This window comes from Poecilia mexicana, unplaced genomic scaffold (genome assembly GCF_051168715.1).
Source record: "Poecilia mexicana isolate PSO_F unplaced genomic scaffold, ASM5116871v1 scaffold_15, whole genome shotgun sequence".
Taxonomy (NCBI): domain Eukaryota; kingdom Metazoa; phylum Chordata; class Actinopteri; order Cyprinodontiformes; family Poeciliidae; genus Poecilia; species Poecilia mexicana.
The window spans coordinates 21,854,668-22,143,025 of record NW_028263384.1 but is presented as its reverse complement, the minus strand read 5'-3'; the positions used below and the strand labels follow the sequence as shown (position 1 = coordinate 22,143,025).

Sequence of the window (288,358 nt, the reverse complement as noted above, 5' to 3'; positions counted from 1 at the left end):
ATTGCGTCATCACATATCCAAGACTAAAGTTGCTCAACTTTAGTAGTTTTTATCTGCATGTGAGTGGGACCTCTTTGAAGAGCACGGTGATCTGTGGGACTTTCCTCCAGAGTGCTGCACTCTGCAGGGAAAACAGTGTCAAGGTACATTAAGGATTCAGATAACAGAGCAGGAGGAAAATCATCCAAAGACAATTGAACAGGGAGGTTCAGACATGAATTATAACCTGTGCTAAAGATCCCAGCAGAAAGTGTCACTGAGGTGATGCAGCTTTTGTTCACCTCCACAGGAGCACATTACCATTAAAAGCAATTACATATTTGTTGTCCTCAGAAGAGAGGAGAAGCGTTTCCCTTCAGCCGCTGACTGAGACGAGTGTTTAATCAACGTCTCATCCCTCAAAGCCTCGTATTGTTTTCCTGTCAGGAACAGAGCTCACCTCTGTATGAGCTCTGCTATTAGGACTGTGAAATCACCCTTTATCCAATACATCAACTGTCAGCTGGCATTTAATATCATTTAACACTGTCATACATTTTACCTCGCAGAGCAGGAGGTTCAATTACAGTGTTTTCAAAGGGATTTTCAAATGGAGATTCAATTGCCTGTGTTTGGTTAGGCCCAGTTAGGGCCCGGCGCCGACATCAGTCATCCTGAGAGAAAGTCATGGACGTCTGGAAAAGCTTTTCTTAAATTATTTTAGCAGTAAAAACACAAACTGAAGCACCTGCTGACCTCACATAAGTCCACTAAGAGATGATTCTCTGGTTTGCCAGTCACATAACTTCGTCCTATAAGCAGCATTGATATACTTAGTCATTGCAAAGTGTTTGGCTAAGATTTGGAACCTAAAGGAATTTCTGTCCCGGGACCTTTAGAGTGTTTTCCGTGGGATAGTGAATTATTTTTGAACTGACCCATATGTAAAAAAAATATCCAGTGGCAACCAGACCTAACAGATCTCAGACTAACTTCCAGACCAATACAACTGATATTTAATTTAAAAAAATTATATCACCTGCACAGTCATGAGGAAAAGTAATCTCTGGATTGTTGTCAAACAATCAACCACTGACAGAGCAAAAGACCCTCCTACAAGAGCCTTTTCCAATCATGTTAATGTAACATTGAATATAAGGAAATTCTGTGATAAAGGAGGTTCACCAATAAAAGAGATTAAATCTGTTCAGGACTTTGTCACACAGACGACTCAAGGACATTTGCTACAAAAGTTGTTTTCCTTGTTTTAAATCCCTCCAGAACCAAAGACAAGATGAAAAGTGTCTAATCTGGAGGACAAACGAACTGCTTTATTATTTGTTAATCCAAAATCTTATTTTTCAGATGAAAGTAAATTTAGCATTTTGTTTGTAAATCAGAGCAGAAGAGAGAGGAAGAGTGGAGCAACACAAAGTTTATCTGTGTCCAGTATAAAGTCACCAAAACCTCTTTTCTGACTGAATTCTTAAACAGTTTTTGTTTTTAAAAGGTTTTGCAGCAGCATTAATGAAACCTGTGTCCAGAACTCTGGTGTCAATCAGCATTTTCTCTTCAGCTGTGAGTCATGAGCGCTGAAGTTTGGAAAAATAAATGCTAGAAATATGTCACTCTGTGCACAATGAGAGTTTCACTTTTTAAACTGAATAATTTAAATTAATAAATGAATTATATGTTATGCTAATGTTTGAGCACATCTACTTTTATACTTTGGTCATGTTTAGAGTAAAGTTGAGCTGAAATAGACGATGGCGGCCTTTTCACCGTCGGATGTTTTACAGGTTAAAGTTTTCAGCTGGCATTAAGGTGCATGATTACAAACACATGAAATCACGTTGGTGTCAGTTCCCCTCCATCAGTGGGGTGTTGGTGTGCGCTGGTCTGTAGCTCAGCCTCATTTCATTAAAGGTTTCGCTCCACTATACTAAACAACATTTCTGATAGACTGAACACGTGTTTGTAGGTCTGCATGATTCTCCACTGAGGTGGAAACTGACATTTATAATAGATCAATAGCAATAAGGAGAAAGCAGTAGATGTACCTTTTATGCTCGTGTGAATTCCTCAGGGCGCTGTGCTACTTTGCAGGAAACACTGGTTTCTGTCACGTCTGCCTCATTAATACACAAAATAAGATTTTATCAGAGCCCAACAGCAAGTTAGAATCCCAATGAAAATGGTAGGAAACTGTTGGCAACTGAGGGATGGGCTTACTTTCTTTATTAACAACCCCGACTCTGTTCATGCTTGCTAAATTATGATATTGATTATTATAACACAGAAATAGGACACAGAAAAAAATCACTCACTTTTTTCTCTTAAAATGGAGCAGACTTTATTAATCATCCTGATTTGTTCAACAGATTTTGGAAACTAATTTTTTACCAACTTTGTGGCTAAACATGGTGACTTTATTGTAAACGAGATTAATATGATAACACAAAATCACTTTTTTATTCAGATGTGTGTAAAATGAATCATATTTATTAACAATGAAAGAAGGTCTCACATATTTAAGGTGTTTGAAATGTTTAGCAAGAGTTGGAGCGCTGGTGTTGAATATCACCCAGGATCTTTTGACCGCCTCGTGTGGCCAAGTATTGATCGGAGAATGCAATTTATTTCAAAATATCAGCGCAAGTAAGTTGAAAAAGCAATCTGATTGGCTGCCCTGAGCCTCGTATAAGTTCAATGCATCAACTCACAACACACCTTGCAGCGTGAAACACATTTGGAGCGGTGAAGTAGAAATACTCTATCTCTAAAGACATGCCCTCTACAGTCAAAGTGCTCCACTGTTATAGACTCACAGGAGGAGTGGAGCTGAAAGATGTGATTCATACACTGCTTTATTATTTTGTGACAGATTTTAAATCCACAATAGATGTAGGTTTGACCATTTAGACCAGGGGTGTCAAACTCAGTTTCACCGAGGGCCACTTCAGCATATTGGCCCCCCTCAACGGGCCACATTGACGGTACAGATCAGGAGGGCATCCCTGCTAAAACACCCCAGACAAAAGGTTGACTTCCCTCATTCAGTTCTGTAGAGGCTTATAATGAGTCAATGGTCCAGGTGTGTTAGAGAAGGAATGCATCTAAAACTGCAGATGGTAGCTCTGGAAAACTAGACTTGGGCACCTCTAGCATAAATGTATAAAAATACAATGTTAAAAATAAATTAAACACCTCATATTGTTAAATAACTGATTTTATGTATTGAAGTTTTAAATATTACATTTGAGTTTCCATGGATGTAAAATTACTGCTCAGTTTAAAAATTACAATATTTAAATCAGTGTTTAAAGGTGAGCAAGCAAATAATAAAAACAAGTCACATGGGCAGACATTATAGACTTTAGGCAAAGATTTAGTCTCAGAGGCAACTGAAACCAATTAATTAAAAAAAATCCTTTCTGAATATCATCTCATGGTCTCTGAACTAAATGCGTCTTTCTGACCGGAGCTGACAGTGTGTTGAAGAGTTATGGACCGGACGCTTTGGAGCGTCTGGTTAGGAAGCGCATTACAAACCTTTGGTTGAAACGGCGCATTAAATTCAAGTCTCCATTCCAGACCAGAGAAAACTAAAGAGAATGCAACGTTGTGTTAATCCATTTGAGGAGCCGGCAGTTTATCTTGAGGGAATAAATGACGATGCAAAAGTTCATTAGACTGTAACATGCGCAGTCCGCTGCTCAACCACTGCGGACTGCGAAGAATTAGAAACCGCTGGAAGTAACTCATCAAGCGGATTTGACAAATGGAGCCTTCTGGGTTCACGTTACCCAGGAGAGCGGCGCTCTGGAGGAGCTGCAGACGTAACATCTGTCCGTTTCGGAGAAGCAAAACCACGCAAAAAAAAAAAAAAAAAATCCTGGTAAAAGCGCACACCGGACCGCGCAGGGTAAAACACTCACAAAGTTCAGTTGATTTGTTTGGATCAGACAAATCCAACTGACTGACGAATTAGCGCAGATTTTTCTGCAGATGGGAACCAGGAGGAAGTGTGTTCAGACCCCAGCGGGTGACGAATAGAACATGCAAAATCTGTTTCTGTCTGGTTTCGAACCAGAGACCTTTTGCGTGTGAAGCAAACATGATAACCACTACACTACAGGAACTGAACTTCTCTGCTTTGTTTCAGTTTGAGGTTTCAAAGATGATGATGTGAGATGCAACGCATGAAAATTTCAACTGAGGCTTGCACTCAGATGCCTGGATTCAGAGTACAGACCATGATACCACAGAGCCTTGTTGACCTTTAGTAAACACCTGTGATGAAGAGAACATGCAAAATCTGTTTCTGTCTGGTTTCGAACCAGCAACCTTTTGCGTGTGAAGCAAACGTGATAACCACTACACTACAGGAACTGAACTTCTCTGCTTTGTTTCAGTTTGAGGTTTCAAAGATGATGATGTGAGATGCAACGCATGAAAATTTCAACTGAGGCTTGCACTCAGATGCCTGGATTCAGAGTACAGACCATGATACCACAGAGCCTTGTTGACCTTTAGTAAACACCTGTGATGAATAGAACATGCAAAATCTGTTTCTGTCTGGTTTCGAACCAGCAACCTTTTGCGTGTAAAGCAAACGTGATAACCACTACACTACAGGAACTGAACTTCTCTGCTTTGTTTCAGTTTGAGGTTTCAAAGATGATGATGTGAGATGCAACGCATGAAAATTTCAACTGAGGCTTGCACTCAGATGCCTGGATTCAGAGTACAGACCATGATACCACAGAGCCTTGTTGACCTTTAGTAAACACCTGTGATGAATAGAACATGCAAAATCTGTTTCTGTCTGGTTTCGAACCAGCAACCTTTTGCGTGTGAAGCAAACGTGATAACCACTACACTACAGGAACTGAACTTCTCTGCTTTGTTTCAGTTTGAGGTTTCAAAGATGATGATGTGAGATGCAACACATGAAAATTTCAACTGAGGCTTGCACTCAGATGCCTGGATTCAGAGTACAGACCATGATACCACAGAGCCTTGTTGACCTTTAGTAAACACCTGTGATGAATAGAACATGCAAAATCTGTTTCTGTCTGGTTTCGAACCAGCAACCTTTTGCGTGTGAAGCAAACGTGATAACCACTACACTACAGGAACTGAACTTCCCTGCTTTGTTTCAGTTTGAGGTTTCAAAGATGATGATGTGAGATGCAACGCATGAAAATTTCAACTGAGGCTTGCACTCAGATGCCTGGATTCAGAGTACAAATCAGACAGTCAGTCAGTTGGATCAGACAAATCCAACTGACTGACGAATTAGCGCAGATTTTTCTGCAGATGGGAACCAGGAGGAAGTGTGTTCAGACCCCAGCGGGTGAAGTGATGCTAATTTAAGTAAATTTGCTTAATTTAATTTAATAAAAGTTATTGGGGTGGTTTCTGTCACTACGAGAAAATGTAGATACATTTATCTGTTTAATTTGTGATGGGATCTGGATTCACGGTAAATATTAACTAAACTGCATAAAATGCGACTAAATAGCCGATGTTAATATGATTGTAATTTCACAGATAAAAATAGTACATGACCGAATTTTTTTTTTATGTTGTCGGTCAAGATAACGTCTAGCTCGACCTGCCGCCCTGACACCAACTCACACATCTTCATTCACAGTCTTACTTGTAAATCGATGTTTCTTTTCTTGGACGTTTTGATGTTAGCTTGTCGATGTCTCAGTTTTATTCGCTGGGAAAATCATTAAGCAGCTTGAGGTGACTCTGCTTCTCTCTAGTGGCGAGAAGCCGTAATGTTTGCTGGTAACAATCGGAATGCATTGTGGGAGATGTAGTTTGTAGTCAATTCGTGCTCAAAACCTATTTTAAGTCAATCATCGGCCTGTAAAATGCTGGGGGGGCTACATGTGGCCCGCGGGCCTTGAGTTTGACACATGTGCATTAGGCCATAGAACTGCCAATTGGTAATTGAAGTAAAGTAGCTTCGATTTCAAAGAAACCGACATTGAAGTCGATTAGCAAATGAACCATCACCAAAGAGGAAGGCTCTTGTTGTCTCACTGCACCCCAAGAGATGCATAACCTACAAAACCCATTTCTGTCTGGTTTCGAACCAGCAACCTTTTGCGTGTGAAGCAAACGTGATAACCACTACACTACAGGAACTGAACTTCTCTGCTTTGTTTCATTTTGAGGTTTCAAAGATGATGATGTGAGATGCAACGCATGAAAATTTCAACTGACGCTTGCACTCAGATGCCTGGATTCAGAGTACAGACCATGATACCACAGAGCCTTGTTGACCTTTAGTAAACACCTGTGATGAATAGAACATGCAAAATCTGTTTCTGTCTGGTTTCGAACCAGCAACCTTTTGCGTGTGAAGCAAACGTGATAACCACTACACTACAGGAACTGAACTTCTCTGCTTTGTTTCATTTTGAGGTTTCAAAGATGATGATGTGAGATGCAACGCATGAAAATTTCAACTGACGCTTGCACTCAGATGCCTGGATTCAGAGTACAGACCATGATACCACAGAGCCTTGTTGACCTTTAGTAAACACCTGTGATGAATAGAACATGCAAAATCTGTTTCTGTCTGGTTTCGAACCAGCAACCTTTTGCGTGTGAAGCAAACGTGATAACCACTACACTACAGGAACTGAACTTCTCTGCTTTGTTTCATTTTGAGGTTTCAAAGATGATGATGTGAGATGCAACGCATGAAAATTTCAGCTGAGGCTTGCACTCAGATGCCTGGATTCAGAGTACAGACCATGATACCACAGAGCCTTGTTGACCTTTAGTAAACACCTGTGATGAATAGAACATGCAAAATCTGTTTCTGTCTGGTTTCGAACCAGCAACCTTTTGCGTGTGAAGCAAACGTGATAACCACTACACTACAGGAACTGAACTTCTCTGCTTTGTTTCATTTTGAGGTTTCAAAGATGATGATGTGAGATGCAACGCATGAAAATTTCAACTGAGGCTTGCACTCAGATGCCTGGATTCAGAGTACAGACCATGATACCACAGAGCCTTGTTGACCTTTAGTAAACACCTGTGATGAATAGAACATGCAAAATCTGTTTCTGTCTGGTTTCGAACCAGCAACCTTTTGCGTGTGAAGCAAACGTGATAACCACTACACTACAGGAACTGAACTTCTCTGCTTTGTTTCATTTTGAGGTTTCAAAGATGATGATGTGAGATGCAACGCATGAAAATTTCAACTGACGCTTGCACTCAGATGCCTGGATTCAGAGTACAGACCATGATACCACAGAGCCTTGTTGACCTTTAGTAAACACCTGTGATGAATAGAACATGCAAAATCTGTTTCTGTCTGGTTTCGAACCAGCAACCTTTTGCGTGTGAAGCAAACGTGATAACCACTACACTACAGGAACTGAACTTCTCTGCTTTGTTTCATTTTGAGGTTTCAAAGATGATGATGTGAGATGCAACGCATGAAAATTTCAGCTGAGGCTTGCACTCAGATGCCTGGATTCAGAGTACAGACCATGATACCACAGAGCCTTGTTGACCTTTAGTAAACACCTGTGATGAAGAGAACATGCAAAATCTGTTTCTGTCTGGTTTCAAACCAGCAACCTTTTGCATGTGAAGCAAACATGATAACCACTACGCTACAGAAACTCATGCTCTTTGCAGTGTTCCTGGTAGATGATCCACATTTTGTTAGACTAATGTCAACGATGGGCATGGAGCAATGTCAAATACTTACAGATCCTCTCAGAGAGCACAGTAACTTGGTGAACAAACTGTCAGACTTATCAAATCTTCATTGTGGCAAGATCATCTGAGTTATTCTTAAATCCATGGAAACTCAACAATTTGTAAGGTAGGTGAGTTAGCTCAGCAGGTTAGAGCACGGTGCTGGTAATCCTGAGGTCGTCGGTTCAAACCCCGTATGGGGCAATTCATGTGTAAGGTCTTTCAAACAATCAACACTTCAAAATAAATAAGGGTTCAAAAATAAAATCAACACTTTACAATAAATAAGGGTTCAAAAATAAAATCAACACTTTACAATACATAAGGGTTCAAAAATAAAATCAACACTTTACAATAAATAAGGGTTCAAAAATAAAATCAACAATTTAAAATGTATAATGGTAACTGTTTCTGTCTGTTCAGTCCATAAACTAAGCCTGGGATCAAATAATGTATTGAAGATGTCATTAGCAGAGACAAATGGTTCTACAGAGACTTGGCTATAAAATAAAATCAATACTTACAAATAAAAAAGTGGTTAGGAAGCGCATTACAAACCTTTGGTTGAAATGGCGCATTAAATTCAAGTCTCCATTCCAGACCAGAGAAAACTAAAGAGAATGCAACGTTGTGTTAATCCATTTGAGGAGCCGGTAGTTTATCTTGAGGAAATAAATGACGATGCAAAAGTTGATTAGACTGTAACATGCGCAGTCCGCTGCTCAACCACTGCGGACTGCGAAGAATTAGAAACCGCTGAAAGTAACTCATCAAGCGGATTTAACAAATGGAGCCTTCTGGGTTCACGTTACCCAGGAGAGCGGCGCTCTGGAGGAGCTGCAGACGTAACATCTGTCCGTTTCGGAGAAGCAAAACCACGCAAAAAAAAAAAAAAAAAAAATCCTGGTAAAAGCGCACACCGGACCGCGCAGGGTAAAACACTCACAAAGTTCAGTTGATTTGTTTGGATCAGACAAATCCAACTGACTGACGAATTAGCGCAGATTTTTCTGCAGATGGGAACCAGGAGGAAGTGTGTTCAGACCCCAGCGGGTGAAGTGATGCTAATTTAAGTAAATTTGCTTAATTTAATTTAATAAAAGTTATTGGGGTGGTTTCTGTCACTACGAGAAAATGTAGATACATTTATCTGTTTAATTTGTGATGGGATCTGGATTCACGGTAAATATTAACTAAACTGCATAAAATGCGACTAAATAGCCGATGTTAATATGATTGTAATTTCACAGATAAAAATAGTACATGACCAATTTTTTTTTTTTATGTTGTCGGTCAAGATAACGTCTAGCTCGACCTGCCGCCCTGACACCAACTCACACATCTTCATTCACAGTCTTACTTGTAAATCGATGTTTCTTTTCTTGGACGTTTTGATGTTAGCTTGTCGATGTCTCAGTTTTATTCGCTGGGAAAATCATTAAGCAGCTTGAGGTGACTCTGCTTCTCTCTAGTGGCGAGAAGCCGTAATGTTTGCTGGTAACAATCGGAATGCATTGTGGGAGATGTAGTTTGTAGTCAATTCGTGCTCAAAACCTATTTTAAGTCAATCATCGGCCTGTAAAATGCTGGGGGGGCTACATGTGGCCCGCGGGCCTTGAGTTTGACACATGTGCATTAGGCCATAGAACTGCCAATTGGTAATTGAAGTAAAGTAGCTTCGATTTCAAAGAAACCGACATTGAAGTCGATTAGCAAATGAACCATCACCAAAGAGGAAGGCTCTTGTTGTCTCACTGCACCCCAAGAGATGCATAACCTACAAAACCCATTTCTGTCTGGTTTCGAACCAGCAACCTTTTGCGTGTGAAGCAAACGTGATAACCACTACACTACAGGAACTGAACTTCTCTGCTTTGTTTCATTTTGAGGTTTCAAAGATGATGATGTGAGATGCAACGCATGAAAATTTCAACTGAGGCTTGCACTCAGATGCCTGGATTCAGAGTACAGACCATGATACCACAGAGCCTTGTTGACCTTTAGTAAACACCTGTGATGAATAGAACATGCAAAATCTGTTTCTGTCTGGTTTCAAACCAGCAACCTTTTGCGTGTGAAGCAAACGTGATAACCACTACACTACAGGAACTGAACTTCTCTGCTTTGTTTCAGTTTGAGGTTTCAAAGATGATGATGTGAGATGCAACGCATGAAAATTTCAGCTGAGGCTTGCACTCAGATGCCTGGATTCAGAGTACAGACCATGATACCACAGAGCCTTGTTGACCTTTAATAAACACGTGTGATGAAGAGAACATGCAAAATCTGTTTCTGTCTGGTTTTAAACCAGCAACCTTTTGCATGTGAAGCAAACATGATAACCACTACGCTACAGAAACTCATGCTCTTTGCAGTGTTCCTGGTAGATGATCCACATTTTGTTAGACTAATGTCAACGATGGGCATGGAGCAATGTCAAATACTTACAGATCCTCTCAGAGAGCACAGTAACTTGGTGAACAAACTGTCAGACTTATATTTGTGCCTAATTTCACTTTACAGTCCATAAACTAAGCCTGGGATCAAAAAATTGTATTGAAATGTCATTAGCAGAGACAAATGATTCTACAGAGACTTGGCTACACGGCTATAAAATAAAATCAATACTTACAAATAAAAAATGGTTCAAAAATAAAATTAACACATTAAAATAAAAAATATCTTTGAAATACAATCAACACTTGAAAATTAAAAATCTCTGGAAAATAAAATATTATGTATGTTGTTTTGAAAAACATTAGAATATAATCCCTTTTATCAAATCTTCATTGTGGCAAGATCATCTGAGTTATTCTTAAATCCATGGAAACTCAACAATTTGTAAGGTAGGTGAGTTAGCTCAGCAGGTTAGAGCACGGTGCTGGTAATCCTGAGGTCGTCGGTTCAAACCCCGTATGGGGCAATTCATGTGTAAGGTCTTTCAAACAATCAACACTTCAAAATAAATAAGGGTTCAAAAATAAAATCAACACTTTACAATACATAAGGGTTCAAAACTAAAATCAACACTTTACAATACATAAGGGTTCAAAAATAAAATCAACACTTTACAATAAATAAGGGTTCAAAAATAAAATCAACACTTCAAAATAAAAAATGTTTCAAAAATAAAATCAATACTTTACAATTAAACAATTTATTTTTGAACCATTAACATCTTCTCAAAATTAAAAATGGTTCAAAAATAAAATCAACAGTTTAAAATGTATAATGGTAACTGTTTCTGTCTGTTCAGTCCATAAACTAAGCCTGGGATCAAATAATGTAGTGAAGATGTCATTAGCAGAGACAAATGGTTCTACAGAGACTTGGCTATAAAATAAAATCAATACTTACAAATAAAAAAGTGGTTAGGAAGCGCATTACAAACCTTTGGTTGAAATGGCGCATTAAATTCAAGTCTCCATTCCAGACCAGAGAAAACTAAAGAGAATGCAACGTTGTGTTAATCCATTTGAGGAGCCGGTAGTTTATCTTGAGGAAATAAATGACGATGCAAAAGTTGATTAGACTGTAACATGCGCAGTCCGCTGCTCAACCACTGCGGACTGCGAAGAATTAGAAACCGCTGAAAGTAACTCATCAAGCGGATTTAACAAATGGAGCCTTCTGGGTTCACGTTACCCAGGAGAGCGGCGCTCTGGAGGAGCTGCAGACGTAACATCTGTCCGTTTCGGAGAAGCAAAACCACGCAAAAAAAAAAAAAAAAAAAATCCTGGTAAAAGCGCACACCGGACCGCGCAGGGTAAAACACTCACAAAGTTCAGTTGATTTGTTTGGATCAGACAAATCCAACTGACTGACGAATTAGCGCAGATTTTTCTGCAGATGGGAACCAGGAGGAAGTGTGTTCAGACCCCAGCGGGTGAAGTGATGCTAATTTAAGTAAATTTGCTTAATTTAATTTAATAAAAGTTATTGGGGTGGTTTCTGTCACTACGAGAAAATGTAGATACATTTATCTGTTTAATTTGTGATGGGATCTGGATTCACGGTAAATATTAACTAAACTGCATAAAATGCGACTAAATAGCCGATGTTAATATGATTGTAATTTCACAGATAAAAATAGTACATGACCGAATTTTTTTTTTTATGTTGTCGGTCAAGATAACGTCTAGCTCGACCTGCCGCCCTGACACCAACTCACACATCTTCATTCACAGTCTTACTTGTAAATCGATGTTTCTTTTCTTGGACGTTTTGATGTTAGCTTGTCGATGTCTCAGTTTTATTCGCTGGGAAAATCATTAAGCAGCTTGAGGTGACTCTGCTTCTCTCTAGTGGCGAGAAGCCGTAATGTTTGCTGGTAACAATCGGAATGCATTGTGGGAGATGTAGTTTGTAGTCAATTCGTGCTCAAAACCTATTTTAAGTCAATCATCGGCCTGTAAAATGCTGGGGGGGCTACATGTGGCCCGCGGGCCTTGAGTTTGACACATGTGCATTAGGCCATAGAACTGCCAATTGGTAATTGAAGTAAAGTAGCTTCGATTTCAAAGAAACCGACATTGAAGTCGATTAGCAAATGAACCATCACCAAAGAGGAAGGCTCTTGTTGTCTCACTGCACCCCAAGAGATGCATAACCTACAAAACCCATTTCTGTCTGGTTTCGAACCAGAGACCTTTTGCGTGTAAAGCAAACGTGATAACCACTACACTACAGGAACTGAACTTCTCTGCTTTGTTTCAGTTTGAGGTTTCAAAGATGATGATGTGAGATGCAACGCATGAAAAGTTCAACTGAGGCTTGCACTCAGATGCCTGGATTCAGAGTACAGACCGTGATACCACAGAGCCTTGTTGACCTTTAGTAAACACCTGTGATGAATAGAACATGCAAAATCTGTTTCTGTCTGGTTTCGAACCAGCAACCTTTTGCGTGTGAAGCAAACGTGATAACCACTACACTACAGGAACTGAACTTCTCTGCTTTGTTTCATTTTGAGGTTTCAAAGATGATGATGTGAGATGCAACGCATGAAAATTTCAACTGACGCTTGCACTCAGATGCCTGGATTCAGAGTACAGACCATGATACCACAGAGCCTTGTTGACCTTTAGTAAACACCTGTGATGAATAGAACATGCAAAATCTGTTTCTGTCTGGTTTCGAACCAGCAACCTTTTGCGTGTGAAGCAAACGTGATAACCACTACACTACAGGAACTGAACTTCTCTGCTTTGTTTCATTTTGAGGTTTCAAAGATGATGATGTGAGATGCAACGCATGAAAATTTCAACTGACGCTTGCACTCAGATGCCTGGATTCAGAGTACAGACCATGATACCACAGAGCCTTGTTGACCTTTAGTAAACACCTGTGATGAATAGAACATGCAAAATCTGTTTCTGTCTGGTTTCGAACCAGCAACCTTTTGCGTGTGAAGCAAACGTGATAACCACTACACTACAGGAACTGAACTTCTCTGCTTTGTTTCATTTTGAGGTTTCAAAGATGATGATGTGAGATGCAACGCATGAAAATTTCAGCTGAGGCTTGCACTCAGATGCCTGGATTCAGAGTACAGACCATGATACCACAGAGCCTTGTTGACCTTTAGTAAACACCTGTGATGAAGAGAACATGCAAAATCTGTTTCTGTCTGGTTTCAAACCAGCAACCTTTTGCATGTGAAGCAAACATGATAACCACTACGCTACAGAAACTCATGCTCTTTGCAGTGTTCCTGGTAGATGATCCACATTTTGTTAGACTAATGTCAACGATGGGCATGGAGCAATGTCAAATACTTACAGATCCTCTCAGAGAGCACAGTAACTTGGTGAACAAACTGTCAGACTTATCAAATCTTCATTGTGGCAAGATCATCTGAGTTATTCTTAAATCCATGGAAACTCAACAATTTGTAAGGTAGGTGAGTTAGCTCAGCAGGTTAGAGCACGGTGCTGGTAATCCTGAGGTCGTCGGTTCAAACCCCGTATGGGGCAATTCATGTGTAAGGTCTTTCAAACAATCAACACTTCAAAATAAATAAGGGTTCAAAAATAAAATCAACACTTTACAATAAATAAGGGTTCAAAAATAAAATCAACACTTTACAATACATAAGGGTTCAAAAATAAAATCAACACTTTACAATAAATAAGGGTTCAAAAATAAAATCAACAATTTAAAATGTATAATGGTAACTGTTTCTGTCTGTTCAGTCCATAAACTAAGCCTGGGATCAAATAATGTATTGAAGATGTCATTAGCAGAGACAAATGGTTCTACAGAGACTTGGCTATAAAATAAAATCAATACTTACAAATAAAAAAGTGGTTAGGAAGCGCATTACAAACCTTTGGTTGAAATGGCGCATTAAATTCAAGTCTCCATTCCAGACCAGAGAAAACTAAAGAGAATGCAACGTTGTGTTAATCCATTTGAGGAGCCGGTAGTTTATCTTGAGGAAATAAATGACGATGCAAAAGTTGATTAGACTGTAACATGCGCAGTCCGCTGCTCAACCACTGCGGACTGCGAAGAATTAGAAACCGCTGAAAGTAACTCATCAAGCGGATTTAACAAATGGAGCCTTCTGGGTTCACGTTACCCAGGAGAGCGGCGCTCTGGAGGAGCTGCAGACGTAACATCTGTCCGTTTCGGAGAAGCAAAACCACGCAAAAAAAAAAAAAAAAAAAATCCTGGTAAAAGCGCACACCGGACCGCGCAGGGTAAAACACTCACAAAGTTCAGTTGATTTGTTTGGATCAGACAAATCCAACTGACTGACGAATTAGCGCAGATTTTTCTGCAGATGGGAACCAGGAGGAAGTGTGTTCAGACCCCAGCGGGTGAAGTGATGCTAATTTAAGTAAATTTGCTTAATTTAATTTAATAAAAGTTATTGGGGTGGTTTCTGTCACTACGAGAAAATGTAGATACATTTATCTGTTTAATTTGTGATGGGATCTGGATTCACGGTAAATATTAACTAAACTGCATAAAATGCGACTAAATAGCCGATGTTAATATGATTGTAATTTCACAGATAAAAATAGTACATGACCAATTTTTTTTTTTTATGTTGTCGGTCAAGATAACGTCTAGCTCGACCTGCCGCCCTGACACCAACTCACACATCTTCATTCACAGTCTTACTTGTAAATCGATGTTTCTTTTCTTGGACGTTTTGATGTTAGCTTGTCGATGTCTCAGTTTTATTCGCTGGGAAAATCATTAAGCAGCTTGAGGTGACTCTGCTTCTCTCTAGTGGCGAGAAGCCGTAATGTTTGCTGGTAACAATCGGAATGCATTGTGGGAGATGTAGTTTGTAGTCAATTCGTGCTCAAAACCTATTTTAAGTCAATCATCGGCCTGTAAAATGCTGGGGGGGCTACATGTGGCCCGCGGGCCTTGAGTTTGACACATGTGCATTAGGCCATAGAACTGCCAATTGGTAATTGAAGTAAAGTAGCTTCGATTTCAAAGAAACCGACATTGAAGTCGATTAGCAAATGAACCATCACCAAAGAGGAAGGCTCTTGTTGTCTCACTGCACCCCAAGAGATGCATAACCTACAAAACCCATTTCTGTCTGGTTTCGAACCAGCAACCTTTTGCGTGTGAAGCAAACGTGATAACCACTACACTACAGGAACTGAACTTCTCTGCTTTGTTTCATTTTGAGGTTTCAAAGATGATGATGTGAGATGCAACGCATGAAAATTTCAACTGAGGCTTGCACTCAGATGCCTGGATTCAGAGTACAGACCATGATACCACAGAGCCTTGTTGACCTTTAGTAAACACCTGTGATGAATAGAACATGCAAAATCTGTTTCTGTCTGGTTTCAAACCAGCAACCTTTTGCGTGTGAAGCAAACGTGATAACCACTACACTACAGGAACTGAACTTCTCTGCTTTGTTTCAGTTTGAGGTTTCAAAGATGATGATGTGAGATGCAACGCATGAAAATTTCAGCTGAGGCTTGCACTCAGATGCCTGGATTCAGAGTACAGACCATGATACCACAGAGCCTTGTTGACCTTTAATAAACACGTGTGATGAAGAGAACATGCAAAATCTGTTTCTGTCTGGTTTTAAACCAGCAACCTTTTGCATGTGAAGCAAACATGATAACCACTACGCTACAGAAACTCATGCTCTTTGCAGTGTTCCTGGTAGATGATCCACATTTTGTTAGACTAATGTCAACGATGGGCATGGAGCAATGTCAAATACTTACAGATCCTCTCAGAGAGCACAGTAACTTGGTGAACAAACTGTCAGACTTATATTTGTGCCTAATTTCACTTTACAGTCCATAAACTAAGCCTGGGATCAAAAAATTGTATTGAAATGTCATTAGCAGAGACAAATGATTCTACAGAGACTTGGCTACACGGCTATAAAATAAAATCAATACTTACAAATAAAAAATGGTTCAAAAATAAAATTAACACATTAAAATAAAAAATATCTTTGAAATACAATCAACACTTGAAAATTAAAAATCTCTGGAAAATAAAATATTATGTATGTTGTTTTGAAAAACATTAGAATATAATCCCTTTTATCAAATCTTCATTGTGGCAAGATCATCTGAGTTATTCTTAAATCCATGGAAACTCAACAATTTGTAAGGTAGGTGAGTTAGCTCAGCAGGTTAGAGCACGGTGCTGGTAATCCTGAGGTCGTCGGTTCAAACCCCGTATGGGGCAATTCATGTGTAAGGTCTTTCAAACAATCAACACTTCAAAATAAATAAGGGTTCAAAAATAAAATCAACACTTTACAATACATAAGGGTTCAAAACTAAAATCAACACTTTACAATACATAAGGGTTCAAAAATAAAATCAACACTTTACAATAAATAAGGGTTCAAAAATAAAATCAACACTTCAAAATAAAAAATGTTTCAAAAATAAAATCAATACTTTACAATTAAACAATTTATTTTTGAACCATTAACATCTTCTCAAAATTAAAAATGGTTCAAAAATAAAATCAACAGTTTAAAATGTATAATGGTAACTGTTTCTGTCTGTTCAGTCCATAAACTAAGCCTGGGATCAAATAATGTATTGAAGATGTCATTAGCAGAGACAAATGGTTCTACAGAGACTTGGCTATAAAATAAAATCAATACTTACAAATAAAAAAGTGGTTAGGAAGCGCATTACAAACCTTTGGTTGAAATGGCGCATTAAATTCAAGTCTCCATTCCAGACCAGAGAAAACTAAAGAGAATGCAACGTTGTGTTAATCCATTTGAGGAGCCGGTAGTTTATCTTGAGGAAATAAATGACGATGCAAAAGTTGATTAGACTGTAACATGCGCAGTCCGCTGCTCAACCACTGCGGACTGCGAAGAATTAGAAACCGCTGAAAGTAACTCATCAAGCGGATTTAACAAATTGAGCCTTCTGGGTTCACGTTACCCAGGAGAGCGGCGCTCTGGAGGAGCTGCAGACGTAACATCTGTCCGTTTCGGAGAAGCAAAACCACGCAAAAAAAAAAAAAAAAAAAATCCTGGTAAAAGCGCACACCGGACCGCGCAGGGTAAAACACTCACAAAGTTCAGTTGATTTGTTTGGATCAGACAAATCCAACTGACTGACGAATTAGCGCAGATTTTTCTGCAGATGGGAACCAGGAGGAAGTGTGTTCAGACCCCAGCGGGTGAAGTGATGCTAATTTAAGTAAATTTGCTTAATTTAATTTAATAAAAGTTATTGGGGTGGTTTCTGTCACTACGAGAAAATGTAGATACATTTATCTGTTTAATTTGTGATGGGATCTGGATTCACGGTAAATATTAACTAAACTGCATAAAATGCGACTAAATAGCCGATGTTAATATGATTGTAATTTCACAGATAAAAATAGTACATGACCGAATTTTTTTTTTTATGTTGTCGGTCAAGATAACGTCTAGCTCGACCTGCCGCCCTGACACCAACTCACACATCTTCATTCACAGTCTTACTTGTAAATCGATGTTTCTTTTCTTGGACGTTTTGATGTTAGCTTGTCGATGTCTCAGTTTTATTCGCTGGGAAAATCATTAAGCAGCTTGAGGTGACTCTGCTTCTCTCTAGTGGCGAGAAGCCGTAATGTTTGCTGGTAACAATCGGAATGCATTGTGGGAGATGTAGTTTGTAGTCAATTCGTGCTCAAAACCTATTTTAAGTCAATCATCGGCCTGTAAAATGCTGGGGGGGCTACATGTGGCCCGCGGGCCTTGAGTTTGACACATGTGCATTAGGCCATAGAACTGCCAATTGGTAATTGAAGTAAAGTAGCTTCGATTTCAAAGAAACCGACATTGAAGTCGATTAGCAAATGAACCATCACCAAAGAGGAAGGCTCTTGTTGTCTCACTGCACCCCAAGAGATGCATAACCTACAAAACCCATTTCTGTCTGGTTTCGAACCAGAGACCTTTTGCGTGTAAAGCAAACGTGATAACCACTACACTACAGGAACTGAACTTCTCTGCTTTGTTTCAGTTTGAGGTTTCAAAGATGATGATGTGAGATGCAACGCATGAAAAGTTCAACTGAGGCTTGCACTCAGATGCCTGGATTCAGAGTACAGACCGTGATACCACAGAGCCTTGTTGACCTTTAGTAAACACCTGTGATGAATAGAACATGCAAAATCTGTTTCTGTCTGGTTTCGAACCAGCAACCTTTTGCGTGTGAAGCAAACGTGATAACCACTACACTACAGGAACTGAACTTCTCTGCTTTGTTTCATTTTGAGGTTTCAAAGATGATGATGTGAGATGCAACGCATGAAAATTTCAACTGACGCTTGCACTCAGATGCCTGGATTCAGAGTACAGACCATGATACCACAGAGCCTTGTTGACCTTTAGTAAACACCTGTGATGAATAGAACATGCAAAATCTGTTTCTGTCTGGTTTCGAACCAGCAACCTTTTGCGTGTGAAGCAAACGTGATAACCACTACACTACAGGAACTGAACTTCTCTGCTTTGTTTCATTTTGAGGTTTCAAAGATGATGATGTGAGATGCAACGCATGAAAATTTCAACTGACGCTTGCACTCAGATGCCTGGATTCAGAGTACAGACCATGATACCACAGAGCCTTGTTGACCTTTAGTAAACACCTGTGATGAATAGAACATGCAAAATCTGTTTCTGTCTGGTTTCGAACCAGCAACCTTTTGCGTGTGAAGCAAACGTGATAACCACTACACTACAGGAACTGAACTTCTCTGCTTTGTTTCATTTTGAGGTTTCAAAGATGATGATGTGAGATGCAACGCATGAAAATTTCAGCTGAGGCTTGCACTCAGATGCCTGGATTCAGAGTACAGACCATGATACCACAGAGCCTTGTTGACCTTTAGTAAACACCTGTGATGAATAGAACATGCAAAATCTGTTTCTGTCTGGTTTCGAACCAGCAACCTTTTGCGTGTGAAGCAAACGTGATAACCACTACACTACAGGAACTGAACTTCTGTGCTTTGTTTCATTTTGAGGTTTCAAAGATGATGATGTGAGATGCAACGCATGAAAATTTCAACTGAGGCTTGCACTCAGATGCCTGGATTCAGAGTACAGACCATGATACCACAGAGCCTTGTTGACCTTTAGTAAACACCTGTGATGAATAGAACATGCAAAATCTGTTTCTGTCTGGTTTCGAACCAGCAACCTTTTGCGTGTGAAGCAAACGTGATAACCACTACACTACAGGAACTGAACTTCTCTGCTTTGTTTCATTTTGAGGTTTCAAAGATGATGATGTGAGATGCAACGCATGAAAATTTCAACTGACGCTTGCACTCAGATGCCTGGATTCAGAGTACAGACCATGATACCACAGAGCCTTGTTGACCTTTAGTAAACACCTGTGATGAATAGAACATGCAAAATCTGTTTCTGTCTGGTTTCGAACCAGCAACCTTTTGCGTGTGAAGCAAACGTGATAACCACTACACTACAGGAACTGAACTTCTCTGCTTTGTTTCATTTTGAGGTTTCAAAGATGATGATGTGAGATGCAACGCATGAAAATTTCAGCTGAGGCTTGCACTCAGATGCCTGGATTCAGAGTACAGACCATGATACCACAGAGCCTTGTTGACCTTTAGTAAACACCTGTGATGAAGAGAACATGCAAAATCTGTTTCTGTCTGGTTTCAAACCAGCAACCTTTTGCATGTGAAGCAAACATGATAACCACTACGCTACAGAAACTCATGCTCTTTGCAGTGTTCCTGGTAGATGATCCACATTTTGTTAGACTAATGTCAACGATGGGCATGGAGCAATGTCAAATACTTACAGATCCTCTCAGAGAGCACAGTAACTTGGTGAACAAACTGTCAGACTTATCAAATCTTCATTGTGGCAAGATCATCTGAGTTATTCTTAAATCCATGGAAACTCAACAATTTGTAAGGTAGGTGAGTTAGCTCAGCAGGTTAGAGCACGGTGCTGGTAATCCTGAGGTCGTCGGTTCAAACCCCGTATGGGGCAATTCATGTGTAAGGTCTTTCAAACAATCAACACTTCAAAATAAATAAGGGTTCAAAAATAAAATCAACACTTTACAATAAATAAGGGTTCAAAAATAAAATCAACACTTTACAATACATAAGGGTTCAAAAATAAAATCAACACTTTACAATAAATAAGGGTTCAAAAATAAAATCAACAATTTAAAATGTATAATGGTAACTGTTTCTGTCTGTTCAGTCCATAAACTAAGCCTGGGATCAAATAATGTATTGAAGATGTCATTAGCAGAGACAAATGGTTCTACAGAGACTTGGCTATAAAATAAAATCAATACTTACAAATAAAAAAGTGGTTAGGAAGCGCATTACAAACCTTTGGTTGAAATGGCGCATTAAATTCAAGTCTCCATTCCAGACCAGAGAAAACTAAAGAGAATGCAACGTTGTGTTAATCCATTTGAGGAGCCGGTAGTTTATCTTGAGGAAATAAATGACGATGCAAAAGTTGATTAGACTGTAACATGCGCAGTCCGCTGCTCAACCACTGCGGACTGCGAAGAATTAGAAACCGCTGAAAGTAACTCATCAAGCGGATTTAACAAATGGAGCCTTCTGGGTTCACGTTACCCAGGAGAGCGGCGCTCTGGAGGAGCTGCAGACGTAACATCTGTCCGTTTCGGAGAAGCAAAACCACGCAAAAAAAAAAAAAAAAAAAATCCTGGTAAAAGCGCACACCGGACCGCGCAGGGTAAAACACTCACAAAGTTCAGTTGATTTGTTTGGATCAGACAAATCCAACTGACTGACGAATTAGCGCAGATTTTTCTGCAGATGGGAACCAGGAGGAAGTGTGTTCAGACCCCAGCGGGTGAAGTGATGCTAATTTAAGTAAATTTGCTTAATTTAATTTAATAAAAGTTATTGGGGTGGTTTCTGTCACTACGAGAAAATGTAGATACATTTATCTGTTTAATTTGTGATGGGATCTGGATTCACGGTAAATATTAACTAAACTGCATAAAATGCGACTAAATAGCCGATGTTAATATGATTGTAATTTCACAGATAAAAATAGTACATGACCAATTTTTTTTTTTTATGTTGTCGGTCAAGATAACGTCTAGCTCGACCTGCCGCCCTGACACCAACTCACACATCTTCATTCACAGTCTTACTTGTAAATCGATGTTTCTTTTCTTGGACGTTTTGATGTTAGCTTGTCGATGTCTCAGTTTTATTCGCTGGGAAAATCATTAAGCAGCTTGAGGTGACTCTGCTTCTCTCTAGTGGCGAGAAGCCGTAATGTTTGCTGGTAACAATCGGAATGCATTGTGGGAGATGTAGTTTGTAGTCAATTCGTGCTCAAAACCTATTTTAAGTCAATCATCGGCCTGTAAAATGCTGGGGGGGCTACATGTGGCCCGCGGGCCTTGAGTTTGACACATGTGCATTAGGCCATAGAACTGCCAATTGGTAATTGAAGTAAAGTAGCTTCGATTTCAAAGAAACCGACATTGAAGTCGATTAGCAAATGAACCATCACCAAAGAGGAAGGCTCTTGTTGTCTCACTGCACCCCAAGAGATGCATAACCTACAAAACCCATTTCTGTCTGGTTTCGAACCAGCAACCTTTTGCGTGTGAAGCAAACGTGATAACCACTACACTACAGGAACTGAACTTCTGTGCTTTGTTTCATTTTGAGGTTTCAAAGATGATGATGTGAGATGCAACGCATGAAAATTTCAACTGAGGCTTGCACTCAGATGCCTGGATTCAGAGTACAGACCATGATACCACAGAGCCTTGTTGACCTTTAGTAAACACCTGTGATGAATAGAACATGCAAAATCTGTTTCTGTCTGGTTTCGAACCAGCAACCTTTTGCGTGTGAAGCAAACGTGATAACCACTACACTACAGGAACTGAACTTCTCTGCTTTGTTTCATTTTGAGGTTTCAAAGATGATGATGTGAGATGCAACGCATGAAAATTTCAACTGACGCTTGCACTCAGATGCCTGGATTCAGAGTACAGACCATGATACCACAGAGCCTTGTTGACCTTTAGTAAACACCTGTGATGAATAGAACATGCAAAATCTGTTTCTGTCTGGTTTCGAACCAGCAACCTTTTGCGTGTGAAGCAAACGTGATAACCACTACACTACAGGAACTGAACTTCTCTGCTTTGTTTCATTTTGAGGTTTCAAAGATGATGATGTGAGATGCAACGCATGAAAATTTCAGCTGAGGCTTGCACTCAGATGCCTGGATTCAGAGTACAGACCATGATACCACAGAGCCTTGTTGACCTTTAGTAAACACCTGTGATGAATAGAACATGCAAAATCTGTTTCTGTCTGGTTTCGAACCAGCAACCTTTTGCGTGTGAAGCAAACGTGATAACCACTACACTACAGGAACTGAACTTCTGTGCTTTGTTTCATTTTGAGGTTTCAAAGATGATGATGTGAGATGCAACGCATGAAAATTTCAACTGAGGCTTGCACTCAGATGCCTGGATTCAGAGTACAGACCATGATACCACAGAGCCTTGTTGACCTTTAGTAAACACCTGTGATGAATAGAACATGCAAAATCTGTTTCTGTCTGGTTTCGAACCAGCAACCTTTTGCGTGTGAAGCAAACGTGATAACCACTACACTACAGGAACTGAACTTCTCTGCTTTGTTTCATTTTGAGGTTTCAAAGATGATGATGTGAGATGCAACGCATGAAAATTTCAACTGACGCTTGCACTCAGATGCCTGGATTCAGAGTACAGACCATGATACCACAGAGCCTTGTTGACCTTTAGTAAACACCTGTGATGAATAGAACATGCAAAATCTGTTTCTGTCTGGTTTCGAACCAGCAACCTTTTGCGTGTGAAGCAAACGTGATAACCACTACACTACAGGAACTGAACTTCTCTGCTTTGTTTCATTTTGAGGTTTCAAAGATGATGATGTGAGATGCAACGCATGAAAATTTCAGCTGAGGCTTGCACTCAGATGCCTGGATTCAGAGTACAGACCATGATACCACAGAGCCTTGTTGACCTTTAGTAAACACCTGTGATGAAGAGAACATGCAAAATCTGTTTCTGTCTGGTTTCAAACCAGCAACCTTTTGCATGTGAAGCAAACATGATAACCACTACGCTACAGAAACTCATGCTCTTTGCAGTGTTCCTGGTAGATGATCCACATTTTGTTAGACTAATGTCAACGATGGGCATGGAGCAATGTCAAATACTTACAGATCCTCTCAGAGAGCACAGTAACTTGGTGAACAAACTGTCAGACTTATCAAATCTTCATTGTGGCAAGATCATCTGAGTTATTCTTAAATCCATGGAAACTCAACAATTTGTAAGGTAGGTGAGTTAGCTCAGCAGGTTAGAGCACGGTGCTGGTAATCCTGAGGTCGTCGGTTCAAACCCCGTATGGGGCAATTCATGTGTAAGGTCTTTCAAACAATCAACACTTCAAAATAAATAAGGGTTCAAAAATAAAATCAACACTTTACAATAAATAAGGGTTCAAAAATAAAATCAACACTTTACAATACATAAGGGTTCAAAAATAAAATCAACACTTTACAATAAATAAGGGTTCAAAAATAAAATCAACAATTTAAAATGTATAATGGTAACTGTTTCTGTCTGTTCAGTCCATAAACTAAGCCTGGGATCAAATAATGTATTGAAGATGTCATTAGCAGAGACAAATGGTTCTACAGAGACTTGGCTATAAAATAAAATCAATACTTACAAATAAAAAAGTGGTTAGGAAGCGCATTACAAACCTTTGGTTGAAATGGCGCATTAAATTCAAGTCTCCATTCCAGACCAGAGAAAACTAAAGAGAATGCAACGTTGTGTTAATCCATTTGAGGAGCCGGTAGTTTATCTTGAGGAAATAAATGACGATGCAAAAGTTGATTAGACTGTAACATGCGCAGTCCGCTGCTCAACCACTGCGGACTGCGAAGAATTAGAAACCGCTGAAAGTAACTCATCAAGCGGATTTAACAAATGGAGCCTTCTGGGTTCACGTTACCCAGGAGAGCGGCGCTCTGGAGGAGCTGCAGACGTAACATCTGTCCGTTTCGGAGAAGCAAAACCACGCAAAAAAAAAAAAAAAAAAAATCCTGGTAAAAGCGCACACCGGACCGCGCAGGGTAAAACACTCACAAAGTTCAGTTGATTTGTTTGGATCAGACAAATCCAACTGACTGACGAATTAGCGCAGATTTTTCTGCAGATGGGAACCAGGAGGAAGTGTGTTCAGACCCCAGCGGGTGAAGTGATGCTAATTTAAGTAAATTTGCTTAATTTAATTTAATAAAAGTTATTGGGGTGGTTTCTGTCACTACGAGAAAATGTAGATACATTTATCTGTTTAATTTGTGATGGGATCTGGATTCACGGTAAATATTAACTAAACTGCATAAAATGCGACTAAATAGCCGATGTTAATATGATTGTAATTTCACAGATAAAAATAGTACATGACCAATTTTTTTTTTTTATGTTGTCGGTCAAGATAACGTCTAGCTCGACCTGCCGCCCTGACACCAACTCACACATCTTCATTCACAGTCTTACTTGTAAATCGATGTTTCTTTTCTTGGACGTTTTGATGTTAGCTTGTCGATGTCTCAGTTTTATTCGCTGGGAAAATCATTAAGCAGCTTGAGGTGACTCTGCTTCTCTCTAGTGGCGAGAAGCCGTAATGTTTGCTGGTAACAATCGGAATGCATTGTGGGAGATGTAGTTTGTAGTCAATTCGTGCTCAAAACCTATTTTAAGTCAATCATCGGCCTGTAAAATGCTGGGGGGGCTACATGTGGCCCGCGGGCCTTGAGTTTGACACATGTGCATTAGGCCATAGAACTGCCAATTGGTAATTGAAGTAAAGTAGCTTCGATTTCAAAGAAACCGACATTGAAGTCGATTAGCAAATGAACCATCACCAAAGAGGAAGGCTCTTGTTGTCTCACTGCACCCCAAGAGATGCATAACCTACAAAACCCATTTCTGTCTGGTTTCGAACCAGCAACCTTTTGCGTGTGAAGCAAACGTGATAACCACTACACTACAGGAACTGAACTTCTCTGCTTTGTTTCATTTTGAGGTTTCAAAGATGATGATGTGAGATGCAACGCATGAAAATTTCAACTGAGGCTTGCACTCAGATGCCTGCATTCAGAGTACAGACCATGATACCACAGAGCCTTGTTGACCTTTAGTAAACACCTGTGATGAATAGAACATGCAAAATCTGTTTCTGTCTGGTTTCGAACCAGCAACCTTTTGCGTGTGAAGCAAACGTGATAACCACTACACTACAGGAACTGAACTTCTCTGCTTTGTTTCATTTTGAGGTTTCAAAGATGATGATGTGAGATGCAACGCATGAAAATTTCAACTGACGCTTGCACTCAGATGCCTGGATTCAGAGTACAGACCATGATACCACAGAGCCTTGTTGACCTTTAGTAAACACCTGTGATGAATAGAACATGCAAAATCTGTTTCTGTCTGGTTTCGAACCAGCAACCTTTTGCGTGTGAAGCAAACGTGATAACCACTACACTACAGGAACTGAACTTCTCTGCTTTGTTTCATTTTGAGGTTTCAAAGATGATGATGTGAGATGCAACGCATGAAAATTTCAGCTGAGGCTTGCACTCAGATGCCTGGATTCAGAGTACAGACCATGATACCACAGAGCCTTGTTGACCTTTAGTAAACACCTGTGATGAATAGAACATGCAAAATCTGTTTCTGTCTGGTTTCGAACCAGCAACCTTTTGCGTGTGAAGCAAACGTGATAACCACTACACTACAGGAACTGAACTTCTGTGCTTTGTTTCATTTTGAGGTTTCAAAGATGATGATGTGAGATGCAACGCATGAAAATTTCAACTGAGGCTTGCACTCAGATGCCTGGATTCAGAGTACAGACCATGATACCACAGAGCCTTGTTGACCTTTAGTAAACACCTGTGATGAATAGAACATGCAAAATCTGTTTCTGTCTGGTTTCGAACCAGCAACCTTTTGCGTGTGAAGCAAACGTGATAACCACTACACTACAGGAACTGAACTTCTCTGCTTTGTTTCATTTTGAGGTTTCAAAGATGATGATGTGAGATGCAACGCATGAAAATTTCAACTGACGCTTGCACTCAGATGCCTGGATTCAGAGTACAGACCATGATACCACAGAGCCTTGTTGACCTTTAGTAAACACCTGTGATGAATAGAACATGCAAAATCTGTTTCTGTCTGGTTTCGAACCAGCAACCTTTTGCGTGTGAAGCAAACGTGATAACCACTACACTACAGGAACTGAACTTCTCTGCTTTGTTTCATTTTGAGGTTTCAAAGATGATGATGTGAGATGCAACGCATGAAAATTTCAGCTGAGGCTTGCACTCAGATGCCTGGATTCAGAGTACAGACCATGATACCACAGAGCCTTGTTGACCTTTAGTAAACACCTGTGATGAAGAGAACATGCAAAATCTGTTTCTGTCTGGTTTCAAACCAGCAACCTTTTGCATGTGAAGCAAACATGATAACCACTACGCTACAGAAACTCATGCTCTTTGCAGTGTTCCTGGTAGATGATCCACATTTTGTTAGACTAATGTCAACGATGGGCATGGAGCAATGTCAAATACTTACAGATCCTCTCAGAGAGCACAGTAACTTGGTGAACAAACTGTCAGACTTATCAAATCTTCATTGTGGCAAGATCATCTGAGTTATTCTTAAATCCATGGAAACTCAACAATTTGTAAGGTAGGTGAGTTAGCTCAGCAGGTTAGAGCACGGTGCTGGTAATCCTGAGGTCGTCGGTTCAAACCCCGTATGGGGCAATTCATGTGTAAGGTCTTTCAAACAATCAACACTTCAAAATAAATAAGGGTTCAAAAATAAAATCAACACTTTACAATAAATAAGGGTTCAAAAATAAAATCAACACTTTACAATACATAAGGGTTCAAAAATAAAATCAACACTTTACAATAAATAAGGGTTCAAAAATAAAATCAACAATTTAAAATGTATAATGGTAACTGTTTCTGTCTGTTCAGTCCATAAACTAAGCCTGGGATCAAATAATGTATTGAAGATGTCATTAGCAGAGACAAATGGTTCTACAGAGACTTGGCTATAAAATAAAATCAATACTTACAAATAAAAAAGTGGTTAGGAAGCGCATTACAAACCTTTGGTTGAAATGGCGCATTAAATTCAAGTCTCCATTCCAGACCAGAGAAAACTAAAGAGAATGCAACGTTGTGTTAATCCATTTGAGGAGCCGGTAGTTTATCTTGAGGAAATAAATGACGATGCAAAAGTTGATTAGACTGTAACATGCGCAGTCCGCTGCTCAACCACTGCGGACTGCGAAGAATTAGAAACCGCTGAAAGTAACTCATCAAGCGGATTTAACAAATGGAGCCTTCTGGGTTCACGTTACCCAGGAGAGCGGCGCTCTGGAGGAGCTGCAGACGTAACATCTGTCCGTTTCGGAGAAGCAAAACCACGCAAAAAAAAAAAAAAAAAAAATCCTGGTAAAAGCGCACACCGGACCGCGCAGGGTAAAACACTCACAAAGTTCAGTTGATTTGTTTGGATCAGACAAATCCAACTGACTGACGAATTAGCGCAGATTTTTCTGCAGATGGGAACCAGGAGGAAGTGTGTTCAGACCCCAGCGGGTGAAGTGATGCTAATTTAAGTAAATTTGCTTAATTTAATTTAATAAAAGTTATTGGGGTGGTTTCTGTCACTACGAGAAAATGTAGATACATTTATCTGTTTAATTTGTGATGGGATCTGGATTCACGGTAAATATTAACTAAACTGCATAAAATGCGACTAAATAGCCGATGTTAATATGATTGTAATTTCACAGATAAAAATAGTACATGACCAATTTTTTTTTTTTATGTTGTCGGTCAAGATAACGTCTAGCTCGACCTGCCGCCCTGACACCAACTCACACATCTTCATTCACAGTCTTACTTGTAAATCGATGTTTCTTTTCTTGGACGTTTTGATGTTAGCTTGTCGATGTCTCAGTTTTATTCGCTGGGAAAATCATTAAGCAGCTTGAGGTGACTCTGCTTCTCTCTAGTGGCGAGAAGCCGTAATGTTTGCTGGTAACAATCGGAATGCATTGTGGGAGATGTAGTTTGTAGTCAATTCGTGCTCAAAACCTATTTTAAGTCAATCATCGGCCTGTAAAATGCTGGGGGGGCTACATGTGGCCCGCGGGCCTTGAGTTTGACACATGTGCATTAGGCCATAGAACTGCCAATTGGTAATTGAAGTAAAGTAGCTTCGATTTCAAAGAAACCGACATTGAAGTCGATTAGCAAATGAACCATCACCAAAGAGGAAGGCTCTTGTTGTCTCACTGCACCCCAAGAGATGCATAACCTACAAAACCCATTTCTGTCTGGTTTCGAACCAGCAACCTTTTGCGTGTGAAGCAAACGTGATAACCACTACACTACAGGAACTGAACTTCTCTGCTTTGTTTCATTTTGAGGTTTCAAAGATGATGATGTGAGATGCAACGCATGAAAATTTCAACTGAGGCTTGCACTCAGATGCCTGGATTCAGAGTACAGACCATGATACCACAGAGCCTTGTTGACCTTTAGTAAACACCTGTGATGAATAGAACATGCAAAATCTGTTTCTGTCTGGTTTCAAACCAGCAACCTTTTGCGTGTGAAGCAAACGTGATAACCACTACACTACAGGAACTGAACTTCTCTGCTTTGTTTCAGTTTGAGGTTTCAAAGATGATGATGTGAGATGCAACGCATGAAAATTTCAGCTGAGGCTTGCACTCAGATGCCTGGATTCAGAGTACAGACCATGATACCACAGAGCCTTGTTGACCTTTAATAAACACGTGTGATGAAGAGAACATGCAAAATCTGTTTCTGTCTGGTTTTAAACCAGCAACCTTTTGCATGTGAAGCAAACATGATAACCACTACGCTACAGAAACTCATGCTCTTTGCAGTGTTCCTGGTAGATGATCCACATTTTGTTAGACTAATGTCAACGATGGGCATGGAGCAATGTCAAATACTTACAGATCCTCTCAGAGAGCACAGTAACTTGGTGAACAAACTGTCAGACTTATATTTGTGCCTAATTTCACTTTACAGTCCATAAACTAAGCCTGGGATCAAAAAATTGTATTGAAATGTCATTAGCAGAGACAAATGATTCTACAGAGACTTGGCTACACGGCTATAAAATAAAATCAATACTTACAAATAAAAAATGGTTCAAAAATAAAATTAACACATTAAAATAAAAAATATCTTTGAAATACAATCAACACTTGAAAATTAAAAATCTCTGGAAAATAAAATATTATGTATGTTGTTTTGAAAAACATTAGAATATAATCCCTTTTATCAAATCTTCATTGTGGCAAGATCATCTGAGTTATTCTTAAATCCATGGAAACTCAACAATTTGTAAGGTAGGTGAGTTAGCTCAGCAGGTTAGAGCACGGTGCTGGTAATCCTGAGGTCGTCGGTTCAAACCCCGTATGGGGCAATTCATGTGTAAGGTCTTTCAAACAATCAACACTTCAAAATAAATAAGGGTTCAAAAATAAAATCAACACTTTACAATACATAAGGGTTCAAAACTAAAATCAACACTTTACAATACATAAGGGTTCAAAAATAAAATCAACACTTTACAATAAATAAGGGTTCAAAAATAAAATCAACACTTCAAAATAAAAAATGTTTCAAAAATAAAATCAATACTTTACAATTAAACAATTTATTTTTGAACCATTAACATCTTCTCAAAATTAAAAATGGTTCAAAAATAAAATCAACAGTTTAAAATGTATAATGGTAACTGTTTCTGTCTGTTCAGTCCATAAACTAAGCCTGGGATCAAATAATGTAGTGAAGATGTCATTAGCAGAGACAAATGGTTCTACAGAGACTTGGCTATAAAATAAAATCAATACTTACAAATAAAAAAGTGGTTAGGAAGCGCATTACAAACCTTTGGTTGAAATGGCGCATTAAATTCAAGTCTCCATTCCAGACCAGAGAAAACTAAAGAGAATGCAACGTTGTGTTAATCCATTTGAGGAGCCGGTAGTTTATCTTGAGGAAATAAATGACGATGCAAAAGTTGATTAGACTGTAACATGCGCAGTCCGCTGCTCAACCACTGCGGACTGCGAAGAATTAGAAACCGCTGAAAGTAACTCATCAAGCGGATTTAACAAATGGAGCCTTCTGGGTTCACGTTACCCAGGAGAGCGGCGCTCTGGAGGAGCTGCAGACGTAACATCTGTCCGTTTCGGAGAAGCAAAACCACGCAAAAAAAAAAAAAAAAAAAATCCTGGTAAAAGCGCACACCGGACCGCGCAGGGTAAAACACTCACAAAGTTCAGTTGATTTGTTTGGATCAGACAAATCCAACTGACTGACGAATTAGCGCAGATTTTTCTGCAGATGGGAACCAGGAGGAAGTGTGTTCAGACCCCAGCGGGTGAAGTGATGCTAATTTAAGTAAATTTGCTTAATTTAATTTAATAAAAGTTATTGGGGTGGTTTCTGTCACTACGAGAAAATGTAGATACATTTATCTGTTTAATTTGTGATGGGATCTGGATTCACGGTAAATATTAACTAAACTGCATAAAATGCGACTAAATAGCCGATGTTAATATGATTGTAATTTCACAGATAAAAATAGTACATGACCGAATTTTTTTTTTTATGTTGTCGGTCAAGATAACGTCTAGCTCGACCTGCCGCCCTGACACCAACTCACACATCTTCATTCACAGTCTTACTTGTAAATCGATGTTTCTTTTCTTGGACGTTTTGATGTTAGCTTGTCGATGTCTCAGTTTTATTCGCTGGGAAAATCATTAAGCAGCTTGAGGTGACTCTGCTTCTCTCTAGTGGCGAGAAGCCGTAATGTTTGCTGGTAACAATCGGAATGCATTGTGGGAGATGTAGTTTGTAGTCAATTCGTGCTCAAAACCTATTTTAAGTCAATCATCGGCCTGTAAAATGCTGGGGGGGCTACATGTGGCCCGCGGGCCTTGAGTTTGACACATGTGCATTAGGCCATAGAACTGCCAATTGGTAATTGAAGTAAAGTAGCTTCGATTTCAAAGAAACCGACATTGAAGTCGATTAGCAAATGAACCATCACCAAAGAGGAAGGCTCTTGTTGTCTCACTGCACCCCAAGAGATGCATAACCTACAAAACCCATTTCTGTCTGGTTTCGAACCAGAGACCTTTTGCGTGTAAAGCAAACGTGATAACCACTACACTACAGGAACTGAACTTCTCTGCTTTGTTTCAGTTTGAGGTTTCAAAGATGATGATGTGAGATGCAACGCATGAAAAGTTCAACTGAGGCTTGCACTCAGATGCCTGGATTCAGAGTACAGACCGTGATACCACAGAGCCTTGTTGACCTTTAGTAAACACCTGTGATGAATAGAACATGCAAAATCTGTTTCTGTCTGGTTTCGAACCAGCAACCTTTTGCGTGTGAAGCAAACGTGATAACCACTACACTACAGGAACTGAACTTCTCTGCTTTGTTTCAGTTTGAGGTTTCAAAGATGATGATGTGAGATGCAACGCATGAAAATTTCAACTGAGGCTTGCACTCAGATGCCTGGATTCAGAGTACAGACCATGATACCACAGAGCCTTGTTGACCTTTAGTAAACACCTGTGATGAATAGAACATGCAAAATCTGTTTCTGTCTGGTTTCGAACCAGCAACCTTTTGCGTGTGAAGCAAACGTGATAACCACTACACTACAGGAACTGAACTTCTCTGCTTTGTTTCAGTTTGAGGTTTCAAAGATGATGATGTGAGATGCAACGCATGAAAATTTCAGCTGAGGCTTGCACTCAGATGCCTGGATTCAGAGTACAGACCATGATACCACAGAGCCTTGTTGACCTTTAGTAAACACCTGTGATGAAGAGAACATGCAAAATCTGTTTCTGTCTGGTTTCAAACCAGCAACCTTTTGCATGTGAAGCAAACATGATAACCACTACGCTACAGAAACTCATGCTCTTTGCAGTGTTCCTGGTAGATGATCCACATTTTGTTAGACTAATGTCAACGATGGGCATGGAGCAATGTCAAATACTTACAGATCCTCTCAGAGAGCACAGTAACTTGGTGAACAAACTGTCAGACTTATCAAATCTTCATTGTGGCAAGATCATCTGAGTTATTCTTAAATCCATGGAAACTCAACAATTTGTAAGGTAGGTGAGTTAGCTCAGCAGGTTAGAGCACGGTGCTGGTAATCCTGAGGTCGTCGGTTCAAACCCCGTATGGGGCAATTCATGTGTAAGGTCTTTCAAACAATCAACACTTCAAAATAAATAAGGGTTCAAAAATAAAATCAACACTTTACAATACATAAGGGTTCAAAACTAAAATCAACACTTTACAATACATAAGGGTTCAAAAATAAAATCAACACTTTACAATAAATAAGGGTTCAAAAATAAAATCAACACTTCAAAATAAAAAATGTTTCAAAAATAAAATCAATACTTTACAATTAAACAATTTATTTTTGAACCATTAACATCTTCTCAAAATTAAAAATGGTTCAAAAATAAAATCAACAGTTTAAAATGTATAATGGTAACTGTTTCTGTCTGTTCAGTCCATAAACTAAGCCTGGGATCAAATAATGTAGTGAAGATGTCATTAGCAGAGACAAATGGTTCTACAGAGACTTGGCTATAAAATAAAATCAATACTTACAAATAAAAAAGTGGTTAGGAAGCGCATTACAAACCTTTGGTTGAAATGGCGCATTAAATTCAAGTCTCCATTCCAGACCAGAGAAAACTAAAGAGAATGCAACGTTGTGTTAATCCATTTGAGGAGCCGGTAGTTTATCTTGAGGAAATAAATGACGATGCAAAAGTTGATTAGACTGTAACATGCGCAGTCCGCTGCTCAACCACTGCGGACTGCGAAGAATTAGAAACCGCTGAAAGTAACTCATCAAGCGGATTTAACAAATGGAGCCTTCTGGGTTCACGTTACCCAGGAGAGCGGCGCTCTGGAGGAGCTGCAGACGTAACATCTGTCCGTTTCGGAGAAGCAAAACCACGCAAAAAAAAAAAAAAAAAATCCTGGTAAAAGCGCACACCGGACCGCGCAGGGTAAAACACTCACAAAGTTCAGTTGATTTGTTTGGATCAGACAAATCCAACTGACTGACGAATTAGCGCAGATTTTTCTGCAGATGGGAACCAGGAGGAAGTGTGTTCAGACCCCAGCGGGTGAAGTGATGCTAATTTAAGTAAATTTGCTTAATTTAATTTAATAAAAGTTATTGGGGTGGTTTCTGTCACTACGAGAAAATGTAGATACATTTATCTGTTTAATTTGTGATGGGATCTGGATTCACGGTAAATATTAACTAAACTGCATAAAATGCGACTAAATAGCCGATGTTAATATGATTGTAATTTCACAGATAAAAATAGTACATGACCGAATTTTTTTTTTTATGTTGTCGGTCAAGATAACGTCTAGCTCGACCTGCCGCCCTGACACCAACTCACACATCTTCATTCACAGTCTTACTTGTAAATCGATGTTTCTTTTCTTGGACGTTTTGATGTTAGCTTGTCGATGTCTCAGTTTTATTCGCTGGGAAAATCATTAAGCAGCTTGAGGTGACTCTGCTTCTCTCTAGTGGCGAGAAGCCGTAATGTTTGCTGGTAACAATCGGAATGCATTGTGGGAGATGTAGTTTGTAGTCAATTCGTGCTCAAAACCTATTTTAAGTCAATCATCGGCCTGTAAAATGCTGGGGGGGCTACATGTGGCCCGCGGGCCTTGAGTTTGACACATGTGCATTAGGCCATAGAACTGCCAATTGGTAATTGAAGTAAAGTAGGTTCGATTTCAAAGAAACCGACATTGAAGTCGATTAGCAAATGAACCATCACCAAAGAGGAAGGCTCTTGTTGTCTCACTGCACCCCAAGAGATGCATAACCTACAAAACCCATTTCTGTCTGGTTTCGAACCAGAGACCTTTTGCGTGTAAAGCAAACGTGATAACCACTACACTACAGGAACTGAACTTCTCTGCTTTGTTTCAGTTTGAGGTTTCAAAGATGATGATGTGAGATGCAACGCATGAAAAGTTCAACTGAGGCTTGCACTCAGATGCCTGGATTCAGAGTACAGACCGTGATACCACAGAGCCTTGTTGACCTTTAGTAAACACCTGTGATGAATAGAACATGCAAAATCTGTTTCTGTCTGGTTTCGAACCAGCAACCTTTTGCGTGTGAAGCAAACGTGATAACCACTACACTACAGGAACTGAACTTCTCTGCTTTGTTTCAGTTTGAGGTTTCAAAGATGATGATGTGAGATGCAACGCATGAAAAGTTCAACTGAGGCTTGCACTCAGATGCCTGGATTCAGAGTACAGACCGTGATACCACAGAGCCTTGTTGACCTTTAGTAAACACCTGTGATGAATAGAACATGCAAAATCTGTTTCTGTCTGGTTTCGAACCAGCAACCTTTTGCGTGTGAAGCAAACGTGATAACCACTACACTACAGGAACTGAACTTCTCTGCTTTGTTTCAGTTTGAGGTTTCAAAGATGATGATGTGAGATGCAACGCATGAAAATTTCAACTGAGGCTTGCACTCAGATGCCTGGATTCAGAGTACAGACCATGATACCACAGAGCCTTGTTGACCTTTAGTAAACACCTGTGATGAATAGAACATGCAAAATCTGTTTCTGTCTGGTTTCGAACCAGCAACCTTTTGCGTGTGAAGCAAACGTGATAACCACTACACTACAGGAACTGAACTTCTCTGCTTTGTTTCAGTTTGAGGTTTCAAAGATGATGATGTGAGATGCAACGCATGAAAATTTCAGCTGAGGCTTGCACTCAGATGCCTGGATTCAGAGTACAGACCATGATACCACAGAGCCTTGTTGACCTTTAGTAAACACCTGTGATGAAGAGAACATGCAAAATCTGTTTCTGTCTGGTTTTAAACCAGCAACCTTTTGCATGTGAAGCAAACATGATAACCACTACGCTACAGAAACTCATGCTCTTTGCAGTGTTCCTGGTAGATGATCCACATTTTGTTAGACTAATGTCAACGATGGGCATGGAGCAATGTCAAATACTTACAGATCCTCTCAGAGAGCACAGTAACTTGGTGAACAAACTGTCAGACTTATATTTGTGCCTAATTTCACATTACAGTCCATAAACTAAGCCTGGGATCAAAAAATTGTATTGAAATGTCATTAGCAGAGACAAATGATTCTACAGAGACTTGGCTACACGGCTATAAAATAAAATCAATACTTACAAATAAAAAATGGTTCAAAAATAAAATTAACACATTAAAATAAAAAATATCTTTGAAATACAATCAACACTTGAAAATTAAAAATCTCTGGAAAATAAAATATTATGTATGTTGTTTTGAAAAACATTAGAATATAATCCCTTTTATCAAATCTTCATTGTGGCAAGATCATCTGAGTTATTCTTAAATCCATGGAAACTCAACAATTTGTAAGGTAGGTGAGTTAGCTCAGCAGGTTAGAGCACGGTGCTGGTAATCCTGAGGTCGTCGGTTCAAACCCCGTATGGGGCAATTCATGTGTAAGGTCTTTCAAACAATCAACACTTCAAAATAAAATCAACACTTTACAATAAATAAGGGTTCAAAACTAAAATCAACACTTTACAATACATAAGGGTTCAAAAATAAAATCAACACTTTACAATAAATAAGGGTTCAAAAATAAAATCAACACTTCAAAATAAAAAATGTTTCAAAAATAAAATCAATACTTTACAATTAAACAATTTATTTTTGAACCATTAACATCTTCTCAAAATTAAAAATGGTTCAAAAATAAAATCAACAGTTTAAAATGTATAATGGTAACTGTTTCTGTCTGTTCAGTCCATAAACTAAGCCTGGGATCAAATAATGTAGTGAAGATGTCATTAGCAGAGACAAATGGTTCTACAGAGACTTGGCTATAAAATAAAATCAATACTTACAAATAAAAAAGTGGTTAGGAAGCGCATTACAAACCTTTGGTTGAAATGGCGCATTAAATTCAAGTCTCCATTCCAGACCAGAGAAAACTAAAGAGAATGCAACGTTGTGTTAATCCATTTGAGGAGCCGGTAGTTTATCTTGAGGAAATAAATGACGATGCAAAAGTTGATTAGACTGTAATGAAGAATTAAAAACCGCTGGAAGTAACTCATCCAGCGGTTTTAACAAATGGATCCTTCTGGGTTCACGTTACCCAGGAGAGCGGCGCTCTGGAGGAGCTGCAGACGTAACATCTGTCCCTTTCTGAGAGGCGAAAAAAAAAAAAATCCTGGTAAAAGCTCACACCAGACCGCGCAGGGTGAAACACTCACAGAGTTCAGTTGATCTGTTTGGATCAGACAAATCCAACTGACTGACGAATTAGCGCAGATTTTTCTGCAGATGGGAACCAGGAGGAAGTGCGTTCAGATCCCAGTGGGTGAAGTGATGCTAATTTAAGTAAATTTGCTTAATTTAATTTAATAAAAGTTATTGGGGTGGTTTTTGTCACTACGAGAAAATGTAGATACATTTATCTGCTTAATTTGTGATGGGATCTGGATTCATGGCGAATATTAACTAAACCGCATAAAATGCGGCTAATTAGCCGATGTTAATATGATTGTAATTTGACGGATAAAAATAGTACATGACCGATTTTTTTCGGTCAAGATAAGGATAACAAAAAACGTCTAGCTCGACCTGCCGCCCTGACACCAACTCACACACATCTTCATTCACAGTCTTACTTGTAAATCGATGTTTCTTTTCTTGGACGTTTTGATGTTAGCTTGTCGATGTCTCAGTTTTATTCGCTGGGAAAATCATTAAGCAGCTTGAGGTGACTCTGCTGCTCTCTAGTGGCGAGAAGCCGTAATGTTTGCTGGTAACAATCGGAATGCATTATGGGAGATGTAGTTTGTAGTCAATTCGTGCTCAAAACCTATTTTAAGTCAATCATCGGCCTATAAAATGCTGGGGGGGGCACATAAAATGACATGGCGGGCCACATGTGGCCCGCGGGCCTTGAGTTTGACACATGTGCATTAGATGCATTTTGCACCATTGAGGTTTAAAGACAACTCTTAAAAATATACTCACTTTTTTGCTGTGAGCGCATAAATTAAGAAATTGTATGAGTAAAAAAGAATCTCAGTGAGCTGGAGTGTCTCTTTATAAGTCATACAAACAAATTCATGTCACATTAAAATCTCTACAAACAATATTTCTAGATATGTCATTGTTATTCCAGGGTTGTTGATTATAATAAAACATCATGCAATGAAACACTGTCAGGTGCGGTGGGTGAGAGGTGGTGAGGAGAGACGCAGAGACCCAGGTTGTAGAAGAAAATGATGAATTTAATGAAGATGCTCAAAACAGTCCAGATCAGGCAGCAGGGCAGAAAGATACTAAATACAGAGGGAGGGTAATCAAGGAATGAGACACAGCTGGGAAGCAATCAACGGGGAAGACGAAGAAACAACAGAGACTCAGGACAGAAACTGAACACAGAAAAACCTTAAATACACAGAAACACGGATCATGACACTGACATTTACTTCAAACACTTGTCGGAAGTAAGTTTGAACTTTATATCATTTCACAACATTTACATCATCACAGGAATCTTAAACATGTTCCCATATTATAATAAATGCTTTTTAATGAATGCCTCATGATATTTCCAGTTCATTTGCAGGATGGTGGAAATGCTGCACACATTTGCATCTCGTCTGACAAAAGCATCACACACTGACAAATCTGTTCTTTTTTACATGTAACAGTAAATCTGAAAAATGAAACCATCTTAGATTTCAGTGTTTCACCAACGCAGGTCAAAGTGAGCAAACTTTACTTCTGAGAAATGTTAGCTTCTCTGGCTTTCTGTGCACACAAGTTTATTTTATTGTAAAATTTGTTTGTTTCTGCTTTTTAATAAACAATAATTTCAGTGGTCATTAATACATTTCTGACTGAGATTCAACATCCTTCCAACTTTACTTTTTAAAGTGTTACCTAAAGTTCTGGGTAAAAGGAACAAAAGGTTTAAAAGAAAAGTTGATGCACCCCAGTAAAGCTTTATATGTAACAAAACGTCCCGCCTTACGCTTGAATCCAATTTAAACAACTTCTACTCACAATTTCTGATTGTAAAGTGTTTTTCCCTCTTTGCTGCCAATTAAAAACAAGATATCGATTTAAGTTCAGGTGGCTGTAACATCATTTCTGTCTGTCACCTTTTTTCTCCATGTATTTTACTGTTGACTGAACTCCTACATGTTTTTACCCAGATTCAGCTTCTCCACGAGGAAAAGATCTGTGAATGCAGCAACACTGATGCAGCCGCTAATCGGAGTTTGGGATCTGTATCATGCAAGACTCTGCAAGCATGTTTACCATTATCAGCAGCAAACATATATCTGAAATAAATATATTACTGCTATCTTGTTTTATATCTGCTGCACCAGAGAAAAACTGAGCTGAATCTGATAGAAGTATTATGTTATAAAAAAGGCTAAAGCAAAATTTTACAACTCTAAAAATCCGAGGAGGAGCTTTGACAGATCCTGCCAGGGCTTTTCTCATTTTAATCTTATCCCAAGAACTACTTTTCTTAAAATCATCCCCCAACTCAACCTGCTGTCCCATAAATATCTATTCATCCCCTCAAGGTTGTAAAAATAAAATTTGTGGTGGTGACAGATGGGAGCTGAGTTAAGAACTGGGGCACACATGCTCTGTTTCTACCTTATCCAATCTGTAATGTAAAACTTCAGCAACAACAATACAACTCATGTAAACTTACCTAATTATCCTTAACTATCACCAGAAATCCTCAAATAGTGCATTATTAATCAGCATATTTTTTATTATTATTTTGAAAACTGGGAGCACAAATCCAATTTTTTAAATGTGTGTACTAAATTTGTACACACACCCCTAATACTTAGATCAATTTATTCTAGCATGTTGCAGGGAAACCATGTTTTTTCAGCTTAGTGTTAGCCTGCTTTTTCCATCCTAAAACCAGGTTTTAGTCTGTTTTGGGTTCATTGTTCTGCTGAAACTATTGGGAAAAAAATGGTTAGGATGTTCAGAAACAACACAGGAACCGCCGAGGCTCAAGCATGTTGAGTGTTCAAGGCAAGGCAGGTTTATTTACCTGGCACATTTCAGCAACAAGGTGATTCAAAGAGCTTTTGCATGACAGAAACATAAACCTGTATCACATTGCAGTGGTATAATAAAGTAATAAAAAAAATTAAAACAGATAAAATCAAGGATGTTATTACTCAAACGAAACTCTAAATAAATGAGGCTTTAGTCAAGATTTTAAACAAATTCAATGAAAACTTAATGTTGTTTTTCTGGGATGCAGAGCAGATCAGACTGAGATGTGGAGGCTGATACAACGACAGCAGCTCATTAATGTATGTTGGCTTTAAGTCATTCAGTGATTTATAAACTAACAGACATATTTTAAAGTCTACCTTTTGTATCAGAACTGGGAATCAAGTATGAAGTGTGAGTGAGAACAGAGGGAAGCAGTGCAGCAGTCACATCAGTAAGGAGAGAGTCTGCAGGGAGACAGGAGACAGAACAACCATCACATCCAGGGTTTCTAATGACCAGCCTCAGGTGTCTGTTGGTATCGAACCGTCCAATCACAACCAGAGACGCTACTGACTAACGACAGGCGTCGACACTGAGACCAGCCTCCAGTATATCAGTGTGTGCTAAACTATGTGAGCTGAAACATCTTTTCTAAGCAGAATTAGTTAAAGTGTTGCTGTAAACAGTAATGCTGAGGTCCAGGAATTTGATTGTCAGAATCAGCTGAAAAGATGGCACTTCCTGCTGTATCAACAGGCTTAAGCTCACCCTGGAGGATCTCGTTATATTTTCCTCTCTGCTTGTGCTTCATGGCTGCTACAGCAGCTTAGTGACACACAGAGGGAGAAATTTACTCTCCTCTGTCAGCTGAATTTCTGATGTTGGGAACTTTCTGAGTCTCATAAAAGTAACATAAGGTAGAGTAAAACTTTAAGGACTCCAGGTACAATTTGGCTGACAGACAATAATCTGATCACATATGAAACACAACCAATCAGCAACAATTAGATTACAACACATATCCACACTACACACACACACCACCTGCTGTTTGAGAAGTGATAATAGAGGAAGTGTTAGGACACCTACATGGTGGACGATCTGTCTGATGTTGGAGACGTGTGACCCGCAGGCAGCAGCCGGTACTTAGCATGCAAAGAATGAGAAGGATCAGAACCAACGCTGCGAGCTTCACTCCATGGAGGCACTGCTTCAGTCGATTCCAGCTTCATGAAAGAGTCTCCTTATTTTCAACAAAGAATCAAATGATACAGAAGAAAAAAACAATTTTCATGTCTGTTCTTCAACTTTTCCTCCTCTACTGTGTTGGACCTCAAGGCTCACAACAGTTATTTTCCAACAGCAAAATGAAGAAATAGAGTTAGAAGCAGGCACACAGGAAACAGCTGGACGCTGTCCAAAAATAACAAGATTTTATCAGGAACATTGAATTTGGACTCAGTGCAGAACACAATCACCACCAAATAAGAAAGAAGTGATTGCAAAGCACAGCTTGAATTTCAGTTCACAAAATTAATATGATTATCAGGTGAGCAGGAGGAGGAGAACCGTCTGAGAACAGAGGCTTATATACCTAACAAACCGGCACTTCACGCTGGGATTTAAAACCTGTGTCAGACGTTTTCTCTGACTGTGATTCACCACATTAGTTAATGAAAGCATTAAATTACTTACATTGATATTAGTGAGTGTTATTTTTGCTCCACTTCTGACCAGAATGTTACATCTTGAATTGTCATATCATCAGCTTTTCCATTCGTTCTAACAACTGTATCTTGAGAATATCTTCATTTTAATCCACATGTTGTGCAGACTTTACTCCTCTGCTCATAATCAGTCGTACGTAAGTCTCAAAATATCAATAATATAACTCTCAAAATATCATATTAAAGACAAGATAGAATATAAACTCTATTATTCTGTCTGTAGATGAACTGCAGGCTGAAGGTTTTAGAAACAAGACCAGTGTGCGATCTATTGTCTTTCATTTTAGCTTCAGTATTTATTATCACTTTGATGCCATCCTATTTACAGTATTTTATAGAAGCAATCACATTATGACAAATTACTAATTTACTAATCAGAATGATTTTTACAAACTGTGCCAAATGAACAACTTTCTAAGTGTTCAGTTAGAAAGTTGTTCTAACTGAACAACATGAATCAAAACTGACATGAATCAGTTTTGATTCATGTCTTAAAATGAATCTAAACTGATTATAAGAGCCATACAATGAGTGTTAATAGGACAATCATCAACTGATTAATGGTTTCTTCTAATAAAATACTACACATTTAAAATTATTAGAAGTTTAAATGAGACCGTTTATTCCTCAGGAACAAAACAACATGATGTGTAACTTAACTCAGAGTTTTACATTTCCTGAAACGTAATGTTGGAACCATGTAAGAGGCTTAGCCTCCAAATGTATTCAGTTCCATCTGGATGTCTCCAGCACTATTAGAAACCATGAGATTACCTGTCAAGAAATGTAGAGAGTCTAGAAATATAGCTGGAATACCAAGTAGGCGTTCTTCACTGTATGCATTTGTTTAGATGGATGTGCGCTCATGCATATTTGTTTGGTTTTAGTACAGCTGCAGCTGACATGCAGAGAACTCAGACATTACATTAAAAAACAGAACATGAAGCCATGAACAGTAACTAAAGGAGTAGCAGGTTCTGACTCCTAAAAGCTCTTTCATTAATTATTCAGCAGTCAGAACAGCTCAGTGTACCTGCATGTGTGTGAGTGTCAGCTTTACATCAGTTTCCTTGATTCTTCTGTTGCCGTCGAAACATTCAGCAATAACAGATCAAAGTCAAATTACGTCGATATCTTATGTCACCTGGTATTACATGATCTTACTGATAGATTTTTTCCTTTCTTCCTTTATCATTTATTTTTTAAAACCATTTTACATATGTGTGATGAGTCAACATTATAATATCTGACAGCTATAAACACTTCCTGTCATAGGAGGATTGAAACAATGAGAAATGAAGCATAAAATATTAAACATGTTTTATGTTTAATATTTTATAAATATTTATAATCATATATTTTGACAATTTCTAAAAACAACAAAATAAAACTTTTCAGCACAGTTCAAGAAATGCATCTTTTATTTCTTTCAAAGTCTGAAAAGTGTGGCCTGCAATTGTATTGAGTCAATCCTTTGTAGAGTCATATTTTGCTGCATTTACAGCTGCCAGCGGTTCAGGATGAATCTCTGCCAGCTCCACCCTGACTAACTGACGGATTGCACTGAATTTATCACAGTAAAAACTGAACATTTATCCTCATCAAAAAAAAGATTTTTCTTCTACTTCTCGACTCAGATCCACTTTGTGTTGGACAATTTAAAGAATCCCAGTAAAACACATCAGGGTTTGTGGTGGTAATGAGAGTAAATGTGGAAATGTACTATGGGTAAGAATTTGTTTGTCCAGCGCTGCAGGTTTGTAAATTCAGATCTGCTGAAATGCTTTTCTCTTGTTTATTTATAGGTTGTTTTTCGGTACGTACCTACAGGGCTGAAAGCTGAACTGATACTGAATCATCTGATGCAAATCCTGCAGGTTATGGATGAGAAACGATCTTCACCTTTGGGTTTAACAAAATCCACGGAGAAGCTCTCGAATCATTCACCTCCAGGTGTAATTCCCTTTTTCTCTATAGAAACAGTGAAGCCAGAGACTGCATGAATTACTTTCACAAGCATGAATTACAAACCTGAGATTAAGGTTTGGCATCAAAGTTAGATTTTTTTTCTCACAGGAAGTAGTTGAAAACATCAACATATTTTTACCCTAATGAGCAAAAAACTAAAAATGATATGGTTTTTTTCTCACTTTCCTTGACTAGCTGTAACTTTCCTTTATTTTGTGTATTTTTTAATTTGATTAGATTCAGTCAACAAAAAATGAACATCTGATTTTAAATAAATTCACAAGCAGTTATTTCTTTCTACTGTATTTGAGAAGCCTCTCTGCAGAGGAGCTGCAAACACTGGAACATAATTTGTGGCATTTAGTAAAAAATTGTGATGGATCTGAATTTGTGACAATTCCATTAGTTTTAAACACATAGTGCCCTCCAAAGTCTTTGTTTTCTCTAGTAAATATGTTTCAAGAGCCTCAGAAAGAATGGTCGCCATGGAGACTTGATGACCCCAAATTGCTGAGTTTTGGTGCAGTCCTCTAAAAGCGAGGTTTGAAGATATCCTCAAACTGCCTCATCGTCCTGCAGAAGGGTGGAGAGATGGTCTGGTCCAGCCTGGTTGCTTCAGGCTCATTATTGTTGTTTCTAGCTGCTTTCTGGGCACATTTAGGCCAGGAGCAACATTTCCCCTGGACTCCTGAACACACCTGAACATAATTCACACCCACTGACTCTGAAAATAAAAAAGTATGTATATATGCTGTGCTTGCCTGTAAGCCACAAGTATTCATGTTATAACATGCGATATCTACACAGAAAGATGTTTTTTTTTTCACTTTCAGTCATATATATATATATATATATATATATATATATATATATAGTCAGCTATATATATATATATATATATATATATATATATATAGCTGACTGTATAGCTCAGTGGGTAGACACCAGTCTACCACCTGGGAGACCGGGGTTCGAATCCAGGTTGGGGCAAGTTACAACAGTGCAATTGAGCTATGCAGTGTGGGTCCCTAGGCAAGACCCTTGGAGCTATATAGCCTACCTCATACAATGAGAGACACTGATAAGCATGACATGCCGGCTCAGACGTCGCCCGGCCAAACAAGGTCTGCGTCAGGTGCTGGGGAACCAGAGCACCTTGATGAAAAATGGGCTACTGGAACAAGACGGAAATGGGCGAGAGACGAAAACATGGATCTGTTGGAATGCTACTACTCAAGTAACCCTAGTCAGAGGGGTTACATGCAAAGACTGAGGGTGGAATGGTTACTTCGACACCCACAGTCTACAATGACTGCCAAACAACTAGTAGCTCAGTGCTCCAACATCCGCAAACGACAACTGCTATCACAACTTGAGATTGACGAGGTACAACACAAATGCTACGGCAAAAGGGAGGAGCCCAAAGATAAGGTCAGGGGGGAGTTAACTACTCCCCACCCCGAGACTGGGTATGCAGCCCCAGTAATGAACGAACTATCAAAGCTGAACGAGACAGCAACTGACCTGAGAGAGAGAATCGTGGCCCGAATGAACACCAGGCAACCCCGACGCCAATTACAACGGCTGAGTGAAGTACCATCAGAAAGTCTCATTGAAGATGTGAATGCAGCATTGAGAACAATCCCTACCAACACCATAACAGAAACCAATGAGCTGATATACAACTCAGCATCAGTGATCCTTGAAATGCTCGGCTATAAGAGCAACCATGAGACCCAATATCCATCATGGAAAAGACGGTTAGAGGCTAAGATCAAGATAACAAGGAGGGAAGTGAGCCAGCTGTCAGAGCTCCTAAGGGGTGCAATGAAAAGATCAGTACCCAAGAAATACAGCCAGATGCCCATACCTGAAGCACTCGAAACTGCCAAACAAAGGCTCCAAGCCTTGGCCAGCCGCCTAAAGAGATACACAAGAGAGAATGAAGCCAGGAGGATCAACCGGCTCTTCTCCACCCAACCAGCTAAAGTGTACTCTCAATGGCAGGGTACTAACAACAGAGCAGACCCACCAAGGCTGGAGACTGAACAATACTGGAAAGGCATATGGGAAAGGGAGGCGTCCCACAACAGCAAGGCACAGTGGCTAACCTCTCTACGAGAGGACCACAGCAACCTCCCTGAACAAGCCCCGGTAACCATCACTGTGGCAGATGTCCAAGAAAGAGTCTCGGGTATGAAAAACTGGACAGCACCAGGGCCTGACATGATCCATGCCTACTGGCTAAAGAAACTCACTGCCCTCCATGAGCGACTGGCAGCTCAACTGAACCAGCTGCTACAGAATGGGACTCACCCTGAATGGTTAACTGAAGGGCGCACAATCCTGATCCAGAAGGATCCCTCAAAGGGTTCAGTCCCATCCAACTATCGGCCAATAACCTGTCTCTCTACAACATGGAAGCTCATGTCAGGCATCATAGCGGCTAAGATAAGCGGACACATGGATAAATACATGAGCACGGCACAGAAGGGCATCGGCATTAATAGTAGAGGAGCCAAACACCAACTCCTTGTAGACCACACAGTCGCCCGAGACTGCAAAACCCGACACACCAACCTGTGCACCGCTTGGATTGATTACAAGAAAGCCTATGACTCAATGCCACACACCTGGATCATTGAATGCTTAGAGATGTACAACATCAATAGGACTCTAAGAGCCTTCATTGCAAACTCGATGGGGCTGTGGAAAACCACCCTTGAAGCCAACTGCAAACCGCTTGCACAAGTGTCCATCAAATGTGGCATATACCAAGGAGATGCTCTGTCCCCACTGCTGTTCTGCATAGGCCTGAACCCCCTCAGCCAAATCATCAACAAGACTGGCTACGGATACCGACTTAAGAATGGGGCCACAATCAGTCACCTCCTCTACATGGATGACATCAAGCTGTACGCCAAGAGCGAGCGAGACATCGACTCACTGATCCACACCACCAGGATCTACAGCACTGACATTGGGATGTCATTCGGACTAGAGAAGTGTGGCCGGATGGTTACAAAGAGAGGGAAGGTCGTCCGCACAGAAGGGGTCTCACTCCCAGAGGGAACGATAGCAGACATAGAGCACAGCTACAAGTACCTGGGAATACCACAAGCAAATGGCAACCTCGATGAGGTCACAAGGAAAGGAGCCACAGCCAAATACCTCCAACGAATAAGGCAAGTCCTGAGAAGCCAGCTCAATGGCAAGAACAAGATCCGTGCAATAAACAGCTATGCCTTACCAGCAATCAGATACCCTGCCGGAATAATTAGCTGGCCAATGGAAGAGATGAAGGCCACGGATGTTAAGACTCGGAAGCTACTAACCATGCATGGAGGGTTCCACCCCAAATCCAGCACCCTGAGACTGTACACGAGCCGTAAGGAAGGAGGCAGAGGACTAGTTAGTGTGAGAGCCACTGTCCAGGATGAAACATCTAAGATCCATAAATACATCAAGGACAAAGCCTCAACGGACGATGTGCTCAGCGAATGTCTCAGGCAATGGGGAACAGAGGACGAGGTGCTGGAGGAACCATCATGGGAAGACAAGCCCCTACATGGGATGTACCACCGACAAATAACTGAAGTGGCTGATATCAGGAAATCCTACCAATGGCTGGAGAAAGCTGGACTCAAGGACAGCACGGAGGCCCTCATCCTGGCCGCCCAGGAACAGGCCCTAAACACCAGAGCAATAGAGGCTCAGATCTACCACACCAGACAAGACCCAAGGTGTAGGTTGTGCAAGGAGGCCTCTGAGACAGTCCAGCACATAACAGCAGGGTGCAAGATGCTGGCAGGGAAAGCGTACATGGAACGACATAACCAAGTGGCGGGCATAGTGTACAGGAACATCTGTGCAGAATATGGACTGGAAGCCCCGAGGTCAAAATGGGGGACACCCCCAAAGGTGGTGGAGAATGACCGAGCTAAGATCCTGTGGGACTTCCAGATCCAGACAGACAAGATGGTACTGTCGAACCAACCGGACATTGTGGTGGTGGATAAAGAACAGAGGAAAGCCGTTGTGGTGGATGTAGCAATACCAAGTGACCACAACATCAGGAAAAAGGAGCATGAGAAACTGGAGAAATACCAGGGCCTCAGAGAGGAACTGGAGAAGGCCTGGAAGGTGAAGACCACAGTGGTGCCTGTGGTCATCGGGGCCCTCGGGGCAGTCACCCCCAAACTGGAGCAGTGGCTCAAACAGATCCCAGGAACAACATCAGACATCTCAGTCCAGAAATGTGCAGTTCTAGGCACAGCCAAGATACTGCGCAGAACCCTCAAGCTCCCAGGCCTCTGGTAGAGGACCCGAGCTCAGAGGATGAAAGAGACCACCCACGGAGGGTGAGAGGGGAATTTTTTTTTTTTTTTTATATATATATATTACCATATATATTATGGTAATATATATATATATATATATATATATATATATATATATATATATATATATATATATATATATATATATATGTACACAACATTCTGAAATATGTTCTGTCAAACATTGCCTGTAACACTGCAGCTTAAGAAAAACATTCAGTATCGTACCAGTGAAAGTCATCCATCTTTATTTTGCTCCTGCATTAAAACCACTAAAGTCATCTTCTTCAGTGTTGGGCTTGAACAGAACTGAACTGACCTCACACTCCTTCAGTGTCTCTTTTGTTGCTCTCAATGTCATTTTTTAATTCAGTCTTCAGCTTGTGTCGTCCTCTTCAGTCCAGCCTTTCAAAACCAGCTGGTAAAAAACCACATATTAGCCGCACCGCAGTGTTAAAGTGTATGAAAAAAAGGAGCTGCTTATAGTTCAGAAATTATGGTAATGAGGGCAGTTTCTTAGAAATGTTTTTATGTTTTCACATGGCTGAGTTCACCGTCTGAAGCCTCTAACCTCCAGCAGAGAGACGGTCATCAGAAATAAGTATATGTAATCCAGATGATTGGAGGGTTTGTGGGTCAGAACACAGTAAAACTGTGTTTGTAAATGCTGGGTGTGCAGGACTGTGTGTGCAGCAGTGAGAATGAGGCTGGACAGTTTTTTTCTCATCTGTCTCCGTGTTGCCCGGTGATGGACTGTCCACCTGTCCAGACTGTGACAGCTGGCCCCGTCTCCGGCCCGCTCCAGAAAACCAACAGAGCAGCGTGTCAGTGGGAGACGAGTGCTTCCTTCCACCAAATGTTCAGAGATGTTTTCCCCTTTACTCTGTAGCTGCTGTCACTTCTTCTGCTGAACTATTTGGGTTCGGAAACCTGCTTTGATTGGACGGTTAGCTGGGAATTCTTTCAATCTTTGCAGAAACTGTTTTAAAACGGCTCCTCAGCTGAAGCATGACTTGAATGAGATGAAAAAGAGGAGTCCTTATGATTTGAGGTTTATTTTGATGAGCCCACTACAAAGCCTCATCTGGCCTCAGGCAGAAAGTATCTGCCCTCAGAAGAAAAGCACTTTGTTCCAGCCCTGCAGGTCCACTGGCCCCGGGGCTCCTGGAAGTTTGGCCTCCTCCAGGATGCACACATCAGCCGTTAGCGCCTCTGGAAACCCGTACCTATTCACCCATAATAGCATTAAATTAAATATTAATAGCTGCTTGGTTCTGCTCCAAGACTTTGAATGAATAAATAAAAACAACTATCCACAAACACTAACATTTCTTTAAACACACAAAAACAGTTATTTTATACCATGATCGCTCTGTTTGATCAGCTGACTGTTTTATTCCAGATAAACATGCAAATGATGTTTCTCTATTTGTTTAGATAAATAAATCATCATCATCATCATTTAAAATCCCAATTGAAAAACTGCAGCAGGTTCTCCAGAAATAACTCTATAACAAAAAAAGTACAGAATAATAACAAATATAATACCTGGAAGTTTGCCAGGAGCCCCTGCAGTGCTGTGGTGGTGCAGGGGTTCAGCACAACCCACATATGGAGGCCTCAGTCCTCGACGCAGCTGTCGCAGGTTCGATTCCCAGCCTTGGTGACCTTTGCTGCATGTCTTCCCCTTCTCTCATTACCCACTTTGCTGTCAATTAACTATCAAATAAAGGCCATTAGAGCCAAAAAAAGAGAGAAAAATAAAAGTTGCAGGTTTCAATGTGATGAAATGTAATAAATATTTTTACTGCCACTGTAAAACAGTTGCTTCACATGCAGTTTGTGAACAGGTGACATCATCTGTTTGGACCAAAAACCAAAAGAGCATTAAATTAAATCAAACATTAAATATAATTTATTTACTTACTTACTTACTTACTTACTTACTTACTTACTTACTTATTTATTTATTTATTTATTTATTTATTTATTTATTTATTTATTTATTTATTTTACCACAAAACCTCATCATTAATGCATTAAAGCTGTACAGACTTTATTTGTGTCAAACCCTTTTTCATGTAAAAATGCAATTTGCAGAATCTCTAATTGCCTCAAGTTTGGTAATGTTATGCACACATCCAGACTCAGACCCACACGGCTGGCCGGCCCTCTGAAGTGGAAATGAAGTGTGAATCTGGGACACGCTGTGTGTGATGCTTGGTGCTGGTGGGCAGCGGCAGAGCCGAGCTGCCAACACCCAGGGGGCGCCAAACTGAGGAGAGGGGCTGCAGCTGCAGCTGGCCGGGAAGAGACTCCCACACCAACCTGGCTTCAACCAGAGGGGGAACGCAGGTCCACTCTGGTCCACTCAGGTCCAGTCAGGTCCACTCTGGTCCAGTCAGGTCCACTCTGGTTCACTCTGGTCCACTCTGGTCCCCTCTGGTCCAGTCAGGTCCACTCTGGTCCAGTCAGGTCCACTTTGGTCCAGTCAGGTCCACTCAGGTCCACTCTGGTCCACTCAGGTCCACTCTGGTCCCCTCAGGTCCACTCTGGTCCCCTCAGGTCCACTCTGGTCCACTCTGGTCCACTCTGGTCCACTCTGGTCCACTCTGGTCCTCTCTGGCCCACTCTGGTCCACTCAGGTCCACTCTGGTCCCCTCAGGTCCACTCTGGTCCACTCTGGTCCACTCTGGTCCACTCTGGTCCTCTCTGGCCCACTCTGGTCCACTCTGGTCCACTCAGGTCCACTCTGGTCCCCTCAGGTCCACTCAGGTCCACTCTGGTCCCCTCAGGTCCACTCTGGTCCACTCTGGTCCACTCTGGTCCACTCTGGTCCTCTCTGGTCCACTCTGAAGCAGGCTGGATGCTACTGTCTATAAAATACTTCTGGACAGCCAATGGGACATTATTATGCTTGCAAGAGGAATATGGTATGGAATATTTTTATCTTCAGGCAGGAAAATAAGTATTTGATACACCAATTCTGGTTTCCCCACTTTCAGTGAATGGAGAGGAAATCTGTAATTCACTGTAGAGACACGTCAACAGAGAGACGAAATCTAAAAAAGAGGAAAAAAAATAGAAAATAAAAGTTGTTACTGTGTTTACAGTAGAGATCTCAGACATTTCCTGTGACAAACTTTGAGCTTTGACTTGTTCTGACAGCCCAGGGTGTTACCATGGTAACCTTTAAGACTGTGATCCCAGCTCTCTTCAGGCCATTAACCAGGTCTTTCTGTGTAGTTCTGGGCTGACCTCTGACCTTTCTCATGATCATTAATGATCCACTAGTTATTTAAAAATACTGGAGCTCATGAGATCCTTCCTGTAGCTCCAGTGTCCTGATCCCAGACCCGTCTCTGCCTGGTGTCTCTACGCTCTAGTCTTATTATTTTGCCTTTTTACGTTTGTAAAGTTTGTTCCTCTTTGGTTCTGCTCTAGTTTACGTCTTGATTTTTTTAATATACTCGTTTCCTTTTATCTGGTCTTTCTGTTCTTGCCTGTCTCTTCCCCAGCCTTATCATTCGATCCCATCAGGTTTTTTTTTTTTTTTGTCTCTTTAGTTCTGCGCAGGTTGTTTATCTGTTTAGCTGTTTGCCATGTTTTTTTTTACTCTGATTATGTTTTCATGCATTTACTGTCAGCTCTGTTTGGTTTCAGCTCAGCCTCATGTTTTCCACCTGGTTTACTGGTTTACTTTCTCACCGGTTCCTTACGCTGTTTAAATTCCAGTCTAACTTTTGTTTTGTTTCTTTCTGGTTTGTTGTTAGGTTTTGGTTGGCCCATGTTCTTGTTCATGTCCAGCCTGTTAATCCGTACTTTGCTTTTTGAGCCTAAACTTTCACCATCCTGCTCTGCTGCTGCTCTTCTACCTTCACCAACCATGACAGTAAGGAATTTATTATTTATGTGTCTTTGGCAGGGTGCACTCAGCCTGCTGGAGATGGATAGTAGGGTGTCTCCCCTACTGGCATGAATGGAGAATGCATTTGGCTAAAATCCACAAATTGGTTTTAACACTTCCAGGGTGTAAAATATGTAATTTGACATGCATCAAACGACGAGCATCCCCCTCAGACACCAAACTTTCCTACCTCTCTCCTGGTTTCCTCCTGCTTAATGGACGGGGTTTTGTTGGCTGCAGCGTTCACATGAGGTGACAGGTTTATTCATCCCTGTGTTGTCATGTAGGGCAGCATCCCTCTCATCCATGTGAGGGTCTTTGTGAGCGTCGCGTGAAAGATGGCGCCTGCAGGGCTGGTCGATGAGCTGCTGGCAGCAGAGATCACCTGTGTGTTCATTAGCATATAAAGCTGAGGAGACGCCGGATCTGTTCCTCAGGCGCTGGATTTTTTTATTGCTTCTGAGACTTCGTTAAATATGCATGAATCATAACAGTGATTTACAGATGATTTCCCATCCATGAATCTTTAATGCTCCCTTCCATGTCATCTAGAAAGTTTTTCTCTTCTGTGCTAATCACCACAAACACACACACACACATACACACACATGTCTACTTTCTTTAGCAGCATGTCTGCTTGCGATGTCTCACTCACACACCCTCCTGAGGAACCTGTTGGCTGATATTTGATGTATTTGGGCCAAAGGGGTTTTTCATTGATGTGTTTTTTAAACATATCTTCATAGCATACGGAGACATGAAGCGTTCAGGATTATGAGTGCCACTCTCCCTGAACCTGTGCAGGTCAGGCTGAACCTTAACTCAGCAAACACTCCTCTGCAACATTTCTTGGGAGTTCATACTCATCAGGAAATGTTGCTAATCTTCTTATTCCACTTCCAGATGGATTACCTGGCTGCTGAAATGTTAAATAAACCTCCGTCTGTTCTTCCCTCCTCCGTCCCCTTGAGCTCAGGAAGAAGATGCAGTCGCTAATCATTTAGTTGCAGCTGGTGGCGCCCCGAATCGTACCATATCCAGGGAGTCCATCTTCAACTTGCCATGAATATTATCTCATGCAATCCATGTTCATGCTTTTCTGTCTTTCTCGGCTGCAGAAGGAGCTGCTTCTACCTTCTTGAAGAAACTGATATTTCCCAACAATTATACACATTTAATACACAAAGACTGCATCCTCGTCCAAACCATGTGTGTTGTTTGTTAAATGGAGTGTGCATGAATAACAAAGGATGGGATATTTTTACTGACTGTAACCCTCGAGTCCAATTTATCCAAAATGCTTTAGGGACAATAAATGGGTGCTAACAGCTGCAATGTGAAGCCTGTTGTTGTTTCCAGATAATTGGATGATTTTGATGAGAATGCTTCAGTTGCTTAATACATTGAGCCTCAGATGTTCTTGTAATTCTGCCTGTTTCTTATATGAAAACTTTTTTTCCCTCAACCACAAAAATGTACTTGTATCTAATTAAATGCATGAACAAAAATGCAAATGCTGACCTCGCCGTTTCATCTTCCTCTGCATCTCCCATGACGCCCAAAATAGCCGAGATTTTAAACCCACAGCAGCTGCAAAACTAAATGCTATTTTTTGACATTTCCACCATCCAGCTCTCACTGATGCACATCCAAATTACACATGATGAAAATTGATGTGGCCACACACAGGTCCACAGTTTACCCGTCTCCGCAGTGGAAAAGCAGAGCCTTCATCAGGAGTAAAAGCTGAGAGGCTATTAGTGAGCAAACAGCGGAGATGCAAAAACAAAACAGAAACATCTCTGGCAGCACGGTGGAGTTTCAGAACCACATGTCTGGAGGAGCAGCTACTATGTGTCTTAAACAAGTAGTAATGTTTAACTTTCACTCAGCTGTGGGATGGGAAGATTTAAGTCTCATGCAGTCCAGAGCTCATGCAGCCACTGACCTGCTGAAAGGTCAGAGCTGCTTCTCCCACAGCCACAGGATGGACTTTTGATCTGACGATGGCCGAAATAGAACCATGTAAAATAACCGCTCAGCTGACAGGAAACACAACTCTGCACAAGGACTGAGGATTTTATTCTGAAGCTTCTGAACTTCTTCTAGTCCTAGCTGGCATTCACATTCAAAAGATTGTTTTCCTTCATCTGATCATGACGGCTTTTTAAAGTTTCAACGTTTCTTGAGTGACTGAATTTATGTGTGCTATAAATATTTCAGATGAAAGTGCAAATCGGGCACATTTTAATAGCAGTGAAACAAGCAGTTTTTAGGGAGAACAGCATTTACTGAAAAAATAAAGCGAGCTCGTCCTAATTTATAACGACAGGCTTTGCCCACATGCTGACTCAGTTTTCAGCCGAAGTCATGGGAAAATTTTTACTCTGCATCTTTAATTGTTCATTTAGTTTCTCATGACCAAGATGGCATTTTCATAAAAGCAAGCAAAAAATGTTGAACTTTGTTTTCTTGTAATGGATTCATTTTTTTATTAGTTTCTCCGATTTGACAGAACAGATGGTTCCAACCTCACCAACACAGAAAAAAAATGATTTAAAGACTCTGTCCTTCTGAAATCTGCATAGAAGACGCTGAAATTCAAACCTTCAAAACAGAAAGTAGAAAAGAAAGAATGAAGCAGCATAAAGTCTGTCCCTCCTGACAAGGAACCAAGTGGAGTGACAGTGAAGTCATGAAGGACATTTAGACATGAAGTGTCCTCATGTCCAAAATTCCCCTTTGAGGGTAAACAGTGTGGAAAAGTGGACAAAATTTGTGTTAAATGAAACATTTTTGTTTGTTTTATACAGTTGTGCTATTTACTAAAAACAAATCCAATCCAGGTTAATTGCAAAGCTGCTAATGTTTGACATAATTTGCTATACATTTTTGAAATAGTAGAGAAATGCCACAGTTGAGAAACATCATTTGCTTATTTGCACAAACATACACCAAAAGAATCTATGCAAAGTAAACATATTTATTAGAAACAACCATTACGTGTTCATTTGGAAGTTTTGAATGTAAATGTAAATGTGATTTTATTTATATAGCACATTTTCAGCAACAAGGCAATCCAAAATGAAGTCCTATGAAGTTATTGTCGATAATATTTTTTTTTCCTGCAGTAGAAATGTGTCTTGTCATTTTCAGCATCTTGAGAAGTAAACACACCCACAAACTGAGCAGACATGATCATTGAGTCTGACTCATCAGATCAGCTGAATGTGAGTCCATAAGAATAATTTATATACTAGTAGTTGACCTGGAAAACACAGGAACATTTCAGCATCGATGCAGCTGTACAATGGATTTAAAATCTGAAGAATTTTGGTCGAGCAAAAGATGAGAAACAGATGAAATGGTGGATTGTTGAAGTCTTCATACTCTGCCAGAATAACTTAATATGGAAAGATTGATATTAGTCAGCTGGGAAAATCAACACTGAATGTAATGGACTGTTATTATCTGCCATTATAGTGTTTTGTACCACTGAAGTGAATATTTCCAGTTTCCTTTTGGTTAAATCAGCTAACAGAGATGGTCTATGTCTAACTAAATGTTAACTTAAACCAACCTACTAATTCATTTACTGTTCCATAATTTCTTTCGACTTGAGGTTAGTAGTAGAAATAATAATCTCACCAAAACACAAAAGATTTAAACAAGGAAACATTCTTATAACAGAATTTCAACAAAAAGATCAAATTGTTTTATTTGCAAAATTACATAAATGTAACAGGAGTTGACATCATTTTTCTGCAACAAATATAAAAATACAAGGAATTAGATTTGATTTAAAATCACAAACCATTAATTTTACAAACATTTTCTTTCAAAGTCCTCTTCAACTCAGTGAGTTTGTAGAAAACATGCATGCTCTTTAAAATAGAGAACATTTCCCTTAGCAGTATCAATCATTCTTGCCTAACACTGTTGAGATACACAAAAACAAGACATGTGAAGCTGCAAACCATAAATCATGATGGAAAAACTGAATGTAAAACCTCTGAGGATGATGAAGAAGACGGAGCCTGAAGTTGACAGAGGAGGGCATTCAGCCAGGGAAACCGGCTCAATCATGTTGATTAAGACAAAACATCAACAACAGAAACTCAAACCCCATGCCTGTGGACGTGAGTCAACATATATTTTTACTGCTATGCAGTTTGCAAAAACATCCCAACAACCACAAAGTTCAATGCATTTTATCAGGAGCCACAAAAATTAGAACATAATTCTGACCTCATAATTAAATGAAGAATAATTGTCATTATTTTTCTCTGATTAAGATCCAAAACATATGACATGCATCAAATATAATACTTTGTAGAAGCAATGTTTTGTATTTAGCTTAATTTATTAACCAATCAAACCAACTTCCTTGCAGAAAGCTATCTCCACAGTATGATGCTGCCACCACCATGCATCTCAGACGCATTTGGCTGAAGTGAGGTGTGTGTTTTCACACACTAGTTTATATGTAGTTTTAACCTCCTTTAAAAGTCTGTCTACGGTGTTGTTTGGTGTTCATGACACTGTTCGTTCTCTGATTTATTAATTTCAGCTTCACTTACACACATGTAGCTTCATTTTGCTAATTAGTTATCGATTACAAGGCGTAGAAGGAAAAAGGGGCTCAATCCACATTCACACATTTTATAATATATTTGCAAAAGAAAACAAAATGCATATTGTTCCTTTTACTCCACAATTTTTCATTACTTTATGTTGGACTATCATTCAAAATCCCATTAAAATGAATTGAGATTTATGCTTGTAACATCACAAAGTGCAAAAAAAAAGTGTAATAGGTGTCTTGTAAGTCATTGGACGTCTGGTCCGACTGAGCTTGTCTGATACCAATCTGTAACAGAAATGTAAGTACAGGCCGATCTGGAGATTTATAGCATATGTGTAACTTTTTCATAAATATTTCAAGCAGCCACCTCAGTAATCTCAATGTGATAATGTCCTCAACGTGTGACGGGGGATGAGTGAGTGCAGAGCAGAGATTGTTTCCTGAATGGCTGCAGGAAGTGCAAGGTGTAATCAAAGTGTGGCCAAATGAAACCATCTCCAGACACTGACACACACACACACACACACACACCCACACACACACACACCTGTTACTGCTGCTAAAATGCAGCTTGTGCTCAGAATAAAACAGCTGCTTAGCAGAGTCTGGGGCTGGAGTGGCTGTTTTCTGCCCACATCTTTATTTTTTCAGGAAGTATTTAGGAAAAAATGTTTGATCTTTAGAGAAGCTGCTATAACTCCTGAGCTCAGGTCTCCCCGCCTGCCTGCCTGATTATGATCAGATGTATCCATTGACTTTTCCACTCTGTTACTTTTTATTCCATTAACCAGCATTCTCTGGCTGCACTGTCTCCTCCCGTCTCCATCCCCATTACTTGTTGGGGATCACTGTAGTGGAACTTGTTCTCATCACAGTAAAGCGAGTGATTGATTACCCTTCACCTCCCTGACTCATCTGTTCTTTTAAAAGCTGCTATTGGTCAGGACGAACTGCCAACAGCAGCGACAGCTTGGCAGACTTTGAGTTCATCCTTCTGTAAAAATCTTAATCAGATTTCAGAATTTTTTTCTGCCTAATTTTAAGCTTTGGCTCCATCTGAGCTGAATGACCTTCCAACACCGGTTACAAAGATCTAAGTCAGCTTTTATCTACCTTGAGAGGCCTGGTGAACCCAGAGCTGGATTAATACGTTCATTAGGGATTACAGTCCAGCAAATCAAAATATGTTTTGTAAAGAAATATATTTGGAAATCACAATTTAAGAACAATAGAAAATTAAAGCAACATGCAATTTGTAACACTAAAATTTAGATTTCTGGTCAAAGTGTGGACTAATGGAGGATTCTGATCTGATTTAATGTCGGCTATTTATACTATTGATATGTTGTAATATTCCTTTTTTTAAATGTGTGTTCATTTGTAGAATGGAAATATAACCAGGGCTGCTGAGAAACAGTCTTGTTATGACACGGATGATAATTTTGACAACATTAGTTATTTTTATGTGTGAAATAATGTGTTGTATTGTGAGGCTTTATGCATCTGAGTGAATAAATTACTTCTTTGCTCAGGCTGGATCAGGGCATTATGGCATGTAGCAAAGTAATCTGGCAAATAAGAAGAATTGATATTAATCCTGACAGCGCTATTATAAAGGTTTACCTTTGGGTTTCTAACAAATAAAGGTACCAAGAGCTTAAGCATAAAAATATAAAAAGATGAATGTAGGAGGAAAAGGATTGGAATAATTCCAGAGTCTCTGTTAGTGGGAGAAAATGCTGTGAAGTGAACGACTCAAAGCAGATGATTCAGTTTAACGTTTAACAAATCTGCATTTTGAGATTAACTGAAATCACTGCATTATATTAGACTCTGACCAGGTTTAGTATTAAGAAAACTGACAGATGGAGAAAGTAGGACAGATTATGTGGTGGCGTCTGTCCATTAGAACCATGTACTGCTACTATTAATGATAATACTACTAATAATAACACATATAGGTTTTTCTGAAATGGAACTGAGCGTGAGTTTAATACAGGACAGTAAAGTGTCTGTAGGGAGAAAAGGGAAGAAATGAAGCTGAAGGTTGAAAACATGGAAACTAAGAGGGAGAAAAATGTGAAAACTTGAATTTCAAACGGCTGGTATTCAGCTTGGCTGCACAGTAGGAGCTGTTACAGTCTGAGCACTCAGATATACCCAACCTAATGAACTATTGCTGAATTAAACTGTGCACCTCCTACAGTGATCAAATGCATGGATTTTCATGTAGTTTAGTAATTATGCGGAAAAGTAGCTACATATTTGCTGGTGAAGAAAAAAGTAAAATATGTTTAAGTTTTGTCAATGACCTCAGCTTTAGAAAATCCAGATTTGTCTGCAACTGTGAGAAAACCTAACACTGACCACAGCCTTGAAACACATGTTTATTGAATATCCTTAGATTTAAAGAACAATTGGAGGAATTCTAGTCTAATCGGAAACTGGAAGAGAAAAGTCAGTAAGAAAGTTTGTTTACTTCAGGCTGTTTAGCTCTTCACTGCAGAACCAGACGTCTTCATCAGGTCAAACTGAGAGGAAGATTAACAACGGCTAACTGAATGCTACAGTACGGAAACATTTTGAATAAAAGATGTGTTTTAAACTATATTGGGGCGATCCCGACACTGGAAAGGGCATCATAATTATCTGTCTCTGACGCAATTATTTATTTTTACTAACCTTTCCAACCTTTGCTAAGTAAACACTCTGGATTTCTTGCAGCAGCAGCAGCTTATTGTTGCCTCCCCAGAAAAACGATGTTTGCTTATTTGTGAAGAAAGTAAGGTTAGTTATATCAACATTATATTTTCTATATCTGCCTTATTTGTGTTTCAGTTCCCTTTTCACACCTGATACCACCTGCATTAGAAGGTGTTAGGAAGCAGATACATGCATTAGAGGAAGGCCAGACTTTGTGCTTATGTTTGCCTGAGCAGACACAGTGGACATATTCATGGTTCAGTATTCATGGAGGTTTCTGTGAAGCTTAACTCCCCTTTTCTTTCACAAACACTAGCCCACTTGTTTGTTGAGCAAATCTAAATTATTCAGAGGAAAATGCATCTCTGGAAGCTGAAACACCTAGGATGTTGGTGCAGCATTTAGCCTTTTTATTTCCTTGGCACAGACTGACTGAACCTTCAAGAGAGGAGATGAGGAGACAGTAGGTTTTAGTTTGTGGTAGTGCTAAGCATAAGAATGGTCCTGTCAAAGTCCTGCCTGGAATTTACAAACTTGCCATCAATTTCCTTCATAGAATAAAACGTTTTTGGTGCTAATGTGGCAAAACGTAAAATTATGAATATAACTGCAAGGCAGAGTGGCCTCCATCAGGCTCCTGTACATAATTGATTGGTTGTTTGCATGAAACTAAGAGGATAAAAAATATTGTCATCACATAAGGCTGGTTAGAATGGGCTTTAAAACTACCAGAGCAGCTTTTACGCTTTCCTCATGCTACTCTTTGTTGACGTAACTAATGGGCCGTAAAACTGTGTCGTTTGTTCTGCATGCTGAATGTAATTGCATTGTTTTCCTGACGCGCTACGCAGCTGAGGTGTGATTGTGTTTTTGTTGGAAAACCTTTTGGGAGAATGTTTTTCTTTAGCAGCATTTCGTGTCAAACCGTCCATCACCGTTTTGTTTATTGGATCCTGATAAAAGATCAAGAGGGAGGCTTTTGCAGGAATGGTAATGGTTCATCCTGGCAGCTGCCTCAGTTTACATGATTTGTGTTCATGAGACATAAAGTGGTGCTCTGGGAGCAGCAGCTCCACTCGCAGCTCTTTCAGGGTCAGCTTTATTTCAGCCTGTATTCACAATGCACTAAACACACTCACTGGGAACGTCGGTTCAGAGTTAGGGGTATAATCATTGCTACATATTTACAAGAATTTATCTTTTTCCTGTGTACTTTAGAGGTTATTAGCTCAATTCTTTGAATGTATGAATCTGGATAATGGACCATACATCACTGGCTAAATGAGCACAGATCAAGAAATATCTATCCCATACATATACCCATTAAGGACGGATGATATTTCACAAAGTGCTTACAATTCAGTAGTTCTTTATTTGTCAGTTTTCCACTGTTTTCTCACAAACAGAAAACAGCATATAGATTCTAACACAGGGGAGTTAATCAACCTCAGTCTGAGTCATAAGTCCTCCGACTGGCCTTTTTACCAGATTGCTCTGTTTGCAGCTCCATCCATAAACAAATCAACTCAATTAATGTCCAGAGTTTCCTGTCTGTCCCAAAGTGTAGAATATATCAGACAAAGTTAAACATTTAGTTCAGCCTTGGTTGAATCTGATCAGAGTCCATTCTCCATCTGCTTGCTTTCTTATTCTTATGTCATTTTTCAACAATATATTTTCCCATAAAAACAGTTTGTAGATCTCTTCACTCCAATGCTAGTGACTAGTTATTAACTACTTCTTATTTTCCTTTGACTTCATAATCCTGCACCACTTTGTGTCATTCTATCACATACAAACCAACAAATACAGACATTTGTTGGAGAAATAATAGTTCAAAGAGCTTATTGTCCTCCAGCTCTGGACATAAATGTAGTTTGTTAATTTCACTAAAGCCTGATTAGTATGTTAAATCAGAAGATACCAAGATGATCCTCAACAACTAATCATTAGTCAATTTACAAAGATGGAAGGTGTGTGTGTTCATACCGGTTACAGGAGGATGGAAAGCAAACAGCAGAAAATCATATTTTGTTTGTTCTGTATGTTATTGGACCTGTTGTCTCATTCTGTCGTCATGGATACGTGTGTCTCTCTGGATTTGTCTTCTGTTTCCATCCAAATGGTTTCATGGCTCCTTTACTGTCTGAGCTTTTGATCATCTTTCAGTCATCATGAACAAACTCTTCAGGGCCGACAGTGTTGTCATGGAGATTCGCTTGTCCAAACCTTTATTTTCCTTGTAAGGATGGCATTGACAGTAAAAGTATTGAAGTTGCTTTGAATAAATGCAGAAATGGATTTACTTTCCATTTCTGACAGATGGAAGAATCAAAACCTGATGGAGTTCAACTGGTCCTGTTTTTGAGAGCTTTGCAAAATGTGCATATCCTGAAATTGAGGTTAAACCACTTTGATTTAATACTGATACTCATTGAAACAGCTTCAGATTAGAAAACATGTCCTTTGGGTTTCTTTTAGATGATGATATCAACACTGAGGCGCTATAGAAATATTTTGGAAACAAAAACATGTTTCACTACAGAATACAACAGACCTAAGACAAACTATATCGACTCTTAAAGACAGAGTTCACTAAAACCGCTGGTGTTTCTGTTTGTGGGCAGAATTTATGTACTTCTCTATTTATGGCAAATAAATGTAACTACATTTAGTTTAGATAAATTATGCAGCTTGGGCCAAAAATGATGTCATTTTGCTTTTACACAGCAGTAATTTAGAACCATTTTCACACCAGCAGAATTGATAGAAGCATTGCTGCAAATTATAAAGATGACAGTGGTTTTACCAAGCAACTCATTTAGGATTTCATTAGTATTCATGTGGCAGATGTTCAATTGCCTGGATCAGAGAAGTAAATCAGGGGTATCTTGTGGAGATGTCTCTTCTCAATGTGCGACATTGTAACTCATTCTGACATCAAGTGGAGCAACCACCAGGCAAGTCTGTTTGAAATATGGATGGAGCTGTTGGCGCATTCTGGAGGCACGATTCAAAGGCGACGTCCATTTATGGGATCTGATGAGCAACAGACGGTCTAATCTGGTGATTAGAGCTTTTTTTCCTCTCTTCTCAGAAACCTCACAGTTTTAATTCAGAACCAAAACAGGAACTTTATCTTCATGTGGATCTGAGGTGAGAAGTCTGTAGTTATGACAGCCTTGTTGCCTCTGCTAAGCTTGTGCTTGGTCTTTGGAAACCTCAGAGTGGGAGCAGGGAGGCAAAACGTTCACTTTTTTCACTTACGATGAAGATGGAGATAGATTTACGATCAGCCAATACTGATCCAATACTGAAAAACGTTGTTGATTAGACTTAAAACCAGGGGTTGCATTTGTTTTACTGGCATATTTTTAAATCAACGGAATAACAGGCCAAAAGCATCAATCAATGGAACTACCAAATATCATAACTTCTGTTTTTTCCTCATTGGGTTTTAAAAATTCAACCCATCCAGGCTTCCATGTCCTCCAAGCATAAAAACAGAAACTCAAGAGATGTGGAGTCTGTTTTCTTAAGCGGGACGCCAATATAAAATATTCAGTTTGAGTACCAAATCATTGTGCTTCTTCTAAGCTTATAGAATAATTGCATCATCTGTAATGGATTAACTGACTTCTTACAGCTGAGTTTGTCTCAACCATCTTCCCTCACAGCTTCTAATAATAATTATAATAATCCCCTGCATTTAAAATCTTGTTTCTGGCCATATAGCCTCCAAAGTGCCTTTTGCAGGTAACTTCATGTTCTAATTATAACTGGGTTTTAAACACATTTTATACATTTCACCAGCTTCAGTCTGATGGAAAGGATAAAGAAGCTTAGAGATGATTACCTGAAATAATTGGGACATTTCACATGGATGAGAGTTGGCAGTTATACATGTCAAAGTATGGCAAAGCTCTCATTTGATTTTTGTGTGACCCAAAGTAAGATTATCTCTGGTCTCAATTTTCATTACTGAACTCTTACTACACTTGACTGCGCAGACCATGAGAGTGAAAAAGCCACCGAATCCTAAAAGCACACAGGCGAGAAAAGAGAAAGAGCTAAATGACTGATTAATGAACTTTCACCCAGTCAAATAATGGCTGTCTGTCTTCAGAGAGCTGGCTGACTACCGCCGGCTTTCACCGTGACTGAGGGCACAGATGAGGTAAATGAGTGACCGGTTGACTGACGTGAGCACTTCACAGGCTGAAATGTAATATTTTATCTCAAGAAACGACAGACCAGGGAGAAAAATACACAGAAAGTGAATAACAGCATTAAACCTATAAATATGACAATTACACAGTGTTTGCACACGAACCACTTTTTTAATAAACTCTGCTGGAAATACTTGCACTATTATTATTATTATTATGCATTATTCATATTCTGTGCTAACTGCAGGCCTTCAGACAGGTAAGAGCATTTCAAATACACAGAAACATAAATACACTAGACAGTAGAGAATAATAATCAAATGCAGCAAGAAAACGACCTTCAAACTGAGAAAATAATCTATGCCACTGGCCTAATTGGAGATATTATGCATGTGCTTAACAAGCACAGGTCCAAAAGTTGTTTCATTAACTTTGGAGGAGCTTTTTGGCCCAATAGGGATAAAAAACTACATCTTTATGCAAGTACAAACATAAGTCTTTGGTAAACATGTTTGTTCACAACTACAGTCAGTCTCCAAGCACAAAGCATGTTTGGCTGCGTCCTGTCCAGCTCAGACAGACAGTTCGGTGCGTCTGGTTTCAAAAGCAGATTGATTTACATAAAGGGCTGAATGAGACATTTCCCTTGTTGCCCTGCAGACTTTATTAAATTCACAGCATAAGAAGTTATATCTGACTCAGACAGGAAGCTGAACAGGCCAAAACAATTAGAAAAAAACCAATACTACTACTACAACCAAAGTTATACCAGCAGCATTTACTTTTGAGCATCTAATTGTGTCTCCTTAAATGCATGTGTTTTTGAGTGTTTTATGGTTTTAACAGAAAATGAGGAAAAGGTTGCTGTAGGTCTCCACTTCCCTCGCTCCCATTTTCCATCCAACAGAACACCGACCACCTCAGAACCTCATGATGAGCCACGCTGGGCTCGTTCCAACGTTTCAACCTGCCTGTGGACTACGACTCCCTGCTGGGAAGAAATGCACACAACCAGCGATAGTTTGCACTGAAGAGGGAGGAGGAGGAGGCAAAAGCACAAACTGTGGCACAGAGTTTGTGGTGTAACTGTGCAGTGATTACTGTAAGCTGTGTGATCATTCCACAATAATCAACAAAGAAAATTTGGAGTGCAGCTGCTAAAATAAGCACTAAAATTACTGCTCCCAGAGCCCACACAACAAAACGTCCCTCTTGAATCTTTTCATGCTGCTCATGGAAAAACAAAGCTGGAAATGGTTGTGAAGGTTTTCATATTATACAGAGAAATTATGCATATTGTGAAGAAACATCCCATAAGCTTGTTTAAAACTGGGACAGGGGTTTTGTGTTTAGGAAAGTTTGAATCCAGTCTTATGAAAACGTTACTGCAATGTTAGCCAATTAATCTGCTCACACCATAAAGTTATTTAACATACAAACATCGACTGTCAGAGAAAAGTGCTGCTTATAAAAATGAAACCATTTTTCTCAGTGTGTAAAATTTGCTCTAGTTAAAGAAATGTTTTACTGCAGGGATGTAAAACTTTATCAGGGAGTTAATGTACAGAGGAAAAACTAAAATAACATTAATAAGTTAGAATATTGGCTGATTTTGTGGAGCTTTGCTAATTTTCTGAAAGCCTTTTAAGAGATTCTGTGATTTGTGTTTTTCAGTTAAGATCCTGAAAAAACTGTTTTGCTCTTGGGTAGCAAAGAAAGACAATTCTTGATGGTTATGAAAGAACTGAAGAAATACAATAAATGAACAAACCAGAGAGAACTGTCAAAAACAAGAAACAGAACAAGATGTTGGCAGCTGTTTCCTTTGCCTGATTCTGTGTTGGCATGAGTGGCTGTGGAGAAATCCCCTCCAGGTTCACCTCTCTCCCAGCACAGCTGCTGAACGTCAGCTCATCTGCTGAACGTCTCATCAGCCCAGAATCTCACGCCAGTCATTGGCAGATTGTTGTGCTGCTTCTGTCAACTTAAATCTACCTTTATTTTTATTTTTTGTATGAACTGTATTAAAGTATTTCTTGTGAGTTCTTAATTCCCCCTCTTTGTCCTCCAGGTTTTCAGCTTTTCTTAATTGCCTCTTAATCTCCTGCTATTGGCTCTAACTTCAGGGCAAAACCACCACATGATTTGGATTCAAGTTGTAGACTTTCCAGCTTCCTCCCTGGAGCTGGTTTGCTCATCTTCTCTCGGTACAAGTGGACCAGTGGGACGATCTGGCTTCGCCAGCCTGTTCCAACTAAAGTAGCAGTAATCCATCTCTGCTTGTGTTATGCTTTCAGGGTTGATTCTTCCAAACATTTTGTCTCTTTGCGTCATAAAACTCATAAACCTGGAGCTCACTTCAACCTTCCACCCGATCATTCCTGGGATTGCTCTACCCTCAAAAATTCACTATTAGTCTAAATCACCTTGCCAGCTTACCTTCACTCACTGAAAATCAGATTAATATGTAGTAAACCTTGTTAAGTGCATTAAGCCTTATGAGAAGCTGGGAAGCAGAGTGGTGAAAGAAAAATCAAGAACTTCATCCTCATCTGGTGCCTGAGAATAGGAGTTCTCATTTTTCTGTCAATAATCAAAAATTTCAACTGGTAATAATGAGAAACAAAAAAATTAGACTTCTGTTTATTGTTTCTTTTGCTACAGTTTCATTAAATGAATATAAAATGTTATGTCATCATTTCATAAAAGCTGCACAGTTATGAATATTATATTACCATAAACCCTGCAAAAACAATTACAAGCAACGACCATTTTGGTTCTGAACAACAAACTGAACTGGAGATGCAACAGTGACAGAGCAGACTGGACCTCTGAGGAAGCTTCAGCGTTGGGAGCAAAACGATGCAGAGCTTTTCTAAATCTGTTGTTTGTCAGCAACATCAGAGCCAGTGACTTTAAATCCAGGTGACACTGAAGGGCGGTTCTGGTTTGGGGAAGATTATGGTGCAAAGACAAAAGAATGAAGAAAAATACAGACTAGATGTAAAATGGGGCTGTCATTAAACAGAGTCTGTAGTGAGGGGCTGCTTCAGATCCGCTGACTGTACTATATGTTATAACATCATGGATCAGTAAAGTATCATTGAACTGAATTATAAAAAGGTCCATAAATCTGCTGAAATTAAATGTTTTCAGTTGTCTTCTGGGTTTATTAAATTTCCATGTTTTATTTGTTGTTTTTGTCTCCATTTGTGAAATCCTGCCCAGCTCGTCTGTCTTGTGCAGCTTGACGCTCCTCCATGGACGAGACGAACAGGTGCATGTGTCTGTGATGTGGAGCCAACGCCACTCCTGGGACGGTTCTAAAGCATTCTGTAACACATCCAGTCAAATCAACAGCATCGCCCCGAGATGTAGCAGTCAACCGTAAAAACCAGCAACATGGAGGACAAAAGTCTCCAGGCGTTAGCCTAACCTCCTGCTAACCCTAAATTCAGTCCTAAAGGAAGAATTCAACACAATTCAACAATTATAACACCTGTTAAAGCTTGCAGTGTGTGACGGTGGAACACTGATGATGCTCCATCCAAAACATAATCAGCTCCACTCTGGTGCATTTTCTTACTTTAGTTCAGGATGTTTTCTGTTGTGAAGCAAATTTATCTGATTACAACTCATGAAATCCCAAAATTCAGTTTCTCTGCAAATAAGAACATTACATAAAACCAATGAGAAAGATTTGTATGCAGAACTGTACAGCAATGCATTTGAAACAAACATAATACAGATGAGTAAGTACAATGCCTTATTAAGAGGCTTGAGGCCCAATAAGAAGTGATGGTGCTAACCTTACAGATCTGTTCTTTATGTGTTTCACAAAGGTATGTTGGGACATAATGGAGCTTTGTCATTTTCCTTGGGCAGATTTAATAAGTAAAAATCACCCACACACAATATGCACCTCTGGGTGTTTGTGCACCAGTTCTAACTCGATCACACCGAGGTTCTGAAACAAAAAGACGTTTGAAATAAACGAGTTCCAAAGCCGCCCTCCCTCCAAACATGTCAGTTTGTTCTCCAGTCCTCTGCTGCTCTCCCTCAGCTGGGAAATGCTGAATTTCCTCATCAGCCGTCATTCAGCCTCATCAAGGCCTGGTAACGAGACTTTGACTTGACTCAGATGCTTTGGAGGAGGAAAACATTCAAAACTTGCAGGACAGTATTTCTCCAGAGGACACAACAGACAAGTGTTTTAAAGTAGGCAACCACTTTGAATTCCTACACTGTAGAAATGTAATGTTACAGGTCAACAAGGTTAAAATCTTTAGTTCCTAAGACACCTGAGCCACGACTCCCAGCAACCAGAACCACTAACCCAGAGATCTTCTGCTCAGATCTCTCCTCCAGTGATGGTGTAGACAGTTATGAACATCAAAAAGCTTCTCATCCTAAATGACCTGTATTTTCTCCTAAAGCCTAGATGTGTTAGCCATACTTGACCTCACTTCACCTCATCCTCCAGTATAACTACTAGAGACCTTCATGTCATTTCTGACCCAGATTTGTGCCTTAATTCTCATTTTAATCATGATTATTCAGTGCCCTTCTCCCACCACAGTAATATTACGCAGATCAAAGTCATCCCTCCCCAAGGCAAAGGTGAGAAAAATTACTTCATGAATAAATCACATCTAAGCTGCACTCCTGCAGAGCCATTTTAACTGGATGCCCAAATAATATTCTGAAAGCCTTTAAAGTTGATCCAAAATAATGCAGCACTGACAGGTTCTGCCGGAGGAAATCCCATCCCTCTACACCGGAATCCTGGAAAAGCTAGGAAAGCTAAAATTCTTCTCATCAAGAGAAAAGGTCTTTAATGATCAGCTCCATCTTCTCTGAAGGACCTCATCTTTCCCTGTCACTCCCACATTATGGGAACTAAAACGAGAAGCAGAGCTTTCAGCTTACGGTATCAGAACCCGTCCGCTGTCTGATTCAACCACAGAACCTTAAATATTAGGTTAGTTTGTCATTATCACCCTATTTTAACACTTTTACTGTTTGTTTGTTTTTCCCTTTCACTTTTTCATTATAAATCAAAAGTATTTATCAGAAAACAACAATGTAAAACATATTTCTCTGAATAGAACCGAAAAGCTCTAAATATCAAGAACAAGTGAGAAAAGTGCTTCTGAAAAAAGACTTGATTTAGTTCAGGTGTTTGTCAGAGACATTACTCAGACCAGCTGGACATGGATTACCTCAGTCTGGTTGTCCGTGTGCAGCTTCAGATCGTTTCCTGAAAGGTTTCCATAAATAAATGATTTACTTTCATCATTAGTCTTTAAATCAAGTTGAGTTTCTTATAACACTTTATGTATGGAGTTGCTGAGTTCATATTAAATCCAAACCCATTTATCCAGAGAGTGACATGTTGGGATCATCAGCTCTACTTTCACCATTACATGGGTCTCAAATCAAACAAAGATTAAATATGTGATGAAGTGCGTCAGGTCGATTGTTCTGCAGACGATCTTTCAGAAAACCTGGGAACCGTATCAGAGGAAATGACTGTGACGTCTCTGGACTGGCTGGATATTTGAATTAAAGATCTGGTGGCTCCTGCCAGAAAACTGGACTGTTTTCATTGATTGTTTTCTCAGTTTTCAGGATAATGATCCAAACTTTGTGCCAAAGCAACACAGAAATGCTTCACTAGACACCATTGTTTTCTTCCAACGGAAACCTTATTAAAAACGGTGCAGTTGGAGAGAAAATGAAATAAACAATACTGGACTCTCCATGGCTCTGGTCAGAGATTATGCTGCTCTAATTGTTTTAAAGGTTTTTGAATATACTTACTTTTGTGGCAGTTTCCAGGAAATGTCCACATCCAAAACTCTTTTTCTGACAATAAATGATCAAGAACTAAAAGGAAAATTTTGAACAATTACCAACTGTAGAACAAGTGATCATTCATTTAATTAGATTTTACTGTAATTTAGCCAACTAGATGTCTCATCTCTCCTGCTCAGACCACAAATGAGATTTATTATCCATCAGTATATGAAGCTGTTGGAGAAAAGCCAAACTCCAGGGGAAACAGCTGACAGGGCAACGTGAAACATTTTAATGTTGGATCAAACAACTAATCTGTGGTTTGCTTTGATTAATGGAAAAATTGAAACAATTCTTTGACTTATTTATTGCCTGACCTTCCTTGGTGTTTGAATATTGAATGGAAATGTTACCTGCTGCTTTTCTAATCTGCCACATTTTAACTATAAAGAACTGAATTGGGCACATTTGTAAAATGGAAGAAAAAAATAATAATACATGGTTTTCAAAAAAAAAAAAACAGCAACAAAAAGCATAATCCAGTCCACTTCCAGCAGGACTCCAGCTGATCCAGAGATCCGGTTTAGATCAAAGTAGAGTCATGTGTCAGAACGACCTAGTCAAAGTACAGTCTAAATCCGGTTAAAAATCAGTGATTACTCATTCAAAAGCTGCTCTTCACAAACACTTTCCATCAGGTCTTACAAAAAGCTTTTTATTCCTAAACTACGTGAAAATGTTAAAAACATGACCCAAAAAATTTGCTGTTATAATTCCAGCAAAACATTCCAGCAACATATCCAACCTGATCTACAAAGATATATTGTACATGTCCAAGCCAGCTTTGACATGTATAATTGATCACCACACATTTTAAATGTAAAACAAATTCAAAAAACATAATTTCCCTTCGTGCAATACGTGGTGTTGTCCTGTTTAATAAAATCTTAATAATTTGACGAGGATTTGACAGGAAGTGGAACAGCTGAATTAAAGTATGTGTCTTGCATAAAACTCAGCTTCGTTTTGCTTTTCTGCTTTCGGATAATTTGGGTTTAGCAGAGGGAGAAATATTTATAATTGTCAGGATTAATATATTTGTGTGATTGGAGGCTTGAGCTTTGCTTCGTTCTGCAACAGGTTCAGCTTTGTAAGCCAACATAGCAACTCTGATAAAGGTTGCTTCAGCGTTGACAGAGAGGCCCTCTTTGTGAATGTCTGAGTGTTTGTGTGCTTTGTGGACAAGTAAACAACAAGCAATAAATTCTGTGGTGATTATCACTGGCTTGGCTCAGTGAGACGCTTTCATTCCTCACTCTGAAGTATCCGGAGAACACGTTAATCTTGTAAAGCGCTGCAGGCAGCAGCAGCAGGAGATTCCTCATCACCCAGCTTGTTAGAAAGCTTGCAAGGACAAAATAAAAAGTAGTCATAATAAAGAGCATGACACATTCAAATGAAGTTTGTTTTTTAAACGTGAATTATATAAACTGCAATAAACTTTTCTAAAAAAGAAATTACCTTGTTGTGATGACATTTTCTCTATATTGTTTTCTCACACCAACTTCCTCATAAATGTGATTCATTTCCTGAATATCAGAAGTGCGTCAGAAAGTCAGCCTGAGTTTTGTGCTGCAGGGGGAAACGGTCAAGAGAAACTGATACCACACTTGATATCACCATACTTCTTTGCTCGCCTCAGGGAAGCATCATAGTGTGGGATGTTGTCAGCAGCATAGATCACCAACAGACACAAGAACACTCCAAACCTGTTCAGAGTGCGGGAGACGGGTCATGAAGCTTTGTCTCAATATTCTCCAGCGTACCTCTGGGGTTAGCTGGAACCTTGGCAGCCATGCCAAGAAAACCAGAACTCTGTTGCTTTCTGATCCACTGGCTGCTATTAAAGTCATTCCTCCTCATTCACATCTTGTCCTCCTTGTGTTTCTGTGTCAGATGTGGCCAGCCAGTGGAATCATTAATATGAGGAACAGAAACATGGTCACCCGTGGAAGGAGATTCATGCTAAGAATAGCCTCTTTTTTAAAGATTTACATCTGTATATCATACCATATACTATGTGAACTGTGTTTCTTTTAATCAGCAGAATGTCAACAAAGTTTTGGAAACACAAAAATGTAAAAGAAACACAACATATGGCAGCATGTTTTTTATTGACTTATTGTGTACACACATGTATTCATGAGTGATTTTATTTGCATTTCTTGTTTAACAGAAACAAACTCAATTGTGAAATTGTGTTTTTTCAATATTAGCAGAACATTGACAAAGTTCTGTAATGGTGACACAGCTGGTGAAACTCAAATAAAGCCCTATATGCATGAATCAATAACTGACTCTCTAACAGCTGACTCTCTTTGCCTTGAAGCAGCCGGGGGTTTTCCTAAAAACGGCCGATTTGTCACTAGTTGTTTTTTTTTTCTTACAACCTGCTAATGGGGTCTCAGAGTGGAAAACTACAGCAGTAAATCTGCAAAGCCTGAGACAAAAGTACACATTCATTTATTATGCAGAATCAATTCAAACTTTTTCTCCCCTTTCCTTTGTCCTCTCCTGCTCATAGATCAGTTCTCCTTCAGCCCAGTGTGCATTTCAAACACGCTCTTTTGCAGCTAGACTCCAGTAACTGATTGAAGTGTACAATTTAAACCCAGTGCAGTTTTTTTTTCCTATTTCCCTGTAATAATCTATGATTAATGTACACAATCATGATGCACATATTATTTTGGTTTCACTGTTTGCCCAGTCAGTTACTAAAAGTGTAATATTGTTTAATATGATTTATGGATGTTGCCACCCTGCAGATGGAGGCTGTAGCAGGAAATCGTGATTCTCTCTGGCCGCTCAGTGGTCTGCAGCGTTTTCCACATCACTGTATAATGTCAGCTCAGCTCATTTGGACCTCGGCTGAGATGCTAAGGAAACAAAGCACCAGCATGAGCCAAGTTAAAACAAAGATTTGCTTTCAGCTTCCTGTCTAAACGGTTGACAGGCTTATTTTTAGCAGCTATGCTAAATCTGCCCGTCCACCTACCCACCAGATCCAACAATACTGCATGATTCTTACATGTATTTAGCCCAGCCTTTTTCAGTCTCTCACACATCTCCTCCTCTCAGACTTACATGTTAAAGTCTCATACTCATGTTACATGTTAAAATCTCATACTCCTCCCTTGCTGTTTTGTAGGATTTTCTGCATTTATCAATTCTAATGAGACTGTGTTATTAAATTCTGTAATTTTGCTGTTTACAATGCACAACCAGATTGTGTATTTTTCTGTCCCATCAGACATCTGATTATTGTTATATTGATCCCTTATCACCTATTGGTGCTTCTGCAGAAGCCTACATACAGTATTCTTTATCTCTGCTCTGGGGCTTAAAGCCAATCAAGACCAAAGGAAAAATATCTTACTCCTGGATTGGCTGTTCTGCAAAAACCAGCCAATAGCATGCCAAGTAGCACTGCGCCAGTAGACGTCTGCTGTAACCTTTGATTTGAGTAGATTTATTAATTGGGGGAAAAAAATTACCGCACTCTGGAAGATGTGTTTTTAAGAAAATCACACTCAATTCCACTAACATTTCCTGTAAATTGAATATGTTTTATATTTAACTTGTTAAATTTTAAGAAGAGAAGAATGTCCAGGAAGAAAGCTATACATTTCTGTTTTCTTGAACTGTAGATATGACAGAAAAGCCCATTTCTCTTGTTCCCAGAAAACTAACTACTGGAAGCATGGGTTCAATCTCAAAACAGGCCAATTAAAACATAAAGGCTTTCAGAAAATCAACACTTTAAAATAAAAACAGGCTGGAAAATCAAACATTATGCATGGTAACTTTGAAAAACATTAGAATATGAATACTTTACCATTAAAATCATACAAGTTGCTTTTAATTCAATGGAAACTAGATATTATATATGTCTGGTTAGCTCAGCTGGTCAGAACATTGTGCTTATAATGCTGAGGTCATGGGTTCAATCTGGATACTGGCCAATTCAAATCCAATGTCTTTGAGTAAATCAACACATACAAAAGGCTGGAAAATCTAATGTTAAGCATGTTGATTTTGAAAAGCATTAGAAAATAAAAAAGACAATGAACACTTCAAAATAAAAGAATACAAAATTGCTGGAAAATTAATTATTATGCATGTTGATTTTGAAAAATATAAGCGAATTTGTAAAGACCATATAAGTTGTTCTTAAATCAATGGAAACTCAACATTATGTATGTCTGGTTAGCTCAGCTGGTCAGGGCGTTGTGTTAGTAATACTGAGGTCATGGGTTCAATTCCCTATGCAGGCCAATTAAAATTCAAGGTCAAATCAACACATACAAAAGGCTGGAAAATCTACTGTTAAGCATGTTGATTTTGAAAAGCATTAGAATATGAGCACTATTCTAAATTCTTGTGTTGAGATCAAGTCAGTTGTTCTTAAATCAATGGAAACTCTCCACTACATAAGGAAAGTTAGCTCAGCAGGTTGGAACGTGGCGCTTATAACGCTGAGATCATGGGTTCAATTCCCACACTGGTCAGTTCAAATCTGAACTGTTTCAGAAAATCAACACTTCAAAATAGCTAAGGACTTTAAATTAAACCATTATGCATACGGATTTTGACAGAATATGAGCACTTTTGTCAAATCTCCATTAAGATCATGTAAGTTGTTCTTAAATCAATGGAAACTCAAAATTATGTATGTCTGGTTAGCTCAGCTGGTCAGAGTGTTGTGCTAGTAATACTGAGGTCATGGGTTCAATTCCCTATGCAAGCCAATTAAAATTCAAGGTCTTCAAAAAAAAAAATTAAAATGTAAAAAAGGCTGGAAATTTAAGTATTATGCATGTAGATTTTGAAAGCAATTAGAATATGAGTACTTTTCTAAATTCTTCATTGAATGGAGATCAGGTAAGTTGTCCTTAAATCCATGGAAACTCATCATTGTCTTCCACCAGCTGAGAATAGCTCAGCTGGTCACAGGGTGGTACTAATAATGCTGAGGTTATGGGTTCAATTCCCACACTGGTCATTTAAAATCTAAACTCTTTCAATCAACACATCAAAATAAAAAAGGTTGGAAAATCAAAACTTCAAAATAAAAAGACAATCAATACATCAAAATTGCTGGAAAATTTATTATTATACATGTTGATTTTAGTCTTTGAGTAAATCAACACATACAAAAGGCTGGAAAATCTAATGTTAAGCATGTTGATTTTGAAAAGCATTAGAATATGAGCACTATTCTAAATTCTTCATTGTTGAGATCAAGTCAGTTGTTCTTAAATCAATGGAAACTCTGCAGTACATAAGGAAAGTTAGCTCAGCAGGTTGGAACGTGGTGCTCATAACCCTGAGATCATGGGTTCAATTCCCACACTGGTCAGTTCAAATCTGAAGTCTTTCAGAAAATCAACACTTCAAAATAGATAAAGACTTTAAATGAAACCATTATGGATTTTGACAGAATATGAGCACTTTTGTCAAATCTCCATTGTTAACATCATGTAAGTTGTACTTAAATCAATGGAAACTCAACACTATGTATGTCTGGTTAGCTCAGCTGGTAAGAACATTGTTCTAGTAATACTGAGGTCATGGGTTCAATTCCCTATGGAAGCCAATTAAAATTCAAGGTCTTCAAAAAAGATTTAAAAGGTAAAAAAGGCTGGAAATTTAAATATTATGCATGTAGATTTTGAAAACAATTAGAATATGAGTACTTTTCAAAATTCTTCATTGTATGGAGATCAGGCAAGTTGTTCTTAAATCCATGGAAACTCATCATTGTCTTCCACCAGCTGAGAATAGCTCAGCTGTTCACAGGGTGGTACTAATAATGCTGAGGTTATGGGTTCAATTCCCACACTGGTCATTTAAAATCTAAACTCTTTCAATCAACACTTCAAAATGATAAAGGTTGGAAAAAAATATCAAAACTTCAACATAAAAAGACAATCAACACATCAAAATAAAAAAGGTTGGAAAATAAAATCAAAACTTCAAAATAAAAAGACAATCAACACATCAAAATAAAAAAGGTTGGAAAATCAAACCTTCAAAATAAAAAAGGTTGGAAAATAAAATCAAAACTTCAAAATAAAAAGACAATCAACACATCAAAATTTCTGGAAAATGTATTATTATACATGTTGATTTTAGTCTTTGAGTAAATCAACACATACAAAAGGCTGGAAAATCTAATGTTAAGCATGTTGATTTTGAAAAGCATTAGAAAATGAGTACTATTCTAAATTAGTGTTGAGCTCATGTTAGTTGTTCTCAAATCAATGGAAACTCTCCAGTACATAAGGAAAGTTAGCTCAGCAGGTTGGAACGTTGTGCTTATAACGCTGAGATCATGGGTTCAATTCCCACACTGGTCAGTTCAAATCTGAAGTCTTTCAGAATATCAACACTTCAAAATAGATAAAGACTTTAAATTAAACCATTATGGATTTTGACAGAATATGAGCACTTTTGTCAAATCTCCATTGTTAAGATCATGTAAGTTGTTCTTAAATCAATGGAAACTCAACATTATGTGTGTCTGATTAGCTCAGCTGGTCAGAGTGTTGTGCTAGTAATACTGAGGTCATGGGTTCAATTCCCACACTGGTCAGTTCAAATCTGAAGCCTTTCAGAAAATCAACACTTCAAAATAGAAAAAGACTTTAAATGAAACCATTATGGATTTTGACAGAATATGAGCACTTTTGTCAAATCTCCATTGTTAAGATCATGTAAGTTGTACTTAAATCGATGGAAACTCAACATTATGTATGTCTGGTTAGCTCAGCTGGTCAGAGCATTGTGCTAGTAATACTGAGGTCATGGGTTCAATTCCCTATGGAAGCCAATTAAAACTGAAGGTCTTTAAAAAAATATTAACACATAAAAAACGCCTGGAAATTAAAATATTATGAATGTTGAATTTGAAAAGCATTAGAAAATGAGTACTATTCTAAATTCTTCAGTGTTGAGATCAAGTCAGTTGTTCTTAAATCAATGGAAACTCTGCAGTACATAAGGAAAGTTAGCTCAGCAGGTTGGAACGTGGTGCTCATAACACTGAGATCATGGGTTCAATTCCCACACTGGTCAGTTCAAATCTGAAGCCTTTCAGAAAATCAACACTTCAAAATAGAAAAAGACTTTAAATGAAACCATTATGGATTTTGACAGAATATGAGCACTTTTGTCAAATCTCCATTGTTAAGATCATGTAAGTTGTACTTAAATCGATGGAAACTCAACATTATGTATGTCTGGTTAGCTCAGCTGGTCAGAGCATTGTGCTAGTAATACTGAGGTCATGGGTTCAATTCCCTATGGAAGCCAATTAAAACTGAAGGTCTTTAAAAAATTATTAACACATAAAAACACGTGAAATTTAAATATTATGAATGTTGAATTTGAAAAGCATTAGAAAATGAGTACTATTCTAAATTCTTGTGTTGAGATCAAGTCAGTTGTTCTTAAATCAATGGAAACTCTGCATTACATAAGGAAAGTTAGCTCAGCAGGTTGGAACGTTGTGCTCATAACGCTGAGCTCATGGGTTCAATTTCCACACTGGTCAGTTCAAATATGAAGTCTTTCAGAAAATCAACACTTCAAAATAGATAAAGACTTTAAATTAAACCATTATGGATTTTGACAGAATATGAGCACTTTTGTCAAAACCCCATTGTTAACATCATGTAAGTTGTTCTTAAATCAATGGAAACTCAAAATTATGTATGTCTGGTTAGCTCAGCTGGTCAGAGTGTTGTGCTAGTAATACTGAGTTCATGGGTTCAATTCCTTATGCAGGCCAATTAAAATTTGAGGTCTTCAAAATAAATTTAAAACATAAAAAAGGCTGGAAATTTAAATATTATGCATGTTGATTTTGAAAACAATTAGAATATGAGTACTTTTCTAAATTCTTCATTGTATGGAGATCAGGTAAGTTGTTCTTAAATCCATGGAAACTCATCATTGCCTTCCACCAGCTGAGAATAGCTCAGCTGTTCACAGGGTGGTACTAATAATGCTGAGGTTATGGGTTCAATTCCCACACTGGTCATTTAAAATCTAAACTCTTTCAATCAACACTTCAAAATGATAAAGGTTGGAAAAAAATATCAAAACTTCAACATAAAAAGACAATCAACACATCAAAATAAAAAAGGTTGGAAAATAAAATCAAAACTTCAAAATAAAAAGACAATCAACACATCAAAATAAAAAAGGTTGGAAAATCAAACCTTCAAAATAAAAAAGGTTGGAAAATAAAATCAAAACTTCAAAATAAAAAGACAATCAACACATCAAAATTTCTGGAAAATTTATTATTATACATGTTGATTTTAGTCTTTGAGTAAATCAACACATACAAAAGGCTGGAAAATCTACTGTTAAGCATGTTGATTTTGAAAAGCATTAGAATATGAGCACTATTCTAAATTCTTCAGTTGAGATCAAGTCAGTTGTTCTTAAATCAATGGAAACTCTGCAGTACATAAGGAAAGTTAGCTCAGCAGGTTGGAACGTGGTGCTCATAACGCTGAGATCATGGGTTCAAGTCCCACACTGGTCAGTTCAAATCTGAAGCCTTTCAGAAAATCAACACTTCAAAATAGATAAAGACTTTAAATGAAACCATTATGGATTTTGACAGAATATGAGCACTTTTGTCAAATCTCCATTGTTAAGATCATGTAAGTTGTACTTAAATCGATGGAAACTCAACATTATGAATGTCTGGTTAGCTCAACTGGTCAGAGCATTGTGCTAGTAATACTGAGGTCATGGGTTCAATTCCCTATGGAAGCCAATTAAAATTGAAGGTCTTTAAAAAAAAATATTAACACATAAAAAACGCCTGGAAATTAAAATAATATGCATGTTGATTTTGAAAACAATTAGAATATGAGTACTAGTCTAAATTCTTCATTGTACGGAGATCAGGTTCTTAAATCGATGGATACTCTGCAGAACATAAGGTAGGTCAGCTCATCAGGATGGAACGTGATGCTCATAACACTGAGGTCAAGGGTTCAAATCCCACACTGGTCATTTAAAATCTCAAGTCTTTCAGAAAATCAACACTTCAAAATAAAAAAGGTTGGAAAATAAAATCAAAACTTACAAACAAGAAATGCTGGAAAACTAAATATTATGCATATTGATTTTGAAAATCATTAGAATATGAACACTTATCTCGATTCTTCATTGATAAGATCAAGATCTGCTGAAAATAACTAAAAACATTAATGAAAGTTAGTTACTTTCCAAATCAAGTAATCAGTAATCTAAGTTACTTTTTCAACAAGTAGTCAGCAGTCAAAGTAACTGCCATCACTGCAAAGAAGCAGCAGGATTGTAAGGGAAGCAAAACACATCTTCAGGCTACCAAGGCTAAATGAAAGTCAGATGCTCTGTGTGGAAGAAAGATGATCATGGGTCATGGCCACTGTTGAGTGCAGATAAATTATTCTGTAGGCTGTACTTTCCTTCTAAAGGCTCAGAATCGTATTATGGCAGGTTTATATTTATCTTTTCTGTCCTCATGAATGGAGACCAGTGACAGACGGTCATGCGCTGTTTGCTGAAGGTGGTCTTGCACATCCCTGTGTTTTCAGTGGTTCATAAGAAGCATGAGTGGTGCTCCCGAAACAGAAAGATCAGCAGTCTGACAGCATTTAAGAATATGCATGGTTTGAGGAAATAATTCATTCAACATGGTGAAAAAATAGCACTTTCAAACAAAAAAAATCTTTTAGGAGCATATTTATGCCAGACTCTTCTTCTGCTACTGGTTGTTGAATACTGGCAGATTTTGACACCAACCTTTTAAAATAAAAGCCACAATGTGTTATGGAAATCTATTAAAACTAAAAGTTCATCACAACCAAATTCTGCAGACAGTTCCTGCTCAGCTTTAGAGTGAACAGGATCATGAACTCTTCACAGCAGGAGGTTAAATAGCAGAACATTTGAATTAAAAAATAAGCAGAGCTGAAAATGAGTCTTTCCTTGGTCTCTTCCCAGGAAAACAGTGTAATATATTTGACTATATCAATGCAAAAACTGTTCAAAGACAAATCCAACAGCATCTATTGCGACCTGAGTCCCTGACTCCAGATCATCTATAATTTAAGCATGTGGGCTGAAGTGAAGAAAACAAGGACTCTGGCTGATCTGAAGAAACTGTGGAGGAATGATCACAGATCCTGCTCTCTTCTTGTCTCAACCTTCTGAAATGTCTCAACAGAGGAACAAACACAAAGATCTGTTATTGGCAAAAGAGAGAAATGTGAATTATTAATACCTGGGATGCCAATGATTTCACAAAAAATGAAATATTTTTTTTAAAAATTCTTAATGTGACAGTTCTTCACTGAGTAGCAAATTTTACTCTTTCAGTGCTCAGTATTCTCATGCCTCTCCAGTCCTAGGGGTTTCTGCAACTTGCAGAACCCGACTGCAGACTGAGGAGGTATTTCAGCCGTTTGATCCAGATTTGTTGGACCTTTATCGAGAAATCTCAAAGTTGCAGGATGTGGTTTTGAGGACTGGAATTGCAGATCCATGTTAGTTTGTTTTTGTAGATCTGCAGCCTTTCTGGAAATGGAGTTTCAACATTGCAAACACACTTTCCAAACTTTGGGAAAACAAACAAATTATGTTTGGGGTTTTTCATTCCAGCCAAACAATAATTATCTGAAATGATAGAAGCCAATTTATGTCTCCAGGTCTAATAACTGCAGACAGTTATGATTTTCATAACAGGAGTTTTCTGTAGTGGAAATTATATTCCACCATAATCATATATGTAACTTCTAAAGATTCAGTCCTGTATCTGCTTTGCTTTTCCCAAGGGGTGAGGACCAGTATTGTTATAAAGTTTCTCTATTTGATTTCAGTTTGAACAGGAGAAAGGTTTTAGAAATGAGAAATGGCCATAGATCTAGATTTGTTTAGAACCTCTCCACCTCTTCTCTACTGATCTGCTTCAGGGTTTGTGCCTATTTTGTTGATTCTAGCTAAGATCAGACATGAATGTAGGACAAGTGAATGTTACTCCTTAATATCTTAAATTAGCTTAAAAGACGTTAAATCAAACAACAGATCAGTTTTAAACCTCAGAATTATGGGATCATTTCTAATATCTCAACTCAACCATCCATTAAACACAGTTTGCTTTTAGGATGTCCATTTATTGTTGGAGCAACTTTAACATGACAACAGTAATCATTGTTTCTGCTGTTACCATGTGGATGAAGCACCACATAGGTGTAAAATTTAACATATTTTAATATTTTGGGTAACACTTTATTTGAAGGGGGGTGAATAAGACCGTCATGACACTGTCATAAACATGACATAACACTGTCATGAACATCAATAAGCCTTCATGAATATTTATGACTGTTGTCATAAAGCGTCATTCGGTAAATTATGACACTTTTAATACAAAGTTGACATTATTCAAAATGTCGTTATGACAACTTGACATTAACCAAGAAATCATTACTGATATAAATTTGTTATAAAAGTATTACTGATTGCACTTTAAAAATTAGGTAACTTTATGTTATTAAAGGTAAAGTTTAAACAGTAATGATTTCCTGGTTAATGTCAAGTTGTCATAACAAAGACATTTTGAATAATGTCAACTTTGTATTAAAAATGTCATAATTTACCGAATGACGCTTTATGACAACAGTCATAAATATTCATGAAGGCTTATTGATGTTCATGACAGGTGTTATGTCATGTTTATGACAGTGTCATGACAGTCTTATTCAACCCCCTTCAAATAAAGTGTTACCATATTTTAAAAATAATTCCCTAGTTTGTAATCATAACCTGGTAAAGCTGTGTTATAAACAATGTACAGCTGTAATTTCAGCACAAGAGAATTCAACAATGTGTTGGCCTAAGGTAGTACATACAAATACCACTTTTCATAATTTGTAGTAAGAAAAAAAAATGTTTTTTTTTCCTTCCACTTCATGTTTATGCACGACTTTGTGTCCATCTTCCACCAAAACTCTGAAGAAAATTACATAAATATTATGTTGCAATGTAATAAAATATCAAGTTCAAACATATGAATACTTTCACCTTGCTCTATGTATATTTATCTTTTTCTTTAGTTTCAGTTCCTAAAAGAAAACGTCTGTCAGTTTAAATGATCGTTTGAGAAATGAGCATCAGTCTGTGTGGCGCTCAGCGATGCTGAACGAGGGTCTGCTCCCCTTCCTCCTGCTCCTCTTCCTCCTGCCGTCCAAAAAGCTCCTCATGTTTCTGCTTCGTCCCAGAGCCACTGCAGTCCTGCAGCTGGAGCGCAGCCAGTCAGACCCTGAGCCCTTCATTCAGGTGAGCCAATGCACATGCTACTGCTGTGAAATTTGACAGAATGATCCTTGCTGGGTGGAATGAGACGAATGACAGGACTGATGTCCTCTTGGGCCTTTTTCATTTTCAACTTTCTCTTTGCTGTAATTCTAGTTTTATTACATTCCAGTGTAAGCTTCAACATAATCTTACTTCATGAATAGTTTCTCCCAGAAGCCAGTTTCTTCTAGGCATGAAGGATCAACTTTTCCTCCTCTCTGCTTGTGGACATGTGATGAAGGTGCAGCAGCTGCAGAACAGCCCTGCAGTTCAACACAGCAGCTTAGATATTGTTAAACTTGTACTTTTTGTCAGCAATCCCTGTTAGTGACAGTCGACCTTTAAGCAGCAGTCCCCTTGCTCTGAAGTCTGGATGGTTTAATTGGATATTGAGGAACGTTGGGATGTTATTACATAGAGGATTTGTCACAGCTACAATGCCAATAACGAAGCAGAAACCCTGTTAGTGCAGCTCCCTTCAGTCTGCCTTCTCTGCTAACGCTCTGCTTCTCTATGAAGGAATAATTATTGCTGTGGTTTGACACACTTAGAACTTATGTTTTCCACTATTAAAAACATGAAACACTTTTTAGAATTCCTAACTAATTTCTCATGCCTAATTTTAAGCGCGGTCTGGTTGGTTTCCTGGGTTAAGGTTATGTATAATATTAGTTTCACATTTTAAGAACTGGACCAAAATGCAGACATGAACTTGGAATGATCATGCTGCAGAGTTTAATCAAGAAACCAGAAAAACTTTGAGGGCTTAAAGAGAACATAGAGTGAAGAACCAGCAATGAACAGTGACAACCAGAGAGCTTATCTACAGAGGGAAAGAAACGGCTGCAGGTGAGCTAATCAGGAGGATGTGAAACAGCTGTGACAGAGATCAACAGAGGGAAACTGAGGAAAGGTGAATAATTAACTCAAAGGGAGTTAAAATGGATACTTTTCAGGCTCCCTCTCACTCAGAGGGAGAGCCCTATAGAGGGGTATGAATACTTTTCTAAGAACAGTTTAAGTAGAAAGAAGTCTGTGAAAAGTCAACTATGACTCAATGGTTTAAATAAATACAAGCAGCTGGGTCAGACCCAACAGGACGGGGCTTTCAGCTCATCTGTTCTTATTCTCACACAGAGAATAAAGCGTTCTCTCTGCGTACTGGTCACAAACGTGGCTGGATAATTCTGTTCTGGTCTGTTCAGAACACAGACCAGTTTTATCCTGCTATAGATTATATGTAATGTATCAGTGAATGAACCTCTGTGCACCACAAAAACACTAAATATTAACACATATTATTGGTCTAGTGCAAGTATCTTGGTGCACTTGAAATAGGAGAAACCTACTTACTAACTTTCCGCAAGATATAGCGTTCTCTGTAATGCAATAATTTCTTAATATTGATTTAAAAAGTTCCACTGGCAGATTATTAAAACCAGTTCCAGTGTTCCAACATTTTTTTTCTAACAGCAGAGCTAATTCCACCGTTAATCACAAAGCCTGAATATCTGCTTGCAGCAGAGAGCCGACCACAGAAACTCCCTCTTTTCTCCAGACCTCTGTTTAGGTGGCTGCGCTCAGTGGGAGGCGCTCTGCTGCCTGCAGCTGCATGTCTCTGCTGGTGTGTCGCTCTGCATCTGCTCCGGAGGAAACAGCAGGTATGGAGATGGAAATGCACCCCCCCACACAGTCCTCATGCTGCTTGTATTCTCCCCACAAAACAGTCATATTCCCGTCCCGTCTCCCATGTATTATCTGTTCAGCCAGCCCTCATTGAACTCTGTGCTTCGCTGGGCTTCAGCCTCCCACTGTCTCATTTATCTTTGACCTAATATTCCAGGCCATTGGGATTTTATTGGATCTTTATCTTCCTTTGATTTACTTTCCTTCCAGCACATTTCTCTTAGCTCATTTCCTTTCTTCCTACCATGTCCTTTAGTTTCTCACGCCGTTTGCTATTATGTTTCATCATTTCTTTTTATTATGTTTTTGACTTCTTACAACCAGACCTCTTGTTTTTATCCTTTTTGTCACTCCCAGAACAGAGTGTCCACGAACTTCTCTACAACTTACCCTTTGAGCGTAATGCCGTTTTAGCCAGTATTTATTTTCCCAGAAAACTCAGAAAAGTTGGACTCATGGAAACATTCATCTCTGAAAGAAAACACCTTTTGAATGGGATGTGGGCCATTTAACTCTAAAAACATTCGTGCAGAATAAAAAACGTCTAAATGCTTGACTAAAAATGTTCTAAAATCTTGGTTTTACTTGTAAACCTCATTGTGTTGCAGTTGAGAAGAAAATATAATTATTCTACTGATGAAACAATGAGGGTGATTTAATTTCTCTTTATTTTTGTGAATCCCACTTTCGTCCCTGGACAAGTTTACTGTAGGGAGTTGGAAAGATGGCTGGCTGACTGTTGGACCTTGGATTACTTTGGGTTTTGCCTTTTAACCCAAACTGAGATGCTGAGTGTTTGGGTGTTGTGGATCTGGAGAATGCTTAAGGATGTCATGTGATGCTTTCTTTAGTAGGAGTGAGGAGTGACTGGATGTTTTTAGGAGGGATCCACCTTGTGTACCTAAAGCACTCGCTAGGCTCAAGCTTGAGCTTGTTCCCACTGCAGGTTGGACCTCACCTGTCCTGGTTCTCCTTCAGGTTAATGACTAAAAGAGTCATTAAACTTTATTTATTTAAGCTAAATAAATAAATATTTCAGCCAGCTGACTAGCAATGAGCAGCAACAAGTGGAGAAAGAGCAGACAGAGTCTTTATACCTAGAGAAAATTCTGGTGACATGTTTTTTTGCAAAGTGTCAACATGACATTGGTGTTTTTGTCAAACATTTTGAAAACCTGAATCCTGATAACCGGCCCGATTCGTTCCGCTAATCGATTCCATGTTTGTAAGTGAAACCCAGAGAATTGATGTGTTTGCTTGTTTCAGTCTTCATCAGATTGTCTTTACTGTTTCCTGGAAATGACTCATTACCTGTCTGTTTATTTATTCACTGAGAAACGTCTTTGCTGTTTATTGAGCAGCTTCTAATCACTACAAGAAGGAAGTACACACATCACCCAGTGAGGATATTACTGTGGCCCAGTGGGGCAGTAATTTATTAAAAAACAAGATTACATTCATCACTTGCAGAAGCAATTTTCATTCATCACTCCCTGTTCACTTGATTTCAGAAACAGAGCATGTATTAAAAATCAAAATCATTCTTGGTAAATGTTCTCCTCTTTTCTCTCACTTCAGGTTTTCTGTCTGTTTTCTTCCCTGTGTGATTTCATGGAGTTTCTATAATCCAAAAGCAAAAAACCAATATAAACATAGAACCACTGTACACGTCACCATCATCGGTCCAGAGGAATGAGGATGTTTTCTGGTGTGTGTGTGTGTGTGTGTGTGTGTGTGGGGGTGTGTGTGTGTGTGTGTGTGTGTGTGTGTGTGTGTGTGTGTGTGTGTGTGTGTGTGCGTTTGTTTGTAATACCTTGTGGGGACGATTTTCCTGACATATACTACATTGTGGGGACCAATTGCTCCTTGTGGGGACCGGAGCCTGGTCCCCACATGGGGAAACCCTGTTTATGGGTCAGGGGTCAGAGTTAGGGCTAAGGTATGAATTGAGTTTTGGTTGGTTAGGGTTAGGAAAAGGGTAAAGGTCAGGTTTAGGCTGTAGAAATGAATGGAAGTCAATGGAAAGTCCCCACAAAGATAGCAACACAAACATGTGTGTGTGTGTGTGTGTGTGTGTGTGTGTGTGTGTGGGGGTGTGTGTGTGTGTGTGTGTGTGTGGGGGTGCGTGTGTGTGTGCGTGCGCGTGCGTGCGTGCGTGCGTGTGCGTGTGTGTGTGTGTGTGTGTGTGTGTGTGCGCCTCAGAGTGTGATTTAAGGCCGTCTTGTGTTTGAACTTGTGTGAGTTATTCGGCCTTGGCTCTTCCTTTCAGTTTTTGCTGTGTAGCTGCAAGTTTCTCTCCAGTGAACAAAACAGGCCTCCATTGTTCCCAGTCTAAGTGTCTCTGCACAGTATGTCTTGCGCTCATCTGTCATTTCTTCACAGATTTTCATAAGAATGTACTTTTTTATTTTGTCTGAAAAATGAATCGGTCTCTGCATTTTCCCTTTCAGATTTATATTCTGTTCTATCAAATGACAGACGAAGATGATAACATATTTATAAGATCTTTATTTACATGAGTTTTCAGAATTTACTTTTCTTTACCAAAGACATACTGATAAATACAAAACAAAAAGATTTACGTTCAAAACAAGTTAATTATACTTTACAAGGCCTTGAAGAATTAAAGTCTCATAAGACAGAATGCAGTTCAATCAAATTTACAATAATACACACATGTATTAAACGATTAATATCCAAGAACATGCTGTCCACTTCAGACCAATTAATATTATTGATAAAATACAAACTGGTAAAAGGTTACTTCCCTAAAGCTTTTCTCTTCAGGCGCCACCTGTAGCTGCCTGGTCACCATACGGCCCTTATCTGAGAAATAGGCTGCAGATGCCTTGAGATTTAATGTCTTATCAGATGGACAGAGTCACCAGAAGCACTAGACCTTACTTCAGGAAAGGAAAAAGGGAGCAAAGTTAATGACAACATCGCTGCCAACAGACAGATCGAGCCAGGCTGCTCCCAAACTCTGGGCTGTGGAGTTAATTAGAAATGGTGATAAAACGCTCTCTCACAGGTTGTTCCATCGTAAAAACACTAAAACGTAGCAATCAGCTTAGATTGTTTTTTACTCATATTTCCACTCAGATCTTACGGTAGGTTTAAATGAAAATGGTGGCCAAAGCGTTCCCAAGACAGAGTCATTTTCATTCATCTGCTGTTGGAAGGAATGCACATCCTGAAAAACAGGCTACATGTTTTGTGTTTTATCCAGTTCGTCCCTGAATGCTGCTGTCTGCTCTGCTGCTGCCATTTTTATTCCTCCTACTAATAAAAACACCACTCTAATCATGCAAAGCTGTAACATTTCATAAGAAGCAACACTAATATTCTTCCTGACCTGAATTATATCCTCCACTATTTCAGCTGAAGTTAGAAAAACAGAAAGTTTGATGTGTTGATTTCCATATGCAGTTAAAACTCCTGATTTCCCCCCATTTTCAGATGGATTCTCTGCAAAACTTCATTGCTCTTTATTTATTTTCCACAGCCAGGCTTTAAAGGGAAATTAAAATCTGTAAGTGCTAAACAAACCACAGAGCTATTGTTAGCTGGCAGCTTTTTAAACAAACCAAGTCCAGCCAGGAGAATGACAGGAAATCATTCTATAATTTTAGCTACGTTGACAACAGTCCGTCTGTCCCGTCCAGGCTGACCACAAGCAACTATTATTGTCTCCTTCACTTTGTAATAAAAACTCAACAGCCTCACTGTGAAGTTCTGCTGCTTTCAGGCAGTGTTGAAGCAGAGCAGACTTTCATTTTGCTTGAAGATTAATATCTTATTAGTGTCAGATATTGTCCTAATCCAGATACAAATAAACTTTACAATCCAAATGGTAATTTTTGCTCTCATTTCAACTTGTCTAACACCTCAGAAACTTCTTGACCTCAGAAGAAAGACAAAATTCTCAAGTTTTATAAATGTAAACATTTTAAATGTACAATTTTTGTATTTGTAGGTTTTGGAGCACAGAAAACATGAAACTACCACAGAGCAAATGAATCTTTTTGAATCTGATTTCCAGTCAAATATCCTGTAAAGCTCTGACTGGCTGATCTGAATTATTCCTCAGGAATCATAAATAACAACAGAATGTTTTCATATTTTCTGCAATGATTTATCAAACATAGCCTGAAGTTAAACAGCTGCTTTTCTGCAACACAAACTGGAAAATCCTCCAGGTTAGAGGATAAATGAATCAGTACAAAAATAAATTATTACAACATGTTTTATCTCCAACAAATATTATAACTCACTAATGTTTTTTGTTTTTTTTTGCACTACTGGAGATGAATTGTGCATATTATATTTACATAATTAAATTTCTTTCCACAAGATCCTCTCAATTAAAAAAAAAATGTCCACACTAGTACCTGATGGATGGATTACCTTTTACTTAAAACCTTTTGGCTTATAGGTTAAACTTTCATTTCTAGACTTTTGGAGTTATTAAAAGCAGAAGAGAGTGGGAAATAAATTTGTGCTTGTTTTGCTTTTAATATCTGGTTTTGGTCTGTGGTATCAGCATCGGTTATGAACCTCCCCATAGGTGGGTAGTAACTAGTTATATTTAATCAGTTACATTTACCTGAGTCAACACTAACAACTCTTCATAGTTGCTACATTCTCATCAAGTAGGAATCAGTGACCCGACGGAATCTACTGGATTTCCACAGATAGAAAACTTTATAGCACATTTGAATAATGTGTTGTGTACTGGCAGTAATCCAACTGAATTGAATCGAAACTTTGTAGATACTAGAATTCCCACATAACCTTGTAATTTTGTTTGTCTGAATACATCATTTTCACAAATTAAACCAGATGTTTGGATTATAAAGTTACTCGGGGTTTGATTGGCCTCCTTGTTAAATATGAGACAAACTGGATCCGCCTTAAATGGGCCACACTGCTGGGAGGAGTTTGGAAGCATTAAAAGCATCTGCATTTGAAAAGCAGCACCAATCTGAACTCATTCACAGAAATGTCTCAAGTTGTTTGGGAATTTAAAATGTCATCAGCGTATCTACAAAGACTTTACACCTTGGCCATAAATCCAAAGTGTCAGTTTTTTTTTTTTTTTTTTTTTCTGGTGGTTTAAAATGTTATCGTCATTTCCACACCAGTGAAAAGCTTTTCAGCTGTGACCAGTCTGAGTGGACTTTCAAGCTTCCAGGGGCCTTGAAATGTCATCAACGTATTCACAGCAGAGAAAAGCCTCACATCTGTGACCTTATGAGGGAAGTGTTGCAGGCAGTTTGCTGCTTTGAACTGTCACCAGCGAATACATCCTCTAGAAAAGTTTCAGTTTGTGAAATGTGTCAGAGTTTCAGTCATGAAGACTCTGACATCCGCTTGAACTATGAGCATCATGTGTTTTAATGGAGTGTATCCAGTTCTTATCCACATCAATCATTACAAAATACATTTTGTGCAGCAATAAGGGATTTAAATGAGCCATCATTTGAAGTTAGCCACTTCCAGTCATTCTGAGTAATTTTTTTAAGGTATTTTAAGGATTACTTGTAGAAGATATTAAAAAAAACATTTTACCTGAAGATGGCTGATTGTTGCAAAAGTCAAGGATTTGACACGAGTTAGACTCAGCCTCTATAGTCCAGACTGAACTCAAATTTGATGTCTGAGTCCAAAATAACCTAAATTCCAGTTGATCCTAATGAAACAATGCAGTCAGATTCAGTTCATTAGTCCAAAAGTTTAAAATGTTTTCTTTTAAAGGAAACACACCAGATTCTGTTGAGTCATTTACTTGCAGCATGTTCTCCTTCTAGAGCAGCAAACAGCCACAGTAAGCAGCTGCTGTAAACTCCTGTTTAATAGGATGAGCACTGCAGTAAACCAAAACCTGACCCACATGTGACAAAGCACCCACACAGAAAACACAGAAGCTCTGATCCTGCAGCACTTTAAGAGAATATGAAAAAGTTAAAAGTATTTGTTGCTCCTTCATGGCATCATCTAGGAGAAACAGCTGATTAGATCAGAGAAAGTTTTCAAGTGTATATGGTTAAAGAAAACATATAATTAGATGCAACGGTTCAGCCAAAGTTCATGTCAAGAAGAGATTCAGGGCTAAACACTGAAAGACAGGGTCAAGTGTGTCATTTAGAGAAGGAGAATGCTAAGTTGTTGGCTGAAGGAGCTTTGCCTCAGCTCCCTACAGGAAGGTGTAACAGCTTCACAGAAGGCCAGATCAGATGTAGCTTCTATGGACAGTAAAAAACAGAAAGACCGTTCCAGGTTGGTCCATTCAAAACATGACTTTCCGTGGTGCAGGCTGGCAGATGGCCCTAAATGTGCTAAATGAACACAACATTTCAATAAATGATTCATGTAAAAATGGTCGCAGCTTAAAACTTTTATGTAAATCTGGGTTTTTATTATTCTGTGTGTTCATATCTGTCTGCACACGTATTCAGGGTTTCCTGCCCAACGCTGAAGGCCTCCCAGCACCGCTGAGCTTCACCCAATACATTAAACCTTCAGTGGAGTTGTCAAGCTGAAAAATAGGCTACGATTTCTCCCCTGACTGAACCTGCATAAATTAATCAGACCTCAAAGACACATTGCCCCCTTCACACCTACAGACACGCAGATAAATAAAAACAGCTCATCCTACGCATTTTAGAGCCACATCTCTCTGATGTATGATTCACATTCATGTTGGGACACATTACCTGAAGTCAACAACAGGTTTTTATTTAAAGGCTTCATAAGTTCTTCAGACCTGTTGGAATGACCACAGCCTGTTTGTGAGGTCAGCAGGTTTTTTGTGCTTGTTGTGTGCAGTGAAGGTGGAATGTGTTTATTTTCCAGGATGAAGGTCATGAAGGTCATCTGGAGGATAAAGGAAGGCATGTCCTGTCTGCTGGTGGATGTGTGACTCAGAAGGAGCTCATCAGGAGAGGCTGATATCCAGAAGCGTCCTGAATCTGAAACCAGAGCAGCGTGATTACGTTTCCATGCACATCACACCGCTGAAGGTGCTCTTGCATAATCAAATGGTTAAACAGTCACTAGATGCATTATTAATATAAGCCTTTGGTTCTTCTTCCTGTGAGCCAGTTTGTGAATATTGTAATAATTACTTTGGGGATTTGAGCGGATGACATTACCTTTATTGAAATGTTGAGATTATTTTCTGTTTTCCTAAAAAACAACTTTGACTTCTTATTTTTACACTGTTTATCGTTTAGAATGTGATTCTTCCTTCATTGTGATTTGTGATCTTTTGTTAACTGGCCTTTATTGTCTAAAGGATTATTGCACTGGTTTATTTTCATTTATAAATCAATAATTAATTTACTATCAGAGCCTCTAGCTTCCTATGTGTCACTTCAAAAGAATACTTAGAGACGTTTAATATGTTTATTTTCCATCATTATGTGTTGGAAAAGAGACATTTTCACTTAAAAATAAACCATAACAGAACCAGCAACTGTACTGCCTAAAGGTTGTTCCTGCTTTTAATGTTTGATTTCCACTTTCTTCTACTTAACTTAATATTTTAGTTACTTTATGCATATGTTGTATTGATAAATATTTTCACATATTACAATCTGGCAGATTCTTGAAAATAATGAATAAAACCATGAATTGAATAGAGCAATGATCCATCTTAAAAATACACTGCCTGGTCCTTAACCAAGTAGATAATGAATAATTACTGTATGATTATCTTCCAGGTGCCAAAAGGTTATTTAACTGCAGCTGATGCATTGAGCAGCTTCTCATTTATTAAACAACCAAATAGAAACACACATCCTGTGGTCATAGAAACGATGTTAGTCTCCTCAAACATGGTCAGACCAAACGCATCAAGCAGAGATCAGATTGCTGAAATTACTAAAATTGGATGAAGGACAGTCCAAACTGGAAGTAAAGTGGGGAACCATTGTTTTTAGGGAACAAACATGGAACAAGTCCAGAATCATCATGATTGGTGATCACTGAAATGTTTGGTGAACTTAAATTGAAGAAAAACAAGTCAGGGCTTCTGTAAGAGTGAGAGGACACTGTGAAGGGAACCGAAGGGATTGGGACTGGACAGCTGGAGCCGTAAGCAAATCTCAAAGTGAGGTTTGCTAACTGGAGAAAATAAGACGGGCAGGGAGGACAGCACCTCGAAGGGACATACACACACCGACAAGGAGCTCTGATTGGATCTGCTGCTATGGAAGAAGGTCACGTGGTCTGATGAGTCCAGATTTATCTTCTTCCAGAATGATCCAATGACATATGAGAGCGTAACCTTCATCTTTGGTGACAAGCTTTTATTTGTCCAGCCGGTGTATTTTACATGAGGTTAAGATGTGGAGTGTCTTCTGGAGTATTTCATGCCTCAGTTTTCTCATAAAAAAGTCAACATGTCGTCCTGCTGACCTGCATGTCGTCCTCATTACCATCATTCTTTCACCAAACATAAAACCCTAACTCATCATTTTACGGTCAGCAGCAGAGTGGTTGTGTGTGCTGTGTCCCCAGATCTTAATTCAGTAACACACACACACACACACACACACACACACATACACACACACACACACACACCCCTACACACACACACACACACACACACACACACACACACACACACACACACACACACACACACACACACACACACACACACACACACACACTGCTGGCTGCTGCTGTCCTCGATTTTGTTTGGTATTACTCCTATCTCAGTAATGATGCTGAAACTGCAGCAGGTTGCATGAGTTGGCAAATGTGGCCTCACCTGTTTACTGCCAGTTTGCAGTTTGTTCAATAAATCTAAAGTAATCCCTGGCTGAGTGCTTGGAACCTGCAGCTGTGCTTTCCCTTTTGTCCAGAATGTTTCAATGCATAAATATCTGAGATGCAACTTGGATTTCAGATTTAGGATTGAGCCTCACTGGATTTAACTTTAACTTATTTTCCAACTTTGAAAATGAATTGTTGTATTAATTAACAGTAAAAGCAGCCCAGCCTGTAAACTGGAGTATTTTACATTCTGTCACTAGGAAGTGGCAGTATGAGGCAAACGAGGTGGATGATGGGAATAAAGATTAACAGCTGCGCGTGCTTGTAAATAATTATTAACAAAAAATAAAAAGCACTTTGATTCATCCAGAATTTCAACATTAATATTTTAATCTCTTAAAATCTCTTTATCTTTGTATAAAGAAATAAATACATACATTTTCCAAGTAATTTTTAAAATCAACATATTTTTTAAAATTTAAATTTAAATCTTAAAGTTATAGGCCTACGGCAAACAGTAAAGGAATAAAATCTCTAGCCTAAAGCAATACAGTGCCATAGGCATTTTAGAAGAAAATATTTTTTTCAGTTATTACAAACTTGAAACTTGCATGAACTTGGGACAAAATACTTCAGACTTTAATTAAATTGGTCTCTCAAATCTTGAGGCAGAAACAAACTTGAGATTTGACTTTAATTTGCCTCTCAAAGACCTGACTCTTGAGCTGGACTTGGAAAATAAAACTTCTGAAATCTGTGATATATCTGGACATAAGAGGTACTTTGAGGTAAGTGGCAGAAACATGTTTAGACATTATGAGAAGTGAATCCTTTGCTACATCAGTACAACGGGTTTGAATGTCTCTGGTAGTTTTGTTCAAGATGAAAAAGAAATAAAGTCTCTATTTCTGTCTCTTATTTAAGAGTGGAGTAGAAATGGATGAGGCTGGCTGAAGGGTCAGGTTAAATACGCCGTACTGTCACTGCTATGCACTCTTAAAAACTGCAGTCTTTTGGAAACCTGCCAGCTGTCACAGATGGAAATAAAACCTGCTGTTAAGAAACATTCATATCAAAACTCCTACATCCTAAATTCCACATGATTTTATTTTTCCATCTGTCGTTTTGAGACATTTCTTTGCTGCATTGTTTGTGTCATAAAATAAAAGATAATCAGTGACAGAATAATTATCAGCACTCCGCAGAAACTCATCAAAATATTTGAAATAAAGTCCCACATGCTGTTTTGAAGGCAGTTCATGAGATTTTCCTTTTAACTTTTTTCCATGATTTATTTTTTTTATCTTGTTGCTGAGTTTTACCATGGAGTTGCTTTATTTTAGGATTTGACTGACAAAACAAATTGCACCTACATCAAACGTTTGCAAAGTTCTTCTGATGTGGCAGATTGTTGGTTTTCTCTTTCTGCTGGATGTAACAGTTAGAGACGTGTGTGTGTGTGTGGGGGGGGTGTGTGTGTGTGTGTGTGTGTGTCCTGCTGCTGGTCCTCTGTTTCCGATCAGCTCCAGCATTCATCTGTTCTCTTGCTCCTTCCACCTCACTGGATTTATGGAGAGGCTGACATTTTCCAGCAGGACTTGGCAGCTGCTTGCTTTAACGACCATAGTGTGACTTCACTTGATTTAACAGAAAAATGACCTAAAAATGTTTGAAGCTGTGAATGTAATGAATCTATTATATAAGTTTCACTTTTTAGACTGGTTACCTTTTTTTAAATGAACTTTTACAAAAAATATTCTAATCCACAGAGATGCAACTTTAGGTGTAATTGTTAGTTTTACAAAGCATCCATGTTTTGTGTTATTCCAATATACATTTCCTTTAACATGATATTAATTATACATATTTATGCAATGTTTCCCCCTTTATACAAATGTTATGAGATCTCAAATTAAGCCTTGTTTTAAACTTTTCCTCTGAATAGAAATTCTGTCAGAGTGAAAAAAAACTGAACTTATTTAATCACAGTGAACGATTTCTCTACTTTCTCTACTAAAAATATGTTTCAAAATGAATTTCTGACACTCAGTATGTCAGAGAAACTATTTGCAATGAATAAAAATGATGGTACATAAAGAAACATATTCTTCATATTGAAGTGGTTTTGGTGTCACCTTCAGCGTTTCACCCAGCTGTATTTGGGTTGGGTGGAGCAGCAGATCAAACTGTGACGTTCTCACACCAACCGTGACAAGTGGGATAACAAGGAACTCAGCAGGGCTGATTCTGACGCTTCTCCTCTGTGATCACAACTAGACGCTCCTAAGATATGTAAGAGTGTAACTCTCATCTTTCATGCGCTGTGGGGTTTTTTTCCATCTCTTGTTCTCGGGCGTCACCAACAGGACTGAAACGGTCTGAGATGAAGAACTCGGTGTTCACTTCAGTTAAGTTATTTTTAGATTTTGATTCAATCAAGGGAATTATTTACATCAACAGCATTTCCAGTCCAGAAACCCAACAAATTAAACCTCAAAGCATTAAGCAAATCTGTGCAGGTTAAAGGAGGCTGGTGTCTGCTTCAGCTGGGAAAGAGGCAGGAGGATCTCAATACAACAAAGATCCAGTATGAACTGAATCCAGTAGAGTGAAACGTAGTTATTGGTTAATTCCAAATTGGGAAAAATTATTTAGTAAAATAGTAGCAATGACTATTTGATCCAGAGACAAAGCTGAACAAAAGAAACACTTTCCAAGGAGACAGAAAACTAAATATTAATTACCACAAGAGCTCTATCAACAGCTAAATCCAGGAAAAGACACACAACTTAACAGAGAAGGAGCAACTCTAAAGTACTGGAACTAAGTTTCACTGGAGAGGATTCCTGCGCTGCTCAGAGGCCGATGGGGGTTTGCAAAAATGGCTTCAGATCATAGATTCTCTTTGTGGTGGCCACCAGCTGACGGTTAGCGCCGCTGGTGGGACTAAACAATAACTATTCATTACTAAGGTCTTTTCTGACGTAGCATAATATTTCTCAAATTAAAAAAAGATATCATAGTGTGTTGAAGCTCAACTTTCAGCTGGTTTACAAACCAGCGACACAAGACTGAGCAAGTTCATTTACGTATCACCAAACAAGGAAATCCTAAGTGCTCTAAAGAACGAGTCAGAATGGTAAATACGTTTAACTTCCTTCCTTGTGTTCAGATTTTGATCCTGAGTTTAAACTTATCTTAAGTCTCCTCAGTATCTTTGGGCCAGGTGCACTTTCTATAAAAAGTACAAAATAATTGCACATGCAGGCTGGATAAATCTCAGCACAGTCAGCATCTAGACTATTTCCTGTTGATTATTTCCAGCCTCATTAGACTTTATGGAGGCAATTAGCAATCACAGAAAAAGGTGTGATGTGTCAGCTCTTGCGTGTTAAAGGGAATTGTTTTTCCTATCTTGCCTCAAATACATTCAAGAGTCACAAAAGGAATCTACCATTTCTTTGTGTTGTTTCATTATCTTTTAAATAATATCCTATATGTAGAGGAGCCAAGATGAAGGTCCTTCACCAAAAACAGAACCAGTGCTGGGTAATCTGGACACAACAGAGCTCAGTGTCCTCTGTGAATTCACCAGAACCACAGAAGAAGAGGAGCTCAAGAAGAACCCGGAGGTTTCCTCACTGCATCTCTCAGGAGAGCAGCGGTGGAAGAGTTTCCTCAACTGAAACATTTACCTACAAATCAAGTCATTACTGATTTACAATATTATTTAGGTGTTTAATAAATTACACAAAGTTCATAAGTGTTTTTGTGCAGACCTGCAAATGACCTGTAACTATTTTGCAAAGCTCTGCAAAACTCGTGTCCATTTACATCACTGGACATTTAAATTGCATTGATTTCTCCTTCACCCTCCTCTTAGCTGATATGTTTGCACCTGTTTTGAGAAGTTTGTGGCTACATGTAAATAGTTGTATATGGAAGTAATGTTTTGCTCAAGATTTACCAAAGATGAATGCAATATTAACATTACATTTCATAAAGTGCTGTCATTAAAATCACCAATACACATAAAACATGTTGGTGAAAGTCCAAAGTGTTAGTGAAAATGTTTGATGTTTTCTCTGTGAAGGTGAAGATGAATCCTCCACACCAGACTGTCCTTTAAGTTGCAGAGTTTTAAGTACAATCCTTTCATTTTGACTCTAAAATGATTAAAAAGGATTTTAAGGAACCTAAAATAATTGTTCCAAATAAAAACTGTATTTGCTCACATGATCTTTTCAACTTATCAATCACATAAAATAAACAAAAATTATATATCATAGTTTCTGGATTTGGTAACTGGTGCCGTTTCCAGCGGTTTCTGGGTGAGAGGCGGTTTTCACCATCACAACACAAAACCTCCTTCTAAGGTCCGTCTCTTTTTAAAATGTGTGAGCCACTCTGAAGCCATAAATCACCACCATGTCGCTCACAATGCTGCTCTTAACAACAGAAAGCAAACTCTGCTTCATTAATTTCTGTTCTCTAATGAGCAGCGACACTATTTCACCAGGATTAATTAGGCACAAGATTTAATCAATTACTGCTGTTAGGAGATTGATCAGGAGAAAACACTGCATTAAAGCAGGCCTGGTTTTATTTTAATGAGAAAACTTGGGACCCACACAAGCAAATCTCAAACTTTAATAAACAGCACAGCACAAACATGCTATTCTTGAATGGTTTGCACTTCTGTGCGAGTTTGTAGGAAACATATGAGGCGCTGACATCTGGCGCCTGAGAATCTCTGCTAACTTCAGAGCAATTAAAAGATTTTAGTTTTTCTTTTGCTGCACCAAAAATCTATAAAAAATATTTAACCTTCAAAACAGAACATGTCTTGATGGACACATTTTTTGGAGCTTCTTTCAGTTTTTACAAAGAAGAGCAACACATGCAATTAAAGAAATATAAATTTCAGATATTTCATGAATAGTGTCATTAGATTGAAGCTTGAGGTAAAACTCATTGAATTCTCTCTTTTCCTTCCCTTTAAACGTTAACCTGCTGGCGCTCTGCTGCTGCAGAGGCTCTTTATGGTGATGAGCCCAGCAGCCCCCTGCCCTGCTCCGCCATGCAGGGGAATTTAAACCATTTAGATTCTCATTTTTATTTTATGGTGTCTTTGACTACTTAATCATGGACCTTTTTACTGTCCCTTTATGATCCATGTTGTTCTCTTTCAACTGGGCCGACTTCCCAAAGATGGACATAATTCATATTCCATGCATTCTGGCTTTTTACACCTTCCTACCAGACTGTGTAAAAGAAATTTAGATTTTAACTGATGATCTTGCCAAAATTCATATTAGCCATTTTATCAGAATAAACGGCTTTAATTCAACTATCAAACATTGCAAGTGCTGAGTATAAAATATAAAATGTGCAGCGGGTTGCTCAAATGCAGTACCGATAGACCAATGAGATTATATGATTATCTCTGTTTATATGTAAACACATGATCTGATTTTACAAAATGTTGAATGAAAACAGGATTAAAGACGACGATGTTGATGTGTTTCCTCTGAATGAAGGAAAGAGACGTTTCTGTTTGATGCATTTAATGAACTAAAAGAACAACAAGTACCATTTTCTGGCTTTCTGAACACAAGTAAGAGCCGAATCAAGAAAAGTGGCTGATTTAATCCCTGGAGCATCGATTTATTCTTTATAATGTCATGATCATAACTGCCAGAGTCATATGTACTAACTGATTAATTTATCTGAGGAATTTAAGTAACAGTATTATTTTCATATTTGTTACCACTTTGTTTTTAAATATACCAAAAAATTCATCTTAAAGTGCCAGAGCTCATAATTTGGGGAGATTTCCTGTCACTGACAGATGGTAACTTCCACTGTAGACATGTTCAATATGCAAAACAATGTTAAAATGACACATTTTTGAGGTTATTTTTGGAGGTTCTGTTCACTGATGAGCAGAAGTGAGTGTTTCATCTTGAGAAAGCCTCCTGTGTGATTCAATCTGGAAGTGTGGCGCCTTTAATTGGCTGGCACTTAGTCCTGTCTGGGTTCAGAGTGGCTCAGCGGGCTGGGATTCACTCACGCAAATGAAGGAACCTCAAACTGGTTTATGACAAAAGATTTTTATTTCTCAGTAATCCACTTGTGCTCTAGTCTCCTGTCTTTGAAAGAAAATGCTTATATGTGGTACTTAGCAAAGGTAGAGGGGTATTTGCTACAAAAAGTCTCAGGATAAAAATACAACAGATTTCCTAAAAAAGAGCTAAAAAGATAGAAATTTATTTAATACTGGACAGAAAAAAGACTGAAGCTGCATCCCTACAGATATTTCATGACCAGAACTGTTCAGTTTTAGATCCATGAATAAAGAGTATAAATTGAATTTTAATCCAGATATTTAAACTGAAAGAATACTTTGGATGGTACACATAAAATATACAAAACAGACAGATGGATAAAATATGGATAAATCATAATGTTTCCATTTTCTTTTTACATACAATTCCTCACGTTTTATATTTTCTTGAGTGTGTGGGAAATCTACTGAAGGGGGTTTCTACAAAAACAATGTCCAAGTTTTCTGGTGAAAAACATATTCTGAGCAGAAACAGACATCTTTAAATGATGCTTTGAATCAGAAGAATCATGTCCTGAATCAGAACCTGACCTGCCTCATCCTTAGAGGTGTGTTTGGATGATGATGTGGAAGAAAATCACAGGGAATGAAAAAACGCTTCTTCAGATGGAAGCATTTTAACCAGGGAAGAAGCTTAGATGGAAAGAGTGGCACCTTTTATGAAATAGAAGATTTAAACAGAGATGATGTCTCTAAATTATCACATCTACTCACAATGACAGGCTAAAGTAGCTGCATTTTATTGTGAAAAAGTCTTCCATCTGAGAAAATGATCCTGTGAAAATGATGCACTTGCTGAACGCAATAACTGAGCAGGAATAGCATCCCATTAGGAGGACTGGCTTTCAAGGATATACTCTGTATGCTTTTGCCTGTTGCTAGTTATTGACGTCTCTGTCAAATAAGCGATGCTTCACACATTTTAAAGCCTGAACAAAGTGTCAGTCACTAAATTCATGTTTCATTTCATCGTATCTTAACACACATTTTATTAAACCGAAGACGTCTGTTGTTCACCTCTCATCAAACTATGTGAGCCGAAGAACACAGGCTCTTCTTTAGTAGATGTCACATGGATTTAAGCATCATCCACTACAGGCAGCCATGACTAAAGGCGTCTCATTCAAAGGTCTGAATTTCACAGAATAGCCAATCAGGCACAACAGCCTCTGAAAAGGCCCAGATTACCTAAAACTCAACTGATTTTGTTGTCATTTTCATGTGGCTGAATCAGACCCAGCATGTCAGATTGGTAAGAACTAAAGTTGATTAATTAACATGCAAAACTGGGGGAAAAGTGCAGCAACTCTGGGAAAGTCCTTGGTCATCTCTCAGAAACCTGTGGATATGAGCAAAAACATTGTTTTCAATGTGATTGATTATTCATGATAGCATTCAATTAGCATTGAAACAGTTCTTAACGGTATTCATGTCCTGATGTCTCACACCTCAACAGTGTGTCTAAACACATGTAGTGCAAAGTAACATTTCAGATCTGAACTTTCAATAAATTCTGCTGTTTACATCACGTGCTTTTCTTCATTTTCAGATTTTTGCAAAATTCCAGCAACATTTTATTTTGTTTTCTCCATATGAGGCTTTGGCCAGAAAGGTGTCACTTTGTATCTTTTCTTTATGTCCATTCAAACTTTTCATCTGTCATCTGGTTCTGAATCCAAAGTAAAATACCACCAACACGTTCAAGAACTGCTGCCAACTGGAAACTGGCTTTAAGACGAAACAACAGCTGGTTGCAGTGCTATCTGATCGATGGCACACGTTAGCTGAGAGACGTAGCTATGGCAACCAGCCACCTGATTTTTACTGTTGGTGGTTCTGACTGAAAATTGACCATTTGAATTCTCCCAGGAACTCATTCAGTAAAAGTCTTTTCTTTAAACTCCTGGGAGATAAACTCCCAACACATCTGAGTTAATTAGTGTTTTGAACATCCTGTCTTTCCCCTCTTAGTTTGAAGTGATAGTTTTAGTATAGAACCAGTGCTAGTGTCTATTTTTTGTCTCCTTGTCTTGTTCTGTTCGATTAAATAATTAGTAGATACATATAAGTTTGATTATTTGGTGTAATAATGGAGTAGTAGCAGAGATCACTCAGTGGAAACATAAAAAAAAATCATCCATTAGATTAATTTTGAGACTTTGATACCCATTGGTTAATAAAATTAAATGTTTTATCCGCACTGTAAAACACGCCACCACTCACTTAGAGGCAAACCCACAAACATCTGCAGCATAAAATGGCAGAGTAATCCAATTAAATATTTACTCTTTAGGAAAATGTGTGGAATCTGTAGAGTTGTTCACAATCTGCTGCTTATATTCATCTTCAATAAATAAACACAAATGTTAGCATTTAATTCGTTATTTATGTTGTAAAAAGAAGCCAAAAATCTGAAGCAGTTTCTGAAGTAGTTTGTGGAAAAGCTGAGTAAAGTTGATCATTCAACAAAACCTCTTTTTGCTATAAGAACCGAGAGCATCTGACTCCCTGCTGACCTCCCCAGTTCCTCCCTTTGTCAGGGACAAATGTAGTCCTGCTCTTCTTCGGTTCACTCAGGGTTACAGAGTAGTTTATTTTCGCACTACGGCTCTCTTAGGTCAACCAAAGCATTCCAATCAAGTTGATGTCTTGACCTTGCTCTGGACGGTTGTAACAGCTTGATCCTGTTCTTTTCCAGCTCTTCAGCTTTTTCTTCTGTTGTACAAGTCTTAGCTCTGTTTGAGAGCATTGTCCTTTTAAACGGCAGCATTTTGGCAGAGCTTCAGCTGTCAGCTGCCTCATGTTCCTCTATGGAGAACTTTAATTTAGAGAGGAATGTAAGTCTACAAGTGGTAAATAATAAGCCCCTTGCCACCATGTTAGACAGTTGGTGAAGCTGTGCTGGTGCTGGTTGCATTTAAAACAGTATGGATGTCACCCGAGTTTTGATTAATGTTGTCTGAGTGTTCCTGGTTCGACTGGGGATACAAGTTGAAACATTTGCTACATTTTCAGCTGCTGTGGATTTCTGTCACTGCACTGAGTTAAACTATCCAAACTAATTGAAGAACCTGTTCCCCTCCTCGCCTGTGGGGGCGCTGCACCAAGAACCACTGCAGGAAGTTATACACAAACCCCTGACGAAGTCACTGAGCTCAGCTTCCTTCTTCACAAAACGTAAACAAAAATGGAGTAGCATCAGATTTTAACGTTTGCAGAAAGTCTTTTGCTAAAGAACCAGTTCTCCCTCTAGCATTAGACTCTTGCATTTGTTTCGGTTCTGTTGACCCAGAATGCCCTACACTATAGTCTGTTTCCTGCTTTTGAAGCGGTCTCCGGTCCGATTGCATCCACATATGCATTTGAACAGTACCAGAATTCACTTTAATCGAACCAAGACCGAGGTTCTATGGCTGACTGGAATTTCTCAGTCCACATCAGAGTTCGATGCTCGTTCACACCTTGCAAAATGAACCGAACTAAAGACAAATGGACTTGAAGGGTAGTAACGATTAAGTTTAATTTCTCTCTTATACTAATACACTCTTGAAAAACATCACTAATTCATCAAAAATTCTTCTTTTCGGGGAATAATTATGTTTATAATATATGACTTATTCCAACCATTTGATAAACAGGCATTAGGAATATGTGGTTTTCCTCACAGAACGTTTGCATTTAAGTCTAGATTTTTTCTAAAATACACAATGAAACTGACATATAAAAAGTGTTATTTCCTTTCCTTTTAAAATCTTAAATTACATGTTTGTTTTTTAACACAACTGCAATGAACAGTTCTGTTAAAATTATCTAATCCAAATTATATGTGTAATCCAAACCATATAGCCCAAAGTGTTGTATATTTTTGTTGCATTTTCCACTTGGCTACAATTAAATGCACAAAGTATGACTCCCTTGAAAAGATATTATTGTCACACCTTGATAATTGCAGGATTATGAAGAATGAGCTTTTTTTAATAACTTTGATTTGATTTTCAGCTTTGAAGAAATGTTTGTAAAAAGTGTGTCGATTTCACATGTCATGGAGTGAAATGATTAAGTATAGCAACATAAAACAATAGTCCTCCAGTTTTACTGCATTATTTATTTCACTGCAATGTTGTGAAGAAGGAAAAGACAACAAAAGGTTGAAAACGTTAAAGGGATGTAAATACTTTTGAATAGAAAGCTTAGAAACTGCTCTTTGCTTTAGTTACTTTCTTTTGCTTTAAGAAGGAGCAGGTTTCAACTTATTCGATGTGAGAGAACTGAATCATTTCAATGGGCGGCTCATCATCGCCTCGCTCACCTCTGAATGCAGGCAGAAAAACAGAGAAAGTGTGTGTGAAAAAGAGGAGGTGAAGATGGAAGACAAAAACACTGTTTCCTTGTGCCTCTAAAATAGGAAACCCGTCTCATTTTCCTTAAGCTCCAGCTTGTTCTGCTTCTTTCTCTGCTGCTGGAGCTCAGAAAAAAACAGCAATTTAATCTTACCACCTGCTGTAGCATCTTCTTTCTACTGGCAACTTTCCACCTCTGAGAGTCAGAATTATGCAAAGCATCAATGTGGCCCTTTCAACGAAACAAGAATGTCCTTCAGGTGTGAGCGCTCGCACGTCCCCAAGGAGGCGCTGATCTGATTTGTGAAGGACAATTAAAGGAACAGTCTGTTTAAAATGTAAGCGTCAATGATCTTCCTGTGGTGGTTTGGAAGGTGGATGACCTTACAGTTTGCTGACGACTGCATGAAAAACAGGGACAGAAAATCTGAACATGTGGTTCCAGGAAAACTTTGGAGACCTGTGGCGCACTGGAGGCTAATGAAGAGCAGATAATAATTCATCCTCATTTCCTAATTGTAACACAGTTGGAGTGGTCACATGTACTGATTGCAGAACTTCTTTTGAGGCATCGAGTTCTTCACATCTACATCAGGCTCCAATCAGATGTTTCAAGTGTGCAATTGTAAAAAAAGAAGAAAGAAAAAGAAAAAAGAAACTTGCCATGTTCCCCAAAAGATGAAGACAGACAAGATGCTGTTTTTTTTTTGACTGAAAAATACTTTTCATCTACTTTGCATGTTAGAAACACGTGAAGAGATGAATATTGTGGATTTAAATTCAAAAGAAACGTTGCAGTACTGAACCACAAAGAGGTAGAAAGGTCCACTGTAGACATGAAGAGTTTGTCTGCCTCACAGCAGAAGCATAAAGGTTAAGAGTAATGAGGAAGATAATTTAACCTGATTATAAACTGTTGCAGCTATAATGAACATAAATGTCAGGTTGAGGGAATTAAATCTTCAGGTTTTTGTCTGTTTTTCTGTGTGGTTTCCTGTAAATATCACATTCTGAAAGATGCAGAGAGATTTTGCTTTAGATTTGACTGGAGCTGTCAGGTCCTCCTTTCCTCATCCTCCCGTTTCTATGCAAGACTAAACACATCCCAAAGCAATTCCATCTCCTTGCTGAGAAGACACAGATTAAATTGATATTGATCTTTTCTGTTTAATAAGAAAACAAAAAGTATTTCTCAAAATGTTTTGAGCTAAACTGAACTGCACAGGGATGAGATGGGATCCGATCCAGGACTCTGGATTCTGTCTGAACATGTTCAGGAATCCAAGTCACTACCAGCTGATTGAGCTTGTCAAAAAACAACAACAACAAAAAACAACAGAATCAAATGTGAAGGGTTCGAACTGAAATCACTGCTGCAGACTGTTAAACATAAGGAACCTGGTGCTTAAAAAGGAAGCAGAAGCTCACTGCCAAACATTTACAAAACCAAGAATACCACACACCTAAAATATGTCATTTAAATAAAAACATATGTAGCAATTTAAATTCTAAGCTGTTCTAGTTTCCTGGAGAAGCACAGAGAAGTTTTCACTGATGTGAATAAAACAGTGAATTCACAATAATAATGTTTTTTTAATCATTCATGGTGGGAACTTATTTTTTGCGTAACAAAGCAACCTTATGTGATACGATACAACTATTTAGTTTTACTGCAAATTTGAATAAAATTTTAACCAATGTCTTTTGACTCAAATGTAATTCAGTTAGAGTCAAAATTAGTCCTCATAATTCATTTACTTGACTTATTCTTTCTACACTTGAGGTAATTAAAATAAAATCTACAGCTGATGAAATATAAATTCTCAGAGAAGTGTGAATAAAACACCAATAGGGACAGGATTTATGTTTGGATGGATCTGAATTAAGGTAACATCAGGAACATATGCATATTTACATTATTCAAAATAACTTTACTCCTTTTTTTCAGCAAACCTTCAAATATTAAATATTAAAAATAGTGTGCTGTAAGCAGAGATTAAATCTCACTGCTATTTTTCAAACTGATTCCTCTCCTGACACCTGAAGTTACTGTCGATCTTAAAGGATTTAGTTTTTACCTGTTTTTATTTGAAGAAAACCATGACAATATATTTTTGGTTTAGTTACCTCAGCGGTACCAGATGTTCGTTTTGCACCAGTCCAGGGAGAAGAAGTGACAGAAACAGCTCAGAATCACCCATTTGATTCCCGGCGGAAAAGAAATTCCTCAAAAAAGATTTTTTACAGCAAAGTATTCTGGCTATTTATTTTTCTATATGTCACTAATGGAGCTAATACTGATATCTTAGTTTAGGTGAGCAAAACATAGAACATAGATATATTTCATTGCCTTTATTTAAATTTATTTCACAGAAAAATGAATTTGTCATTTGCAAAACAAAATGTCAATTTAATTCTATGTTCTTTGTTCTGCTCATCTAAACTAGATGCCTGTCCCTGTTCATTATGACAAAAGGCAGAGACTCCATGGAGGAAAAGTTATATTGTAGGATTTCATCAAAGGCACAGAATATTTCAAACGGGGACCTGCATGTTTTGGATTTCAGAATATGAGAATCGATGCCAGAATTCAGAACAGAAAGCTGTAGTAAAAAGCATTAGTCAGCTCAGTTTTCTTATTGGCTGATTGGACAGTGATGGATTGTGATTTGCAGGGAACTGAGAGATACAATACAGAGAAAGTCCAATGATTAATAGATCTGACAAACGAAAGAGAGAAAAATACAAAAACCAACAGACACAGAAGACGTATTGATGGCAGCAAAAATAAACCGAGAAAAAAAAAGACTTTTTGTGTACTGGAAGAATTTCTATATTTACTGAAGACACAGAGAATATCCCACACAGGCTGGAGAGACTTTGTGTCAGAATTAGATCCAAAGTTAAGAGGAGGTCCAGGAAAAAAACGACCCAGTAAACTGTCTGGACTCACATCAGGAGAGATTTAAGTCCGACTTTCAGCATGGATCTGCCCATCGCTGTCTGTGAATACAAAGTGCTGCCTGGACGAAAGCTCTGCTGCTCACTTACCTCCCCTTGGAGGCTGCAGGAGGAGGAGAGGAAGAGGATGCTAAAATAAAAAGGTATCATCAACATCAAAATGATTCTTTTTAAAGCTGTAATTTTACTGTTATGGCAACATTTAGCTCAGTGATCCTAGAATACTGATGACTTATCAAACTTCATAAATGCAAATTCTACACAGTAAAATAGTTTGTGAAAGACACAAAAAATGAACAATTGAACAATTTCCTTTCTTTTTATAATGAAACTGTTAGTAAATGTTGGGAGTTATTTGGATATTAATATGTATTGTTTTCCTTCTTATGCATTTATATTCATAGAAGGATAAGTTGGATAAGTTGGCACCTCTTAATGTAATAATAATTTTAACAACCAGACTTGACTCTGTATCGATACATATTACACATTTTAATGCCTCCTGTTTAAAATGGTCACTCCTTGGTGTCAGATTATGTGCACAAAAGATTATAAAGAAACCATAAAGTTTCCATTCAAAGGTAAGTCACAAATTACAACATAAAGTGGAAAGTAGTGAGTAAAAATGGAAACTTTCTCAAATCTTGAGTCTAAGTTCAGACACATGAAGGAGAGCAGACAGAAAAACAGAACTTCAAATCCACCAAAAACAAAACCAGGAAACAGAAGTGAAGGCATCACAGATGTTTACATAAATGTCACAGATATTCGCCTCAGACGTTGTGTCACCTGGCCGTCGTGTCAAAGTGTTAAAGCGCGGTGGCTGCAGTGCGGTTGGCCCAAGGCTGCAATCAATATGGAAATGAGACAGAAATATGGGCTGGGAGAGGCAGGCATGTATTATTAAGTTTATTGCTCTTTTCATTCACTTCAGGAAAGACATTACGACACCCCAGTAAAAGTTTGCCCACTATTAATCTTTTTTATTAGCCTTTCTGTGTTGTAAGAAAACCACAGTGAGACCTTTGCTAAGGTTGGTGAAACTTTCCAGACAAATAGTTTAAATGGTCCCTGCACACAAGAAGGGGAGAAAATACTGCACAAGACATTATTACTAAAATCCTCAATGGGTTGAACAGACAAATACATCTACAAGTAAAAAAACCTAAAGGAAGAACTTAAAGCCCAGCTGATTTATCCCTGTGTTCATTAAGTTTCCATTCCTACAATGTAAACTCTCATAGACTCGAGAGTCAATAAATTGTCAGCAAATCATCACAAACAAATGTAAATCAAGGCATTTTAGACACTATATGTTTGCATTTGTGAGGTAAAAATGTATAATATGGTGCTTATGTGAAATATTAACAGGCAGGGGCCAATAAGAGGTTTTAACAGGAAAATAACCTTTACCAAAAATACAACGGCACTGCGGCAGAAACATTTAAAACAAAAAGGTAATTTAGCAGAATGCTTTTATATAAAGTTAAAAAATAACAATTATGCTACTTACATCTGCAGAACCAACAGAGCCTGACCAATAGCACCAGGGGAGTAACAACACCCACATCAGTGGAAGAAACGATGCAGGTTATTATGTTTGTGAGAACAAGACGAGTTTTATCACCATTTAAAAAGAAAAAACCTGAGACCAGCTTTCTGTTCTCACTAATAACACAGATTCAACCGGATCAGCCACAGTTTGGTATTCTGGCAGAAATGACAAACCGCCTTCATCTTCACAATTACTTTTTCTGAGTATAGAAAGTTCTGCCTAGCAAACTTTCTGAAGTGATTTATGCTTCACCAAAGCAGTTATAAGCATATGCACTGAAAAAAGTCAACATGTCCTGATTAAAATGTATGGTTTCTGTGATGTAAAAGAATGAGACCAAGATGAATCACTTTGGATGTTTTTCCAGCTTTTATGTGATATATGTTCTGTAAATTTAACAGAAAAACAAATTAAAAAAAATAAGCAAGAAGTAAAAAGCTGCAACAAGCTGGCTGCCTGAGTTTCCACACTTCTAAATTACATTCAGTCTTCCTGGGCTTACAGATCCCATCAGTCAGACTGATGGGATCTGTAAGCCTGATCAGACTTTATGGGTCTGATTAACCCAAAGTTTAAGTGTCCTGACAGCATTTCTTTGACATTTGATAATTTGCCCTCATTAGCTACAGTTATTGCTGCAGAGAAGCTACAAAGGATCAAAAATAATCTCATTTTAAAACTCTCAGTGTCAGCAGAAACATGAGAAACAGCAGAGGCATTAAAATCTGGATGTTTCTCAACTGTTCCTAAACTATTTTGCAGAACCACAAGATTTCTCACTCCTTTTATTATATATATTTAATCTCTTGCACTGACTAAACATGGTTGAAAGAAGGATATGTGTTTTCATAAGTGTGTTTGGCATAATAGCAGCACTACTTTTGCAGTGTGAAAGGTGACAGTGGCAGCATCATGCTGTGGGGTTACTTCAGATGGAACAATGTAATGGTGGATGAAATGATGAGAATCTAAAGATGCCAGTGAGTTTTGATCCAAAACCCTCAGTTTTGGTATCACTGTGAGCCCAATTATGTCAAAATCCACAAAGTTTAGAGCAAGTATACTTAGAGGAATAGTAAAGTATGGTAACGGTCTAGCGCAAGTCCAAGACTAAATCTGAAAAAAAAAAAAAAAAATAGGTATGGAAAAAGGTAGAATGAGAATGTGCTCATGTCCACTGCACTTCAATGTTAACGTTATGCTCCATGCTCCCAATATTTGTTTACTTTTTAATTTCAGACAACAACACTCATCTTGTTGCATGCAGTATTTTTAATGAACAACCTGCTTCCAGCTCCTTTAGTCAGCAGTGTTGACTCAGAGTCACTGAAGGTTACTGAGGATTTTAAAGAACATTTTAGTCCAAGCAGGATCATTTAAATTTTAAATATCCCAAAAGGATTTACTTTTAGAGTGATAGTAATTTATATTTCTGTAAGAAAAGTCGTGACAGAGACACTCATGAACTCATGACACTCATGGCTGTATGTGAGCTGGCGGGTTTTGTCGCTCCGCATTCAGTCTTATATCACGGTCAAGTCAAACTTATAACCTGTACTTGTTTACCACTTAAATGCCAAAGATCTTACAGTTAGAGTCTCATTTCCATCTGTACAGCAGAAAGTAAGCGCTGCTGTCACGCTGCGTTTTGACATCCGGAGGGCTGGCTGGGTTAAATATATGACATTTAAACAAGCAACAACAACAAGGTTTTTTTCTAGGCAGTGATTAAACCTCAGACTGAATATCATGTCGGCTCTTCTCTGCTGTTCCAGCAGGTCGCAGGTAATCCTGTTTAATTGTTTTACTTTGTGTTTGAATACTGTAAAACAAATCCTGTCACATAAAAAAAAACATGTGATAGCATTTCAAAACTAAGCCCTGAGCTGGCAGCTGTTTGGTAGATTTTTTTCACTTTGTTCCTTCAGGGTATCAGGTAATATCGGCAGATTTCTCTGTGATGTGTATTCTTGGTAATTAGAGACGTTCTCAAATCCTAGTCGGGTCTCTGATGAATCATCCTCACACTGGATGCCTTCCTCACATTCTGACGGTTTATACAAATCAGTTTTCTTTATGTCTAATTTAATACATGAAAATTTAATAGCCTGGATCTTTTTAGATAATGTAGATAAGGATATACCACATTCAAAAAAGAAATTCTGATTTATATGATCAAAGAGAAATTATGACAAAGGCCAGCATCCATTATTGTTGGATCTTTGACTGAATGAAAGAGCAAATGCTTTTATTTTGAAAACCTGGAAGTGTTTTGAAGTTATCCCAGGTAAAAGCGACAGAATTTGTTTATTTTGCAGGAATGACTCTCAGAGGCTCTTATGGATCTGAAAGTCAATCCTTTCTGACTTCCTGGTTTTAGCTGAGATTAGATGAGGAAAAAGTTGCTCATGACACTAAAATTTCATAACCTGAGTTTAATTTCATTCTTGAGTCTTTTATGGTTTAAATCAAGTCTGATTTTTTCCTTTTTGGAACTTAATTACAAACCTGACATGTGAATCAAGTTTTTGTCTTTGTGTCTCTGACTTCTTGGATCTCCAGGCTTGTTTTAATGTGAGTTTGAGACGATACAGCCTAGCAGAGCCAAAGTGGAACCAACTAACCCTGCAGTCATGTTTCTGGACGTTAGGAGGAAACCAGAGTACCCAGAGAAACACATGCATCCACAGGGAGAACATCAGAACGACTGCAGCCTGGTTTCAGTCAGGACCAACTGCTCCACTGTGCAGCCTGATGACACATTAGGTCTAAAAATCAAATTTACGTTTATATTTAGAGGTTTTGGACTGATTTGATCTCTGATACTCATTCTCTACTATTTAGCTTTGGTTAGTCTAGTATGTGCAGCACAATTACTTTAATGCTGCAGTAATAATATGTGTGTTGTGTATTTATATTTGTCAAAAATTTAAAGTACCCAGAAATGTAAATAGATAAAAATGAGATACAGATCAGTTAATTAGAAGAAAAATATTTATCTCAAAACAAGAAGCTTGATCAGGAGAAGATCAGCTGCTCATGTTTAGCTCTGGTGACCCATAAAGAAACTGAAACAGTTCTTTATGGGTCACATGTCTGGTGATCCACCAGACATGTGACCCATATGTCTGGTGTCTGTGGATCACATTAATCCAGCAGAGCCTTCCTGGGGAAGGACAGACAGAGAGTGGCTGCAGAGGGCTGTGAGTTCCTCTGCTTGGCAGCTCATTTAGTTTTTGTGTCACTGAATCACTGAAGCACAACTATTTTGTGGCGGGTGCATTTAATTAATCACTATCTGTCACTGCAGCACCAGTTTGCTGTTGTATCAAATAACCTCTAAGTTCACCGTGTATGTTCCCATTCAGGGGCATTTAAGACATTTCACTGATGTAAAGGAACCTTTAAGTGATCTGAATAATAACACAATGTTAATTTATTTCAGTAATTTCTTTAAAAAATAAAATGTGGCATAAGCTTAAACAAACATTCATTCTCAGTCATGTTCCTGTTTGGTTGATGTAAAACTACAAACCCAGTTATTAGGTTTAAGGGGAAATTGCTGCTTCCCAAAGTGCCAGATTGGTTTTATTTTATTTTATTTATTTATTTATTTTTTCAGTTTTTTGTCCTTCCTCAAGTTATATTTTCTGGTATTAAAATGAATCTATAAATCTGAAAAATCTAAGAATGAAGAAAATCAAAACAAAACAGAGGGAATCTGCAAGTGAGCATAGACTTTATGTTAATCTGTGAAAATATATACAATTCCATCTCAGTCAGGAATAAAATCTGTTTGGCTGAGCACAGCATCGTAAACGTGTGAAAAGTTACAAAAGTTACAAACGTTCTTCTTTTATTTTGAACAGTAAGGATTTTTTAAATTATTCTCACATTGATCAAGTTGGAGTTTAAACACAGTGGTTTTTAGCTCCCACCATAAAACATGATCTTCCTCATTAATTATAAAGATGACCTATTTTCAGGCTGATTCACTTTGAGCAGAAGAACAAATCAAACAAGTTGAATTCCTATAAAAACTTGATAATGCATCTATTTTTAACACAGTTCACTTCACATTTGAGGCAGATTCTATTTTGTGGTAATCAACGGGAATAATACTGTAGATTTGATAAAGATCTAAAAAACAGCCTAAATAATGAATGGAATAAATAAATATGATTGTTTTATTACAATTCAATTTGAAAAAAAAAACCGTTGAGTCCATGTCAACCTAGAGTTCAGGTGAAGTGACGTAGATTTTTCTCTGTTTTGTATAATCTGGCAGTTCACTGTTAATCCGTTTTGTTTCCCAGATGAAGCAGCAGCCGCGTCACGTCTTCACCTCAGTATGACTGTCAGATTTACACTCCACCTGACTTCACACAGATTCCTGTCAGCAGGTAAAGTTCTCATGTTTCCCTTCAGTGTTTGGTTTCATTTTAGGAACAAATCCGTCGAGCTGCTTCACTTTCTTTGATCACCACCGTTTTAGAGATTACGCTGAAAAAGACCAGATAAAAAGGCTGATCTAAGACTAGATTCATCATCTTAGACTTTTAAAAATTCATTTGAACTATTAATCTTTCAAAGAACAAAGCATTCTGGGAACAAGATTTAATTTATTGTGGATTTTCTGTAATCTAAGGGACAAAAGTATTGAAAGAGGCTCAAAAGTATAGACTCATCCCTGACTAATATCTGTCTGTCATCCAGATGACACACTCCTTTCTGCCCCAACTGTATTTGGATGTTTCATCTTTGTTTTTGGCAGAATCTGTATGTTTCTTTTAAATGAATGGATTCTCCAGCACAAACCTGACTTTTAAACATTGTCTGTTCATTTTCATTTGTGTTGGCTTCATTCCAGATTTTGCATCCCGAGTTGTATTTTAGCCTGCTTCGATCAGTTTACCAGAATTGGATAAAAAATAAATAAATTCAGTTTTATGCATTTACTTAATCAAATCAATCAATTAACCAAATGTTGTTTGTATAGCACATTTTAGCAGCAAGGCATTTCAAAGTGTTTTACATCATAAACACAAAGTCATGCAACATAGAATCAACAATCAGAACATTTCATTAAGTCAAATGCTATTGTAAAATTCATAATTGATTACATTTCAAATACAACTCTAAACAGGTGGGTTTTTAGTCGAGATTTAAAGGAAGTCAGTGTTTCAGCTGTTTTACAGTTTTCTGGAAGTTTGTTCCAGATTTGTTATGGGTAACACTTTATTTGAAGGGGGTGAATAAGACTGACATGACACTGTCATAAACATGACATGACACTGTCATGAACATGAATAAGCCTTCATGAATATTTATGACTGTTATAAAGCGTCATTCGGTAAATTATGACACTTTTAATACAAAGTTGACATTATTCAAAATGTCTTTGTTATGACAACTTGACATTAACCAAGAAATCATTACTGATATAAATTTGTTATAAAAGTATTACTGATTGCACTTTAAAAATGAGGTATCTTTATGTTATTAAAGGTAAAGTTTAATCAGGAATGATTTCTTGGTTAATGTCAAGTTGTCATATCAAAGACATTTTGAATAATGTCAACTTTGTATTAAAAGTGTCATAATTTACCGAATGAAGCTTTATGACAACAGTCATAAATATTCATGAAGACTTATTGATGTTCATGACAGGTGTTATGTCATGTTTATAACAGTGTCATGTCATGTTTATGACAGGTGTTATGTCATGTTTATAACAGTGTCATGTCATGTTTATGACAGGTGTTATGTCATGTTTATAACAGTGTCATGTCAGCCTTATTCAACCCCTTCAAATAAAGTGTTACCTTGTTATGTTTTAACATGTTTGTTTAAGTCACTAAAGTTGCTTGTTGTGTTGGATTCATCCCCAAATTGACTAACTTAATTCACACTCATGCATTTATGTTTGTAACTAAACGTGTTTTATGAGATCTGGCTGTCAGAGTCTCAGAGTCCTTTAAGCTGCAGGGCGAGCAGCATGAACGCTGCAGTCTGCAGCGTCTGAACAGTCGCACTCGTCCTGCTGTGGTTAATTGGCTCTGGCTGTGTGCTGATTGTCTGTCTCTGATTGGCTCCCAGTGAAGAGTTTGTCTTCAGGACCTAGAGTTCAGTCATGCTCAGTGCTGACTCTGAGGTTTCACCACTTCATGGTGCTGGTTGGCAGTAATATTAGAAGAAATAAAAATATTCAACCTGTTGTTGCATTAGGCTGCACCATGTGGCTTCACAACAAAGAATACAAATACACAAATAATGCACAAAAGCTGGTTTGTGTTTTAATATGGATTGCTATGGGAAGCCACTCATCACGTTTCTGCATTTTACCATTCAAATCTTCATGGTAATGTTAATGTTGCAAGGTAACCTAGCAACAGCTGTGTGTCTCTGCAGTTGTTTAAAGGGATGCTGTGGGAATTAAGCGATGGAGGGAAGAGCAGGAGGAGGATGGTGAACGAGTGCGGAGTGGGTTGGAGCTGCGGTCATTAGTGAGAAAACTACTAAGAAAGCTGAGCGGCCAGAGAGTCGGCACAATCTGACTAATTACTCCAAAGAGAGTTTCTCCTCTCCTGATACATTCGATCTAGTTGGCTTTCCTCCAATGAGTCTCACCTTCACGTCTGGGTAATGGTGTCCACCACGTCCAACCATCGTGGATTTCATTTTAATTGTTGAATTTCATAGCTCCATCTTTATTTTCCATAGAGCCCTAAATAGTCTTAACCACAGCTGTAAAACCAACTTTTATTGGGCATCTATTTACTTAAATGAACTGATTGAACCACATATCCCAGCATTCATTGTGCTACAGGGCATCATTTGTTCTTATCAGCCCCCAGTGAAACTCTGAGCTGGAAAGTGAGGAGTCATCTGAAGAAGAGAGCTGGGAACCCAGAGAGCCTCCAGCTGCTGAAGCTCTTTCTTTGAGCGATCCTTGGACGTCACTTTAAATCCGAATAATTCTGATCAACTCTCAGTACGGTCAGAGTTTTGTTTAAATGTCTTGCCGTATTTCATTTTGTTTCATCAAGATCATCAATCTCAAATTTGATTTGATCCAAAAATTCCCAAAAATATTTTCTCTTTTTTTTTGTAATATTTTAACTATTGACTATGTGTGTGTGATCTATCTGTTTGCTGTCCAGTCATCCTAAATTCATTCCTTCATAAAAGTCTGGCTAATGATTCCAGGAAGGTGTGAATAACTTTTCATATTATTCATCATATTTTTTAACAATTGCATGAGACAAACATTGATGCAATTCCTGTAGTTCCATCACTTTCGTACCAGTAAAAAGTCCATGTCTTATCATTCACAAGGTTAACATAACAGCCGCCATCTTTTCTGTCCCTTCAGCTAAAGCCACTTTGTATCTCGTCTGCTGTCCCACTCAGGTCAGAATTTCAGAAAGACGTTTTTATAAACTCTGAGGTCAAATTCATCTCCCTTTATTCCTCTTATCATTTAATTCCCCCGGCACATTTATCTGATTGATCGCAGCCTTCAGCCAGAGAAAAAACCTTCGTCTTCTTTAAACTGTGGTCCCTCAGACGTAATGAATAAATCTTGTTGATGATATAAGCGAGGCTGCATCCAAGGTCGAAGAGAACAATAACCTGATTCTTTTTCTTTCAACTTCATCAAATTGATTTTTCTTTTGGAAACACGTCGACTGATGGATTCCACTATTTATGTTACCGACAGTTCTTTGCTTAAAGGTTCCTTTTATTGTTTAGTAGCAAGAATATATTGCTGTGCAAAAGGCTGGGGGAGGTTGTCGAACATGTGAGCGATAATTATAAAGTTTGTCCACTGTGAAACTGTGGCGCCTTTTTGCTTTTATGTGAGTGTGGAGGTTCTAGTCAGAGTTCTGTCTGTAAACCTGAAGATTCAGAGGAAATATAACATATTATTCGCACAAGAAGAATATCAAGCAGCTTTTAGCAGGCGTCGAGGTTTCACATAGCAGAGTGTTAATGAACTGCCTAATTTCAGCTCCAAGAGACCCAATTAAAAAGTCTCAAATAGGAGGGTAATATTTTCCCTCCGAATGAATCCAGCCATTTTTCTTTATGTAATCCTCTGTTCTGTTCTTTTTTGTGATATTTCTGATGCCTGTTAATGAGGAGGCATGCAGTGATCACAAAGTAACAACTTCTGAGGAGATAGTCTGCTGCAGCAGTTGGCTCTTGTTTTCATGAAGCAGTCTAAGCTCTGCTAGCCTGACATGGTGATTAATGTGCAACTCCTTTCCTGTTTCCCCACAGTTTAAAAGTCACCGTTTGAATTTACAGAGAAAATCAACATTGTAATGAGCAAAAGATTAAAAAAAATCCTGAGCACTGAAGAATCAATACACCTATTCCACTCCTCAGAAACATAGAGTCGATGTGTAAACTGTCAAAAAATAAATAATAATGCAGTAGCAAACTTTAATAATGTTTTTAGAGTTGATCATGCAATCTGGGCATTTTGATTAGTACCCCATTACTTTAATACCCCGGGGTGTGGTTAAGGTGTTACACAGGCACATTTCTTTTCAACACTTTAGTGAGTTCTGGGTCATTCACCAGGGCTTTGGAAGCTGCACAGCTTTCAGTAAATTTAGGTTGTAGCTTTTACTTTCTACTCGTGACGCTGTAACACACAACATGATCATCAGCTACAGCACACAGAGAAATGTTATGAAAATAACCGAGCTCCGCTGTCTGCCCTCTATGGGCCTGAACGACTCCACCGCTCCATCAGAAACAACCAATCAGAGCCAGGAGGACAGTCTGAGCGCTGTCAATCACCCCTGTGTACAAGATGGACACAGCTTCACCATTGCTCTCTGCTTACAGCTGGTTCACCACAGCCAAGCCTGCCATGAATGCTAGGCTAATTAGCATGGCCACTAACAGAGGAGGCTAAACACTTTTTCTAGAACAGTAAGTTGTTTCTCTGCCATTAGCACATTTAGCGGCACATACACAAGATTTATTGACAGCGCTAAGTCACTCCTTCGGCTCCAATTGTTTGTTTTTGACTGAGAGCGCTCAGAAGATATGGAGAAGCTTATTCTTTTCAAAAATGATCTGTCTGATATTGTGCTGGCACCAGATGGTGACAGTGTCAACCAATATATAAACAAAGTTTTGAAAAAGTTACATACTGTAATATTGTTGTCAATTTTAATTTTCTAGATTTCTTACTGTAGGTTGCTACAATAAAATAAAAATTTATTTATGTTCTTTGTGAACGGCCTTGTATTCTCTATCATGTTCCTCTGATTTTCTGACTCCTGGTGTTAATAAAGTAGTTTTTTGCAGTGAAACTGTTGTTGCTGTTTTCATGTTTTATGACAATCATTTGCTAACTGAAAGCCTCCCATCAGGGAACGGGTAATAAAATAATGAGGAATCAGCCACCAGTAATGAACGGAAGTGTAGGAGGCTCTGGCACCAGAGAGCCTGCTGAATTTTTTAAAGACTTTATAATTACGCTCTCCATCTCTGGACTCTGCAGTCGTATAATTGTATTCCCATCTCTCTTTGCTCATCATTACTCAGCCAGTCTGCAGTGTATTATCACTGTGTTCATACCTGCTCATTCTTTAGAGAGTCTCCACCACACATCGAGAACATTTAACCTTTAATCTATGCAAGTCTCCTGCTCCATCTGTTTCACTAAGTAAAAGTTCAGCTTGGATCAAGTTTTGTTGCAGGAGGTGAAGCGATGCAGTATGGACACACCAAGAAATATGCCGAACAGCGCCTCCTGCTGGATCAGGCAGGTACAACATGATCGCAACTTGAGAGGCTCCAAAGCTCATTTTCTAATCATTTCAGACAACAACGTGATGAGAAAATTCATTTGATTAGTTTCAACTTGAAATAAAAAACAACAGAATTGGTACTTTATGTTTACAATTGTTTGTTTGTGACCCTCAGGATTCCAACCTCTCGATATTAAAGTGTGAAAATAACATTTTAAAAATGTTTCACTTACACTTGAATCATTTAAAGAGTTGTAATGCCACAATTAATATGATTCTTTAGCTATAAGAAGTATAAGCAAGATACATGAACTGGACTTAATTGCGCCGAGACAAAATAAAATAATCGAATTAAAACTTACAAGTAACCAGAGACAGTTAGAAAGCAGTAATTTAATGTTCATGTAACGTTATGATCTATGTTTCAGCTGTTTATAAGTATTTTATTAGTAGTGAAAAAGTATCATGACAGTCTGCAGACCATACCTGATGTGCACTTTGTGGCTCTGAAGGTTCAGGTCAGAGTTCATCACTTCACCCAGATTTCAGCCTGAAGCTGTGAGTTGATTCAATTGTTTCTTGTTACATCCACAAATAATAACTTCAGTTTTGTTCCTGTTCAGCTAGAGAAAGTTATGGCACATCCACGCATTTATTTTATTTAAAGCAATTTCACATTTTGTTCTGCTGGAAATCTTTGTATCGTCTGTTTTGATATGACTTGTTCCATGTTTTCTTTGTGGTTCCTGTTGATTGTGTCCAGACTTTTAAACCATCAATCCCTGTTTTTAAAGCATCATGTCAAGCATCAGTCTCAAGCTGTTGGCTAAGCCTCAGGTGACAAGGTGACTCTACATTTGGTGTGAAATAGTCTGGATGTTGAGTAACTTAGACTGTGATGACGTCTCTGCAGGATCAGTAATATACCAGTGATTGTCATTTCAGCATTTCCTTCAGGACTTTTACATTTTAGATTTTAGAAATGCCAATGTAACTAATCACCCACATGTTTTGTGGGGACCGTTCTGCAACATGTTGGTCTGACATGAAGGGTGAATGAGAATTCTTAACTTTTATCAAGTATCCCTCAGTCATAATAACTCTGGATAGATCATAAACGTCATACGGACAGTGAGAGCTGCTTCCATCAGCGCCTCCCCTCTCAGTGTCTCTGCTCTCAGTCTAATCACAGGCTGCAATCAGCAGGATGTGTCCTGGAGGTGCAGACATCCAGCGCTCAGACACTCTGAGGCCAGCCTGTGCCGACCCCAGCGTGAGATTGAGCCTTCATCTATACCAGATGAAAAGCATGATAATGAGCATAATTTCCCCTCACAGTTCTGCTTTGCTCAGCTCACTGCCAGCAGTTACCTACCAGAGGTCCTGCTGCCTTGTTTTTCTGCTCTGCCTCGACCATTACATCGCTTCACTTTGTTGTGGCTCTCTCAGACTGAGCAGGCAGAGCAATTACTGCTGGAGACGGGTACAGACAAGCCCAGCTACTACTATGAATCACTCAGAGGCTGCTTGCTCCGCCACCATCACCTTCATGCCCTCTGAAAGGCTACAATGAAACTACTGGCACTAATATAGTCACTATACCAAGCCTGCAGGTAGTTTTATATCACACAGCAACCTTCTGGTCTTTAAGCTTAAAAATACAAATGTATAGGCTGTCAGCAATTTAGTTTTGTGTTTTGACAGGAATTTGAGCCCAATTCCTCTGACTCATGCATTATTTTGGTGTTGCAGAGGGACTTCATAGTTGAAAATGAGCTATGGATTTATGAGTTCCAGACAAAGTCAGTTACAGCCATTGTTAAAGTGTATTTATACAGTTTGCTATATATTTATGTACAGTCTTACACAGCCTGTGTGCACAGTTCTGTCTACAACTGGACACAGTTGTTCATCCGAGTGTTTTGACATCCAACAATGTCAAAGAGCTTTACACTAACCAGTCACTCACCCATTCACACACTGATGGTGGGAAACAGTGTAGCCACGGCTGCCCTGGGGCAGAATGAGTGAAGTGACTCTCTGACCACCACATGTCCAACACCTCAACCAGATTATTTTAGAACTGAAGTCCTGTTATTGCTATATGATTGAAATTTTAAACATCAATGAATTTCACTGATCTGTTGAAGCAGTTGGAATCATGAGTGTGGAATCCATCCATCCTTTTTGTTTGCTTTCAAATTTATAAGAGATAAAGAAGTATAATTTTCTAACATTGTTTGTTAGTGTGTTTGATGATTGTATACCTATTTTACATTTAGATATGTCCATAACATTAAGATCTTCTTTTAATGTTTTTTTTTTTTGTTTTTTTTTGTGGAAATACGCCCTCTAGTGGTCATGCTTGGAAATTATATGAAAGTGATGCGTGACAGGAGATCAGAAAGAAAAAGGTGTGAAGTAGTCAGTTCGGTTCCGTACAGTTTTTTGACTGTTTTATGTGGGATGTGAAGAAAGATTGAAAAAGTGTTTAATATCTGCTCCAAGAGAAGAGCAACATCCACCATCCGTCTGATTTATGTGGATTATTGTAGGAATGTGGTCATCATGGCTTCACCTGATGAAGGTTTTAGAGAAAATGCCTCACCGATTCTTATATCATTTTTTGACACATTTTGGGTTTCCACTAAGAACAATAAATACCACCTGCAAGTTGTTTAGATGCTGACGTAAGCAGAAAGCATCGATATGACTGGACGCCTACGAGTATGCTAAGCTACATCACAATTACAGCAAATGCTGACAATAGCAACTGGGAAATGGTAAATGTACTGCAGACCACACAAAAATTTAAAAAATGAGGAGCAAAAATTTGACCTTTGAAGTTTTCTTGAAAGCATTAAATCTCGTTGTGTCTCTTTCTAATGAACTCAGCATCATGTCTTATCTGCCTTTGTGTTTAGGTATTGTTAGACCCTCAGTACGATCCCTTGTAAATGCATGTAGAAGGCATTAAGAATTACAGATGATCTGCTGTGGGTTTTAACTCTACATGCAGTCTCTTTTTTGTGATGTGGGACATGTGGACTTCCAGCTCCGCCTGAATCCTGCAGAAGCTCAGATATGCAGAAGTTCTGGGTAGAACACATGTGCTCCCCTCCTGTCCATCAGAAGTCCAAAGCAACACACTGGGGAACATTTGGCAAATAGGAAATAAAAAAGCTTTTATTTCCGAGTTCCAGTTTTCATTCCTTTCCAGCCTCTAAGGGATTTTCTTTCAGGACTGAACTGCATCTAACTTCATCAACTGCTCTTCATAACACTATTTGTTCTCTCTGAATCAAACACATGGTGAAAAATATTGAGAAAAATCAATTGTTTTCAGATTTTTACTTGTTCAAAATTTTTAACAGCTATAATTTTCTTCCACTTCATAGTTTTGCACAACTTAGTTTTGCTCTATGAGATAAAATTCCAGATAAATACATTGAAGTTTGTGCTAACAGGATGAAAAGTTAAAGGGTTATGCATACGTTTGCAGCCTTCCAGTCTCCAGGCTGTTTTTAACTCCAGATCACAGTTTGCTTCACTGATTGATCGTATTTATTTGTGTGATGCAACTATACTGGTTTCTATAGAAAGCTCTTTTTATAATTCTTATTCAGAAATCTTTCTCAGTGAATCACACAACCATTGGGGCCATTAGATTGATGCATGTTTCATGATGGCCGACTTGATGGTTGGGGTTATTCTAGTTCGTGGGAGTCGCTCTGTCCTCCTATAACAAGTTGAGGTGCTGTATTGATATTAGTTAGCTAGTCAGCTAACTGTACCTGCTTCCAACAGCTTCACTCAACTCAGTCGGTTAGTTTGGGGGGAAACTGTGAAAAGGTTTTTTGCGTTTTGCTGGTTTGCTGCCATGATCCTAACACACCTGTAGCTCCGCACAGCAGCAGCAGGTCTCCTTCACTGGTGGAAACCCAGCGCGAGCGTCGTAGCTCTCATGTTCCGTTTAAAGGCGGCTCGGAAAAACAGGTTTCCACATGTTAACAATGGATAAAACAGTTTTAACTACTGTTAAAAGTGACAGAGGACACAGATATGGGTGGAAGCCCCTACTGTATCAAATTGACATAGGAATAACAGAGAGTTGGCCATTCTAAGGTAAAAACCCAGCGCATACAGCTTCATTTTTTATTTATTTATTTTTTTTCATCCAGACGGCGTCCCCCTCACTCCCACCCGCAATGGCAAGGCGCCCTCCTCGGGGCGCGCCCCACAGTTTAGGAACTTCTGCTTTATTGGAAAATTAGCCTGTTCATAAATGTTGAGAAATCTTTCAGTGACAGTAATTGGTTAATTAAGGCTAAACAAAGATTGTACTCTCAGCTTTGTTTTTTACATTTCAAGGAATAAACTGCCAAATCACCATGTCAATCGCTAGGAGGCTAAAGCTAATGTTCTCTGTTGTGCTCCTGCAGCACTTGTTTCCTAAAACTAAATGGACAAAGATTTTGATTAAGTTGTAATGTATTTATGTTTGGACTGTTGCATGTAATAGGGGCTCTTGCATTTAGCTGATGGTGCTTATTTATTGATTCTTTATTGATATACAAAATACCAAAACTCATTGGTAAATTCAGAAAGCTATTTGCAGACAGAAAATCAGCATGGACCTGACTTTGAAATAAAGTTTATAACTACTACTTTAAAAGTTTGTAAGACTGATTTTGTCAGACTTGTGTTAATTTGAATAACAAAAACAATCACAATATTTTCCTTTCCCTTTGTTGTCACTTTTTTTTTTTTTGAGAAAAACGTGAACTGTCTGATCTCAAACAACAATGTTCCAACATACAAAATATTTAATGAGATTTTGAGATCGCGTCTACAAGTCAACCTGAAGGAAACTGGTAGATTTTATTTAGTAATAAGTTGTAACAAGCTTCAAAGTTATGCACTTCTTTATACTGGTGACTCAATAAAATCCCAGAAAATGAATTAAAATGGTTGTAAAGTGACAAAGACATGTTGGGATGTTAATGTTTTTAATAAAGTGCATTATTAAACAGCCACAAAATTGGGTATTTTCTAACAGCATATCTATTATCAACCTCAGGATGATGCAGATATTTCTGTCATGTCATCAAACCAGGCATTAACTTTCAGTGTTTTGTGTTTCATTAAGTCATTAGTGGTATTTGATTATATGTTACAGTAAAACCACAGCTAGTGTCACCATGGTAACCAATGTCGATTTCATCAGGTTTCACACAACCCAACCAGGAGGCATCCAAAGACCCTTACAGCCCACCGTACAATAGCTGTGGTGACGTTTATGCTGTTTATCTTCCTCTTACTCATCATGTCTAATAATGTTCACTGCTTTTTTATACTTGTACAGCAAAACCTTTTTGTTAAAATGTAAGCACATCTTAAAATGTACAGTTTTCATATTTTTTGTGATCTTTCTTTACTACTGATTATTTTTCAGACTGTGAATCAGAAGCTTTAGAGTATCAAAAAGAAAACGGGTGTAGCTTTGTTGGCAAAACAATTTCAAAACTAGAAATTAGTGACGATTTTAGGCTAACTAAATATCTGAACACAAGAGGGCGCTCTTGTTTCATCTAAGATCTGGAGACTTCCAGTACTTCAATATATTTGCAAATAGGTTTTGTTAGAGGTTTGCTTTTTTAGGCACTTTTTTTCATACTGACCCAGACAAGCTGAACTTTGATGTTCATTTTCTTATCAAACAGTAATTGAATTGAATTTATCCCTGCAAGAGATTTTTTTTCCCAATTATTCACTCCTTTCCAACAACAACTGGCCGCAGCTCACTGCTCAGGTCTAAATGTTTTCACTCTCACTCATTACACTCATTAACCACTTCCCTGTCAGTTTACTGTCAATGGCCATTAGAGCCAAATAAAATCAATGAACTCATGAAACTCTACATAATGAGCAGATATATTTAAGGCCAAAAACAGATAATAAACTGTTGAGTAAATAGAAAAATAATGTTTCATTGAACCAAACATGAGCAGAAAATGATCAGGGTTACAACAGTTCAGTGATACTCAGCACAATTATTCAATTTGTGTTTATGAATGCATAAAACAAGAACTGATATTTCACAGTAAACACACCAAACAGAATAAAATATACAAATATACGTGTTTTAAAGGGAATTACATTGTTTTTGTTGTTTTTCTATCATCTATCAACCCCCATTCATGGATCTGCAGAGGTTTCTGTGTTCAGGCGAACCCGGACCGTCTCGCCTACAGTATCCATGGTAACAGTCTGCTGATTGTTGGACAATTTACAGCAACACAGTGTAGCTAAAAGCTTGTCTACCAATCCCTTCCTGAGGAATACATACAACATCGAGTCTGCTATAGGATTAAGAGGGACAGTAAAAGAATATACTTTAAAGAGTACATTCATGTGGTGGGTGTCATATGGTATCAGACAAAAAATTATAACAGGCAGGAAAAGCAGGATGTAAATGAGCAGAATAGCAACAACAATAGAAACTATTCTTCGTTTCTCATCAGCAGGGACACTGTGAGCTCCAGATACAACTTTAATAGTCCCAGCCACAAAAAAGATGAAACAGGGAAGAGGGAGGAGAAGGAAAATACCAAGAATTCGGACAATAATGTTAAATATATAGTCATCTAAGATATCTAGAATAGCACCTACAATAAAAAGACCAGCAAGCAACCAAACTGCAACACAGACCAACACAGTATAAAGTTTCTTCCTCCGGGATTCGTGCCACATTGGCTTGGCGATGAACAGATATCTGTAATGCAATTCAGCTCATGTTAGTGTATTGATACAATAACAACACAAACCTGAACAATTCATATTATATCAATTCAAATTTATACCAATCAAGAACAATCATAAACACCAGGGTGTCCCTGATTCAACACAGCTGAATCCAAATACTTAATTACTTCCTGCTATCAAGTTCTGCAGGAACATGAAACTACCAATTCTTTTGACTCAGCTGTGCTGAAACAGGGAAACATTTAATACGTAAAACACACAGGCTCTTGAGGACTGACTTTGGACACTACTGAACTGTAGACAGATTCAGACAGAGTGACTTTTAGTGAAATATAGACTAAAATTATTTATGGAGAAGGTTGGATTACAGTAATGCAATGATCTCAGACAGAAAACCAACACAGTAAATAGATAGGCAGATAGATACCTGTCCAATGAGATGCACACCATAAATCCAACACTGGCAATAAAGCCAATAAAGAAGAAGATGAGCAGAACTTCAAATCCAACTCTCATTAGAGTTACAATTAAGCTGATCAGCTGGATGAGATCGGAAACCAGAAGGTTGATGACAAAGACCTGAACTGGTTGTTTCTTTGGCTGTTAAAGAAAAACATGACAAAGTTCAATAAAAATCCAGGTAATTCATTCCAAGTTTAACCTCAACATGCAACATTTCAAACTGCAGCCACAGAACAATATTTAACAACAAGAAAACCAGCCAGATGGTTAAAAACAAACATGTTCAATAAAGATAAATGAAAAGAAGTCAGAGTGTACTCACCAGCAAACACGCAAAGACAATGGCCACTACGGTTATAAGAGTGCTAATGCCAATAATGGAGAAAAGTGCCAATTCAAAAGTAGATAAGTTATCCATTTGGTCCAATTCTCAGAGTAACTTCTGTCAGAGAGAACTCAAAGTAACGGCTGTTTCTTGACTTTGAGATTCTGACCACTTCCTTTTTGTTTTCAGAAGAAAAAGCTGATGATGATGTGATGCAGTGAAGTTTGACCAGGAACCCAGTCTGCTTTGAAAGTCACTGAAAAAAACAAGAATATGAGGTTAGTATGTGAATAACTGATTGATGAAAACAGGTTGATTCTTAATCTAATCCAATGTTTCCTTCATTTTTTCTGTGTGTTTTCTTTTCTTTTTTTACAGAAGCCTGTCAACCTCTCAGCATTAATGTCTATAAAGCTACAGTGAGATGGAAAAAGGTAAACTGTTGCTTTTGCATCTGATTTTTTTAAGCCAATAATAAATTGCACTATAAAACATGAAGATCTCAGCTGAAGACGTTTGGCTGAGTCCTTTACGCTTTTAGGCCCCTGGATGATTCTGGTCTGTTTTGGTAAAATCAATAATATCAACAGATGATTGAATATTTAATTCTATTTGATCATGCAATCATTTTAGATCATCAACATGTCTAATAATCTCATTGTTCTCATGGATCCAGAGAGAAACAAAGGCAACTATCCCTGTTGCCATGGTTACGAAAGGTTTGACTCAAAGTTAGTTTGATTTGGTTACTGAAAACCTTATCATAGCCTTCAGTTTAAAAACAGTCCAAGAAAACCCTGATTAGACCTTTTAACCACATACTGATCAGAATAAAGTAACATAGAAATGTCCTTGTTGCTGCTGAAATGAAATATTTAGTATCTTATTAAGTCAATAGTAAATTTTGAACTTTAAATTTTAATGGATTTGTCTGATAATATTTTAAAGGATTTCTTCTCACAGTTGTTTTCCTGTTTTTACTGCAGAAATTTCTTTCACTTTTCTCTGAGTTGAATCACAACATAACTAAAGATCCTCGATTTAAGCTGATTATGTTCTCATGTTATTGAAATCAAATTCTTCCATTATTTAAAACTAATAGATTATTTGGTAAATGTAATGTTTATAGGAAGAAGTTTGAAAGAACGACTATATTACTGTTTGTCTTCTGCTTTATGTTATGATATTCCAGTGCTTTGGAATATCATAACATTGATATGCTGACTAAAATGTATCAGCATATTTTAGTATGCTGAGAAATACAGTTGTTGAGGGAGACATGAATGATGTGATGACCAGTCAGTTATTTAAGCTTTACTGATGGATAAAACCTGTGATCTTCTTCAGTTTTTCATAAGAAAAGTTATATTCTGTTTAACTGAATATCAATAAACTGTCATTTCCTCTGTCTGATACTGGTTCATTCTTACGAAGCATTAAGGTTAGAAACTGAGGTAGAATATTTTATTGAGTTATAACCATAACAAAATTACCATAATGAAATTCAGTACATATAATAAATATGTATCAGATTTACCTGATACATATTTATAAGGTAAAACTGATGAAAGAATTTAATCATCAAGCGCTACAAAATGTTTATTATTATTATTATTATTATTATTATTATTATTATTATTATTATTTTATAAAAAAAAACATGGTAGCATCATTCTTGTTTTTAATAAATGACTGATTTTCTAATAAAAGAATGTTATAAACTAGCTTAAACATTAAACATGCCAGACATTATGATGAAGGAATTTGGTGCATCTACACACGTTTTATAAATGAATGTAACATTCTGACGGTTTTAGTTTTTGTCAGTAAAATCATATTTCAGTGATTCTTGAGAATAGGGACAAAACAGGTCCTATGGATAAAGCACAAAATTTGAATAAAATATACACAAAATATATTTTTTTCAAATATCTGTCTAAACTAACCTGGGTAATGTGAGCACAACAATGTATATTTTCCAGGTATTTGCTGAATATTTTTATTTTATTTTAAACATTGTAGTCGGTGGATGATGCCTGTAAAATCCCTTGTCCAGGAGCAGAACTCAACACATTATAATAGTTTGAAATAATTAAAGAATTACTAAAATTATATTATGACAATTAAGTATAAATAGTGATATAAATATTTATAAAAGTATCAATAAATTGAATTAAAAATATTTTTTAGATATTTTCCAACTCCATTGAAATTTGTCCCTAGTTTTTGTCAACACCGTCAGAAATGAAAAGAATGTAAAAAAATCAGGCATTATTGGGGGGCACCAGAACTTCTGAGGACCCCATGACGTTGTCTTTTCTCTTCCTTTGCTAGGAGGGCTAGTTAGCTCTGGTTAGCTTAAGTTATTATTTAGTTTTTTCTTCTGTTTTATTCCTAAGTTGCTCGTCACAACCATGATGTGTCAACACCATAACTGACAATTTACAAAACTTTGATGAAATTTTGTGAAATAAAAGCTTAATTTTGGTATAATGTAAAGATTTCATGGACCTGACGAGCTACAATATGGCCTCCTTCAAAATAACATCATATAAATTGAGGTAGTTTGGCATTTCGTCAACTCCGTCAGATGTCAACTCCGTCAGAGTTTTTGCGACTCTTTCAGTGAAATTGTTGTCAAATCTCACTTAAATGTGCAAACAATTAATTTTAACGTATTTTACATGAATTTTATTACTTCACATGTAGCAAGTTTTTCATTTTATTCACTAGTTTGTCACCACCTTCAGTTCTGTGTCAACTCCGTCAGATGGCCTTTTTGTTGTTTTTGGTTTTAAATAATATTTATTTTGTTTCTTGAGAAGCATTTGTATGTAAAATGAGTAAAAATATCACTAATAGGGTCATTACAAATTATTTTTTATTTATTTTTGTCAGATGGTGATGACAACGTTCTAGGTCAGGTCGATTAAAAATGTAATTAAAAAAAAAAATGTTGCAACTGGGAGCCTGCACCTTAGCATCTTTACATTTCCTAAACATTATTTGTCATATTTGCATACATATGGTTGAGAAATAACAAAACAAAAAAAATTATGGGAAAATTAAAACCCATTTTGTCCCTATTCTCAAGAATCACTGATTTACATGATTTTACATTTTCAAAATATGCTTAATTCTGAAGTACCCCTACGATTTGGCCACTTAAATAATGTTTTCTGGTGATTGCATTAAATATAACCACTGTGGTTTTTGGTATGTAAAGATGGAGCATGTCCAGATGGACATAGCTGACGGTCACCGGGTTAAAAGACGGAGAACTCCATCAATCCTACATCACGGATCCGGAGTAGTTTCTGCATGTTGACCGTGCGCTGTCTTTTTCACAATATATCTGCAAATGTTGCACTGAGCTGACTTGGTCAGCTCTCTAAGTAGAGCCACACACTGACTAACGAAGCAGACGCACAATGCCCAGGTTGCGCAAACATTTCCGGATTCATATTCCTTGGAATTCCGCAGCTTTTTCAGACTGGAAATTGAAACTATGAATCTAAATGTAAAACATGCCACAAATTCGGTTAGTCTTAATGTTAGTCCCGGTTCCAATCATTTTCTGACATTTGATATCCAACCTTTATTGATTTCTCAACATCACATCTTATTTAATAAATAAATTAAAAAAAATAATCTCACCCGTTTGTTTTGTGCAAACGATATTTTCTTCTGTGGATTTATAGACGAGACATTAGTTTATCTCCAGTACCATCTGAAGGACTAAACAGAAAGTAGTTTGTTTTGTAAAAGCCACACCCCTTTCTTTCCAACTTCTTCTTGTCTTTTTTTTTTTTTTTTTTTTTTCTCACTTCTTCTTCTTTGATGTTTTCTGGCGGTTGGCAAACAACGACAAATGTTGCCTTACTGCCACCTGGTGTGGAGTGTGGACCACAATGCCACTAAATTTTTAAATTCTATTAAATAACTGCGTTGATTTAAGATAACGAAATATTATCTGATAAATTTTATTTTTCGAATAATTTCTAAATAAATCAAATAAAACTAATTTACCTTTAATTCTATTTAATTTTTGAATCACCTGTTGTCTTTCATCCTCATAATTTTAACAGAATAACTTAGCATGCTCTATTGTCTCATCAACTCCACAACTGTCATACTTACCATTGCAATGTTTCCCAAAAATAAAAAGAGTGAAATAAAGAGAAATATTTATCTCTCCTCGTTCTCCCTCTGGTTCTCGCATATAAATATAATTCTTAAGTTACCCCTCAGTGATTCTTGAGAATAGGGACAAAACGGCTTTAAATTTTCCCATATTTTTTATTATTATTATTGTTTCTCAACTTTATGCATGTAAATATGGCAAATAATGTTTTGGAAATGTAGAGATGCTAAGGTGCAGGCTCCCAGTTGCAACATTTTTTTAAAAATTACATTTTTAATCGACCTGACCCAGAACTTTGTCGTCACCATCTGACAAAAATAAATATAAAATGATTTTTAAAATACCCTATTAGTGATTTAGTGATATTTTACTCATTTTACAGACAAATGCTTCTCAAGAAACAAAATAAATATTATTTAAAAGAAAAAACAACAAAAATCCATCTGACAGAGTTGACAGAGATGAAGGTGGTGACAAACTAGTGAGTAAAAATGAAAAACTTGGTACATGTGAAGTAATGAAATTTATGTAAAATACATTAAAATGAATTAATTGCACAATTAAGTGAGATTTGACAACAATTTCACTGAAAGAGTCGCAAAAACTCTGATGGAGTTGACAAAATGCCAAACTACCTTAATTTATATGATGTTATTTTGAAGGAGGCCATATTGTAGCTCATCAGGTCCATGAAATCTTTACGGTTTACCAAAATTAAGCTTTTATTTCACAAAATTTCATCAAAGTTTTGTAAATTGTCAGTTATGGAGTTGACACATCATGGTTGTGACAAGCAACTTAGGAATAAAACAGAAGAAAAAACTAAATAATAACTTAAGCTAACCAGAGCTAACTAGCCCTCTTAGCAAAGGAAGAGAAAGGAAGAGGTCATGGGGTCCTCAGAAGTTCTGGTGCCCCCCAATAATGCCTGATTTTTTTGCATTTTTTTCATGTCTGACGGTGTTGACAAAAACTAGGGACAAATTTCAACGGAGTTGGAAAATATCTAAAAATTATTTTTAATTCAATTTATCGATACTTTTATAATTATTTATATGACTATTTATACTTAATTGTCATAATATTTAATTTTAGTATTTCTTTAATTGTTTTAAACTGTTATAATGTGTTGAGTTCTGTTCCTGGACCAGGGATTTTACAGGCATCATCCACCAACTACAATGTTTAAAACAAAAAAATATTCAGCAAATACCTGGAAAATATACATTGTTGTGCTCACATGACCCAGGTTAGTTTAGTCAGATATTTGAAAAAATTATATTTTGTGTATATTTTATTCAAATTTTGTGCTTTATCCATAGGACCTGTTTTGTCCCTATTCTCAAGAATCACTGCCCTATAACCCTGTGACTTAAATGGTTTCTGATGATTGCATTAAATACTAACTACTGTGGTTTTCAGTATGTAAACATGTAGCACCTCCAGATTGACATAGCTGTCTCAACGCGCTACAGTAGGATAATCTGATGAGGTAGCATAGATTGTCAGGTCACCAGATTAAAAGACGGAGAACTCTATCAATCCCACGGATCCGGAGTTGTTTCAGCATGTTGGCCGTGTGCCGTCTTTTTCACGATATATCTGCAAATGTTGCACTGAGCTGACTTGTTCAGCTCTCTAAGTAGAGCCACACACCGACTCTAACGAAGCAGACACACAATGCCCAGGTTCCGCAAACATTTCCAGATTCATATTCCTTGGAATTCCGCTGCTTTTCCAGACTGGAAATCTAAAGCATAAATCTAAATATAAAAAATTAACACTTTCAGTTAGTCTTGTCTTTAGTCCTGGTTCCAATCAATTCGTTGATACTCAACACTTTTAGTATTTTGAGTTCTCAACATTACATCTTTAAAGAAGGAATCTTGCCCTTTCTCTTTTAATGCGACTGTTTTTCATTTCTGTAATGTCAAATCTTCAGACTGCTTCCTGTAAAACCATAAATGGTTTGTTTTGTGCCAATGCCCTTTTCTTCTGTGGGTTTACGTATCAGTTTAATTTATAGTACTACACAGGACTACACAGAAAGTATTTAGTGTTGTTACAAGCTACACCTCCTTCTTCTCTACTTCTTCTATTTTTATGGCGGTTGGCAAACAACACAAGGTGCAATACTTTGTCCAGATTGGAGTATGCATCAGATGTTCTGTTATCCTCCCAAATACCTGATAGTCTTAAAAAGAAAAGAAAAAAGACTAAAAGTGTTCCCGATGGGATTTGAAATAATTGCTGTACGTCTGTCTCACTTTTATTCTTATTTAAAATCTCTTTCATGTTCTTAGTTATTACATTCAAAAAAATATTTTGTACTGTTTCCATTTGTCCACAATGATTACAACAACCTGTAGCATGTTTACTGATTATTGGAGCTATTTATTACTCTCATCCTCCATGTCTTCTTCTATTCCATTTTCTAAATTCTCTAACTTTCTTTTGGATAATATAATAAAATCTAACATTTTCTTCTCTCTCCCATTGCTCTGGCCATTTCTTCCTAATGAATAGTTTTATACTCTTAGCCTTATTTATACTTATTTTAACATTAAATTCAACAATATTATTTTTAGCAGGCAGCACTTTCAGGAAAACTGTTTGCCAACTAATCCCCTACAATTCAAATAAAGGCATGAATGCATAAAACATACTTGCATCTTCAATAACTGTTGCACACTGCACCAGACATAAATCAGACTGTAACATTTATTGATGCTTTATGCAATACACAATGCATATTTTTTTACAGTAGTAAAAGTCCTCTACATTTTTGTAGCAAAAAAAATCCCAACAGATTAAAAGCTTCATGGCAGAAACTTAAAATAATAATAATTTAGCATACTAAATAAAGTGGCATAGATTCAGATGCAGAAAATGCTGATTTGAAAATCGTAAGAGAGTACAACAATTAACATTTATTATGGCAATAAAAGCATTACATCTGCAGAAACGTTCAAAGGAATACTGACGTACGGCGACATGTCCAGGTGGCTGCTGGAGGCAAAAGAAAGAAAGAAAGAAAGAAAGAAAGAAAGAAAGAAAGAAAGAAAGAAAGAAAGAAAGAAAGAAAGAAAGAAAGAAAGAAAGAAAGAAAGAAAGAAAGTAAGGATGGATGGATGGATGGATGGATGGATGGATGGATGGATGGATGGATGGATGGATGGATGGATGGATGGATGGATGGATGGATGGATGGATGGATGGATGGATGGATGGATGGAACAATATACAGATTATTCCATGCAAAGCTTACACTGTGTCGGTGCACGGTGCAGACATGTTTTCAATAGCTGTGCTGCTTGATTCCTGATTGCCTAACATTTCACAATGGCAGCATGATTTCAGTAGCTTGTCCACTGCACTTTTCCTAATGCAAAAGTACATGGTTAAATCTGCCAGAGGACTTAGATGAAGACAAATGCAAGCCAAGCTGTCAAAAATCGGGTTATATCTCACTTCTTCCACTAATGACCAAATAACGTTAGGAAGAAACAGCAGAGTGTAAATAAGTAGCACCACAACCAGCAGTGTTACTATCCTTCGTTTTTCCTCAGCAGGGACACTGCGAGCTGCAGACAGAGCTTTGATGGTTCCAACAAGGCAGAAAATCAAAAAGGGGAATGGAAGGAGAAAGATGACAGCAAAGATGATTTCTACAACCTGATGGTTTACATCTAAACAGTAAGGAAGAAAACTGGCAAACGCCAATGTCCATACTAGGCCACAGACCATCAGAGATGTCTTGATGTTTCTCCTGAATCTGTACCACAGCGGCTTGGCAATAACCAAATACCTGGAATGAAAGAAACTCACTGATGATTGTACTAAGGACAATCAGTAAATTCTCATGTGTATAAAGGTAATTACCTCTCCAGTGAGATGCACACCATAAATCCAATACTGCCGGTTAGAGCAAAGAGGTAGATGTAGTCTATGATGTCATGCATCTCGCCGGCCTTCCAAGCCGCCAGGCAGCAGAGCTGAATGAGGTCAGAAATTAAAAGGTTGATGACGTAGACTGGAGCAGAGTGACCTTTTTGGATCTGCAGAGAAAGAAGCCATAAACATGTCCATATAACTTGTTGCTTGTTCCATAAATACAAGAAAAATAGAGCAAAAAATGAGTAAAGGCCATATTTTGGATTTGTTTTGACAAAATCTAACACATTCATGAGCATTAATGGTAAATGGCCTGTACTGGTTTATCGCTTCATGAAGTCCAGAGAGGACCCTAAATCACTCCACCCTACACTCATCCATTCACACACACATTCACACCCAGATGGAGGGGAGCTACTGGAGAGTAGCCACAGCTGCCCTGGAGCACACTGACAGCAACACCAGGCCCTCTGAACATCACCTGCAGGGAAACGTTTCACCCAAGGAAACAGTGACGCAGGTAGACGGAGTAGAATCAAACCCTCCCACCATCGCCACTGTTAATCTGTACTATGAAAAAAAAATGCTATTCCATAAATACAAATTTAAATGTATGCAGCAGTTCAGATATTCTGATCTCTTTATTGCATGTCAGAAGATATGAATTAAGCTATGCAAATGCCAAAAACAAAGATCTGTTGATGATGTTACTCTGTGTACATTGATGAAGATTCCCTAACCTCAGTATGCTGAATGCTTGGAGTGGCGAAGATGGGAGAGGTGTTCAGCGTTTTTAGTTTTATTCAACCTAATACAAAATAAAGTTTATATAATAAAAAATACTGGTTTGAGCAATTAGAAGAACTGACTATGGGTTGCAGTTTTTGCCCAATATGGTTATAAATATAAAAAACAAGTGAAAAATAAAATACCTCATTACAGTGTAAGGTTAAATCTTAATTAATTCAGTTTTAATGCTCTAATACACCCTTGATCCAAACACACCGACACATTTCCTAGAAGTGACAGAATTTGTTTTTCATCAGAAAGCTCTTCATTTATTTTTATTCAGACCCAAAGTGTCTTTAGTTACAGAAACACGTGTTAGAAATAGACAGTGTGAAGGTCAGTGTACGTACCAGACAATAAACCGCACAGATCGCCACCAGCGTTAGAGGAAGTCCTGTGCAAATAACTATTAATACCATTAAATGCATCTTTGACTCAATACTAAAGTCGGATTGGCTGCTGCTGCTGTTGGTGATGTTGAAGTCATCAATGTTGATGAAGGTGGTGTTGTCCTGCATTTCCATTGTTTTCTATAAAACATGGATGGTAGATCATGATCAAGTTAAATGAAGCTAAATGTTAGTTGTTCATATTCAGACCAGGAGTTTCTGGATGAATCAATCAAAATCAAATCAATCAAATTTTATTTGTATAGCACATTTCAGCAGCAAGGCATTTCAAGGTGCTTTACATAATTAAAAAAATAAAAACAGCATGCGACATTGAATAAACAGTTTCTGTGCGCGCAATGACCCACTTTTACATAAATAGATAAAAAGTAAAGATAAAAACATTAAAAACATCGAAGACATCAAACCCACAGTCGAACCCTAATTTAGCCATAAGCAGCTCTAACCAGGTGGGTTTTAATTTGAGATTTAAAGGCTCTCAGTGTTTCAACTGTTTTACAGTTTTCTGGAAGTTTGTTCCAAATCTGTGGTGCATAGAAACTGAATGCTGCTTCTCCTCGTTTGGTTCTGGTTCTGGGGATGCAGAGCAGAACCAGAACCAGAAGTTCTGAGGGGTCTAGATGGTTGGTACAGCAATAACAGATCTTTAAGGTATTGTGGTGCTAAACCGTTCAGTGATTTATAAACTAACAACAGTATTTTAAAGTCTATCCTCTGAGCTACAGGGATCCAGTGTAGGGACTTTAGAACTGGTGTTATGTCTCCATCTTCCTGGTTTTAGTGAGAAGTTTAGTGCAAAGTCTCCCTGTTGTCCTAACAACATAACTAGATGTGCATATAGAGTTGAAAACATTTACAAATAGCTTCTTGCATTCATAAAAAAAGACTTTTTAAAGACAAGAATCATAAAATATATCATGTTTCTCTTTTAAAAGTTAGAATCCCATGCCACTGCAATAAATGGAGACATTTTCACAGAAATTACAGACTGCATTACTGTGGCTTTAGGCTTTTAGAAAGATTTCATATGCCCATTCTTTAGGTAGTTATCACTACTGATATCAGGATGAACAGATTTTACCTCAAACAGTTGAAACTCTTTACTGTAAAGAGCTGATGTGTGAGGATTTAGTCTTCTTGTCGTCCAGATCCAGAAAGAAAGATCCAACCCTGATAGCTGATTATCTACATCCACTTTAAGGAAGTTAAGACAGAAGTCATTAGAACTAAACTGTTATGAGATGAAATCATAAGATATTATCTGTGCATGAGTCATTTTCACATAGACGCCTTGTATATTCAAAATCAGAACTTTTCAGGAAATGAAAACACCCACTTGTTTATTAATGCATATATGTCCAGTACAGTCAAAGCAACAAGCTGCTTTGATTCACTATTTATTTCTGGTGTTTATTGATGGAACCCTGGACAGATGTACAGGGTGATCAGGAGAGTAAGCTACTGGAAGGAAACGAATATAATTACAGATGGAAACACTAAGGTTTTATTATCCAGAAGAAAACGTGTCTTACTGGAAAAAAATAAAACTACTTTCAATTCTTCTTTCAATAGTTAAATCTAAATGTGACTGGAGGTTTCTGAGAAATTAGATATGATAGATATTTACAGAAGTGTAAAAACATACACAGACAAAAATAATCATCATCTACTGGAAATCATTGAGATTATGTTTCAGTAAATTACACATCAAAGCAAAATGTTCGTTTTTTGGTGTCAACCTTAAAAATTTAAATTTGAAAGATGCTTTTGTTTCTCAGTCTTTTCATAAAAAATGGTTTTCCAGTTTGTTCTCAAGCCTTTGCTGACCTCTGTTTCCTGACTAGTTATTGATGCACCATCATAGTTGATACAGCTTCCCCCTTTCCACAGACATCATCCAGTTATTTCTGTTCAAAGGTTCCAGAGAGGTGCAGCTTGTTTTTTGTCAAAAAGTCAGATTAGAAGAGAGCCGTCCGTCTGTCCATCCGTCCATCCGTCCATCCATCCATCCATCCATCCATCCATCCGTCCATCCATCCGTCCATCCATCTGGTTTTTCCATTTTGTCTTGACAAATCCAATGCACCTTACTGGCACATAACTGTTATGTTTTTATTATACCTGAGAAAAGGGAATTAACTAACACTTATTGTTTTTGTGTGTGTGCGTAAGCATAGGTGCATGTGCGTGTAAGCGTGTGTGCATGTGCGTGTAAGTGTGTGTGTGTGTGTGTGTGTGTGTGTGTGTGTGGGGGGGTGTGTGTGTGTGTGTGAAATATGTTTGTAATAGTCTTTTAAGTTGAATAGGTATTTTTATGTGAATAGGAGGCAGATATAAGTTTGTACTTCTTTCAGTTAATTTTCATTCATAAGATCAGATCATTTATAGTCTCCTGTAGGAGAAATTTGTCTAGGAAACAGGAGCAAAACTGCAGTACGACAGTAAGAACACTGTAACAATAGCCACAAATACATTCAAGCAAAAATAAATAAAGTCACAAATGTCAGATCAGCAGTTCACCCCTTGACTGTCTCATTTCATTCACATACAGTACGTCTTCTACATGCATGTGGGTTATAGTGATCAATTTATTTTTGAGTGAATCAAATAAAAAATAACCTGAAAACTAAAATGAAAAACAATTCTCTCAGCTGTTTTTGTTGTAGCATTCACACTGAAGGTTGCATCTTTACACAAACCAGAAAGTGCCAATTAGACAAGAAATGATACTGGCAATAATTATTTAGATAATAGATTATTGTTGTTGTAGATCCTTTGACTTTTTAAAATGTGTTTAAACTAATACATCACTTTTTTTCCCATTACTGTAATGCTTTTATTGCTTAGGAGCTTTTTTATGTTTTTTTTTTTCAGACACCAGCCCTGCATCACATGGTGTGTAATTGTTTTTCTGACCACCAGAGGGCATGCATACTGTAGACACAGACAGATTTTATTGTCATTCAATTGTGCCAATAACTGTATCTATAGTCGATGTAAAAGCATCTGAAGCAGGTCATGAAGTTCAAACTGAAAACCATCTTTCTGGATTTCCACCTGTCATGTAAATGTTTGACTGATGCAGATCATCCACAGTCAAGAAAACTTTAAATGCACAGAAATGAATCTGTAATTCCTCTGGATCTGGTTGTTCATAAAAAGACTGAAAAGTGAGAGATTTGATTAATGAGTTGGTGTGAAAGTGCAAATCAAGGGAGGTTACAGATAATTAAATTATTAAATAAATTAATTGTGTTGAGAAAAGTGGAGATCATCCCACTTCCCCATGCTGGAGATTTTAGTTTAATAGTAACAATAAATAAAATTACCTTTAAAATTGATTACACAGGTGACATCAAGACCCAACAGTAGAGTGAGACGGTAATAAAATTATTCTGGTTGTTATTGTGTCCTGCAAACTTTGCTTTAATTCTATTATTTTTCTATTTAGTCATAAAAAAATCATAGTCAGGCAGAAATAGAGTCATGAAACAGGAAGAGCAGGTTTCCTGAAGAAAGAGGAAGTAAGTTTCCAGCCTACATATGTAGAAAAACAGTTCAGACTAATAAATAATGGTTATAATACTATAAATGAATGCTAACTCAGAGGTTATAAATGTGATTTTAACCTTGAACTGGAAATGGTGTAAAATGTGTAACTGTAATTAAAGGTCACTGATGTTTTGTTGGAGGTAGATGGTAGGTGAAAGGTCAGGGGGAGGATGAGCTGACGGGAGAGCAGAGATGACCAAGGCCTTATTGTTGAACCTCGACTTTCCAAAGAAAAGGTTGGGCAGGCAACAGACGTAGGACTGCTGAGCAACTGGGGGTCATTAGAACAGGCGTCATGACACGACTCCAAGACAGTGATGGATATGAGATCATCTAAATAATAACTTGATCATATTGTTTTATCATTAGGGATTAATTGTAAAGTATGCAAGTTGATTCTATTCTATGTATTTCTATATTGAATCAGCTTGTTTTGCAAAACGCTTGAAGCAACTTGTAAACTGCTGCAATAAAAATGAACTGAGCAAAACCCAAAGTGGCTTTATTTCCTTTATTTATTTAGTTTATTTCTTCCCTCTTATTCATATTTTCACTGAATAAGTTTGTATATTAAAAATAAACCAGATTTTAAACAAGTTTTATTTCACATAGCTGCACATAAAAAGAACATTTGAAGGCAAGGTCACCAAAGGTGCTGTGGTTTCTGCTGCAGAAACCACAGCACGGCAGCAAGCAGCAAGTTGAGTAACTTTTCTGCAGAAATGTCACAGAAAAGCTCAATTTCTCATAAATGTTGTTTCCTTTCTTCCACACAAGATCAAAATAAATATTTCCTCTTTCCGTTGAGGCACTAAAAGATATCTTACAAGATAATTATCATGAGAAGCCTCACCACAAGCAAAAGATGTTAAAAACAGATATTTCAAAGCTTTCTCAAAAGTTTACAAAACTAAGATAGAAAGATGTGCTACAGAAACATTTAATAAGTGCTGACTCATTTTAATTAAACTACGGAGAAACATTGTTATTCTGGCTTAAAACGTTTTTCCTGAATGTCATGTTGTACATAATATTCTTTAACGACTTTATCCTATTTACTGAATAACATTTAGTGAATAAAGTCAAAAAACAACAGCAAAATATCTGTTCTGAAGATGTATTACTATATCAGCACCAAAATCAGAATTATATTACATAAATAAAAATAAGTCAGAGTTTTAGTCTCACCAATGAAAAAGCTGCAAATATGGCCATTAGAGTTAAAGGGAGTCGATGTCATTGGTGATGCTGGAATCATCAGGTTCATGTTGCTGTAATTGTAGATTTTGTCCCATGAGGTGATGCTGATGTTGGAGTCTTCCATCACTCAATGGGAAAGAAAACAGAGGTATAAAATCTGTTAAAGCAAAACACAGCTGAGCACAAATAGATATCTGGCCTCAGTAATACGAAATCACAATCTGTCTGTAGGCATCAAGCTAAAACCATGCAATTCTTAAAGGTTATTTATTTTTATTTATTTATTCTTAGGACTGACTTAATTCAACAGAGGTCCAGCCAATTGGTGCCAAAAGTCTCAAAATGTTTGGAATGGAGATCAGCTGAGTTCAGTGAGTGTGACTCAGGTGATTGTATTATTAGACAGCTGAGTTTGGAAAGTCAATCCACTGGATCTTATTTGTCATTATTTTATACAAATTGGTTCTGATTATCATATTGAAGTTTATTTTTTATTTCTTTATCAAAAAGGCCAAATTTATTTATTATGACTGATTTGTAAAAGCAACAAAAATGGCAACACATCATCCTTTTCAGAGGATGAATTATTTAATTATTTAATTATTTTATATCTTAAGTAAATTTCTTTGGTTTCCAGTTGAATTGTGTCATAATAGATGAAAGACTTTTCATGATTTCATCTCAAAACCTGATTTAAACTGTTTACATGTAAATATTCTGATAAAACTAATAAATGTAAAAATAATTAGTTTGATAACGAAGACTCTTTTTTCCAGTTAGTGGTCAGTCAGTAATAATTAGAATAAAAAATTAAAATCTAATTTTCCATAATAAATTGAAGAATTTTCATAACTTTATTTACATATGAATTTTCAGCACTTTTCAGTAGTGATTTAAAATATATATTTCATAAAAATAGCAACATTTGGCAAACTTTTTAAATTAAAAAAGTATCTCGCTTACATAATTATCCCATTGTAACCTTTAACAAAGTACCAGTGGCAACTTCAGTTTTCAGTAAATATTAATCACACAAACACAAAATAAAACATACAATCTTTTATTTTAACTTTAAACATTTCAGTCTGATTCTAACAAAAATAAGTTTTATTTTCCTTGTCATTTCAACAGCCAAGCACATGTGTGCAAATATTTCTGAGAAGTTTGATCTTGATGCTAAATTTGATCTGCCAGTCAAAGTGAGTCAGGAGATGAAGTGACAAACTGTCTGCCTCTGTTCTGAGGAAATTTATAAAAAGCACCGGAATATGATTACGACAGAAAGAACAACAACACCAGCGGTTTCTGAAAATATTACCTGAAAAAGAAAATGTGTCTAAAGTTCAAATTCTGTTCAACTCATTTCATGGGTAAAGAATAAGTATTTAACCCTTAAAGACACTTTTGCTTTTTTGGCAACTAAATGTTTCAGATCATTAAACTTTGTTGCTGAATCAGTTTTTAAATGAATGATTTAACTAACTTCATGTGAAAAAGTAAATCTGATATATGTTTGAGCCACTCTTTGAAAACTTTGTGGAGAATTTTTGGCTTTTTGCAAAACTGGTTTAATTTAGCTCCTACAGAAAGAGTTTGAGCAAAACAGTTTATTTAGTGTCAAATTTTAACTCCCACTTCAGTGCAGACTTTAACTCGGCCACTCCAAAATATTTACTTTATGTTTTTGAGCCTTTCAGAGGTGATGGTCACTAATCGCTGATTTGAGGTTTTCAACATTTGTTGTCAGAAAGGAGAATTTCTGATTTAAACAACTATGGAAAGTTGTCCAGGTTGAGTCAGCAGGGCAGCTTCAGGCTGTGTTGGTGTGATGTGCTGACATCACAACCCAGACAGCAACATATGAGTGAATCAATGCTGAAACATGTTCAGACAGAAATATTGGATCCTTGTTGAAACCTGACATTGAAATTATAGAAAATCTGGTCGGTAACTCACATGTTGAGTCAATGTTAGATTTTCGACCATAACTTATATTATATCAATACTGTATCAATGTTTATTCAACCATCGTTTTGTGGGTCCCTCCGTCTTCGGGGCCGTCCCACGTCTCTGCTCCTTCGTCTCCGGATCTCAGATTCTAGTTTTATGAATTTAATAAGAAATCTGGTTTTACTTTCCTGTTTCTTCAAAATGGTCCATGCTCCCAGCTTCTGTCTGCCGACACACACATCCTGACATTCAAACTATATGTCAGTGTGAGATTAAAAATAGAGGATTTTATTATAAACAAGGTGCAGACAGGTGAACACAATATGGTGGAAATAAAAGCTAGTAAAGAGTTTCCTACAGATTCACAAAGAACTAGTCACTTTGTCTCTTGCAGTTTTCCATATTTAGCATCATCATGTTTAACTGTCACTTATGTCAAATCATAAAGCAGCAGTCTTTATCAGTGAACAACTCCATATTTGATGGCCTGCAGAGCTGGACTCACTTTCTGGAATCATTTTTTTTTTCTTGGTCACAATAAGCAAAAAGGTTTTGAGTCTAGATATGTAACTGAGAAACTGATATATGATAATCAAACAGCAAATCATTTTATAATCTCACCTGGAGATGCTCCAAAGTTCTAGTTATCATTTATTATAAAGCAGAATAAAAACACACAGATGTACAACTTGTTTACATGAATCTATAACAAACTGACATTAAAAAGTTGACATAAGAAAATAAACCACAGCTAAATAACAACTAAAATCATTTTTTACAGCTTTTAAGTCTAGCAAGTGAACATGAAGTAATGTACATATTACTATGTATGTTTGCTTAAGCAGAAAAAAAATAAAGGAAAACACATTTAAAAAAATACACTCATGATTAAATGTGGGTGATTTAGCAGAAATTCTGATTTCAGACATAATTATAATAATGTTGCAATAATTTTCATTCCTGTAAGCCATCATAGTTTTCATATTATCAACAGATCCACCATGAAACTGAAATAGTTACAGGGAAAATATAACCGTGCATAACTTGTAACAAGATCAGCAAAAAGAAAAAAAAAAGTATATATTCAACATTTGAACCAATTAATTTTAAGGACGACTTTCTGAAGATATAAATGACAAAATAATGACTAAAGAGAAAGACAAATGAACTGAGGCAAAAATGCTCAAAGTGCTCATTTAACAAATCAGAGATTTCTTACATTTAATTTTTAGAAAATATTTTTTATGAAACATTTAAAAAAAATGTCCCTTTTGCTAGTCGATCCAAAAAGCAGCTACAACAAACTGATTATTGTTGAGGCTCTTTTGCACCATAACAAACATTAAAACCTAAACAGTCTCAGTATTTGTACCAGTTCTGCTGTCATGATCTGTGCTGCTCATTTCCAGATTGGAAGAAGTTTTACAAGAACAGATTGAAGCCAGAAATTTATCCATGATGCTTTTCCGACTTAACAAATACAGAGTTGTGTCTGCAAGAGGACTAAGAAAAATACAAAGAGCAGTCACAACAGCAGAAAAAATGCCAAGTTTAGTATTCAATACTCCAATGACTTGTAGAAGCAAAATGATGATGGGCAGATAAAGCAGAGTGTAAATAATCAGCACCACAACCTGAATGGCTGCTATTCGTCGTTTTTCATCTGCTGGGACACTGAGAGCTCCAGAGAGAGCTTTGATAGTCCCAACCAGGAAGAAGATCAACAAGGGAAAAGGCAGGAGGAGAACAACTATGAGGGAGAAAGCAGCCATCTGAACACCTAGAGTCAGAAAAGCAAATAGCAGAAAAAGAAGAGGAAGTATCCAGACCCCAATGCAGACCACCACATATGTCTTGATGTTTCTCCTGAATCTGTACCACAGTGGCTTGGCAATGACCAGATACCTGTAATAACAGATGGAGATGTTTAGTCTCTGAAGGTCATGAAGAACAGACTGATGTGATTATATGAGACAGTAGAGGAGTAAAAATGGAAACACACCTTTCACAGGAGATACACACCATGAATCCAACACTGGTAATAAAAGCATAAAATAAAATGTAGGGGCAAATGACAATGGATAGACCAGGATTATATAGATCTACTGGAATTCTGCAGCAGAACTGAATGAGATCAGAGACAAGAAGGTTGATGACATAAACTGGAGCATCTTGACCCTTTTTCACCTGTGAGAAAGAAAACAGAGAATAAATATTAATGACACAATAAAATTTTTGACATGTAAATTGTTGCCTGTTCTTCACATTCCAGTGATTTAGGACAAGATTAACTTAAATCTGAACAGGAACTTAGTCAAATAGCTCATCCATTGTAAATAAACAGGTTACACTTATATTGTACTCACCTGGAAAAAAATTGCAATTATCACTATAAGAACTAAAGGAAGTCCAATGGCAATGGTGATCCAGTTCATCCACATTATGATTTGTAAAAAAAAACTCGGGTCCATCCGGTTATTAATGTTACTGGAGTTCAGGTTCATGTTGCTGTAATTTAAACTGTTTTCTCCAGACATACTAAAGTTCAACTTTTCCATCCTTCAGTGCTGAACCAGAAATTTGATGACAGGAGTAACTGTAAACAGAAAAGATAATAACATTTTTAAATGCTGTTCAAGTTTAAACTGTAAATCCTGACATTTACTATCAAAATCCAAATAATATAAAATTATATTGGTAAAAGTTGACAAATTTCTCATTTATCAGAGTTTATATATTGTTCTTCAGGTTTTCTTTAACTGGGTCCAAACTGTAAATATTCATATTTTCACCCTGAGAAAACCAAACACGGCCATCCAGTGTTTAACAGATCTACTTCTCTGTATCGACTCACAGAAATGTTTCTGTTCAGGTTCACTTATGAACAATCCTGCATTAACAAACATCTAATTAGGACAATTTCAATTTTAGAGTGAGACAGTAGTTTATATATTTATTATATATAATTTGAATGATTCTTTATTTCGTCCATGTAAGCTGATGCATCAGGTTTGGGGGTAAAAGTTGTTTTTTACCCAGGAACCATTGCAGGAAGGTTCCTCAGTCAGTAAAAAGGAAATCAGAACCAAAACCTGAACCAGAACCTGAACCAGAACAAGAACATGAACCAGAACCAGAACCAGAACCTGGCTCAGTTCAAGCGGTGATCTGCCACAGAGTGGGGGTTTGTGAAACCAGAACAGATATGCAACATAGAAACAGAAGACCTGATGTAGGATTACTTTCTATGTTAATGAAAAGTAAAAAGTTCCCAGCAGAAGAGAGAGAAATATGAATTATGGTTAATATTATCTCAGCTGATGCTGTTTTCTAGGAAGGCAACTCAGACCAACAGAGAGAGAGATAAAGTGATCAGTTTGTCCTCCAGCAGCAAAACTACAGACTGTCTACATGAAACTATTGGCAGGTAGCATAAACATTATTTCTATTATTTTTCATCAGTAACATTAAATTAAACAGATGGAATATATTTTCCAAAACATATTATTGTGGATGTATTTTGTTCATTTCTGTACATTCAAATAAAATTATATTTACCTTTCAAAGTCTAAAGGTCCTGAAATGGTTCCTGTTTTTAGCCAGTTATCCTTCTCACCTTAACAGGCTGCAGCCTGAGCGTTCTCTATAAATACTTATGTTACGGTGTCTGACCAATCACATCTGACTTTACTAAAGGAAATGGGTGCACAGATGATGTAATAGGTCCATTTCCTTAACCAGCAAGAAGGAAACGATGGTAACACTTTATTTGACAGGGTGTCCATAAGACTGACAGGACACTGTCATAAATATGATATAACACCTGTTATGAACATGAAGGAGTCTTTATGAATGTTTGACTGTTGTCATGAAGTGTAACAAAACAAGGTTGCATATATTAAATGTTTGTCTATTTAATGTAGACAAACATAACTATATTAAATATTAGAAGATTTTGCACTACAGTGTACTAATGACTTGGTGCATGCTCTCATATTTCATCCTCTCACTTATTTTAGCTGTGAATTTAAGCTCATCTATCCACATGAGGGTCATGGACAGAGCAAGGCCACTTTGTCTCAATGTTGCTCAAGATGCCATCAGCATCAAACATCATCTGTGTGTCATTCAAGGCATGGCTCCGTTTGGAGCGGTGCAGGATACTGAGAGCCAGCAGTCTGCACAGGTAGCAGACATCAGACCCAGAGAAATGTTAACGCTCACACAGGTAAAGCCAACAGACCTGCTCAAAACGCTCTTTACTGTCTGACAAGGTCAGATGGAATGGAGCTTATGAACTGCATCCTGTCATCAGCAGGACCCTTGGTAGAGACACAACATATGTTTATAATCTAAATAAGTTTTAACTATTGAGTGATTTAAACTTTGCATACATTTAATTAAATGCCAAACTAAATAAGTTGTAAACATTTTAAGTTAAGTGGGTGAACTGCCATTACATTTTTAATTCATTTGGCAACACATAAAATATAGTCTATTAAATGTGTTTCTGTCAAACTTATAACAGTCTCAGAAAAACAGTGAAACAATAATAATGCCTCCACAATAAAACATCTTAATATATAAAACCTAAATGAAAAGGTCTTATTGTGTTCTGTGTTCATCCTAAAGGTGGTGATGTTTTATTAACATGAATGGCCAAAACAAAACCATGAACAAAACTCAGATAATTTTAAGCTATTTACAGATGTTGAACGTCTCGATTCTAAGCTTTCCATTGATGTGGAAATTACATGGAAATTACAGAATAAGTTGTTCTTTACTACAAGTTTTGTATGTGTTAATGACATGTTTATGTTATTTGTAATATAGAAAAATAATAAAGAAAATAGACTTGAGTTGCTTTGGCAGGAAACAAAAATGCTATTTTGCATCAACACAGATATGAACCTAAACCTCTCAGAAGGCCTGTCGCGATAAACGATAAATAAATTAATCGCACAATAAATTAAACCATCGACCTCATTTTAATTATCGGCTTTATCGTCTCTTCCTTCCTGTTTTTCTTTCTATTGATGACACTGAATGAAAAAAGGCTCAGCTCCGGTGCTCTCCACTGACCCTCCCTTCCTCATTTCCTTTGTGTAATGTCCAGCGTACAAGACACGAGTTGTCGGCCGATTGTCGGACCATTTTCAAAACCTGAGAGACACATTAGCCGATAGAAATCCCACGTACAACGGTTCGGTTTTTTGTACGCCCCTGTCCCTGGTGGGGTCGGGACGGGTTCTGGTTCCCATCTCCAGTGAGACATTTCAGCCAAGAGGCAGGGTCACTGTGTCTCCTTGGTCTGTATCAGGGCAACACAGAGACAGAGTAGACAAATAACCATTTACACACACCTAGGAAGAATTTAGAGGAACCAATTAACCGGACAGTCATGTTTTTGGACTGTGGGAGGAAGTCAGAGAACCTGGAGAGAACCCACCATATGCACCACTGTGCAGCCCAGGCACTGCATGTACATGTTTATTTATTCTTACAGTGCTGTGTTTTCCTTTCTGATTCACAATAATGGTCTGTCAAAAAATTACAATAAAAGTTTAAATATGAATTTTGTCAAGTCTCTTGCCATTGGTCTCCCAAAATTACAATTTACAATTCATTAAAGCTAAGTCTAACGCTCACTGCTTTAGACACAAAGCACTAAGCGTACTGCTTTCTGACCTTGTGATAACATTGACAAGGTCTTGACTGTCTTATCCAAATACCAAACAAGGACTTTGAGGAACTGACATGTTCACAGATATAGATATTTAATATTGACAGATGAACTAAGAATTTTGAGAAAGAAACTGCCATTTGCAGGTAATCCATGTTTTTTATTTTTTTTTTTGTTTTTTTTGCTGTTTGTACAAATTGTATTAATGTAGAGGCTAAAATCCTATATATTAGGCTACTGGTGGTTTTTCATGGAAGGCTTTGGTTTTACGTGCACTCAGTTAAGATTCTTACTGCCGATCTTCACTTTGACTTATAATAAAGTCATTTATTTCCAGTACAATGTCCATTGTGTTGCTATTTCCATTTAGATCCACATAAATCTGGCATAAATCCAAACCAAGCACAGTAGAAAACTCTTTGCCTCTTCCTATTAATAACACCTGAACAGAATCACACTTAAATAACCCAAACCCAGTTCAGACACACACAGAACTCAGATGAAATTCACCCCCTGGTGGTGATAAAAAACACGAAGGATAAATGGCTCCTATACTAAGAAATGCACTTACTGTTTTTGAAATGTTGAAAATAATTTGAGAAATTCACCAGAAAAGACAGAAAAAAACTGTAACATAAGCATGAACCTACTGTTCAGTAGACTTGTTTGCACTGTTCTGTTCATTTATTTTTGTTAAATAAAAATATTAAGTTGGATTAAAATATTACAATAAAGTATTGATGTCTGCTTTTGTAAAAGAGCATGCATAAAATATTAAAATGTTGAATTTTGTATAAAAAACAACCAATGCAAAATAATTAATTGACATACATTGTTTTGTGTCAAATTATGCATTTACCTCCAGGTATCAGGAAATGTCATGAATTAAATTTAGATATAATGCAGAGGTCAGCACTTTGCATCCACAAGAGCAGAGCAATGCAGATACATGGTCTACCTAACATCCATCCATCCATTTTCTTACCGTCTCATTTCCATTCACATACAGTACGTCTTCTACATGCATGTGGGTTATAGAGATCAATTTATTTTTGAGTGAATCAAATAAAAAATAACCTGAAAACTAAAATGAAAAACAATTCTCTCACCTGTTTTTGTTGTAGCATTCACACTGAAGGTTGCATCTTTACACAAACCAGAAAGTGCCAATTAGACAAGAAATGATACTGGCAATAATTATTTAGATAATAGATTATTGTTGTTGTAGATCCTTTGACTTTTTAAAATGTGTTTAAACTAATACATCACTTTTTTTTCATTACTGTAATAATTTTATTGCTTAGGAGCTTTTTTATGTTTTTTTTTTTTTTCAGACACCAGCCCTGTAATGGTGTAATTGTTTTACTGACCACCAGAGGGCATGCATACTGTAGACATAGACAGATTTTATTGTCATTCAATTGTGCCAATAACTGTATCTATAGTCGATGTAAAAGCATCTGAAGCAGGTCATGAAGTTCAAACTGAAAACCATCTTTCTGGATTTCCACCTGTCATGTAAATGTTTGACTGATGCAGATCATCCACAGTCAAGAAAACTTTAAATGCACAGAAATGAATCTGTAATTCCTCTGGATCTGGTTGTTCATAAAAAGACTGAAAAGTGAGAGATTTGATTAATGAGTTGGTGTGAAAGTGCAAATCAAGGGAGGTTACACATAATTAAATTATTAAATAAATTAATTGTGTTGAGAAAAGTGGAGATCATCCCACTTCCCCATGCTGGAGATTTTAGTTTAATAGTAACAATAAATAAAATTACCTTTAAAATTGATTACACAGGTGACATCAAGACCCAACAGTAGAGTCAGATGGTAATAACATTAATCTGGTTGTTCATAAAAAGACTGAAAAGTGAGAGATTTGATTAATGAGTTGGTGTGAAAGTGTAAATCAAGGGAGGTTACAGATAATTAAATTATTAAATAAATTAATTGCTAACTTGATCATATTGTTTTATCATTAGGGATGAACTGTAAAGTATGCAAGTTGATTCTATTCTATGTATTTCTATGTTGAATCAGTTTGTTTTGCAAAACGCTTGAAGCAACTTGTAAACTGCTGCAATAAAAATGAACTGAGCAAAACCCAAAGTGGCTTTATTTCCTTTATTTATTTAGTTTATTTCTTCCCTCTTATTCATATTTTCACTGAATAAGTTTGTATATTAAAAATAAACCAGATTTTAAACAAGTTTTATGTCACATAGCTGCACATAAAAAGAACATTTGAAGGCAAGGTCACCAAAGGTGCTGTGGTTTCTGCTGCAGATGTTTGATAAATGAGGGTCAAGTTGAATCACTTTTCTGCAGAAATGTCACAGAAAAGCTCAATTTCTCATAAATGTTGTTTCCTTTCTCCCACACAAGATCAAAATAAATATTTCCTCTTTCCATTGAGGCACTAAAAGATATCTTACAAGATAATTATCATGAGAAGCCTCACCACAAGCAAAAGATGTTAAAAACAGATATTTCAAAGCTTTCTCAAAAGTTTACAAAACTAAGATAGAAAGATGTGCTACAGAAACATTTAATAAGTGCTGACTCATTTTAATTAAACTACGGAGAAACATTGTTATTCTGGCTTAAAAAGTTTTTCCTGAATGTCATGTTGTACATAATATTCTTTAACGACTTTATCCTATTTACCGAAAAACATTTATTGAATAAAGTCAAAAAACAACAGCAAAATATCTGTTCTGAAGATGTATTACTATATCAGCACCAAAATCAGAATTATATTACATAAATAAAAATAAGTCAGAGTTTTAGTCTCACCAATGAAAAAGCTGCAAATATGGCCATTAGAGTTAAAGGGAGTCGATATCATTGGTGATGCTGGAATCATCAGGTTCATGTTGCTGTAATTGTAGATTTTGTCCCATGAGGTGATGCTGATGTTGGAATCTTCCATCACTCAATGGGAAAGAAAACAGAGGTATAAAATCTGTTAAAGCAAAACACAGCTGAGCACAAGTAGATATCTGGCCTCAGTAATATGAAATCACAATCTGTCTATAGGCATCAAGCTAAAACCATTCAATTCTTAAAGGTTATTTATTTTTATTTATTTATTCTTAGGACTGACTTAATTCAACAGAGGTCCAGCCAATTGGTGCCAAAAGTCTCAAAATGTTTGGAATGGAGATCAGCTGAGTTCAGTGAGTGTGACTCAGGTGATTGTATTATTAGACAGCTGAGTTTGGAAAGTCAATCCACTGGATCTTATTTGTCATTATTTTATACAAATTGGTTCTGATTATCATATTGAAGTTTATTTTTTATTTCTTTATCAAAAAGGCCAAATTTATTTATTATGACTGATTTGTAAAAGCAACAAAAATGGCAACACATCATCCTTTTCAGAGGATGAATTATTTAATTATTTAATTATTTTATATCTTAAGTAAATTTCTTTGGTTTCCAGTTGAATTGTGTCATAATAGATGAAAGACTTTTCATGATTTCATCTCAAAACCTGATTTAAACTGTTTACAGGTAAATATTTTGATGAAACTATGAATAGTATTTAATAAATGTAAAAATAATTAGTTTGATAACGAAGACTCTTTTTTCGAGTTAGTGGTCAGTCAGTAATCATTAGAATAAAAAATTTAAATCTAATTTTCCATAATAAATTGAGGAATTTTTATAACTTTATTTACATATGAATTTTCAGCACTTTTCAGTAGTGATTTAAAATATATATTTCATAAAAATAGCAACATATTGCAAACTTTTTAAATTAAAAAAGTATCTCGCTTACATAATTATCCCATTGTAACCTTTAACAAAGTACCAGTGGCAACTTCAGTTTTCAGTAAATATTAATCACACAAACACAAAATCAAACATACAATCTTTTATTTTAACTTTAAACATTTCAGTCTGATACAAACTATCTGCCTCTGTTCTGAGGAAATTTATAAAAAGCACCGGAATATGATTACGACAGAAAGAACAACACCACCAGCGGTTTCTGAAAATATTACCTGAAAAAGAAAATGTGTTTAAAGTTCAAATTCTGTTCAACTCATTTCATGGGTAAAGAATAAGTATTTAACCCTTAAAGACACTTTTGCTTTTTTAGCATCTAAATGTTTCAGATCATTAAACTTTGTTGCTGAATCAGTTTTTAAATGAATGATTTAACTAACTTCATGTGAAAAAGTAAATCTGATATATGTTTAGTAATGTACATATAACTGTATGTTTGCTTAATCTTAAAAAAAACAAACATGAAAAACACATGAAAAAAATACATCCACGATTAAATGCAGGTGATTAAAGCAGAAATTATGATTTCAGACATAATTATAATAATGTAGCAACACTTTCCATTCCTGTAAGCCATCATAGTTTTCATACAATCAACAGATCCACCATGAAATTGAAACAGTTACAGGGAAAATATGACAGTAAATAACTTGTAACAAGATCAGCAAAAAGGAAAAAACAATAAGGACGACTTTCTGAAGATATAAAGGTAAATGAAAAAATAACAACTAAAGAGAAACAAAAAAAATGCTCAAAGTGCTCACTTAACAAATCAGTGATTTCTTATATTTAATTTTTAGAAATTATTTTGCCAATAAAGATATTTTTATGAACCATTTAAAAAAAATGTGTCCCTTTTGCTAGTCGATCCAAAAAGCAGCTACAACAAACTGATTATTGTTGAGGCTCTTTTGCACCATAACAAACATTAAAACCTAAACAGTCTCAGTATTTGTACCAGTTCTGCTGTCATGATCTGTGCTGCTCATTTCCAGATTGGAAGAAGTTTTACAAGAACAGTGTCAAGATCCGTGTTTTTGTGTGTTTATATTTGAGTTTTCTGTGTTCAGTCCCGTTTCCCTGTGAGTCTCTGTCCTGTCCTCCCCGTTGATTGCTCCCCAGGTGTGTCTCATTCCCTTAATTACCCCGTGTGTATTTATACCCACCTGTTGTCTGTGTTCTTCGTCGGGTCCTTGTCTATGTCGTAGTTCGTCACGCCAGTAGAACTGTTAAGTCCTGGTTGTGTTTGTCTATTGTCGTTTGTCTACTCGCCAGTTGTACTGATAAGTCCTGGTTAGTGCTAGCTCCCGTATAGTCCTGTGAGTCAGTTGCTACCGGCTATTAGCTGCGTGCTTGTTCCTGCCGTGCTGCCTGCCTTGGACTGTGTGCTTTATTTTCATCATTAAACATCATCATCACCATAACCTGGGTCTCGGCGTCTCTCCTCACCACCACCAACCACACATTTCATGACAGAAGGACCCGACCAGACCGGTGAGGAACGCTTTCAGCATGGACCCAGCAACCACCACCACAGCTCCACCCGTATACCCATTCCTCAAATCCCCGGACATTTACAATATTGAGTACCAGGAGGATTTTCATCAGCTGTTCAAAATGTTTCATAATGACCCATTCATGCTGGACCTAGTCCAGGAACTACACCAGGAATTCCTCGCCAAGCAAGTATTCACCACACCGTTCGCCACCTCCGTCTGCCCGTCTCCAGCCGCCACCTCCGTCTGCCCGTCTCCAGCCGCCACCTCCGTCTGCCCGTCTCCAGCCACAACAGTCCCCATGGTGATGGGGTTCCAAGCAGCCAGGCTGGCGCCCGGGCGGCAGGCGGCACGATTAGTGGCGTGGGCTGCTCCAAAGTCCCCCGAGTCTGCTGCCGGAGCGCAGCCGCCCGAGCTCCCCGAGTCTGCTGCTGGAGCGCAGCCGCCCGAGCTCCCCGAGTCTGCTGCTGGAGCGCAGCCGCCCGAGCTCCCCGAGTCTGCTGCTGGAGCGCAGCCGCCCGAGCTCCCCGAGTCTGCTGCTGGAGCGCAGCCGCCAGAGCTCCCCGAGCCTGCTGCCGGAGCCCAGCCTTCCCCCGAGCCAGAGCTCCCCGAGCCTGCTGCCGGAGCCCAGCCTTCCCCCGAGCCAGAGCTCCCCGAGCCTGCTGCCGGAGCGCAGCCTTCCCCCGAGCCAGAGCTCCCCGAGTCTGCTCCGCCCGAGTTTCCTGAGTCTGCTCCGCCCGAGTTTCCTGAGTCTGCTCCGCCCGAGTTTCCTGAGTCTGCTCCGCCCGAGTTTCCTGAGTCTGCTCCGCCCGAGTTTCCTGAGTCTGCTCCGCCCGAGTTTCCTGGGTCTGCTCCGCCCGAGTTTCCTGGGTCTGCTCCGCCCGAGTTTCCTGGGTCTGCTCCGCCCGAGTTTCCTGGGTCTGCTCCGCCCGAGTTTCCTGAGTCTGCTCCGCCCGAGTTTCCTGAGTCTGCTCCGCCCGAGTTTCCTGAGTCTGCTCCGCCCGAGTTTCCTGAGTCTGCTCCGCCCGAGTTTCCTGAGTCTGCTCCGCCCGAGTTTCCTGAGTCTGCTCCGCCCGAGACCCCAGCCGGCCTTCCTGCCGGCCCGGCGGATCCGCCTCCACGTCTCGGCTTTCTGCGCCGGAGACGCCGCCCGCCGGATCCGCCTCCACGTCTCGGCTTTCTGCGCCGGAGACGCCGCCCGCCGGATCCGCCGCCACGTCTCGGCTTTCTGCGCCGGAGACGCCGCCCGTCGGATCCGCCTCCACGTCTCTGCTTCCTGCGCCGGCGGAAGAGACCGCCGGACCCGCCTCCACGTCTCTGCTTCCTGCGCCGGCGGAAGAGACCGCCGGACCCGCCTCCGGGACTCCGGTTCCTGCGCCGGCGACGCCCGCCGGACCCGCCTCCCCGCCCACCCTGGTGGGTTGTTTTCTTTGTTTTGGACTGTTTTTTCTGGACTCTGGCCCTCCTGCCGTCGTTGCCTTCTCCGCCCACCCTGTTGGGTAGTTTGTTGTTGGACTGTTTTTTCTATGGACTCTTGCCCTCCTTCCGTCGCCCCTCCACCCACCCTGTTGGGTTGTTTTGTGTTTTTGGACTTTTCTGTTTTTGTGGGCGTCTGGTATCCGCCCTTGAGGGGGGGGTACTGTCAAGATCCGTGTTTTTGTGTGTTTATATTTGAGTTTTCTGTGTTCAGTCCCGTTTCCCTGTGAGTCTCTGTCCTGTCCTCCCCGTTGATTGCTCCCCAGGTGTGTCTCATTCCCTTAATTACCCCGTGTGTATTTATACCCACCTGTTGTCTGTGTTCTTCGTCGGGTCCTTGTCTATGTCGTAGTTCGTCACGCCAGTAGAACTGTTAAGTCCTGGTTGTGTTTGTCTATTGTCGTTTGTCTACTCGCCAGTTGTACTGATAAGTCCTGGTTAGTGCTAGCTCCCGTATAGTCCTGTGAGTCAGTTGCTACCGGCTATTAGCTGCGTGCTTGTTCCTGCCGTGCTGCCTGCCTTGGACTGTGTGCTTTATTTTCATCATTAAACATCATCATCACCATAACCTGGGTCTCGGCGTCTCTCCTCACCACCACCAACCACACATTTCATGACAAACAGATTGAAGCCAGAAATTTATCCATGATGCTTTTCCGACTTAACAAATACAGAGTTGTGTCTGCAAGAGGACTAAGAAAAATACAAAGAGAAGGTACAACAACAGAAAAAATGCCAAGATTAGTTTTCAATACTTGTGGTAGAAGCAAAATAATGAATGGCAGATAAAGCAGAGCGTAATTAATCAGCACCACAACCTGAATGGCTGCTATTCGACGTTTTTCATCTGCTGGGACACTGAGAGCTCCAGAGAGAGCTTTGATAGTCCCAACCAGGAAGAAGATCAACAAGGGAAAAGGCAGGAGGAGAAAAACTATGAGGGAAATGAAGCTAATCGACACGTTATAGATCAGATAACCAAGTAACACAAAAACACCAGGAAGTATCCAGACCCCAATGCAGACCACCACATATGTCTTGATGTTTCTCCTGAATCTGTACCACAGTGGCTTGGCAACGACCAGATACCTGTAATAACAGATGGAGATGTTTAGTCTCTGAACAGATTGATATGATTATATGAGACAGTAGAGGAGTAAACATGGAAACACACCTTTCACAGGAGACACACAACATGAATCCGACGCTGACCATTACAGCATGAGATAAAATGATAAAGCCAATGATAATGGACTGATTAAAATTAAGTAGACTTATTGGAATTCTGCAGCAGAACTGAATGAGATCAGAGACAAGAAGGTTGATGACATAAACTGGAGCATCTTGACCCTTTTTCACCTGAGAGAAAGAAAACAGAGAATAAATATTAATGACACAATAAAATGCTTAACATGTAAATTGTTGCCTGTTCTTCATATTCCAGTGATTTAGGACAAGATTAATTTAAACCTGAACAGGAACTTAGTCAAATAGCTCATCCATTGTAAATAAATAGGTTACACTTATATTTACTCACCTGGGAAATAATTGCAATTATCACTATAAGAACTAAAGGAAGTCCAATGGCAATGGTGATCCAATTCATCCACATTATGATTTGTAAAAAAAAACTCGGGTCCATCCGGTTATTAATGTTACTGGAGTTCAGGTTCATGTTGCTGTAATTTAAACTGTTTTCTCCAGACGTATTAAAGTTAAACTTTTCAATCCTTCAGTACTGAACCAGAAATTTGATGACAGGAGTAACTGTAAAAAGAAATGATAATAAATGTGTAAATAATATTTAAATGCTGTTCAAGTTTAAACTGTAAATCCTGACATTTACTATCAAAATCCAAATAATATAAAATTATATTGGTAAAAGTGGACAAATTTCTCATTTATCAGAGTTTATATATTGTTCTTCAGGTTTTCTTTAACTGGGTCCAAACTGTAAATATTCATATTTTCACCCTGAGAAAACCAAACACGGCCATCCAGTGTTTAACAGATCTACTTCTCTGTATCGACTCACAGAAATGTTTCTGTTCAGGTTCACTTATGAACAATCCTGCATTAACAAACATCTAATTAGGACAATTTCAATTTTAGAGTGAGACAGTAGTTTATATATTTATATAATTTGAATGATTCTTTATTTCGTCCATGTAAGCTGATGCATCAGGTTTGGGGGTAAAAGTTGTTTTTTACCCAGGAACCATTGCAGGAAGGTTCCTCAGTCAGTAAAAAGGAAACCAGAACCAGAACCTGAACCAGAACCTGAACCAGAACAAGAACATGAACCAGAACCAGAACCAGAACCTGGCTCAGTTCAAGTGGTGATCTGCCACAGAGTGGGGGTTTGTGAAACCAGAACAGATATGCAACATAGAAACAGAAGACCTGATGTAGGATTACTTTCTATGTTAATGAAAAGTAAAAAGTTCCCAGCAGAAGAGAGAGAAATATGAATTATGGTTAATATTATCTCAGCTGATGCTGTTTTCTAGGAAGGCAACTCAGACCAACAGAGAGAGAGATAAAATGATCAGTTTGTCCTCCAGCAGCAAAACTACAGACTGTCTACATGAAACTATTGGCAGGTAGCATAAACATTATTTCTATTATTTTTCATCAGTAACATTAAATTAAACAGATGGAATATATTTTCCAAAACATATTATTGTGGTGATCCTGGGTGCTCGGGTGCTTTTCCTGCTGCTTCTCGCTCCTTCCACCAGGGGCCGCCTGGTGGATGATCTCTGGTGGGCGTGACAGGGACGCTGGGATCCGCACACCTGTCGGAGATTTTCTCATCTCCGAAGAGGCTTAAGAGGGGAGCCAACCAACACATCGATGCCAGATTGTTAACCAGTAATGACAACCTCCTCGAGACGTCCTGGGTCAACCTCCGAGGCTTAGAGTTCCTGGCTGTACCTGACCCTCTTACCCTTCGCCGGTTGCCCACCTCGATCTGCCCCGCTAAGCTGAGGTCCGCAGCTGTCCGCCCTCTGCTGGTTTCCCCCTACGCCGGCTGGCCCGCAGCAGCTTCCCACACCCAAGACGACCCCCCAGGAAATACCAGTATCCACCCCCGCTTACCTGCCGCCTGACAGTAAGATCGGTCCCGCTCGTTCAGAACCCAAGCATCCCACAGACCCTTGCTCATCACTCATCCTCTCTTCCAGCCCGTTCCTGTTGCCGAGTTCCTTGAACCCTGCCGAAGCTTTATTGTTTTGTTTTTTTTTTTCATTAAACATCTTTTACTGATACTCGGTTCTCTTGTTTCTGCATGTGGGTCAAAAAATTACCTCCCAGCATGACAATTATATTGGATGTATTTTGTTCATTTCTGTACATTCAAATAAAATTATATTTACCTTTCAAAGTCTAAAGGTCCTGAAATGGTTCCTGTTTTTAGCCAGTTATCCTTCTCACCTTAACAGGCTGCAGCCTGAGCGTTCTCTATAAATACTTATGTTACGGTGTCTGACCAATCACATCTGACTTTACTAAAGGAAATGGGTGCACAGATGATGTGATAGGTCCATTTCCTTAACCAGCAAGAAGGAAACGATGGTAACACTTTATTTGACAGGGTGTCCATAAGACTGACAGGACACTGTCATAAATATGATATAACACCTGTTATGAACATGAAGGAGTCTTTATGAATGTTTGACTGTTGTCATGAAGTGTAACAAAACAAGGTTGCATATATTAAATGTTTGTCTATTTAATGTAGACAAACATAACTATATTAAATATTAGAAGATTTTGCACTACAGTGTACTAATGACTTGGTGCATGCTCTCATATTTCATTCTCTTACTTATTTCAACAGTGAAATTAAGCTCATCTGTCCACATGAGGGTCATGGACAGAGCAAGGCCACTTTGTCTCAATGTTGCTCAAGATGCCATCAGCATCAAACATCATCTGTGTGTCATTCAAGGCATGGCTCCGTTTGGAGCGGTGCAGGATACTGAGAGCCAGCAGTCTGCACAGGTAGCAGACATCAGACCCAGAGAAATGTTAACGCTCACACAGCTAAAGCCAACAGAGCTGTTCAAAACGCTCTTTACTTTCTGACAAGGTCAGATGGAATGGAGCTTATGAACTGCATCCTGTCATCAGCAGGACCCTTGGTAGAGACACAACATATGTTTATGGTCTAAATAAGTTTTAACTATTGAGTGATTTAAACTTTGCATACTTTTAAATGTCAAACTAAGTTTCTTAAAGTTGTAAACATTTTAACTTAAGTGGTTGAACTGCCATTAAATTTTTTAATTCATTTGGCAACACATAAAATATAGTCTATTAAATGTGTTTCTGTCAAACTTATAACAGTCTCAGAAAAACAGTGAAACAATAATAATGCCTCCACAATAAAACATCTTAATATATAAAACCTAAATGAAAATGTCTTATTGTGTTCTGTGTTCATCCTAAAGGTGGTGATGTTTTATTAACATGAATGGCCAAAACAAAACCATGAACAAAACTCAGATAATTTTAAGCTATTTACAGATGTTGAACGTCTCGATTCTAAGCTTTCCATTGATATGAAACACATGGAAATTACAAAATAAGTTGTTCTTTACTACAAGTTTTGTATGTGTTAATAACATTTTTATGCTATTTGTAATATAGAAAAATAAAGAAAATAGACTTGAGTTGCTTCAGCAGGAAACAAAAATCCTCTACTGACCATATGATAATGATTCATCCATGTCTATCTATTGTATATATTTTCGTATTTATTCACTGAATAATTTAAAATTGCATAAAATTAACAATAACAGTTGACATATGCAGAACATTCATAGCAAGAAAAATTGTAAAAAAAAAACAAAACAAAGAACAGGTTTTATTGAGACTTGAACATAGAGCCATTCAAAAGAATCAAATCAATTATTAACTCATCAATGCACTCACAACATGATGCATCTAGTCAGAAATACATATATATTAAAAGAGTTTCTAGAACACTATGTACTGTAGTGGTATTCTTAAATATGTTCTGCAACTCACCCTGAGAAACTGAAATATATTCCTGCAGACAAAACTTCCTCTGATCATATAAGAACTCCTGGTGTTTTCTTTACACCAGGTTTTTTTTTTTTTTTTTAGAGTGACCCGGTCTTAAGTCACATATCCATAAAATTTTTAAACATAATAATTTCACTAACTGTGCGCATCTCACTTCAAGCTCACTTCACAGGAAATCACAGGTCCTTTACATGAAGTACCTCTGGGACCTCTAGAGGGCACCAGAGGACCACCAGTGGTCCAGAGACCACAGTTTAGACAACCATAGATTTAGAGAGACATGATGGAAGAAAATGGAGATCTGACACTTGAACATAAGGTTCATATTAAGAGATACTCTCTGAAGATAGAAAGTAAATTAAATGTAATGACTAAACATTAACAAAAATGAACTAAAAAAAATCTGAAAAAAAGTGTAAAGTTGCTGATTATTTTTCAGTGGCTGATTGTTTACATTTTGTTTTTAGTTGATATTTGCAAACAGAACAAATAAATAAATGAATAAATAAATATCTGTCTCTGTTGCTTATCAAGCCCAAAATCAAAAAGCTACAGCAAACTTATTATTGTAGATGCTATTTTGCATCAACACAGATATGAACCTAAACCTCTCAGAAGGCCTGTCGCGATAAACGATAAATAAATTAATCGCACAATAAATTAAACCATCGACCTCATTTTAATTATCGGCTTTATCGTCTCTTCCTTCCTGTTTTTCTTTCTATTGATGACACTGAATGAAAAAAGGCTCAGCTCCGGTGCTCTCCACTGACCCTCCCTTCCTCATTTCCTTTGTGTAATGTCCAGCGTACAAGACACGAGTTGTCGGCCGATTGTCGGACCATTTTCAAAACCTGAGAGACACATTAGCCGATAGAAATCCCACGTACAACGGTTCGGTTTTTTGTACGTGTTTTTTTTGTAATCCATGTTTTTTTTTTTTTTTCTGTTCATTTACTTTTGTTAAATAAAAAATATTAAGTTGGATTAAAATATTACAATAAAGTATTGATGTCTGCTTTTGTAAAAGAGCATGCATAAAATATTAAAATGTTGAGTTTTATATAAAAAACAAACAATGCAAAATAATTTATTGACATACATTGTTTTGTGTCATATTATGCATTTACCTCCAGGTATCAGGAAATGTGATGAATTAAATTTAGATGCAGAGGTCAGCACTTTGCATCCACAAGAGCAGAGCAATGCAGATACATGGTCTACCTAACATCCATCCATCCATTTTCTTACCGTCTCATTTCCATTCACATACAGGCAGATAAAGCAGAGTGTAATTAATCAGCACCACAACCTGAATGGCTGCTATTCGTCGTTTTTCATCTGCTGGGACACTGAGAGCTCCAGAGAGAGCTTTGATAGTCCCAACCAGGAAGAAGATCAACAAGGGAAAAGGCAGGAGGAGAAAAACTATGAGGGAAATGAAGCTAATCGACACGTTATAGATCAGAAAACCAAGTAACACAAAAACACCAGGAAGTATCCAGACCCCAATGCAGACCACCACATATGTCTTGATGTTTCTCCTGAATCTGTACCACAGTGGCTTGGCAACGACCAGATACCTGTAATAACAGATGGAGATGTTTAGTGTTATTAAGAACAGACTGATGTGATTATATGAGACAGTAGAGGAGTAAAAATGGAAACACACCTTTCACAGGAGATACAAACCATGAACCCAACACTGACAATAAAAGCATAAAATAAAATGTAGGTGCAAATGATAGTGGATTGACTAGGATTATATAGATCTACTGGAATTCTGCAGCAGAACTGAATGAGATCAGAGACAAGAAGGTTGATGACATAAACTGGAGCATCTTGACCCTTTTTCACCTGAGAGAAAGAAAACAGAGAATAATTATTAATGACACAATAAAATTTTTGACATGTAAATTGTTGCCTGTTCTTCACATTCCAGTGATTTAGGACAAGATTAACTTAAACCTGAACAGGAACTTAGTCAAATAGCTCATCCATTGTAAATAAATAGGTTACACGTATATTTACTCACCTGGAAAATAATTGCAATTATCACTATAAGAACTAAAGGAAGTCCAATGGCAATGGTGATCCAATTTGCCCACTTTATGATTTGTCCAGCCAAAATCAGGTCGCTGAAATCCCATTCAAGGCTCATGTTGCTGTAATTTAAACTGTTTTCTCCAGACGTATTAAAGTTAAACTTTTCCATCCTTCAGTGCTGAACCAGAAATTTGATGACAGGAGTAACTGTAAACAGAAATGATAATAAATGTTATTGTTATAAATTTATAACATTTATAAATGTTATAAATGTTATATTTATAATCTAAATAAGTAAGTTTTAACTATTGAGTGATTTCAACTTTGCATACATTTAATTAAATGTCAAACTAAATAAGTTGTAAACATTTTAAGTTAAGTGGGTGAATTGCCATTAAATTGTAAAATTAATTTGGCAACACATAAAATATAGTCTATTAAATGTGTTTCTGTCAAAATTATAACAGTCTCAGAAAAACAGTGAAACAGTAAGAATGCCTCCACAATAAAACATCTTAAGACGAAGTCTAAATGGCCATCCCGGCGCGCAGTCTCTCTTCTCTGTGCGTCAGCGCTCGCTATAAAGCCATGTAGCGATAGCTAGCAAAACTACTACTAACCCTGCACACACCACGAACTCTAACTAACACACTTATCGTCTAAAAAACCCATCGAAACACTCTTAGTAAAATCCACAGCATCACTGTGCCCTAGTCTCTTGCCGTATCCAAATCCCCCCCCCTCGTCTCTTTCCGCGAGTCTCCGTTCTACCTAGCAACAGACTGTCAACACATTTTTATTGGTCGTTTCGAAATGTGGTACATTTAGACCCCACAAAATAAGGCGGAAATGATCGATCTTATTTCTGGCTTTATTTTGAAGTAAATAACCACAAAACCAATATAAAAACACCACTTTTATAAAGTTTGAAGTCCGTGCTGTCCAACAGAGTCGAAATGAAAACTCGGTATGCGTCCATGTTATTACGAAGCCTTATTAATGCGTCACATGCTTGTACACCGCACGGCGGGCAGCGACTACATAGGTTTAATATATAAAACCTAAATGAAAAGGTCTTATTGTGTTCTGTGTTCATCCTAAAGGTGGTGATGTTTTATTAACATGAATGGCCAAAACAAAACCATGAACAAAACTCAGAGAATTTTGAGCTATTTACAGATGTTGAACGCCTCGATTCTAAGCTTTCCATTGATGTGGAAATTACATGGAAATTACAGAATAAGTTGTTCTTTACTACAAGTTTTGTATGTGTTAATGACATGTTTATGTTATTTGTAATATAGAAAAATAACAAAGAAAATAGACTTGAGTTGCTTCAGCCGGAAACAAAAATCCTCTTTTGACCATATGATAATGATTCATCCATGTCTATTGTATCTATCTTTGTATTTATTCACGGAATAATTTTAAATTGAATAAAATTAACAATAACAGTTGACATGCAGAGCATTCATAGCAAGAAAAATTGTAAAAAACAAAACAAAGAACAGTTCTTACTGAGACTTGAACATAAAGCCATTCAAAAGAATCAAATATCTTGTTAAGTCATCAATGCACTCACAACATGATGCATCTAGTCAGAAATATAGTCCACCGTCTACAATGTTATACTTTTTATATATATTAGAATTATTTTTAAGAACACTGTGTACTGTAGTGGTATTTGAGAAACTGAAATGTATTCCTGCCGACATAACTTCTTCTGGTCATCTAAGTACTCCTGTTGTTTTCTTTACACCAGTTTTTTTATTTTTTTTTTATTTTTTAGAGTGACCCGGTCTTAAGTCACTTATGCATTACAGTTTTAAAACATAGTAATTTCACTAACTGTGCGCATCTCACTTCAAACTCACGTCACAGCAAATGACCGGTCCTTTACATGAAGTACCACTGGGACCACTAGAGGGCACCAGAGGACCACCAATGATCCGGGAACCATAGTTTAGACCAGTGGTTCCCAAACTTTTTCTCCTGTCTCCCCCCTATGGCTTACAAATAGCTCTCTGGTTGAACGATGTGTGTGTTGGGGGGAGGGGGGCGAGCGTGTGGGGAGAGGAAGAGGATTCTTAGTGATTCCCTGTCTCTAACTTTACTTTTTGGGGGGGCAAAACGAATGTATTGTAGTTGGACATAGACAACAACATCAATAGCCTACAGGCTACTTGTTAAGCTTAAGGTGATGTATTGATATTAGCTACCTAGTCATCTTTTAGCTAACATTACCTGCATCCAGCAGCTTTACTGAAAAAAACTTTGCAAAGTTCTTTGCGTTTTGCTCGTTTGCTGCCATGATCCTAACACACCTGCGTAGCTCCGCACAGCAGCAGCAGCAGGTCTCCTGTGTGTCGCAGCGCTCATGTTGCGTTTAAAGGTGGCTCGGAAAAACTGGTTACCACATGTTAATAGTGGATTAAACAGTTTTAATACAGTACATTAAAATGAATTAATTCCACTTCTAAGTGAGATTTGTTAACAATTTCTCTTAGAGTCACAAAAACTCTGACGGAGTTGGCAAAATGCCAAACTACCTCAATTTATATGATGTTATTCTGAAGGAGGCTATATTGTAGCTCATCAGGTCCATGAAATCTTTACAGTAAACCAAAATTAAGCTTCTATTTCACAAAATGTAATCAAAGTTTTGTAAATGGTCAGTTATGGTGTTGACACATCATGGTTATGACAAGCAACTTAGGGATAAAACAGAAGAAAAAACTAAAGAATAACTTAAGCTAACCAGAGCTAACTAGCCCTCCTAGCAAAGGAAGAGAAAGGAAGAGGTCATGGGGTCCTCAGAAGTTCTGGTGCCCCCCAATAATGCCTGATTTTTTATTTATTTATTTTTTTTTACATTTGTTTTATGTCTGACGGTGTTGACAAAAACTAGGGACAAATTTCAATGGATATGGAAAATACATAATTTTGATTCGATTTTTCGATACTTTTATAATTATTTATTTGATACTTAGACTTAATTGTCATAATATATTACCTTAGTATCCCTTTAATTGTTTTAAACTATTATAATGTATTCAATTCTTCTGGACAAGTGCTTTTACAGGTATCATCCACCGACTACAATGCTTAAAATGAAAAAATATTCAGCAAACACCTGGAAAATATACATTGTTGTCCTCACATGACCCAGGTTAGTTTAGTCAGATATTTGAAAAGAATATATTTTGTGTATATTTTATTCAAATATGGTGCTTTATCCATAGGACCTGTTTTGTTCCTATTCAAGAATCACTGAAAGCAATAACCAATTAATTGTGACTCGCAGTGTTGTGTTCAAGACCACCTAACCCGAGACCAAGACAAGACCAAGACCAGAGTGTATCGAGACCGAGACAAGACCAAGACTTTTGGGGTCCGAGACCAAGTCAAGACCAAGACCGAGGCAAGTCGAGACCGAGTCAAGACCAAGACCAGCGGCCCGCGCTACATGACACAATAAAATGTAAAATATGATCAAAATTGCTTCTCAAAATAATCTGAAAGATCCATATTACCATAAAACACCTAGATATTAAATACTTAATACATTTTACCAATATTAAATATTCAATTTATGTGCTAAAAAGTGTGATGGTCTCGTGCCATCCTAAAAACATAACGCCCTGGGCATTTGCCCATATTGCTCATGTAAGAAACCACCACTCTCTGCACCATTAAACATAGCAATTGAGGCAATGCCCTGACGGTAAATAACACTCAAACATGAACACTGACCAAGGAGCAACAAGCAAGAAGTAACCAAACAGAAGGCGCTCATCGTGACTGTTTTCACTCTCTATCCCAGTACATGAAGCCAGGTAGTCTGACACCATGGCAGACATTACAGCTGCCACTTTGAACAAAAACAATCAAAGAGCAATGTGCATGCTCTGCGTGCTCTTTCGTTCTTGTTTTAGTTATTTGTAAAATTAAATATCAACGTACATAATTAAATAAAATAATGATGCAGTGCACACAGAGCATTACAAGAACAAAGAACCGGTGTTCTGTCAGATCAGCATACGTTGTCAGATAGTCATACCTTAGCTCAGACATGCATACGCTGTCATTACCATATGATTTTATTTAATCAGCAACATAGAATCACGACGTAGATCATCATACACTTGGTTATTAACAGTTGTATGGCATCCAGCTGCAGCCAGACCTGCTTTAAACACACTTTGAAACCATGACAATGCATGTATATCTATCTAGTTATCATATTATGTCATATTATAAACAATTTAATTACTTATTTTCATCATAACTTGTTGTGTATACTGACAACTACACTGACGGTCGGACTTAATGCGCATGCGCTGGCATGGTACTCACTGCATGTATGCTATTTTGACAGCGTATGGCTATGTGATAGAACACCGGCTATATCTGTCAGACACGTCATTACCATAAGATTTTATTTAATCAACAACATAGAATCATGACATAGATCGTCATACACTTTGTTATTAACAGTTGTATGGCATCCTGACTTAGCGGTTAAGTGAGTTTTACATGAGCGTGTGTTGTAGCTGACTCCAGCTGCAGCCAGACCCTGCTTTAAATACACTTTGAAACCATGACAACACATGTATATCTATATAGTTATCATTGAAAACAATTTAATGACTTATGTTCATCATAACTTGCTGCGTATGGTGAACTGACAACTCCTCTGATGGTTGGATTTCTTAATGCTTACTGCATGTATGCTATCTTGACAGCGTATGGCTATCTGATAGAACAACGGCTCTCCGTGAGTGACACTCCAGTCCTATCTAATAAGTAAAGAGCCGTGGAGAAGAATCGACTGTTTCTGAATGTCACCTCACTATATTGCAGACTTTTGGACATAGCGTTGTCCCATATATGCGACAAGTCAGTCAACATCTCCGCACAATAATTCAGCACAGTGAGTGATAACATTTTTCATCACAATGCTTATGTGTCTCTGTACAGCTAGCTTTGATAACATCACGTTAACGGATCTTACCTTCTTTGAGCTACTTTTCTAAGTGACGAAAAAAGTTAGACGTTGTCCCCACCGTCTGTGAAAGCGAAGCGCTGCTGAGATAGCTGTGGCCATCGGATTTCTTATGATTTATGCAGCGCTATTATATTACTGACGATTAGACAAACATTTTCTGCCGCTGAGAGAAAACCACTGCGCATGTCCTGGAGCGCCGCGTGCGAGTGAAAGGTGGGGAGGGTGGGGGGAGTAACAGAAACACGTAGTTGCTTGGATTTTAATCGGTGCGTTTTGCATCCACTGAAAACAAAGATGTTAACAAATAAACTGGACAGTATGCTGTACATTTAGTGATATTTTCACAGTTGCGGTCTTGACTGGTCTTGAAATAAAATGCCGAGTCCTCAGCACCCGAGACCGAGACAAGACCGAGACCAAATGCGGTCGAGTCCGAGACGAGACCGAGACCATCAAAAAAATGGTCTTAAGACCGGTCTTAAGACCAAGACCAACTTCGAGTACCACAACACTGATGACTCGTGTGAAAGAAGTTTTGCTGATAGTTTTGGTACAACACACCATAGCAAGACCATCACAGAAGGTGTTATTGATCAATCACTGTGAGCTCAGGCCTATAACATCTCTATTATCTCTATTATTATTATTATTATTATTATTATTATTATTATTCCTCTCCTGGGGCTGCCACCTTATCGTGGTGGAGGGGTTTGAGTGTCCCAATGATCCTAGGAGCTATGCTGTCTGGGGCTTTATGCCCCTGGTAGGGTCACCCAAGGCAGACAGGTCCTAGGTGAGGAACCAGACAAAGCGCAGCCTGAAGACCCCTATGATGAATATAAACTTTGGACTTGGTTTTCCCTCGCCCGGACGCGGGTCACCGGGACCCCCTCTGGAGCCAGGCCTGGAGGTGGGGCACGATGGCGAGCGCCTGGTGGCCGGGCTTGCACCCACGGAGCCCGGCCGGGCTCAGCCCGAAGAGAAGACGTGGGTCCCCCTTCCAACGGGCTCACCACCTGTAGGAGGGGCCAAAGGGGTCGGGTGCATTGTGCTACGGGCGGCAGCCGAAGGAGGGGACCCTGGCGGTCTGATCCCCGGCTTCAGAAGCTGGCTCTTGGGACGTGGAATGTCACCTCTCTGGTGGGGAAGGAACCGGAGCTAGTGTGCGAGGCTGAGAGGTTCCGGCTAGAAATAGTCGGCCTCACCTCGACGCATGGCTCTGGTTCTGGAACCAGTCTCCTTGAGAGGGGCTGGACGTACTTCCACTCTGGAGTTGCCCACGGTGAGAGGCGCCGGGCAGGAGTGGGCATATTTGTTGCCCCCCATCTTGGCGCCTGTACGTTGGGGTTTACCCCGGTGAACGAGAGGGTAGCCTCCCTCCGCCTACGGGTGGGGGGACGGGTTCTGACTGTTGTCTGTGCTTACGGGCCGAACAGCAGTTCAGATTACCCATCCTTCTTGGAGTCCTTAGAGGGGGTACTGGAGGGTGCTCCTCCTGGGGACTCCCTTGTTCTACTGGGGGACTTCAACGCTCACATGGGCAATGACAGTGACACCTGGAAGGGCGTGGTTGGGAGGAACGGCCCCCCCGATCTGAACTCGAGTGGTGTTCTGCTGTTGGACTTCTGTGCTCGTCACGGATTGTCCATCACAAACACCATGTTCAGGCATAAGGGTGTCCATATGTGCACTTGGCACCAGGACACCCTAGGCCGCAGTTCGATGATCGATTTTGCGATCGTTTCATCGGATCTGCGGCCGTATGTCTTGGACACTCGGGTGAAGAGAGGTGCGGAGCTGTCCACTGACCACTACCTGGTGGTGAGTTGGCTCCGGTGGTGGGGGAGGAAGCCGGTCAGACCTGGCAGGCCCAAACGTGTAGTGAGGGTCTGCTGGGAACGTCTGGCGGAGTCCCCTGTGAGACGGAGCTTCAACTCCCATCTCCGGCAGAACTTCGAACACGTTCCGGGGGAGGTGGGGGACATTGAGTCTGAATGGACCATGTTCCGTGCCTCCATTTCCGAGGCGGCTTATCGGAGCTGCGGCTGCAAGGTTGCTGGTGCCTGTCGCGGCGGCAACCCTCGAACCCGTTGGTGGACACCTTCGGTGAGGGATGCTGTCAAGCTGAAGAAGGAGTCCTATCGGACCTTTTTGGCCTGTGGGACTCCAGAAGCAGCTGATGGGTACCGGCGGGCGAAGCGGCATGCGGCTCGGGTGGTCGCTGAGGCAAAAACCCGGGAGTGGGAGGAGTTCGGAGAGGCCATGGAGAAAGACTTCCGCACGGCTTCGAGGCGATTCTGGGCCACCATCCGGCGTCTCAGGAGGGGGAAGCGGTGCAGCACCAACACTGTTTATAGTGGGGATGGTGTGCTGCTGACCTCAACTAGGGACGTTGTGGGCCGGTGGGCAGAATACTTCGAAGACCTCCTCAATCCCACCAACATGCCTTCTGTTGAGGAAGCTGAGCCTGTGGACTCTGGGTTGGGTTCTCCAATCTCTGGGGACGAGGTCGCCGAGGTGGTCAAAAAGCTCCTCGGTGGCAGGGCCCCGGGGGTGGATGAGATCCGCCCGGAGTTCCTTAAGGCTCTGGATGTTGTAGGGTTGCGTTGGCTCGCGCGACTCTGCAATATCGCATGGATATCGGGGGCAGCTCCCCTGGATTGGCAGACCGGGGTGGTGGTCCCCCTGTTTAAAAAGGGGGACCGGAGGGTGTGCTCCAATTACAGGGGGATCACACTCTTAAGCCTCCCTGGTAAGGTCTATTCAGGGGTCCTGGAGAGGAGGGTCCGTCGGATAGTCGAACCTCGGATTCAGGAAGAGCAGTGTGGTTTTCGTCCTGGTCGTGGAACACTGGACCAGCTCTACACCCTCAGCAGGGTCCTGGAGGGTGCATGGGAGTTCGCCCAACCGGTCTACATGTGTTTTGTGGACTTGGAGAAGGCGTTCGACCGTGTCCCCAGGGGGGCCTTGTGGGAGGTTCTCCGGGAGTAAAGGGTACCGGGCCCTTTGATACGGGCTGTCAGGTCCCTGTACGACCGGTGTCAGAGTCTGGTCCGCATTGCCGGCAGTAAGTCGGGCTCGTTTCCGGTGAGAGTTGGACTCCGCCAAGGCTGCTCTTTGTCACCGATTCTGTTCATTACCTTCATGGACAGAATTTCTAGGCGCAGCCGAGGTGTTGAGGGGATCCGTTTTGGTGGCCTTAGGATTGCATCTCTGCTTTTTGCGGATGATGTGGTCCTTTTGGCTTCATCGGAACGTGATCTGCGGCTCTCACTGGAGCGGTTCGCGGCCGAGTGTGAAGCGGCTGGGATGAGGCTCAGTGCCTCCAAATCCGAGGCCATGGTCTTGAGCCGGAAAAGGGTAGAGTGCCTTCTCCGGGTCAGGGGGGTCGTCCTGCCTCAAGTGGAGGAGTTTAAGTATCTGGGGATCTTGTTCACGAATGAGGGAAGAAGGGAGCGGGAGATCGACAGGCGGATTGGGGCAGCGTCTGCTGTGAAGCGGGCGCTGTACCGGTCCGTCGTGGTGAAGAGAGAGCTGAGTCAAAAAGCGAAGCTCTCGATTTACCGGTCGATCTACGTTCCCACCCTCATCTATGGTCATGAGCTTTGGGTCATGACCGAAAGAACGAGGTCCCGGATACAAGCGGCCGAAATGGGTTTCCTCCGCAGGGTGGCTGGGCTCTCCCTTAGAGATAGGGTGAGAAGCTCGGTCATCCGGGAGGGACTCAGAGTAGAGCCACTGCTCCTCCACGTCGAGAGGAGCCAGTTGAGGTGGCTCGGGCATCTGGTCAGGATGCCTCCTGGACGCCTCCCTGGTGAGGTGTTCCGGGCACGTCCCACCGGGAGGAGGCCCCGAGGAAGACCCAGGACACGCTGGAGGGACTATGTCTCTCGGCTGGCCTGGGAACGCCTTGGGGTTCCCCCGGAGGAGCTGGAAGAAGTGGCTGGGGAGAGGGAAGTCTGGGCCTCCCTTCTGAAGCTGCTGCCCCCGCGACCCGATCCCGGATAAGCGGAAGAAGATGGATGGATGGATGGATGGATGGATGGATGGATGGATGGATGGATTATTATTATTATTATTATTATTGTTGTTGTTGTTGTTGTTGTGAGAAATTATTACAGATTAATTCTGAACCATTTAACTCTCTGTGGTCTTTTGTTGCCTTATTTTTGTCTTCAAACTCAAAAATATATGTTGATTATAATCAGAGATGATGAAAAGCTTTGCACTTTGCACAACAGTTTTTAGATTATTTCAATGAAAAATGTCATAGATACAGGATCCACCTTACAGTTGTGGGTGCAAACAAACTGGGTTAAATGAATCAGTCGTGATATTCCAGTTTTATTTTATATTTCTGTTTGCTTCATAGTGTAGCGTAATTATGTATAATGTTATGGTTTGCCTCAAAGATCAATAAATACATATTTAAACCACATGTCAGAAAGACTTAAACACTCATTTTAATAAGTAAAAAAACAGCAAAAAATACAAAATCTTCCCAGGTGGAAGCAGGACTTTTAGAAAAAGAAAGATTGTTTTTAGATGCTGGTCAGACTAAACTTCCATTCAGCACCAAAAAGGAGAACTGAAGCACTTTATGATCCTGGGTTGGTTCAGTTTCTAGGTTTTGTTGAGGAAAATAAATATTCTTAGTGTTTAATACAGTTAAATCTTACAACATGTGAAAATAGTGGATTAAGCAAGAGTCCTTTGGATAACATCTTAGAGGGCTTTAAGTTAGCCCTGCAGAAAAGAATGTCTGTTATCAGGGAGGAACCAGGTCATAAATTAACTTTGGCACACAGGAAGCGAGGAGACATCTCAAGTCATCTCCCTCAGAGAAACATGAAAACTTAAGGACAAACAAAATGACAACACAATACTAACAATAACTGGTAATTAGTAGAAAACCATTTAGTTAAAATTAACATGACTTGAACTAGTCTAATCTGTAGTTCTATATTAACAGCACTGGTAGTGTCTAAATCAGGCTAAATTTGTAACACAAAATGAGCCAAACATATAATAAAACCAAATAAATAAAATAGGTTTAAGACAGGTTAACTTTTGGTTGAACTCTGGTAAAAGACTTTGTTCCAACCAGGTATTAGAGTAACATCACATTTCAAACTGGCACGAGAAGAGCTTGCTCTAAATGACCTTATAGGTTTCTCTTGTCTAGATAGAGAAACGCTGTAGCCCTGAAATCAAACAGGTCAGAAGGTAATAAAATTGCCCAAACAGAGTAATTTGAAACTGGGTCTATCCATACAAGGAGAACAACACGCCTTAATTGCATGAATTAAAACAAAAGAAAAACCTTTTTGAATAAAAGTATGGGTCCCAGAGGAACAAAATAGATTTGCTTTTGCAATTCTCCAAAAACGTCTTTCCTTCTTTCTTTCTATTTGTCTCAGATAAATGAATGTCTGTTTTAGTGTGTTTGAAGTGTTTGGGTTGTTGATTTGATTTTATACTTATAAATGTTAGAATAAATTCTGAAAATGCATGACGTGGAGCTCTGAATGTTAACTCTGTGTGGCTTTTATTTCCACGCATGGCATCAATGATATTATTCTCTCACAGTTTATTTTGTGTTTTGACTTTTCATTATTTCCTTGTTTATTAATCCACAGTCTGGATCTCATTTATTGTTTCCATCTTAGTCTATTCTTTCTTTTCATGAGGTCAGAGTTTCACCTTGTTTACATTCTCCTCAGTTTCCTCTCTTGTTCTTCAGCCTCCTTCCTTTATCCTTTCTGCTCTCCTCTCACAACTTCTCATCTGTCCCAAATATTTAATTGTCCCAATATTTAATCTCCTCATTCTCCGTCTCTCACTGCTGGATTCTCCAGTTCATTCTTGTTTTCTGCCATTGTTTCCAGTTGCTTCATGTTACTTCCTGGTTCCCTGTCCATGATGATTTGTCATCATCTCCTGTTTCCTCAGTGATAATCTCTCAGTATCTTTGAATTAATTTTTATTAAAACTCTTAATTCTGTCTTTGCCTCAGGTGATGCCTTCATCTTGGAGCATCATTATGACATACATGCACAAGCACACATGAACAAACTGTTTACATGAAAAAAACCGAAAATAAAAATGCCAATGTAAGAAAACGTATCACAGTTTAATAACTGAATTATAACAACTTCTACAACTTTAAATCTAGTGAGTATATATTTAATAAGATATGTAAAAATATGTATGTTTTCCTGTATAATATAACAAATGATGGTGGTCATACCAGAAAATATGATTTCCAGTTACTGCAAATTAACGGAGGTGTTTTTGCATCATAACATACAATAAAACCTAAACAGTCTCAGTATTTGTTACATTCCTGCTTTCATGATCTGTGCTGCTCGTCTCCTGATTGTTAGATATTTTACAAGAACATATTGAAGCCAGAAACTTATCCAGGATTGTTTTCCGACTGAGCAAATATAAAGTTGTGTCTGCAAGAGGACTAAGACAACCACAAGCTAATGCCACAGTACAGGGAATAAAGTAGAATTTTTTATCCAATACTCTCATCTCAAATAGGAGTGAAATGATGATGGGCAAATAAAGCAGAGTGTAAATAATCAGCACCACAACCTGAATGGCTGCTATTCGTCGTTTTTCATCTGCTGGGACACTGAGAGCTCCAGAGAGAGCTTTGATAGTCCCAACCAGGAAGAAGATCAACAAGGGAACGGGCAGGAGGAGAAAAACTGTGTAGAAGATGAAAGCTGCTGCACCACTGATCAGAAATACACTTAGCAGGAAAAAAAGTGGAAGTATCCAGACCACAATGCAGACCACCACATATGTCTTGATGTTTCTCCTGAATCTGTACCACAGCGGCTTGGCAACAATCAGATACCTGTAATAACAGATGGAGATGTTTAGTCCCTGAAGGTCATGAAGAACAGATTAATGTGATTATATGAGACAGTAGAGGAGTAAACATGGAAACACACCTTTCACAGGAGACACACACCATGAATCCGACACTGACCATTACACCAAAATGTATAATTTTTAAATAGATTAATCTCACTTCACTATCGTCAGCTAAATCTAAAGGAATTCTGCAGCAGAGCTGAAAGAGATCAGAGACGAGAAGGTTGATGACATAAACTGGAGCATCCAGACCCTTTTTCACCTGTGAGAAAGAAAACAGAGAGAAAATATTAATGACACAATACTATTGTGTGATTAACATTAAAATGTTGCCTATTCTGCACATTCCAGTCATTTCTAGGGACAAGATGGATTTAAACCTGAGATAAGAGAGAACCACAGTAAAAATCTAATGGTAAACCCTTCCATCAAACGTTTATGACAGGTGACCTTTGACCCTGACATCCAGTGACCAGAAACCAGAAATTAGAATACTGTATATCCGGCCACCGGATGTCAGGGAGTCAGACATCAAGCAGTTAGTTTAATGAAAACATATTAATAAAACTGTATAATAATTCTACTCTCTGTTCTAGGTTACAGTTAGAAGCAGGTCTCTGTCCAGCTGCAGCCAATAGGGGCTTTTCCCCTGACTTATAACCATAACTTCCTCTCTACTCTAAAACCAGAACAGTGTTTCAGGATATCTGACTGCAAGACATCTGGTTTCTGGTCACTGGATATCAGGGTCAAAGGTCACAATTTGTTCCATCAAAAGTTTGATGGAAGGGTGTACCTTTAGTTTTTCACAGTTTAAAGAGAAAACTCTTAGTCAAATAGCACATTTATTGTAAATAAATAGGCTAAAGTTAAACTGTACTCACCTGTGAAAAAACTGCAATCATCACTATAAGAATTAAAAGAAGTTCAATGCCAATGGAGATCCGATTCAACAAATTTAAGGTTTTGGCAAAACAAAAACAATCACAGTAAGAAGTGTCGTCATAGTAATAATAGCTGTTGTTCCCGTTCATGTTGCTGTTATTGAATCTGTTTCCTCCTGTCATGTTTGAGTTCAACTCTTCCATCCTTCAGTGTTGAACCAGATTATTGATGACAGGAGTAACTGTAAACAGAAATGAAGATACATGTGTAAAATATGCCTAATTGATTTGTAATCAAGGATCGTCAATTCCATACCTGGCCCTGATCTCCTTCAGCCTTTATATGTTGCTGGTTCAACACACCTCAGTCAAATGGCTGAACACTTCCTCAGTACGCAGCCAAGCTGTCCAGAGACTCGAGTGTTGAGACAGAGACACAGTTAAAACCTATAAATTCATACATTCAGTATATTCACAAGTGGACAAATTTCATCATCAGATTTTTCATATTTTTCTTCATTTTTTTTCTGAGTTCAATCGATGAATATCCAACCTGAAAAAAGTCCAGGTTGGACTTTATTTAGGTCCAACCTGGACCTGAAACTTGAACTTTCTCAGCATCGCTGAGAAGGTTCAGTCATGCTAGAAGAAACCTCAGAGATACAGTTTGGTTTTACCGGGAGCTTGAATCCAAAGTATATGTAGAATTTCACTTTGTGCGAGTTCATAAATTTATTATCCAGAAAAACTACCTTAACTACTTTTTAGACTCCTATCCGTCCAACACAGAAAAGGAAGTAGACCAGAGGAAACTCACTTATACGTATCTACCAACCCTGAGTAGGAGTATCTAGTTTATTTACTTTGGATCAACATTATTAGTTTTTTCTTCTTTTGCTCTTTCTTTTGGTTTATTTTGTTTGTATTTCCTTTTAATTCGTGTAAAGCACTTTGTATTGCATTGTTGCTAAAAATGTGCTATATTAATACAATTGCCTTTACTTTTATTTATCATTTGGCAGTTATGGAAGCTTTAAAGCGTAAATTCAAGCCGGTCTCTTTTATTACCACGCCCACGAAAATATGAATGAAAATATTTTTTTCTTTCTTTTTGTATTCTGGTTCAGTACGCAAGTATTTTTTTTTTTTTACCATTGGCCTGAGAAACTAACAATAAAAACAAAGAAATTCTCAACTTTTCTGGTTTGTAAACAAATAATTAATTCAGGGGAAATGTGTACTTAGGGACATTTTGCATGTTTTGGTTTGAATTCTCTTTGGGTATGGAGGAAACAGAACAGCCTGAAAAATATGACCCAAACAGAATATAAAGATCTCTCTGCTCAGCACCAGGAGAGACTAAATTACACTTGTCTGCAAAAATAGAGGCTCAAATCACACAATAAACTATATTTAAATGAGATAGGTGGGAGGGTTTAATGTAAAATTAACTTTTTAAAAATATTATGTTGTTTTATTCCCCACAAAAAAACATACCTGGAGAGCTGCTTTGATTCTTTTATGCACATTTGAAAGATGCATTAATCTCCTGTGGCAGATATTTTGGGTGCCTAAACTATTTCTCACTAAGTCTACTTCTACAAAGTTCCTGGTGGAACTGCAGGTCCGCCGAGCTTATAGTGACTACTTCTCAGTGCAACACTTCTAAGAATGGCTCTCGATGGCATTTTGAATAAATCATTTTACATGCATCAGATATTATACATGTCCTCCGTTTTTCTCCTGGAGACGGTAAAACAGAATATGGCAGCATTGCTTTGCTAAAGCCTTCATAAGCTCCAATTCAAGCGTTCTTATACGCTGCACTTTTTAAAAACACCAACAACAATCTCATTAATCCAGATTGAAACCATATTTTCAACACCATTTAAACCTGATTTTGAACACACCAGTTTGTCCTGCTGCACCAGGCAGAAACCACTCAAGTTTTCAAATCAAAAGCTTGCCGTCTTACCAGTACTCTTCAACAAAGAGCTTCAAACAAAACTGACTAAAGAATAAAACACTAACCACAGATATGTCTGAACATACACTGTAACTGTCTGCAATACAGACTAAAATGTAGTTAAATTCAGTTCATTTATTATTATCTGGAGTAAACTTTGCGATCAATTGACTCCCATAGAGGCCAGACTGTAAGTCTCAAAGTCTCAATCTCATTTGATGAATACATTTCTATTCTGAAAATAAAATCAGTTTATAATTTTATTTGAATGATGGATCGCCTGAGAACGAATCACATGAATTTGTCATTATTACATTAAATTGTAAATATCTAAACAGGAAGTAAACTGGAATAGAACAATCTATTTTTGTAAAGATTTGTTGGTGATTTTCAAGTATATTTAAAATTTTACATCTCTTAACTGTATTTATATTGTGATGTATTTGTTACTAGTTAATGGGAGAACATGCTCAGAAACGAACAGTAAAACTCTTAGTGTGTGTTTTATGTGGCCACACAGTCGGATACAAATCGATTTGGCTGCATTACATCAACATGCTCCCACTGACTAAAGCCAGGAAGACAGAACACATCACAGCAGTTCTAAAGTCCTTACACTAAAAGAATACATTTTATTTATTTATAAATAACATCTTAACATTAAAGATCTGCTGCTGTTGCATGAACCTTCCAGACCTCTCAGGTCTCCTGGTTCTGGAGAAGCAGCTTTCAGCTTCTATGCACCACAAATCTGGAACAAACCTCCACAAAATATTAACACGCTCCTTTAAATCAAGAACAAAAACTCACCTGAATAGAGTTGATTTTGAAACATAATAAATGATACACTGACCAACATTTTAATGAGTAATGTTTACTGGTTTTCTAAATTTTTGATTGTGTTTTATATGACTTTGTATTTTTGCGTTTTTATGATATAAAAGTCTTTGAACTGCCTTGCTGCTGAAATGTCCAATCCAAAGTTGATCCATTGATTATATTATCAGAACTGAATGAGTTTATCAGGAGAAATTCTATGATTTAAGTGACGAACACTTGAAAGTCCATAAAATGAAATTTGACAACAGCTGTGGTTCAGGATTTGTGTTTTTAGCAGTAAAAAGATCAGTTAGTTCTGATAAACATGAGGGGATATCAAAAAGTTTAGACTCATAAAGGTTTCAGAGAAAAAATGCAAACAACAAAGTGCAAACATTGTTGCACATTTTTGCTTTGTGCTAAAAAAAACCTGATACAAATTTCTTCTTTTTAACGTTTACAGAAATAAATAGATATTTTTTACCGTTGAAAGCTGACAGGGCTCTTCCAGATGATTTCTCTCCTCTGGTGTTTGAAGGTTTGCTCTCTGCATTGACAGTCTGCAGAATTTACCACAACATGCAGTTTGTTTCCACTGATAACCAGATACACACACCTTTCATATTTGAATATTTTATGTTCCTTCCTCCAGTGTAGCTGTCAGTTCCACAGAAGTTATAGTTCTGTGGAACATTAGAAACCTTTAGTTTCAATGAAAGGTGTGTAAATATTAGTATTTATGAACAACTAAAACACATTACAAATACATTGAAATGTCACCTTGTCAGTCTTTAATTTCCTGATTTGAAATTATAACAGACCTTGTCACTTTTCTGCATCTCATTTCACCAAAACAAGACCTGCAAAATATTATTTTGGCAACAGGTCCTCTGAACATTCAGATTCTTTTCTTGGCAGAAGTGACTGCAAAATGAAAACATTTATAGCCTTCAAAAAGCATAAAAATGACCTTGGATAAATGTATACACATACAGCTGCAAACAATATTGTGACCAGGAGAGCAGAAAAAATCTTCAGGTCTCAGGAGATGAAACTACATAACCTCTTTATATCACAAACTGTGTTATAAAGATTGTCAAGACTCGATATATTTGTAACATTTCAGAAATGTAAGTCAATGTAAGATCATGTTGTGTAAATTTCTGGTTGTAATTGGCACAACATGCATTAATGACATGCAACATAAAAAGTAAGATGAGAATTTCATTCTGCAATATGAATGACAAACATGTCAAAGCTGGTTCTGAAAGCTGTTTTTTTTATTTTAAATTTTAATTAAACATAAACTAATATAAAATATGTAATGAATTAATAAAACTGATCTAACATTACAGATGATGAACACAAATTTAATCATTGCAGAGCAGATTATTCTATAAGGAACAGAAAGGTTAGTGTGCAAACCTGTGAAGCACATCTAACCAAATATTTATTAATTAGTGCATGTGTATCTGTATCAGGTTGTACAAGTGCTGCCTTGTTGGAAAGGAATGGAGGAAACAGAAGATTCAAATCTCTAAATTATTTCCATATGTTTATTGCCTCTCAGGGATGCAATGTGATGGGAAATGATCTTACCTCTGGTTTTACCTAAATAATCAGACTTTCAAAGCTTTCTGTAATGATCTTTTGTTTAGTTATGGTTTCCTTATTTCCTTATTTTAAGTATTTTTAAATTGAGTGTGAATGAAGCCAACAACCTGTACAGGTTGTACCAAGTCACCCTTCACTCTACAGACAAGGACTGAATGGATGGATAAAATAAATGCAGTTAAAATATTATCACAAGATTCTAATAAGTAGTTAATCAGAATATTTGAATCTTTATGAACCACAGAAAGAAAATGAAAATATTTTGACTTTCGGAATCCCCACAGAGCCAAACGTTTATCAAAAATAATTTTGTTGGATATCAGTGATTCTTGATAATAGGGACAAAATGGGTTTTAATTTTCCCCAATTTTTTTAAATTATTTCTCAACCTTATGTATGCAAATATGACAAATAATGTTTTTGAAATGTAAAGATGCTAAGGTGCAGGCACCCATTTGCAATATTTATTTTAAAAATTACATTTCTAATCAACCTGAACCAGAACTTTGTCATCACCATCTGACAAAAATAAATATACAATTATTTTTTAAAATACCCTATTAGTGATATTTTTACTCATTTTTACAGGCAAAAGCTTCTCAAGAAACAAAATAATTATTTAAAACAAAAATACAGCAAAAAGTCCATCTGACGGAGTTGACAGTGCATGACGGAGTTGACACAGAACTGAAGGTGGTGACAAACTAGTGAGTAAAATGAACAACTTGGTACATGTGAAGTAATGCAATTTATGTAAAATACATTAAAATGAATTAATTGCACATTTAAGTGAGATTTGACAACAATATCACTGAAAGAATCACAAAAACTCTGATGGAGTTGCCGAAATACCAAACTACCTCAGTTTATATGATGTTATTCTGAAGCTTGTCAGGTCCATAAAATATTGTCAATATACCAAAATTAAGCTTTTATTTCACAAAATTTCATCAAACTTTTGTAAATTGTCAGTTATGGTGTTGAGACATCATGGTTGTGACAAGCAACTTAGGAATAAAACAGAAGAAAAAACTAAAGAATAACTTAAGCTAACCAGAGCTAACTAGCCCTCTTAGCAAAGGAAGAGAAAGGAAGAGGTCATGGGGTCCTCAGAAGTTTTGGTGCCCCCCAATAATGCCTGATTTTTTTTTTTTTACATTCTTTTCATTTCTGACGGTGTTGACAAAAACTAGGGACAAATTTCAACGGAGTTGGAAAATATATAAAAATTATTTTTAATTCAATTTATTGATACTTTTATAATTATTTATATGACTACTTATACTTAATTGTCATAATATATAATTTTAGTATTTATTTAATTGTTTTAAACTATTATAATGTGTTGAGTTCTGCTCCTGGACAAGGGATTTTAAAGTTCATAGTTATTCTAATTCTAATTCTGATTCCATTTCTGGGCTGTATAATATTGATCTAAATAGTGCGTACTCCAGAATTTCTGATATTACTAATAAACTAAAATAATCCTTTTCTGGGTTAAATAGGGAGTACGCCACCGTTTCTAACAACCTAAAACAAAAAAGAGGAAAGAACACATTAGGGCAAGTGGCAACACTCAGACAAAACAAAGGGCAAAACAAAGATATGAGTGAAGGCGGTGATGTCACAGGGCCATGAAACCATGTTACTGAGCCTCCTGGCAAAGTCAGAAAAAGGTGTTGTTTATTCAGCAATGTCCTTAGGAGCGTTCAGCTTCAATACAGGAGGGGGTGAGGAGGGAAGAGCGTTATGTTTACATATCTTCAAGGAGATTAGAAATATGCAGCCCTTCCAAGGCCACACGGGGAAAGCCAATTCAGAAACATAATGTCTTAGGACGGGAAGATTATAAACTTCAATCTTCCCTAAAGTTTCTCTGATACATCTCAGTTCCCAATTATCCAAATTAGTTTGGTCGTTCCACTGAGCTGAAACTAGCAACTTCTCCAAGATTGAGAAGTTGGAGACTCTAAAACTCCAGTTAGTGAGTTTTAGAGTCCACGTCTCTGTCCACACCAACAGTCTGAGTGTTCACTAGTTTGCCTAAGTCCGTCACAAATTTGTCGATAAGCCAGGAATCCACAAGCTCCAAACATCAGAAATCCTGTTGTTATGAATAAGGACAGAGGACAAAAAGCATCCGCCTTCATCGAGAGCAAGAGAGAAAAAAAAAAAAACAAGCTACAAAGTACTGACATCACTCTTAAAACCTAAACAGTCTCACTGTGTTCCTGTCCTGCTTTCATAATCTGTGCTGTTTGTCTCCTAATTGCTAAGTATTTTACAAGAACAGATTGAAGCCAGAAACTTATCCATGATGCTTTTCCAACTGAACAAATATAAAATTGTGTCTGCAAGAGGACTAAGAAAAATACAAACTAATCCTACAGCGTACGCAAATTCATTATACAATACCTCAAAGAAATTCATAAGCAAAATGATGATGGGCAGATAAAGCAGAGTGTAATTAATCAGCACCACAACCTGAATGGCTGCTATTCGTCGTTTTTCATTAGCTGGGACACTGAGAGCTCCAGAGAGAGCTTTGATAGTCCCAACCAGGAAGAAGATGAACAAGGGAACGGGCAGGAGGAGAAAAACTATGTAAATGTTACCACCAGCAAACACAGAAGTAAGTAGTAGAGCAAGAAGAGGAAGCATCTAGACCCCAATGCAGACCACCGCATATGTTTTTATGTTTCTCCTGAATCTGTACCACAGTAGCTTGGTAATGACCAGATACCTGTAATAACAGATGGAGATGTTTAACCTTTAACCCTATTCAGTCACTGCCCGCTGTAGAGAGTACAAGCACGTGACATATTTAAAAGGCTTACGTAACAACACTGACAGCATGCAGAGAGAAACGCGGAGTGGGGGATGAGCAGTGGAACACAGAAGAGGAGGCGGGTCAGCTGTTTTCAGCCAAGAAAAACACATGGGGCGCAGGTAAATCTGCTCTCTCTGCAGTCCAAAATAACTTTTTGTTATTTTCCCTGCAGCTAAGGTTGCAGCAAGGCTGTGATCTGCCACTTCTCCAGGCAGAAACTGTTTTGATAAGTGGCACAACTGATTTGTGTGCAGACCTATTGGAAATCCCAATTTGTAGATAGTTGTAAGAAAAAACACACATGAAACATTTTGATATTGGAAGGAATTTGTGGTGGAAACATTGAGACATTTTTTATTTGTAAAAAAAAACACGAGACTTTGTGATGTTGGAGAGAAGCTGTGGTGGAGTCATTGTGCCACATTTTCTAAATAGTTGTATAAAACACCTGGGAAATTGCACACAATTTAGTGTAAAACATGTATTTAAATTTGTTTTTTGCAACAATTTACACGTTTTTAAAATGTACACTATAAATCATCATTATAGGTTAGAAAAATGATTTGTTAATAGTGTAATTCTGTAAAGACAATATGTCTGGTGGTTTAGCTCTGATTGGGTTTGAATATTGCAATACTTTCCTATAACAAAATAGACCTGCAGAAAGAAATCACTAATAAAATATCTTACATATGCACAGTTGTATGCTTTATATAGAGATTTTCCTTAACTGTGATTGTATATCTCACAATTTTGTAATTTATCATTGTTTATTAAACTCTGAAAGCTGCATGGCTTTGTTATTATTCTGTCCTAGAATCCGATTAGATGTCCCCTTTTTTTTTTTTTGAGCACCTGCCCCTTTAGTGGTCTCTGTCCTCAAGTCTCCTCACTTGAACTTAACTGTCCGCCCTCCACCGCAGCCCTCATCATCCATCTCCAACGAACCCTCCATCTGAACCACCCATCGGAACCTGGATCTCGTCAAAGACCCTACAAGAGACCTTGCTCCGGTGACCACTGTACTTTTCCCCTGGTGGAGAAAACGCTTATCATCCATTCTTCTCTGAAGCTCCTTTGTCCGACCTTTCTCACTGCTTCCCAGAGTATTGACGACCCCGGCTCTTACCCAGGATTAAAAACCACAGCATCTCTGCTTTTTGCGGATGAGGCTTCATCGGGACGTGATCTGCAGCTCTCGCTGGAGAGGTTCGCGGCCGAGTGTGAAGTGGCCAGGATGAGGCTCAGTGCCTCCAAATCCGAGGCCATGGTCTTGAGCTGGAAATGGGTAGAGTGCCTTCTCCAGGTCGGGGGGGTCGTCCTGCCTCAAGTGGAGGATCTGGGGATCTTGTTCACAAATGAGGGAAGAAGAGAGCGGGAGATCGACAGGTGGATTGGGGTAGCGTCTGCTGTAAAGCGGGCGCTGTACTGGTCCGTCGTGGTGAAGAGAGAGCTGAGTCAAAAAGCGAAGCTCTCGATTGTAGAAATACCAGGGCCTCAGAGAGGAACTGGAGAAGGCCTGGAAGGTGAAGACCACAGTGGTGCCTGTGGTCATCGGGGCCCTCGGGGCAGTCACCCCCAAACTGGAGCAGTGGCTCAAACAGATCCCAGGAACAACATCAGACATCTCAGTCCAGAAATGTGCAGTTCTAGGCACAGCCAAGATACTGGAGGAGAACCTGAAGCTCCCAGGCCTCTGGTAGAGGACCCGAGCTCAGAGGATGAAAGAGACCACCCACTGAGGGTGAGAGGGGAATTTATATATATATATATATATATATATATATATATATATATATATATATATATATATATATATACACCTATGAGACGTATAATATTCTGTAGCTCGTGACCTTCTGGTCTAAAAATGTTAAATGTCTGTTTCTGCTCACATCACCAACTAAATTAAATTTTTAACAATTGGAAATATAACTTTAAGAGCAGGCCAGTAATCCCAAACACACAAATAAAAACTGGGGTCAGAATGAATAAACTAGGATTAGGCTGACCAGAAGAGCGGTTAAGAATCGAAACAAAATTATGTCCCATGTGTCACAAACAGAACGGTTAGGATAAAAACTAGTGGAAGACAAATAACCAAATATTGGAACAGAATGGACTTGCATGTGTATCTGAGTCCGTTTGAGCAATTGTTGCCTTGTTAGAAAGGAATGGAGGGAACAGAGGATCAAATCCTCTGCATCATTTCTGTCTGTTTATCGCAAATGTGATGGGAAATTTCCTTACCTCTGGTTCTCACCCAATGATCAAGTCACCCTGCACTCTACACAGACAAGCACTGAATGGATGGATAAAACAAATGCAGTTAACACATTACATCAACATTCTAATCAGGACATTTTGATCTTTATGGACCACAGAAAGAGACTGGAAGCTGCTTTATGAAAAAAAATTTTTGACTTTCTGAAGCAGCATTGGGCCAGACGTTTATCAGAAATGATGTTGTTGGATTGAATTAGACTGTAACATAACATCCAAGCATTTTATTACTGTAGAAAATAAATGGAATTTCCGTAACTCAATAAATATAAATGTCACATAATTTTTACAGTAACAAGATATATAAAATACAGGGATTTATTGTGAAAACCTTTCTAGTTATACATTCTTAGAAATATACTGTAATATTGTCAGATGTCAATTACCCTACATGGACAGCACTAAATACAAATTGCTGATATTTACAATGTGAAACAGCTAACTAGACTGTTTCATATTCTAACCTAACCCTAACAGAACCAATACCAATAAAGCCAATAAAGGAAAGAAGAAAAGAAAATTCATGTTTATTTCAACCTACTGTATGTATTAACCTAAGCCTAGTGTGCAGTGTATCCCAAACCCTCTTGTGTAAAGCCTAATTCTATTGTGGTTACTTTAAACCCAATTGTGTGACGTGTTCCCCAATGTTTATCTGAAGTCAAGTTGACAGACCAGTCTGGGGAATGTCAGTGTGGTGGTGAGTTGGAACTTGGAGGGCGTGGTGGAGCGTGCACCTACGTCCAGGGGGTCAATGACTCCTTGGACGTCTCAGTTCCCTCACCTAACCCTAACATTTTTTAGTAGATATTTAGTCAACAAATTGTTAATGAAACATTTTTGAGAAACCAATTATTTAAATCCATTCTCTGTTGTTGATACTCCCCAGAAGCAGCAGATCATAGTGGACACTCCGCATCAAAACAGGCAGCAGAACAAAAACTGTCTCCATATTTGTAGCCATCCTGTTTTCATGATCTGTGCTGCTCGTCTCCTAATTGTCAGATATTTTACAACACAGTGAAGCCAGACACTTATCCAGGAGGCTTTTCCGAATTAATACATACAAAATTGTGTCAGCAAGAGGAATAAGACAACCACCAGCAAAACCCACAGCATAGGGAATACAGGACAATTTCCATTTCAATGCTTCAATATCATACAGCAGCAAAAAGATGATGGGCAAACAAAGCAGAGTGTAAATAAGCAGCACCACAACCTGAATGGCTGCTATTCGCCGTTTTTCATCTGCTGGGACATTGAGAGCTCCAGAGAGAGCTTTGATAGTCCCAACCAGGAAGAAGATGAACAAGGGAAAAGGCAGGAGGAGAAAAACTATGAAGAAGATGACACCCATTTCATACTCCTTAATCACATTTCCAAGTATTGGATGAAGAAGAGGAAGTATCCAGACCCCAATGCAGACCACCACATATGTCTTGATGTTTCTCCTGAATCTGTACCACAGCGGCTTGGCAACAACCAGATACCTGTAATAACAGATGGAGATGTTTAGTGTTATTAAGAACAGACTGATGTGATTATATGAGACAGTAGAGGAGTAAAAATGGAAACACACCTTTCACAGGAGATGCACATCATGAATCCAACACTGACAATTATACCAAAATATACAATTTCCATGTATGTGAAAGCTTTATCAAGTTTGGTTAAATCTATTGGGATTCTGATGCCGAGCTGAATGAGATCAGAAATGAGGAGGTTGATGACATAAACTGGAGCATCTTGACCCTTTTTCACCTGAGAGAAAAGCAAGAGAAAAAATATATTGACATAAAAATATTCTTTACATGTAGGATGTTGCCTGTTCCACAAATTTTAGTAATTTCTAAGGACAAGACAGACTTCAACCTGAGACAATAGAGAACCACTGATTAAGTCGCAGACTGATAGTCAGATATCTCATTCATTATAAATTAATAGGTTAAAATTATGCTGTTCTCACCTGAAAAACAATTGCAATCATCACTATGAAAATTAGAGGAAGTCCAATGCCAATGGTGATCCAATTCATCCAGTTTAATATGTTTGCAGCCAAAGGATCTAATGTAATATTACCCATTTTACAGTGGGACTCGTCACTGAGATTGGATCCGTTTCCCCGTGATGTATCGTTGAAGTTCAACTCTACCATCCTTCAGTGTTGAACCAGAAATATGATGACAGGAGTAACTGTAAACAGAAATGATAGTAAATGTGCAAATCATGTGTAATTGTTGCTTAAGCATAAGCAGTAAATCCTAACATTTACTATCGAATCTGACATCAAAATATACTGGTAAAAATGGACAAATGTATCCATCATAGAGTCCTTATATGTCTATATTCACCTCTCCAATCTGAGAAAGCCTTTCTGCATTTTACAGTGGAAGCTGCAAGTCGATGGCTTGATGCAATCTGCTGGACTTCCTTAGGATGCTTTCACACTGCAGCCTGAAGTGACCCAACTCCGATTTTTTTGACGTAATGCGACCTGTATTCGATCTTTTCATGGCAGTGTGAACAGCACAGATCAGATTCTTTTACGAATGTGACCCATATCCAATACGTATCCGATTCAAATGCGACCTAACGTCCAGGTCCCATTCATCCGAACTGAACGTCACTGATACTCAACAAATCTCACTATTCTGCGTCCTGATAAGCGCAAGTGGGAAGAAAAACAACAACCATGACGGATTATATGAGGATTAAGTTGTTAATATGCTGCTCCGGCCGGATAGCAACTTCAAATATGGAGAAGGTCCTCGCTGCAGCAAACAGAAAGGGGCGGGGACGGACCACTGTCAGTCCCATACCTTATTTGGAGATGGGACTATTGCACTCCGGAAGTGAGGGGGGCGCTATTTTCCTAATTGCTAGTATAAATACCTTAAAGAAGCGGGGTTGAGATGTCGATTGAAAGAAGTTTGAGAGGTTATTCCATTGTTCCACGTGTTCGGCACACGAGCCAAAATGGAAAAGGCACAAAGTCAGCAAAAGGTATTTTTACCTTCTTAAAACTTTTTTCACATGGTAAATCAATACGCTTTTCTAGATGACGTTGAACATATAATAAACAGCCGTAAACTATTGAAATTCGTAATTCATAGAGTGTAAGGTTAAATTTAGCATGTAGTGTAAAGGAAGAAATTTTTAAATAAGTTAACTTTGGAAAAAGTCTGGCTCTCTCTTCCTCTGGATCCCAGGTCCTCTCGGCAGGACTCGTGTAGCCACAAGGAAAACAACAATGCGTGTTGACATCACAGAATTACAGAGTTTAATCCAATATAAGACAATGTATAAACTTACACCAGAAACTGCAGAACAACAGAGACATACATTCATTTACCTGACAGACTTGGAAAAGAAAGAAAGAAAAGCAAAGATGTACAAAGACATCTTTGGAGAGTTGCAAGAGCAAATCTGATTTGTTACTTCTGTGTAGAAAGTTTTATCCTCTTGTATTTAATTTATTCAAATAAGGCGTACCTTTGCTCCTCCAACCAGGAGCTATCTCTGACCCTCTCTCAAGCCAGAAACCCCTGCCGTGTTTACGGCCTTTCACAGATGATTGTGAAAAGCTACAACTTCCACTGTATTGTTTTCCCACTGACAAAAGGCAGTTCAAACGATCCTAGCAAACCATCTGCTGGAACTACAGGTAAATTAAAGGTCAAAAAGTCAGAATATATTACTAAATGCAAAACCACAATTAGGCCATTTGAATCAAGACATGTTAATTTTTAAAACTAGCTTATTTTAAATTTATTTTCTCAACAGTAGCACAGCTAATTATTTCCCTGCAGGGCACCATTACATAAAAATAGAAAAGTAGATAAAATGTATAATTGAGAAGTGTATTTTATGCTCAAACTTTGTTTTTTTATTTTCTTTAACAGATCCACGTTTCTATTTGCAACCTTCGGAACGGAGAGAAGATTCTTCCGTATTGCATGAATGATAGATATTGCTGTCCCCTTTGCTCATACAGTGCCGAGTCGTTCAAGGGGTAGTGAACCATATAACAAGAACTGCTGCGGTTCAACATAACGGTATGTAAAACTACACTTACACTATAATTTATTTATTTATATATTTATTTATTTACATTCTTAACAGTTTTCTAGTGTGGGTTTTTTATCGTTAAAAAAACCACTAGAAAAAGGTTAATCTTTTTTGAAATATGTTTTTGTACACCAACGTTTCTGGAAAGTCTTAATACTTTTTATAAACTAAAAGCTGCCATCATAGGTGGGTCTAGTACCCTCTACTTCAATATATTTTCAGTAGTAAATAACTGCAAAAAACACTAGTAAGAGTAACAGTATTTAGTGAAATGTCTACTATTAATGTAATATTACTCATTTATTTCTGCAGACATGAAATTAAAATAGACAGTAATCAAATGTAAAAGATTACCCTCAAGTATATTATAAAAATGACAAAAATGAAAGAATACAAAACTACAGATTGTGGGAGATAAAACGTTTCCAAAAGCTTTGTGCTTTTAGACTCGTTACAAACTCAGAGCTGCTAGTTTGAGCAGCAGAAAGTCTCTGATTCATAAGACTTTAGTTTCTCTGGGAGATGTTGATGTACCAAATATATCCAAATTTTCAGCATGCATAGAATTAAATGTAATATTCTTTACCTTAAAGATTAATCATTAATCTTGAGCGACTTCTTCAGAGCTTCATCAGAAGTTTGTTCTCTGCATCCCAAAGTCTGACCATATCAGTAGCAGACATTCAAATGTTTGATAATCAGAGATATTATCTGGACACACCTGCTTAGGGTTTGTCCCAAACAGACATTGATTCCTAAATGGTTAAGTAGCACGACTCTCTTGATCCTCCTTCATTAAATGCATTTTTTATTTGATGATCAAATCAAAACTGAGCATCATGTTAAATGTAGCCCACCTTGTAAATGTCAGGGTTACTGTAGAATAAGGAGCTAATGACAAAATGCACACATACAGAAGTTCAATGGATTCTGTAGCTTTGATGTGAACATATTTTGATCTCTAGTTACATATTCAAACAACAGTATTATGTTCACCAATGGTTATTTATAGATTTTTGAAAACTCTGTTGTCCTCTGAAGTTGATTGGCTGATTGTTCTTTAAATTGAGATCTAGAAATGTTCTGTAGGATAATAAATTTAACTTCCAATTAGATAGACTGCAGTTTGTTTCTAAGATCAAATATGATCAGATGTGAAATGTGAATGATGTGAGACTATTGCAAAGAATTGTTATCCCCATTTAATTTTGTCTTTCATTCCTAAATGATACATATAATCACAGTTAAACTTTGAAGGTTTGCAGCATTACTCCAGTATATTGTAGATGTCAGAAAATACTGAAATAATTCTATCTATATCCTTCTTTACATTTTCATTTGCATGATTCATTTCATTACATTAGAATAACACATGTATTTTGAGGAACACAGAACAAAAGTTGCTGCAGGCAGAACTCCATAATATCAGAACTCCATGTCATGCAAACTGCTGCAGCTTGGTGGAGCTTCAGGCATTTGCTTTACATTAAAGTCTATCATGTAAATCATATCAGCTAAAACAATGAACAGTCTGTGCATAAAAATTCCCCAAAGTCGATTATATCTGCTTCCACATTTCTTTAAGACAGGACTTGTAAACAAATACAGAAGAGTACATGAAGCCCAAACAAATACTTAAACCAGAGAAACATGGATGCCATAAAACTGGAAGCTTCTCTAATAAAAAGACATGAAAACTCAGAGTTTTAGTCATGATTGATGGAAACGTCACTGACCAGAGCGCCGTTTAGAGACCAGGACAGGAAGCTCTGAGCACAAAGCAAATACTCTGAGAAGACTTACTGAGGTCTGTGGGACTTAGAACAGGTGGTATGTTGAAATCCAACCCTTACTGTAGTTTATTTAAATTCTTTATTTGTATCTTATATTATGTTTTTGTGTGAGTTTTGTCTGTTATTGTGCAATAGCCAGCCCCATCTAACCCTCACTTCTCATCGACTGACTATTGACCAGCTCTCCAGTTAAAGGGTCTGGAAAGTCTCTAGTTCCTGGGGCTTTTACTCCATGGACAGTCTAGTAAAAATAAATTCAGTTTAACCTGGTGGTGGGACAACTCGTCTAATCTCTAACTGCCTTCAATCCAAAAGTTATCACCCTTTTCAATTATTAGAACAATTAACCCAGTAGCTCATGATTATGTAGTTCCAATAATCACTCTTGTTAACGGCAGCTCTTGTTACAGATTAGATCATCTTTAGTGGCTCGGCTCGAAGCCCAAGGTGATTATTTACTCATCGCCAAAGAAACTTATGGAACCACCATTTTCCTAGAACCATGTGCATAGACTTTACAATAATCAGAAGAACCATTAATAATTCCGGGCTCAGAATTAATTTCAATGTCCACAATGGTCAACAAAGTTTTATATATATTTTTTACTAGTAGCTTTAGCAGGGTTAAACGATAGCAACTTATTTCAAACAATTTACCGATTGCAATCAAATACTTTTTAAATGTCAGATTAATACCTCATTATCTATCCCTTTCTTATCCTATCACTAGATTTTCTAAGAGGCTTTAGGAGGCAGTCGGACTCATACTCAGCAGATGTAATGTCCCTTTACAACAGAAATTTCTTCGTTCTTCGTCAGGATCCAGCCTTGTTGAGACAAAAATCCCCCTAAAATGGAACAAAGAAGATCCAGTCCTTTATCCTTTAGACTCTTTGATCTTAGTCAATCAGTGACCTTTGTCCATTCACTAAGTCCATTGCAGCAGAATTGGGGTCTTTGGGGCAGAGAGCAGGGCAGCGGTTGAATCAGGAATCCTGGAACTGTGGGTACACTTAGTTTTTGGTTTCAGAACAAGTGGTATGTTGAAATTCAACCCTTACTGTAGTTTATTTAAATTCTTTATTTTCCTCTTACATTATAATTTTGTGTTTGTTTGCTCTTATTGTCTGTTAATTTGCTGCTGTTGTACAGAAATGTCCCCATTGTTAGATAATTTTTTTTTTATTTCTATTCTATCAATTAACTGAGTCAAGAATACATCTCTGACTCAGTTTTTCTCTGAGTAAAAAATATGAAAAACTCTCCACAATGGATGGTAGATAACATGATCTGCCATGGCAACGCAAGGAAATCAGAAGACAAAGTGTAATTTCTCGCTAATGAAATTAGAAATTTTTCAGTGATTCACATCAGGAGTTGTTTGCTCCCCTTGTTTGGTTTAGACCAAACGTTGACTTCATCTCTTCCTCTTAGTGCCATTTGTTTTCACATTACTCTTTTTTGGAAAAGGACTATAATTTCTAAATGACGTCCTAAGGGTGACGATCATTGCTGCCATGGACAGAAATGACCGAACACACACCTGAAAAGACTAACTTTGGAAATCCTGCACCCAGTGTTTCTATTGTGCTGTCTTTGCAATGACTGCAATACCATTTTCAATATCAAAACAATTCATTCAATGCAGAATTTGAAAAGTGATATTTCTAATTTGAAACATCAGTAAAAGTTGCAGCAAACTGAATGAGACTAGATGTGCTGCATGCTCTGACCCACAGCATCCTGGAAGAAGCATGAAAATGGCAGATCAGGTGCAATTTCAGCACCATCAGAACATGCAGCAGCGCTAGTAACACTGAATGCATTCAGGTGTCATGTTCTTAATTAAATGCCTTCATGAGACCAGAGGAAAATGTTTAAAAGGTTTATTATAAATGAAATGAATTTGTGGATGTTTGTGATTGTCTGTTGGAAGGACTGAAGGGACCAGCAGAGTCCTCTGAAGTCAAACGGTCAAGTTTATTAGATGGACACATAGTACAATCTGCTTAAGGAAAATTACATGCAGTGCTGTAGGAATTACATAATGTTATAATTTCCAAATTCATGCTGAGAAAAATTCATCAATTAGGTTAAGGAACAAGTAGAGAATTAGGAACTCCTTCAGCCTCCTGTTGTGGGTCAGAAACCATTTCCTGATGATGATGGAGCGATGAAAACTGGATAATGATTCTTCTGCCTCTTCCTCTGTTTTGTCTCCTAATTTCACCTCAGACTCTCTCCTCTTCCTCTTCTTCTTTCTTCCTGTACATTTTGTCAAGTGTGATTAAATTCATCTATACATATTAAATATGTTGGTCAATGTTCCTGTGTTTATGGGTCTAAAGCAACTATAAGCAGATGTGTTTTTAGTCTTGATTTAAAGGAACTCAGTGTTTCAGGTGTTTTACAGTTTTCTGGAAGTTTATTCCAGATTTGTGGTGCATAGATGCTGCAGATTTCCTAACCACTTCTCCTAACTACAAAACATCATGTATCATCCCAATTAAGGGATAATCTGTCATTTGCTACAATGAACCAGAAGAAAATCTTTGGGAACCACTGACTTGGTGCATGCTCTCATATTTCATTCTCTTACTTATTTTAGCAGTGAATTTAAGCTCATCTGTCCACATGAGGGTCATGGACAGAGCAAGGCCACTTTGTCTCAATGTTGCTCAAGATGCCATCAGCATCAAACATCATCTGTGTGTCATTCAAGGCATGGCTCCGTTTGGAGCGGTGCAGGATACTGAGAGCCAGCAGTCTGCACAGGTAGCAGACATCAGACCCAGAGAAATGTTAACGCTCACACAGGTAAAGCCAACAGACCTGCTCAAAACGCTCTTTACTGTCTGACAAGGTCAGATGGAATGGAGCTTCAGCTCTCTTGGTAGAGGCACAATGTATGTTTATAATCTAAATAAATAAGCTTTAAATATTGTGTGATTCAAACTTTGCATACATTTAATTAAATGTCAAACTAAATATGTTTAAGTTGTGAACATTTTAAGTTCAGTGGGTGATTTGTCATTAAATTTTAAAATTCTTGAATACAATGTGATCCTTCATTTGGCAACACATGCAATAGTCTATTAAATGTTTTTCAGATATTATAACTTAAACAGTCTCAGTATTTGTAGTAGTTCTGCTTTCATAATCTGTGCTGCTCATTTCCAGATTGTGAGATATTTTGCAAGAACAGATTGAAGCCAGAAACTTATCCATGATGCTTTTCCGTATGAACAAATACAAAGTTGTGTCTGCAAGAGGACTAAGAAAAATACAAACAACAGACACAGCAAAGAGAATATAGAAGAATTGAGCACCTAATTCAGTAAAGAGACTCAGAATCAAAATGATGATAGGCAGATAAAGCAGAGTGTAATTAATCAGCACCACAACCTGAATGGCTGCTATTCGTCGTTTTTCATTAGCTGGGACACTGAGAGCTCCAGAGAGAGCTTTGATAGTCCCAACCAGGAAGAAGATGAACAAGGGAAAAGGCAGGAGGAGAAAAACTATGAAGAAGATGACAGCCATCCCACCACTTAGAGACAGAAAAGCAAATAACGCAAAAACACCAGGAAGTATCCAGACCACAATGCAGACCACCACATATGTCTTGATGTTTCTCCTGAATCTGTACCACAGTGGCTTGGCAATGACCAGATACCTGTAATAACAGATGGAGATGTTTAGTGTTTGAAGATTGTGAAGAACAGAAGACAGGTAAACATTTAAACATACCTTTCAAAAGAGACACACATCATGAATCCAACACTAACAAATAGACCATAACGTGATGGACCAGGCGATAAATTCATATAGATTAGGCCTAAATAGATCTATCACAGTCCTGGAGCAGAGCTGAATGAGATCAGAGATGAGAAGGTTGATGATGTAGATCGGAGCACCTTGGTCCTTTTTCACCTATGAGAATCACAGCAGAGAAAAAATATTAATAACACTATGATATTATTGACATGTAGGATGTTCCCTATTCCACATATTCCAGTCATTTCAGGGGACAAGACAGACTTAGAGAGAATCACAGTTTAAATAACAGGTTGACAGTCAAATAGCTCATCCATTATGAATAATTAGGTAACACTGTACTAACCTGGGAAAAAACTGCAATCATCACTACCAGGACTAAAGGAAGTCCAATGCCAAGGGTGATCCAATTTATCCACATTAGGACGTAGCTGAAATCCGTCTGGTTATAAGAGCTGTTCATGTTCATGTCGCTGTAATTAAAATTGTTTTCCCAAGACATGTTGAAGTTCAATTCTTCCATCCTTCAGGGTTGAACCAGGAATTTGATGACAGGATGACAGAATTTGATGTATCTGTAAACAGAAATGATGATGAATATATAGATCATTGCTGTTTAAGTGTAACTAGTAAATCCTAACATTTACCATCCGACCTGAGAAAGCCAAACATTCAGTTTTTACAGATCTACTTCAGCCATGTTTCAGTCCAGGTCCTCTTCTGAACAAACATTTTATTGAGACATTTTCAACTGTGATACTGCAGTTTCTATATTTATTTCAACTCATTAGAATAATTTATTTATGGCATGAACAGTGATGCAACAGGCTTGTAGGTAAAGGTTATATTTTTAACCGGGAACCTCTGCAGTAAACGCACACACTGACATTTTCATTTCTAATTTATTATTGTTGTAATTCCACTGTGCCATTAGTAGGATACATTTTTGATTATGTTCAAAGTTCTTTTAAGCCACATCACCCTTTTAAAATGTCAATGATTTGAACTGACATATCTATGGAAACATCTTGTGTCAGAATGTCTTTCCTTTCTCAGTAATTAAATATCACATTTGGTATCAGTGAGGTCTTTGAAAAGATAGGACATGAAACTTTGATATTTATTGAGCTGAATACTGAATGGAAATAATTAAAAAACTTAATACAGGAAGGATGTTTTATACCAATAGGGTAATCCTTGTTAAATTAAAGAATGAAAACTAAACAGTGAAAAGATACAAAATACCATATAATCCATTAACATGAAAGGAACAAGGTGAATATTTTATCTCTGTAGAGTTTTACATTTGTGGCACACACACTGTATGGCCACAGGTATTCTCTCACCTGCCTTGTCTCACATCTCATTCCTAATCCAGAGGGTTCAATATGATGCTGGTCCACGATGTCCACAAGGTTTAGGGGTGTTTATGGGGATTTTTGATCATTCTTCCATTTGTGAGGTCACACACTAATGCTGGACGAGAAAGCCTGACTCTCAGTCTCCACTCTAATTCATCCCAAAGGTGTTCTATCAGGTTGAGGTCATTATTCTGTGAAGACCAGTCAAGTTCATCCACTCCAGACTCTCCATCCATGTCTTTACAGACCTTGCTTTGTCCTCACAGTCATGTTGGAAGTGGAAGAGGCCAGCTCCAAACTTTTCCCAAAAAGTTGAGAGCCTGAAATTGTCCAAAATGTCTTGGGATGCTGACGCATTGAGAGTTCCTTTCACTGGAACTAATAGGTCAAATCCAGCTCCTGAAAAACAAGCCCACATCATAATACCCCCTCCACCAACCTTTACACTTGCAATGCAGTCTGACAAGTGTCGTTGTCCTGGCAACCACCAGACCCAGAGTCATCCAGAGAACGTGCCTCCACTGCTCTAGAGTCCGGTGGTGCATCATTACATCCGAGGCTTTGCAGTTGGTGAGGTATGGTTTGGATGCAGTTGGTCACCATGGAAACCCTTTCCATGAAGCTCTCTGCATGCTAATCTGAAGGCCACATGAACTTTGGAGGTCTGTAGAAAGTTGGCCACCTCTTCGCTCCATGTGCTGCAGCATCCGCTGACCTGCTCCATCGGTTTACGTGGCTTCATGGTTGATTTGCTGTATTCTACATGTTCTTAGAATACAGCTGACAGTTGACTGTGGAATGTTTATCAGGGAGGAAATTTCACTGCTGCATTGGTCTCAGCCTCTGCGCTGTCGCTGCTGGACCTCTGAAGTTCACCCTGATGCATGTTTGTTTTCACTCAAACTAGACACAAGCTCACCTGTATGGACATTTATATCAAGTCCCTGTGAGGATTCTTGGGAGAATTCATCAAGGTAGGAGCCCAGCTTATAATCCAGGTGGTTGCTCTGCTTGCACAGATCAGAGTGAACCACAAATGTTCACATTGAGCTGCTCAACGTTCACAGGTTCACGTTTACAGGTCCGCATTGAGCGTGCGGTGAGAATGACATTTTGCAAACAGAGCATTATGTGCAGCGTCTGCGTTTAGTCTCAACATGTTGACTCTGTGTAAGTGATAAAGTTTGAGTTCCCAGTCAGCCTGTGTGGTAGTGGACCGGTGGGTCAGCCCAGGAGGAGCTTTCACACTTAACCCGTAGTCATGCAGCACACTATTTTATTTTTATTTTGCTTTATTTTTAAAGTAATAAAGTAAAATAAAATAAGGCATCAAACCTCACAATATGAAATACTTTGTCTACAGTCAGGCAGAGTTGTTGCGGCGCAGGATCAGAAGGACTTATCCACATAAAGCTTGGGTAAGAAAAACAGTCTCTGTGGCGCAGATTAGAAACTCGACACCAAATGTGGAGTTGAACCTGCGACAGCCACATAGAGGACTAAAGGCTCCTAATGGGAGTTGAGCTTTAACCTCTGCACCACCACAGCATGTACAGGATGCTGTGTCAAGACATCAGAATAGGAACACGGCATTGAACTGGTTTCTAATTCACTTTTTAGAGTATTCTGTTAATCAGGGACAGATCCTGTTCAGACTGTGGTGCAGAGGAAGAGCACAGCTCACAGACCTTATGTGATGCGGTCGTTCTAAATTCAGTTCCACCCTGATGACCTTAGCTGCTCGTCTTCCCTTTCAAATAAAGTTTCCTTCTTTATTTGAAGTAAACTAAATGATTTGAGTAAGACTGACTTAAATATGTCATTTTAACCACCTTATTGATTCAGTTAAACTTTATAAATTGAGTTGGATGATCATAATATGTTGAGTTGGATAAACTTAATTGAATTACTTGTTATCATTTGAAGCAATTCAATTAAGTTGGTTCAACTAATTTCCTTTTACAGTGTAGGTGCATCATATAAGAGGAATCAATCATTAATTATCTAAACATTTTGGTTCTGAATGATAAAATATGCTTTGCATTGAAAAGGTTTGTTAAACGTCAATTGACTAATCAGGGCATTTACCAGACAGCAGAATCATTTCCTGTCTCCTAAACATCCTTATCATCACATCAGCAGCAGAAAAACAAATTTAAATGATAAATATTACTCGAATGATCTAATAAAAGTATAATTTACCTTTTGTTTAGTCAGTTTTCTTGAGCCACAGAGTTGGTTTCCAGAGTCCTGACAATGTTGTCAGCACTCAGTCAGCACTGAAGTGGAAACTGATGCTCTTCTGTTAAATCAATCTTTTTACTTTTCTTTTTTTTTCTGTAGCACTTAGAGCTGTTGGTTAGAGGGAAGTTATTAATCTAAAGCTTTGAAATGGATGTTAGCGGTTAATACACTGGCCTTAATGGCTTAGTAATGGAACAAAGTTCACTGATAAGGAAATCTGATGAATAAACTGTAAACTTACTGTTATCACCCATCATTTCTATCTCCCTTTTTATGATATAATTTTCTATTTTGTGTCAATTCATTTTATATATTCAGAGATCATCTCTTCATTTTATTAAGAGATGCTGATTGATATAACAAAGATGTCTTCAAGTAACACAATTTCTACAAAATATGTTTTGTTTCTAGTTCTCTTGTTTAAGTATTTCTTCCCTGGAATTGTGAAGAAAGTATGTCTGCTTGTTATTTTTTATTTTATTTTTTATTTTAAATAGAGACTTCTGCTAGGAAAATGGCTCTCAGTAAATAAAATAAAGAAATAACATAATTATAATACATAAAAGTCATGTCACCGTTCAACAACCTCCATGCTCCTGCTACCCTGGTACAGTATTTCATATTTGACCTGTTCACAATTGTAACTCATTGTAAAAGCTACATAATTGCCAAGTAGGGATTCATTTAAATTATTTATCTTCACTTTTGTTTTTAATTGCTGCCATGTCTTGATTACATTTTATTTTACTGTAATGAACTTCTGTACCATTAATAATGAGGATTCTCTCTCAGAGGGCTTTTAGATGAGTAAATAGTTAAAAAATAAAATTTTATTGTAATGACAAAAAGATTACATAAACACTGGTGAATTGTATAAATATACTGGAGTCGTAAAAATACAATAACTTTTATTTGAAACCTCTTTTAAGTTATTTTTTTATCAACACATATGGTCAATAGTTTACTGGTAACAGTCTTTCTAGTAATTCATCCTATTTATTGTTGAAATGGCAACAAATCTCTAAAACGTTGGAGTGAAACAGGAAACACTGCAGGTAGTTTTTACAAAGATTCATTAATCCTCAGAATCAGACACAACAAACCCAGATTACTATGAAAGCACTTCTGAATCACCTTACAGATCAAGCAGCGTCAGTACTTGGACCAATCATGTTGTCATTTGCCATGCTGCTCATCTCCTGACCGTTAGACATTTTACAGAAACACAATGAAGCCAGAACTTTGTCCAGAAGGCTTTTTCGAATCAGCAAATACAAAATGGTGTCTGCAAGAGGACTCATGTAAATACAAAGAGTAGCCACAGTAGTAAGAGTCAAACTGTCTTGTACCAGGAACCAAATGATGATGGGCAAGAAAAGTGTTGTGTAAATAAGCAGCACTACAACCAGAATGGCTACAATTCTTCTTTTCTCACCTGCAGGAACGCTGTGAGCTGCAGACAGAGATCTGATGGTTCCAAACAAGAAGAAAAGGAACAAGGGGAAGGGCAGGAGGAAAATAAATGTCAAGATATATGAATATATGTGTATGTATGGCTTGAAATTAATAGCTAGCAATAAAGGAAGAGGAAGAACCCAGACCACAATGCAGACCACAACAGATGCTCTGTTGTTTCTCCTGAATTTGTACCAAACTGCTTTGGCAATGACCAGATACCTGAAATAAAATATCAACTTATTTAGTATTTGGAGGCAGGTGAAGAACAGACATGCTAATGGCATGAGGTAGAAATGTAAAATACAGAGAAACAGAATCACCTTTCCACTGAGATGCACATCATGAATCCCACACTGACTAATATTCCCCATATACAGAAGAAACCAGGGATGGCATCATCCACAGACAAATACATAGGAATTCTGCTGCAGAGCTGAACGAGATCAGAAATGAGAAGGTTGATGATGTAGACTGAAGATCCCTGATCCTTTTTCAGCTGCAGGACAGAAAACAGGAAAAAATCAAACAGGAATGTTCATAACATGTGGGATGTTTCCTGTTCCACAAATGCAGAGGGAGAAATAATGTTTAAAGGGAAAAACAATATGTCAAATAATAATTTCTTTAAATTTAACTCTACTCACCTGCAAAAAGACTGCAGTCATGAGCACCAGAGTCAAAGGAAGTCCGATCCCAATGGTGATCAAATTGATCCAGTCTAAGAATCCACTGTATTCACCAAAGGTCTCATCAGTGTTGTTGCTTCTCTCGCTGTCGTTGAAGATCATGTTGCTGGAGTTGTAACAGTTTTCCTATGATGTCCAGTTGATGTGGAAAACTTTCATTCCTCAGAGTGGAAGCTGATTTGAAGGCAGAGTTACTATAAACATGAACAATGGTGGTTTTATTTCATTTAAACATTGTTCAGTTTAAGTTTTTGCATGTATGTACAAATCTTGAATGGAATATAAAAACGTTCTCTGTGTTCTTCTTGTTTTTCAAGTACTGGCTGTAATTCAGAAAGCTTAGTTTAGGTTGAACAGATTCGATTTGGATGCTTTGGTGTCACAGTAGATGTTATTGTTTCTATGGGTTAGTGTTACAATGAACTGTTAACAGATTGGAAATGTTTTTTAGCTGCATCAACATCAACATCCTGTCTCGGGTTTCTCCATAGAAAGTAAATATTTTCAAAGACACTCACAGTTTGCATAGTTTGTGAAGTAACTCTGTCAGCGGTCTGAGTTTTTCTCTAATAGGTAACCATCTTCAGGTTGTGTCAAGTGCAGGGAATCACCTTCAATCAATATGTTAGACATTTATCTTCAGAATCTGGATTTGCTTTAGTAAAACCAAATGGTCACCATCTGCATGTGCAGCAGATCTGAATGAAAATCCACAGTACTGAACTGTTCTAAGAATTGGAAATCTTCATCACTGTTCATCGTCTCACTAAATGTCCTTCGACTCAAAACAATGCTCACTACAGAAAACACAAAACAATACATTTCAGCCTGTAACAGTTAAACTTTAAAAAGATGAATCATTTGCTCTCTTTGATTTCCATCAAGACAAGAAAACAAACATAACTCTTAAATGTGCAATGTTATTAGCAATAATAATCTTATGAGTGCATAACTTACATTTTGTTTGTCCAAAGCTAGTTAGATTCATGCAGCCAGAGAGATTCTTTAACACACTCTCACATTCATCTATGGGCAGGGAACTACTGTTCTGAGGTCAAATCCTGTTTGTTTCTGTAGCATTAATTGATTTGAAGAAACTGAGCACTCCTAAGGCTGTAGGGTAAATTATCTTGTATTATGTTGGTTTTAGTGCTTTCCCAAGAAGAGACCATTTAGAAGGAAATCTTACAATTAAAGTAACGGCTCCTAGAGTCTAATGGGTTGTGATGATGGAAGACTGAATAAAAACTGCTAAGTGGGTAAAGATAATTGTGGGTTTTTAAAGTAACGTGGAACATTTTGGTCATGTGATGATGCTGACTGATGCAAACTGCACCAAAAATCACAGCCATCATGGATGCACCTCAAACTGAAAATGTTAGCCTGCTGAGATTTTTTTCTTTGATTGTTGAGCAGTGATGGACATTTTATTCCCAACTTGGTGACTCTCCTGAAAGCAGTGCATGACACGTCACACAGAAATGGAGAGTTAGTAAAAGGTGTTAAGACATGCTGACACCATAACAGTCTTTGAAACACTTCAGTTCACCAGTACTTGCCTCGCTTCCCAGTTTGCGTTTCCTTTGGCTATGCAGAACAAAGCAGCCTGATAAATTTGACTGGCAGCCAATTAGAAAGATGAGTTTGACATTTCAATAAATTATTTTAGCTTATATTTTAAAATACCAAACATGTAAAAATAGATCAGATTTTATGGTAAAAATATACAACTAAACATTTATTATTAGATTTTTTTTATTCTTAGTATTTTTTTGCATTTCCTTCTGATCTTCCAACTTTCTGAGGGTCCTCTACCGCCCCCTGGTGGCCAAAACTTGTGAGCTAACCCAAAATAACTCACCGCAGTTCCTCTGTGATGAAGGGCCTGGCGAAATCCAAGCGTGACAAGTTTTGAGAAGACAGATATGAAATCCTGCTTTAGTTAAGGATTTGGTTTTGATCAGTGAAAAAGAGCAAATAGTTCTGATAAAAATCTGAGTGGATATCAAAAAGCTTTTACTCAAAATTTTCAGTAAATTTTATTTGAAAAAGAGATAACTCAGAAACTGCTAGAATTTTCACTTTACTCAAAATAAACAGCTAAAATACAAATGAAGTATCTTCCTTGATTTGTTCATTTTTATATTTCCAGATATAAATTAAAATTGTCTACCTTTGAAAGCTGACTCGGCTCTTCTAGATGATTTCTCTCCTCTGGTGTTTGAAGGTTTGTTCACTGCATTAACAGTCTGCAGAATTTACCACTGGACACAACATGCAGTTTGTTTCCACTGATAATCATTTGCACACTGGTTTCCTATTTGAAAACTAAGCTCACTTCCATGTTCCTGCCTTCACTGTTAGTTTCCACTGAGTTTTGAATGAATGCAGCATCAATGAAAGGTGTGCACATATTAATATTCATAAAAAAATGCAAAAATGTCTGACATCCAAAAGTCACATTGGCAGTTTTCAAATGCATGATTTGGCATTATAACAGATGCTGCTGTTTCTGCTGGGAACCTCAATAAAACAGAAACTGTAAAGTTTTGTTTTTTGGCAGTCAGTCCTGTGAGAATTCAGATTTGATTCTTTTCTTGACAGAACTGACTGCAAAAGAGTGAAAGCATTCATAACCTTCAAACAGCATAAAAAATTATGTTGGACAGACTTATGGACATAAAGCTGCAAACAATTCAATATTCTGATCTGTAACAATCTTCAGGCTGCAGGAGACTAAACTGAGTCATCTTTTGAATTTCACAGATTGTCTTAAGACTTTCCTTCATCTGTCACTTTGCTGCTGTCAGTCCTGATTCTCCCCCATGAGGTGAAGGATATTTCTGTTAACCCCTCCCTGACATACATTCTCATCAGTTCACCCTGAACACAACATACCGAGTTCAGCAACCAGAGCCAAAGGTCATTGAGGGGAAAGCTGCCAACAACAGGCATGGCTGCGTTTGACCTCAGAGCCCCTCAGACTTCCTACCTTACACCAAACTGAGGCCCAGGCAGTTGACTGAATGAAGGAAGTTTTCTTGTCACCAGCACAGACAGATCCATCAGAATTCCTGTTTTGGTAAAACTCATCAGGTTTATGGGCCTGGATCTGATTAGTGTAACTGAGTGACATCAAATTGACCACAGGACCAAATATGCGGTACCAGAAGAGTGTCAGTAGGTGTCGCTGCAGCCAAAGTTTTGAGTTATTATTTTCCTGTGCTGTAGAGCATTTAGGATTCCATGAATTGTGTTCTATAAATAAACTTTAATTGTCTTGTTTTACCAGGTCACAGTTCACCAGGTCCAATATTCGTCTCCCTCTCAGAAGCTTTATGTCTCTGCTTCATGATGCACTGAGGTTTTCCATCACATTGCTCGCTTCATTTGCTCTATTGTGGCATCATGTGGACAAAATGGGTACTACAGGCAAAGTGAAGACGTGATGACTGAAACTTTACAATGAATTTTTAAAAATATTTGTGATGCCAAACATGGTCTGCATTTTGTCTCAATCTGTTTTTATGATACAATGACTGGATCAAAAGAAAACTGGAAACAAATGGAGGAAAAGGGTTTAGTTTAAATGAGCTTGTGTTGCTTTGTAACCTGCCAATTTGACGAGGGACAAAATATTATGATTATTATTAATTTATTTTTCTGGTTAATAATAAAAACTTTAATATGCTCAGTTTCAGGTGTTTCTGTTCTCAGTGATGCTGTCTGTTATATCTCACCCTACATACAGAGAAACACACCAGCAGTTTTATAAAAGTTTGGATCAAACATTTTCTTTCCATCCTACTCCTGCTTGATATTTTATCTTCTATATTTCTACAGCTTAAAACTCTATATTAATAGTTTAGATTTCAATGATTTAGATTTTTCCAAACATTGTAAACAATTTTGACTTCTTCCATGTCAGTGTCCTACTGGGATCCTCTGTAAAACCCTGTGGCACCAAAGGCTACATCAGCACATGACCTATGTGTCCTTATTTCAGGAAAACATTGAAGAAAAAATGTTGACTACTGCAAATTTTTATATTTAAATGTAAATATAAAGTGATATTTGAAAAGGACAACTGAGAGCAAAAGAAAAGTGGGTAAATCAGTGAGCCAAGTTATCTTTGTTGCTTAAAACATTCATTTTTTTCTAAATCCATCTACAGTCAATAATTTACAATATGCATTTCAATAAGGCTAATTTGTCCAGTTTAAATTTTCTTTAAACATGACATCTTAACTATTAAACACAATTTCATTAAGCCCACATTAATGCATTTAAAAGGTTTTTTATTGACTTGATGCAGGAATCATAGCTAACAGAAATAGAGGCTTGAAAACATCAGGACAAAAACCAATAAACAACATATAAGATGAATTTGAAGACAATTAATCAATTAATCACACATTCACTGTTTGGATTATGAGAAGAAGCCGAACATGATTGGTGGAGATGATTCAGTCTCTACCTGCAGGAAGGTTTTGGTCAAATAATGAGGGCAACAACCACAAAACATGAGACAAGCAGGTCCAACTGAGCTCCAGGTACAAAATGAATAAAACTTTTCAAGCCAAACATTGAAAGTCATAGTCACATGTTATTGTCACGTAATGCAATTGTGCAACATTGTTTGGCAAGGCAAGATAGTTTTAATCTGAATAAAAAGTTTTTCTTTCAGATGAAGAGACAAGATGAAAATTATAGATTAAAGAAACAAACTTTCACATTGTATTTCAGCAAGCAGATTTTTAATCACAAAGCCCCAACAAACACTCAGCATCCATTTTTTAACTACCAAGAAATTCATAATTTTCCATCTCATCTTTCTGTGCCTCATGAATTCCATTACAATTAGTTCATGGTTTTATAAGACAGTGGAGAGTCCAGAAATGTTAAAAAAGGCATATTTATATAAAGCTGCTGTAGCTACAAAACACTGTATTAAAATTTCTCTGCTTCCTTTTCTGTATCATGCAAACCAAGAGGCGTTTCTGGTTTCTGTTGATTTCTGAGGAGATAAACAGCAGTTTTGTTTCATCACAACCAGAGATGTTTTTTTTGGTTGAAAAAGTTACATCACCCTATGAACACTGTAGATGAGGAAAACTAACAGCATACTAAGATTAACAGTTACAAAATATGAAATAAAACAGTTTGCAGAATTAAAAACCTACAACTTCAACTTCAACGTTCCTCCTGGGAGGGTTTGGAGTCATTAAGGTCGTTGGTTTTTAGCCCTTCTTGCGTTTATTTAAAGAATCTTATAGTAAAATTGAATGTGATTGTTCTATAAAATGAAGATTTCAATTAAATCCCACTGATTCAAAGTGTCTGTGTTGTTACTATGATGTATTGTTTGTAGTTCAGAATACATTATCACAAAAATCTGACTTGGTTTAATCCACAGCTCAATAAAATTAATCTTACTCTTTTCTCTGACAGAAACATTTTCACTTGAAATTATTTGGCACTTTCTAAATGTTGTACCTGGTTAAATTCAACATGTGAGATAAACAAAGATAAACAGTCATATGAACGTCTTTAAAAAATGTCTGAGATTCAGAACTTTGAGAATCAAGCAGGTTGACATTTCTTCAGTTGTTGGGTTTTAATATTCAGAAGGAAATCAAAGGGTCATGGAAAATTTAAAGCATATAGTTTAAAAGAAATCCCTGAAAAGTAGGTTTGGAAGACATTTATGTATCAGTGGCACCTAAACTGCTGTAGTATGTTCAGTCGACATGTTGTTGTCATCAGTGATGCTGATCTCCTGATTCTTAGACGTCACACAGCAACACAATGAGGTCAAAAGCCTGTCAACTGCACTTTTCCTCAGAAAAATACACATGGCTGAGTCTGCAAGAGGACTAAGAAAAACACAAATTGCAAAAACAATCTGCAAGATTAAAATTTTCTTGGGTCCTTCCAGTAAAATTATTGTAATGGGCAGAAAAAGCAGAACATAAGTAAGCAACACTATGACCAGGATTGAAATGATTCGACGTTTTTCCTCAGCAGAGACACTGCGAGCTTCAGACAGAGCTCTGATGCTTCCAACCAGGCAGAAGATGAACAAGGGAAGAGGGAGGAGAAGAAAAACACCCAAAAGTGTTACACTCATCTCTGGCTCCTGAGTGAGATGCATGGTCAGGATAAAAACAAGAGAAAGGATCCAGACTGCGACACAGACCAACACAGATGTCTTGATTTTTAGTTTAAATCTGTAATACAGCGGTTTGGTAATGACCAGATACCTGGAATATAAGATACATGCTGTCAAACATTACTGATGTAATAGTGTCATAAAGAAACAACATTATGCATGTAAACAGATATTTACCTTTCCAGGGAGACACACACCATGAACCCAACACTGGCTGTAATGCCAAAATCAAGGGGAAAGTCAGAGACAGTACGGGGATCATTTACTATCATAGGAATTCTGCTGCAGAGCTGGATGAGATCAGAAATCAGAAGATTGAAGATGTAAACTGGAGCAACATGACCTCTTTTCACCTGGAAACAAAAGGTGAATAAGGGAAAAACATTTATCACATAGTCTGTACAGCTATTAGATTATTTGGTAACACTTTATTTAAAGGGGGTTGAATAAGACCGTCATGACACTGTCATAAACATGACATAACACCTGTCATGAACATCAATAAGTCTTCATGAATATTTATGACTGTTGTCATAAAGCGTCATTCGGTAAATAATGACACTTTTAATACAAAGTTGACATTATTCAAAATGTCTTCGTTATGACAATTTGACATTAACCAAGAAATCATGATCTGACATAAATTTGTTATAAAAGCATTACCGATTAAACTTTAAAAATTAGCTTTATGTAGTAATATTATAAAGCTCTGCCATGTTGTTTAGTCTTAATTTTCTTAATTTAATTGATCCTAAAGTTTTACAGCAATATGTCTACAAAGCACTTATGAACTTAGCATTTGAAACATTATTTAAGGCTGTTTTAACCCTTATGCGTGCGAGGACTGAGGCAAACGTAGAGAACTGTGGCAAATGATAAAGTTTTACGTGTGTGGGGTCGGTTGGTATGGACCCTTTTCTAAACACAAGGTAGTGCAATACACCATCTCCACCAGTGAGAGGCAGCAGTCCACGAACAGGCGTGCAGTGTGTTGGTGAAGAAGAAATCTTCCATATTGTGGCGCAAACCTAAAACAAGTTATAACGGCCAGACCTCATGTTTAAAAAGAAGCCGAAGTTTGATACCTAATACATATGAGGTATGTGTCTTATTAACTTTACATTTTCTTTGAGAAAATAACATTGACTATGTTCTCTTTCTCTGTAATGTTAGCTATGAGTAATTAAAGCCAATCCTACCTTGCTGTAAGTTAATGTTAGCTAAAGTTATTAAACTCCATTACCGTAACGTTAGCCCTTAATATTAAATATATTTTAAAGACAGGCAAATTGCTTTTTCCCCCTCCAATTTTAATCTAGCAAATCAAAAGCTAATATATTAGTCAAAGTTATCCTTCATGTGTATTATTTAGCGACTTGGCTGATGTGACACAGTGCTTGTGTTCTTTGCTTTGGCAAGTTTAGCCACATGAAGACCCAGGCTAGCCTAAGGACACATGGTGGGGAGGACAAAGTTGGCTAATGAAGACATGCTACGAGTGTGGAGGATGATAATAAGGACCAGCCACCAGAGAAAGAAGTTCCTGTTTGACCAAAGAGAAAGAAGCAGATGAAATATTCCCCAAGAAAATTAGGTAAGTCGTTTTTGTGTTAATATTTTCACCATGTGAAGTGGGGTGGGACAGCCAGTGGGGAATGGGGAGCAGGAATCAACATTCACCAGCTGAGTTAAGTTACGTTTTAGACAACTAAAAACTGGTGTTAAATCTATTTATTTATTAATAATCTTCTTGCAAACAACCCTAAGTTAGAGTATCTGGTTAGAAATAATTTAGAATGCTCATTAAGTAAAAAGATGCATTAATGTGCCTAAAACTATATGTTAAATGATGCATTCGAATAACAGTGACAGTCTGTCTGAACTTCTGCCAGACAAATATTTGATCAGAATAATTTTGTTCAGCTCCAGTTATTATTCTACTTGTATTAAGAAATAATTGTATTGCACTTTATAACAACCAGTCATGTTAACTAGGCATTTGTCTGCCAGTCTACCATTCTGACAGTGTGCAGCAAGGGACATTTTTGGAATGGTATTTAAATAAATGACATTGTTTTTTGTTTTGTTCTTTTTTTAAGTGACCACAATGAATTGAGTCATCACCGACTATGAGAATGTCCAGAAGAGATTCACCAAGTTTGAATTCATGAAAAGGCTTTCGCCATGATTAACTATTGCAAGAACAGCTGTAATTTCTGAGCATTTCTGGACACCTTCAAAGAGCTGCTTCCAGGAAATGAAGACAAGAAGAAGATCTCCTGTTTTCAGAGCATTACAGGAAGACTATTACGAAGGAGATGGCTGACATAATCAAAGCAAGAAATATTACTGTTGAAAGAACCTATTTTCTTAAGTTAAAGAATAAATAATTCTGTTTTAGTTTTTCAATCAGCATTTCAGAGTAACAATATACTGACCAGACGTTAAACCCTCTGTTATCTTAGAACAAGTTATCTTTTGTTTTATTCCAATGTACAAAGGGTTTGTTCTACAGTTATGATGGTAGTTATAAGTAGTCCAGTGTGTTTCACTTCATTTGAGGTAAGACTTAATATCAATGACTCTGTTAGCATAACATTTGACACTGTAATACTAAATTACAGCTTTATAATTGTTGCTACTAGTTTCAATTTACTTGAGGTAAAAGTTAATATTAATGACACTGTAATGACACTTAATGACTTTGTCATAACTATTATAACTTTTTTCACTTGCGGTAATAGTTAATATTAATGACACAGTTAATATTAATGACACTGTAATAACACTTAATGACATATTCATAACTGGTGCTACTTGTTCCACTTTAGTTGATGTAAAAGAAATTGTTAATGAGTCTGTTATTAAATCATTTGACCGTGTAATAAAGCTTAATGAAATCTTTATTGCTTGTCCTACTTGTTTTGCTTTATTTCAGGGAGTGGAAATATTAATCATTGTTTTGTTAAAGCTTTTGCTAGTGTAATAATTAAATCATTATGACTACTATTGTGACAAATTTATGTCAGATCATGATTTCTTGGTTAATGTCAAGTTGTCATAACGAAGACATTTCGAATAATGTCAACTTTGTATTAAAAGTGTCATTATTTACTGAATGACGCTTTATGACAACAGTCATAAGTATTTATGAAGACTTATTGATGTTCATGACAGGTGTTATGTCATGTTTATGACAGTGTCATGTCAGTCTTATTCACCCCCTTCAAATGAAGTGTTACCGAATATTTTTGTTCCATAAATATGACATATATTTTTTTTATTTCCTTTTTAAAAAATCAGACTTAAAAACAGGCTACAGAGAAAACCAACAATAGAAAATGTACTATAATATATCACAACACCTAACATCATCTAAGTTATGAAGAACTCACCCTCACCGTTGATAAAACAGCAAGTATGGCCACCAGAGTCAGAGGAATCCCGATGCAAATACTGATCCAATCCATTATATAGAGGGCTTGATCAACTAAATCATCATCATGGTTGTTGGTACCTGTGTCATTGTTTAAGCTGTTTTCACTGATGTTGCTGTTCCATGATGTGTTGCTGACGTGGAAATCTCCCATTGTTCAATGTCAAACCTGCATGAGCAAAATAATAAATCATTATTTATTTTCTCTTAGCTTAGTTCATAAAACTATTATTATATGTTTTTAAAGGGAAAATCCCATGAAAGATTGCTTTGTAATAGATCTTGAGTTGATTTTTGTAGTATTTTCACTTAAATAATAGCATTCCCTTATTAATGGTCTCATTTTTAGCAATAGACTGAAATTCTTAAATGAGTGGAAAATTATCCACATGTATTAACTAAAACGTTCGGCACATATCAAAACTGTTATTTCTAACTTGTTATAGTTGCATTAATTTGAACAGAAGGCATGTTGATTTCAACCACATCATATACAATGTGTTTTTTCACTTCTGTACATTGGAAGAAAAATTATATTTACCTTTCAAAGTTTAAAGATCCTGAAATGGTTCCTGTTTTTAGCCAGTCATCCTTCTCTTGTTAACGGTCTGCAGCGTCAGCTTTCTGTTCACTTGCTGTTCGCCGTTTGACCAATCTGACTGTAGTTAAATGGATGGGTGCAGAGATGATGTGATAAGTCAGTTATCTTTAAGGAAGGAAGTGTCTTATGAGATCATCACAAAATGTTTCTGTTTTTTAAAACAGAACATGTGCACCAACCTGTTTCAACTCAGTTAATTCCAGTATTATGGCTGCAATTAACAACAAATATCCTCTCAATGTTCTTTGCAAAAATGTACAGTTTAACTTAAAACACTTGTTTTATATTTTTAACATATGCAACAGTTTAACTGTACACCAAGCTGCCTCCAGTCATCATTGCATTGCTCTCTTTGGCTGTTGCTTCGTCACTTATGTGTCTTCCTTTGTTTGTGTCTTTGAGTAATTTCATATGGGAAATAATCACTGGCTCCATGCAAATTATTTGTTGACTTTTACTGGAATGAAACATTTTTCTAGATAAAATAACTCATTGCTTTACTATTTCTGTCCTCAGAAAAGTTCAATAACTTTGCTCCTTTTTCTTTTCCTTATTTTCCATCCATTAACAACTGGCTCCTCTCGGCGTCAAGGAGCAGCGGCTCTACTCTGAGTCCCTCCTGGCTGACCGAGCTTCTCATCCTGTCTCTAAGGGAAAGTCCAAATACCCTACAGAGAAAACTAATTTCCGTATCCGTGACCTTGTTTTTTTGGTCATGATCCAAACTTCATGACCATAGATGAGAGTAGGAACGTAGATCGACAGGTAAACTGAGAGCTTTTGGCTCAGCTCTGTCTTCAGCATGACAGATCGGTACAGCACCCGCTTCACTGCAGACGCTGCACCAATCCGCCTGTCGATCTCCTGCTCCATTTTTCCCTCATTCATGCACAAGATCCCAAAATACCTAAACTCCTTCACTTAGGGCAGGACGTCCTCCCTCAGCTGCAAACCGCTCCAGTGAAAGCTGTAGATCATGACCTGATGAAGCCAATGGGAGCACATCATCCACAAAAACCATAGAAGTGATCCTAAAGCCACCACAACAGATCCCCTCAAAACCTTAGCATAAAGCAATAAAAGTAATGAACAGAATCGGTGACAAAGGGCAGCCTTGTCCCTGTATGACCCCGGTCATACAGGGACATATTAACGGACCCGGTCCACAAAACACATGTAGACCGGTTGGGAAAAGTCCCACACAGCCTTTAGGACCCTGCTGAGGGTGTAGAGCTGGTCCAGTTCCACAACCAGAACCAGAACCACACTGCTCTTCCTGAACATAACTTAATATTTAACCTGTTCAAAATCATAGCTGATCTACGAAATGAAAAGCAAGGATTAATTTGAAGTATTCATCTTCATCTCTGTTGTGAATTGCTGTCACGTCTTGATTACATTTTGTTTTACTGTAATGAATTTCTGCACCATTAATACTGAGGATTCTCTCTCAGGATTCTCTTTTAGATGAGTAAATAACACATTATAACATAAAATGTTATTGTAATGACAAAAACACAACATAAACATACTGTTGTCATAAAAATACAATAACTTCTATTTGAAACCTCTTTTAAGTTAGTAATTTTTTTTATCAACACATATGGTCAATAGTTTATTGGTAACAGTCTTTCTAGTAATTCATCCTATTTATTGTACTGACAACAAATCTGTGAAATGTTAGAGTGAAACAGAGAACACTGCAGCTAGTTTTTAAAAAGGGCAGAAAATAAGACTTACTACACTTTAAGCAGTTAAAGTTAAAACAGATAATCTGAAAATACACATTTAAACTAAAAAAACAGATCACAGATTAAGTCAGATTATTTGGAGTTGATTACATTTTCTTTTTGTTGCTGATAGCTATGTTGCTTCTACGTACAGTTTTGTTTAAGATTTGTCAATCTTTATCCAAGGTAAAACAAAAACCTGGCTAATCTAAATAAAAGAGGATCTAAAAAACACAGAAATAAACAAAACTCAACCAAACAACCTGGTGTCCTCACAGAAATTACCTTAATTAATTTTAAGTCAAACATACTGAGAACAATCATCTTACCTTTAAAACTTTATTTTTTCTCCTCCTTTTTCTTAATCTTGCACAAATGAAATGTGATGTGGTCAGATGAACAGAATTTTAAACTCACAGAGAGGAAGTGAGGTGAGAAGTGTTTCACAAAAATGACACCTTCAAAATGTTTCATAATCTTAGAGCCGCCTCTATCAGATATTACTAATAAAGCTGCTGTCTCAGTTTACTGGCTTTCCTTTCAGAGGTTTATGGTACAGAAATATTACATCACAGATTACACCCCCCCTCTCCCCCATATTCTGCACCATGTCTCCTCTCTACTGACGTTTCTGTTTCTCGTTTAGCTCTTAAATGTTGCAGCTTGTCAGTGATGAACCTACGATCATCATTCTTCTCTACCAAGAAGTATTTGCTGTGCAAATTTATTTACATAACTTCAATTTGCATATCTGAATAAAAGATACAGTCAAGCCAACAAGAGGACTAAAACTCTGCAATGTTAATGCTTTTCCCCTAACATATCCTTATTTCTGATTGTCTTGACCAAAACCCAAATGATACAAGGAATCCTCAATATGATATTTGACATTTATTCATATGACATCTGAGATAAGTTGCATAAGATCTTTGTTCTATGGGAGCCTTGGGCTGCCACCCAATCAAAAGGAAAATATCACTGCATCTTTTAATAATATAAAAGCTTCATCATACTACAACATGAATTCTAGAAAAACAATAACTTTCTTCATAGTTGAAAAACTGTAAGTAAAAAAAATCAAATGACACCAGCAAATATTTAATTTGCAACAGAGACATGACATAACAAAGAAAATATAATTCGTATAAATGCTTTTTCATCAATTTTCAAAACTTAGATTCCGAAATAAATTTTCATGGTCAAACGTTTGCTTGTTTTTTTCATTGAAAAATAAAACTGCTCATATATTACTATAAAACATCATTATTATTATGATGCTGAAAATAAGACTTGATGTTTCCATAAATGTGTCATTTTACCGCCACTAACGTGTTTTTAAACATTCTGCGACATGACGCATAATGTCACCATCTAGTGGCCAGACACGGAAACTGTTGGAGTTCACACCAGAACAAAGATCCGCAAAGATTCACAAATTTATACAGAAAAATCACTTTGAAATTATTTAGTCCTTATTTTAATACAAGTCAGGTAGTTGTACATTAGTCTGTTCAATAAATGTAAATATTATTGAAAAAAAAAAACATTTACTTCAGTAATTTTATCACTTAGTGAAACACATTATTTAGATTAAATGTACACAGATGGGTGATAATCTCTGTGAATCATGATGATTATCTACATAATAATAATAATACTTAATAATGTTTTATAAAAAAAAAGATATTTAAAATTAGAATATTACTTCAGACCATGTCAAAGTCCTTGGAGGCATTTTGCTCTGTTCAGCTTGTAGGTTAAAAAAATAAAGTACAAAATCTCTATGTTTTGAAATCGTCCACTGAGAGTAGAAATTCTGCTCAGTAAAACTGTGTATATTCAGTAACTTTTCAAAAGGCAAAAAAAACTATCAAAGGCAAAAAATGAGCTAATCTTTCCAACATTTTCAGACAGAAGAAACAGAAGAAAAGGCTTTAAAAATGAATATTCTGGGACAGATTAGGGGTCAAATTATATCCCACATGTACTCCAACAACCTGACATATAAAACCCATCACAGTGAAGCAGATTCACATGGGTAGTTCACAGCTGTAAGAAATTAAAATCAATTGCTCAGTTCTAGAAAATTAACGATGGATCTTTTACACAACATAGATACCTTGGCTGTAAAGGGATCTTCAGTTTTTAGGACCTTCTTCCATTATAAACATAAATGTTGAGTTTCCTTAACATCAACACACTTGTACTTAATTTCCTTACTGACCACTAAATCCCTCCAGAGCCACATGAGTGGAAGATGTAAGAGTCCCATCACTGACTGAAAAAGCATTGAATGAAATAAAGGTAATCAACAGACTTTGAACATACTAAATATTGGTTTATTGAACCTTATTTTGAAATGGGACTGTCTATTCTGCCAACTACTCATCATATGTGGAGCCTGTGTGCAGCAAGAAATTTAACAAACTCTCAAAATATTAAGGAAATTTAATCCTGAATACAAAGTTGTTCTTTCAGATCAAGAGACAAAAAGATGAATATTTGAGACAAAAACAAACCTTTACATGTTGTCAAGCAAATTTCTTATCATTATAAACTCCTACCCAACCCTCAACATTCATTCATAACTTACAAATATGTAGTATATTAACATTAATGTTTACAAAACACAACATGGAAAAGATGGAACAATTACAAACCTACAACTTCAAGTCGTCCCTGTTAGGTACCAGGCTGGTGGGTCTGCTGTGTTCCTTTTCAGATCATCCACCAGAGGGCGCCTGATGACAGCAGGTTCTTGGAGGGCGTGCCGGCAGGTCCTAACCAGACGCACCTGTGGGGAATTGTCATCTCCTGGTGGAGTATATGAGCAGCTGGCTGCCAGCACATCTTCGCCAGAGTGTTTGCCTGAATTGGACGCCTTCTAGAGCCTTCAGGAAATCTCGAGCCTTCCCATCTTTGGAAGGAATCCTCTCGAGACGCCGTGAGAGTTCTCACCAGGCGCCCGAGCCTCACTGTCACCTTCCCCGTGACTTACCGGTTGCAGTCTTCACTTGGCAGTCAGCTCCATTACTCCTCCGTGCTGTCAAAGTACACTGCTCAAAAAAATAAAGGGAACACTCAAATAACATCCTAGATCTGAATGAATGAAATATTCTCATTGAATACTTTGTTCTGTACAAAGTTGAATGTGCTGACAACAAAATCACACAAAAATCATCAATGGAAATCAAATTTATTAACCAATGGAGGCCTGGATTTGGAGCCACACACAAAATTAAAGTGAAATGTTCCCTTTATTTTTTTGAGCGGTATATTACCTGTCTGCCCTCCGACACTCCGCCCATCCGCCCAGCCATCGCCCTTGGACATACCCACCGCCTGGTGCCTGGCCTTTCTTCTCCTCCATTCGGATCCAGACTCCCACAATGAGTGGCTGTACCCGGACCCCCTTTGTAGAAGCCCAAGTCCTAACTAACCTGTTGAACTGAGTTTTGTGAACAATAATAAATCCCAATAATAAATCCTTTGAACTTTTACACCAGTCTGTCTGTGAGTGTTTCTGCATGTGGGCAAAAAAACATTAAACCCGACATGACAGTCCCAGCTGCTGGGAGGGTGTGGAGGTATTATGAGTATTTTTTCCCCCTTTTTCTATTTATATAAATGCAAAGTCCAATTGGATGTTTTTGTTCTAAATAATGAACATTTCAATTCAATCAATCAATCAAATTTTATTTGTATAGCACATTTCAGCAGCAAGGCATTTCAAAGTGCTTTACATAATTAAAATAAAAACAGCATGTGAGAAAGAGATTTAAAAAACATAATTAAAACGTAAACAGTGAGAAAGAGAAATAAAAAGCTGATCCCATCTAATTAAATCCCATCTAATTTTACTTGTCTGCATTGTTACTATATGACACACTATGTGATTCCAAATCAATTAAACTGGAAAAAAAAGTTAATTTGGTTAAAGTTATAGCTGAATAAATTAAGTTTTACTGTTTTCAGTATTTTTTGGTGGCAGAAACTTTTTCACATGAAAATGTTTCACACTTTATAAAAGTTGTATTTGGATAAAATCAACATGTGAGTTAGACAAAGATAAATAACTCTGAAGGAAAACAAAAGATTATGAAACATTCAAAATATATCATCTGAAAACAATATAGATCACAAATAATCCATAAGAATACTTTAAGAAAGTACTATGTGAAGATATTTGTGCATTGACAGCGCCTACGCTCCGGCAGATCGAAAAGCTGACATGCTGACATCATCAGTCCTGCTGATCTCCTGATTCTTAGACGTTACACAGCACAGTGAGGCCCCAAGCTGGTTAAATGCACTTTTCCTCAGAAAAATATACAAAGATGAGTCTGCAAGAGGACTGAGAAAAAGACCAATTGTAACCACAGTCCAGGAGACTGAATTTTCCCACCGTTTTTTCACCAGATAATATATCATGTTGGGGATGAAAAGCAGGACATATATGAGCAAAACCACAACCAGGATGGAAATAATTCGATGTTTTTCGTCAGCAGGAACACTGCGAGCTTCAGACAGAACTTTAATGGTCCCAACCAGGCACAAGATGAACAAGGGAAGAGGGAGGAGGAGACCAGCAGCCTGGATGATTACTCTCCTCTCTAATTCTAAAAGGAGATACATGGCAAGATTATAAAGAAAAGAAAGGATCCAGACTGCGACACAGACCAACACAGATGTCTTGATGTTTCGCTTAAATCTGTACCACAGCGGCCAGGAAATGGCCAAATACCTGGAGTAAAAGGTACCTGCTGTCAGACATTAGTGATGTAATAGTGTGAGACAGAAACAACAACATGCATGTAAACAGATATTTACCTTTCCAGGGAGACACACATCATGAACCCAATGCTGGCTGTAATGCCAACATCAAGGGCACAACGAGAGGCATCATTAGCTGTACGTGATATTATAGGAACTCTGCTGCAGTACTGGACGACATCAGAAAGCAGAAGGTTGAAGATATAAACTGGAGCAACATTATCTTCTTTCACCTGCAGGGGAATCAAAATGAAAATAAAGACAAAAGATTTCCTTCCAACTTCCTGAAACAATTATTTGGTTCTTTTTTCCACAAATGTATCACATATATTTTTTTTTATTATTTTTGAATATTCTTGAAATTCTTACCCCCAGGCTCAGAGAAAACAAATATTAATATAAGATGTATAACATATCAAACATACAGCTAAATATAAAGTACTCACCTTTGATAAAACAGCAAACATGGCCACCAGAGTCAAAGGAAATCCAATGACAATAGAGACACAATTTCCCACATACAAGACTTGGTTCTCATCAGAACTGTTACTGGTTCTGTTAGATGCATCACTGTAGTTGGAGAAGTTCTGACTGAGGGAATCTCCCATCCTTCAATATCAAACCTGCACAAGCAAAATAATGAATAATAGAAACTTGATTTTTTATCTCGGCTTAATTCATAAAGTATTAATTTTCTTTTAAAAGAATCTTTAAAAAATTAAAGGAATTCTTTGGAATATACACATTTTAAGTGTTTTTAGTACGAAAAGTAAAACTTGTGTTAAAGATAAGTGGAAAATAATCCATATATAAAGTAGGATTTACTTTTTCAGCAACATATTAAATTAAGTGTGTTTTTCTTCTCTTTTCTGTAGAGTCAAAGAAAATTTATATTTACCTTTAAATTTAAAGGTCCTGAAATGGTTCCTGTTTGTAGCCAGTTATCCTCCTCACCTCTACAGCTGCAGCCTGAGCGATCTGCATATAAAGGAACTTTATCATGTCTGAACAATGACATCTGACTTCTGTATTAAAGGAAATGGCTGCAGAGATGATGTGATAGGTTCATTTTCTTTATCAACAGGAAGAAAGTGTCTTCTAAGATCACAACAAAATGTTTCAGGTTTTAAAACTCAGTTTTCATAAATCAAGTTGTTTAAATTCAGTTCAGTTCAGGTATATAGCACCAATTAACATGAAATGTCCTCTGAATGTTCTTAAGGGAAAAAAAGTTGATTTTAACTTAAATTACTAGTTTTACCTTTTTCACTTACGTTCATCAATTTAAATCATTCATGTTTTGGGACTCTGCTGTCAGCAAGCAGCTCCTCAACTGTAAACTATTACTGTAACTGTAGAGAAGAAAAAATAAGTCATGGAAACATTTCACATTAACATAGAAACACATTTATGCAGCAGAGTGTGGAGATGCTGGGTGCAGGATGTTCTGCATTGCTCTCTTCTCCTCTTGCTTCATCACCATGTCGGTTCTTCCATCTTCCTCTGTGTGGTGTCAGCTGGTGGCTGTGACTCAAGATGGGGTTTTCCAACTTTGGGCCACAGAGAGACTGGTGAGGGTCACTTTATGTGGCTTCACTGCAGCTAACAGACCAGAAAGGATGGCACTGTTTAAACAAAGTGACCTGAACTCATTTCAAATAAGTTATATGAACCATCTTATTATAAAAACTTTATTTATTCTTCTCCTCTTATTAATGTTGCACAAGTGAAAAGAGATGTGGTCAGATGAAACGGGTTCTGAACAGACAGAGGAAGTGAAGGTGGAAATGTTTCACAAAATGACACCTCCAAGTTTTTCAGAATCTGACAGCAGAGTCTGTCAGATATCATCAATATGTCTGCTGTCTCAGCTTACTGTCTGTACAGCTTTACTGCACTGGATCCAGCTTATTTTTACAGCAGTGACACGTCTTCTGATTATGTATGTTTCATGTTAATTTTATAGTTATGACTAAATGTGATGGAGACCAGGGGTTCATCACTATTAAAGGACAAACCAGATGTTTCTAGTTTCAGTTGTTTATTTCAGTTGCACTGTGACATTTAGTTGATCGTTATTTCAGGAGGGGGGACTGGCCATCCTTCCTGTACAGGGAGAAGGTTGATTTGTTCTGAGATTTTCTGTTGGTTTAATTTGAGTTCAACAATTGTTTGAGCATTTACCTTTCCTGGTGTCTCCTCAGCAGAGGGGAGCAGCAAAAAGAGACAAAAGCTCCAGGTGCTGCTGAAAAGCTGCTGGAGCATTAGGGGGGTAATGCTCCGATTAAGTTAAGTGATATTAAGTTATATTTAGTCTTTGATTAGTTTAGTTGTAATTATTTGCATTCAAGTATATATTTATTGGTAGCATTTATTGTTTTTTATTGCGTTTTTGTAAGTGTTTATTTCCTGTTTTATAAGTGGGTCAAAGTGACAAGTGGTGTCAGAAGTTTGACTTTGGAAGAAACAATGAGGCAATTTATCATTTTGCTGTTTTATTTTGAATATTGGGAGATTCCCTCAGTCAGAACTTCTCCAACTACAGTGATGCATCTAACAGAACCAGTAACAGTTCTGATGAGAACCAAGTCTTGTATGTGGCAAATTGTGTCTCTATTATCATTGGATTTCCTTTGACTCTGGTGGCCATGTTTGCTGTTTTATCAAAGGTGAGTACTTGTTAACCTATATTGGTGATGCTAGCTCTGCTGAGAAACTGGATCAGCTGGCAGGCCTAGTCAAATCACTGATGCACCTGGCTCACCTTGAGGATGATAGTGACAACATGTCGAGGATCCTCACAATCATGATGCATGATGTCACCATCTAGTTGCCAGGCACAAAAACTGTTGAAGCACACATATGAATAACGAGGATTGTTAACAAATTTACATAAAAAAATAATTTTGAGACATCAAATATGTGACCTTATTTTAATTCAAGTCAAATGTAGTTGCATAGACACGTTCAATAAGTTAGAATATTATTAAAAAGTAAATTTACTTCAATAATTTATCACTGTGAAGCACATTATAGAGATTAAATGTACACATGGATGATAATCTCTGTGAATTATGATGATTGTCTATTCAGAGTCGATGAAAACATAATATTTAAAATAATATTATTGCATCAAACCATGTCAAAGTTCTCAGAGGCATTTTGCTCTGGTTCAGCTTGTTGGTCAGAAAATAAAGTACAAAATCCCAGAGTCCATAGATTTTGGAAATATCCAGTGAGAGTGAAAATCTTTCACAGTAATTATAAAAACTGTTTATATTCAGGAGTTTTTCAAAACGCAAAATAAAAAAATCACAGCCAAAACATGAGCCAACATTTTCAGTCAGAAGTAACAAATGAATATATATATTCATTTGTTATATATATATATATATATATATATGAATATATATATATATATATATATATATATATATATATATATATATATATATATATATATATATGAATATATATATATATATATATATATATATATATATATATATATATATATATATATATATATATATATATATATATATATATGAATATATATATATATGAATATATATATATATATATATATATATATAGCACTGGCTAAAGAAACTCACTGCCCTCCATGAGCGACTGGCAGTTCAACTGAACCAGCTGCTACAGAATGGGACTCACCCTGAATGGCTAACTGAAGGGCGCACAATCCTGATCCAGAAGGATCCCTCAAAGGGTTCAGTCCCATCCAACTATCGGCCGATAACCTGTCTCTCTACAACATGGAAGCTCATGTCAGGCATCATAGCAGCTAAGATAAGCGGGCACATGGATAAATACATGAACACGGCACAGAAGGGCATCGGCATAAACAGCAGAGGAGCCAAACACCAACTCCTTGTAGACCACACAGTCACCCGAGACTGCAAAACCCGACACACCAACCTGTGCACCGCTTGGATTGATTACAAGAAAGCCTATGACTCAATGCCACATACTTGGATCATTGAATGCTTAGAGATGTACAACATCAACAGGACTCTAAGAGCCTTCATTGCAAACTCGATGGGGCTGTGGAAAACCACCCTTGAAGCCAACTGCAAACCACTTGCACAAGTGTCCATCAAATGTGGCATATACCAAGGAGATGCTCTGTCCCCACTGCTGTTCTGCATAGGCCTGAACCCCCTTAGCCAAATCATCAACAAGACTGGCTACGGATACCGACTCAAGAATGGGGCCACAATCAGTCACCTCCTCTACATGGATGACATCAAGCTGTACGCCAAGAACGAGCGAGACATCGACTCACTGATCCACACCACCAGGATCTACAGCACTGACATTGGGATGTCATTCGGACTAGAGAAGTGTGGCCGGATGGTTACAAAGAGAGGAAAGGTCATCCACACAGAAGGGGTCTCACTCCCAGAGGGAACAATAGCAGACATAGAGCACAGCTACAAGTACCTGGGAATACCACAAGCAAATGGCAACCTCGATGAGGTCACAAGGAAAGGAGCCACAGCCAAATACCTCCAACGAATAAGGCAAGTCCTGAGAAGCCAGCTCAATGGCAAGAACAAGATCCGTGCAATAAACAGCTATGCCTTACCAGTAATCAGATACCCTGCCGGAATAATTAGCTGGCCAATGGAAGAGATAAAGGCCACGGATGTTAAGACTCGGAAGCTACTAACCATGCATGGAGGGTTCCACCCCAAATCCAGCACCCTGAGACTGTACACAAGCCGTAAGGAAGGAGGCAGAGGACTAGTGAGTGTGAGAGCCATTGTCCAGGATGAAACATCCAAGATCCATAAATACATCAAGGACAAAGCCTCAACGGACGATGTGCTCAGCGAATGTCTCAGACAATGGGGAACAGAGGACGAGGTGCTGGAGGAACCATCATGGGAAGACAAGCCCCTACATGGGATGTACCACCGACAAATAACTGAAGTGGCTGATATCAGGAAATCCTACCAATGGCTGGAGAAAGCTGGACTCAAGGACAGCACAGAGGCCCTCATCCTGGCCGCCCAGGAACAGGCACTAAACACCAGAGCAATAGAGGCTCAGATCTACCACACCAGACAAGACCCAAGGTGTAGGTTGTGCAAGGAGGCCTCTGAGACAGTCCAGCACATAACAGCAGGGTGCAAGATGCTGGCAGGGAAAGCATACATGGAACGACATAACCAAGTGGCGGGCATAGTGTACAGGAACATCTGTGCCGAATATGGACTGGAAGCCCCGAGGTCAAAGTGGGGAACACCCCCAAAGGTGGTGGAGAATGACCGAGCTAAGATCCTGTGGGACTTCCAGATCCAGACAGACAAGATGGTAATGTCGAACCAACCGGACATTGTGGTGGTGGATAAAGAACAGAGGAAAGCCGTTGTGGTGGATGTAGCAATACCAAGTGACCACAACATCAGGAAAAAGGAGCATGAGAAACTGGAGAAATACCAGGGCCTCAGAGAGGAACTGGAGAAGGCCTGGAAGGTGAAGACCACAGTGGTGCCTGTGGTCATCGGGGCCCTCGGGGCAGTCACCCCCAAACTGGAGCAGTGGCTCAAACAGATCCCAGGAACAACATCAGACATCTCAGTCCAGAAATGTGCAGTTCTAGGCACAGCCAAGATACTGCGCAGAACCCTCAAGCTCCCAGGCCTCTGGTAGAGGACCCGAGCTCAGAGGATGAAAGAGACCACCCACGGAGGGTGAGAGGGGAATTTTTTTTTTTTTTTATATATATATATATATATATATATGAATATATATATATATATATATATATATATATATATATATATATATGAATATATATATATATATATATATATATATATATATATATATATATATATATGAATATATATATATATATATATATATATATATATATATATATATATATATATATATATATATATATATATATATATATATATATGTATAATTCCTTTAAAGGAACAGATTATAAGTCAAGATATATTCAACATGTAACCTCCTCAACTTGAATGTGAATTTGTAATTCACATTACAAATTCACTGTAATGTGAATTTGCCACATTACAGTGTGGCAAATTCACATTGATGTTTCTGCAAGAAATGCAACAGATTTGCTCAGTTCTGATTTCAAACACCTGTTAAAAATAATGAATCTGTTATAAAACATAAATATATTAAAGGCTGTAAAAGGAGCTTTGATTTTTATGATCTTCTTCCATTATAAATATAAATGTTGATTTTTTTAACATCAGTATATTTTTATTTAATTTCCTTACTGATCATTAGTGTTACTTTCCCTCAGACCCATATGTGTGTAAAATCTAAGAGTCCATTTACTGATTGAAAAAGGATTGAATGAAACAAACACAGCTGGGAGATTTTAGAGCATAATAAATATTGTTTTGTTGCACATTATGGTGTTTTATGCTGTCAGAGAAATGAGGCCCTGCACACTGACAACTGCTCTGTGTGCAAAATAACATAATACACATTATCAGAGAATATTGTTAAAGAAATTTAATTTTGAATTAAAAGTTGTTCTTTCAGATCAAGAGACAAAAAAAATTATATTTGAGATAAAAACAAACCTTTACAATGTCGTCAAGCAAATTTGTTACCATCACAAACTCCTACCAAACCCTCAACATTCATTCATAACTTACAAATATTTTCATACCAAGAAAGTTACATTTTTCAGCTCATCATCCTTTGCCTCATGAAGTCCAAATAAAAATGTGACAGACCAAAATAATCTTCATGTTTACATGGTTATACAATGTTCAGAGTGAAAGTCTAAAAATAATTTAAAAAGTATTTCTTACATAAACTTCCTTTAGTCACAAAATACAAAATGTGTTAAAATGTGTCTGTTTTTATATCATGTAAACATGAGATATTTCCTGTTTCTGCAGATTTCTCACAATCTAAGCAGCAGTTTTGATTCATCACAAGAGATGGTATTTATAAGTTTAACAAGTCTGAGTTCTGGAGAAATGTTAGTTTTCTCCCAGGATTGTTTCTCTAGTCCAAATGAATGCTTTTGTTCTATATAATGAGCATTTCAATTAAATTCTTCTAATTGTAAGTGTATGCATTATTATTATTATTATTATTATTATTATTATTATTATTATTATTATTATTATTATTATTATTAGACACACAATGTGGTTCAGAATCAGTTAATTTGCAGAAAAACTGAATTGGTTTAATCTACAGCTGAATAAACAAAGTCTTACTGTTTTCAGCATTTTTCAAAGATTTCAAATGGCACTTTCTAAATGTTGTACCTGGTTAAATTCAACATGTGTGACACATTTAAACAGTCAAATTAAAGTCCACTAAAAATGTCTGAGATTCAGAAGCTGAGACATTTCTGACAATCAAGCAGGTTGTCATTTCTTCAATTGTTGGGTTTTAGTATTGAAAAGATCATGAAAATAAAAATAAAAATATATAATCTGAAAGCAAAATGTTTTGCAAATAATCCAAAAGTAAGTTTTGAAGATATTTGTGTTTCAGTGGAACCTAAACTGCTGTAGACCGAACAGCTGACATGCTGACATCATCAGTGCTGCTCATCTCCTGATTCTTAGACGTCACACAGAAACACAATGAGGTCAAAAACTTGTCAACTGCACTTTTCCTCAGGAAAATATACAAAGCTGAGTCTGCAAGAGGACTAAGAAAAAGACCAATTGTAGACACAACAAAGAAGATTGAATTTTGCCAGTGATTTTCCAACAGATAATATATCACGTTGGGGAGAAAAAGCAAAATATATGTTAGCAAAACCACAACCAGGATGGAAACAATTCGACGTTTTTCCTCAGCAGGAACACTGCGAGCTTCAGACAGAGCTTTAATGGTCCCAACCAGGCAGAATATGAACAAGAGAAGAGGGAGGAGAACACCAGCCACCTGGATGATTTTTACAATATGAATTTCCAAAAGGAGATAAATGCTAAGATTATAAAGAAGAGAAAGGATCCAGATGGTGACACAGACCAACACAGATGTTTTGATGTTTCGTCTAAATCTGTACCACAGCGGCTTGGCAACGACCAGATACCTGAAACAAAAATACCTGATGTCAGATGAAGTGACAGAATTAGTACATATGTCTGCATTCTTACTTTTGTAGACATTTATTTCCTTTAACTAGTATGCATGTAAGCAGTTTTGTAGGCACATAGTGCAAGAAGCAAGTGCACTTGAAAGGTCAGTTAAAGTAAATGATAACTACAGGGTTTATAAAGGTTCAGAGTAGGTGTCCATGCATCAAGTTGTTTTTTCCTTCGATGTATTTCTATGTTCCTACTTTCCAATATGTGTGCGTGCGTCAAAACTGGATGTGGTTTTAACAGTTTGGTATAAAGGATTATGTACAGCTGCACTGGGCTTGTCTGTCTTGGACGCTTCAGAGGCCTTTGAAATAAAACATTTAAACACAAAGATCTATCTTCATCATTTCTTAACAGTTTTCTCTATTGTTTATTTTAGAATTTCCATAACACAGACAGCAATAAGCATGTAAACAGATATTTACCTTTCCAGGGAGACGCACATCATGAATCCAATGCTGGCTGTAATGCCAACATCAAGAGCACATTGAGAGTAAATATTAGCAGTACGTGATATTATAGGAACTCTGCTGCAGTACTGGATGACATCAGAAAGCAGAAGGTTGAAGATGTAAAGTGGAGCAATGTGATCTTCTTTCACCTGCAGGGATAAAAATGAAAATCAAAAATGATTTCCAAATTTCTGCAACAATTATTTTATTCTTCTTCCACAAATAACACATATTTATTGATTTCTTATTGAATAACCATTCTTATCCCCAATGTCAGAGAAAACAAATATTAACATAAAATGTATAACATATCAAACATACAGCTAGACCTAACTTAACACTCACCTTTGACAAAACAGCAAACATGGCCACCAGAGTCAAAGGAAATCCAATGACAATAGAGACACAATTTCCCACATACAAGACTTGGTTCTCATCAGAACTGTTACTGGTTCTGTTAGATGCATCACTGTAGTTGGAGAAGTTCTGACTGAGGGAATCTCCCATCCTTCAATATCAAACCTGCACGAACAAAATAATGAATAATAGAAACTTGATTTTTTATCTCGGCTTAATTCATAAAGTATTAATTTTCTTTTAAAAGAATCTTTAAAAAATTAAAGGAATTCTTTGGAATATACACATTTTAAGTGTTTTTAGTACGAAAAGTAAAACTTATGTTAAAGATAAGTGGAAAATAATCCATATATAAAGTAGGTGCTAAATTTCTACCTTAATGCCATGCAGGTAAATCTTGATTCTAATGTGTCTTAGCAGTTCCATTAAACTAAACATCTAGGATTTACTTTTTCAGCAACATATTAAATAAAGTGTGTTTTTCTTCTCTTTTCTGTAGAGTCAAAGAAAATATATATTTACCTTTAAATTTAAAGGTCCTGAAATGGTTCCTGTTTGTAGCCAGTTATCCTCCTCACCTCTACAGCTGCAGCCTGAGCGATCTGCATATAAAGGAACTTTATCATGTCTGAACAATGACATCTGACTTCTGTATTAAAGGAAATGGCTGCAGAGATGATGTGATAGGTTCATTTTCTTTATCAACAGGAAGAAAGTGTCTTCTAAGATCACAACAAAATGTTTCAGGTTTTAAAACTCAGTTTTCATGAATCAAGTTGTTTAAATTCAGTTCAGTTCAGGTATATAGCACCAATTAACATGAAATATCCTCTGAATGTTCTTAAGGAGAAAAAAGTTGATTTTAACTTAAATTACTAGTTTTACCTTTTTCACTTACGTTCATCAATTTAAATCATTCATGTTTTGGGACTCTGCTGTCAGCAAGCAGCTCCTCAACTGTAAACTATTACTGTAACTGTAGAGAAGAAAAAATAAGTCATGGAAACATTTCACATTAACATAGAAACACATTTATGCAGCAGAGTGTGGAGATGCTGGGTGCAGGATGTTCTGCATTGCTCTCTTCTCCTCTTGCTTCATCACCATGTTGGTTCTTCCATCTTCCTCTGTGTGGTGTCAGCTGGTGGCTGTGACTCAAGATGGGGTTTTCCAACTTTGGGCCACAGAGAGACTGGTGAGGGTCACTTTATGTGGCTTCACTGCAGCTAACAGACCAGAAAGGATGGCACTGTTTAAACAAAGTGACCTGAACTCATTTCAAATAAGTTATATGAATCATCTTATTATATAAACTTTATTTATTCTTCTCCTCTTATTAATGTTGCACAAGTGAAAAGAGATGTGGTCAGATGAAACGGGTTCTGAACAGACAGAGGAAGTGAAGGTAGAAATGTTTCACAAAATGACACCTCCAAGTTTTTCATAATCTGACAGCAGAGTCTGTCAGATATTACCAGGGGTGAAAGTAGGCGGGTACGGTCGGGTACTGCATACCCCTAAAATATTTAGCGGGGGTACACAGTACCTGCAAGAGAGGGGTCAAAGTGACAAGTGGTGTCAGAAGTTTGGCTGCAGCTATGAGTGGAGCTGAAGCTGCTGGTGAAACTGGATCAGCTGGCAGGTCTAGTCAAATCACTGATGCAAATTGAGAAGGAATCAGCACGGCAAGAACTGAGAAGAAGGAACTTACATCAGCTTCGACAGCTACAGGCTCACCTGGAGCATGATGGTGACAACATGGAGAGGATCCTCACACTCATGATGATGAGGGGGACAATTATGATGAAGCACAAAGCCAGATGACCTACCAGCCACCAGCCCCACAGAGAGAGACACAGCTGCTTCCACTGACCTCTGATGAGGATGTTGATCACTTCTTAACAACTTTTGAAAGGATGGCTCAGGTCTGCTATTGGCCTAAAGACGAGTGGACGGTCCAACTGGTTCCACTACCTACTGGGAAAGCAGCACATAGTGCTTATATGCTGATGGACATGGCAGATTGTCACATTGATGACAAGCTTCAAAACGCCACTATTACCAAATAGGAGATAACTGCTGACACCTATTGGAGGAGGTTTCGATTGATGGATGTTTATCAATGTAAGACACCAAAAAAACTTCATGTTCAACCCAAAGACATGTTTTATAACCTGTGGCAGCAGCTCTGAGGCTAAGCCTATGCAGTTATTTTGGGCTTGGATGTACCTTCTTTGACTTATTTAGTGTCAAACACAGAGGCTGATCATTTGACTCACTAGTATTTATGAGGAAATTCAGTTCAGAACCCAACAAGATGCATGATGTCACCATCTAGTGGCCGGACATGGAAACTGTTGAATCTCACAGGACTCTGAAATGAGGCCCTGCACACTGAAAACTACTCTGTCTGTTTCTATCTGTGTGCAAAATAAAATCATACACATTCTCAGAGATTATTGGTAAAGAAATTTAATTCTGAAAATAAAGTTGTTATTTCAGATCAAGAGAGAAAAGATGAATATTTGAGATAAAAACAAACCTATACATCGTCGTCAAGCAAATTTCCTATCATCACAAACTCCTACCAAACCCTCAACATTCATTCATAACTTACAAATATTGTCAGAGCAAGTAAAATTTTTCCAGCTCATCATTTTGTGCCTCATAAAGTCCAATTAAAAATGTGACAGACCCAAATAATCTTCATGTGTACATGGTTGTTCAATGTTCAGAGTGAACAGTCTAAAAATAATTTTAAAAGTTTGTGACCTAAAGTTCCTGTAGCCACCAAATACAGACTGTGTTAAAATGTGTCTGCTTTTTATATCATGTCAAACATGAGATATTTCCTGTTTCTGCAGATATCTCACAATCTTAACAGCAGGTTTGCTTCATCACAAGAGATGGTATTTTTCAGTTGAATCAAATAGATCACCTTTTAAACACTGTAGATGATGAAAAATACAAGTAGATTAATATAAATGTTTACATAAACATAGAATGATCTGCAGAATTAAAAACATACAACTTCAAGCCATCCACCTCCTGGGAGGGTTTGGAGGCTTTATGGTTGTTTTTTTATAAAGAAATCTCTAGTCCTGTTGAATATTCATGTTATATATATAATAAACATTTCAGTTAAATCCCTGCTGAATTAAATGTCTGCTTTGTTACTATTGGAAAAACTGTATGTGGTTCAGAATCAATTACTTAGCAGAAAAGTTAATTGTACACAGCTGAATAAATAAAGTTTTACTGTTTTCTGCATTTTTTGTTGAACTAAACTTTTTCACAGGAAACTGACACTTTCTAAGTTTGTACCTGTTTAAACTGACAACTCTGAGAGCCAAGCAGGTTGTCATTTCTTCAGTTGGGTTTTGGTTTTCAAAAGATCATGAAAAAATCAAAATATATCATCTGAAAGTATTCTCTCTTGCAAATTATCCATAAGAATTCCATATAATGTAAAAATATTTGGGCTTCAGTGGCACCTAAACTGCTGAAGTGTGTTGAGGTGACATATTATCATCAGTGCTGCTCATCTCCTGATTCTTAGACGTCACACAGAAACACAATGAGGTCAAAAGCCTGTCAACCGCACTTTTCCTCAGAAAAATACACATAGCTGAGTCTGCAAGAGGACTAAGAAAAAGACCAATTGTAACCCCAGTAAAGACAGGAAAATTTTCAAAGGGTTTTTTCAACAGATAATATATCATGTTGGGGATGAAAAGTAGAATATATGTTAGCAAAACCACAACCAGAATTGAAACAATTCGACGTTTTTCCTCAGCAGAGACACTGCGAGCTCCCGAAAGAGCTTTAATGGTCCCAACCAGGCAGAAGATGAACAAGAGAAGAGGGAGGAGAACACTAGCATTCAGAATGATTTTTACAGTATGAAATTCCAAAAGGAGATAAATGGTGAGATTAAAAAGAAAAGAAAGGACCCAGAGCGTAACACAGACCAACACAGATGTCTTGATGTTTCTTCCAAATCTGTACCACAGCGGCTTGGCAACGACCAGATACCTGAAACAAAAGGTACCTGCTGTCAGACATTACTGATGTAATAATGTCAGAAAGAAACAATAATATGTATGTAAACAGTCATTTACCTTTCCAGGGAGATACACATCATGAACACAACACTGGCTGTAATGCTAACGTCTAAGGCAATAATAGAGAAACCATGAGGTTCGGGTGAAATCATAGGAATTCTGCTGCAGTACTGGATGATATCAGAAATCAGAAGGTTGAAGATGTAAACTGGAGCAACATGATTTTCCTTCACCTGCAGGGAAACAAAATGAAAAGTGAACAAAAGCTTAAGATTTCATCCCAACTTCTTGGAACTATCAGATGATTCTGCTTCCACAAATATAACAAATACTGTTTGATTTCCTTTTGATCAACCATTCCTTAGATCCAGGTTCAGAGAAAACCAATATTATTAAAAAAACAAAAAACTGCATACCACGACAAACATACAGCTAAATATAAGTTAACAAGTACTCACCTTTGATAAAACAGCAAACATGGCCACCAGAGTCAAAGGAAATCCAATGACAATAGAGATACAATTTGCCACATACAAGACTTGGTTCTCATCAGAACTGTTACTGGTTCTGTTAGATGCATCACTGTAGCTGGAGAAGTTCTGACTGAGGGAATCTCCCATCCTTCAATGTCAAACCTGCACAAGCAAAATAATGAATAGTGGAGACTTGATTTTTCTCTTAGCTTAGTTCATAAATGTAATATTAAATTTATATTTAAGGGGAAATCCTAAGAAAACCTCTTTCATAAGGAATCTGTTTTAGTACAAAAATAAATCACATATGTTAAAAATAAACACTGTAATTCTTGAAAGCAATGAGTGGAAAATGATCCACATGTAAAGTGTGTCCTCAGTTTCTACCTTATTCTACTGGCATGCAGGTAAATGTTATTTCTAATGTGAGTTTCATGAAATTAAACACATGGGACATAATATTAAGCAGCATGTTAAATTTAATGTGCCTTTCTTTCATTTCTGTACATTAAAATAAAAATAATATTTACCTTTCAAAGTTTAAATGTCTTGTGACCAAAAAGATTGTGACCTAAAGTTCCTTTAGCCACAAAATACAAATTGTGTTAAAATGTGTCTGCTTTTTATATCATGTCAAACATGAGATATTTCCTGTTTCTGCAGATTTCTCACAATCTTAACAGCAGGTTTGCTTCATCACAAGAGATGGCATTTTGGAGGCTTCATGGTGGGTTTTTTATAAAGAAACCTCTAGTTCAATTGAATATTTCTGTTATATATAATAAACATTTGAGAAAAACAGTATGTGGTTCAGAATCAATTACATAGCAGAAAAGCTAAATTGTACACAGCTGAATAAATAAAGTTTTACTGTTTTTTATCATTTTTGTTGAAAGAAACTTTTTTCACGGGAAACTCTGATACTTTCTAAGTTTGTACCTGTTTAAACTGACAACTCAGAGAGCCAAGCAGTCAAATGTCATCTGAATGTATAATTATGGATATTTTCTCTCTTGCAAATGCAAATACATTGTATGCAATAAGAATTCCATACAATGTAAAAATATTTGGGCTTCAGTGGCACCTAAACTGCTGAAGTGTGTTGAGGTGACATATTATCATCAGTGCTGCTGATCTCCTGATTCTTAGACGTCACACAGAAACACAATGAGGTCAAAAGCCTGTCAACTGCACTTTTCCTCAGAAAAATACACATGGCTGAGTCTGCAAGAGGACTAAGAAAAATACCAATTGTAACCCCAGTAAAGACAGGAAAATTTTCAAAGGGTTTTTCCAACAGAAAATAGATCATGTTGGGGATGAAAAGTAGAATATATGTTAGCAAAACCACAACCAGAATTGAAACAATTCGACGTTTTTCCTCAGCAGAGACACTCTGAACTTCAGACAGAGCTTTAATGGTCCCAACCAGGCAGAAGATGAACAAGAGAAGAGGGAGGAGGAGACCAGCATTCTGAATGATTTTTACAATATGAAATTCCAAAAGCAAATACATGTAAATGTTATTAAGAAAAGAATAGATCCAGACTGCGACACAGACCAACACAGATGTCTTGATGTTTCTTCTAAATCTGTACCACAGCGGCTTGGCAATGACCAGATACCTGAAACAAAAGGTACCTGCTGTCAGACATTACTGATGTAATAATGTCAGAAAGAAACAATAATATGTATGTAAATAGTCATTTACCTTTCCAGGGAGATACACATCATGAATCCAATACTGGCTGAAATGCTAACATCCAAGGCAATAACAAAGAAACCATGAGGTTCGGGTGAAATCATAGGAATTCTGCTGCAGTACTGCATGATATCAGAAATCAAAAGGTTGAAGATGTAAACTGGAGCACCATGATCTTCTTTCACCTGCAGGGGAAACAAAATGAAAAGTGAACAAAAGCTGAAAATTTTATCCCAAAATTTAACCCTTAGATCCAGGTTCAGAGAAAACCAATATTATTTAAAAAACTGCATACCACAACGAACATACAGTTAACAAGTACTCACCTTTGATAAAACAGCAAACATGGCCACCAGAGTCAGAGGAAGTCCAGCACAAAGGGTGATCAAATTTCCCCAGCACAAGATTTGAAAAGATACTTTGTTGTCTTCATAAAAACAATTATTGGTTCTGTTAGATGCATCACTGTAGTTGGAGAAGTTCTGATTGAGGGAATCTTTCCATGAGGTTCTGCTGAGGAGGGAATCTGCCATTCTTCAATATCAAACCTGCACAAGCAAAATAATGAATAGTGGAGACTTGATTTTTCTCTTAGCTTAGTTCATAAACGTAATATTAAATTTATATTTAAGGGGAAATCCTAAGAAAACCTCTTTCATAAGGAATCTGTTTTAGTACAAAAATAAAGCACATATGTTAAAAATAAACACTGTAATTCTTGAAAGCAATGAGTGGAAAATGATCCACATGTAAAGTGTGTCCTCAGTTTCTACCTTATTCTACTGGCATGCAGGTAAATGTTATTTCTAATGTGAGTTTCATGAAATTAAACACATGGGACATAATATTAAGCAGCATGTTAAATTTAATGTGCCTTTCTTTCATTTCTGTACATTAAAATAAAAAAAAAACATATTTACCTTTCAAAGTTTAAATGTCTTGAAATGATTCCTGTTTTCAGCCAGTTATCCTTCTCATCTCAACGGTCTGCAGCCTGAGCGATCTGTAGATTTACTTATGTCAGTGTCTGACCAATCACATCTGACTTCTCTATTAAAGGAAATGGGCGCAGAGATGATGTCATAAGTCTATTTTCTTTAGAAACAGGAAGACAACGTCTTCTAAGATCACATTTATTTTAAACCTCAGTTCTCGCGAACCAACTTGTGTAAAATTTTATTCAGTTAATTTTTCTAGCACCAATTAACAAGAAATATCCTCTCTATGTTCTTTGCAAAAAAAAGTTCACAATCACTTCAATCACCTGTTTTACCTGTTAAACTTAAATGCAACAGATTAAAATCATTCATGTTTTGGACGCTGCTGTCATCTCTAACTTTAGAAAAGGAAAGCTGCAGTCATGGAAACATTTCACATTAACTTCGATACACATGTATGTAACAGGGACAAGTGTGGAGGTGCTGGGTGCAGGATGTTTGTTGCTTCATCACCATGTTGGTTCTTCCATCTTCCTTTATGTGCTGTTAGCTGGTGGCTGTGACTCAACATGTGTTTGGTCAACTGTGAGCCACAGAGAGACTGGAGCTGCTCGCTTTATGTTGGCCTCACTGAAGCTAACTCACCAGAAACAATCGCAAAAGTAATTTCAACTAAGTTATATTAAAAATAATCTCACCAGTAAAATTTTGGTAACACTTTATTTGACGGGTATTGAATAAGACCGTCATGACACCCACATAAACATAACACCTGTCATGAACATCAATAAGTCTTCATGAATATTTATGACTGTTGTCATAAAGCGTCGTTCGGTAAATTATGACACTTTTAATACAAAGTTGACATTATTCAAAATGTCTTCATTATGACAACTTGTCATTAACCAAGAAATCATGATCTAACATAATTTTGTCATAATAGTAGTCATAATGATTTAATTATGACACTAGCAAAAGCTTTAACAAAACAATGATTAATATTTCCACTCCCTGAAATAAAGCAAAACAAGAAGGAGAACCAGTAAAGATTTCAATAAGCTTTATTACACTGTCAATTGATTTAATAACAGACTCATTAACAATTTCTCTTATCTCAAGTAAAGTGACATAAGTAACAACAGTTATGACAAAGTCATTAAGTGTCATTACAGTGTCATTAATATTAAATGTTTCTGCAAGTGAAACAAGTAACAATTATGACAAAGTCATTAAGTGTCATTAATATTAACTTTTACCTCAAGTAAATGGAAACTAGTAGCAACAATTATAAAGATGTAATTTAGTATTACAGTGTCAAATGTTATGCTAACAGAGTCATTGATATTAAGTCTTACCTCAAATGAAGTGAAACATACTGGACTACTTATAACTACCATCATAACTGTAGAACAAACCCTTTGTACATTGGAATAAAAGAAAAGATAACTTGTTCTAAGATAACAGAAGGTTTAACGTCTGGTCAGTATATTGTTACTCTGAAATGCTGATTGAAAAACTAAAACAGAATTATTTATTCTTTAACTTAAGAAAATAAGTTCTTTCAACAGTAACATTTTTTGCTTCAGCCATCTCCTTTGTTATATCCTTCCTGTAATGCTCTGAAAACAGGAGATCTTCTTGTCTTCATTTTCTGGAAGCAGCTCTTTGAAGGTGTCAGAAATGCTCAGAAATTACAGCTGTTCTTGCAATAGTTAATCATGGCGAAAGCCTTTTCATGAATTCAAACTTGGTGAATCTCTTCTGGACATTCTCATAGTCGGTGATGACTCAATTCATTGTGGTCACTTAAAAAAAGAACAAAAACAAAAAACAATGTCATCATATTCCAGCATTTATTTAAATACCATTCCAAAAATGTCCCTTGCTGCACACTGTCAGAATGGTAGACTGGCAGACAAATGCCTAGTTAACATGACTGGTTGTTATAAAGTGCAATACAATTATTTCTTAATACAAGTAGAATAATAACTGGAGCTGAACAAAATTATTCTGATCAAATATTTGTCTGGCAGAAGTTCAGACAGACTGCCACTGTTATTTAGAAAGCATCATTTAATACATATAGTTTTAGGCAAATGACTGTATCTTTTTACTTAATGAGCATTTTAAATTATTTCTAACCAGATACTCTAACTTAGGGTTGTTTGCAAGAAGCTTATAGATAAATAAATAAATAGATTTAACACCAGTTTTTAGTTGTCTAAAACATAACTTATTAACTCAGCTGGTGAATGTTGATTCCTGCTCCCCATTCCCCACTGGCTGTCCCACCCCACTTCACATGGTGAAAATATTAACACAAAAGCGACTTACCTAATTTTCTTGGGGAATATTTCATCTGCTTCTTTCTCTTTGGTCAAACAGGAACTTCTTTCTCTGGTGGCTGGTCCTTATTATCATCCTCCACACTCGTAGCATGTCTTCATTAGCCAACTTTGTCCTCCCCACCATGTGTCCTTAGGCTAGCCTGGGTCTTCATGTGGCTAAACTTGCCAAAGCAAAGAACACAAGCACTGTGTCACATCAGCCACGTCGCTAAATAATACACATGAAGGATAACTTTGACTAATATATTAGCTTTTGATTTGCTAGATTAAAATTGGAGGGAAAAACAATTTGCCTGTCTTTAAAATATATTTAATATTAAGGGCTAACGTTACGGTAATGGAGTTTAATAACTTTAGCTGACATTAACTAAGGTAGGATTGGCTTGAATTGCTCATAGCTAACATTAAAGAGAAATAGATGTTATTTTCTAAAAAAAAAAAAATGTAAAGTTAATAAGACACATACCTCATATGTATTAGGTTTCAAACTTCAGCTTCTTTTTAAACATGAGGTCTGGCCGTTATAACTTGTTTTAGGTTTGCGCCACAATATGGAAGATTTCTTCTTCACCAACAAACTGCACGCCTGTTCGTGGACTGCTGCCTCTCACTGGTGGACATGGTGTATTGCACTACTTAATTGTGTTTAGAAAAGGGGTCCAACCAACCGACCCCACACACGTAAAACTTTATCATTTGCCACAGTTCTCTACGTTTGCCTCAGTCCTCGCACGCATAAGGGTTAAACAGCCTTAAATAATGTTTCAAATGCTATGTTCGTAAGTGATTTGTAGACATCTTGCTGTAAAACTTCAGGATCAATTCAATCAAGAAAATTATCATGGCAGAGCTATATAATATTACTACATAAAGCTAATTTTTAAAGTAATACTTTTATTTAAAAAAATTATGTCAGATCATGATTTCTTGGTTGTCATGACGAAGACATTTTTGGCGAGGTTAATGTCAAGTTGTCATAATGAAGACATTGTGAATAATGTCAACTTTGTATTAAAAGTGTCATAATTTACCGAACGACGCTTTATGACAACAGTCATAAATATTCATGAAGACTTATTGATGTTCATGACAGGTGTTATGTCATGTTTATGTGGGTGTCATGACGGTCTTATTCAATACCCGTCAAATAAAGTGTTACCAAAATTTTATTCATTTTCCGCACTACATCAAATGATGTATAAAAAGGAGAACAGTGACAGCACCATGACATCATAAACGGTGAAATTTCACGCAACCATTATGTCCAGTTTGACTTGATTAAAAAAAGACCACAGCTCACATAATTACAGCACTGCAGAAATCTGGATCAAGAGAAACACAGCAGAAGTGAACTGTCATACATGCAGGTATTATTGGGAGCTATGTGGCAAATATTTGTTCTTTATGGGCAAATTAAATCTAGCTAGCAAGTAGAACTCATCATGAGAAGACGGCAGAAATGGACGGTACATGGAGTTCTGAAAAAAAAAAAACTAATAAAATACAGAACCAGGTTAGGCGCTTCGCAAAGCTTCTGTTCCCATGATGCATTGCGTCAGGAAAGCCATATGTTAAAAATGAAAACAAAAGATCCCTCTCCCTTTCTTTGGTGCATTTACCCATTTCGTTAAGATTTCTCTCCAGTGTACGGCCACTCTGTGTTTCAGGTCTTAAATCATCAGACATCCTCACCCAGAAGACCCAGCTGAGGATGATCGGTGCCCGGTTTGTGTCCAAATTAATTCATTATTACATTACTATGATAGCATTGTATCATATTCTATGAAAGCTACATACTGCAACATGAGACTGCAGATTGGTCATTTTACAGCCACTGGGTTAACGTGTTATGAAATATGAGGTATTAAAAACTCAAGAAGCTCATGAATGAATAAAGATCCAGATTGTTCACAAATTTATATAAAAAACAACCTCGAAATTATTTATACCTTATTTTAAGTCCAGTTTAGTTTTATAGACCCATTCAATAAGTTAGAATATTATTGAAAAGCTCATTTACTTCAGTAACTTTATCACTTTGTGTAACACATTGTTGCTTAAATGTACACAGATGGATAATAACCTCTGATTATGAGGATTTTCTACTTATAGCTGATAAAAGTTTGATAATATTAGAATATTACATCAGGCCATGTCAAAATCCTTAGAGGCATTTTTCTCTGGTTGTAGGTTAGAAAATAAGATAAAGTCCTTAAATTTTGAAATAATCCATTGAGGATTGAAAGTGTCACAGTTACCACAAAACTCGGTTTATTTAATAGCTTTTAGAAGAGTAAAAACTATCAAAGGAAAAAAAATGTGGATGAGAAACCAAGAGAAGCTTTTTCACTGTCAGCCAATCTTTCCAACATTTTCACAGAGTAACAGGTGAAAAGACTTGAAACTATTCAGATTCTGGGACAGATTAAAGGTCAAAATGTATCCCACATGTAACCTCCACAACCTGACATTTAAAACCATTACAGTGTAGCAGATTTACAGCTGTAAGAAATTAAAATGAAATGCTCAGGTCTGACTTCAAGAAGCAGCAAAAGGTAAAGAATGAATCTGTTACAAAATATAATGGCTGTAAAAGGAGCTACAATCATCAACATACTTCTAAACTAAATATAAAAATCAAGATTACTTCACCTCAGCACACCATAACATGCTTTCAGGTTTGTGGTGCATAGAAGCTGAATACTGCTTCCCTGTGTTTGGTTCTGGTTCTGGTGATACAGAGCAGAACCAGAACCAGGAGACCTGAGGGGTCTGGAAGTTTGATACAACAGCAGCAGATCTTTAATGTATTGTGGTGCTAAACCGTTCAGTGATTTATAAACTAACAGTATTTTAAAGTCTGTTCTCTGAGCTACAGGGAGCCAGAGTAGGGACGTTAGAACTGGTGTGATGTGCTCCATCTTCCTGGTTTTAGTCAGAGCGCCAGCAGCAGCTTCTGGATCAGCTGCAGCTGAAGGACTTATTTGTTAGGCCGACCTGTGAAGACGCTGCTGCAGGAATCAATGCAACGGTAAACACATGGATGGGTTTCTCTAGATCTTGCTGAGACTTTAGTCATTACATGTATTTTCATGCCAAGAAACATTTTCTAGCTCATAATACTTTTCCCCATTAATTCCAATAATAAAAAAAATATGGCAGACTAAAATAAGCTTCATGAAGTACATGGTTGTGTATGATTTTCAGATGGTGAATAGTCCAAAAATTGCACTAAAAAGGCTTGGATAGAAAATGTTGCTGTCGTCACAAATATTAAGTCATTTCCTGTTTCTGCTCAGTTCTGAGAAACTAAACAGAAGTTTTTGTTGACCACAGGTAGAGATGGGGTTTTTTTCCATTGAAAAACATTGTTCACCCTAGTAACACTGTAGATAATGAAAACTAATAGTATATCAACATTAATATATATATAAACAAACAAAAAAATAGAATTGTTGGCAGAATTCAAATGCAACAACTTTAAATCATCCCACCTGGGAGGATTTGGAGTAATTTTTTTTTATTTCCCTTTTTCTTTTGATTTAAAAAACTCTCTAGTCTGATTAAATATTTTTCTACAAATTGAATATTTCAATAAAATCCCACTGATTTTATGTGTCTACTATGTTTCATGTGGATATACTGTATGTGGTTCAGAAATGATACAATTATTAATCCACAGCTAAAACTAGTTGTGCCATTTTCAGCATTTTTTGATAAACTTTTTGAAATAAAAACTGTTTATGCAACACCTTCTGTTGTACCTGATTAAATGTGATGTGTTTATTGAAAAAAATGTCAGATACAGAAGTTATGAATCTGAGAATCAAGCAGCTTGTCATCTCTTCAGTTGTTTTAATTTTCAAAGGAAATTAAAGGATCATGAGAACAAAACAGATCATTCAAATGTAATATTTTTTGCAAGTAATCCATAAGAATACTTTAAGTTGTGACGATATTTATCCATCAGTGGCACCTAAACAGCTGTAGTTTGCAGAGCAGACATGTTGTCATCATCAGTGCTGCTGAACTTCTGATTTTCAGACATTTTACAGGAACACAGTGAAGCCAAAATCTTATCAACTTCCTCAGAAAAATATACAACACTGAGTCTGCAAGAGGACTTAGACATTGACAGACTGCAGCCACAGCTTCAAAAATGACATTTTCTTTCACTTCCTCAAAAACTAAACATAATACAACAGGCAGAAAAAGTAGAATATATGTGAGCAAAACCACAACCAGGACTGAAAAGATTTGATGTTTCCTCAGCAGAGACACTGCGAGTTTCAGACAGAACCTTAAAGGTCCCAACCAGGCAGAAGATGAACAAGGGAAGAGGGAGGAGGAGAAACACACCCAGTATGGTTCCACTGGTATTTAGATCAAGGGGAAGATAAACGCTCAAGATGAAAATCACAGAAAGGATCCAGACTGCAACGCAGACCAACTGTTACGCCCCCAAGGTAGGGCTTTAGAGGCAGCAACATAAAATGTGTCCAGGGAAACAAGTGGAATGTAAAAAATAATTACAACAAAGGATTTCACAAAACCAAATCACAATACAATTTTAACCCAATTAATGCAAAACAAAAGGGATGAACAAACTCAAGAATGTCAAGTGCAAATTAAAGTTACAAAATGTTCAAACAAACTCAAAACAACCCAAAATGGGAAGAGAGAAAAAAGAAAAACACACACACACACACACAAAGGGAGCACCAAGCCTCCCAAACACAACTGCTGGATGGAGAAAACAGACTACTCCAAAGCCAAAACAGTTTAGCAGGACGTGCAAGCTTCCTACAAGCTGGCCCACTGGAGGAATGAATTCAGGAGCCTTTAATCCGGTCCAGGTGGGCCAATCAGCCTCATCAGTGACTGATTGGCTTGCAATCCCTCTGCTGGTCCAACAGGATCACTGCTCTCTTGCAGCCTTCAGGCAACCAATCAGGAAGTTGTTCTCTCCAGCTGAACCTGCATGACAAAAGAAACCTGCACAGCCTCTAGAGGCCAGCGGCCGTAACACCAACACAGATGTCTAAGTAACATCAGAGGAATTCTGCTGCAGAACTGGATGAGATCCGAGATCAGAAGGTTGAGGATGTAAACTGGAGCAACATGATCTTTTCTCACCTGCAGGGGAACAAAAAGAAAAGGAAATAAAGACAGAACCCACATTTATGTAGTTAGTAGATGTTAGTTCCACAAACATAACATGAGCTGCTTCTGTCCTGCTGTTTTCCTGGCATGTGTTTTAATTAGCTTGATGACAGAGAATGTCCACTCAGCAGGACAGAGGAAAATTCATGACCAAAGCTGGAGATCAGTTTCTCCAAATGTTCTGAAAAGCACCACTGCCTAGAAGAGTGGTGGTGGTTAGGGTGGTTGTTCTGCAAAAGCTCTGCTGTTGAGTTGCAAAATGATTGCAGCTTGAACCACAGAACCACCAGAGGCTATTTTCACATTTGTGTCTGACACCAACCAATGGAAACCTGAGCCTCTGTTCTGGCACAAATGTATTTTCTGAAACTCAACTCAACTTCCTGTCACAAAACTCACCACACTGATGCCCTTTTAAGAACGATAAGCTGTTTTGGTGCAGAAAACTGTGTGAAACTGACTTTCAGATGTATATTGTGTCCAGTGTGGGCTGGTGCTGTTAATTATCTCATCCACTTATTCCTGAAATCAGCAAAACTCAAGATTTACCAACTGGAGAACAAAGCAGGAAGACATCTGTGGACAAGTAAACATTCATGTGTTGGAGAAAATTTATAAATTCGGTAAATAACGACACTAATGCAAAGTTGGCATTTTAATGGACTTTTAATGCATCTTTTATAGCAACTTTGCATTAAAGCTGAAGATTATTTTGAAGTGAACAACTTACGTAGCAGTGACTGGTTGTTCAACTCTAAAAGATGTAAATCCACACAACAGCTTCTCTGGATCCTACAGATGCTCCTGGTTTTTCAGATGCACATGTGAAAGAAAGCATTTTTAATTTTGCCTAAAATATCCCAGCATTTTTGAGACCATGAGGAATGTACATGGTTTTACTAACATCTAACATTTAAGAAGTCTGAAATATATGTAATTCTAACGTTTCTAGGGGTGTAGCAATAGCAAACAGCAATACACATGTAAAAAGTTTTTTTCAGAAAAACTGAAACTGCACCTCTGCTGTACAGGAACGGTTAAATGCTACAGTAAGACTCTTGACAACATGCTGTAGAAATAAAAATTGAATTGTGCAGCACAAAGAATTTGTTCTCATTGTATCATCTGAGCTATGCTTGGGCTGTAATTTTATTGAAATAGATTATTTACTGTGGCAAAAAAAAAATGTGTCAGTCAATCTTTTGACTGACAATAGATTATTGACTATTGTAACAGTAAATAGTCAATGACTGTGACGCTTCGATGGAGATTTCTGCAGAGTGTTTGCTCTCCAACATCTACGTCCAGAAATAGACGCCTTCTCTGACACTGGGTCTCATTTAAAAAGTACTCAGTTTGTTAAAATAACCCTGTTTGTCAAGCAAGAGTATTGATCTTGCTACCGAGGAAGAGTATGCTCCAGCACTAATGTGACTCAAGGTAATGGCTACCTAGTTTTCTGAAAACAGAAAATTAAACACATACCAGTGACCTGCGGTCAGGGGAGGCACCTGTCATCATGGGAAAATGATATATTATAATAAAATCATTTATATTGCTATTTTCACCCTGTGGTTTGTACTATAAAGTATCTATTTTTTACTTAGCTTAACCAATTCTGATTAGTTTTTTCTTAAAAATCACTGGATTTTCACATTTTCCCATTCAATGCTCAGAAGCGAAGCCGTTGAGGCAGCAGGAAGCTGAGCCTCACCTGGATTGATCAACCTCTCGCGAACTGCACTGGCTGCCATTCTGTGAGAGCAGCTCCTCCTGTCTGTACACCGGCAATAAAATGGCTAAAAAACATTTAATATATGGACTGATTTTCCATAATTTCGCTTATGTATATAATGTACAGTGTTTTTTTGTCACTAACTGTGTGTATCGTGTTTTGTGTGAGGAGGAGCGATCAGGAACGGCAGAAAACAGACTCCAGGGGAGGCAGGCAGTTCTCTTGCCTCATGGCAGGGGGCGCTCATGATCCCAGATATTGTGACTGCACAACTGCAGAGTAAGACACAGTGAGCTAGCCATACAGTAAATAAGTACAGCGATATATTTGTTTCTCCTCTCTTCCAACATCAACATGAAAGACTACATTTCTACACTTAAACAGTTTTCTAAAATGGATTTTTATTTGAAGCAGGAGATAATAACTAAAGGAAGATCAACACCGGAGCTGAAAGTTTTGCTTCGAGACAGTTTGATGATTCTCAAATGGAGTAGAAAAGACATGCCGAGGATAGACTTGGATTTGGATTCTTGAATTCTTGAATGTTTTTTGGTGTTAAATCCTAAAACATGAAGTTGCATTGTTGTCAGTTGCTATGGCAACGAGTCTGCGTGTATCATGGAGAATACCTCTTTCCCTTTGCTGTGAATCATAGCACGAAATTAATACCTACAGTTCTAAGTTTCACTGAGTTAACGCGGCTATGGATGACATGTAAAGGATTAGTCTTTTTGCCCCCCAACGTTCTATGCCTGTGCGAAATTTCCGTAGGTCCAATAACATGCATAGTGTATAAGTCGTAAGTCAGTGCCTCACCAGAAATGAACCTCACCGCACATCACTGACACATACATACGTACCACAATACTTATTCTGAGTTTTTAATAATGCTGCTTTCTAAAATGATCCCCTGTTCTGAAAAAGGAAACCCTGAGTAACTCAGAGCGGAGTTGGTCTACTCAGAGCTTGTCAACCAGACTTTCTGAAACGAGGCCTTGTTCTTCTCATATAACAGGAAATCTGTCCTGTGAGGTTAAATAAATAGACCAATACCACAAAACCTATTTTATAACTAAAACCTGTATGAAGAAACAATTGCATCATTACCAATAGAAACCCACTAGATAAATGTTCAGAAAACAAACTGACCTTTAGATGGGTGCAGAGTAAGTCATATAGTCTGATGAACCGCAGGAACCAGTGAAACTGTGTGAGGTGACGAAGTGAACACACATCAGTTTTATTTGTCAAGCAACACACAACAAACCACACAAATGCAAAGGCGTATGTGGGTTTTTTCTCTCTTGCTCTCGATGAAGGCGGACGCTTTTTCCTTCTGCTCCCTCCCTGCCCATACCTGCCCTGCTTGCTCTGTTTTTGTCCTGTCTTTTTCTATATTTCTGGAGCCTTTCTTTGCACATCTTCCTAATCTACAAATTATAGATCTGGTCAACCGATCTCTCAAATCAGTTGATCAAATTTTCTTGATGAGAAGGCTGGACACAGGAGAGCCTCTTGTCCTGAGGTGACACAACCGGCGGGATTCACCCTGGATTTATTCAGGATAACAGGATTTCTGCTGTTTGGACCTTGTGCATTCCTGGATTATCGACAAATTTGTGACGGACTTGGCCGAACTAGCAAACACTCAGACTGTTGGTGTGGACAGAGACGCAAGTTGGGTGTGAGTCTTGCTGAGACTCACAGCCCAGCTGAGGGCTCTAAAACTCACTAACGGGATGGAATCAATCTTGGAGAAGTTGCTAGTTTTGGCTCAGTGGAACGACCAAACTAATTTGGATGATTGGGAACTGAGATGTATCAGAGAGACTTTAGTGAAGATTGATATTTATAATCTTACCGACCTAAGACATTATGTTTCTGAACTGGCTTTCCCCATGTGGCCTTGGAAGGGCTGCATATTTCTAATGTCCTTGAAGATATGTAAACATAACACTCTTTCCCACCTCACCCCCTCCTGTTATCCATGCAGCTGTGGAGCTGAGCGCTCCTGAGGACATTCCTCGATAACAACATCTAATTGAACTTCTGCCGGGAGGCTGAGCAACGTGGTTTCATGGCCCTGTGATGTCACCGCCTTCACTCATGTCTTTGTTTTTCCCTTTGTTTTGTCTGAATGTTGCCATGTGCCCTAATGTGTTCTTTCCTTTTCCTGTTTTATTTTGTTAGAAATGGAGCAGGGGCGCCGCCAGGAATCGTGGGCCCCCTGACAAAAAAATGAGCTTGGGCCCCCCGCGCAGCTGCTGTTACAATTTTTTGAGTCTATTTGGCCCATAAAATCCGTCACAATTTTAAAGGCTTGCATCTGCGTTGCTTTCTTTGGTTCAATACTGATAATTAGCACAATATTTACTGCTCATGAATTTAACATCCAACAGTTCACATCCAGTATGCAAATAGGTTGCTTAAATTATTTCTATTAGTTTTAGATTACTGAAATGTCTCCCCATGAGCAACAGTCATAGGCAACTTGCAGCTACACATAAAACAATCCAGACTTCTCAAAAATGCTATGTAGTTGCATTTTATTCAAGCTGCAGTACATAACTTTAACAAAAAAATCTTTTCTTCATATCTGTTAAAGCTGTCACCGTCACCATGTCGTAGCAGTTGAGACAGATAATCTGTGAAAACAATCAATCTCCTCCATCTCCTTCCTGAATTACTATTACTGGTTAAAGTAATGCACTGTGAGGGCCCCTAGAATTGTCATCACTTTCCCCCCCATACCGCGCCCCTGCTCTGGAGTACTCGCTTTTAACCGGAATTAGAACAAACTTTGAATCCAGAAAAAATCTTCCAGAACAGGAACATTTAGTTTTTATTATTACTTAGAAGCTGTTGAGTACTTATACTTATCCTACATCCCAGAAGTCCAGAGGATATTTACTTAGACTTATTTAGCAACCCAGAACAGGGATTAGAACTTGGAACCCAGAAAAACTACCTTAGCAACTACTTTTAGACTCCTGTTCTCCCAAAACAGAAAAAGAATTAGACCAGAGGATACTCACTTATACATATCTACCAACCCTGAGTAGGAGCATCTAGTTTATTTACTTTGGATCAACATATTAGCTTTTTCTTCTTTTGCTCTTTCTTTTGGTTTGTTATTTTGTTTGTATTTCCTTTTAAACCTTGTAAAGCATTTGTATCGCCTTGTTGCTGAAAATGTGCTATATAAATAAAATTACCTTTACCTTTACAAGATGCATGATGTCACCATCTAGTGGCCGGACATGAAAACTGTTGAAGCTCACAGGACACTTAAAAAAATATTGTCATGATGACAGAAGGAAAACTTTCTTCCCCAATCTGTAGTTTGGTCTCTACTAGAGCACAGAAACTACAGAACCCACTTCAAGGATTATGATGTGGAACTGGAGGTGTGCCCAGTAAAGCCAAAGCTCAAAGCAGAAAAGATTAGTTTTTAGCTTCGGCCAGCATAGAGGTGGAAGGAAAGATGAAACCCTGCCCTTTATGACTTTCAATTACTTTGATTTTCCCTCAGACATATCTGCCTATCAGAAGTCAGATCCAAATTAAAATCATGCTTTGATGAGGTCACAGAAGTTGAGGGGAAGGAGCAGGGTAAAATAAATGCCTTGGAAGATGTTGTGGTGAAGAACGGTGTCTTCTATCAGGTTAAAGGTAAATCAGAAGCCATTGTTTACCACAACAGCTGAGGGGATAAAAGTGATGGAAATCAGTCATTCAGTTCTTTGCGCTGGGCTCCTTGGATTTCAGAAATCCCTCTATAGAAAAGGAAGTCAGTTTTGTGGCTAGGCATGTACACACAGGTGCAACAGTTCTGTTCTTCATTTTATATGTCAGTTGGCTGCTAACAGAGGTGATTCTAGACTCCATCTACATCCGTTACCTGTCACAGAAACACCATTTGAAAGGACAGGAGCATGTCCATCATCTCCAGCATGTTTTCCAGCTAATCAGATCAACTGGTCTCACCATTAACCCTCAGAAATGTAAATTGCAGATAGAGCTTCTGGGCTCTGTGGCTGGACATGTCAGACCTCAGGTGGAGAAAGTGGAAATTATCCATGCATACACAGCGTGGCAGAAAAGTTGAGACTTTTTTTCAAAGTTGAACAAAATTTAAAAAGTTTCATATATAATATTCAAACATCAGCTAATCAGATTTTTTCTATTGTTGTGTAGTTATGTCTAAACATAACTACACAAGTTATTATAATGCTGAAAAGTAAGACAACTTTATGTGACTGGAAATGTGACATTTTACAGCCACTGGGTTATAGCGATGTGTTGAAGCATGACGTTTAATGCTACAATATGCAGAATGTCACCATCTAGTGGCCGGACACGAAAACTCATGAAGCTCACACATGAATAAGGAACAAAGATTGTTCACAAATTAAAAAATCACTTTGAAATTTTTCATATCTTATTTAAAATTAAGTCAAGTTTAGTTGCATAGACCCATTCAATAAGTTAGAACATTATTAAAAAGTAAATTTACTTCAATAATTTATCATTATATAAGCAAATTATACAGACTGAATGTACACATGGATGATAATCTCTGTGAATTATGATTGTCTATTCAGAGTCGATGAAAACATGATATTTGAACTTAGAATATTATTTCACATCTGTAAGATATGAAAAAGATTTACTCAGTTCTGATTTCAAAAACTTGTTAAAAATAATGAATCTGCTATAAAATATAAATATCTTAAAGGCTGTATAAGGAGCTTCAATATTTATGATCTTCTTCCATTATAAATATAATTTTTTTTTTTTTAACATCAGTATATTTTTATTTAATTTCCTTACTGATCATTAGTGTTACTTTCCCTCAGACCCGTATGTGTGTAAAATCTAAGAGTCCATTTACTGATTGAAAAAGGATTGAATGAAACAAACACAGCTGGCAGATTTTAGAGCGTAATAAATATTGTTTTGTTGCACATTATGGTGTTTTATGCTGTCAGCGAAATGAGGCCCTGCACACTGACAACTACTCTGTGTGTAAAATAACATAATACACATTATCAGAGAATATTGTTAAATAAATTTAATTCTGAATTAAAAGTTGTTCTTTCAGATCAAGAGACAAGAAGATGAAAAAACAAACCTTTACAATGTCGTCAAACAAATTTCTTACCGTCACAAACTCCTACAAAACCCTCAAGATTCATTCATAACTGACAAATATTTCCATTCCAAGAAAGTTAAATTTTTCAACTCATCATTCTGTGTCTGAAAAAAATAGTTCACCTTGTTCACACTGTGGATGATTAAAAATAAAAGTATATTAACATTAATCTTCACATAACACAACATGGAACGGTTTGCAGAATTATAAACCTACAACTTCAAGCCATCCACCTCCTGGGAGGATTTGGAGGCTTTATGGTTGTTTTTTATAAAGAAATCTCTAATCCTATTGAATATTTACGTTATATATAATAAACATTTCAATTAAATCCCTGCTAAATTAAATATCTGCTTTGTTACTATTGGAAAAACTGTATGTGGTTCAGAATCAATTACATAGCAGAAAAGCTACTTTGGTTTAATTCACGGCTGAAGAAATAAAGTTCTAAAGTTTTTCACATTAAACACTTTGACACTTTCTAAATGTTGTACCTGGTTAAATTCAACATGTGAGAAAAACAAAGATAATTTAGAAAATGTCTCAGATACTGAGACTGGGATAACTCTGAGAATCACGCAGCAAGTTGTCATTTATTTTCGAGTTATAGTTTGAAATTGAATATAAAAGATAATGAAGAATTCAAAATATATAATCTGAAAGCAATCTATTTCACAAATAATCCATAGGAATACTTTAAGAAGGTCATATGTGAAGATATTTGTGCATCAATGAAAAGCTGACATGTTGACATCATCAGTCCTGCTGATCTCCTGATTCTTAGATGTTACACAGCAACACAATGAGGCCCCAAGCTGGTTAAATTCAGTTTTCCTCAGAAAAATATACAAAGCTGAGTCTGCAAGAGGACTGAGAAAAAGACCAATTTCTCCCACAGTAAAGAAGGCAACATTTTCCCAGGGTTTTACCAACAGAAAATACATAATAAAGGGCAGGAAAAGCAGAACATATATGAGCAAAACCACAACAAGAATTGAAACAATTCGACGTTTTTCCTCAGCAGGGACACTGCGAGCTTCAGACAGAGCTTTAATGGTCCCAACCAGGCAGAAGATGAACAAGAGAAGAGGGAGGAGGAGACCAGCAGCCTGGATGATTACTCTCATCTGATATTTCAAAAAGAGATAAATGCTAAGAGTGAAACTAAGAGAAAAGATCCAGACTGCGACACAGACCAACACAGATGTCTGGATATTTCTTCTAAATCTGTACCACAGCGGCTTGGCAATGACCAGATACCTGAAATAAAAGGTACCTGCTGTCAGACATTACTGATGTAATAATGTCAGAAAGAAACAATAATATGTAGGTGGATATTTACCTTTCCAGGGAGACACACATCATGAAACCAATACTGTCTGCCAAGCCAAAACTGAGGGCAAAACTAGCGAAAACACTGTTATTTTGTGTTTTCATTGTAATTCTGCTGCAGTACTGGATGACATCAGAAAGTAGAAGGTTGAAGATGTAAACTGGAGCACCATGATCATTTTTCACCTACAGGGAGAACAAGATGAAAGAAAGGTAAATAAAGACAAAGCATTTCTTCCCAACTTTAACTATTAGATGATTTTTCATCCACAAGTATAAAAAAAGGTTTTGATTTCTTTTTTAACAACTAGACTTATACCGAAGGTAAGAGAAAACCAATAATTATAATCATTCAAGTATTTATACCATGTCAAAAATACAGCTAAAGCTAAGTTAACAAGTACTCACCATTATTAAAACAGCCCATAAGGCAGCCAGAGTCAAAGGAAATCCAATGGCAACAGTGATCCAATTTACCACCAATGAAAATTCATTCATGTAACGGTTATCGGTTCTGTTAGCTGCATCACTATGGGTGAAGATGTTCTGATTTAGGTTTTCGTCCCCTGAGGTTCTGCTGATGTGGAAATCTTCCATTTTTCAATGTCCAACTTGAATGAACAAAATAATTAATCATGGAAACTTCTTTTTTTTTCTTAGCTTTGCTCATAAAATTATGAATAAATTCCTTCTTAAGGGAAAATCCTAGAAAAGGTTGTTTTTTAGGTAATATAAAATGTTGAAGTGTTATTATTACGAAAAATAAAACATGTCAAAAATGTAAAACACTATGGACTGTAATTAAATAATAATAATCTGTGTTTAAAGTATGTGCTCAGTTTCTGCCGTAGAATATCGGCATGGAGCATAAATGTTATTTCTAATTTGTTTTAGTCGTTTCATCAAATTAAACACATAAAATATACTTTCCAGCAACATAATAAATCAAATGTGCTTTTTTCAGTTCTGTACATTCAAACACAAAATATATTTACCTTTCAAAGTTTAAAGGTCCTAAAATGGTTCCTGTTTTTAGTCAGTTATCCTTGTCATCTCAACAGTCTGCAGCCTGAGCGTTCTCTATAAATACGCACCATCTGGTGTCTGAACAATGACATCTGATTTAAAAGAAATGGCCGCAGAGATGATGTGATAGGTCCTTTTTCTTTACCAGCAGGAAGGAAGCGTCTTCTAAAATGGTCTAAGAACGTTTCAGTTTTATAAACTCTAATTCTCATCAACTTACTTGTTACTTGTTATTCAGTTAATAATTCAATTCAGCGCTAATTAACGAGAAATATCTTCTCTATGTTCTTTGCAAAACAAAAAAGTAGACTTTAGCTTAAACCACTTGTTTGACCTTTTTAACTTACATGCAATAGTTTAATAAATATTTTGGGACTCTGCCGTCAGCAAGCAGCATCTCATCTTAAAGCTGCTACTTCAGCCCCTTGTTTGCAGTTCTAATTAACCTTAAACAAGCAGAGCTGCAGTCATGGAAACATTTCACATTAACATAGAAACACATGCATGCTGGTGCAGGATGCACTGCATTGCTCTCATTTGCTCGTTTCATTATCCAGGTTGGTTCTTCCACCCTGTCGTGTGTGCTGCTAGCTGGTGGGCTATGACTCAAGATGTGGTGGGCCAACTGTAAGCCACAGAGAGACTGGTGGGGGTTGCTTGCTTCATTAATGACACAACAAAATGACACTTTCAAATGTTTCATAATTTTAGAGCAGAATGTGTCAGATACTAGCTGCTGTCTCAGCTTACTTGCTTTGCAGCTTTACTGCATTGGATCCAACATACTTTTATAGGATGAGCAATAATGTCTTCTGATGTTTCATCTTATGTTCAGGTTATATTTATGACTAAAGATATGCTTCATTTCAGAGGTTTGTGGTACAGAAATCGTACATCACAAGTTACACTGGCCTATTCGCAATATTCTCCAGCATAACTTTTCTTTAGACTAACTTTTCTGCTTTTATAGCTCCTACGGTGAAGCTTATACACTTGCTTGTATCCAAGATCTTGTTCTGTCGGTTACTATCCAAAGCTTGATGAGGGTATGAACCACAAGTGCCGGAAAAGGGGGGTCAGGGGGCCATTGCCCCCACCCCCCATTTTACGGCCCTGCCCGTTCGTTGGTCCCACCAGACATTTACACAGTCCGCACACAGCTCTGACAATGTGTGACTGACATCTCTCTGTACTTATATAAAGACAGAGGCACAGATAAAACCTACAGCACTGAGATCTGGACCAAATCTAAGGCTCCAGATCATAACGGTCACCCAAAGGTTTACACACACGCTCCAGCTCCGGGTCGGGTTGGGATCAGGAACCGGTCTGACACCTAAAAAAAAAAGGCTTTGACTCTGGGTCCCTGTCTAAACCAGATCTTCCTAAAATGAAATGAGCATTCTGGTCCAAATGCCGTATTTGTGGCAACGTTTTCTTTCCACCGGAAAAGGGAAAAAATAAACATCCGATGTCGGGCCATGTCGGTTAACGGGTCCGGACCAAATGCTCACCCACACTTTGCCCAGAGCAGATCATTTTTGCTCAGGTCAAAAAATAATAGCACGAATAGCTTTTTATTCATTTGTTTTTTGATCCAAAAGCAGCCAGCCCATCAGAAGCCATAAGTGTCGATGGCCACTGATGGTTTTCAGGTCGCTGTTGAAATTCATTTTTGTCTGCTAAATAACAAGCACATTAAAGTTTAATCATGGTGTTTTTCATTTTGTTTTTAATGGAAAAATATTGCCAGCAGTCTGGCTGGTTATCGGTCCCATGCAGAAATCTCTTTCCCGCACAATCTGTGGAACAGCAAACACAATCTGCGCTGCCTTTTGGCTTCAGACCCAGAGCATAGCGGTGCTGCGCCGTCCTGCTGCTCTAAGTTGGCATTGCTGGAGGATATTTGACATCTATTTTATTATTATACATTTTCCATCCATTTTCGACATTATCGTGCGTATTTCCTCTTGCAATATAGGTGAGCACAGGGCGCCCGCGGTTGTCCAGCTGTACACATTGTGCGGACCTTGAGATTTTCCTTTAAGTAAAATAAATATTAATTTTTGGATTTTTTTATTATCTAACCCTCTTTAAAATTGCGGATAAAAAAAATTGTGTGAAAACCTCACGTACACATGTGTGTGCTACATAAAGATATATGTAGCACACAGATGGGGGGTTGGGAATGTCAAAGCCTAAATGCTAAATTGATCAGTTTACTTTTGTTTATTTGGCGGCCTGGCGCTTTTTCTGTAAGCTAAAAATGAATGAGCGGAGTTTGAATCCCGCCTGAGCTTTTTACCGTGTGCGGTTCTGGCAGGTCGCCGGCTTATGAGCTTTTTTGTGGTTTGGCAAACTGAAGAGTTGACGAGTCACCAGGTTGGACAACTGTTTAACCCGCTAATGACGCGCGTCAAAAATCTTTGGACGCTTCAAGTTCGACGCGTGTACAGCACTTTGCGTCTGGTTTAAGTCCATGTCTATGTGGAGCGTCGGATGCGCTCGACGCTTCAAAGACTCAAAATGCTCCAAACGGTTCAAATCGCGCCTTGCTAGATGCTCGAAACGAGCAACAACGGTTCTGGACGCGCCTCCAAATAGACTTTGGATGTAAACCAGACGCGCATGACGCTCAAAACGATCCTGATGTGAACGCATCATAAGACTGCGGGTTAAACAGTTAAATCTAGTTGAAACGCTTTCCAAAAGACTAGAAATTAACCAAACATTGTTGCTTCACCTCCTCTGGATGTCTGACACACCATCTGAACATGGGAATCTCCTGTAATCACACGGGTAGGCTTTGCTTTCATGTTATTTAGCATAATTTAAAAATAATAATAGGTCCGCTGTTTTAGTGGGCCATGCACATTACGCACGTGTGGCCTGTATTTGTGTGGTTTAGGTTTCTGCTAATTTTTCGCAAGACGCACATGATGCGCTTTGGATATGTGGTTGTGCTCTTGTGGGTCAGGTGCAGTGATAGTGTTGTGCTGCCCTCCGATAACATCCTGCAGCCCCTGAGTGAGGAGTTAAGTGTGTATCTGAGCTATGTTTTTATCACGAATATTTGCGCCACATGCCTGAAAAGTTACTGCTTAACAAAGAAACTGGACGTATTTGTACAACCTGCACATATTTATTGTTTTGGACCGAGCTTGACACATTGATCTTTAATCACTAAGCATATATGATGTAAAGATGACAAATTACAACATGCTGTTTTAATACCATCAATCTCTGTATTCAGCTGTTCATGAGGCCGGCTGCAGGCATTTGTCCAACTTTTACCTTTTTCCAGACTCCAGTTTTCAAATGGAATAAACTCTATTCCGTCCTCTAATGCTGTGTAAAGCTGCCCTGCCGTCAGTTTTCCGAACTGACGACTTTTAACCATTTTTTCTGATTATTTTCCAACAAATCTTTATGACCGCACATTTAATAGCCAGCAATCAGTAGCCAGATTGCAGCGTATGGTAGACCCGACAACTTTGTCCTTCAGGTGAGGGCAGATCACTTCAGGACAAATTGCGACAAACCCAGAGTTGATTGGCAGGTGCCATCGTGTGAACTGAGCATGTGCGCGCGCCTAATATTCAAAATGACGAAACACCTCATGCTCACCTCACCTCATTGTTCAATCTTTCCATGGGATAATAAAACTACTCATCTTATCATAAAAAGTCATTATGATGCTGAAAAATAGGACTTGATGTGTCATTTACATCCACTGAGTTAACACGTGATGTGATGAAACATGAGGTATTAAGCTACACGATGCATAATGTCACCATCTAGTAAGCATAATTCCAGGTTGTTCACAAATTCAAGTTAAAAAACATTTAAAAATCATCCATCCATCCATTATTTTAGACACTTATTCCTTGTGGTGTTGTTAGCGGTGCTGGTGCATATCTCCAGTAGTCAACAGGTAAGAGGCAGTGTTACCCTGGACAGGTTGCCAATCAATCGCAGACTTTGAAATTATTCAGATATCATTTTAAGTCAAGTCAGGCTAAGCTGTACATACCATTTCATTAAGTTAGAATTTTATTGAAAAATCCATTTACTTCAGTAACTATCACAAAGTAAAACACGTGAAATAAATACACATAGATGGATGGAAACCTTAATCTCTGTTAATTATGATAATTTTCTACTTATATTTGATGAAAACATGTCATTTAAAATTAGAATATTACATGAAAATCCTTAGAGCTGAACAGAAGCATTTTGCTCTGCTTGTAGGTCAAAGGCAACAAAAACTGCACATTTAAAAAGTTTTCAAAAGGCAAAAAATGAGGAGAAACCAAGAAAAGCTGCTTCCACCTTCAACAGCAAACTTTACCAACATTTTCAGACAGAAAGAAACAGATGACAGGCTTTACAAAATACAAATTCTGGAACAGATTAGGAGTTAAAACATATTCACATGTATCTCAACAACCTGACATATAACAGCATTACAGTGTGGAAGGTTCATATTGAAAGTTCACAGCTGTAAGGAATGAAAAGGAATGTCTCACTTCCGACTTAAAGTAACTGCTGAAATAAAGAATCTGATACAAGATAATAATTACATTTTTAAAAGCATCCACTACTAGTTGAACATGTTGGCCTAAATATGTTGCAGACAGAGGAAGTGAAGGTAGAAATGCTTCACAAAATGACACCTCCAAATTTTTCAGAATCTGACAGCAGAGTCTGTCAGATATCATCAATATGTCTGCTGTCTCAGCTTACTGTCTGTACAGCTTTACTGCACTGGATCCAGCTTATTTTTACAGCAGTGACACGTCTTCTGATTATATATGTTTCATGTTAAGTTTATAGTTATGACTAAATGTGATGGAGACCAGGGGTCCATCACTATTAAAGGACAAACCAGATGTTTCTAGTTTCAGTTGTTTATTTCAGTTGCACTGTGACATTTAGTTGATCGTTATTTCAGGAGGGGGGACTGGCCATCCTTCCTGTACAGGGAGAAGGTTGATTTGTTCTGAGATTTTCTGTTGGTTTAATTTGAGTTCAACAATTGTTTGAGCATTTACCTTTCCTGGTGTCTCCTCAGCAGAGGGGAGCAGCAAAAAGAGACAAACGCTCCAGGTGCTGCTGAAAAGCTGCTGGAGCGTTAGGGGGGGAATGCTCTGATTAAGTTAAGTGATATTAAGTTATATTTAGTCTTTGATTGACCTGAGATTAGTTCAGTTGTAATGATTTACATGAGGGTGTATATCTATTCATACAATTTATTGTTTTTTGTCAGGTTTGTGTAAATGTTTATTTCCTTTTTTATAAGTGGGTCAAAGTGACAAGTGGTGTCAGAAGTTTGGCTGCATCTATGAGTGGAGCTGAAGCTGCTGGTGATGCTAGCTCTGCTGAGAAACTGGATCAGCTGGCAGGCCTAGTCAAATCACCGATGCAAATTGAGAAGGAATCAGCACAGCAAGAACTGAGAAGAAGGAACTTACATAATCAGCTTCGATGGTGACAACATGCAGAGGATCCTCACACTCATGATGATGAGGAGGACAATCATGATGAAGCACAAAGCCAGATGACCTACCAGCCACCAGCCCCACAGAGAGAGACACAGCTGCTTCCACTGACCTCTGATGAGGATGTTGATCACTTCTTAACTTTTGAAAGGATGGCTCAGGTCTGCTATTGGCCTAAAGACCAGTGGACGGTCCAACTGGTTCCACTACCTACTGGGAAAGCAGCACATAGTGCTTATATGCTGATGGACAAGGCAGATTGTCACATTGATGACAAGCTTCAAAATGTTACCAAATAGGAGATAACTGCTGACACCTATTGGAGGAGGTTTCGATTGATGGACGTTTATCAATGTAAGACACCAAAAAAACTTCATGTTCAACCCAAAGACATGTTTTATAAGTGGGTCAAACCAGAGAAGTCTACAGTGAAGGACATTTCAGAACTGATTATCATGGAGCAGTTTATGAGAACAACCTGATGGGAAACTGAGTGAGGTCGGTGGGGCGGGGCCACCAGTGAGTCCCACCCACTGCAAAGCTGCATCCTCAAGAGGGCACAGCATCCTCCACCAGGCCCATCAAACAAAACAAGAAGAAACATGCTGCACAGCTGATTGGTGGTAGATGTGCTGTGACATGCCAAATAAATGGGGTTAAATTGCAGATGCTCTTGGACAGTGGGGCACAAGTGAGCATAGTGGAGAAGTCATGGGTGCAGAAAGCTCTACCAAATGTAATCACACCCTCTCAAAGTCACAGCAGCTAAAGGAGCAGAGGCACCATTTGATGGGTGGATGAAGTCCTGCTAGAGATCAAAAGCATCAAATATGGTTCAGTTGCCCTCTAGGTTCTGCTTGTGAGTCAAGAGAGTGTCAGCAGCTCTTTGCTAGGCTTTAACGTGAAACAAGAAATCATAATGGAAAACACTGACCAGACAAACAACATCAACCTGGTGGACTTACTGCCAGAGGCTTTGAGAGTCCAAAAGAGCAGTGTTGAAACTCTAGTCTCTGTGGTTTGCACTATGCCATCTCAGAAAGAATCAGAGTTCAACAGTGAGAGTTGGAAAGAAGGGTCTTAATGTTCAAAGTGGCCAAATCTGTAAGTGAAATGTCACATCAGAACTTTTCCAGGAAGAGGATTAATGTTGTTTGAGCCAGATATACAGAGCATCATGTCAGACGGGTTGGAGTTATTTCCTGCTCTGGTTGATGGAGTTTCAAAAATGGTGATAATGCCAGTCCAGAATCACAATATTTTCTGGCTTAAATATTAAAATAAATTGTATTTGTTCTGATTAAAAATGGCAAAATATATTAAAATATTTAAAATCATTACATATTTATTTTTATTTTGCTAGTTAAATACAAAAGGTCTCAGAAAAGGGGACAAGATATTGGAAGCTCTAACTATAAAATTAATATGGTTTTGCATAAGATAGTTTGTGTTTTTGATGAAATACAAATAGATTTACTCAGTTGCCTGATTCTCTGTTATATATTGTTTTTCTGTAATTCTCCAAGAAAAATTATCAATATTTGAAGTAAGTGGGGAGTTTCTACCTGGAACTGTTGGCAAGAAAAAAAACTCGTGTTGAGGAAATCCTATGCAAAAATGATGTGTCCTATGTGAAAAAGTATTCATCGCCCCTGACTCAATACTTTGTGGAGCCAAATGTTGCTGCTGTTCCAGCTGCTAGTCTGTAGGGTTTGTCTCTACTAGCTTTGCACATCAGTGACTGAAAGTTTTGCCAATTCTTCTTTGTAAAACAGCTCAAGCTCAGTCAGATTAGATGGAGAGCGTTTGTGAACAGTAGTTTTCAGATATTGCCACAGATTCTCGATTGGGTTTAAGTCTGGACTTTGACTGGGCCATGAATATGTTTTGCTTTAAACCATTCCATTGTAGACTTGGCTTTATGTTTAGGGTGGTTGTTCTGCTGAGAGGTGAAGCTCACCCCAGTCAAAATGTGGATCCAGAGTGAGAATATTCTTGGCAGATGAAAGCAGGACTTTCTTCAGTCCGATCATCAGGTCCTCTGCAGACAAAAGTGTCTCCAGACTTTTTATAGGCTGGGCAGATGAGGCCATTACAATTTTAAGCTGGCAAATCAAAACAAAAACATAATCTTACTATATCTCCCTAAAGTTGATTACTAAACGATTTTGCAGACATATCAAAATAAAAAACACAAAAAAAATCCACCATCTGATCTCTAAACTATTCACTACGTCTTCAACTACAAGCAATTTAGCATTTAAGTTCATGCTCCATTTGAACACAGCTATGCTGCTTTTGAAACAAAAGCTCTGCTGTTGGGTTGCAAAATGATTGCAGCTTGAACCACAGAACCACTGGAGGCTATTTTCACATTTGTGTCTGACACCAACCAATGGAAACCTGAGCCTCTGTACTGGTACAAATGTATTTTCTGAAACTCAACTCAACTTCCTGTCACAAAACTCACCACACTGATGCGGTAAGCTGTTTTGGTGCAGAAAACTGTGTGAAACTGACTTTTTCATGTTGTGTCCAATGTGGGCTGGTGCTGTTAATTACTAGATCCACATTGGGTCTAAAATCAGCAAAACACAAGATTTATCGACTGGAGAAGAAAGCAGGAAGACCTCTGTGGACAAGTAGACTGTGGGGAAGCTGGGATTTTGGTTTCTGTGGGGCTGCTTTTCCTTTCTCTAGTCATCCACTAGATGGAGCCAGGAGGCAGTGTTGTCCAGAGGGGGGGGGCGGTCTCAGATGTTCAGTCCTATCTGTCATCAGCCAGTGTTTCAGAGAAGCCATTCATCCAGCCCTTCAATGCCTGAGTGTTGTCGTTCACGGTAATCTGTGTCCCTTAGTGTCTCTCTGAGTTTTCTGAGTGTTTTGCTCAAGCCTCCTTTGTGATCTCCTTGCAGATTATCAGTGGGTGTTACTTTTGTGCCTCTTGAGTTTTATCGCTTCACCAAAAAGATTCTCCATAAAGAAGGTTCAAAGATCCCTACGACTGGTGACAAATCTCTTGTAGTTTCTCAAGTCTGCTACAAGCTGTCCGCCCTCCAACGAAGTACAACCAACAAACCATCATCACCGCTCAGTCTACCTGGATCTCCTGGTTCCAGCTCCACCTGGACCCGACTCTCCCCCTAGAAACCACGCACCAGCAGAATAAATCCCCTGGCGGATCAGTCCCCATTAAGTAAGGTCTTCTCCTGATTCACTTTCAGTACAACTCACCTCTCATCTACTCAGAGCTCCAGACCTCCAGCCTTTCCATACCCCTTGCAAAAGACACATTCAAACTCTTTGTACAATAAACTTTATTTAACTGATTGTCTTTGTATTGTGAAATGGATTCTGCATGTGGGTCAACAGATTAGAGTCAGTTATGACATAAATATTTATGGGTTGTACTTGGGAAAAATTTATAATTTATTGTGTCAAAGACTTTTGTTTTGAAGTGATTATGATGTTATGTAAGGCAAAAAAAGAATAAAATATTTGGTAACACTATTTAAAGGGGTGAGCATAAGACTGAAATGACACCGTCATAAATATGACATAACATCTGATATGAACATGAAGGAGTCTTTATGAATGATGACTGTTGTCATCATTCATAAATGAGTCATTGGTAAACACTTTAATGCAAAGCTGGCACTTTAATTGGACTTTTAAAACAACTTTGCATTAAAAGTGTCTATTTACCGAATGACACTTCATGACAACAGTCAAACATTAATAAGATTTTATGTTCATGTCAGATGTTGTCATGTTATGACTGTCATGTCAGTCGTATGCTCACCCCTTCAAATAAAGTTACCAAATATTTTCTCCCAGTTGCAACACAATCTGATAAATAAGAGAAAATCCACTAAAAAGTGATTTATTTTAAATTTTCATATGGAAGCTTATCTACAAATGACCCTTAATGTGTTTGTATCATTTTATCAAGCTAACAGAATTTAATTTGGTATAAGCAAATTAAACCAATATTAATGTGGTTTGAATTTGTCAAGTTAACGCAGAATTTAATAGCCAAACCTTTCACTATCTTGCTGGTTATAGTTTGTATTTTGAATATCTCTTTGTGTGTTTATTACAGATTTTGCTTTTTTGGTTCATTCATTTACATTTAGTTACTTTGTTCATTTTTGAGTTTATTATTAGGGTTAAGCATTGTAAGTTTGGTAAAACAAAGCGATCATTAAGCACTTTATATTTAATGAACTCTTTCCCTAAGCCTGCCTGTTTGCTCCCTGCTCTCCATTCACACCAATTTATACAGGAGAACCTTTATCAAGAGAAGCAGGCCTTTCTGAAAAAGAAATAAAGAGAAATCGTCTCTTTATCTATTTCTCAGTGTTGTAACTCCTTACAACACTGTAAGGAGTTATAAAACTAGGCATTTATTTTCTGTGACACAAACTGAATATTCAGTTACATTTTAAATTTGACAATGACTTATGGACAAAATAAGGCAAGAAGCACTTTTGTACACAGTTCACTTTGACTTTAGTTACACAGCACTTTAAAATGGAAGTCACAACAGAGATGAACACTGATGACAACAAATTCAGATGATAGTTTGACTTACATGGAGTGATATAGTTTTATCAAGGTCAGTTTAACATGAGCAGAAAAATACGGTATGAAATAAGTAAGACAGTAAAATATGGACAGAAAAGTTTTAATTGATAAATCAAAAGCAGCATGTCAAAAAATGTAAAACATAAAGTGTAAATGTACAAAAACAATGAACACATTTCAGGTAGAAGCTCTTTCCAGATAAACTACGACTGCAGGGTTTAGATCAGCTGAAGATTCTTTTGAAGTGAACGACTTACGTAGCAGTGATGGTTGTTCAACTCTAAAAGATGTAAATCCACACAACAGCTTCTCTGGATCCTACAGATGCTCCTGGTTTTCCAGATGCACATGTGAAAGAAAGCATTTTTAATTTTGCCTAAAATATCCCAGCATTTCTGAATGTACATGGTTTTACTAACATCTAACATTTAAAAATCTGAAATATGTGTAATTCTAACGTTTCTAGGGGTGTCGCAATAGCAAACAGAAATACACATGTAAAATCTTTTTTCACAGAAACTGAAACCTGAGATTTATGATGGATCTGAAAACAAATTACACAGCATTTTATCATGAACAGATTTGAAACATAACATTTTTTTAACAAAGTTATTTACCTGAAATTGTCAAAAGCCTGGAATTGGTCTGATAGAAACCTCTTCAGTCGGTAACAGACAGGAAAAAGGACATTTATGCTACCTGGTCTGTCGAAACACCTGGGCTGTCTGTGCTGGTGTTGCCCATCTGCTGCTCATCATACATTTTGCAACAACAAATTGAGATCAGAAGCTTGTCTATGGCACTTTTCCTCAGGAAAAGATACATAGTCAAGTCAGCAAGAGGACTAAGAGTCTGCAGTATGAATGTTATATTGCTAAAAACATCCATATGTCTGATTTCACTGACCAAAAACCAAATGATACTGGGAAAGAATAAAACTGTGTAAGTAAGGAGCACTACAACCAGAATAGCCAAAATTCTCCGTTTTTCCTCAGCAGACACACTGTGGGCTGCAGACAAGGCTTTGATGGTCCCAACCAGGAAGAACGTTAACAGAGGCAACGGCAGGATGAAGAAGACGGCACAGAAGAATCCTATGACCTGAAAACCCAACTTTAATAAAATAGAAAGGAGGAAAAACGTAGGAAGCATCCAGATGACAATGGACACCACCAGAGATGTCTTGATGTTTCGCCTGAAGCGATACCACAACGGCCACGCAACGGCTAAATACCTGCAGGAAAGGACATAAATAATCTATGATGAATGTCAGATTTATAAAGTACTGTCTCTGAAAAATCAGACAAGTATAATCAGATAGTTACCTTTCCAAAGAGATACACACCATGAATCCTATGCTGACCATCAAACCATAAAAGTAGGTATAATGGACGATAACATTACCATTGACTAAGTTCTCTGCAATCATGCAGCAGAGCTGAATTAGATCAGAAAGAAGAAGGTTGATGATGTAGACTGGAGTGACGTGATCTTTTTTTATCTGCAGGAAAATATAAATATGTTCTGAGATGTTTCTTGTAAATGTGGTAAGCCTAAAATAATCCAACCCGACCCAGAATGAGCATATCCACATTCTCCCTGAGGCCCAAATTAAAACAGACATATTAAGATTTTACTGCTTTTGTTTTTAAGTAAGCAGTGAAACGTCCTGTTTTAAATTTTGTTTGACATTTCCCAGCTCCAGCTTGTCCTGTGTTGTAATGGCAGGGTGAGCAGATGCCAATCATAACTTTATATCGTGCATTCACATAGCCGATTACCGAGGAAACAATTCTGGCCCAGTCCAGGTCCAGGCCAGGAATCTAAGCTGTAAAATACATTTTAATCTGGCAAACACCCATAATCAGGGCAGCTCACTGAACTAAATCTCTTTAATCATTTACTCACCAGGAGATAAACTGCAAAGATGGCAATTACAGTCAAAGGAAGTCCAATGCTTGCAACTATCAGCTGCCCCACATGTGCATACACAGTAACATTGAAGTTGTGATTGTGCATGTTGGATTCCTGAAAGCTCTGGTTGTACATGTCACTTTTGTCTAATGAGGAGCCCTCTTGGTGTGAAACCTGTTTTTGGAGAAAAGCCATTGGAAAATAATCAAGTTATAATCAATTTTCCATTGACAACAGGAGAAGAAAGACAACAAAGAACTTCACAAATAGAGCAAAGTAGTAAATTGTGTGGACTTACAAAGTACCAAATCAGCAAATCTAAACCTCCAACATGGACATCCTACACATCATCTTATGAAAACAGCACAATTTTATCTTAAATTGCTTCCTGCAATACTGTTACATTTTAAAGGACTGCTGCTCAAAGCGTAAATGGTATCAGCTGTACCTGGGTAATACCCCAAAGTGCTTCACACTACATTCAGTCATTCACATGCTGATAATGACAAGTTTATACGTTGTATCCACAGCTGGGCAGTCTGACAGCGGTGAGGCTGCCATCCCACAGTTCACTGGGCCTCTGAAGTGTCAGCAGGGGAAATGGTTTGCTTGGAGCAAGACTCAAACCAGCAGTCCATCCCTGACAGGGTGAACTCCTACCACCAGGGCCGCGCCACGCCTCCATTGGTCCTAAGCAGAATTTGGTCTTGGGGCCCTTTATTTCTACTAATAATGTGGATTGCTGCCATCAACAGTCAGATGATTAGATCATTTATGTGCCTGGTATACAGTCATTGCATCTCTGACAGAGCTATTTACATTATATCCTATCTGCATACATTTATCAGAAAGCCGACTTATCTGCTCCGATTTCCTGAATTTTGGGAGATTGGTGATCGGCTGACACTTACATATGAAATATCACTATATTAATTGACATTTTGTACAAAAAAAATTGGTATCTGCCAAAATTGGAATGAGCATATCAGGCATTTTAAAGATCAGTAATTAGTGATCAGTCAGGAAACTGCAGTCCTGCAACTATTCAGCAGGGTTTCAGACAGAAAGACTCATAAATGCCTCCCATCAGACAGTGGGAGGCTCCTATCTAAAAATCTACATCTTAAAATAAAATGTAACTAAAACTAAGCTACATAAAAGAGAAAAGAAGAATTTTACACAACCTGCCCAGAGTGAAACTCCAGTGTGACAGGCAGAGACAATCATCACTCTGCTTATGAGGAAAATCTTTTACACGTTTGAAATCGACCTGCAGAGAGCAAACATTTTGATGGGCTCCTCTGCTGTACAGGAACCGTCAAATGTTCAGTAAGATTCTTTACAACATGCTGTGGAAATAAAAATAAAGTGCAGCACAAAGAATTTGTCCTCATTGTGTCAGCTGAGCTGTTTGGATTGTAATTTTATTGAAATAGATTATTGACTGTAGCAAAAAAAAAAAACATTGTCACAGTCAATTTTTTGAATGTGACAATTCTCTGACCGTTACCTTCTGCCAGGTCAGTTAAATGTAGGACAGACTCAGAGTTTGTTGAAACAACCCTGTTAGCAATCAAGAGTATGTTCCAGCATTAACTTGACTCAAGGTAAAGGCTGCCTAGCTTTCTGAAAACAGAAAATGATGCACATACATACGTACCACAATACTTATTCTGAGTTTTTAATAATGCTGCTTTCTAAAATGATCCCCTGTTCTGAAAAAGGGAACCCTGAGTAACTCAGAGCGGAGTTGGTCTACTCAGAGCTGGTCAACCAGACTTTCTGAAACCAGACCTTGTTTTTCAGGAAATCTGTCCTGTGAGGTTAAATAAATAGACCAATACCACAAAACCTAATTTATAACTAAAACCTGTGTGAAGAAACAATAGACCAATACCACAAAGCCTAATTTATAACTAAAACCTGTGTGAAGAAACAATAGACCAATACAACAAAGCCTAATTTATAACTAAAACCTGTGTGAAGAAACAATAGCATCATTACCAATAAAAGCTGATTAGATAAATGTTCAGAAAACAAACTGACCTTTAGATGAGTGCAGAGTAAGTCATATAGTCTGATGAACCACAGGAAGCTGTGAAACTGTGAGGTGACGAAGTGAAGACACGTCAGTTTTATTTGTCAAGCAACACACAACAAACCACACAAATGCAGATGTGGGTTTATCAGTGTGAGAATGTGGAGTTTAGTTTTTTACACTGAAGTTTATCAGTAATTAGATGCACTTCCTGTGATGAACAGTGTCACCTCATTTCCGCAGTGTTGGTGAAGATTTTATGTTAAACTCAGTAACTCATGGTGTGCATTAGTGATTGAATCTTCACGGTTTGCATTTTACATAGTGCATGTGTACATGGGCTGTGTGTGTCTGTTGCAATGAACTCTGAATGTGCAAACACTAAGCTAGCTAGTTTGAGTACAGAGCAGTGTAAGATATAACATCTGTTCAGACAACAAAAAAACAGGCAAGTCAAGGCAGTGATGAATGCATGAGTACAACTTGATGGAAGCTGGTTTCTGCTGTCACTATGGATGGGCAAACATGGCAAAGCTGCTTTTTTCCTATGAGTTTTATTTTTGGTTCCTGTGTTAGATTAGGCACAACCACAAGGGGGAGCCATTTTCACTAAATAAACCACAGTGACTGTTAAAGGAGATTTGCCCTGTTAGTTTGGTGGTGATGAAGTGAACCTGATCTTATCATGACCAGAACAAAGTTTAAGTAATGTTGATTTTTTTCTTTCTCAGATATGTGCGACAATGTTCTTTAATTCAATACATAGGAAAGAAATGCTATTTAGCTCAATGTACAGCTTAAAATATGTTATTTTTTGCCTGCATTTTTATTTTTTTCTTCATCTTTTGTCATACAAGTAAATTTACAGGAATATAAGTGTTATCTGAAGAACTGACAAAATTATATATTTGAAGAATTTAATCTAAAAAATGTGTGTATTCACAAAGATAAGTTTGACTTCCCTGAATAAACAAGTATATTTTAGATGAAACTGAGATGGAGGTGGATGAAGGCAGCTAACAGCAATATAAAATTATTCCTGTCTTATCTCATATAACTAAAGTTGTTGGAGAAAAACAGTTTTGTTTTTCTTTACTTTTTCATTCTTCAATAACATCACAGGCAAAATTAGGTAAAGTCGGTCCGCTATCTTTGTGTTGCTGGTTTCTCCTGAGCCTCTGCTGTCATGCTGACACTCATTCTGTTCACACCAGAGGATCTGGAGTCAGCACAGCTTCAGTCACTGCAGCTGGAAACTGGAGGTCAGGCTGAAATCTGGGTGAAGTGGTGAACTCTGACCTTCAGAGCCACATACAGACAGTTACAAAGTCGGCCTTCTGTCATCTGAAGAACATTTCCAGCATTAGAGGACTGATGTCTCTAGGAAGTGTTTTAAGGTTAAACTTTAGTTTTGAAACACTTGAACACTTTATAATGTTTTTCTCTACCACCAAGAAGTAATCAGCGTGTGTCCAGCCAGAAAGGACAAATATCATCATATCATGTTATATAAAAGCTTTACTACAACCTAAAGACCAGGAAAGTTGGGACTTTTTCAAAAGTGGAATAAAATTAAAAAAGTTTGAAATATAACATTGAGGCATCAACGGATATTTAATTCACAACCAACGTAGCTACACAACGATAGAAACAGATGACAATTATGAAAGAACATGAATAAAAATGTCCTCATGTACCAGAAATACCAGGCCTACATTTTTTTTTCACAAACAGCTCTCTTGAAAAGAAAACTAATATTCTTGTTCATATCTTGATAGTTACAGGTCCAGTTTCCCCACATCATTCCTCTAACACAGTGGGGTTAAAGGTCATGTGAGCATCAGCGACCAGTTATTATTTGACTGAGGGCAGCAGTATCATTATATTCAGCTATATTGTTATTGTTAGTTAAATGTCAAGTGTCGAGAGGCAGGCCTCCAGACTGACCAAAACCTAATATACACTCAGTCTCTGAAATAAAGAAGCTGGGAAGCTTTTTATTTTTTCAGTTGTTGGGTTTTAATAAAAGAATCATGAAGAATTCAAAATACATCAAATGAAAGCAATCTCTTCTGCAATAAATCCATAAGAATACTTTAAGAAAATAAGATGTAAACATATTTATGCACCAGTGGCACCTAAACAGTTGTAGTTTGCAGAGCAGACATGTTGTCATCATCAGTGCTGCTGATATTCTGATTCTCAGACATTTTACAGGAACACAGTGAAGCCAAAATCTTATCAACTGCACTTTTCCTCAGAAAAATATACAACACTGAGTCTGCAAGAGGACTTAGACACTGACAGACTGCAGCCACAGCTTCAAAAATGACATTTTCCTCAATTTCCTCAAAAACTAAACATAATACAACAGGCAGAAAAAGTAGAATATATGTGAGCAAAACCACAACCAGGACTGAAAAGATTCGACGTTTTTCCTCAGCAGAGACACTGCGAGTTTCAGACAGAACCTTAAAGGTCCCAACCAGGCAGAAGATGAACAAGGGAAGAGGGAGGAGGAGAAACACACCCAGTATGGTTCCACTGGTATTTAGCTCAAGGGGAAGATAAACGCTCAAGATGAAAATCACAGAAAGGATCCAGACTGCAACGCAGACCAACACAGATGTCTTGATGTCTTTTCTAGATCTGTACCACAGCGGCTTGGCAACGATCAGATACCTGGAATAAAAGACACATGTGGTTGGGTACTGATGTAATGGTGTCAGACAGAAACAGATTTAAAGGAATGCAGATAGTTACCTTTCCAGGGAAACACACATCATGAACCCAACACTGGTTATCAAGCCAAGCCGGAAAGCATAAAGGAAGGAATTATTAGGACCTTCAAGTAACATCAGAGGAATTCTGCTGCAGAACTGGATGAGATCCGAGATCAGAAGGTTGAGGATGTAAACTGGAGCAACATGATCTTTTCTCACCTGCAGGGGAACAAAAAGAAAAGGAAATAAAGACAGAACCCACATTTATGTAGTTAGTAGATTTTAGTTCCACTAACATAACATGAGCTGCTTCTGTCCTGCTGTTTTCCTGGCATGTGTTTTAATTTGCTTGATGACAGAGAATGTCCACTCAGCAGGACAGAGGAAAATTCATGACCAGAGCTGGAGATCAGTTTCTCCAAATGTTCTCAGAAGCACCACAGCCTAGAAGAAACCTGCTGTGGCTGGATGTCGCCTTCAGTCAACAACTCAAACTGACAGACGCTCTGCTACTCTAACACACAGCAGGCATTCCCAGCAATACAATTTACAGCGTTAATCACATCAGTATTAATTTATCATGTTTATGAGCCGTTAGTACAGCAAATACTCACTTTGAGTAGTTTATATTTCACATTTTATTAGGAATGGTCCTGCCTTTTTCAAAGTAATGAATAGATTAGTAATAATATCTTGACTGATTATATAAAAGAACATTTGGCTTTACAGTGTAGAAATCAGTAATTGTGTACTCGCCATTGACAAAACAGCAAATATGGTCAGCAGAGTCAAAGGAAGCCCAACACAAATAGTGATCCAATCCACCACATCCACATAATGAGAAACAAGCATTCTGTATTCATCATAACCGATATTGTGGTTAAACGCATCACTGTTGTTGGAGATGCTCTGATTGATGCTTTGGTTCCATGAGGTGCTGCTGACGACGATATTCTCCATCCTTCAATGTCAAACCTGCATGAGCAAAATAATGAATCAGTGATTCTTGAGAATAGGGACAAAATGGGTTTTAATTTTCCCATATTTTTTTTTTATTATTTCTCAACCTTATGTATGCAAATATGACAAATAATGTTTAGAAAATATGAAGATGCTAAGGTACAGGCTCCCAGTTGCGAATTTAAAAAAAAAAAAATTATATTTTTAATCGACCTGACCCAAAACTTTGTCATCACCATCTGACAAAAATAAATCTAAAATGATTTTTAAAATACCCCATTAGTGATATTTTTACTCAATTTAAAGACAAATGCTTCTCAAGAAATAAAATAAATATTATTTAAAACAAAAAACAAGAAAAAGTCCATCTGATGGAGCTGACAGTGCATGACGGAGTTGACACAGAACTGAAAGTGGTGACAAACTAGTGAGTAAAATGAAAAACTTGGTACATGTGAAGTAATGCAATTTATGTAAAATACATTAAAATGAATTAGTTGCACAATTAAGTGAGATTTGACAACAATTTCACTGAAAGAGTCAGAAAAACTCTGACGGAGTTGACGAAATGCCAAACTACCTCAATTTATATGATGTTATTCTGAAGGAGCCATATTGTAGCTCATCAGGTCCATTAAATCTTTACAGTTTACCAAAATTAAGCTTTTATTTCGCAAAATTTCATCAAAGTTTTGTAAATTGTCAGTTATGGAGTTGACACATCATGGTTGTGACAAACAACTTAGGAATAAAAACAAGAAAAAACTAAATAATAACTTAAGCTAACCGGAGCTAACTAGCCCTCCTAGCAAAGGAAGAGAAAAGACAACGTCATGGGGTCCTCAGAAGTTCTGGTGCCCCCCAATAATGCCTGATTTTTTTTACATTCTTTTCATTTCTGACGGTGTTGACAAAAACTAAGGACAAATTTCAACGGAGTTGGAAAATATCTAAAAATTATTTTTAATTCAATTTATCGATACTTTTATAATTATTTATATGACTACTTATACTTAATTGTCACAATATATAATTTTAGTATTTCTTTAATTGTTTTAAACTATAAGAATGTATTGAGTTCTGCTCCTGGACAAGGGATTTTACAGGCATCATCCACCGACTACAATGTTTAAAATAAAAAAATATTCAGCAAATACCAGGAAAATATACATTGTTGTGCTCACATGACCCAGGTTAGTTTAGTTAGATATTTGAAAAAAATATATTTTGTGTATATTTTATTCAAATTTCATGCTTTATCCATAGGACCTGTTTTGTCCCTATTCTCAAGAATCACTGTGAATAATAGAGACTTTATTTTCCTTTAACACTTTAACAAACTTAGGATCTATGCTAAGTCCAGGGAAAAATCAATACCTATAGAGACTATTTTGTAAAGAGTATATGCATTGTTTATGTTTTTACCTCAGGGGCAGATCTAGAAAAATATTTATGGGGTTGCAAGAGGGGGCAGGGATTTTTTCAGGGGTGGCAGTAAATATATAAAAGAAAATCCCTTCTCACCCACCGCGGGTGATCTTTCTCTCTCTTTCTCTTTCATCCTCTCCTCTGAGCTCGGGTCCTCTACCGGAGGCCTGGGAGCTTGAGCAGAGAACCCTCAAGCTCCCAGGCCTCTGGTAGAGGACCTGAGCTCAGAGGAGAGAATGACAGAGAGAGAGAGAGAGAAAGAGAAAGAGAGAGAAAGACCACCCGCGGTGGGTGAGAAGGGATTTTCTTTTATATTATATATTGTTTTAAACTTCCATTGTTTCAAAATGAGCTTCATGTAGGACTGAGGATTAAATATAATTTCTTAATGTAAACCATTTTATCCCAAAGCAGGACAAGGAGAAATCTGTCACGAAAATATTAGTAGCACCATCATTTGTTATTAGATATATCTATTAAATACGACTCAAAATAAAGACTAGAAAACTGATGTTTGATAAATTATCCATGATACAAATCTATAAACAGTTTAGTTTCTGTTAGTTCTGTCAAGATGCAAGAAAGAGCAAATTTCTATTTATATTGGTCAATCGTTTTATTTTAAATATGCTGTAGGAGCCGTAGTTTGACGACTGTTATAAATATCACTACGTTTTGCGAACACAAGGGATTAGCTCAGTTTTTGTTGCTTGTTTTTAGGAATTGCAGCGGCTGCAGGGCGCCACAATAAAGGTACAATAAAGCTGATAAACAGGTGAAGAACCAAATTAGACAGAACCACTTCTGATTGTTTGCCAAGCCAAACATCCAATAAAAGTTCCACCAAGCCTCTACTGAGGCACTGGGGTCATGTTTCTGGACACGGGCAGAAGAAGGTTCAATGTAACTTATTGATTGTTCTCTGTGAATTACAGAGATCAAACTTTAATTTGTTCTCATGTTACCACTCTTAAAAACCATCGGCCCCAAACCCAAATGCCTGCTGGTCCTTCAGGCCCCTGCACATTTAGAAAGTGGACTGACCCACATTACTTCCTGTCTAAATGTAGAAAATAAATAAGAAAAATGAAACGAATAATAAATAAAATCAACAATTATCAACCTACAAATAAACTCTGTAAATAATACAAAAAAATAGAAATTTAAGAATAAAGTAACAAAATTCAAATGGATAAAGAAATAAAGAAAAAACAGCTCCAACAACTTCTATTCCGCCTTTTCTCGCTCTGTATGACCTGTTGCCATGGCAACCGACAAACAACAGCTCAACGAGCAGGTAGAGCAGAGATTACCGACCAGGGGAATCAACACCAAAAACAAACATTCCCCACACAAAAAAGTAGCAAAAACACTAAAACAGAACATCCAGTCTGTTACATTATACTGTCAGGTTTAATGTCTATATTGTGATTATTAATAAGTTTCGCCTGAACACCGCGGTGGTTGATTAGCTGATTTAAACAGCTGCTCTACTGATGACTTGGTGGGTTGTTTAGTGCTAACGGAACCAAAACACACCGAACTGCGCAGCACATGCTAAGGCTATCAAAGTCAATACCAGGCTAACAGTTAGGCTAGTATAACTGACCCACTGCTCACTTGTTCAATTTTTTCTTTAAATTAAAACGTTTTCCTCACCTGTGAAATCTGAAGCCCTTATTACCATTATCTATGGTTGAATTAACTGCTAAACTTTGCGTCCGTTGTTGTGATTCTTTGCGTGATTGTAGTATTTTCCTGACCACCGATATTCCTGACTCAATGGACAGAAATGGTGTGACTTACGGTAAATCATGTAATGTCCAGTCCAGTAATATATCCATCAAGGCTGCTGCCTCGCGCTCTGTCCTTCTCTCGCACTTCCCGCCACTTAGCAGTGGATGTCAGGTTACATTGTGTTGCATTCAATGTTGTCGGAATTCGGCATTCACTGTTGTTTTATGCGCCTAATGTCCGATTTGCCATAACTATTTATTGAATTCATTGTCGCTAGCTGGGGTGGCAAGGCTCTCGTTTGGGGTGGCAACTGCCACCCCATGCCACCCCATGCCACCCGAGTACATCCGCCCCTGTTTTTACTGAAACGCAAATAGGTTTACCCAGTTGCAAGATTATGTGTTATAGGTTGTTATTCTGTAATTCTCTATGGAAAAGGATCCACATTTGAAGCAAGTTGATAGTTTCTATATGAAACTGTTGGCACATAATGTAAATATTATATTTGACCTGTTTTCCTCAGCAGCATTAGATTGAATTGGCTTTCCTAATTTCTGTGCATGACAAAAAAAAATTATTTACCTTTTCAAAGTTTATAGGTCCTGAAATGATTCGTTCTCAACCATTTCTCCTTCTCATCAGGTCTGCAGCTGGTGCACACTGTTTGCATGCTACACCACGTACAGGCTGACCGACGACATCTGACTCTGCAGTGATAAGCTGATTATCTTTACCAGAAGGAAGGAAGCATCCTCTAAAATCATAACAAAATGCATCAGTTTTCAAAAACACAACTTTTAACTAAACTCATTTCGGTGCAAACAAATTTCCTCTCAGTGCTCTTTCAATGTACATTTAACCTTTAAGCACATTTTACCACTTCACATTAAATCCAACAGTTTAAGTCATGCATGTTATGAGACACTCAGTGCTTCTCTGCATCTCTAACTTCAATCAATTTTAGAGAATCAAAGCTGCAGTCATAGAAACATTTCACATTAACAGAAACAGATGCATGCAAAAGGGACCAGTATGGGCATGCTGGGTGCAGGATGCACTGCATTGCTTTCTTCTGCTAATACTTCTTCAGCCATGTTGGTTCTTTGTGTGGAGTGTGAATCTAAAATAAGTGGTAACAGAGACTGATGGGTCCCTTCCTGTTGGCATCCCTTCAGCTAACTCACCAGAAAGGATGGCACTGTTTCAACAAACTGAACTTAATTAAATTCATGTAAAACTCAAGATTAAAACTTATTTTTTCTCTTCCTCCCTCTCAGTCCTTTGCACAGTGAAAAGAGATGTGGTCAGATGAAGTGTGTTCTGTCAAACAGAGAGGAAGTGAAGGGAGAAATGCTTCACAAAAATGCACTTCCAGCTTCTGAGAAATAAAATAAAATAAGCATCTGTCTCATCTTAGCTACTTTGAGACATCCAATAAATCTTTTATATGATAATCAATAGCATTTCCTAAATATGTTTACACTCAGTTTATGTTTGTTAATGAGGTTATGTCTCTTTCAGATTTAAAGTTTTCCTGACATATACTACGTTGTGGGGACCAATTGCTCCTTGTGGGGACCGGAGCCCCACCAGGGGAAACCCTGTTTTTGGGTCAGGGGTCAGAGTTAGGGCTAAGGTATGAATTGAGTTTTGGTTGGTTAGGGTTAGGGTTAGGTATGTGATGGTTAGGGTTAGGAAAAGGGTAAAGGTAAGGTTTAGGCTGTAGAAATGAATGGAAGTCAATGGAAAGTCCCCACAAAGATAGCAACACAAACATGTGTGTGTGTAGGTGTGTGTGTGTGTGTGTGTGTAGGTGTGTGTGTGTGTGTATGTGTGTGTGTGTGTGTAGAGGTTTCTGAGGTTCATTCCTGTCTCCACAACCCCCAGATCTTTATTTCAGGTGAGACCAGACGGTGGTTCTATCTTCATTCAACCTTAAGAAATACAGAGATCATTTGCTATGTATAAAAATGCATAATCTTTAATGACGCAGTGTGAAATACAAACTCATTTTGGAACAGAAACTCAGTGAATCAGTCACTGGGCTCCACTCAGCAGATCTTCAGGATGACACAGAGTTAAAGAATAGTTCTGCTTTTATCTATGCCTCACTCTGCACACGCTAAGGGGTGTCGGCCTGCTGTTATCAGTTTACCAATGACTATGTGTGACAGGAACTGGTCTTATGTGTCGGTTAGGATTGTGTAAGAGTGCAGCAGTATGTGTGTAAGCAGATAAAATCGATAGAGAAAGGACACAGAATCATACATCCATTACAATCCGCCTGGTGAGGTGGACTAAAACCACCCCACCCTCATCAGTGTGGTGCACATGGATCCTAAGCTAGAATATGGCAGACAGTTCTTTCTGGATCTTTCTAGTTCTGCCTCTCCTGCAGAACTTCATGTCTCCAGTAACGGCCCACGTCCCTCAGTCTGAAACTCCATCTGTGTTTGATATAAAACATGCCAAAGCTAGTGTGGCCCTAAGTTTGAAGTGATTGAACATAGTAAAAATATGGCCAGTAAGAATAGGAGCTATAAAAGCATGTCCAATCTCCATGGCAACCATTCAGATGTGCAAGACACGTGGTTTACTGAGCACTACCTTTAAATCACAGCTCCTCACAGATCATCCCTTCACCACGACTCCCACATCCAGCTCCTTCAGACTAGCCAGCAGCAATTAGCAAACACCTGGAGGAACTGCACATCTGCTGAGCTAATCGTACCAGCTAATTATCAGCACAATGTTGGTAAAGGGTTAATAGAGGAGCAATGTTATGATGATTTCCTGAAGAAAGAGCGTTGGAAAGTTCAGGAGTTGGGCCCAGTTTCAATTAGATAAATTATGAATCCACATTTATTTTAAGTAATATTTGAGATATCCAGCATTTTTATAGTAAGTAACTTGAATGTGCCATCAAATGGAACTGTATGCCTGGATAATAAATAATACTGTCTCTTTAAGGCCACACCTGAAACACACTGACCTCTGACATGATTGTATGGTCAAAAGAAATCAGGCAACATATCAGGAAGAGAATTGTGGAGCTGCAGAGCCTGGTACATCCTTGGGAACATTTTCCAGATACTTGAAAGTTTTCAAACAGTACAGACACGATGGGAACGTCCAATCATCAGATCACTCAGGGAAGAGATGGATTCCAGAGATGAAGGAACTTTGGTCTGAAGTGTTCAGATTGACAAAGACTTTGTTTTGAAGATGCTGCTGAAGCTGGTAAGAAAGAGTTATTATTCATAATGAAGTCTAAGAAAACATGTCCAAGTCAGAAAACATGGTCTCTGCAGACCCCACACATCCTGAACACAAACGGTTTAGACCTTTATCCTCAGGTCAGTTTTATAACTGTCTTTTACAACTACTTGTTTATGTCAAGAAATGGTTAAAAAATAGAACACTTACAAGATTGGTACCAAAGGTTTTTTTTATTATTATTTTCCATATGCATTTACATGATTCACATTATATAATATTATATAAATAATAATGATATTCAATGTTTAATATATGCAAACTCAACATTCAACAAGACAAATAATTTGTTGGGGAGAAGAAAGAAAGAACAAATGTTTCTTCCATGCTTGTTTAATCAGAAAACAATATTAAGTTCATTTAGAAGAGGCTGACTGACAGAGAGACTCTGATAGTTATAATGTCTGAGAAAAAAAACTGTATATCTATGTGAAAGGTCACATTGTGATGTGTGAGTGTTTCACCTTTGGTCTTAATTTGGGTTTATATTTTAAACATTTCTTTGTTATTTAAATATGTTTGAAATGTTGCACCATGTTCAGCTCATTTCTCTCTGGTTATTATTATCAGTAAGGTGTTTCCATCTGAGTTCATTCCTTTAGGTTTATGTTTATCTCTTGTGTTCGGTTCTCAGTTTATTTTAGTTTTTCCTTGTTTTTTGCTATGATTTGGAGTTTCTTTTATGCCAATCTGAATTGTCTGTGTTTATTACATATTCTCATCTTGTCCTATTTTTCCCTCCACAGCTGTTCCAAATCCTCTTGATTATCTTACCTGCATCAGATGTCATTCCCAAATCCTTCCTTTATATAAAATCTCACAGGATGTAGCTGCTCCTTACTGGTTATAAGTGTTACTCTTCTAGTAATCCTCCTTTAAATCTCCTTGTTGCTCACTAATTAAAACTTTTCTGGAATTTTTCCAGAATTATTTTCTGTGTGAAATAAAGTTTCACAAACTTTAAAATCAACCTGCTATGCAGTCAGTCATTCTGTGTTGCCTATTGACGTTTAAAAAATCCGATTCAATTGTATGAAATCTGAGGGATTTTTTTGTTTTTCTTATTTGCAATTTCGTCTTTTTGCAAGTTTTCACTTTCTCAAAGCTATTTTGTGTTTAATTGTAGCAGTTACTTCCATCACACTAAAAACTCTACAGAAAAAACACAATTATTGTAAAAAAAAAAAAGCGTAAATGAACAATTTCTCCTGAAAATGTTTTGTAAAAACTTTCACATGTTCTATAAAAAGCTTACATAAATTATAATCCCTAAATAGAGACCCAGTGCCACAGTCATGGTAAAAAAATATGTTTTATAGTAGTTGTTCAACAATTGGAAGAACAAAGAAAAAGTATGTTAGACAAATGATAAACATGTTTTGACTAATAAACTATTTACATCTTTCTAAAGATCAAAGGTTGATTTGGTAATTAAAACTGTTTTTATATGCAGGTTGCTTTTTTAAAATATTAGATGTGTTATTGCTTATGTACAGAATTTAATGTGTATGTCTTTAGTCTTAATTTTACCTTTCAGGAATTATTCTGAGGCTGCACAGTGGCACAGTTGGTAGAGCTGTTGCCTACCAACTGATTCCCGGCCCCGGTCTTTCTGTATGGAGTTTGCATGTTCTCCCTGTGCATGTGTGGGTTTTCTTCGGTTTCCTCCCACAGTCCAAAAACATGACTGTCAGGTTAATTGACCTCTCCAAATTGCCCCTAGGTGTGCGTGTGTGTGCATGGTTGTGTATCTCTGTGTTGCCCTGCGACAGACTGGCAACCTGTCCAGGGTGACCCCCGCCTCTCGCCCGGAACGTTAGCTGGAGAGGCAGCAATAACCCTCCTGACCCCACTATGGGTTAGGGTGTAAAGAAAATGGATGATGTTACATGTCATTACTGTGATGCCATTTGTCTACTGGTTCCCATTGTTAGTCTTTCTGGAGCAACACAGGAGGGCCAGCAGTTTGTCAAGGACCCACTTCTTTATAAGAATGTATAGAAGCAAGTGCGTCAGAGGATTTACCTGGATTATAGTGTAGGATACACTGATGATGATTAGGTATAGGTATTGCCACTTCACTCCCCATTTCAAAAAGTCTAAAATAATACGCGGTAGGAATGTCAGTATGTAAGTAAACACCACCACAGTTAAAACAGCTATAATTTGTCGTCTTTCATCAGGTGGGACATTATGGGATGTAGACAGGGCTTTAATACTGCGTACAAGGAAGAATATTAACAGGGGGAGGGGAAGAACCAGGAGGGGTCCCAGCAATTTTACATTATTTAAACCAATATAAACAGAAAGGATCCAGCTCACAACACTGACTGATGCAGAAACCTTGGGTTTTCGCTGGAATCTGTACCAAAAAGGCCAGGCAATCAGCAGATACCTGTAAATCAAAAGAAACATTATAGAACAAAGAAATTTTAGGAATACAAAGAGAAACGTTGGTAAAAAATCAAAACAAAAACTAATTTACCTTTCCATGGCAATGAAGGTCATGAAGAAAACATTGGCCATCACAACACAGCCGTAGACAATATCAATGAAAATAAATGTTATGAAGATGCCATTTATATTTGCCACTTGTAAAATCATACAGCAAATCTGAATGACGTCTGAAATGAGAAGGTTGATGATGAAAACTGGAACGACACGATCACTTCGGACCTGCAGAAAGAGGGTTAAATTAAAATAAACTAATAATAAAAATCAGCAAAACAGGTAACATAAATGTTCCAGTTCAGTTAAGAAATTTGCTTTACAAAAGCTAAATTTTTAGAAATTTTGCTTTCGTCAAATTTTTGTTTTGATTAAACAAAATGTGAAACTTTTCTTTTTTAACGTAACAGTCCAAGTTAAATTCATTCTAAAGTCAGCCAAAAAGTAAAGATTACGCATATTTAGTCTGAGGCGCCTAAAAAACATTTAATAGACGCACAGATATGCAGAAATTTAATCTCTACTGATTGTTACTTATCTCAGTGACCAAAACTGCAGAAGAAATGGTTCTGCTGAAGTCAATAAAGACTTTTTCCAACTTTTCACACCAAAATTAGGCTTTAGTCTTCAAACATTTAAACTAAATCAGTAAAATCCTGAACAGATATTCTCCTCTTTTTGTTAAAAATAACATTTTGTTTTATTTCTGTATTAGTTTTTATTGAACACACCTGAGAGTAGAGACAGTAGATGGCCAGCGGTGCTAAAATACCCCAGATGGAGACGAGTATTATGGTAAACTGTGTCGCCTTTCCGCCATTATACCAGTAGAATATCTCTGGATATGGATATGCATCTGGAGAGCTGGTACTATTTTGTAATGTACTGTTGTAAGAGTCATTGTGGTTAAAGCTGTTATTGCTGTGATTATAGTTTGGGATGAAAGACGTTGCATTATAATCCATCTTCACAATAAAACCTGTCAAGGAGAGTCAGTATTAATAATGAAGCAGAACAACACAGAGCTTTAAACAAGATTCAATTTTACAACTATTAAAATTAAACATTGAAAAAACAACTACATGATGGACATTTTACTAAGACCCTTATAAAGAGGAAGTACAGTTTTGGTGGGACATTATGTTTTTAAATAAATCTTAATTTATATGCATTTTTTTATAACTGACATATAAAAAATAATATCCAGCAAGATAAGTGACACCAATATAATACCTAAGTACACAGTGTAAAGGACAGACAATAAAACTCCATCCAAAACCTAATTAGAACTTGTGGAAACTAAAATCCTTCTAACATCTGTGTAGCTTAACAATATGTCTTTTGGCTGATTCCACTGTCTGCTAATCTGAGCAACACAAAGTCTCTAATTAGAAATATTTTAGTTTCTTATGATAAATGTTCATGCACCAAATATATCTAAACTCTGCTATAAACAGTTTCATCTTCATTACATGCTAAAATTAAAAGTGCTAAATCATTATTTTCAGTCATTTTGAAGAATGTTACATGCATAGAAGTAAATTTAAAAATTTATACCCAAAAGATGAATTATCAAACCTCAGTGAGTTCTTCAAAGCTGCATCAGAACTTGTGCTCTCTGCTTTCTTGAAGTAAATTTATAGTGAAGTAAGACATGCAAATATTTTCTGAATGATAAACAGAGATATTATCTGCACACCTGCTGTGTTTCTGTCCCAAATGGACACAACGTGTTACTTGTTTTAGTTGAACTAGTAACACGACTCTCCTGATCCTCCCTTTCTAAATGTATTCTTGTATTTGGTAGTGAAATAAAAATTGATAGACCACCTTCCACAGGTAAGAGTTACTGATGAACACAGAACTAATGATGTGTAATGTCTACACTCTCTAGTTCTGATAAATGCATCAGAAAATATTAAAATAATACTGTTTTATCTGAGTTTTCCTTCTTTTCATTCCCAGGATCCACATGCAAAACATGTTCCTCTTAAATAATATTCAAATTCAGTTCATGGAAATTCTTTGATGTCAGAACAGCAGATTAAATAATTTACATTAGAACAATACATTTATTTAGAGGGACAAAGAAACCTTGTTTCAGGTAACACTGATCATATCATCATAACACAACGCCATGTAAACTGAAGACTATCAAACAGCATTGAGCTTTATAATAAGTTTCATCATGTAAATGATTTCAGTTTAAACAAAGAACAGCTTATAGTCTGTAAGAGTGAGAAAGAAAACTATTCTCAGAATCTGAGTTGGTTCCACATTTCTTTTTGGACTGGACATGAAAACAAATGCAGACGAGTCCATGAAGACAAAACACAGAAACATGATGCCATGAAGTTTCTCTAATTAATAATCCATCTGAAGCTTCAGAGACTTTTATTCACTTTCAATGACAATTTTTCTGAGCAGGTGTCATTTTTAAATGTTCATGCAAACAACAGGATTGTAATTTAAAGATCTATTAAGACCAAGACACACAGGATCTGATTGGCAGCTGATCCAACAGAACACCAGGTCCTCAAAGGGACCAAAGTCCAGCTGTACTACAGTGAAGCCCCTTGTTCAGGGTCAGAGGTCATGGCTAGAGGAATGGTGTGAATCAGGTTTAGGTTAATATTAGACTTGCTATGGTTGGAGTTAGATGTTGCATAAATGCATTTACAAAAATGAATTCGATACATTTTCTCAGTACAATGATAGGAAATACAATAATGGTCTTTAAATAGGTAGAAATGTGTGTTTAGGGGGTTTGTAACAACTCAGATTAAATTACACACATAGACTCTATTTCATAATCATAAACCGACTGGGCTCAAAGTATTTCAGGCCCTTGTATTAATATACAATGGGCTGAGCAGCACATGCAGAAATTTAAAAAATGTCTCTTTTTCCTTCTTCTTCACATTTATGCCACATATTGTGTTGGTCTAACATGATACATTTCAGGAAAACACACTGAAGTTTACTTTGCAAATGGGATGCGACAAAAAAAGAAAAATATTGGTGTTGTATGAAAACCTTTGCCAGGTTCAGTGTTTCACATTTAATTTAGTTTATTTATCTGAACTAAAAGAAAAATCAAAGCTCAAATTTAATATAATTGAAAGTTTTTACCTAATTTTATTTGAGCATTTAAATGGCAACTTTGTTTAGAGTATCAAAAATACAGCCATGAAATAAAAATAATAAAAAGATGTATATCTGTACTTATTTCCACGTTCATGAACACGACTCATCTTCAGGCTTTTATCTGGTTCCATGCAAAATATTGTGGTTTTAAAATTCAAATTTGATTTCTGAATAGTCTGTTGTGTTGAGACAGCAGAATAACAATGGACATTAGAAAAATACATTCTCCAAGTCCTGCTTGAAGAAACTATCAACATGTGCAAAACTGAGAAACTATGGATCAACCAGTTGGACATTGAAGTAAGTCAATGGAGATTTGTTCTCCTGCCCGTGGGATGAATCCTTGGCCCACTGCATCAGTGAGCAGGGAGCTGGCATAGCGGTGATGTTAGAGGAAGTTTGGCCCAGTCTCAGAGTTAAAGGAGCAGAGTGAGTCAGACAAGTTACTAAAATCTTTGTTCTGGAAAATATGTTTATGCAGTTCATTCAAATGTCAACAATAGGTACTAAATGATATCCTGTTTTTATTTTTTTAATTATGCATGTCCTAATAGAGAAGCTGTCAGGGCAGTGTGCTGTCCTGACACATGATCAACGTTTCATCTACTACCTGGTAAATATGTCAGGTAGTTATACTGCCTGGTATATTGTTAGGTAAATTGTATTATCAACTATTTGTTATACCTTTATAATGTTCTTGCTTTATGTACTCTTTAGTCATATCTTTTAACCCACTATGACCAACCTGTCGGCGCTGACTGGATTTGGCTTGTGTAATTCCCATTACCGTAATTTCTGAACAGTTCAACATATCAAACAATTCCAAAAGTGCAGAAAAGCTGAGACATTGCATTTTCAGGGCATATATGATAAATTACGGTAGCCACCCGGGAAAGTTATCTTTTGAGCTTGACCAATCACAAGAAAGATTCTCAGTTGTGTGATATTTGTCACCCAACCTACTCTGTACCGTAACTCCTGTATAGTTGGTCGCATTCAAAAAATTAAAAAAGTGTTGTAAAATGCATAAAATAAGCTTTTCAACGGCGTATCACATGTGCATGTTGCAGCAGATATTAGAGTAATTATTTTCGTTACTGAATTTCCCTGCGTAGCTTCGTGCTGTATCAGCGGAGTGGCGGTGCGAGAGAGAGAGAAAACGGCAGAGGACGAGTTGAAATCGCCATAAAATTAAGAAAATCCACCAGACTGATAAACGGTCCCAGAAGGCTGATATCTGAATGCAGTGAACATGAGAGACATATAACCAGGTTATGTAAAATATTTGTACAAGCTAACGTTAGTCATATAAATGCTGCACAGCTATTGGCTAACTGTTAGCTCCATATTGATTCCCACATAATTTGTGCAATAACTATTTATTATGCTGAAAATAAAATCGTGGTCTTCCAAAAATAATGTCCTTAGTAATATTTTTACCTAACGTGATTTTGGCAAAAAGACAAAAAAAAAAAATCAGCACTTTTTTTCTGCTAAAAGATGAATTGTGAGAAAGAAAGAAAAAACAACAACAACAAATCACCCAGCTGGGGGGTTGGTGACCTGTCCACTGTGTCCCCTCCCTCTTGCTCCTGACCACTGGAGATTGATACAGCACCCTCTCAACCTGAAGTGTGATAGATAAAATATAGATGGATCCAGAGTGGGGTTCTGTCTGCTGCTGGAGAGGAACTGCTTTAGAGCCTACCACAAAAAATGAAAACGCCTGAAATAATTTAATAAAAAACGGGCATAAAAACTTGTAAATTGGAGGCCAGGCTTCACAGTTGTCTCTGCATTTATGTAATATAGTTGAAAGTTGAAATTGTTCATCTTAAATTGTTTGCCCCCGTCATCAGAAAGTTTTTGTTCAGTAATAGACCCGAAAATTTCAATTCCGATTTTTTTTCCCTCTTTAAACTGTTTGTTCACAATTTTTAATAGACAGAAATGTGTCTATTTCTGTCCAATACTGAAAGATGAGGTTGTTCTGGAAAAAAGAGCAAAAATTCAGACTCATTGCACATTTTTTGAGAATTTTATAGCCATAAAATAAAAAAAACACCAGGCGGCCCAGTTACAATTATGGTCTTAAGAGGATTAAGAAATGTTCCTGTATTGTTAATCACTCTGATTTCCTTCCTCAGAGGGCCTCTCTAAAGAAGAGCAGTGACAGCAGCTCTTTACAGAACACCCTGCTTTAAACTGTCGCCGTGAAGACGTACAACTTGCTCTGTTTGACTCTGTGTCAGCAACTGGATAATCTAGTGCAAGATAGATTGTTTTGTTAGTGATAATCTTGGCGCTGTAACTGTGTGATGAAGTCTCTTTTCCCCTCCCTCTAGTTACAGTGCTGTCTGTGATTAGGGATCCTAAAGACAATAAAAAGAGAGGGGCAGGCAAATGTGCTTTGAGAGCGGTAGGAGATTGTAACTGAAAGCACATCTCTGTCTGTTCTCCTCGCGAGTATTCAGAATCTCTGCCACTCTCGTCTTTCCTGCGATTATTTAATAGGTGTCTACTCTGGCATATATTTATATATGCGGTCAATTATACTGCATAGGACCAAAAGTTGCTTCATTATTCAATCCGATAACTGTAACTTTCTTATTATGTGTCTCAGATCACAAAGAAAAAAGCCAGCCAGAAACCCACGTATGTCAGCCTGAGACAGAGTCTGGAAGACATGAAATCTCACTGCTTACAAAATAGGATGTTGTTAATCCCCAGTACTCAGCCACGCCCCTAACTCCTCCTAACCTCCAGCGGACCGACTACTGACCAGCTCTCCATCTCACGGGTCCGAAAAACCTCTAATTCCTGGGTATTACCACAAATAAGAATGTAGAGAACTTTTGTTTAAGCTGGGAGCGAGAAAGATTCGTCTAAGCTCCAACTACCTTCATCCAGACGTTATGACCCGGTTCAGTCTATGATTCAGACATCGAAGTAGCCCCGCCGGTGTCCGAGCTCATAAACCACGTCTGTTCACGGCAGCTCTTCCTCTATTTATTAACGTGCACTTGTTATAACTTAGATAATTTTAGCGACTAGAAATAAGTCACAGGGTCATTATTTATCTGAACTAAAGAACTTACGAAGCCACCCTAATTTACTTGGACCACAAGCACTGGTTTTACGATAATCAGAAGAATTAATTTTGGTTGACTCAAATAATTTAACTGTCCACGGCATTAATTAGACTTTAGTAATTTTATTAGCAAGCTTTAGCAGAGGAGAAAAGACATACATCATTTAACAAAGGAGTAAGTAATCAATAGATTTAAGAAAATTTAGAGATTTCACCTAATTCTAAACCCTACACTGTGTCTTAATCTAAATAGAAACTTTGGGGAGGCAGTTTTACTCGAACCCAGATGCAGAGACGATCTTGGCAGCAGAAAACTTTAATGTCCATGGATGGAGTCCTGTCTTTGTCTTGGCAGAATCCTGTTAGAATAGATCCAAAGGTGAACTGGTGAGAATCCTCAACGAACTCAGTTCTTTATCCGTATGCGATCTTTGTCTATTCCCTATGTCCACTGCAGCATCGTTGGAATCTTTTGGGTTGAGCGTGGGGCCGCAGTGGAATAAGAATCCCGGGTTGTGGGTAAACGGATCCTGTTCCTTTCTTGTGCAGCGAGCACTCATCGTCCCGGGGTATCAGCAAGCAGCCCTCCGTTGATTCTGCATCTCCATGTGTGCTCGACTCGAACGCTGCGGAACAAAGAACCCCGATCCTCCTGTCTGGTGTCTTTTTATTTCTTGTCAGCAGCCACACACTTTCTTTCCTCACATACGTTTTTCCTTGACGTCAACTGCCTTTTGGTTGGCCTCAACTTCAGATGAACTTCCTTGTTCCCTTGGAGCTGAACTTTCTAAAGTTCTCTGTTTGCCTTCTGCACCTGTTTCCTTCATGCATCTCAAAAATCCCACTTCCTGTTTCTTCTGTACTGACTGCTTGGGCAGATGATCTCATATCCATCACCATCTTGGAGACATGATGTCTGTTCTAATGACCTAATGCCTTGGTCACCTCTGCTTTCCTATCAGTTCCTCTTTTTCCCTGACCTTTCACCTGCCATCTACCTCCAACGCAACATCAGTGACCTTTAGTTACAGTTACACATTTCATACCAGTTCAATGTCAAAATCACATTTATAACCTTTAAGTTTCTCTGATTTAGCATTCATTTATAATTTTATAATAACCATAACTTATTAGTTATTCTTATTATAATCATGATGTGAGTTATTACAGACATTAATGGAAATCTAATTATTTGATACCATGTTACAGTTACTTGTTTCATCTGTAAGTACTTCCATAAGTTTAAGAGTAAGTGTTAAATATTCTTAGAATCAAACCAACATCAACCACTGGTTAAACCAATATTAATTATTGGATTAATTATAAGTTATCATTATTAATTTAAGTATTTTATTCTGGGTTTTATCCAATTACTCAAAATGTTTAGATTTTACTCCTTAAACCTTTAATGCTCAAAATGAGCAGTCTAAACTATTTTTAATCACTGCAGGCTGGAAACTTCCTCTTTCTTCAGGAAACCTGCTCTTCCTGTTCCATGACTCTCTTTCTGCCTGACTATGATTTTTTATGATTAAATAGAAAAAAGTAGAATTAAAGCAGGACACTATAACAACACACACAACCAGATTAATTTTATTACCGTCTGACTCTACTGTTGGGTCTTGATGTCACTTGTGTAATCAGTTTTAAAGATAACTTTATTTATTGTTATTATTAAACGAAAATCTCCAGCATAGGGAAGTGGGATGAGCTCGACTTGTCTCGACAATATCAATACCCCGGTTTGTAGGAACTACAATAATCTTAAAATAATCTTATATATTCTGAATGAAAACACTCCTTAAACAGTGTTAAGGAAACTATAAAAACTTCCCCATAAGATGTTTAGATAAGACTTAACATCCCATTGATGTAAAATAAACAAATTAGGAAAAAATTTAAATTGTGGAAGAGTTTGCTCCTCTAGCTTTATTTTCCTGACCCAAATTCAGGAGCAAGAATGTTTTCACAAGCTTTTTGTGTCATGACTTTATGGTGATTATTATGCTTGTTATTAGACTTTGTGTACTGTGAATTATGTTGTACAGGATATTGTGACTTATTGCTTCGTAAATAAAACTTATGGTTTGTGACAACAGCTTTTCATTATTGCAAGGGATGACCTTTACCTGCTCAGTATGGTATGTGTGAAAATGTATTAGAAAAAAATATGCAATTTCATAGTTTTGCCTCAAAAATGAACTTTTGATGTTACCAAAAAATACCAATCTTTGCTTTCATCAACCTATAAAACATTTCTCATCATTTCTCTTTGGTCCAGTCAGTTGGGCAAATTGTCACATTTCTTAATACAATTCAGTTGATTTATAAAACAATAGGTAATCTCAAGACAATTTACGAAAAAGTTATTCCCATTCTACTTAACAGTGCAGCAATTTAAATGTATTATTTAAGTCAGTGGGAAAAAAAAGTTAAGTTATCCGAGTTAAAAATGCAGATTGCATCATGTCATTGACTTGACTTGTTTATATGCTTCCCCCTGTTCAAATTAACTTTATTCTTACCTGTATGATTAGATGCAGTTTGTTCAACAGGCTCCATGTTGACGTAAATTTCCTCCAACACTTCAGACTTTCTGCTGGCTTTTAATCCACTGCAGTCAAAGAACTAAGTAAAAAACTGTGGGGAAGTGGTGAGATGTCTGGTGTTCAACATAAAAAGTAACATATTTTAGAGATAACATTCAAAGAAATTCATGAGTGCGGTTTCAGTATTATTTTCTTAAATATCTTACACAACATAAGATTCTTGAAGGTTTCAATAGTTTCATAAGTTCCTATTTGCTGATTCGGTTCTGTATCAATGAATATTTATTTCTCCTTTCTTTGTTTTCCTTCAGCTCGGTTAATCCTACTCGTAATAAACACCTTACACTTTTCTATCATTGAAGAAAATTATTTACTTTTACTTTCATGCACACGTTTGTGGTCAACTGCATGGTATCAAAAATTAAAAATGTTTTAAATCACTGATATAAGGATGAAAAATATCTGATATAAGGATGTTGTGATGTTCCTGCTCCTTGTGTCCAAACATATTTGCCTAAAGGGTAATAAATTGTTGGAGCAGATGACCGGTTCCCTCCTTGGGATCATATGGACCTAACAGTTTTACAGGTCTCTTTCTGTCCTGATAACTAGCCATAGTCTTTCTCCCAGTAAATACAACTATCATCTCTGTATTTTTATTTCTAAATCCTCGTTTAACCCTATTCCTTGTCTTCTCACTGTTTAACTCCAGTAGCAGAAACACTGCCATTAAGAAACAACAATATTACCAAACTTCTATAACCACTGGATTGAATAATTATGAATTTGCACGTATTTATTCATAATTTAAAGATATATACTTTTAGGACTGCCATTTAGTAAAAAGCTGCATGAGCTGCTGGCTCCTAGTGTCTAAAACTCAGTCACTGTGTCTTCTCATCTTCTGAGGGAGATTAACAGTTTTACAAACAGTTTGCTTTGTGAAGCACTGCCTCACTGGGAGGGAATCATAAGGCTAACATGCCAATCAGCTGCATGTTGGGCGGGCTAAAGTAAGAGAAACCAGATGCTGCATTCAAAGCATGATGAAGACCAGCAAGCAAAACATTCACAGAGTGGATGTAGTAGAATATCAGAGTACAGGAGATACAGGATAGAAGATTTGACTGAATCGAGATCAGCTCCTCTCTTCTTCTGCAGAAGTTCAGACTGGGAAGCTAACTGGCAAATTGTTAGCCAAGCAATGTGGAGTAGAAAAATGGGTTGTAGTTACTTAAAGGTATGCAAACCAAATGCCTCAAAAGATTCAATGACTGTAACACATAAAATACAAGTGTGTTTAAATTGTGCAATGTTGGCAAACAATATTCTTAAACTCATTCAAAATATTATTCAATGCAAAATGTATTTTACTTTCTGCTTACAGCAACAGCAATGCATTTACTGCATAGAGATACAAGATTACTTGACCAACACATTCTCACTCCCAACTCGTCACATATTGACGCTTGGGCAGGTACCCTCGGCGTCACATATTGACGCCGAGGGTACCCCCTTCGCGTCAATATGTGACGCGAAGGGTTCTCTCATTGAATGCTGTACCGTTCCCTAAGCGTCCGATACTGACGACTTAGGAACGAATAAGATGACGTGTCTGTTCTATTTTTTTAAAAACCTTTATTTACAATTTATGTGCTAGTTTGTACAGGATATAGGAATATTTACTGCAAATACATGTCAGACGTATCGGTCACAATACTTTAATTCGGTATTTAAAAATAACTCCATAAAATATAAAACCGGAGGAGTTTTGTTGTGCTTGTTCTTAGCTTGATTTAAAAGCCTTAAAAAAAAAAAAAAAAAAACTATTTTTGAGTATGATATCAATGATTTACACCAAATAAATTTAAGAAAAATTAAGATGTGTTTTCGTTTGTGATTGCATGCAAATTGTTCTGTAAACCTTTTAATATGTTTGATTGAAATAAAAATAAGGACGGATCCCACAAAAACCCAAGAAGAAGAATAAGCTGACGTCATCATATGCGACACTTACACTCCGGTGAGTAGAAATCTGCATCTGTCAAAATGTTTTTGTACTCTAAAACCAAAAATAACTCCAAAGTGTTACGTTATAAAATTACTGATGATAGTTTTAGGACTTAATGGCAGTAGGACTGTGATGCGAATGGTTGAAGACACGTTTGTAACATTTTTTTTGCCGGAAAATTTACGGTGGAAGCTAGCTAAATTAGCCTCTTGGAGGCTAATTGTTCCTGTACACTGTACCTGTGCTTAATACGTTTAATTAGCCGTGATAAAGTCACATAATAATGTTTATAGTCATGCTTGTTGTTGCCACTTTGTAATATTGGAGGGTTGCTAAAAACATCAGTGTCCCTAGGCTGTGATGATCTTTAAAGTTCTGATCCCTGTCTGAATACACTGATTGCAGCTAGGTCATTTACTTGAATTAAAAATGAACTTGCGTCAGTACAGGCAAATTTCTTTCCTCCTGTCTGTTATTTATTGCTGTTGCAAGCCAGATGAAGAGAAGTAAAGAGCTGAGAACCTGATCTTTGAACAGACAGAGAACATAGCTGAGGAGCAGCCTGGGATGCTTACTGAGGAGCATCCAATGATGATACCAGAGAACCAGGAAGAGACTGTGATAGTGCTTGATTTGCTTGATTTGGTTCCTGTTTCTCATCCTGTTGTCCCATCCTCTCAGTCTTTTCAGAAGAAGAAAAGACCCAGAAGCATCTCTCCGTGCACCCCCCCCCCCCAGCCCGTAGATCAGCAACATCTGCATTCATGTCACCTGCTGACCATGCTGTCTCCTTAAGTCAGGGTAGACTATAAGAAGAGAAAGCGTAAGTTTTGTTTTCTTTAAATTCATGCATCCAACATGTCAACCTCTTTAGCACGATTCGTACCTGTGGAGATCCCAGTTAGAATTTGATTGTCCATCAGAATGTTTGAGGATCAAACCAGGACAGGCAGTCACTGTGGTCATGCTCAATGGTATGACTAACAATTCTTCGAATGACTCAAAACCATAATATAAAAAAATGATATTATCAAAATTTAAATAATTGTCAACTTTGGCTGTGTGAGTACTTTGACGTACATATCCCAGAAGGGCCGTCTGACTCTATTCTTGAGTGGTTATGTTATTCAACATTTTGGTGTAACTGGTTAAACACACTTGAATCAAATGGCTGAGGTGCCACCTCATTCATTCTGCATTCAGATCATATGAAGTCCTGGTAACATCAACATTAATTGAGTGAGATGTTTTGTCCCAGAGAAACACCTAAAACTTGAAAGACACCTAACCTATTCTTGATGCCTGGTATTTGGACACCTATGTCCTATTTTATGTTTTCTTTTTTTTATCTCTCATTTTAAATCACAGTTAAGATCTCGGCTGACAGCTTCCTGAAATGATTTTTGAGCGGGAAGCCATAATATATGAGTTGGATAAAATGTTAAGGAAGGATCCCTTCAAGTGTCAAGCTTGTATCCCAGATCTGCTTTCAGTTTCAGTGGATGGAAATTGCAAGTATTACCATTTAAAGAATGCAGCAAGGTATTGTAAAATGTGTAAAATATAACAATTCTTTGTATATGTTAGTGATGTTCACTACCTTTGGACTGTAACACCTCATGAAGTGTATTTTATTGGTTTGTTTTCAGATTGGAGGAACAGGCTATATTTCAGGACCTTTTCATTGCCAAGGATGAAAACGTAGGAACATTTGTGGACTGTATACACTAATCAACCAAAAATGTAAGACTCCAGATTGTAAATGTATAATAACAGTAACCTTTTAGCCTGTAATAACAGCTTGCCTGACTGAATTGTATGCATTCTAGATTTTGTGGTGGGCAGCCAGGGAGATCTCTCACAGATCCAGCAGCAAACTGGATGAGGAGGCTTGGAGCTAGTGGTGTGTAGACATGGAGTGCTGCTTAGTGCTCTTCGAGATAGTATGAGATATTTGCATAACCCTTGTTCTTTTTAACAAAGGCTGGCCAACAGACAATCACTTTTTTTCCATGGATGTAACATGCAAGTACTGGCCATATCTTGAAAACTAACAAAAAGCTGTCCTGAGCTCCAACACCTGCTTAAAATGAAGCCATTTCTCTCAATTTTCCATGGCAAAGCCCATGAATGTAAGGTAAGGAACACTGACCAGGCATTGTATAACCTTGCTGGTACATACTGCATAAACATCTTTGACACAGTTGATGTTGTTTGTATATGTTTGTGCAAATACAGATGGACAAAGCTTGTGCCAAGGCTCATCGTTAGATCAGAAAGGAGAAAACATCTTAGCTTTAGAAGATGTTGGTCACTTGAAGACTGATACAGACACATAAGTTCTGTCTTTGGAAGAGATCCTGTCCGGTGACACAACATTGCCATGGCAACAATCACACAGTGGTAAGTAAACATCCACTAATATGTTTTATACTGTCATCATACCTGACAGATAATGTTACTAGATACTCCAGGTGTTGACCTCAACTTACAAATTTAAACTTTTAATGAGTTGATTTGTCCTTTTCATAAATGCATTTCAGACTCTCAGTCTTCACACAAGAACAAGGGCAATCGATGACATCATGATGGTAAAGAGACTGGAAGAGGAAAAGAGGATCTTTGTTGATGGACCATCGTTGGAAATCTCTGTCATCCTATGAAGACACTCTAAAGGAGTTTCCCACCTCTTATCGGGAGGTAAATTTAAAAGTATGTTTTTAAGTAACGCATAATCATACTGAAAGTAAAAGCATCTAAATTTTGGATTTTTATTTATGTTCAACTTTAAAGGTTTGTCCTGTGACCTAACTGACGAAGGTCCAAGAGGTCTCCAGAGCATCATCCTCAGAGAGCTGCAGCACCAACAGATGAAGCTGCAGGCAACAGAGTATTATCTACAGCAGGGGAGCCCAAAGTGGGTCCTGGAGGCCCGGCATCCTGCATGTTTTAGTTCTCTCCCTGGTTTAACACACCTGCATCAAATGATGGCTCGTTAGATGGCCTAAGAAGAACATTGACAAGCTGAAAAGGTTTCTACCACCAGGGAGAGAATAAAACATGCAGGATGCCGGGCCACTAGGACCCACTTTGGACACCCCGATCTACAGACTTTGTCAGGAGCAGAGAGCGTTACCTTTGACGACGACTTCAGTAGTGACTGATAATAGTCATATATATATAGTTTGCTCATAAGTCACAAAGAGACACCTTACAATTTGTTCTTGTGCTTTCATGTTTCCAAATGGGCAGTGTTTTATCTTGTTGATTCTTTTTTAAAAATAGTTAATTTGTTTGTGCCTTTGTATTTTCTAGAAGGGCTTATTAGAGCTGTAATTACTTCCACATGCATGTCATTGAGTGTGTTTCTTTTCCACTTATGTTTCTGCACATCTAGTGTATTTTCTAGGTAATAAGAGAAATTGTAGTTAATTTAATAGTTTTACTATTTTTACTTCAAGTGGAGTAATAACACTTGTGCTTATGTTGAGCAGTTAAATGGCTACAATGCTACGTTAAGCAGTCCCAGTGATTCTGTAGTAACTAACATAGCCAAGACATCTTTTTGGATATTCTACTTTTCTTTTCTTTTTTTATTAATATGTGCAGCTCTGACTTATTTCTTAATCCAAAGAATACACAAAGTGTGTACTGGTGGAACAGTTTCTTATCCATGGTCAATTGAATGCTGTTCAGTTTGTCTGTCAATGTCTTTATTAAAAAGAAATAAGTTAAATAAAATTTCAGTACTTGTCAACTGCCAACTCTCCTGACCTGAACCCCAGAGAGAATCTGTGGGATATTGTGAAGAGAAAGTTGAGAGACGCAAGACCCAAAACTCTGGATGAGCTTAAAGCCGCTATCGGAGCATCCTGGGCTCCATGACACCTCAGCAGTCCCACAGGTTGATTGCCTTCATGCCACACCGCATTGAAGGCTGCAAAAGGATTCCTGACCAAGTACTGAGTGCATAACTGAACACGATTATTTGAAGGTTGACTTCTTCGGTATTAAAACACATTTCTTTTATTGGTAGGATGAAATATGCTAATTTTTTGAGACAGGGATTTTGGGTTTTCATGAGCTGTTTGCCAAAATCATCAGTATTAAAACAATAAAAGACCTGAAATATTTCAGTTGGTGTGCAATTAATCTAAAATATATGACAGTTTAATTTTTATCATTACATTATGGAAAATTATGAACTTTTTCACAATATGCTAATTTTTTGAGAAGGACCTGTAGACCTAGCGTT

General features: G+C 37.7%; 15 protein-coding genes, 4 long non-coding RNA genes and 5 pseudogenes across 22 annotated transcripts; 3 read left to right on the top strand and 21 right to left on the bottom strand.

Annotated features, from left to right (window-relative positions):
- Positions 1–122,288: 122,288 nt before the first annotated feature.
- Positions 122,289–128,095, bottom strand: LOC106903519 (uncharacterized). Its single transcript, XM_014967399.2, has 4 exons — positions 127,582–128,095; positions 123,922–124,180; positions 123,565–123,737; positions 122,289–123,147 (listed from the first exon to the last, which is right to left on the bottom strand). Exons 2-4 carry the CDS (start codon positions 124,015–124,017, stop codon positions 122,571–122,573), a joined length of 846 nt encoding a protein of 281 aa, XP_014822885.2. The 5' UTR covers positions 124,018–124,180; positions 127,582–128,095; the 3' UTR covers positions 122,289–122,570.
- Positions 128,096–131,332: 3,237 nt separating this feature from the next.
- On the bottom strand, positions 131,333–133,275 carry LOC106903531 (G protein-coupled receptor 4-like). Its single transcript, XM_014967409.2, has 3 exons — positions 133,102–133,275; positions 131,951–132,126; positions 131,333–131,876 (listed from the first exon to the last, which is right to left on the bottom strand). The coding sequence occupies exons 1-3, from the start codon at positions 133,273–133,275 to the stop codon at positions 131,333–131,335; spliced, it is 894 nt and encodes a 297-aa protein (XP_014822895.2).
- A 7,089-nt stretch (positions 133,276–140,364) lies between these two features.
- LOC106903520 (uncharacterized) lies at positions 140,365–142,421 on the bottom strand. Its single transcript, XM_088013157.1, has 3 exons — positions 142,230–142,421; positions 141,866–142,050; positions 140,365–141,768 (listed from the first exon to the last, which is right to left on the bottom strand). Exons 1-3 carry the CDS (start codon positions 142,419–142,421, stop codon positions 141,213–141,215), a joined length of 933 nt encoding a protein of 310 aa, XP_087869283.1. The 3' UTR covers positions 140,365–141,212.
- A 6,997-nt stretch (positions 142,422–149,418) lies between these two features.
- On the bottom strand, positions 149,419–153,930 carry LOC148155356 (uncharacterized). Its single transcript, XM_088013457.1, has 4 exons — positions 153,856–153,930; positions 153,493–153,677; positions 152,943–153,407; positions 149,419–150,366 (listed from the first exon to the last, which is right to left on the bottom strand). Exons 1-4 carry the CDS (start codon positions 153,928–153,930, stop codon positions 150,282–150,284), a joined length of 810 nt encoding a protein of 269 aa, XP_087869583.1. The 3' UTR covers positions 149,419–150,281.
- A 2,243-nt stretch (positions 153,931–156,173) lies between these two features.
- Positions 156,174–159,588, bottom strand: LOC148155355 (uncharacterized). Its single transcript, XM_088013456.1, has 5 exons — positions 159,409–159,588; positions 159,046–159,230; positions 158,645–158,956; positions 158,373–158,468; positions 156,174–156,318 (listed from the first exon to the last, which is right to left on the bottom strand). The coding sequence occupies exons 1-5, from the start codon at positions 159,586–159,588 to the stop codon at positions 156,174–156,176; spliced, it is 918 nt and encodes a 305-aa protein (XP_087869582.1).
- Positions 159,589–170,745: 11,157 nt separating this feature from the next.
- On the bottom strand, positions 170,746–172,385 carry LOC148155354 (G protein-coupled receptor 4-like). The gene is made up of 3 exons (XM_088013455.1): positions 172,203–172,385; positions 171,396–171,580; positions 170,746–171,298 (listed from the first exon to the last, which is right to left on the bottom strand). Exons 1-3 carry the CDS (start codon positions 172,383–172,385, stop codon positions 170,746–170,748), a joined length of 921 nt encoding a protein of 306 aa, XP_087869581.1.
- Positions 172,386–178,866: 6,481 nt separating this feature from the next.
- Positions 178,867–180,491, bottom strand: LOC148155353 (uncharacterized; annotated as a pseudogene).
- A 2,217-nt stretch (positions 180,492–182,708) lies between these two features.
- LOC148155352 (G protein-coupled receptor 4-like) lies at positions 182,709–183,869 on the bottom strand. Its single transcript, XM_088012770.1, has 3 exons — positions 183,681–183,869; positions 183,294–183,475; positions 182,709–183,204 (listed from the first exon to the last, which is right to left on the bottom strand). Exons 1-3 carry the CDS (start codon positions 183,867–183,869, stop codon positions 182,709–182,711), a joined length of 867 nt encoding a protein of 288 aa, XP_087868896.1.
- A 6,826-nt stretch (positions 183,870–190,695) lies between these two features.
- On the bottom strand, positions 190,696–191,875 carry LOC106903527 (uncharacterized; annotated as a pseudogene).
- Positions 191,876–196,099: 4,224 nt separating this feature from the next.
- On the bottom strand, positions 196,100–197,260 carry LOC106903521 (uncharacterized; annotated as a pseudogene).
- Positions 197,261–201,382: 4,122 nt separating this feature from the next.
- Positions 201,383–207,359, bottom strand: LOC106903528 (G protein-coupled receptor 4-like). Of its 2 annotated transcripts, none has more exons than XM_014967408.2 (4): positions 207,251–207,359; positions 206,669–206,878; positions 203,451–203,626; positions 201,383–203,364 (listed from the first exon to the last, which is right to left on the bottom strand). In XM_014967408.2, exons 2-4 carry the CDS (start codon positions 206,861–206,863, stop codon positions 202,824–202,826), a joined length of 912 nt encoding a protein of 303 aa, XP_014822894.2. In that variant the 5' UTR covers positions 206,864–206,878; positions 207,251–207,359; the 3' UTR covers positions 201,383–202,823. The 2 variants fall into 2 exon arrangements, with proteins under 2 accessions (XP_014822894.2, XP_087869330.1); XM_088013204.1 differs by having other exon boundaries at positions 206,675–206,878.
- Positions 204,311–205,477, top strand: LOC148155351 (uncharacterized). 2 transcript variants are annotated; one of them, XR_015765473.1, is made up of 3 exons: positions 204,311–204,372; positions 204,693–204,867; positions 205,373–205,477. It is a non-coding gene; the product is annotated as an uncharacterized LOC148155351 (long non-coding RNA). The 2 variants fall into 2 exon arrangements; XR_015765472.1 differs by lacking the exon at positions 204,311–204,372 and having other exon boundaries at positions 204,643–204,867.
- Positions 207,360–212,715: 5,356 nt separating the features above from the next.
- Positions 212,716–214,812, bottom strand: LOC106903530 (G protein-coupled receptor 68-like). The gene is made up of 4 exons (XM_088013044.1): positions 214,712–214,812; positions 214,260–214,436; positions 213,871–214,046; positions 212,716–213,784 (listed from the first exon to the last, which is right to left on the bottom strand). Exons 2-4 carry the CDS (start codon positions 214,419–214,421, stop codon positions 213,244–213,246), a joined length of 879 nt encoding a protein of 292 aa, XP_087869170.1. The 5' UTR covers positions 214,422–214,436; positions 214,712–214,812; the 3' UTR covers positions 212,716–213,243.
- A 5,514-nt stretch (positions 214,813–220,326) lies between these two features.
- Positions 220,327–223,380, bottom strand: LOC106903523 (G protein-coupled receptor 4-like). Its single transcript, XM_088013032.1, has 4 exons — positions 223,280–223,380; positions 222,746–222,922; positions 222,374–222,549; positions 220,327–221,896 (listed from the first exon to the last, which is right to left on the bottom strand). The coding sequence occupies exons 2-4, from the start codon at positions 222,905–222,907 to the stop codon at positions 221,353–221,355; spliced, it is 882 nt and encodes a 293-aa protein (XP_087869158.1). The 5' UTR covers positions 222,908–222,922; positions 223,280–223,380; the 3' UTR covers positions 220,327–221,352.
- Positions 223,381–225,132: 1,752 nt separating this feature from the next.
- LOC148155350 (G protein-coupled receptor 65-like) lies at positions 225,133–227,441 on the bottom strand. Its single transcript, XM_088013454.1, has 3 exons — positions 227,280–227,441; positions 226,879–227,054; positions 225,133–226,792 (listed from the first exon to the last, which is right to left on the bottom strand). The coding sequence occupies exons 1-3, from the start codon at positions 227,439–227,441 to the stop codon at positions 226,252–226,254; spliced, it is 879 nt and encodes a 292-aa protein (XP_087869580.1). The 3' UTR covers positions 225,133–226,251.
- A 402-nt stretch (positions 227,442–227,843) lies between these two features.
- Positions 227,844–229,974, bottom strand: LOC106903524 (G protein-coupled receptor 4-like). The gene is made up of 4 exons (XM_014967405.2): positions 229,917–229,974; positions 229,323–229,544; positions 229,006–229,181; positions 227,844–228,919 (listed from the first exon to the last, which is right to left on the bottom strand). The coding sequence occupies exons 2-4, from the start codon at positions 229,527–229,529 to the stop codon at positions 228,379–228,381; spliced, it is 924 nt and encodes a 307-aa protein (XP_014822891.2). The 5' UTR covers positions 229,530–229,544; positions 229,917–229,974; the 3' UTR covers positions 227,844–228,378.
- Positions 229,975–231,581: 1,607 nt separating this feature from the next.
- Positions 231,582–232,794, bottom strand: LOC148155349 (uncharacterized). 2 transcript variants are annotated; one of them, XR_015765390.1, is made up of 3 exons: positions 232,749–232,794; positions 232,269–232,443; positions 231,582–231,739 (listed from the first exon to the last, which is right to left on the bottom strand). It is a non-coding gene; the product is annotated as an uncharacterized LOC148155349 (long non-coding RNA). The 2 variants fall into 2 exon arrangements; XR_015765389.1 differs by lacking the exon at positions 232,749–232,794 and having other exon boundaries at positions 232,269–232,740.
- A 3,241-nt stretch (positions 232,795–236,035) lies between these two features.
- On the bottom strand, positions 236,036–238,963 carry LOC106903525 (uncharacterized; annotated as a pseudogene).
- A 5,276-nt stretch (positions 238,964–244,239) lies between these two features.
- On the bottom strand, positions 244,240–246,771 carry LOC106903526 (G protein-coupled receptor 4-like). The gene is made up of 4 exons (XM_014967406.2): positions 246,663–246,771; positions 246,076–246,278; positions 245,678–245,853; positions 244,240–245,595 (listed from the first exon to the last, which is right to left on the bottom strand). The coding sequence occupies exons 2-4, from the start codon at positions 246,262–246,264 to the stop codon at positions 245,064–245,066; spliced, it is 897 nt and encodes a 298-aa protein (XP_014822892.2). The 5' UTR covers positions 246,265–246,278; positions 246,663–246,771; the 3' UTR covers positions 244,240–245,063.
- Positions 246,772–256,682: 9,911 nt separating this feature from the next.
- Positions 256,683–260,785, bottom strand: LOC106933089 (proteinase-activated receptor 2-like). The gene is made up of 4 exons (XM_015012126.2): positions 260,742–260,785; positions 258,690–258,869; positions 258,107–258,282; positions 256,683–258,015 (listed from the first exon to the last, which is right to left on the bottom strand). Exons 2-4 carry the CDS (start codon positions 258,828–258,830, stop codon positions 257,472–257,474), a joined length of 861 nt encoding a protein of 286 aa, XP_014867612.2. The 5' UTR covers positions 258,831–258,869; positions 260,742–260,785; the 3' UTR covers positions 256,683–257,471.
- A 1,942-nt stretch (positions 260,786–262,727) lies between these two features.
- LOC106933084 (G protein-coupled receptor 4) lies at positions 262,728–264,425 on the bottom strand. The gene is made up of 3 exons (XM_088013012.1): positions 264,213–264,425; positions 263,497–263,675; positions 262,728–263,415 (listed from the first exon to the last, which is right to left on the bottom strand). The coding sequence occupies exons 1-3, from the start codon at positions 264,414–264,416 to the stop codon at positions 262,872–262,874; spliced, it is 927 nt and encodes a 308-aa protein (XP_087869138.1). The 5' UTR covers positions 264,417–264,425; the 3' UTR covers positions 262,728–262,871.
- Positions 264,426–269,618: 5,193 nt separating this feature from the next.
- LOC106933091 (uncharacterized) lies at positions 269,619–274,270 on the bottom strand (annotated as a pseudogene).
- Positions 274,271–284,836: 10,566 nt separating this feature from the next.
- On the top strand, positions 284,837–286,134 carry LOC148155348 (uncharacterized). Its single transcript, XR_015765410.1, has 4 exons — positions 284,837–284,926; positions 285,472–285,645; positions 285,753–285,846; positions 285,933–286,134. It is a non-coding gene; the product is annotated as an uncharacterized LOC148155348 (long non-coding RNA).
- A 308-nt stretch (positions 286,135–286,442) lies between these two features.
- LOC148155347 (uncharacterized) lies at positions 286,443–287,860 on the top strand. The gene is made up of 3 exons (XR_015765423.1): positions 286,443–286,506; positions 286,647–286,803; positions 286,897–287,860. It is a non-coding gene; the product is annotated as an uncharacterized LOC148155347 (long non-coding RNA).
- Positions 287,861–288,358: the final 498 nt, after the last annotated feature.

What these genes read in the sequence shown, in the direction of transcription:
- LOC106933084 (XM_088013012.1), bottom strand. Translation starts at nt 264,416, where the DNA reads ATGGAGAATATCGTCGTCAGCAGCACCTCATGGAACCAAAGCATCAAT. An exon ending in TATTTGCTGTTTTGTCAATG is followed by an intron (nt 263,676 to 264,212) that starts GCGAGTACACAA and finishes GTTCCCCTGCAG; the next exon opens with GTGAGAAAAGATCATGTTGC. An exon ending in ATGTGTGTTTCCCTGGAAAG is followed by an intron (nt 263,416 to 263,496) that starts GTAACTATCTGC and finishes CTTTTATTCCAG; the next exon opens with GTATCTGATCGTTGCCAAGC.
- LOC148155356 (XM_088013457.1), bottom strand. Translation starts at nt 153,930, where the DNA reads ATGTGGATGAATTGGATCACCATTGCCATTGGACTTCCTTTAGTTCTT. An exon ending in TAATTGCAATTATTTCCCAG is followed by an intron (nt 153,678 to 153,855) that starts GTGAGTAAATAT and finishes TCTTTCTCTCAG; the next exon opens with GTGAAAAAGGGTCAAGATGC. An exon ending in TTGTGTGTCTCCTGTGAAAG is followed by an intron (nt 153,408 to 153,492) that starts GTGTGTTTCCAT and finishes CTGTTATTACAG; the next exon opens with GTATCTGGTCGTTGCCAAGC.
- LOC106903530 (XM_088013044.1), bottom strand. Translation starts at nt 214,421, where the DNA reads ATGGGAGATTCCCTCAGTCAGAACTTCTCCAACTACAGTGATGCATCT. An exon ending in TGTTTGCTGTTTTATCAAAG is followed by an intron (nt 214,047 to 214,259) that starts GTGAGTACTTTA and finishes ATTCCCCTGCAG; the next exon opens with GTGAAAGAAGATAATGTTGC. An exon ending in ATGTGTGTCTCCCTGGAAAG is followed by an intron (nt 213,785 to 213,870) that starts GTAAATATCTGT and finishes CTTTTACTCCAG; the next exon opens with GTATTTGGCCATTTCCTGGC.
- LOC106903520 (XM_088013157.1), bottom strand. Translation starts at nt 142,421, where the DNA reads ATGGAAAAGTTGAACTTTAGTATGTCTGGAGAAAACAGTTTAAATTAC. An exon ending in TAATTGCAATTTTTTTCCAG is followed by an intron (nt 142,051 to 142,229) that starts GTGAGTACAATA and finishes TCTTTCTCACAG; the next exon opens with GTGAAAAAGGGTCAAGATGC. An exon ending in GTGTGTATCTCCTGTGAAAG is followed by an intron (nt 141,769 to 141,865) that starts GTGTGTTTCCAT and finishes CTGTTATTACAG; the next exon opens with GTATCTGGTCATTGCCAAGC.
- LOC106903531 (XM_014967409.2), bottom strand. Translation starts at nt 133,275, where the DNA reads ATGGAAATGCAGGACAACACCACCTTCATCAACATTGATGACTTCAAC. An exon ending in TCTGTGCGGTTTATTGTCTG is followed by an intron (nt 132,127 to 133,101) that starts GTACGTACACTG and finishes CTTTCTCTGCAG; the next exon opens with ATCCAAAAAGGTCACTCTGC. An exon ending in GTGTGCATCTCACTGGAGAG is followed by an intron (nt 131,877 to 131,950) that starts GTAATTACCTTT and finishes CTTTCATTCCAG; the next exon opens with GTATTTGGTTATTGCCAAGC.
- LOC148155355 (XM_088013456.1), bottom strand. Translation starts at nt 159,588, where the DNA reads ATGGAAAAGTTTAACTTTAATACGTCTGGAGAAAACAGTTTAAATTAC. An exon ending in GTTTGTATCTCCTGTGAAAG is followed by an intron (nt 158,957 to 159,045) that starts GTGTGTTTCCAT and finishes CTGTTATTACAG; the next exon opens with GTATCTGGTCGTTGCCAAGC. An exon ending in GCAGACATCAATACTTTATT is followed by an intron (nt 156,319 to 158,372) that starts GTAATATTTTAA and finishes CTACCTGTGCAG; the next exon opens with ACTGCTGGCTCTCAGTATCC.
- LOC106903524 (XM_014967405.2), bottom strand. Translation starts at nt 229,529, where the DNA reads ATGGCAGATTCCCTCCTCAGCAGAACCTCATGGAAAGATTCCCTCAAT. An exon ending in TGTTTGCTGTTTTATCAAAG is followed by an intron (nt 229,182 to 229,322) that starts GTGAGTACTTGT and finishes TTTCCCCTGCAG; the next exon opens with GTGAAAGAAGATCATGGTGC. An exon ending in ATGTGTATCTCCCTGGAAAG is followed by an intron (nt 228,920 to 229,005) that starts GTAAATGACTAT and finishes CTTTTGTTTCAG; the next exon opens with GTATCTGGTCATTGCCAAGC.
- LOC106903526 (XM_014967406.2), bottom strand. Translation starts at nt 246,264, where the DNA reads ATGGAAGATTTCCACATCAGCAGAACCTCAGGGGACGAAAACCTAAAT. An exon ending in TATGGGCTGTTTTAATAATG is followed by an intron (nt 245,854 to 246,075) that starts GTGAGTACTTGT and finishes TTCTCCCTGTAG; the next exon opens with GTGAAAAATGATCATGGTGC. An exon ending in ATGTGTGTCTCCCTGGAAAG is followed by an intron (nt 245,596 to 245,677) that starts GTAAATATCCAC and finishes CTTTTATTTCAG; the next exon opens with GTATCTGGTCATTGCCAAGC.
- LOC106933089 (XM_015012126.2), bottom strand. Translation starts at nt 258,830, where the DNA reads ATGTACAACCAGAGCTTTCAGGAATCCAACATGCACAATCACAACTTC. An exon ending in TCTTTGCAGTTTATCTCCTG is followed by an intron (nt 258,283 to 258,689) that starts GTGAGTAAATGA and finishes ATTTTCCTGCAG; the next exon opens with ATAAAAAAAGATCACGTCAC. An exon ending in GTGTGTATCTCTTTGGAAAG is followed by an intron (nt 258,016 to 258,106) that starts GTAACTATCTGA and finishes CCTTTCCTGCAG; the next exon opens with GTATTTAGCCGTTGCGTGGC.
- LOC106903523 (XM_088013032.1), bottom strand. Translation starts at nt 222,907, where the DNA reads ATGGGAGATTCCCTCAGTCAGAACTTCTCCAACTACAGTGATGCATCT. An exon ending in TGTTTGCTGTTTTGTCAAAG is followed by an intron (nt 222,550 to 222,745) that starts GTGAGTGTTAAG and finishes TTATCCCTGCAG; the next exon opens with GTGAAAGAAGATCACATTGC. An exon ending in ATGTGCGTCTCCCTGGAAAG is followed by an intron (nt 221,897 to 222,373) that starts GTAAATATCTGT and finishes TTTTTGTTTCAG; the next exon opens with GTATCTGGTCGTTGCCAAGC.
- LOC148155354 (XM_088013455.1), bottom strand. Translation starts at nt 172,385, where the DNA reads ATGACAGGAGGAAACAGATTCAATAACAGCAACATGAACGGGAACAAC. An exon ending in TGATTGCAGTTTTTTCACAG is followed by an intron (nt 171,581 to 172,202) that starts GTGAGTACAGTT and finishes TCTTTCTCACAG; the next exon opens with GTGAAAAAGGGTCTGGATGC. An exon ending in GTGTGTGTCTCCTGTGAAAG is followed by an intron (nt 171,299 to 171,395) that starts GTGTGTTTCCAT and finishes CTGTTATTACAG; the next exon opens with GTATCTGATTGTTGCCAAGC.
- LOC106903528 (XM_014967408.2), bottom strand. Translation starts at nt 206,863, where the DNA reads ATGGGAGATTTCCACGTCAGCAACACATCATGGAACAGCAACATCAGT. An exon ending in CTGTTTTATCAACGGTGAGG is followed by an intron (nt 203,627 to 206,668) that starts GTGAGTTCTTCA and finishes TTTTGTTTCCAG; the next exon opens with GTGAAAAGAGGTCATGTTGC. An exon ending in GTGTGTGTCTCCCTGGAAAG is followed by an intron (nt 203,365 to 203,450) that starts GTAAATATCTGT and finishes CTTATATTCCAG; the next exon opens with GTATCTGGTCATTACCAAAC.
- LOC106903519 (XM_014967399.2), bottom strand. Translation starts at nt 124,017, where the DNA reads ATGGATAACTTATCTACTTTTGAATTGGCACTTTTCTCCATTATTGGC. An exon ending in TTGTCTTTGCGTGTTTGCTG is followed by an intron (nt 123,738 to 123,921) that starts GTGAGTACACTC and finishes TTTCTTTAACAG; the next exon opens with CCAAAGAAACAACCAGTTCA. An exon ending in GTGTGCATCTCATTGGACAG is followed by an intron (nt 123,148 to 123,564) that starts GTATCTATCTGC and finishes ATTGCATTACAG; the next exon opens with ATATCTGTTCATCGCCAAGC.
- LOC148155350 (XM_088013454.1), bottom strand. Translation starts at nt 227,441, where the DNA reads ATGGGAGATTCCCTCAGTCAGAACTTCTCCAGCTACAGTGATGCATCT. An exon ending in TGTTTGCTGTTTTATCAAAG is followed by an intron (nt 227,055 to 227,279) that starts GTGAGTACTTGT and finishes GTTTCCCTGCAG; the next exon opens with GTGAAGGAAAATCATGTTGC. An exon ending in ATGTGTATCTCCCTGGAAAG is followed by an intron (nt 226,793 to 226,878) that starts GTAAATGACTGT and finishes CTTTTGTTTCAG; the next exon opens with GTATCTGGTCGTTGCCAAGC.
- LOC148155352 (XM_088012770.1), bottom strand. Translation starts at nt 183,869, where the DNA reads ATGGTAGAGTTGAACTTCAACGATACATCACGGGGAAACGGATCCAAT. An exon ending in TGATTGCAATTGTTTTTCAG is followed by an intron (nt 183,476 to 183,680) that starts GTGAGAACAGCA and finishes CTTTTCTCTCAG; the next exon opens with GTGAAAAAGGGTCAAGATGC. An exon ending in ATGTGCATCTCCTGTGAAAG is followed by an intron (nt 183,205 to 183,293) that starts GTGTGTTTCCAT and finishes CTGTTATTACAG; the next exon opens with GTATCTGGTTGTTGCCAAGC.